This window comes from Colossoma macropomum, unplaced genomic scaffold, assembly GCF_904425465.1.
Source record: "Colossoma macropomum unplaced genomic scaffold, Colossoma_macropomum, whole genome shotgun sequence".
Taxonomy (NCBI): Eukaryota; Metazoa; Chordata; class Actinopteri; order Characiformes; family Serrasalmidae; genus Colossoma; species Colossoma macropomum.
Genome location: NW_023494804.1, coordinates 30345314 through 30589578, shown reverse-complemented (window position 1 = coordinate 30589578; position 244265 = coordinate 30345314). Strand labels below are relative to the sequence as shown.

Here is a 244265-nt window from a genome sequence, read left to right as displayed (position 1 = left end):
GCGCACTTGGGTTCTGCAGCAGGACAATGATCCAAAACACACCAGCAAGTCCACCTCTGAATGGCTTAAGAAAAACAAAATTAAGGCTTTGGAGTGGCCTAGTCAAAGTCCTGACCTGAATCCAATTGAGATGCTGTGGCATGACCTTAAAAAGGTGGTTCATGCTCGAAAACCCTCCAATGTGACTGAATTACAACAATTCTGCAAAGATGAGTGGCCAAAATTCCTCCACAGTGCTGTAAAAGACTCATTGCCAGTTATCGCAAACGCTTAAATGCAGTTGTTGCTGCTAAGGGTGGCCCACCCAGTTATTAGGTTTAGGGGCAATCACTTTTTCACACAGGGCCCTGTAGGTTTGCATTTCTTTTTCCCCTAATAATAAAGACCTTCATTTATAAACTGCATTTTGTGTTTACTTGTTATCTTTGTCTAATATTTAAATTTGTTTGGTGATCTGAAACAGTTAAGTGTGACAAACATGCAAAAGAATAAGAAATCAGAAAGGGGGCAAACACTTCTTCACACCACTGTATAAGGTTTTGTTCTGACAGCAATATTTTTGAATTTACTGATGATATAAAACTACTACTATTAGTGGAAGAAAATATTGCAACCTTATGTATTAAATGTGTTTCAGCACTTAAGACTGATCTCCAATCACTAAGCAAGGAACCTGTGCCTGGAGGCTTTCAATAGGTGGGACTGTTATGTAATGTGGAAACACTACGGTAATTGGCTGAAGCCAATTGAAAATAAATTATATTGCACTAAATTCCCATTTTGGACTTAAACTGTTCCCACGTTTCATAAAGAAAACACACTGCACTTTAGTAATTTTCACTGTACCTTTAACCGATTTCTTTGAATGTCTGTTAATTTCATAATGTGAAAATGTTGTTTTGTTTGGTGCTACATAATGCTCTGCATTTCACTCATTAAATGTATTTAAAAAATAACAATAATAATAAAGATGGTCTGCACTCCACTACAAGTAGCAATGGGTAACTCATTATGCCAAGTGTACACCTATGAACTTCAAATAATTAAGACATGACAAAACACTGTTCAGGTAAAGACATGCAGCAGTTCAACCAACATAAACACTACAAAACTCTACAAAACACTCAGCTCAGTAGCTCAGAAAATGATCCCAAGAATGAACTTGCAGCAAAGTTCCCACGTGTCTAAATCAAGCATATCGGTAGGTTTAAAATACCTCCTGAGGACACTTGTGTGTGTGTTTTTAATATTTCATGTATTCATGTATTTAATGTATTAATATTTAAATGTATTTAATAGTAATGTTTCAAAGTCTGCTACAAGGAGTTTTCTGGCCCACGGATTTGCTGAGATTTTTAAATATGGCCCTTTTAATACTTAATATGCACAAGATTTTACAAATATGCAGTCAAAATTTTACAAAAGATTACATTTATTGCAAAGAAAATTAGATCTCATTTAGAACAAAACAGTCATCAGATATTTCTGATGGAGAGAGTTTAGAACATCAAGTTGTCGAGCCCATCCTCCATGAACTTCTTGTAGATAGCCATAAACTTGGCCACAAAGGCCTCCAGGTGGTAAATGGCTTTGTTGCCCAACTGTAGTCTATGTTCGTAATAGGCAGCCATCTGAGCCACCTCAGCTTTCAGATGGCCATCACAGTTATTCAGCAGCTCAGACACCAGGCCCTATACAATGAAAGGACACAGAATAACTACAGTATAGACAACTGGCAAATGAATAAACTACTTTAAATGGCTTTAAAAGGGACTGGGTTTATGTAAATGATGAGAACTGCCCAGGTGCTGTACCTTCATGATGATTTCTGGTGGGATGCAGTGGGTTAAGAGTTCATAGAGTCTTGCCCGAACTTCCAAAAGCCTGGAAAAACAATAATGACAAATGAAACATACAATCTCTAATCTTTAACTCAATTAACCATAAAAAGCCACCAGGCAAAATAAAAAATGTGACCAATAGGACATCACAGCCAAACTGCCAAGCACATGTCAGCATTAAAGCTAATTTATTAAATCACAGATTAATAGTTTTGGCAATCCAAGGCCAAACACTGAGCCCTTATGAACCAGATGAAGCATGTGACCCATGATGCTTCAAGACACACACGCTACTGAACAATGAGTAACGCTTCCTCACTCTGTGGGAAGAATTCAAACTGCCATCACAAAACTTAAGACGTCTCCAGCATGTCCTAACTGTGTTTACTAACCTTTGGGGGCTCTGCTGGCTGACGATGGCGTTTGCAGTCTCTCTGAGATACACCTCCCAGTCTGTTTCAGGGATGTCCTGATCGGCAGAGAAAGGGTACCTGAGGTTGGGTGCAGAGACAAAATGATCAGTTCTGTTTAGCAAGAATTGGTCATATAAGATAGTGGCTGCATCTGCAAAGCAGCTATGCTTTCCCCAAGCTTACTTCAGCTGAGATATACAGTTGTGGCCAAAGGTCCGAGACTGACACGACTTTCGGTTTTCACAAAGTTTGCTGCTTCAGTGTTTTAGATGTTTCCATTTTACACTGAAGTGCAATTATAAGCATTTCATACTTTTTTTTCAAGTTTTACTAATAAATATGCCAAGACTCAATATTTAGTGTTGACCCTTCTTTTTCAAGACTTCTGTAATTTATTCAGGCATGCTGGACATCAGCGTCTGGGCCAAATCCTGACTGATAGCAACCCATTCTTACCTAATCAGTGCTTGGAGTTTCTCACAATTTCTGTGCTTTTGTTTGTCCACCTGCTTTTTGAGGATTGATCATAGATTTTCAATGGGATTGAGATCTGGGGAGTTTCTTGACCATGGAGCCCAAATTTCAATGTTTTGTTCACAGATCCCCTTAATTATTTCTTTTGTCTTCTGACATGGTTCTCCATCATGCTGGAAAAAGCATCGCTCAAAGATTGCTCCTGTCCTTTATGTTTTTCTTGGAGAGAAGGTGCTTCTATGCTGCACTTCTTGACACCAGGCCATCCTCCAAAAGCCTTCACCTCACTGTGCGTGCAGATGCACTCACACCTGCCAACTCCCATTCCTGAGCAAGATCTGCACTGGTGGTGAGATTTACATTTACAGCATTTAGCAGACACTCTTATCCAGAGCCACTTACAAAAAGTGCTTTGTCTGTCTAGAGAAAGTATCTTTGCTAGTTACAAATAGGTTAGAGAGAAAGCCAGTCCTGAGCTCGGATACTGCCAGAAACAAAAGCCCATATTGATACACAGAGAAAAAGAGAGTTAAACACAGTGCAGCGTAATACATTTCGAGAAGAATGTAGTGCTCACTTAAGTGCTGTATAAAGAGACGGTCTTCTGTCTGCGTTTGAAGACTGTGAGAGACTCTGCTGTTCGGACAGCCAGTGGGAGTTCGCTCCACCACCTGAGTACCAGTACAGAGCAAAGTCTCGATGCTTGTCTTCCACATATATTATTGGAATATCAAGGATGGAAGGAAGGGCTTGAGGTACAGTTCGAGTTTTGACCACTGCCCCAATCCCGTAGCTGAATCCACTTTATGAGACTGTCCTGGCACTTGCTGGACTTTCTTGGGCACCCTGAAGTCTTCTTCACGCTAATTGACCCTCTCTCCTCAAAGTTCTTGATGATCCAATAAATGGTTGATTTTGGTGCAATCTTACAAGCAGTAATGTCCTTCCCTGTGAAGCCCTTTTGATGCAAATCAAAAATGACTGCATGTGTTCCCTTGGTGGTAACACAAGAAGACAATGATTTCAAGCACCACGCCCCTTTTAAGGCAACCAGTCTGCTCTTCTAATTCAATCAGCATGACATCATTGTGATATCAGCTGCCTTGTCCTCATTAACACTTCCACTTCCTGAGCTAATGAGAAGATCACTGAAATGATGTTAGCAGGTCATTCTGTGGCAGGGCTGAAATGCAGTGGAAATTGGGTTTTTGTGATTAATTTCATTTTCATGGCAAGGAATAACTTTTCAATTCATCTGATCACTCTTCATAACAATCTAGAGTTAATGCAAACTGCCCCCATAAAAACTGAAGCAGCAAACTTTGTAAATACAAAGTGTTGGCCACAACTGTACATGTTGTGCATACATATTATGCATAATTTCAGCAGTATGCACCTCGTTGCTCTCAGATCAAAACATTTAAGAGTTTACTTCTGAAACCGTTTGAAAACAACAGCTGGCTTTCACACTGTGTGAACGTTTCAGTTCAAACTCACATCCATTTCTCACTGGCCCTGACTTACTGTTGAACTCGACAGGCCTCGCACATCAGCAGAGCTTTGCGAAGGTTGCGACCAGACTTCTCTGCGATCCGTTTAGCCAGCTCCACTGGCAGAAGCAGCCCTTCCTTCTTGCACACGCTTGTCAGAACACTGCACACCTGAAACACCAAGCATAGAGTTTAACAGAGTCTACGCACAAGGCCTCATTCAGACCTCGGCCATCATTTAGCATATAATACAGCCTGCAGTTATCAACCCTTTGGTGGTAAGTGAAAGTGTGGCATTTTGGTCTAATGCAAAGAGAGCATAGTACCTCTTCTGTGCTGGGCAATGGCACTCTTACAGCCAGACACCTGCTCCGGATAGGTGAGATCACTTTAGAGGTGGAGTTGCAGCACAGGATGAGGCGGCAGGTGGACATGTATTTCTCCATGGTGCGGCGCAGGGCGTGCTGCGCGTCTTTGGTGAGGCGGTCCACCTCCGTCAGGATCACAACTGCAACGAGAGGGTAGGAGAAGGAGCTACGTTATGCAGTGTGGTCGTAGCAAATCACTGCAATAAAGCTAATGAACATTTATGGACATTCAAGCACAGCAGCATGGTTTATTATCTATGTTTCCAGAAGCACACAATTATGTTTTTAATAGGATTTTGATAGTTGTGAGAGGGGGAAAAGGCTTTAATTACTGTTAAGAGGATCTGTGATAAAAAGTGCTTTTTAATATGATTAAAGCCTTAAGTGATTCCGACCTTTGAACTCTCTTTGCGTGCTGGACTGGATCTGCTGAGACTGAGCCACTGTTTTAATCAGCTCTTGGATGACAACACGGTCACTGTTCCCTGCGTCACTGCAAAACACACAGGTCAGACAACAGTTTGATCAACAAAAACAGCATATCAGCTGACACAAAGCTAAGTGTGAAATATAACAGTGACATTATTATAAAAGCAATAATCCTGAGTGGCAGCTTACCTTGGATTCACCTCCAAATGGTAGTTGCTGGCAATTGTGTTGATTTCAATTTTCTTTTTAGATGGAGCCTACACGGGGAGAATCAGTGAGCTATCAGATATCTTCACAGTGAATGGTTTTTATTATTAGTTACTTACAGATATAATCATCTCTAACTTGGATATATTTCTAAGCATTTAATACATTCAAAAGCTGTTTTCACAGTCCAGTGACAGTGCTTACTACGATAGTCTGGTGTTCAATACGCAGTTTCTCCACCCCAGCACCGTACAGCTCACGAAGGAGACACATTATTCGAGTCTTCTTGCCAGCGCCAGATGGACCGTAAACAAGCAGATGAGGGAAGTCTCCACATTGTACCTAAGTTTAATAACACATTAAGAAAGTACAGTTAGATTTAAGCCAATTTAGATGATCATGAATGCAGGAATGTCGCATGTGTGCTACTCCATCTCTGCAGGATTACAGAACTGCCTGGTTTTAATGTCTCTGCTCCAAAACCTGACACAACTAATAAAGGCCTGGACAGTTAGTATATATTTTAGAGCAGGAAGTGGTCCTCTGCTTCAACGCAGGCCTGGGACTTAAAATGCTATAATATGTACTGTGTGTGTTTATCCTCTAGCTCTACATGAAGATTACTGTCTCCCATGTTAATCTATATGGATTTACTTTTGTATGTCACACACGATAAATTCTATTTTAGGAAACTCATAATCTCCAGTCTTGAAATACATGGAATTCGGTGCAGTGAAAGATGCAAGATATGTCGAATTTCATTAAGAAATGTCTATAATGCATTTAAAGTAATGTTAGTGCTTACTGTAACACACTGTAATAGTAACTGTCCGTTGAAGTGTAACAGTAACTGTAACTCAAAACATGAGTGTAATACCCACGCTGTATTTTTAGCACCTTAGCAGAGCTATAGTTGTACGTGTACATACACCAATCAGGCATAACATTATGACCACCTCCTTGTTTTTACACTCATTGTCCATTTTATCAGCTCCACTTACTATATAGGTGCACTTTGTAGTTCTACAGTTACAGACTGTAGTCCATCTGTTTCTCTGATACTTTGTTAGCCCCCTTTTACCCTGTTCTTCAGTGGTCAGGACCCCCATGGACCCTCACAGAGCAGGTACTATTTGGGTGGTGGATCATTCTCAGCACTGCAGTAACACTGACGTGGTGGTGGTGTGTTAGTGTGTGTTGTGCTGGTACGAGTGGATCAGACACAGCAGTGCTGCTGGAGTTTTTAAACACTGTGTCCACTCACTGTCCACTCTATTAGACACTCCTACCTTGTTGGTCCACCTTGTAGATGTAAAGTCAGAGACGATAGCTCATCTGCTGCTGCGCGGCTTGTGTTGGTCATCCTCTAGTCCTTCATCAGTGGTCACAGGACGCTGCCCACAGGACGCTGTTGGCTGGATGTTTTTGGTTGAAATAGATGGACTACAGTCTGTAACTGTAGAACTACAAAGTGCACCTATATGGTAAGTGGAGTCTTGTATTCATGCTGCTGGAACACCAATTTCCCTTCGGGGATTATTACATTTTTTTAAATCGTGAATTGTGTTTAATTGTTTAAATAAACATTTTTTTCTGCGCTTCCGGCTGAGCTCTGAGAATTTAAAAACATAGCTATGACTGTACTGAGCGAAAGTTAAGCTAGATGAGAAAACCGAACCGGCTACACCAGGTTAATTTGCCCGGAATGAGTAACGTTATAACGTTACACTGGCAAACCGGATATTTAGTGCATTATTTTCATTGCTCCTGACTGCAAACCGCAGTGATATTAAACTATAACCATGTCTAACAGTGCGAAAGCGGACCGAACCCGAACCGCATTAGCAGCATTAGCGGCTAACGTCAACTAGCCGGACAGCTGAGTCTCAAACTGTCCTCCTCACCAGGTTTCTCAGCTGGTTTGCTTGCTCTTTATGGTAGTCCAGCTTCGCCAGAGACGCCGGCCGGTACTTATCGACCCACAGACTCATCCTGATATGCGAATGGTGAAATTATCGTGCTGAGCGCTGAAGGAGCCGAGAACAGCAGAGCTCCCGCGGAATCTCACAAACCCGCCTTCGAGCGGAGCGACAGGGAGCGCCGAGGGACATAAAGCTCGAACGGCGTTTTGTACCGGGGAACTTCTAAACTAGTGTTTAAAGAGGCCTTAATATGGCGGCGTTTAGGGCCACTGTGAATAAAAATAAAACTAGACTTCGAGAATAAAGTCGTGATATTTCGAGAATAAAGTCGATATATTTTGAGAAAAAAGTTGAACTATTTCGAGAAAAAAGCCGTAATATTTTGGGAAAAAAGTTGATATATTTCGAGAAAAAAGTCGTAATATTTCGAGAAAAAGACGTGATATTTTGAGAAAAAAAGTTGTACTATTTCGAGAAAAAAGTTGTACTATTTTGAGAAAAAAGTAGGAATATTTCGGGAAAAAAGTCGATATATTTTGAGGGAAAAGTGCTAATATTTTGAGAAAAAAGTTGTACTATTTTGAGAAAAAAGTTGGACTATATCGAGAAAAAAGTTGTAATATTTCGAGGAAAAAAAACTCGTAGAATTACAACACTAAAGTGGCATTAATACCAGGGAAGGTCAATATTGTGGCCAAAGGCTTTGCGAAGGGAAGCGGCACCTCCTCGTGTTAAATGAGGGGCGGTGAGTTGGTGGAGTTCTACTTTCATATCGATTCACCCATAAAGAAACACTCAGTCTCCCTGTCTCTCCTGCACATCAGCACCAGCCTGTTATTAGTATAAGAACCGGCTGAAACGGCTGAGCAGGAAACTGTGTTTATCTAGAATAAAGAGCCAGACGGACTCGGAGGAAACTGTCTGTCTGTGTTGTTGAAGGAGAATCTCAGGCAGGGTCGTCTACACGGCTATCGGGGCTCCATCTCCCCCCATTCAGTGAGGGCATGAAGTTTCACAGACAGTGAGAATGATGATCAGAATGATCCACAGAGAGACAGGAGTGAGTGGAGCTCCGGCGCCAGGACAGCAACCGAGACCCCAACGCGTTATGGCAGCCCCCCTACAGTTAGCCCACTTTATCCCCCAAATATTACGACTTTTTTCTCGAAATATTACAACTTTAATCTCGATATATTACAACTTTATTCTCGAAATATTACGACTTCATTCTCGAAGTCTACTGTTTTTATATTTATTAACAGCTGCCCTAAAACGCCGTCGTATTAGCATGTTACTTGCAGTTTTGCAGTGTTATGTAGCGCAATACTGCATCTCTCTTTCAGGTTTTACAGAATTCACGGCTTTGTTTCCTTTTTGTGTTATTGTCAGTTTAAAGGGGAGCTCCACCAATTTTTCAAAAGGTCAACATAATTAAACGGTTGAGATGTTCACAGAACCACTCGGAGTGGTTTGGGGTAAAATGCTCCGTTCTAGACAGAATTGTTCACAGTGGTGGTGATAGGAACCAGACGTCCACCGTCCAACATCCCCATGAAATGGTTGTGAATACACTTCCGGATGCCTGACACATTGTTTTACCATAGTTTTGTAAAAAAAAAATGCCTAACACGTCTTGGTAATACATTTATTAATAGATTTTTCACTATTTTACCATCATTATTATTACATATGAAGACTCAAAAGACACATGTAGGTTTACTAGTTTTGCATAGTAAATAAAATGCCTGTAGTTGTACTGTTAGACCCCTGGTTCCTAACACCACCACTGTAACTTTCATTGGACCATTTTATATCAAAACTACTTTGAATTAATTTGTTTACACCGCAACAACGGAATTATGCAATTATATATCTCCAACTTCAAAATACATCTTCTGAAGGTGCGAGTCTTTAAAGAGGACGATCTCATTCTCGAGACTATTGTGTGGGATGTGGGATTTGAGTAACCATGTTTTCCACAATATAAAAGGAAATATTAGAAACGTAATATCTGTGGACACATGTTGTACTACTGATCATTTACACCTTGTGTAAATGACCGCCTCTGCCACAAGTCAGTTTACTCACTCAAGAGTTCCATATTGCCTCTGGAAGAAACATCAGCAAAAGAACTCCGCGTTAGGAGCTTCAAGAAATGGGTTTCCATGGCTGAGCATGCCCAACATGCACAATGCCAAGCAGCAGTGGGGGGACGCCGCCTGGAGTCTGGAGCAGCGGAAACATATTCTGTGGAATGACGAATCACATTTCTCTATCTGTCAGTCTGATGGACGAGTCTGGGTTTGGCGAATGCCAGGAGAACGTTACCTGCCTGACTGCACTGTGCCAGCTGTAAAGTTTGGTGGAGGAGGGATGATGATATGGGGCTGTTTTCAGGGGTTGGCCTAGAACCCTTAGTTCCAGTTAAGGGAAATCTTAATGCTTCAGCAGAACAAGACATTTTGGACAATTGTACACTTCCAACTTTGTGGGAACAGTTTGGGGAAGAACCTTTTCTGTTCCAGCATGACTGAGCCCCAGTGCACAAAGCAGCTCCATAAAGTCAAGGCTGGGTGAGTTTGGTGAGGAAGAGCTTGACTGGCCCTCACAGAGCCCTGACCTTAACCCCATCAAACACCTTTGGGATGAGCTAGAACGGAGATTGTGAGCCAGACCCTCTCATCCAAGATCAGAGTCTGACCTCACAAATGCTCTTCTGGATGAATGGACAAAAATTCCCACAGACACTCTCCAACATCTTGTAGAAGCTTCCCAGAAGAGTGGAAGCTGTTAGAGCTGCAAAGGAGGGAACAACTCCATATTAATGCCTATGGATTTAGAATGGGATTCATAAAAGCTCCTGTAGGTGTGATGCGAGGTGTCCCAATACTTCTGTCCATATAGTGCATGTCCAAAAGTTTGTAGACACTTGCTCAGCATTTCTTCTGAAATCAAGGATGTGAATGTCCCTCCTTTGACAGCCTCTACTCTTCTGGGAAGGCTTTATACTAGATGTTGGAACATTGCTTTGAGGATTTTATTGCATTCAGCCACAAAAGCATTAGTGAGGCCAGGTACTGATGTTGGATTGGATGATCTTAATATAGGTTCCAAAAAATGATCAGATTCGTTTTTGTCAGTCATTTTCTCCTCAGTAAAATGGTAATGACTAACCTGCCAGTACATGCTGCCACTGATAGAGCAGGAAACCTCATGTTCATGGCTGCACATAGCCAGGTGCTTAATAAAGCAGGCCTCGGGTAAGGATGCTCCACATTTCAGCATATCTAACAGATATTAGAAATGCATAGTACATGTTTCAGGAGAAAGAAGGCCTGCTGGATATCACGGATACGTCTCAGTGGGTGTGAATAGAGTTTAGAGATTAAACAGGTAGTCACAGAACTCTACACTCTTAAAAGAGATGGTTCTTCAAGGGTTCTTTATTGAAGATAATATTAGTTCTGTATAGAACCATGAAGAATTAAAGAACCATTTGCATACTTAAATGGTCCTTTGCATGGTGAAATGTTTCTTCAGACTGATGGAGAATGTGTTGTGCATGGTTCTATATAGAACCTTTGTGAAAATGGCTCTACATAGCATTAAAAAAGGTTCTACTATTGTTATGATGTCAAGCTTTTAACAATGGAGGAACCATTTTTGGCCACAAAAAAGACCTTTATCTTTAAGCTATTTCTCTACATCTTCTTGTTTTTGGGCTCCAAATGCATATCACTGTTGTCGGAAGAAAACCTTGTATCTCCAAAATGGTGACTTTACAGGAGAAGGAAAAAACCTACTTTACTTTGAATGTAAGTCAATGGAACCAGACTTTTTTCCAAGTCGTTTTGGGTCATTTCTTTTGGTCCATTCATCACGAAATTTACACACAATGTAAAGGGCAACAGGCATTTTCAAACTATGTCAGAAACTGAAAAACGACAAAAATGGAGATACGAGGTTTTCGTCCTACAACAGTGATGTTATTTTTTGAGCCGTGATTAAATGACATAATTCAATACCAGACATCTTAAGCGTGTAAAAGCTACATCATATAAACTTGCTTTTGTTCCCCTCTCTCAAACCTTCATAGACAACATAATGGTGCTGTAATAACCCAAAAGTCATTAAGGGGCACTGATGGCTGCAGGATCCTAAGCAGCTGCTTATGTCGCTTATTAGGTAGAGCCAGCACTGGCTAACGGCATGGTGTGTAAGACTAAATCCACACACTGACTGCACAGAATTCCTCTTTAAAGTTACTTACAATGCCTCGAACTCTTATGTGAAGAACACTGGGGTTTTTGTAAAATGCTACTACACAAAAAACATGTTGTGAATTGACAAAGCACTCAAAGGTTAATGCCAGAAACCTGCTAGTGCTTATTAACATTATGACCAGAGGCAATGCATAGCAGTGACAGCTCTGCTGCTCCACTGGAATTTAAGTTGGTATTTGCACATATTTGAGGTCAGGCTCTTGTGTAAGTGTATTTGGCAATGTCATGAAGACAAATGGTCTGTTTTGAACGCAAATATCACTCATAGTTTGTGATACATCATGCTGTCATGGAGCTGCATTTGTACCTGTTCATGTGCAACCATGTTCAAAGTTAAACCAGATTATACACCGATCAGGCATAACATTATGACCTCCTCCTTGTTTCTACGCTCATTGTCCATTTTATCAGCTCCACTTACTATATAGGTGCACTTTGTAGTTCTACAGTTACAGACTGTAGTCCATCTGTTTCTCTGCATACTTTGTTAGCCCCCTTTTACCCTCTTCTTCAGTGGTCAGGACCCCCATGGACCCTCACAGAGCAGGTACTATTTGGGTGGTGGGTCATTCTCAGCACTGCAGTAACACTGTTGTGGTGGTGGTGTGTTAGTGTGTGTTGTGCTGGTACGAGTGGATAAGACACAGCAGTGCTGCTGGAGTTTTTAAACACTGTGTCCACTCACTGTCCACTCTATTAGACACTCCTACCTTGTCGGTCCACCTTGTAGATGTAAAGTCAGAGACGATAGCTCATCTGCTGCTGCGCGGCTTGTGTTGGTCATCCTCTAGTCCTTCATCAGTGGTCACAGGACGCTGCCCACAGGACGCTGTTGGCTAGATATTTTTGGTTGGTGGACTATTCTCAGTCCAGCAGCGACACTGAGGTGTTTAAAAACTCCAGCAGCACTGCTGTGCCTCATCCACTCAGACCAGCACAACTCACAGTAACACACATCAGTGTTACTGCAGAGCTGAGAATGACCCACCACCCAAATAGTACCTGCTCTGTGAGGATCCATGGGGGTCCTGACCACTGAAGAACAGGGTAAAAGGGGGCTAAGAAAGTATGCAGAGAAACAGATGGACTGCAGTCAAGTGGAGCTGATAAAATGGACAATGAGCGTAGAAACAAGGTGGTGGTCATAATGTTATGCCTGATCGGTGTACATAGCCTTCATCACATGCTCATGTGTTTTAAGTTTAAGCTGTTACACCTCTGTATTGTTTTTATTTTTGAGCTAAGATTTTGTTAAATGTTGTTAGAGTTGCATAGTCAAGCTACTCATCCGTGTGCATATTCCATGATGGAAGCTCTTACCTCTTCAGTTTAAACTATTGTGTAAATAGATTCAGAATCACAGATTCAGATTTCCAGACACAGATTGAGCCATCGTGTGCTAAATTACAGTATACGTCCAAAGGGATTTTACCACAGAAAATTCTTCATAGTTAAATCATTTCATGTTCAGCTGTGTTTGTACTAAGTTGGTGATCTGTCATCACCACTTTACACGCCTGCCGCCCTCTCAGTGGGAGGCCTGGTGAGCTCAGACTGCTTCTGCTCTCTTTTCCAGGGGTCACATGTCATGGCAGAATAGAAGTATTCAGGTGGGTGTAGATCACTGTTCAGCCCACAACACCTGGGGATGAGCCAAGCAAGTGACTGAGAGTGTGACCAAGTGTGTCGCTATGTACAGACTGCACCTTATCTCACACTCAGCCTAATGCGTTGCTTCCACCCAGTAATTCTTCACAGCACAGCACTGTGCTGGAAAGAGTCAAAACAAGACTGATTCATAACACATTATAGACAGAGAGGGGTCAGACGGTTAATCTGGAATGATCCAGTTATGTGCTCCCTGCATGAAAGGGGAATTCCAGTGATTTTCCTACACTTCTGCATAATTAAATTAGTAAGATGTGAAGAGCGGTTTGATATGAAATGCTCAGTTCTATCTAACTTAGAGAGTTAGAATTGTCTACAGTGGTGGTGATAGGAACCGGACATCCTAAGCATGTATTGTCTCTAAAACATCATATAAAGCTATTACAGTAGCAGAACAAAACAGGTCCCTTAAAAAAAAGTTGATATCGTCTCACCCAAGGTAGAACAAAGCCCAAGCATGTTTTTATGTAACTTTTATATCTCTAGTTTGTGAAATGGATGGTTGTATTTTACTGCAAAAGGTGTGTAATTCATTAATAATTGGACGCTCCACAAAACCAGAAAATGTGCTAATTTAGGCCTGGCTTAAAGGGACAGTGTCTGCATTATCTCCTGTCCTAAAGAAAAGATAACACCACTGTCTTTGTCCATTGTCTAAATACAGGCCATACATATGTGAGCCATAGGTGGAAATTGACTTAAAACTATAGTCTTTTTGGGAATTTGTTCCTCTACTATTATACAAAATGGTTCCAACTGTGCTACCTGATGCCTGAGACATTATTTAACTATAATTTTGATATAAAGTTATGGCCTGACACTTTTTTTTAATTTATTTATAGCATATTGGTAGATGCAGGGCATTATGCCACACTAGTGCCCAAAGAAAACATAGTTCTTGGATGTACCAGTGATTTACCTTTATCAACATTTAAGATAAAAACTCAAAAGACATGTGTAGGTTCACTGGTGGTTCTGGATTCAAAATAACATGCCAGTATTTGCATTGTAGACATTGCAGTGGTGCTGATAGGAACCAGGGGTTGCAAAGAAATCCAAATGGACATGTTGCTCTTCAAAGCACCATTTCACCAACCGCTCTAGACTTTCTTAACATCTCTGAAGTATGCAGAATTACAAAAAAATCCAGTGGAATTCTCCTTTTAACTGGCCAATTCAAACTAGGCCTGTATATATTCATATTGTAGCAATTAAACTGTAAAATTCAATACATTCAGCACATTTATAAAACTTCATTTTCTAAATGCTCGGTCTGGTAATTATAAAACGAAGAGGTGGTTGACTTCTGTATTAGTATTTAACTTATTCAATTCAGCATTAGTAATTAAAGCTAAAGGCCACCTGGTGGGTTAGCCCCATAGATATACAGGGTGTCCCAAAAAAATTGACATCATTTCGTAGTCTAACAGCCAATTCTCCCTCAAATGATCTCAAATTTTAACAAAGTGTGTAAAAACTAACCAAGTTTAATTTTGAATGTTGTTTTTCAGGTTGAAGAATGGCGTTGACTAGAAATGAAAAGGCATTTTGTGTGTTAGAATATCCTCAAACACAGTCAAACAAGAGTGTGCAGTGTGCATTTTCGAGAAAATTCAATAAAAACGCACCAACTGGAAAACAGATTTGGACATGGCACAAAAAATTCAAAGAGGAAAGCTGTCTGTGCAGGACAAAGGGATCTGGACGACCACCAGTATTGGAAGATATTACATTTGTGAAGCTGTGAAATTGGTTATAAAATCTACATCCCTCTGAATTTCTTGTTCGAATTTTCATAAATAAATCTTGTATTGTTCAACATGAAGCCTATTTAATTTCGTTTGCCAGGACATGTAGTTACTCAGATATTCACATCTCAAATGATGTCAATTTTTTTGGGACACCCTGTACATACCTAGCTGCTGTGTTGTCTCGTTCTCTATCTGAGGTGATGTGTCTGCGCATCCGCCATGTTGGAGAGGTCAAGATCCGCTCGTGAACAGATTCACTTGTATTGAGAGATGAAGAGTCTCAGGATTAAATCAGCCACAACTTCCTTATTACTCAACTGATTTTCACCAAATCTGTTTAGTTATATTCCTCAGACACAGATTAATCCAGGCTGCACGGATCTGCTCTCAGTAGTTTTTATTACTTTGATAACTGATTGTGATAATTAGCCGTCCAGACCAGCAGGAAAGTATTCAGTCTGCACCTGATGTTAAAAACCGAGTTTAGCGCGAGAAACACAATCAGACACATCAGCAAATCCATCAATGTGTGAATCACTTCTAATCTTAAAACACATAAAAATAAAAGAAACCCCCAAAACACAGTAAGAAGGAGCTAAAATTGGCTTCCTACTCGCCAGGTTATTGTGCGAGATTTCCTGTTCCACCTTAAATGGAGCAGCAGTCACTTTCTGGTGCCTGAAGCTGCACCATTTAAGGTGGAACAGGAAAATTCAAACAAGAAGCTGGCAAATAAGCTGACTTCAGGTTCGTGTAAGAAGGTTCTGACGTTAATCTATTATGAATATCTACACAGATTAAGGAATGCTATAACTTACCGAACTACAAAGCTTTAACCATTGTTGTACATAATTTACTACTACATAAAGTTTAGATCCCCTGAATAGACTATTAAATAAAATAAGCTTAATATAAAACGAGAGGAAAAACAATCACATCAACAGGTTTTCTGTGCCTCACCAACCACACGGCCATATCTACATAAACACCACACAAATAAGACACATCACACAGACATGAGTGTGGATCACTGCGTCCCCTCCGTTATATAATCCTATCCCACTTTCTGAGTGTAATATTCTTGAAATAGTGTAATTTTGGACAGTATCTTTCTTAAACTGCCGCTCTGGAATGGTACTGAATGCAGTCCAGCAGCGATGTTGACCGCCCTAAAATGGCGGCGCCGTTGACGTGCCTGGCTGGACCCAACGCGACATCTAGGTATCTACGGTTAGCCCCGTTCGTAGGGCTCTAGTTTATCCGGCGCATTAGTACTACAGCACCTCCTGCCGCCTCACGCGCTCATTTAAAATTCAAAATCCAACGGAAAACTCAGATGAGCGCAAGCTGAGTGGATATGGTGGTCAATTGAACCGCTAACGCTACAGGTAAGGATAATCACTTCCTACTGTTATTTTGAGTTTATTTTGTGTGTGTAAGATGGTTTAAAGAAACTAGAATGTTCTCTCACCATTCAGTCTAGTTCAGTTAGCTTGTCAGTTCATTTTCTGGACATAGTAAAGAGTCTAAAAACTACTGCACACATTACAACATCGGTGTTTATGTCCGAGTCTTTAGGCTGCGTTCACATTACCAGGTTGAAGTGGCACAAATCCGATTTTTTGCCCTAAAGTGACTCAGATCTGATGTTTTCAGGGCTGTGTGGACACACGGACAGTGGTGGACGAAGTACACAAACCATGAACTTGAGTTAAAGTAGAGACACCCAAGGTAAAATATTACTCCAGGAGAAGTAGAAGTTCCTCCCTTTAGACCTCCACTTGAGTAAAAGTGCAAAAGTATTTGCCTTCAGATGTACTTAAGTATCAAAAGTAAAAGTACTAAAAGATTAATTATGACTTTTTAATGTCCTATTATCATTTTTATAACAAGACTCGCTTCATTAACTCATTTTAGGTGAAAATACTCCAGTGTCTCTCTTGGTAAACCAGTATTTTAATAGAAGGTCATTAATTAGTGACGCTGATGTCTATTAAAGTGATCATCAGCACAAAACACTGAAGGCAAACAGTTTATATTAGGTAGAAACGAGTGGCTCTGAAATCACTTTTTACAAACAAAAGTTTCAGTTTAAGATTTATTTACGCTCAGTTACAAGTTTAAGTTTAATAAAAACTTTAAACTCAGGTTCACAAATGAGTTTCCTTTACTAAACTGCATCTGTAGGTCTCTGTTCATAAACATAAACTAGCCAAAACTAATTTACTATAAAATGAAATGTGTTTGTATAAATTCAGAATAAAGACACGTCAGTCACAACTGCATATGAGTACATATTTCTATATTGTGGTCTATTTGCACAAAGTTAGGTTAGTTCATCATTTATGTTGAATAGACTCTCCCAGATTTTACGCTGCTGCACTGACGTTGAACCGTGTGCTGCACTGGGTCGGTATGACCAATAGGTCAAAACAAGCTCAAAACAAAGTGACTGCTGTGCCCTGATTGGTGTTTTTGCTTCACTCTTCTTTCATTTTGACATATTATGTTTTTATACACACATAAACCAAAAGGAACGACAGATTTCTCATAATGTAGTGGAGTAAAAAGTGAGATATTTGACTTTGAAATGTAGTGGAGTGAAAGAAAAAAGTCGCCCAAAATAGAAAAACTTCAGTAAAGCACAGATACACGAAAAACTACTTAAGTACAGAAACGAATTACGTTTACTTCGTTACTGTCCACCACTGCACACAGATCAGATCTTTTGAAATCCGACCTGAGTCACTTTCATGTGTGGTCCTAGATCGGATACGTAGGTGCAAATGCATCTGACTGTTTTCTACCTCTGTCTTCCTCTAATAATAAACAACTGAGAGCTTGGTTGCTCTCTTCTTGTCCCCATTGCTCTTCAAAACAAAGTGTGCATATAGTTAAAATGAACACAACCAATTAGAAATTAATCCCTGATAAAATTAAGCGTTTTAGCCAGTTATGCCTGTCATGATCATGAGATTTTAAGCTGATGATTAATTGCCAAAGAAATAATTGCGATTGATAGTTTAATTCTTTTTGTGTTCTAGTATGGAAATATTAAAGTGCAAGCTTAAAGTGGCCTAAAGCTCAATTTCAGATGAATTAACCTAACTCACTGCCGCTCTCTAAATGTGTTACAGCACCAAATCAGAAGCTACAACTTTCTGTGTTCATAAGACAAGTGACGGGTCACAATAAAACTGTTTTCTGCTTTCTTTTATTTACATGCATTTGCCTTGACCCAACAGATGAGAACGCACACTGTCTGCCTGATGTTAGAGCACTAACTTGCGGATCAGGGGCCGTATTACAGTCTGAGATCATATCTTGTCTGCTTTGTTGTCATGACAACTTCAGTTAAGACTGAATTTAGGACAGAAGCCAGTTCAGAACAACAGTTCTTAAGTCTATAATCTCATCTTATTTCCAGATAAGAAAACGGTTTTACAGAAACATCCTAAGTCGCCAAAATATTCTAAATATTTTCTTAACTTTAAGATAAACCCCAGAGCGTCTTAACTTCTGTTTACCTGTCTGTTTCTATTGTTTTATGCAGTGATGGGCAGCACAGTTCACTATCAGTAGCGTGATGACGCTACATTTACCTACACTGAAAACGGAGCTTTGAGTTGTGAGGTTTTTTTCTTTTTTAAGAACTCAGACGCTGCAGACTCGATCTCTACCGCCCCTCTGATTACCTTTGTGTGTTAATGTTGATGATGAAATATTACAGTGATGGTGGTGAATAATGAGGAGGCGTAGCTGAACGTGTGTCTGTTTTAGAGATGAAACGGTTACCGGTTTCACGGTAAACCGCGGTAAAATTAATGACGGTTAGTAGTACCGTTTGAACTTTAAAGTATCGTTAAAACCGTGGTGTGAAAAACTCGCTGTACAGAGTCAAACAAAGGCAGAATCATCTCTCAGATGCAGCTCTGTGTGTGTGTACAGGGGAGAGGGAGAGAAGGGAGAACAGGGCGGAATGTAGTGACAGAGATTCGGAGACCAAGTCTGATGTTTGGTCATATTTTGAGTTTTATAAGGATGCAGAAGGAAAGTTAATTGAAGATGACCACCCTGTCTGCAGATGACCACCCTGTCTGCAGAACAGGCCTAAAGAAAATAGCCGCGAAAGGGGGCAACACATCAAACCTTACGAGTCATCTTCGCGACCACCACCCGCTACTTTTTAGAGAATGCAAGGTTAACTTTAACGGAGAAGTCTGTGGACTTCGAAATAGAAGAAATGTCTTGGTCTGTGTGGTTTAACTTATGCTTATGGTTCGTTAATAATATAAAATTAAGCTTTTAGCGTCAAAAAAAAACCAAAAACAAAAAAAGAAAAACAATCGGTGAATCAGCTGTGAATCGAAACTAAAGCTTTTAACACACATTTCTGTGGAGCAGCGTCTCCAAAATGAGCTCTGAGTTAACGAGATGCTGTTCAATCTGCACAGCTCCCCTTCCTCGTCTCGCTTACAGTGTTTACTGTCTGAGAGGAGAATAACTCCGTCTCAAATCACTCAGTGTCCCCTACATAGTGGGCTACTGTTCAAACACGATCATCATTAACAAGCAGCTGAGCTTTAAATAGGGAATTAGTAACCTGTTGTTAATGTTAATTATAGATGACTTAGTCGAACGTTTCTTGCACTCTTTGGGTGAAGGATTTGCTATTTCATGATCCACGAAGTGCACTACATAGGGAAGATACTGTGCTTTGGGATGGGACCTCGCGCGAGTAAACGCTGCGTGCCGCTTTTAGGAAAAGCAGAGTTTCAGAGATTAAACTGTAGGAGTGTTTCTGCTGCAGCTCAGAAGCGCGTTAATTTTAAGTTATGTTTTAGTTTTAAAAGCTTTTAGAGAAGCAGCTCCACAGGTGAAGACACACTGTGTGAGTTCTACACTGTCTGCAGCTCACAGCGCGGTGACGCAGTTCCTCTGTGATTTTGGCTGTTTTTTCCTGGTGCGCTGTATTGATTAGGGGCTCAGCGCCACAACGGCACAATAATGCTGCAGCTGCAGTTCGGACAGAAACCCCCCACCCCCCGAGTGCAGCACTTCTTAGAAGTAGTAATTTTCCATTAAGACCCACCTCAGAGTTGGTCGAGATTTAATTCTCTATGCAGGGAAATCCATAGTTATTGTAATGAAGAATAATAATAATAATAATAACAGTAATAATAATAATAACAGTAATAATAATACTTTTGCTATTTTGTTTACAGAGTATTACAAGTATTGTAAGTAATACAAAAGTAATACTACAAATGTATTGACTATTTTTTAATGTTTATGCAAACAAAAAGTGCATATTGCTGCCAATTCTATTTGTGTTAATATAAAAGTTGGTGAAACGAGTTTCAGTTTGTGTATCAGTATTTATTTATTTTTTTATTTTACTTTTCAACACATTTGAACAATATCGCAATAATACCGATAATCGTGATAATTTTGGTCATGATAATCGTGATATGAAATTTTAATATCGTTTCATCTCTAGTCTGTTTATTAGGAGGAATAACGTTAGCGCGTTTAGCTAAAGAGTTTGGGAAATGGAGACTGAAACTGGAGACGGCGACGCTCTGATAAACAGCAGGGGGCGCTCTCACAGTATTCTGAACTCTCAGTTTATTACGCTTTAGTTTTATTTTTTTACATCATTAACGGTAGCTAACATTATCTGTCTGGCTAACTAACTTGATTACGTGTTTACGTTTCAGTTGTGAGCGTTTGGCCGGTTGCTAGGTAACATACATGACAGTTGATTGTCGACATCATGAAAGTTAAGATTTCCTAACTTGAGATAAGAAAAGATGCTGTAAGATAAGATAAGATTCTTAAATTAAGATAAGATTTGCTTCTGTAATACGAATTTGTGAAAAATCTTATCTTAACCTGTCAGATCTTAAGTTAAGGCAAACAGATAGAACGTTTCTGTAATACGGCCCCTGGACATAAATGGCATGCTAAGTTCCTCTGTCTCTATAATGGTTAAACTCTCAGCTCATTTAATGAAGGAACAGATGGACTAGTATCTCCAAAAGCCTGGATCCTTTGGATCGTGTTTACAGTTATGTCATTATTGCGTTCTTGAGATTTCCTCCATCACTGCTATGATGTTGTGTCATCGAAGTAGTTGTGCACAAATTAGTAGATATGTGTGGCTGTATATGTGGTCACTTAGATGACAGATTTGTCCTGAAGCTTGATAGATATATTTATATTTTTAATCTTTCATAATAAACTCCAAGGTTCCTGTTTTGACGTTGTAGCTCTGTGGATTATTAGTGACTTGTTGCCAAAATAAGATCTTGTTATTCAAGATGCTGATCTTAATCTCTCTAACCCTACTGCAGAAATCCTGGTTATTTCATACAGGGGACTCCAAATGCAGTTATTGTGGTGTTAGAGACTTTGACCCCATTTACACCTGGTCATTTTATTTCTGAAACCACCTCTGAGTAGTGCTGGGCGATATGATCTCAAATCAATATCACAATCATTTGAACGTTTTACCTCGATTACGATTAATAAACAAGTATTATTATTATTATTATTTTTTTTGGTTGTTTGTTTTTTTGCCCTCATAGTTCACTGACAAGGTTTGTTCTGTAAATATGCTCTGCATATCCTAAGGTAAATCGTCTCAACAGCCAGATCGGAATTCACGCAGCTTTTACGTCAATCCAACTCGACATTCGTCATAATTTAATTCTGCTGAGACTCAAACATTTAGGCTGATATTTCTGTACAGAAATTAGAAGAGACTCATCCAAAACGAGGCTGCAGCGTCAAAGAACAGTTAAAAGTCTGAAAGTAGTTTAATGAATCCGAGGGCACGAACCAAAGAAGTGACCACGCCCTTTTTACGGCTTGAACACATTCTGGGTGATGAGCCCAGCTGTCAGTCAGTGAAGCTTCATGATGGCTCCTGTGATGCTGGTGAAGATGAAGCTGATCCTCCGGGAGCGACTGGCGTTCGCTGGCAGTTATGGTTGTTTACCTCTGGATGAGCCGTGAAGCAGCGTGACGCTCTGTTCTTTTGCCCATGCGGGTCAGTTTAGGAGCTGATCTGTTCAGACTGATGTTGCCTACAGATCAGATTTAAAAGATAATCTGAACAGCCAAACAGAAAACATCAGATTTGGTGAGGAAATCAGATTTGGGCCACTTTTACCTGCTGTGTGAACGTAGCCTAAGCTTCCATGTCGCAGACTGGACATGGTGGAGTAACGTGACGATATGTGTGGTAGTAAGTTTTAAGGGGACAGCCCCCCCAAACAACTTGTGGTTGTGTGGGTGGTGTTTAATTGTAGATTTGGGAGACGTTCTGACCCCAAGGCCTAACTAATGCCCATGTGCGATCCTTGCAGATTCTTTGTCCGCTCAAACCATCCTCCTCACTGTGTGTGGGGTCAGTACAGACATACATCCTCTTCTCAGCAGATTCTCAACATCTTCATTTGTTTTAAACTTCTTAATAATTGCTCAGATAGTGGAAATGAACATTTCTTATAGTCATTTCCTGATTTGTGAGGCTCAACAACCTTTTGTTGAAGATCATTGCTGTTTTCTCTGGTTTTTCTCATAACGAAGGATGACTACGTGAATTTGGCCTGTGTTTCATCTCATATATAATTCTCTAGCGAAACAAGAAGACATGGTTGGCCGTTTGAGTGTTACTAATTCCTCAGATTAACTTTAAAACATAAAATATGAATGGAAATTTACTTCAGTTAGATTTCAGTCCTAAAAATTTCCAGGGGTGCCAATAATTTTGGCACAGATGTAAGAAAAATATTTTGTGACAAGATTTATTATTATTTTTTCAATCATTATACCTTAAATAAAGGTCAGATTTTTGGTAAATGAAAGATAAAAAGATTAAGTAATTAGGAATATTTTTTACAGGTTATTTTTTTCATGATTACCAGGGGTGCCAATACAGGGTTTCAAAAGGATCCATCCGATTTCAAAGCACCATAGTTTTACAACCGTGAGGCGTCTAGGAACCAATCACAATCCAACTGAAAGAGGGGGTCATAGAGTTTCTGACTGTCACCGGAAGATGGCTCCCTTCAGTCTGAGAGGAGATGAAACCCCTGAGCAGAAAGCGTTCTGCGTTCTCCACTTCAATAAGAGTGAATCCGTCATAACTGTGCAGTGTGATTTTCGTGGGCAGTGAACCTCCAACAGCTCAGAGCGTTCGTCATTGGTTCCACAACACTGGATGATCTCTGAAATCGCACTGAAAGAGCCGTGAGTGCAGCGACACCCGACATGCTCAATCCAGTATGGGATGAGTTTGACTATGGTGTTGATCTTGTCTGTACAGCTGAAGGAGGTTCATACTGAGACCTTGTACAATTACATAATGAACTTTATGCTCATTTAAACCATTTACAGTTTACTGCATTGATCTGTAATGATTTACAAGTGAAATAAATCATTTTGGAATCAGATGAATCTTTTTGAAACACCCTGTATTTGTGGAGGGCACTGTATACTATCATAAGATCCAAAACCTTAATTCTGCGGTGAGTCCATAAGCATGATGACTAAAACTCAAGGCTAATTATTCTGCACAGCCGTCTTGTAAAGGTTCATTGTAAAGCCGGTGTAAGGAAATGAGTAACAGCAAGCAAAGTTGTGATTTTTGAGGCGACGTCCATCTTTTCACAGGAAACACAAGGATCAACTCAGGCAGCCAGTTGCATGTGAGCTGAATTGCATAATACAGGCTGTACAGAAGTTGGATTTCAGTCCAACTGGAGACAAACTTGATTACTTATTGTGAAATGCATGTGGTTGCAATCTTATCAGGTTACACCGTAGATACAAGTGAAACGACCCGGTGTAAATGGAGTCTTTCTATCCACCTTATAGCTCATATGATACATGTTCCAGCAGGTCGCGATAGCAGACTAATTCAGAGCACTTACTGTGTAGTCAGTGTGTGTGTGTGTGTGTGTGTGTGTGGGTGTGTGTGTGTAGGTGTCTACATATGTGTGTGGCGATGATTAAAGGAATGAAGAGGATGTTATGTAGAAGCCTAAGATATATGGAAAATGCATATTTGTACAGCACATCATAGATCCCTAAAAGCTACAACAAGTGCCTCTGAGTGACGCAAAACAAATCAAACAGATGCTGTTAAAATCTTAAGTATTTGCTGTTATATGAAGCTGGAACATTCCATGCATTACAGGCGGATTTATTCACATAATTAGGAGGTTTTCTCTGACGGTGTCTTAAAGGCTGCTGTTGAAACACACAGTGATAAGTGTTTTATTACTTAAGACTGCATCAGATTTTGCCATAAACAGCATGGCTAATGTATACCTGTTGCCAAACATTAGACTGAAGGGGTTGCAGCCGCAGACAAAAAATGGACAAGAATTTATCAAGTGTAAGAATTAGTCGCGATGAGAACACAAGCGTTAGATCTGACAGCACAGTTTTTTAATATGAAATTGTGGTCAAGAAAGTCCACATTCAAATTGTTCACTTGATAATCACCCTTTAGGACATCATGTTTGTCCCATGAGGAAAATTTTACAATATTCCATATTATATTCCAGGATTCTTAATTTAATAATTCATTAGTTTCAGCAATCCATAGATTTCTAGGATTGCTCTGTGATGTTTTAAAAAATGGACAATGATAATCTCTAATTTTCATATATAATTTGGATACAGTTGATCTACTTAAATGGAAATACTGCACAGAACACACTACACTCCTCATAAATAACATGCATATAGATGTTTTAAATGCATGTTTTAAATATAAGCTGGAGATGGAAGCTGGAGAAGAAAGAAGGGTCCGTATGTTACGGTCTTGCCCTTATGTAACATCTTTCTGGAGGAGTATTACTGAACATCTGTCTAAGATCACTAACGTTAATATACCACTATCTTCAAGACTGATGAATTTAGGTGACACCTCTGTATCTACACTCAGTAAAGTATTAGCTGAAATGATTTTATCCTCTGCGCTTGTAGCAAAGAAAACAATTTTACTTTCATGGAAGGAGTCACAACCACCTTCTTTAGCTGCGTGGAAAACGTTTTACTGGAAAATGTACTACCGGAACAAGTGTCCTGTTCTTTTAAGCCAAAATGTGAATTATACTGTGAAATGTGGAACAAGGCTGAAGAGTATTTAAATTCAATTGACTTGTAGCTTTGTAACATTTTGTAATACTTCTGTATCGATTGATTTCTTATTGTTAAAATTATTTTTTTAAGAGCTCTGGAAGTAATTTATGCCTGTTCTCCTAGATGTGCTATCACTAAGTGTGCCTGTTTGTTGAGATGGAATAATATACTACTCTCCTGTGTTTATATAGCAGTTACTGTGTAAAAATTCAATCTTAAAACAATAAGTTTGTCCCATTAGATTAGGACTTATTTTTCACAGTCATAATTATCTGTTAACTTGAACTGATACTAGCCATGAATACACACATCTTCTAAGCCGATTGTCCTTCTGGGAAGGGGGGGGGGAGCTGGAGCCTACCCCAGCAGCCATTGGGTGGAAGGCAGGATACACCCTGGACAGGTCACCAGCCCATCTCAGGGAAGATAGACAGACATACACATCCACACACACACCTGGGGCAATTTAGTGTGTCCAGTCAGCCTGACTGCATGTCTTTAGACTGTGGGAGGAAACCCACACAGACACAGACACCCCTGGTCACCCGGCTGGGGAATCAAACCGAGGCCCTCCTTGCTGTGAGGCAACAGCGCTACCCACTGCACCACCGTGCTGCCCCTAGAGATAAATAGAGACTGTATATTGAGAATTGTTATGGGAACATCTGTTATAACTGTGTCTTTTTTAACAAAGCATACATTCATTAAAGCACAGTGTTTCTGAAACAGGGAAGGCTTGTGCAGAGAGATTTCAGAGACTTTCAGTAGTTTATGTTGTCTGTCAGTACAAGTGGGTTTCTAAAGTAAGCATGAATGGACAGCACCAGTTGTGTGTGGAAAGGCCTTGTGGCTGGTGAGAACTTTACTGAGCAGAAAAGACACATACTAATCAAGTCAGACATGGAAATCCAGTATTTTCTAAGTGCATACAACAAAAAGTAATGTCTTTAAAATGTTTCTTTACTTACTGCCTGTTAATCTCAGCCCAGTGTAACATTCTCAGTCATGTCCCTACTCGACGCCCGCACTAGTGCTGTATTAATTCATATTCCTTCAATAGGAAGTAGGAGAGCTCTATTCTGGACAAAGTGCAGGAATTTTTAAGACTTCTGCCTTTCAGTTTAGTATATTAAAGCAATAAGCCACGAAAGGCCGCTAGGCATCGTACCTAAGAACACCCTTCTCTGTGATAAAATCGCAGTAATGCACAGCCTCAAGTGGCTTATTGCTTTTATAAAGCAACAGGCAACATAAAATATAATAAAATACACAATTTTTTCATAAAATAAGTTATTAATAATAGTCAACATACACAAGTCGATTATTATGTGAATGTAGTTCCTTTAGATCATGGTATCATGGACCGGTGAATGAGGAGAATGTTTGGTCGCCCATTGCTGTCTATTATAGTCATTTCATGACTTTTTGTCATATAGCAATGAACATACGATAACACACCACTGTTTAATGCAGAAACCTTCACTTTATAAGTACTGTTTGGTCACCAAATAACAACCGGGAGTCTTCTTTAGCACCAGTCCAGCGGCACAGCTCTTCTCACACAACTCCAGCGGCACTGCTGTGTTTGATCCACTCAGACCAGCGCAACACACACTAACACACCACCACCACGTCAGTGTTACTGCAGTGCTGAGAATGATCCACCACCCAAATAGTACCTGCTCTGTGAGGGTCTATGGGGGTCCTGACCACTGAAGAACAGGGTAAAAGGGGGCTAACAAAGTATGCAGAGAAACAGATGGACTACAGTCTGTAACTGTAGAACTACAAAGTGCACCTATATAGTAAGTGGAGCTGATAAAATGGACAGTGAGCGTAGAAACAAGGAGGTGGTCATAATGTTATGCCTGATTGGTGTATATGTAGATGCACTGTGCATCTCACACATGTACTGCCAATTACTTTGACTGCTGCTCAGCTCTGTCCGTCTAAATAAAATGTTGTTTTAGAGGGATGACTTCCTATGTATATGACCTTCTAGCCATTTAAGTACAGCTGTTCGCAAGTCAGAAGTGCTCAGAGTGACTGGGAGAGTGAGCAGATGCAGGTGAATTACCTCACTCTTTTAAGGAATGTGCTTTTTGAATGCAAAAATATGACCTGAAGGGAGAGTGTGTCTCTAAGACGGAGGGATTTATGGGTAATGAGAGTTAGAGGCTTAGGGCGCACGTTGACAAACTATTTCCTCCAGCATAAGGATAAGCTCACGTAGCACAGCGAGCTTGCAGCAGCACAGGGAAAGGGGTCAGTGATTAGGAAGCGAAGGTTATCAGACACTCACATCAAGGAAAGTGTCTGAAGTTGTGCTGATGAGGTCAGTGTGCACTGGAGGACCGCTGCCCTGCACATTTTAGTGTTTTGCCTGTTCCAGTACACTTAATTCAACTCAGTAGTTCGATAACAAGCACTTCCTGCGTTGAACTGTGTGTATTAGAGCCGAAAGTGTCGTTTTATGGAACAATGTCTTGAGTAAAACTAAAAGTAGTCATGCAAAAGCATGTTAAGTAGGAAAAAGTACTAGGTTAAAAATGTGTGAGGTCAGTTGGCAACTGCTGAAGGTATGGCAGGATTTTAGCTAAAAGCTTACTTAAATAAAGATTAGGTCTTATTCAAAAATATATTCTATACTGTCTGAACAAGTAAGTAGGTGCAGAGTGACTAAATCTGCCTACAGTGTGGATTTGCGCACATTGTGGTCTAATTGCTGTTAGCTAATGTTAAGTTCATGTGAGGTAAAGAAATGGGGATAAGCCATAAAGCACAAATGTTAGTTAACCTTGTACTGCATGCTTTATAAGAGCAATTTGAAAAAATATTCACTTTTCTTGCATAAAATTGTCCTTCATTTGTTTTTTTTTTCAGGCCCAATTTATTAATTTAAAGAACATTTAAAAGAAATTGAGGCAACATTGTGCGGCAATGGGAAGAAATGAAACAGAGCCGTGTTCCCTGAAGTGGCGAGGCTTGGCTTGTGACTGGCAAAATCCATTCCACTGTCGCACAATGTTGCTTCTAGGCAACAAACATATTTCTGCAAATTCTTATAACAAAAAAAAATTGCTACTGAATGTTGAAAAAGAGGTTTAAATGTGCCCACTAAGAGATAGTATGACCAAGTATGTGTGTTTTACTGACTTACTCAAACTCTTCCCTTTATTGTTAACCCTATCGTTGTCTTTAAATATGTATAATTTAATTGAAAAATGAGGAAAATGAGTTTGTTGCCCTGAGGCAACATTGTGCAACAGACAGTTAAGTATTAGGTTAATATTAGTTAAGCTGTATATTGTTGTTATGTATAGTTATATTGTGTTTTTATATTCCTGAATTCCTCAGTTAGTGTAGATGGTCATTAAGAGGTCTGCAGAAGGCCAGTTAGGTGAGAAGGTTTTTGCCAGTTCAAACAAAAAATATGAACTCATTGGTTCTTGAGTTCTTGTAAATCTACGTTTACTAAAAATATCATTTTACTAAACGCAGGCAAAGAGAGGAAGAGAAGGAAGCTGAAGGAGACGGACAGAGCTGAAGAAGCAGGTCTGATAAAGGTCAGTGATCAAGAAGAAAGTGAGTGAGTGTTTAAGCTTTAAGTTAAAATGAAAACTGAATGTGTAGAAATGGTATTTCCTTATTATATATCCCTTATTTTTTAGACTAAATGAAATAAAATATTGAGATAATATAATTTGCATGCGGTAAAATGTCACGTTAAACATGCAAGCACGACTACAGAACAAAATCACACTGTCTAGTTACTGAGACTGTACCTATAAGCTGTGTATTTGACTGATATTTAGGAGCTGCAGCTTATCTAAGAGAGAGGAGAGCACGGAGTTGACTTTAATACCTCTGTCATCTGAGTAGGTGGAGAGATATAATAGTTAAGTGGTAAAGTAAGAACCTGTTTCTACTCTAAATGTTCATGATGAACAGACATTTGTGGGGCCATTAAAAACATCCTCCTGGGGGAGCATGCCCCTGGACCCCCTCAGTAAAGGTTTAGCTCCCTTATCCATAAATCTCTAGTGACACCCCTGAACTACACAATTGGTGACTTTTCCTGAAGAACTGCAGTGGCACTTCTATTACATCTGAAGGAGCTTAAAGTTTGTTAGATGCTGGTCTCCCTTTTTGGGATCTTTGGGAGCTGGGAACTGAGAGTTGTGAGCAACGGTAAAGCATTCAAGGTGCTGAACTAACAGAACAGAATGAAATTCAACACAAAAAGCATTAGTAGCACAGTATGAATGGGTAAAGTGGACATGAGTAGAAAGTTATTACTCTCAAACATACATAAAAAAATCAGGTACAAATCCCATATATGTTTACTTGACTGAGTAAAGGAAGCTAGATGACAGCAGAGCAGGAGAAATAATAAACTACGAAATATTAAATGTTAAACTGAATAAAAATATTGAACTTGCAGGGCAGTAGTACTGCGACTGGATTGAGAAACACTGGATTATATACTTGTGTAGGCAATCAATAGTAAAACATTACGTCGCTGCTGTCGGATCAAAACCTCGTATCTCCAAAATGGTAACTTTACAGGAGAAGGAAAAAACATGCTTTACTTTTAATGTGAGTCAATGGAACCAGACTTTTTTCAAAGTAAAGTTTGGGCCGTTTCCTTTGGCCCATTCATTTTGAAATTTACACACAATATAAAGGACAGTAGATATTTTCAAATTTTGTCACAAACTGAAAAATGACAAAATTGAAGATGCAAGGGTTTTGGTCCGACAGCAGCGAAGACCAAAAACAAACAAGATTGGCAGCATGTTGCTCAGTATGTTGATGGAGTTCTGGTTTTGAAGTCAAAGCGTCTGTGCCTGCTTTGAGAAGGGGCGGTTGCCTTGGAGAGCCAGTTTGGTTGTTTATGAATGAGTGAGTGACGTCTGTGTGTGGGGGAGCCTGGCTGTGTCTGCATGTTTGTATGCAGGACACAGCAACACAGGGGATGGTTTCCCTCACAATGGCCCAACGTCATTCCATTCACTCTCATCCTCACAACATAGCAACATCAAGAATACCAGGCGTCTCCGCACAGCCGAATGGGGCGACCGCGGCAATGTTTTTCACATTTTCACTTTGTTCTTTTATAAATGTCTGTCAACTGCTTTTTGAGTGCATGGCTTAAATGTGTGTGTGTGTGTGTGTGTGTGTGTGTGTGAGTGTGTGTGTGTGTGTGTGTGTGTGTACGTGATGTGCGTGCAGGCATGTACAGGCACAGAGGAAAATTTGTCATGTTGAGGGAAATATTTACCCTTTACGCTATGTTCTCTCTGAAAGGTAGAGTGTGCCCACATGACTCTTTGTGTGTGTGTGTGTGTGTGTGTGTGTGTGTGTGTGTGTGTGTGTGTGTGTGTGTGTGTGTGTCTGTCTGTGTAAGTGTGCACTGTGAACTGACCCTCAGGGGCTGAAATAACACAGCGGAGGTCTATATTTGTCAGTGTTATTCATATAATCATGTGTCATTTAGATACTAGTCCAGATATATTACAGTACATTAATGCATACTGGTTATTTACTACTTGCCTAATTTTTCTATTATTAGGACACTCATGGCATCAGTCAAAAGACTGGACAGACCTAAAGTCGTGTACTAAAGTTTGAAGACCCTTGGTCAAATTACGTGTTGTTGAAAGTGAAATTAGGGTAAGAAACACCTGTATATATCTGTAAGTTTTAGTGCTCAATTTATATTTATTTATTTGCTTCTGCTGAGTTTAACATGTTGAAAAACATTAAAAGAAAATGTACCAGAACTTTTGCACAGGTTATATTTTATATGTAGTTTTCTTCCCAATACTTAAAGTTCAGCAAATAAACAGTAATTGTGCATTGAAATGTGCAGAAATGTGTTCTCTGTCGAGGATGTGCACCTTTGCTTCCTCTTAGAAAATCAGAAATACTTTTGATTTTGACCTGGGTGCCCAAACTTTGCATAAGACTGTACTTACAGAAAGGTTTTATAGGTTTTATAGAAAGGTACTTACAAAAACTGTTTTCACGTTACATCGCTCAAATCCGATCTCTCTGACACGATGGTTCACACTCGTTTAGCTAAGTGACTCAAATCTGTCATTAATGTGAACCGGCGTTCGAAATGACCCTCATGAGCACATCCTACTCAGTAACGTCACGTGAATGAATCACGTTCATCATCAGCACAAACTAACGAGCAGAACGAGCTTCGCTGAGAAGATAATTAACTCTGATCAGCTCTCAGCTTCATTATTAGAGCGACACGAAGGAGAAAAAAGGTGAGATGAGCTGCTCTTCCACCGTTTACAGGCTTTAGCTTCTGTTCAGCGCTGCTGCCATGGTAACGCTGAATGATGGCGCACGCGCAGTGGAAAAAATGAATTCCGGTCTGAGCATCACATTAAGGTCGCATGGCCACGAATCGGATACGTATCCGATCTAGGACCACATATGAAAGTGGATCAGGTCAGATTTGAAAAGATCAGATCTGTGTGTCCACACAGCCCTGAAAACATCAGATCTGAGTCACATTAGGGCAAAAAATCGGATTTGGGCCACTTCAACCTGGTAATGTGAAACATAGACTTAATTTTTAGCTTCTTAGATTTCAGAGCCCCTCCTTTGCTTTGATGCAACTTAGTGCACTCTTGGCATTTTTTCAACCAGTGTTATGAAGCAGAGCACTTGTTGACTGTTGAAAACTTTGTAATGTAAAAAATAAATAAGTAAACCAGTTTCTTGGAAATATATTCACACAAAGGCGACATCCTCACAGTTTGTGCCTTAGAAAAAATGTCATCATTTAAGCAAAAGTTTTTAGATCCAGCTGTCTTAATAATTATCAAAAGCAGATAAAAACATACTTGTGTTCAAACTTTTGACAGCTACTGTATCTACAATCCTGAGCCTGCCAGGAAAGCCAGAGAGCCACGTGTGAAACTCACCAGGTGCTCTAACCCCCACCCCCTTTATGCGTTCTCTCTCTTTACCCCCCTCTCTCACCCTCCCTCCCCTACCCTTCCTGTGCCTCTCTCTTTATGAAAGAGTCTCCTCCCCCGCTGAATGTACAAAATGTAAACACGCTTGTGCCTGTGCAACTCACATAGCACAGGTGGTCTCACGAACGGGAGCATTGAAGGTCTACGTTTTTGGCGAGGAAGTGCCATTTTTGAGGCAGCGCAGAGCACCTTCTTATCATCTTCTTGGGCTTCTGATTATTCAGGTAAGCAGTTCTCAACTCAACCAGTTCTGGTCTTCTCTTAGTCATCATTATTGGAATGTGCTTTATGAATGGAGGTTAAAATTTGTGTTTGACTTCACTTGCATTTGTTTTTTAGTTCTCTATTTGGTGTTGAAAGATGCAGATTCAGGGCAGCAGTGCTATAATTAAATGCTCTTGGCAGTCCATAACTCGTAGGTCTATCTTGCTGGTGTAGCCAGACACTGTAGCTGATTTGTTGCCTCACGCAATTACAATTTTAATTCCATGATTAGTTTCTGACTACACTGCCACTCTTGCACAGTGGGGTCCAAAAGTCTGAGACTACATTAAAAAAAGCTGGATTTTTTCCTTTAAACCTGGAAATAAACAACAGAAAGTTTTAGAATTTTGAAAATATTAGAACAGAGAAAAATTGCAAACATTAAAATGAAGACGAAACGTTTAAGTTTCTGCCCTATTTGTAGGTCACTATTCAAATTTAATGCATGTTTGTGATATTGACCGTGTAGAGGCTTTTTTCAGATGCTGCTACTCATCAGAGGCTTTTGCACAAATTTAGAGAGTCCTTGCCAGCTTGAGTGTACATTGCCATTATAGCAAAAAGGGGAGACACCAAACTCTAGGAAATTGTAAAATTCATTTTCAAATTTCACAATTTCTACTTTTCTACTTTTTTGTTATGCTAATAATGTGATTTGTAATGAAAAACTTTACATTAATAAGAAAGTAATGCAAAATAGAAACATTTTCAGTCTGACTTTTGGAGCCCACTGCATTTTATCAGCTGAAAATATCCAAATGCATTATCATGCAAGGTATGATATGCAGGTGTCACTGTGGTACAGATTTTACTGCATAATTAACAGAACTGATGGTAACAAAACGACTTCTAATATCCAGGCTTGAGAGCAAGTACTGATGCCAGAATTACTAGGATGTATAGAGTTTTTAATACATGTTCAAACAGACAGTAAATTCAGTGTAACTGATCTTTACAATTAATTTTAAGTTACCACCATTAATTATGTAATTATGAAAGTGAAGAAGTGAAATGTGGGCCTTGCATTTTGTTCAGGACCTTCATGATCTTTGTTTTCAGGTTCACGACTGTCAAAGAACGGAGGAGTCCTTGATTTCCTAAAGGCTCTGTGAACATGTGATTTGTGTAGGTCTGCTGGGAGAACTGAACGTTGATAGTCATGTATGGCTTTAGTGGTCCTGTGGTGACCCTTCCACTTCACCAGAGCTCTCGGACACTGTCGAGGTCAGCATCCAGGCCCCATAGCCACCTGGACGAGGAAGCTTTGGTGCTGTCCGTCCCACTCGGTTTCCAGACTGTGGGCTCTAGACCATTCTGGCACTCTGCCAAGCTGTGTGGCTTAACAGAGTGTTCCTGGACGTGCTGCTGTCCTGCAGCGCGGCCTCTTTGCCCAGGCCCTGACCAGCACGTGAGCCAGGTAGAGGCTCCACAGCCACTGCCCCGCGTTGTGAAGCACAAGCCCAGCTCAATTGTGTTCTCAGACAAGAGCAAATCAGCACAGCACAATGAGCTTATCAGGTCTGAATGCAGACTCTTCGACAGCAAGGGTTCAGATAGAGAGGCATCCTTGGGGCAGTGTGACAAAGATAACAATGGTGATGACGTAGACGACGATGATTATGGCGTTTGTCTTGAACTGCAAAGACAGTTCTTCATCAGCCACAGCCGGAGAGACAAAAACAAAGCCAGGTTAAAAATGACGGGATCAAAATTGGGGCCTTCACACGCTTCTGTGAGAACAGTCCAAGAGGCCTCCAGCAGTACTATAGCTGAAGAGGAGGGGGTCACAGTCAGCAGTGAAAAGGTGAGAACTTAGTGCAGCTAAATTTCTATACATTGCAAAAGCATTTTGTTGCACTCCTTCCGGCTTGCTGTTCTTGGCATGGTTTGTCATGGCCATGGCTCCTAGATACCTGTGATTGCACACATTTCCTAGTGAAAACTATTAGCCACGTTGTCAATTATTATGTTAAATTGTAATGCTGTAATTGTTATTTTGACTGAATGCCAACGTGGTATTCGAAACTTGTTTAGTAAGTTACATTTCCTGCCACTTCCCCTAATTAACCACTTCAATTCTGAGGCTTTTAAATTCTTTTCAGAAGTGCTTTGAATGTCATTGAGTGCGTAAACGTGCACTCAATAATCTGATCATGACCGGTTTTCTCCAGTTACCCGATTATTCAAATGGTCATGTAAACATCATACTCCAATCTAGAAATCCGATTAAGAAGTCTGATAAAAGAGAGCTGGACTTTAGCTCAGTAATCAGATTTCTCAGTGCATGTAAACTCTTACTCTGATTTCTATCAGATATCTCAGTCCGCATGCGCAAGATCAGACGCTGGATGTCACGAAATGGCAGCAAAAGACTTTTGGAGCGGCGCTGAAACCAAACACAAAATAAAGGATTTAAAATTTCTTCATCTTCTAGATGATGTATGTTCATATTTTCAGGTAAAGCAGCGCGATATTAAAAAAAAAGCCACATTTGTGTTTTACATTACGTTTGCGTCACGTTTTCTTCTGTAAGTCAATTGGCTGGTTGCAAAGCAGAAATCTGATTACTGTCTGACTCATGTAGACCCAGAAATAATGCCTGCTCATGATTTCCTGCTTATGATGATATGTTGCCTAAACCTGTATATATGGTTCAGCTTTAATGGTGCCTTTACAGATGTGCACGTCGCCATGCCATGTGCACTAATGCCCCCTATACCATCATGAATACTGGCTTTTGAACTGTGTCTTTAGCCTGGAGGACATGATTTCCAAAAAGATTTTCAAATGTTGATTCGTCGGACCACAGGACACTTTTCTACTTCCTCTCAGTCCGTTTTAAATGAGCTTAGGCCCAGAGAAGGTGGCGGCGTCTCTGCATCCTGTTTCTTCTTTGCGTTTTAGAGTTTATAATTTATCTAGATTTATCTATTTATCTAGTTATATTCATCATGTATTATTGCACTATTTGATCGTGCAGTCTTTTACAGAGTGGTGAACCCCTCCCCATCTTTACTTCTGAAAGAAACAGCCTCTCTGAGATGCTTTTTTATCCCCATAATGTTACTGATCTGTTGCCAATCAACCACCAGGTGTTTTTTTTTAGCATTACACAACTTTACTAGCTTTTTGTTGTCCCTCTCCCAACTTTTTTGGAATGTGTTGTTGGCATCAAATCCTAAATGCTTATGTATTTTTCAAAAAACAATAACATTTCTCAGTTTCGACGTTGGATATGTTGTCTTTGTACTGTTAAATATAGGGTTAAAATGATTTGCACATCATTGCATTTTGTTTTTATTTACATTTTGCGTCATCTTATTTACATTTTATTTACATCATCGTCCCAACTTTTTTGGAAATGGGGGTTGTACAATTTGCACTAGTGAAGTTATTACAGGCGCTGCCTTTCATTTCTTGTAAACTGAACACAGCCATATAAAGCTATGAATCTACAAATCTGACTTCTTGAACTGCAGTTTGGCATTTTGCCATAAGCATCAACATCTAATGATCTTATTCTTTGTTGATCTGGATCAGGGGTGTTAGAGCACAAAAAAAACAAGATTGTGCGGTGCAGGTGGACTACAGGATGGAACTGGAAGCCACTGGCGCACATCAGATTGTTTGTTATCATGTATGTAGGGCACCACTAGAGGGCACTGTTTGTACACTGTTCTGAGCTTCCATATCTGAGGTCATAACTGCTAGTGATGTGCATAATTCACATAGGACCTCTGCAAGAATTCCTGTTTATTAGATTCTGATCACTGTAAAGCAGGCAGGTGTCCAGTTGTTAAATGTGAATTAGTGAGGTGTGCTAAGGCATAACACAGTAAAGTGTGAACTGAAGGAGATTGAAAGTGTTCTATCATTTGGCAAAGGCGTGCTCAGCTTCCATCCATTCCTCTGGAGAGAGCCCTGGCATTCACTTCTCCCAGCATGCACTGCAGCTGTGTGTTATGAATTTTGCATGATCTCTCTCTCTCTCCCTCTCTCTCTCTCTCTCTCTCTCTCTCTCTCTCTCTCTCTCTCGCTCTCGTTTTCCCTCCCTTTCTGTCTCTGTCACTCGCTTACTTTCTCTCCTTCTCTTGCCACCTGTCGGACCAGCTCAGAGATGCTGGCGAGCTCTTAAAGACCTTTATTTATCCCTCACATTGTCAGTGTATGACTAGGTGTCTGTGCATGTCTGTGTGAGCGGTACTTAACGTTTTAATGTACCATTAGACTGGCAGGTCAGGAGTGAATTAAGTCTTTTGTGCCTCAGTCAGTGATTTTGAACCTTTGTTGTGATGTTTAAGGGACCATACGCTACCGTTGTTTGAAGTCACTTGTTATTATACAGTGTTGTTATTTATTATTTATTTATTGTTTTAAGTGTTGAAAGCAGTTTCGGTACTGACTTGTGACAGTTAGCAACACTCTGTTTTGCACTAAACCATGAACATTTTTCTTGCTTAAACACCGTTTCAGAATAATTTGCTTCCAGAATTCTTTTATTCATTTCTCACTCAACCATCACTGCTGTCGGAAGAAAACCTTCTATCTCCATTTTTGTCATTTTTCAGTTTTGACATAATTTGAAAATGCCTGCTCTTTACATTGTATATAAATTTTCTTTTGGTATTGTAGATCTGGTTGGTTTGGTTTTGGATTGTAGATGTGTGTCTGTCATTGAGACATTTTCCCAGGCTTTGATGAAGCCTTAAAATGGCTTTCAGCGGAAAAGCCTAAATCTTGTTGACTGCTTTTGGAATGTGGTCCAAGACTAAATTTAAAACTGGCCCATTGTCTCTTAGTGCTGACTGTTCACTGGCATGTGGTTTTGACTGAAGGAATTGCCAAGCAGTCCTAGGAGTCAGTATATAGGCTTCATTCATTCAGAATTACAGCAACAAACTTAGGATGCTCCTCAGGCTTAGAACCAAGGGCTGCTGATTTTGGCCCTCACAGTTTTACTGGCAGGAAGTATTCAAGTGGCTCTGCTGCTGGCAGTGGTGAAACCCTGTGAATGCCCTTATGTGGGGAAGGGAAAGAGAAGTGATGTTAGTGCAGCAGTGACAGAGAGAGGCTTTTAACTTTTAACAAGGAATTTTTTTGCATACTTGAATGGTTGAGATGTAAACAAAGTCATTCACAGTGGTTTGATGCGAAATAGTGCATTGTAGAGAAACTTACCCACAGATTTCTTTACAGTTGCGGAGATAGTAAAGTCCACAAAACTAATATAGCCATTTTACTTACTTTCCTAAACAACCAGTGAACCCTACACGCGTCTCCTGAGTTTTAAAAACAGCGACGCAAATCACGCATCACGTTGACCGTCAGGACTTGTCCTGTGTCTCCAGAGTGACTCTGTGGAGATTTTAGCCATGATTCAGTCAGTAATCTAGTTCAGAAAACCACGGTTCAGATCCTGTTTACCTCCATTTAAAAGGCCATTTAAAACCCCAGTACAAAACTTTCCATCGTGTCTCAAATAGTCCTCTGATTGACTCAGACTCTGAGTTTAGTGCTGTTAATCAGACATTTACAAAAACAGCTCAAGTGCAGTCACATGAAAAAACGCGAAAAAGGATATAAAATGGCCTTGTCCCATTCAACACAATGAGTGCACTTTCCCTCAAAATCACACAAACAGGCCCTAAAACACATTTTAACAGATAAATAACAATAAATATGACCAATATTATTATAAAATCCATATAATTAAGCTCTGTCTTTAAGTTTACATTGAAATCGAGTATTAAAAATATCTGATATTAAATATGCAGCTCAATTTGTAATTAAAAATAAAGCCAGTCTTGCTGTGTATCAGAGTTTTAGCACTGAGCACGAATCCAAGAAGACAGACAATCAATAAAAACATGTCCGCCTTATGCTAATTGTTTATTTTTGCTCATAATAACCAACTGAATGAATCACCATTAAAATTATTGCACTCCAGACTAACAATTTATGAAAAGGTTTCTGAGGTGCAACTTGTTTTCAAGATCTCTATAAGCAAAAAGTTACAAAATTTTGCAGGAGCTAGGTAAATTTCTGATCAGAAATGACCCAAATTCATAAAGATATCAAATTTCTGTTAGCATGTACATGTCAAACAATGGCATATTTGAGTAGCCCAGGGTCTCCTGAGTAACTTATGGCCTGTATGACTGTCTCACATAAATACTTTATAATTGTAATTGTAATTGACCCAAAAAAGTTCCCCAAAATGTCTGGTTCCTATCACCACCACTGTGAACAATTCTGACTTGGTATGTTTCTCTACAGCAGCGCATTTCATATCCACTGTGAGTCACTATGTTAATGGTTTAATTGCAGTTTCAAAGAATCAGTGGAATTTCCCTGTTAAGGCCCTTTATATAACTAACATTTAGAAAAAAAAAGCTATCCATTCATTAAGGAGAAAATGAATCCGAGAAAGAGAAGCTCGCCAGTTAAACCGTGATACAAAAGTTCATTGACAGAAAAGAAAAACAGAAAAAAACAGAAATGGTAGATCATAAAAGTGCTTTGATTAAAAATCTAGTTCAGTTCTAAGGCATTCCACTAAGGCTTGGAGCAATTTTACAACATCTGTGTCCTTCTCTTTAGACATCAATCTGAAAGATTTACACATTGTTAGCTTCACTTGTACCAGTAAATATAATCCCAACAATAGAAACCAGTCAGAAAAGGAATGAAATAAAGGGAGACAGATGAGTTATTTTTGATGAGAGGAAGAGAGAGAGATGTGCAGGCCTCCATAAGTTTACTCTTTAACATCAGCGATCAGTGACCTACTCCCTACAGGCTCGGCACTTCCAGGAACTGAGCAAATAGCTTTGTGCTATGCTTTGTGCTTTGGTCTTCTTGGCTGTCCCAGGCCCCTGGACGTCACTCTCAGCCTCACAGGGGTCTCTTTGAGCTGCTTCTCCAAGAAATTCCCCCCAGTCCACCCCAGTAATGGCAACAATTACCAAAAAAGAGCCTCCATTTACTGCCTGGCGACGAAGCCACTTCCTGCTAGTTTACGACCCCAGATTTGCAGCCTTCTAAACACAGCTCTAGTGTGTGTTTGCAAGGCGAGGAGCTATTTTTACTCACTGGAGGCTGGGAGAAAGTGCAGCATGCATGGAGTGATGGAATTTCTTCAGCTATGAATGGCACAGAGTCATGCTCCCACAGACAGACAGACCCTCACTGACACGCATGAGTGCAAGCACACTTAGACACACACGCTCACACAGAACTACTGAAGTGCTTTTAGCATTCATAAAATGTTGATGAGACTCTGTGCTCAGCTCTCCGAGCATAATGTAGCCAATAATTTATTGGTGTCATTTTAAATATAGAACTGAAGCTTGTAAAGCAGTTAAATGACAATAAATAAGAGCCACAGCATGAACCCCACTAACACTCGGATCACTTAATCAACTTTTTTTCTTTCCTGAAATCGTTTAATTGATTTTCTTACTGTATTCACTCCCTATTTATCCTCTTATTCTCCAGGGTATATTTTGGTTGTCCATCTGAATTTACATGACCAAATCGTAAGGCAAATTATTCAGTAACTGCATGAAATAAATATAATTTTTTTTTAAATTTATTTATTTTTATTTATTTTTTTTTGTGAAGGTTTCCCTCAAATTAACAGAACATGTGTTTTATGCTACACATATTGCTATATGCTTACAATTTACTGCTGAAAGCCAAAAATCTGAGACGCTCTTTATATTATTTTATAAAAACATTTTTTACAGAGCAGATCACTGAAGAGACGCCATCTGTTTATAGTTTATAGCCCAGATTTGTGGAAAAATGGGTTGACTTTCAGTAGAAAAAAAAAATTGTGAGTTCAGCTTCTTTTATTATAAGGGTTTAAAATTACATCACCCATCTATTTGACTGGAGAGAAGACAGTTACAGCTCTCATACGACCCCCACCTTTAGAATGTGGCTTATGAAATATGAAAGTTATGAAGAATATGATGAAGTGCATTTTGGAACCACCAGTGGTCTCAAGGAGTTGAAGAGGTTAAACACTTAAGCTGTATTTACATTTGTTCACATGATTAGGTTCACTATATAGGCTCATCTGTTGACATGCAGCTTGTCAACAACCCCCTACCCTGTTAATCAGTTGTCAGTTTCTGACCACAGGACAGCTGACAGCTGATAAAAAGACATTATTTGTCTCAACAAAGCAGTGACCTTGACACGGTAGTAGGATGGTGGTATATGTGGCATGAATATCAGGCACAGTGGTTTTGCTGGGGTTTTACACGTCTGTGTCACTGCTAGTTTGAGAGTGGACCGCCACCCAAAAATATCCATCCAAGAGTGGCTGTGTGGTCAGAATCTGTCTGCTGATGAAGGGCTAGAGAATGGCTAACGCAAATTGTGTATGACAGATACGGGCAGCAATCTCGAACTATAGGTCCCACACTATACAGGGTGTTTCTCATAGTGGCTGGTGACTGTAACCCCCATTCTTTTTCTTCTCTTTGTTTCAGGTCCAGTCTAGAGAGTCTGTAACTATGCTGATTAGGAAGTTTGATCAACTTAGCCTGCACATCCAGGAAGCATCACTCTCTAGGTCCTTTGTTCGGGACAAGCCCTGCCATACCTCAGCAGAACTCTGGGACATGCCCTCCTCTGATTCAGACAGAAACTTCCCCACCTACAGTCCCAATGACCATGTGAGTGGTGTTTATCAGGCTTTGCAGTTTCTAAACATTCCCCACAATGTTGTAGAAATTTACTAGGATGACAGACATAAAGCTCATTATCATGCAGTACATGACCGGGAGAATAACTTTACATACACGCCTCAAAACCACATAAACCAGTCAGAATCATAAACTGAATAACCACTTTAGATTTTCAATTTTGAAAGTATGCTTTAATTTTAACTACTCACAAAAAAACAAATGAGCCATTTTCTCAGATGCTGTGCACGGTACCGTGTACAATGTGTGTGGATTAATGGATTTAGTCACGTAATCTAATTAACAGCATGACTAATGTGTTCCCTGGCCATACGATTTTGAAGTAGCATCCAAAATGACGGGCGGATCCCTGCCATGACACTCCATGCAGACCCTCAAAATGACTCATTTGTTCTTGTGGGTTTAGATCGCATAACCTCCAATGACAAGCTGGAAGTCCTTTAGCCGGACTGAGGAATGTGAAACGTGGTAAGAGGAGTATGATTCATGGGTTTGCACTGATGGCAAACCTTTTTAAAAGCCACACACAAATCAAGCTCTTAAGCAGCATTCGCAGTATCGTGGCTAAAAGGTTCTCGGCCATTTGCTTTTACCGTTTTTCTCGAACACTTTTGTCCATTCAGAAGTCATATTCTCACATCTGACACATGGGTCTAAACAGGCTTGTTGGCCAAAATAACACACTTTCTTTGCAAAATGGCCCACAACACAAAAAATGTGCTACTTAATCAAAGTTTTTTATCGAATACTGCAACTAACAATCAAGTGAGTAAATTAATCAATCACTAAACAACTTCCAAAAAACACAAAATACAGGTTTCAGTATGAGCCTGTTCAACCTTCTTTAGACCTACATGTCTGTGGCTGCTTACACTGTACTGTAAAAAATTCCAGAATGTGCTGAAGTCTAAGAAGATCACAGAGTGGAATCGATTTTTTTTCCTTAATAGTTTTACCAGAAAATACAGTAGTAAGTTTTGAACACCCCTGGTCAAATTGTCAAATTCCGTGTTTTGTTGATCTTCTAAGTAAAAATCAGTTAAGAAATTTTTACAGTTTCAGGAATATATTTACTTTCAATGTATTTAAGTGCAGATTATACAGAGTTTAATTTAGTGGACAAATCTACAATGTGAAATAACGTTTTCCCATACATGTTAAATTCAGTAAATAAACACTATTCATATATTCAAATGTGCGGATTTTTCCTGTAGAGAGAATATGTTAATTTATTCTCACTTAGAAAATCAACAAAGCATGTATTTTAACCTGGAATGCCCAAATTTTTGCAAACACTCCCATGCAAAAATACTAATGATCTCACTAATGATTTTGACCTGCTCAAAGTCCAGATTTGAACCCTATAGAAAATACTTGGTCACACATTAAACACAAACGGGCTTGGCAGTGTTTTTAACTGTTTGAAGCCATCAGTGCTGAGTGTGCAACACTGACGTGATGGTGGTGTGTTAGTGTGTGTTGCGCTGGTCTGAGTGGATCAGACACAGCAGTGCTGCTGGAGTTTTTAAACACCTCAGTGTCACTGCTGGACTGAGAATAGTCCACCAACCAAAAATATCCAGCCAACAGTGTCCTGTGGGCAGCGTCCTGTGACTACTGATGAAGGACTAGAGGATGACCAACACAAACTGTGTAGCAGCAGATATCGTCTCTGACTTTACATCTACAAGGTGGACTGACAAGGTAGGAGTGTCTAACAGAGTGGACAGTGAGTGGACACAGTGTTTAAAAACTCCAGCAGCACTGCTGTGACTGATCTACTCGTACCAGCACAACACACACTAACACACCTCCACCACGTCAGTGTTACTGCAGTGCTGAGAATGATCCACCACCCAAATAGTACCTGCTCTGTGAGGGTCCATGGGGGTCCTGACCACTGAAGAACAGGGTAAAAGGGTGCTAACAAAGTATCAGAGAAACAGATGGACTACAGTCTGTAACTGTAGAACTACAAAGTGCACCTATATAGTAAGTGGAGCTGATAAAATGGACAATGAGCGTAGAAACAAGGAGGTGGTCAGAATGTTATGCCTGATCTGTGTACCCAGGTTATAGTAATAAGGACTGAATCTTTCACAGGTCTTTAATATAAAGCTAGGTAGCGTTTTTTATAGCGGGCATCCTGCATGACTTATTGGTGCCGACAGAAACACATAAATATATTTCCAGACACCAGTTCAGCATTTATATGCAGCCAGCATATGGGCCATGGAATGTGTTGCCATGCATGGCCCCACTCCCTCCAATTAATCTGGGTTTGTATTAATTAGGGATAATTGTTTTAGAGAAAACCTGTTGTTATTTTTCCATAATAAAAATGCTTTTTGTTAATTTGGTTGGCAGCCTATGCCATCTGGCCTGCAGCTGAAAACTCTGCTATTTCTGCTCAGGGAAAAAGCTAATGTGGTCTGTGTGCTGCCAATCTGGCAACCTAACCCTGCACAGAGTCTTAGAGTTGTAGGTTGTTGAACCAAAGACTTTTTGCTCAGTAAGCTACATAAAAAAAATTTGGGTCTGAACATACTGACTAAAATTAAATGTGTGTGTTTGTGTGTGTGTGTGTGTGTGTGTGTGTGTGTGAATAGTGTATACACACACAGACACACACACAAACTCTTTTCCTTTTAGTGAATATGTATATGTATGGCATGCTGCCCAGACAAGAGACACACCCACAGGATTCAGTGTTGTCTCCACCAAAGATAATTAGCTCTTGCTAATTTAAGATCTAGTTTCTCATTCTATTAGTCTGTAATAACATGTTTATTCCTGAAAATGACATATTTTAAACATAAAGAAAAGGCCTCTGAGTTGGCCTCTGAGTAAGATGGCATTATCAAATGTCATTGTTCATTTTGACTAGATGGGGCGTTTACAGTAAGCACTTCCATTTGGTCTTGTGGTATTTTCATGCCACAGTTGCCTTTTACAGCATCAAAACCACTCATAAATCCATATGTCTTCATGCCTACCTCTGCAGTGGTGTCTCTGTAAGTGGATACTGGGGAAGACCACCCGCTAGCTCTGCTGCTTAGCATTGATGTGGAGTACTGTACGCCTATAGAGAGCGTGGGATGATGCTGAAGGACTGAGACGCCTGCTATGTGTCCGTGTCTCTGGGCATGTTGTCGTTTGTTGTGGTGCTCTGAAAGCGTGAGTGGCAGCGTGAGGATGCGCAGACTGGGCCTGAACCCAGCCGGACATTCCTCACAAGCCGAGAGGGAGCTGGGGAGACAGGCGGCCATTGTGCAGAGGGTAAGGGGTGCCCGGGGCCGGGTGAGGGAGACTTAAAGGGTGCTCAAAAGAAAAAAGCTTGTTTTGAACCCCACCCCCCACCCTCTAAGACCTTCCACGCACCCATGCCACACAAATAGCAGGCTTACATCACTCTCTGAATTGGCTTTAGTGAAAGAGGGAACAAAGGTGATCTTTTTCGATGAGGGTGTTCCTTCCCGCCTCCAGCAGTGTGGGTGACGTCTATGTTCCAGTGGGGCACTGCACTATAGTCCACATTAGAGCACAACAGCACCCAGCGGGAAAACAACCACAGGGATGCAGGAGGTTACACATAGGCTCGTTAGGGAGGAACCAGAAAGTTAAGAGTATGAGCATCCTTTCTTCGGTTTTCTTTCAGAGCGCCTGACAGGTACGCAGACTGGCGGGTACACAGGATGCTCACTGCCACGCTCGACAGAGTCCACTTTGTGCGGTGTGTCAGCAGAGAGTGACCTGGGTTGGATGCTTGGCAGATTTCTGCTCCAGCTCACTGCTGTGCTTGTGTTTGACAGGCTGCTCGTAACCCAAAGCCGGCTGGGGTTGGAGCTGTGTGTCAGAACCATCGCATTTCAAGAGGTCCAAACGGTATGGAATGCCACCTCTCGTCACTTAGAGAGAGCAGTGCTCATCTTCACAGCAAGGTAAGGGTCCATGCCCCCTATTGTCCCTGATAATTTATAACTATGGTGTGTTTTATTGTTTGTTTGGTTTTGCTGCAAAATCATCTACTTTGAAAACATAATACATGGAATATACTTGGTTAAAATTATTTTCATGTGAATAAAATACACCGATCAGGCATAACATTATGACCACCTCCTTGTTTCTACGCTCACTGTCCATTTTATCAGCTCCACTTACTATATAGGTGCACTTTGTAGTTCTACAGTTACAGACTGTAGTCCATCTGTTTCTCTGATACTTTGTTAGCCCCCTTTTACCCTGTTCTTCAGTGGTCAGGACCCCCATGGACCCTCACAGAGCAGGTACTATTTGGGTGGTGGATCATTCTCAGCACTGCAGTAACACTGACGTGGTGGTGGTGTGGTAGTGTGTGTTGTGCTGGTACAAGTGGATCAGACACAGCAGTGCTACAAGGAGGTGCTCATAATGTTATGCCTGATCGGTGTATATCGTCATCATTATTGCCAAAAGTAAATGAAGTGAAAGAAAGAAGTGTTTTGATTGATTCATGTGGAAATGATGTGCACGTTTGATTTAGGTAACCAACTTCACCACTTTTCCTACTTTAGTGTATCGTCTGCAGTTCATGACTGCAGTGCAGTCCAGTCAACACCTTAATAGGTAGCCCTGAAGTAATTCAGATATGTTTATTTTGTAACAAAAGTTATGTTTTTAAACATAACCTACACCCATCTGTTCTGTCTTAATTTATATTTGAACTCTTGGTTTTATGAATCCTAGGAAAAAACCCTTCCGTTGGAAGTCTTGTAGATGCTTGCTTGCTGCTTATAGGCTTAAAAAAAAGAGGAAAAAACTTCAGACATTCTTTGTGAACCTTCTTTCATCAATTATATTGATGCATGTGGGCTGTACTGGTGCAGTGGACTGGTTGCTGGACTGGAGCTGAAATGCATCAAGGTCTCTGATAGAGGGTGAATCAGTGTCAGCGGCAAAATGGCACTCCATCATACTGTCACACCTCTGGCAATATCCCATCTATCTGCGTCAACAAGCATTTTTATTTGCGGAAAAAAGGTTTTCTTTTGCCTCGTTTGTACTGAGGGGTAAACGTCATTATCCCTGACAGCACAGCCCTGCTGTTCTGCATTGGAATAAAATGACGCAATGATAAAAGACAATGGTGTAACTGTTTTGAGGGTTGTTTGTGCTTGGGAACACTTGTCATTGTACTCCAACCCCTGGGGACCACAGGCTGCATGATACAGACAAAGTACTAGTATTGTGAATTTATTGCTATATATTGCAATATAGCAATGCAGACCTGTTTGCAGTTGTTGTACTTGTGAATTAATAGTAATTAGTAATAGTAACATGGCTATGGTTTGTCTGCTTTGTTTACACCAATAAAATTTACTTGTCATATTACAATAATCAAAACACTCACAGAAAGACTCATCATACTGGTCAGCATGCTCATAGCACACAGTGAGCATTATGATTAATTATAGGGCTCATTTGCATATCACAGTTTTCTCTAAATCAATGTAGAGGTCAATATCATGAGAATGGAAAAGCAAGCGATACACTGTACAGCCCTGTCCATTATCCTTGAGCTCCAGCACTTTTAGGAGATACACAAATACCCAGAGTTCACCTGTGTTTACATACAACCCTATGGCCTTGAATCACTGTTTCCCATGTCATTCTAACTATTTGATTTTCAGTGGGTGCACAGGTGTGGTGCAGGCTGTGTGTGTATGGCTCTGTACATCCTCCCATTTACTGAGTTCTTTGTCTATTCTTGTGGGTTTTTCGTTAACTATGTGAAGACATGCATGCCGTCCTCCTCTTTCTTCAGCAGTCTCTTTCTAGAGTCATGCCTCTCGTGGAGTTTCACTTCTTGATTGCTAAATTTAGTGAAGGTTTTTTGAGCACTCCCTTCTTGCTTCCTCTCAGAAAGAAGCAGCCTTCTCTGAAGGTCTTAGGAGTCCAGGCTCAGTATTATTATTTTCATTTTGCTATACTATTTATTAGGGATGCACTGTCGCTACAGGATGCGGAAACATTAGTTCACACCTTTATCACGTCCAGGTTAGATTACTGTAACGCTCTGCTTTCTGGTTGTTCCAGCCAAAACCTTAACAAGCTTCAGTTAGTCCAGAACTCTGCAGCCAGAGTTCTCAGCAGAACCAGGAAATTTGACCACATTAGCCCAATTTTGTGTACCTTACGTTGGTTGCCAGTTAAATTCCGCATTGAGTACAAAATTCTTCTGCTGACGTATAAAGCTCTGAATGGCCTTGATCCTCAGTACCTCAGTGACCTTATTTCCTACTATCAACCGACACGCCCACTTAGATCACAAGGTGCTGCTCATTATTAGTACCCAGAATAAATAAAGTTACGTCGGGGAGAGGAGCCTTTTCATACAAAGCCCCCCCAGCTTTGGAAGAGCCCACCAGTCTGTGTTCGGGACTCAGACACAGCCTGTATCTTTAAGTCTGTTAATTTGTTTTCCTAACTATCTGTCCCCCCTCCCCCCTACCCCCCCCTCTTCCCCCCTCCCCCTCTTTTTCCCTGAGCTGAGCGGCTGCCTGTCCTAAGAGGGTTTGACGTGACTGATGCGGCCGGCGCTCTGCACAGTGGTGTTAAACTGTATCCACTTATACTGTTTTGTGTCTGTGCTGTTATCCGGTGTCGACCAGAGGAGGACGGGTTCCCCTTTTGAATCTGGTTCCTCTCAAGGTTTCTTCCTCCTGTTGAGGGAGTTTTTCCGTGCCACTGTCGCCGAGGCTTGCTCACTGGGGGCGTGGACCCGGATTCTCTGTAAAGCTGCTTTGTGACAACATCTGTTGTAAAAGGCGCTATATAAATAAATTTGACTTGACTTGACCTGACTTGACTTGGATGCATCAAGCTGCTGTAGCACAGTTTCTCAGCATTTCTGCTCCGTACTTAGACGTGCAGCGTGCTGTTTTGAATAAAAGAGCATTATTGTAATTTGTCCATAGACAGAGCTGTCTGTAGTGGCTGCATGTGCAGTGTGAGCACCGGTATTGCAGCGTGGCTTTCGGACCAAGCATTTTAGTACAGTGTTAGCATATCAATTGTAGGTTTTGTCCATACAGAGTAGTGGTAGATCTTAGTGCAGCTTTTGATACTGTTGATCGTTTCCTAATGGCCTCTAACTGCAACCATCAAGCCAGTTCCCGCTAGGAAGCAAAACCATCAGGTTTTATTCCTAACAGCCCTGCAAACACAGTTATGTTGTGACAACGTACTGTTTCGGTGCCCACAGTGTCTTCTGCTTGATGCTCTCTACATTGTCACAACGTTGAAATGTAATTCCTCAGAAAGTTATGACAGTGTCTGACAACCTTCTAGGAGGTTGTGAAAACGTTGATGAGACAGCGAAAGTACCGTGTTGACTGTATGTTGTCACAACCTCCTAGAATCCTTAATGAGTTCTAATTTAATCAATATTACAGTTTTTGATAACGGGTTCTGATCGTCTTCAGCTTGGCTTACGTGAGTTTCAGTAGACTGTTTGTGTTTTTCTGCGAATAAACCCAACATTCATGTCTTATCATAAGAGTTTCCATATTTAATTACCTTATTATCGGTATGGCAGCGTTAAGATACATTCAGTGTAACTCTTGTTGTTGTTTGTGGTTCACTGTTCTTCCTCATAAAACCAATAAAAACACTGTGGTGGCAGAGCGGCACTGACGTCATCAATAGGCTGGCGGCGCATGTCAGGCTGAGAGTGGATGTCTGCAGCCAGACCCTTCTCTACTATTTTAACTAAGTAATACTATTATAGGCTTAAAGAAAGGGAAAAAACTATAGATGTTCTATGTGAAACTCGTGAACCCTCTTTCATCACTTATATTGATGTAAGTGGGCCGTACTGGTGCAGTGCTGAGGGTGGGAAGGTAATGGCTGGACTGGTTGCTGGACTGGACCTGAAATACATAGTCAGTTACGCAGTGAAGTACGTTTACACTCAGTTTACGTTCTGTATCGACAGGTTTGTCTTCATTTCTGTTAAATGTTCAAGTTAAACGTTGACAAAAACAAAAATATTTTCTCTTTGGGCAACTTAATACATTTTTAAATTAAAACTTTATTAAATATGATATTGATGGAAAATTTTGAGTTTCTCAGATTGTTTCAATCAGCTATGAATGTGACATTATGAATATAAAGTTGCAGCATGCTTTTGTAAATGCTGGCAGTAACTGCAAAGAAAAAGAGTTAATGTCCTCCTTCTCTTCAGCAAGTTACACTCATATCCTCCTGAGAAGAGGTTTCAGGGTTTTTTTTTCTATGTAGGATATCCGAAGTGACATGCATTTCACTTCCCATCTCCCCCACTGTTTGTGTTCATTTCGAGATTGTAGGAGAATCTGATTTTAAATTAGCGCTACAACTCTTTCTCTTAGATGTATGATGTATTTGACACATTTCAGTGGTCTTTATGATCAGGTGTTAGGCTAAATATACATGCATACTGCTTAGATAGAGACTTGTGCAGTTTCTCCTCATTCCAGAACACTTTGAGTGGTCTTTGTGACCTTGTCGGGGGTAATAATATCATATTTATAAAGAATTATTAACAGTTTAATGTATCTAAATGATGGTTTACTGAGTGGTAAGGTTGGTCTGTGGTTGTGCAACTGTATTTCTATAAAACTAATAGCATGCAGTAACAGTAGACTCAGCTGAACAGTCTTAACAAACCGAAGCTCAATGAAAAAGAGAGGAAGGACGTTTTATTTCTGAACAGTAGTAATTTTAAAGATGCTGTTCTAAACTCCTTTGAAAGAGATGTTTTTCAGAGATTGTTCTTGCTTAATCTGTTCTTTTTCTGTACTACAGTGGTTTGCAATATTTCATTAAATTGTTCTTCTTACTTAGGACTGATTTTTAAAAAGCTGACATGAAGATGTTATAAAAGGAATAAGAAGACGGCTGTCTTGACTAAAAAGCCTTTTTTTTCTTAAATGGAAAAGCAGATAAACAAATGGTCGTCGTGTTGTGGTTTACACTGTTAAAAATGAGAGGTCAGCTCAACTCAAAACGATATAGTAACTGATTTCATGGACACAACTTGTTGTTCACACAACTCAAACTTCTTAGTTGAGTCAAAAGTTCTCTGAATTTCTTTAGTTCAGCATCTCGGTTAGGTAAAAACAAATGAACGTATCTTATATACTCAGCTTCCCCACCAGCCAGGACTCTCTCCATCACATAATCCTTTTTCCTCCTGGGGACACACTTACAGATGGCTGTGGAATCACTGGGGCTCAAACTCACAACCTTCTGTTGGGGTGACAGCTTAGTCCACTGCACCACTCAGGAACACATGAAGCAGCTCAGATTTTGTGTCTACAAATGTTTAATATACTGGAGAAAATATTTGTTGTTTTAACTTTACAGCATGACATCGTCTCATGTGGTGCACCTGTATAATAATTCATCCCAACAGCAGGAGGTTGTGAGTTTGAATCCCAGCAATGCCACAGCTGTCTATACCCAGAATCCCAAAAAGGAAAATATGCCAGATGTGACTGCGTGATAGAAGGAGCACCAGCTAGTAAAGAAACTGTGTAAAAATACACAAATTCAGTTTTGTATATCTAACTGAGATGCAGACCTAAAAACAGTAGCTGAGAGAGTTTTTGACTCAACTAAGAAGTTTGAGTTGGGTAAACGTCTGTGTCCCTAAATTGAGTCAACTCAAGAAAAGCCATGTAATCAGTTACTATATCATCTTAAGCAGACTTCTCAGTTTTTATGGTGTAGTGGTTTGGTTGGTATGAAGTGTAATGTCAGTTAAGAGGCCTCCATCATCCATACATTCACAGTTAATCTTGTTAATTGCAGTTTTACCCTTCTCCCCCCTGTGTTTGCAGCCTAAGTGCAGGCAAAGCCCTTGAAGAATTGGAACCATTTACTCCGAGTAAACAGTCTTTTCGTCTGTCAAGGTCACAGTATGATGATTTAGTGTGATCTTTTAACTAAGTTGAGTGTGCACCGGAGATCACACATGGCACTCAGTAGCACCCCTTGTGATGCCTTGTGACATTTCTTAAGCGTGTGACTCTCGTGCTGGTGTGAGTCAGGGCCTTCTCCTCGGAGCAAAGGCGTAATACTGAGGAATGGAATTTTTTCTGTATGCCTACAAGCCTACAGCCCAGTTTGTCTTCCTCTCAAGTCTTCTTTTTGTGTGTGTGTGTGTGTGTGTGTGTGTGTGTGTGTGTGTGTGTTTGTGTGTATGCAGACCTGAGGAGGTCTAAAATCTGGTGTAAGCGGTTGAACTGTTGTGGAGTATTATTAAACACCAGGCTCAAAGAAGTGAGACAGTATATAGAAGAGATTATTATCACTGTTCATCAGCCTTTGATGTTTATTAGAACGCTGTTTGCTAGCCTGTCATGTGCTTTAGGTCCTCGGCAATAGGATATAACTGGAAATACAACATAGCCTTTATATTCAACTATTGAATTTTTTCATTCCATTTTGTTTGGGAAGGAATGTTGATAATGAGAGTTGAGGGTTTATGGGAAATATTATTGAGCTGAAAGGATTTAGGGGGATTATATCATTCATGTCATTTACATCAGGACCCCCATGGACCCTCACAGAGCAGGTACTATTTGGGTGGTGGATCATTCTCAGCACTGCAGTAACACTGATGTGGTGGTGGTGTGTTAGTGTGTGTTGTGCTGGTCTGAGTGGATCAGACACAGCAGTGCTGCTGGAGTTTTTAAACACTGTGTCCACTCACTGTCCACTCTGTTAGACACTCCTACCTTGTCAGTCCACCTTGTAGATGTAAAGTCAGAGACGATAGCTCATCCTCTAGTCCTTCATCAGTGGTCACAGGACGCTGTTGGCTGGATATTTTTGGTTGGTGGACTATTCTCAGTCCAGCAGTGACACTGAGGTGTTTAAAAACTCCAGCAGCACTGCTGTGTCTGATCCACTCAGACCAGCACAACACACACTAACACACCACCACCACATCAGTGTTACTGCAGTGCTGAGAATGATCCACCACCCAAATAGTACCTGCTCTGTGAGGGTCCATGGGGGTCCTGACCACTGAAGAACAGGGTAAAAGGGGGCTAACAAAGTATCAGAGAAACAGATGGACTACAGTCTGTAACTGTAGAACTACAAAGTGCACCTATATAGTAAGTGGAGCTGATAAAATGGACAATGAGCGTAGAAACAAGGAGGTGGTCATAATGTTATGCCTGATCAGTGTATATCACATATATGACGTATATCACATAACATCAGACCAAAGAAAGTACAAGACCAAGTGGATATCCTCACTTGTTTTTTTAGACTGTCCATGTAAGGGTGATCAGCCTGTCATTGGAATTCTACTGGAATTAAAGTATGGTGACTGGTTCAGGGTTCAGTAGAGTGACCAGTGTTGTAGCCATTAGGTGCTATGCTAATTAAAAGTTTTTCCTACAAAAAAACATACATCAAAGTCAAGAACCATTTGCAGTCTTAACTTTAAAGAGTACACAAGACCCTCTGAAGCCCTACAGAAGTGAGAAGAGTGTATGTATCACAAGACCTTTATACTACATTAACTAAAATCCGGTTAAATTATTTTTTGGTTGTCCTGTTGTGTTTTGGCTGGAAGTATTTTCCTGTTCTCAAGTGTCTATCACAGTGTCCAGTCATTATTCTGTATACAGTGTCCTGGAGAGGAAGGTTCCCAGTACATGCATTCATAAGTGTATGTGTGCGTATTTGGATGTATGTGGTGGAGCTGTAGGCCGTGGGATCAAACCAGGCCTCTGCAGCTCGGGTTTATTTTTCCTTCAGCTGTGACTGATAAAACGCAGCTGTCCAAATGTGCATCAGAGCAGCGTGTAAGCCGTTCGAGTGCCTGGCGTGGATGGCCTGGCTCTCAGTCCAGCCATCTGCAAGCAAACAGATCAAACCAGGCTGCTGTGCTCCCCCGCTGCCGGGGTTGAGAAAACAGCTGGGATGGACGCGCATGACCAGGTCACGGTGCGCTCCTGGACCGATGCACTTAAAGGGCTCCATTATTCCCCCTGGGCTGCGTAAACATGGTGGAGAAATGAGTTAATTCAATTGGATAAAGAGCTGTGAGTCATCCGGCCTGGTGATCCACATTTCTTTGGTAACGTTTTGCTTCCTGGCTGCCTAAATGAAGACCACAGCGGGTTTCTAAAAGCAGATGCATGGTATGTCCAAAAAAAGAGTGGATTACGGTTCACAAGCCTTTCAGATGTAGTAGGGCTTATAAGACAGGACTATAGTACAACCCCATTTCCAAAAAAGTTAGGATACTGTGCAAAATGTAAATAAAAACAAAATGCAATAATGTGCAAATCATTTAAGCCCTATATTTCATTGAAAATAGTACAAAGACAACATCAGATGTTGAAACTGAGATATTTTATTGTTGGGACGGGGCAACAAAAGGCTGAGAAAGTTGTGTAATGCTAAAAAACACCTGGTGGTTGATTGGCAACAGGTCAGTAACATGACTGGGTATCAAAAGAGCATCTCAGAGAAGCTGAGTCTTTCAGAAGTAAAGAGGGGTTCACCACTGTGAAAAACTGCATGAGCAAATAGTGCAACAATTCAAGAATAACGTTTCTGACCGTAAAATAGCAAGGAGTTTTTGCTTTTCATCATCTACGGTACATAATAACATTTACAAGTATCCAGAGAAATCTCTGTATGCAAGGGACAAGGATGAAAACCAGTTTTACTGGCCATGATCTTTGGGCCCTCAGGCGGCACTGCATTAAAAACAGACATGACTCTGTAGTGGAAATCACTGCATGGGCTTAGAAACACTTCTGAAAACCACTGTCTGTGAAAACAGTTCGTCGCTGCACCCACAAATGCAAGTTAAAACTCTAAAACACAAATAAGAAACCATACAAAAACAGGATCCAGAAACAACGCCGCCTTCGCTGGGCCCAAGCTCATTTAATATGGACTGAGGTGAAGTGGAAAAATGCGTTGTGGTCCGACGAATCAACGTTTGAAATTCCTTTTGGAAATCATGGACACTGTGTCCTCCGGGCTAAAGACCACTCAGCTTGTTATCAGTGCACAGTTCAAAAGCCAGTGTTCATGATGGCATAGGGGCGCATTAGTGCATTAGTGTGAAGGCACCATTAACGCTGAATGATATACACATGTTCTGGCAACATATGCTGCCATTCAGATGACGTCTTTTTTTTTTTACTGTTTTTATTTACATTGTGCAGCGTCCCACCTTTTCTGGAAATGGGGTTGTAGATAGTTACATCTGTTTGATGTTAAAGGTATCAAAAAACTGGTGACTAGTTTAGCAAAACATCAAATTGTTTTGTGCTCTAAAAATGTCTCAGTGTAGATGTTGGTGGGCTTAATAGATATGTTTTAGGTCCATTTGAGTGTTCAAGAACACTTAAGCAGTCATCCATGATGTCCTCTTTCACTGGTGTGTCAATAAGTGGCGACACAAAGGCCAAATTCCCCATGGGGAAGGTGAGAGAATACACAAATAAAATGAGACAGAAGTGTAGACTTTAATAAGTCAGGCAGTGGCTATAAAAATGTCAATATCCAATGTTTGGGCAATAAAGTTTAAAACAACCTGAGCTGTAGTGAACCTGCCTGGGAGAGAATAATTGTTCATTTTGACCCACACACAGTGAGGAGGATAGTTTCTCAAAGGATCACGATTGAAGATTAGCAAAAGATGGTAGAATTTTGGGGTCATCAAGTCTGCAAAGTTACAGTTAGACACTTTCTATTATATCTAATCACAGACATAAGCCGTGTGTCTCAATTCAGGGGCTGCGTCCTTCGGAGGCTGCTTTTTGAAGGCCGATTGCATCGCAGCAGCGCAACTAGACTGTCTCAGTTCGAAGCCTCCTTCAAATGCGGCTGAGCCTTCTTTTCCATGGCGACGAAGGATCCAATGGGTGGATCCTTCACCAGCCAACATATCCCGAGTTTTATTGTGTGCCGGCGGGGATTCGAGAACATGGTGGCATCAACAGAGGAGCGAATGGTGGAACTTTTGCACTCTATAGTCAGAAGAGACCAAAATAGGGCTTTTTTGGCAACAAATGCTGAAGGTGGATTTGGTGTAAGAAGCAGGATGGTTCTACAGAAAGGAACCTCATGCCGTTGTTAAACATGGAGGAGGATCTGTGATGTTTTGGGGCTGATTTTCTGCCAGTAGCCACAAGAAGCTGGTTATGATACATGGCTTCATGGACTGCATTAAGCACCAGGAGATTTTAAATGAAAATCTAACTACTTCTGCCAAAAATCTAAAACTGGCTTGTGGTTGGATCCTCTATCAAGACAACGATCCAAAACATCTGTCTCAATTTACACAAGAATGGTTCAGTGACCACAGAATCAAGCTTTTGACATGGCCATCCCAATCCCCTGACCCAAACTCCTTTGAAAACATGTGGGGTGAGCTGAAGAGGAGAGTTCAAAAGAGAGTATCTAGGACCCTGTTGAATTTTGGAGAGATTCTGTTTTGAGGAGTGGTCTCAGATTTGCTGCTCTGTATTCTCCAATCTCAAGTGTTATAGCAGAAGACTCACTGCTGCTATTTTACATGTTTCTCACATGTTTTTTAATAAAGCACAAAGACGTTTGGAGCTGACGATATATAGAAAACGTATCTCCATTTTTGTCATTTTTCAGTTTTTGGCATAATTTGAAAATGCCTGTTATTCTTTACAATGAAATGTGTAAATTTCATGAAGAATGGACCAAAAGAAACGACCCAAAATTACTTGAAAAAACATTTTGGTTCCATTGACTTACATTAAAAGTAAGGTATGTTTTTTCCTTCTCCTGTAAAGTTACTATGTTTGGAGATACAAGGTTTTCTTCCAACAACAGCAATATAAATATTAATATGTAGATCATGGATGCACAATTGTAATTGTTCGATTTTTGTTCAGAACACAAAATCAGCAATTGTCCAATTTTATGAGGTAAATGAGGTGAGTCAGGTAAGTGCACCCCTGCAGTATTTGATTGCTGCTGCTACATCTGTACCAAAATGTTGTAGCATAATTTTACATGACTCATTGTGTTACATGTCCAGTTGCCTCTAATCTTTATTATTTTTGATATACTTTATTTGATTCATGTTATTTAAATAAAGTGGCAACTGAACTGGCAACTAAAGAGCAATTAATGATGTTTATATTTATAGTTTGGCTTATAAAGTCATGGTAAATGGAACCAAACTTGTCTTGGGTGAAAAATTATTTTTTTATTTATTTATTTATTTAGTAAGTTTGAGAGGAAGAGATAGCAGGCTCTCATTCTGTCAGTTGGGTTCAGCTCGACCCAACTGTTAAAGTCTGGAAAGCCCTAGAAAACCAGATTCTTTGCTGTTTTCCCAGCAAATAAACTCTTCTCTTGTTTGCATGGCTCAGTCTCGAATAACGTTTCATTCATGTATTGTTAGTCAGTCTTGACCTATGTTGGAAGGATGGCGTTTCCTGTAGGGTATTTTTGTGTGAAACAGAGGTGGAGCCATGCACTGGGCTTATAACTGGGTCACATCAGAGGCGTATTACAACTTTAACCAGCACAACGTCCTTCATCCCTCTCTGAACTAGAGCAGCACACAGACACTCCTGAGAATAGCATAGAAAGAGATGCAACTATGGCCCAAAAATAAACTCCCCACAAATGTCAGTGTTTTCAGAGCTGGAACTTAACCCTGTCGTTAAAGGGGAGAATTAAAAGCATAAAAATTGAAAGAAGTTGGTGATTAACATTCACAGTAATAGCACTCAGTTTTGTATCCATTTGTCAAATGTAAACCAAATCTGTATATGTAGTCTCTCCCTTTCTAAGGAGAGTCCTTCAGGACTTTATTATACAACAAAACTTTGACCCCACAGTTAAAGTAGTTACAGTTGACAGCCCCAGTTACTGACCTGTTCAAATAGAGATTTAAGAGCTGGTTCTGGTCCTTTAGTGATTTATCTCGTATGTTTTTCTGGGTTAGAACTGAATGTGTCTGTCTGTCTGTCTGATCGTGCGCGCAGAGAAGATGAATCCATCATAGTAAGCTCTCGGCTGGAAATAGAGTTGCTATTGATCGCTGTGTAGGAGCCCTCTGTCTGCTTGCGCTCTTTGTGTAATTGATGCCTTAAATCAATGAAAGAGAGAGCTGGTTAGAGGCGTGAGATCAGCATTCCTAGACGCTGTGAACTGGAACGTCTGTGTCAGCTCCCCGAAAGCTCCGAAACACCCACCCCTGTGGCACTCCTGTGGCTTCCTTTAATTTCAGACCTGGAATGGAGGAGTTGTGAAGCATATTGTCGCTGTCTGAAGGAGACCTTGTATCTCCAAAAATGGTAACTTTCCAGGAAAAGGAAACTTTAACTCTGAATGAAAGTTAATTTAACTGATTTTTCAAGTAATTTTAGCCCATTTCTGTTGGTCCATATATCTGAAAATTTTAAGAAAATAGCCACGTTTACATGCAGCCTAATAATCCAACTCATAGCTCAATCGGAATAGAATACCTCCATGTAAACACCTCGATCAGAATAGGCTAGTCTGATTGAGGCCATTTCGAATGCAGTTTCTATCCGATTGAACGAAGTGGGTAATCCTGTAAATAATCCGTTAAATAGAAGAATAATATCCGTGTAAACGCCTGTATCTGATTACATTCCCTGTCAGAAAGTTTAAGTCCGTTCTGATCGTGTTCGTCGCGTCATAGTGAAAGTTTATACCGTTCAACATGGCGGAGCAGAAACTGGTCTGCAGAGGAGACGAAGTTTATGCTCTGATCTTTAAAAGACGGCGGTGGGACGGACGTCCAGCTTATGTGTCTCAGAACACGACGTCTTCCTCTCGGCCTTCTTTAATAAGGACATGTGAAGGACGTTTTCCTGAGTCTGACATCATTTTAAAGCAGTTAAAAACACAAGCGCTGCTCACTGCTGCTCATCTCACACAGTTCTCTATGCATGTGCACCATTTAAGATCTGACTGTTGGTAGTGTGCATGTAAATGGAGATTTTCCATCGGATTGTTGAGTCTTTAATGGGAATGTTTTCAATTGGATTGGCAAAAATCTTTGCATGTAAACACAGACAATGTAAAGGGCAACTGGAGTTTTTTAAATTGCGCAAAAAAGTAAATGATAAAAATAGAGATGTAAGGTTTTGTCACAACAGTGACTTTATATTCATGATTGTTGCTAATAGTGATTCAGTTTACCAAACTAATGTTTTGAGACATGTTGATGTTCATTTCAGTAAATAAAACATCTGATTCAGTGAATCATTGATTTATGAGTGAAGTCTAGTCATCTCCTCTATATTCAGTGTGAGTCAATCAATTTTTGGTACCTCTAAATGCACAAAGCATGGAAAAGCAGTCCACTACAGCCTTCAGAAAGAAAACATAAGCGATTGTTCTTAATATGTTGCAATGCAATATTTTATGTTATAATGATATGAAATTAAATTGTTTGGGATTATTCATTGAACTTTGCTATAAAAGTCTTCCGTTTATAACACTGATAAACATTGACATTGTATGTTCCAAAAATGTTGATTCAGATTGACCAATTTATTGAAAAGAACCAGTTCCAAAAAATGATTATTTATTTGTTTTAACAAGTCAAGCACTGCTAGTTGATAGAGCCCAACTGATGTGTTGTTTGGCTGTTAATATTGGCAATATTGATGACCCACTGTTTTATTGGTATCAGCAAAAACATCACCTGAACTTTAGCATGAAAACAGCATGGTACAACACGCAGAGAACGATATTGGTATCAGCCACAAAGGTTTTATATCAGTCGGGACCTTCTTGTTGGTTTGTTAAATGACTATTTGTTTGATATTTGTTCGTAGCTCAGTTCATTTATCGGAAAATTCCAGAACCAGCTGAGAACTTTTCGTGGTTCTTGGGGCAGAAACTACAAACTACATACACTACAGTCTCTATTGAAAACAACTTTGTCCTGAACTTGTTTTAAGTATAATATGCTATTCATATTGCAACATTGTTGTAAGCATGTTGTTAATCACCCTTAAGTGGTCAAACAGTGAGACTGTCCATGTTGTCTCTGTGTGTTCGTATTTGTGTAACTCACACTTTTCTTTGTGCTTCTTTTCAGTTGGGGCTTAAGATGAACACTGGAACAGGAGGTAAGTGAAACTGAACTTTATTTGTATGTACAACCCCATTTCCAAAAAGGTTGGGACGCTGTGCAAAATGTAAATAAAAACAAAATGCAATGATGTGCGAATTATTTAAGCCCTATATTTAATTGAAAATAGTACAAAGACAACATATAAACTGAGAAATTTTATTGTTTTTCAAAAAATATGTGCCCATTTTGAATTTGATACCAGCAACACGTTCTAAAAAAGTTGGGACGGGCGCAACAAAATGCTAAAAAGTAAATGCTAAAAAAATACCTGGTGGTTAATTGGCAACAGGTCAGTAACATGATTAGGTATAAAAGAGCATCTCAGAGAGGCGGAGTCTTTCAGAAGTAAAGATGAGGAGGGGTTCACCGCTTAGTGAAAGACTGCACAAGCAAATAGTGCAACAATTCAAGAATAACATTTCTCAACATAAAATAACAAAGAACTTTTGCTTTTCATCATCTACGGTACATAATTACATTAAAAGATTCAGAGAATCTGGAGAAATTTTTGTATGCAAGAGACAAAACCAAAAACCAGTATTTGCTGGCTGTGATCTTTGGGCCCTCAGGCGGCACTGCATGAAAAACAGACACGATTCTTTATTTGAAATCACTGCATGGGCTTAGAAACACTTCTAAAAACCACTGTCTGTGAAAACAGTTCATTGCTGCATCCACAAATGCAAATTAAAACTCTAAAACACAAAGAAGGAACCAGATATAAACAGGATCCAGAAATGCTGCCACCTTCTCTGGGCCTGAGCTCATTTAAAATGGACTGAGGTAAGCGGAAAGATTTTCCTGTGGTCCAACGAATCAACAACTGTGTTCTCCGGGCTAAAGACCACTCAGCTTGTTAACAGTGCACAATTCAAAAGCCAGTATTCATGATGGTATAGGGGCGCATTAGTGCACATGGCATGGGTGATGTGCACATCTGTGAAGGCACCATTAATGCTGAATGATATATACATGTTTTGGCAACATATGCTGCCATCCAGACGATGTCTTTTTTAGAGAAGTTCTTGATTATTTCAGCAAGACAATGTCAAACCACATTCTGCACGTATAACAACAGCATTGCTCCATATCAGGAGTCCGGGTGCTAAACTGACCTGCCTGCAGTCCAGACCTGTCACCACTGAGTGTTGTTAAAAGAAGAGATGATAAAACACGGTGGTAAACAGGCCGCTGTCCCAACTTTTTTGGAAACGTGTTGTTGGCATCAAATTCAAAATGGGTATATATTTTTCAAAAAAACAATCAGAATTTCTCAGTTTCAACATTTGATATGTTGTCTTTTGTACTATTTTCCTTTAACAATATGGTTGACATGGTTTGCACATCATTGCATTCTTTTTTTATTTACATTCTGCACAGCGTCCCAACTTTTTTGGAAATGGGGTTTGTATACTGTCTTGGTGAGTGTGCAGTACTGATGTTTCTTGGCACTTGTAATCATAATAATACTAATATAATCATAATAATAATAGCTTAAGTTAACACAGGCCTCCACATATTCTCTCTATTACATTCTCTCTCTCTCTCTCTCTCTCTCTCTCTCCCTCTCTTTCACACACACACACACACACACACACACACAATGCCCCTTCACCAGTATCCATTTCCATGCATGAAGACAAAATTGGATTTCTGAGAATGACTCAGGCCTTTCCAGCATGGTGAAACTGTACCACCCAAAAATAATGATAGGTTGTTTTTATTTTGCACCACACATTCATAGAAAAACACACTTATACAAAAGGATCAACCACAATACAGAAAACACACGTTGTTTGGGTTAGACGGTCTTTGAGTAGATCCGTGGTAGCGCAGATTTAAAGAATAGGCGGATTTTAGATGGCTGTTTTCCCCAACAGCACCTTTCTCTCTCAATTTCACTTCTGTCAGCACATTGTCACCATTCTTGCTAAACAGTCATGGTATTGCTGGGAACCGTTCTGTGATCTCTACATCAGGATTGTGAAATGTTTCTGTGGTTTTATGCTGAGACAGGCGTGGAAGAGTGGGAGGTAATGGCAAAGTTCATGACTCAGGGCCAGCTGTCAACTTTAGAAGGCATGTCTTTTGGAATTATTAAGAATGTTCTGGGGTTTGAGATGCATATAAAAGGATTTTATTCATGTTTCTGCATGAGTCTAGAATAAGGAATAAAGAAGGAATAAGGAATTAGAATTCAGTATATTCCTACACACACTGCCATTTAAAGTTCGGAATCACCATTCAAATATATGGAATCATGGTTTTAAATAATATGAAAGAAAAAATTGCTTACAAATAAATGTGTTAAATGATTTGTATATGGTTATAGTAGTTTATAGGTTTCAGATAACTTAAAGGAAGAATTTCGGGGAGTCTTGAGTGCTTGTTCTCCTCCAAGCACTGTCCAGTGACATGGTGTTAGCCCCCAGCTTGGCAGCATCATATGATCAGGGGGGATTCAAGAAGTTTCAGTTTATAAAATTACAATTTCAAATTATAACAGAACAATGCAGTGAGCAATAAGTGAGCATAAGGTTTATTATGTAATTTTACAAGGTCTCAGTATGAACCTCCTCCAGCTGTACAGACAACATCAACGGCATAGTCAAACTCATCCCATACTGGATTGAGCATGTCGGGTGTCACCGCATTCACAGCTCTTTCAGTGTGATTTCGGAGATCATCCAGTGTTGTGGAACCAACTACGAACGTAGACTTGGAAAGTGATGATTAAATGGTGATCTAATCTCAGGGCAGCTGATAAGCTAACCTTTTGTTATTTAGTTCATCATGTTTCAATTTGTATTATCAAGTTAAATTATAGTCAGGTATTTCTAAACTTTTGAAAGAGTGTAGTTCTTTATGAATCTATTTACCAATTCCTGGATGTCTGTGAGGGCATTGTAGGGAGCATACTGTTCCTTCTTCGTTTGGAGTTGTGTTGCTTTGCTGAGGCAGTGCTATAGCATTGATTGACAGGGCCAGGCGTCAGACTGACCGCATTCGGGCAGCACAGGGCCAACTTTCCTGCTGCCTGACCCCACTCAGAGTGTTTGTAGAGGATTCGGGTTTACCTCGTCCCCCCGTATGGTGGGCCATTATCAGGAGCCTGGTGGCCTTCCTCCTGCTGGACGGCAGTGGGGAAGTGTGTGTGTTCATGTAATGGGCCCCCAGAGACCTCGGGTGGGTCATGGGTCATGCCATTCGAGGGGCCTAGACGCCCTCTCACACGACCTCGATGGAGACAGACGGTGGCTGCAGAGAAGTGTGTGCGCACGTGCACGTGTGCACATGTATGTGTGTGCATGTATTCCTTTGTGTGAGGTGGTGTTTTTGTAAAACCATAAGGAATGCAGTGTGAGTGAGTGTTTGTGTCAGCCTCTCTGTTTGTGAGCTCCGTATATCATGTTACAGCAGATATCCAGATTATTACAGTGTGCTGTAGTTCACACTCATACATGGACAATGGGATTGGTCAGCTTATGCTTCTCAAGGAGTCTTGCTGGTTGATACACATGCATGTTCTTTGGTTTCTTCTCTGTGAAGTGCATCATTCCCTTATGTGACCTGCACTACCCATTTACAGCACAGCTTTTACTTAAGCAGTAGAACACGAGAGGGAGTGTGTTACCATCAAATAACATCACGGCCGAAGGCGAGTGCCGTAGATCATCACAGCCATGATGTTAATATTAATAAACTGGGCCGTGAACGCGGCATTTAATATGTTTTAATGTCAGCAGTTCCTTCCGCCAAATTATAGTTCCTTAACGAGCAGCTTGTTGCTGCGTCAGAGTAACGAACTCCGCCCACTCGCTGCACAGCCAGCAGTTCGTTCTCCAGCTCCTTACACTAAATTCCCAAACTGTCATCACCACTGAGCAGCTTTTCAGTCGGCAGCTGTGACAGAAGAACAGCTGAACAACCTGGAATCAGCCAGAAATGAACCCAACACCATTCGCCAAACGTGTAGTCTGATCTTCAGAGTCTGACCAAATTAGACTGAGCCATAAAACTGCCGCAATATCAAGTTCAGCTCAGTTTTGTCTTTTTTTGCCAGATCATTATTAATGTTGTTTTGTTCCAGCCGTTCTGTAAAGCATCTTACAGCCCATTTAGTTTGGCGAATGGTGTTGGGTTCATTTCTGGCTGATTCCAGGTTGTTCAGCTGTTCTTCTGTCACAGCTGCCGACTGAAAAGCTGCTCAGTGGTGATGACAGTTTGGGAATTTAGTGTAGTCTCATCTTCAGAGTCTGACCAAATCGGCTGTCGGTCAAATGTGATCAGTGTCCATTTTCTGTTTGTGGCAAAGTAAGAAGTAAAAACATTGAAATAGTTTGAGCGTCTCCTACAGCTGTCAAAGTCGTTGCTTAGCAGCAGCGTCTCAGTGGAGTGATACAGTGTTTGTGAAAAAACCATGATGTTATGGTGAAGTAACAGCACAGTTAGAACACTTCTCAACCAATCAGCTCGTGTGGCCGGAACTAACTGTTGTATAAAGTACCATAAATCATTCTTATATGGTGAATACAACGGAGAATTCAATCAGCACCAACCTAACAACACAGATGGTCCATTTGGCTTTCAAACAGTGGAGCTGTGTTTGAAGTTCTCTATTCCCTGTGTTGACACTGGGTGATATGAACAGAATGCCAAACATAGATTTATACTGCTACTTAATACTATTATGATATGGTCTTCAGTATTTTAAATGCAGTACTGTGCAAAAGTCAGAGACCATTGTTTATTTATTTAAGTTCCAGTCAAAACAGTCATTAAGTAAGATTTTTCAGTGTTAGGGAAAAAAAAATTAACAGAAAATTAAAACGGTCCTCAACAAATAATTAAATATATTTTTCCAGCATTTAGTGTGTCCACGTTTTTGGGAGACGTGCTTAGTTTTTCAAAGAAATCTGCTTGTTCCAAATCTTCAAAGTTCAGTCTTAGTTGGTTGCATATTCTGATTTTCACAATCTAAGTAATCCAAACAGATTAGTGATGTTGAGGTCTGGGCTCTGGGGTGGTCCATCTGTTGTTCTGAGAACAACAGCAGCTTCTTTCTTTGATGAGCAGATGTTTGTGTATTTCTTTTTCTAGAAGAAACTACACACTTTTTCAGAACCATATCATTGATTTGTCTTCTCACAGTGGAAAGATGGACAGAAAAACCTGTGGATGTTTTTAGATCGTCAATATTTCAGTAACAATACGCGAATGACATTGTGCAGCACTACCTTACATTGGAATATCAGATGTCCTATATAGAACGCTCTTATGAGGAACAGAATTAGTGATAACACAGCTTGCACACACGGTTTCTCAAACGTAACTAATAGAATTAATGTTTTTACAAAGATAGTTGTTCTGTTGGCTTGTTGTGCTCCAGACGCAGCTTGCTGGCACAAGTTTTTAGTGCCTGCACTTTTCAGGTGGAAGGTTATGTCGGACTAGACGGCTGGGTTAGCTGACCAGATAGCTGTACATCTTGAGCAACATGAATGCAGAACATTGCAGATAACATTAAAATGGTCGATTAGACCACTGTTCTCCTCACAGAAGTGTGTAAATCTTCCAAACAAATGACACATTGCACTATGGGTACTTCCTTCCTGCTAGGTTACATTGTTTATACACTACATATTGTGGGAATTGTAGGAATGTACTGGATGTTCTCATCTATGTTCCTAGACACCACTACAAAATTGCAAACTCCGAAAATAGTGCACTGTCGAGAGCAGGACACGGTTTTGGACATAGGCCAGGTTTCACTTATTCACTCAATACCACTTTGATGTGTATATATATGTGTGTTTGGCAGGCCACTCTGTCTTGGCTCCTCGTTCAACTAGTGCTTCTGTGCTGTGTGGCAGAAATGCATTCCGATAAGTCAGTGTGTTTTGTGCCTCATTCCTCTGTTCTCTTTCCTCCGGGTTAAATTTAACCCAGCCTGCTACTGCTTCTGCTGCTGGCTGTGGAGCTGTTTTTTCTGCTTTTCCCCACTGGGAATGAGAGGAGACAGTGGATGAGACAGTGCTACAGAGCAGGCTTGTACATGGGCTAGTGTGTAGGCTCGAAGATGAGTCTAGCTGTTGTAACACGTGCAGAATGTGGCTTGGCATTGTCTTGCTGAAACAGGAACATCCCTGAAAAAGACGTCATGTAGATGGCAGCATATGTGTGCGCGCCTCAGCATTAATAGCACCTTTACAGATGTGCAAGTACCCACACCACTGGCACCATAGATATACATACCTAGATGCGGCATTGGGTCCAGTCAGGCTGTCAACGACGGTGCACATGGTGAAATCCCTAAATTCTTTGCAATCGTGCGTTGAGCAACATTGTTCTTAAGTTGTTAGACTCATGCACTTTTTTCTCAAACTGGGGACAGAGCATGCTACATTTATAAATGATCATTTATAAAACATCACCTGTTACCTATTCACCTGTTAACCTGTGGAAAGTTCCAAAACAGGTGTTTCTGATCATTCCACAAATTTCCCATTCCAACTTTTTTGGAATGTGTTGCAAGCATCAAATATGGAATTACTGAATATTTGTCAAAAATCAATGAAGTTGATAAGGTGAACTATTAAATATGATTACTTTGTGCTGTTTTCAATTAAATACGTATATAAAATCACTGCTTTCTGTTTTTATTTGCATTTGTCAGTTTACATACTTTTTTGGAATTGGGTTTGTACATTAATGACGCTGCAGAAGCTACACTTGCTATATAGTGCTAATAAATGTTATAAATGCTATAAAGGAGCATTAGTCAGATTTTGTAGTAAGTGGTATCCTGAATTCTTTAATGTTGGCCATGGAATGATCTCATATTTTCTAGTGTTGCTATGTTTGCAGTATTCTTGCAAATTATTATGAGTGTAAATATTACGGTAAATGTTTTGTGTCACTGTCTGATGAGCATTGTTCAGATTATGTCAGTGTTGAGGGAAACATCTGTTTCCTTCGTTCACTGTTTTAGAAAATTTAACCTCTGTTTTGCTGTTCTGAAAAATCCCACATCATACAGCAGGTGTGGAGCATTGGCTGGACCTCGGCCTAGCAACAGATACTAAACCTGTATGAAGATAAGTTCTATATCAAAGCTTTATCTGTGCTCTGATTTCAATTTCTGTTCTTCGCAGCATTTCTTTTTGTTCCTCCTCTCCATTTCAAAGCCTCTGGTGTTTATACTGACAGCGCAGTGAGTGTGAGCAGAAATAAATTGCCTTTTATATGACTACAACTTCTGTGTAATTAGATTAATAAGATGAAAAAGGCTTTTAGGGTTCTTTGATGTGAAAAGTACCATTCTAGGAAAACTTGCTGAGTGACATTTGTTCACAGTGGTGGTGAGAGAACCCAGGCATCTGAAGCATTTAGTGCATCTAAAAGCTCCCTAACAGAAAGCTGTTACATGACATGGTTACAGATATGTAGCTTGTTGCCCGAGATGTTGTTTTATGTTAGTTTTACAATAGGTTTTTGACTTAAAAACATTTTTTAAAAGCCTTTAGTGGCAGAGTAGTGTTATAAGGTAAAAAAGTACTCAAAGAAATATATTTTTTTTCTATTTTAATTTCCACTATTTTACCATTATCGATATTACATATAAAGCTCAGAAGACACATAGAACACACATAGTTCACTGATTATTTTAACCCTCTATTGCACAATGTTGCCTCAGGGCAACAACTCATTTTTCTCACGTTACAATAGCATCATATATATTTAAAGACAACAATAGGGTTAACAATAAAGGAAAGAGTTTGAGTAAGTCAATAAAAGCATGTACTTGGTCACACTATCTCTTAGTCGGCACATTTAAACCTCAGTTTTAACATTCTGTATCAATTTTTTTATTTATGAGAATTTGTAGAAATGTTTGTTGCCTAGAAGCAACATTGTATGACATTGGATTTGGGCACAAGCCAGGTGTCACCACTTCAGGGAACACGGCTCTATATTATTTCTTCCCATTGTCGCACAAAACTCCAAAAGGGCCCCTGCACACGTTATTTATTTTTTAATGTTTTTTAATTTAATAATCAGGTCTGAAAAAATAAATCAAGGACCATTTTATGCAAGAAAAGTGAATTGATTTTTTTTTTTACATTGTTCTCATAATACATGCAGTAGAGGGTTAAATAGCAAATAAAATGGCTTGGTATTGTAGACATCACAACCCCTGGTTCCTGTCACCACCACTGCAAAGGAATCCAAGTTTCTCTAAAACTGTATATTTTGAAAAATGTTATGTTACTGTTATGCTGTCAGTCTTTCTGCTGATAGTAAAACGGGCACAGTTTACTGTAAATATGTCATGATACTTCCTCTGAGCCTCAGGCGAGAGACAGAAGGCCTAAGAGCTTTCTCCTGGAGCAACCTGGCCCTGCGGAAACAGGAAAAATGTAATTCTGCAAAAGTCCCTCCCCAAATCCGACCATGGGATTTACTTTATACATCTCACCCCGGGAATTAAAGTGCAATAATGCTGCATTATTTTTATAGATGCTTAAGAGCTTAATGAACACTGTGATCCCAAAATTTCAATTTCATTTGAACTTCAGCCTAATCCTTTCATTGTGATGTCCCCTAGCCCCAGTGACCTACAGAGACATGCGAGGAGGACGTGTATGTGCGTAGCTGTGTGAATCACATTTATTCCAGCACTGTCGTTCCATCCTCGCTGAGTGAGAACTCGGACATTCCTGCTGCTCCTTCCAGAAGAGTGTCCACTCACTCTTTTTCCGTGTCATGTATTAGCAAAACAAGGCCCTGTGTATGTGTGTGAGGTAAAGACCCCATTTTCTCTTAATCTTTTATACATTCAACCCTTTATATTCTGGGGGCATTAAGCCCTGTATAAAGCCAGCACAATCAGATAATGGTTTGGGGACGTTTCTAGCCTATAAGCCAGACGTCTGCATCTATTCAGCCCACAGAATTCACGAACATTGGGCCTCAGATCTGTAATACACTGTATTAATCACGGTAGCCCTCTTTCGTGATTGATGGAGTGAGGGAGCGAGGGGGTTAGAGACATTGTTTTAAGTCTTGGACTCCGGGCTGGCTGCATGCATGGCCTTTCCTCTGTGGTTAGCCATCACTGTCTGCCTGGGTCAGCACCAGACCTGCCTTATATCTGACCTCCATATCTTCTTCTGTCAGAAACCATGTTATCAGCATTTGGCATAAAGCCGAGGCTCACTGTGTTCGAGGGTGGGCTGGGACAGAGGAACACAGGCATAGTACCTTTGAACTAGATTACTATACTGTTGCTGTTCATAGAAAAACTCAGATTTTTATTTTGCTTTTTTTTTATCACCTGCACTTTACAGTTTACTTTGGGTGAACAGTTGGTCAAATTGAAATGGTGTAAAATTACTGGCAGTTAGAAAGTTACATAAACAGATGTTGAGAATTTTTCTTTCTCCTACAAAGTTTTTTCTTCATCTCCTTGTTTTAAGGATAGGGAGGCAGATTTACTAAAATAGGCACTCGTTACAGTCTACCAACATTTTGCTCCAAAGGCAGTGGTCTGCTTATTGGGTTATCTCCTGAGAATTTCCATACAAATAAACTGTTTAGCTCTTGTGCTTCTTATATGAAAGCCTGTTTCCAACTGGTGGGTTTTTTTTTATTCCTGTTTCTTTCAGGTTGGAAGGTCAATTAATTGGGAGGTCAATAATTAATAATTACTTTTTAGTAAGATTTTTAGTGCATAATTATTTTGACTGCTTTATTTAAAAAAAACATTTTCAGCATAATAAAAAAAAATTGGAGAACTGAGTCATTATTTTGACTTTCTGTTTCAAAACACGTTTGTTTTTGTCTGGTGGGATGAGCTGAACTTGAGTTTCGTGATGAGTGCATTTGAAAACTGTGCAATATTGTAAAATCCCCGTGTAATTTCCTTTAGTGAAAAGTGTTTGTTTAGGACCTGTATGATTTTTGAACTCATGGTGAGCATAACCTCTTAACTCCGTGCAGTGCATCAAAAGCTGTGGCCTTTCTTCAGCAGAAGTCACAGCACACACAAAGGAACAAGCAGCTTTAGTAATTCAGAGTTTGTTCAGCCAAAAGAGTTTTTTATACATGCGTTTAACAATAGTTTGCAACAGAAGATGGTCATTCTTTAGTCAAAAACACCTTGATGAGGGCTGTAACTAGTGTTAGAAAACTAAAATGAGCAGCTTTTAGATGGACTACAGTCCAGTGGAGAAACAGATGGACCACAGTCTGTAACTGTAGAACTACAAAGTGCACCTATATAGTAAGTGGAGCTGATAAAATGGACAGTGAGTGTAGAAACAAGGAGGTGGTCATAATGTTATGCCTGATCGGTGTATGCTGCACAAAAAGTGTTCAGGAGGTGACAGTGAGAAATATTCCCCCCCTATGTATTGCAAATTAGTGGTAGAGCAAAGTCAAAATTTTAAATTGTCTGAAAAGTCCAAAGGAGCTGTAACTTTGCAGAGAGCTGCAGGAGTCACCACCCAGACAGAGATAAATGGAGGATTGATAAGAGTATGTAATGAACGTGTCTAGAGCTGGCTCTCAGCATGAAGCATTGAAGCAATTTTATTATGGCTCAGTGTTTTTAGCCATTCTGTCATGCTCTATCTGTCTCTGCCTGCCGGAATCAGGCAACACATGCCAAAGCTACTGTTTGACAAATGTTTACTTGCTCCAAGTTAAGAATTAGAGCATTTCTGAAGTTCTGTGTTTTTTTGCTGTGAGATGTGTGCCTGACAGAAATACTTTTTTAGGCCACACTGTGACCCAAATTACGCTGCTCAAGTCATCAGATGGTACTGAAACAGGAATATATTAAAATTTAGACACTGAAGCCTAGTCATGAACCTTTGTGAGACATGTTAGTAGATAAATATACTGTGAGATTCTTATAAGCCAGATGCAGTGTATGCATATAGATCTTTATGACTCGATTTAATGGGATTCTGTGTTTAGCATCTATGGATCTGGGCAACCTCATGGCATGTGAGCACTGTCATCTACTATCATGTCTATTTTTCATACTAACGTTCTGTTTTTATAGTTCCCCTGGAGCCTGACCTAGATTAACTCTTAAATGAGTAAACTGTCATCATTTCTGGGCCTGACTTGTGTGTGTGTGTATGTATCTGTGTTTGTATGTGTATATGTGTGTATGTATGTGTGAATTTCTACACATAGAGAAGAGTAGAGATGTTAGCTTTTCATGATGTGTCGTACAGAAGCCACAGTCTTCTGAAATATGTGTAGCAAAAGAGCAGGATTTTCATGTTTCTATAGAAAAGCAGCCATTATTGGTTACATCAGTGGCTCTCAAGGTGGAGTCTGTTAAGTATAACAAGAGGTCTGCGATTTTAGCAAGTTTTAACACTTGAAAGGCCAGAATTCCATAACTATAGTGCTAATTTTGACCGTTCACATTTTTTGTGCTTATTTATCCCACGGCAGAGAATACTATTAAAATAAAATATTTTTGTATTATTGCATAAGAAGTGTCTGGTTAAAAATTTTAATTTTTGAAAATCATTTATTAATTAATCCGTAAGTGCCATTACTAGTACTGGACATCATAGGCTATACAAACACATTGAATTATATCCTTCTCTAAGAAAAGCTGTTTGTTTTTTAAATGAATTACTTGCTAGAACTTTAAAATGTAAAAGTAATGTTTCATGGTGGCATCTTGCTTTTTTATTACTAAACGTCCAAACAGTCAAATTGACCGTCATAGTAAATTAGATGAAATATTCGTATAAATTGCATGCTTACTTGTATTCATAAACCTAAAAATATATATATATTTTTTTTTATTTTGTATAGTTAGAATATTATTTAGCATAATAAACGTGAACTTCATTCATGACAGATCTTACTGCTGCTAACTGCACTTTGTATGACTATGTAATAACTATGTAATAAGCCTAGACTATGTAATAACTTCAACTCAGGTCACGTTCGACGCTGCTGCTGTTTTGCTCAGATGGGGCTCAACCATCTTCAGCACCACAGTCTCTTTTAGTCACAGTCTGAGTGTTTGTATCTGATCTTTGTCCAGATGTAGCACCCCTTTCACCGTATATTTGCAGCTGGACGAGTGACGAACAGACAGATAAACAAACAGACAGACAGACGAAGTACAGAAAGACAGATGAGCTAGCTTGATAGCTCTGTTATGCCCATCTTTAACGTTCTCTTGGTAAGTTTCTCTGACTCAAACAGGGATCGGTCGTAGGATAACACGGTTTTGTTAAAATTGTGTGGGCAGAAAGAGCCACATCAGCTTTGTGACGGGTGTGGGGACTGCTTACTGAGCACCATCCAAGATTAGACTACCCAGTTTACATTGAAAGAGGAGAATTGTAGCAAAACATATCAGCCATTCAGTGGACATTGGAAAGTTATTCACAGTACATACTTTACACATGTATATTGTGTGCCCACAAGAACAGGATTAATCCACTTACAAAGAAAACATGGGTTCAGGACGTCTACCTATAAAATCACTTCAGACTTGATTTAATCCAACAGAGCAGTCAAATTATGCAAACATTCACTTTTGTGGCTTTGGCACATATGTGGCGATATTTCTATGATCAAAGTGCTTCACAAATGCAGAAATAACACTATTATTTTCCGTGTGATGGTTAAGACACTCTCACGTAGTGTCACCCAACCCCCCACCCCCGAAAGCATTCCATCAGGGATTTCTGATTTTATCAAATCCTCTGTTCAGATAATCCACTACCATAACCACAGAGATTAACTTCATTCTGATTTTCTCAAATAAATACGTAACTGTCCCTTGAGGGAAATCCTCAGCCTTTGTAGTGAGGTCACAGCTTATATAGAACTGTGTCAAGTCTATTCTCCACAAATGGTTATTAGGGTTTCTCTCTGTTAAAGTGAGAGTGTAGGTGGTGTGTGAGGTGTTGGGGAACTTGTAACTGTAGGTGTTGGTTTGAGGATATAAACATGTTAGTGTCTGTGAGTCTTTTGAATGCATTTACACACCAATCATTGCTGCAATATTAAAGAAAATGTGTTTTTCTACTTTTTTTGACATTGCTGATACACCAATCAGGCATAACATTCTGACCACCTCCTTGTTTCTACGCTCATTGTCCATTTTATCAGCTCCACTTACTATATAGGTGCACTTTGTAGTTCTACAGTTACAGACTGTAGTCCATCTGTTTCTCTGATACTTTGTTAGCCCCCTTTTACCCTGTTCTTCAGTGGTCAGGACCCCCATGGACCCTCACAGAGCAGGTACTATTTGGGTGGTGGATCATTCTCAGCACTACAGTAACACTGACATGGTGGTGACGTGTTAGTGTGTGTTGTGCTGGTCTGAGTGGATCAGACACAGCAGTGCTGCTGGAGTTTTTAAACACTGTGTCCACTCACTGTCCACTCTATTACCTTGTTGGTCCACTTTGTAGATGTAAAGTCAGAGACGATAGCTCATCTGCTGCTGCACAGTTTGTGTTGGTCATCCTCTAGTCCTTCATCAGTGGTCACAGGACGCTGCCCACAGGACGCTGTTGGCTGGATATATTTGGTTGGTGGACTATTCTCAGTCCAGCAGTGACACTGAGGTGTTTAAAAACTCCAGCAGCACTGCTGTGTCTGATCCACTCAGACCAGCGCAACACACACTAACACGTCACCACCATGTCAGTGTTACTGTAGTGCTGAGAATGATCCACCACCCAAATAGTTCCTGCTCTGTGAGGGTCCATGGGGGTCCTGACCACTGAAGAACAGGGTAAAAGGGGGCTAACAAAGTATCAGAGAAACAGATGGACTACAGTCTGTAACTGTAGAACTACAAAGTGCACCTATATAGTAAGTGGAGCTGATAAAATGGACAATGAGCCTTGTAGAAACAAGGAGGTGGTCAGAATGTTATTCCTGATCGGTGTATATTGAAGTTATCATGGTACATTAGTAAGAGCTGTCTGTGTCTGTAATGTGTGGCCAGCAGTCTTGGTGTTGGAAGAGTAAAGGCACATGTATGTGACATGATTAGAAACATGAGATTGGAGGTAGGCTGTCAGGCTCTGGCATGGGGAAGGTCCTGACAGAGCACAGAGGAGCATTCCTCTGCTGCAGAATTCTAGCGGTGGGCATTCTGGCTCTTTTCAGTCAGATCAATCAGCTCAGCTCAACAATATGAGTCGACTCTTTCGGTTCCCGAACGGTTATTCATTCGGTAACATTGTCAGATATTTTGTTCCCAAATTAGTGATATTATCTGTAATTTAATTTTCAATAATACCTTGGTCTACTTTCTAATTAATCAACAAAATTGGCATTATGTTTGTTATTAAAAAAAAAAATTAAGTCAGGTAGGTAATTTCACTGGGTGAATTTCAAGAGGCAGGGATCACCGAATAGTTTCAAGTTTATTTGTACAACGTGTCAGGACATTCATGCATTGAAATGCTTGTGGTGAGGCTCAGATAATCACTCTACAGAAAGTAAACACAGTAAAAATAAAAATACAAAGAAAATACTGAAACTGAGATATATTACATATACACAAAATATATAAAAAAAACCCTCTTGCTATGTACAAATATATTTATATTAAATAAGAGATATGTGAAGAATATATACATTTTATACATTTATATGTTTTAGGCAGACAGACAAAACTGTGAAAACCACCAAGAACAAAACCAGAACAAACTAGCACAACAAGCAGGTTTGGGAATAATGAGTGGTCATGAGTTATGGAGAGCTGTCTCTGCCTCCCCACCGTGACCCAGAAGGATAAGTGGTTTAGATGATGTATGTATGTATGTATGTATGTATGTATGTATGTATGTATGTCTCTGCCTCCCAACCTCCGGACTCCATTACCCAGAACCCCACTCTGGATCACATGATCTCCAATCACCCACACATGACTCTCCACCGGTCTGCCTCACCTGACTACTCACACCTGTTCCTTGTTCATATGCCTTATGCTTTATGCTTCTTATTAGTTTAGTATATAAGCCCAGGCTTTAGCTTAGCTTCTTTGTGATGTGCTGTCTTTGTTCTCAGAGCCTTACTGAGCCGTCCGTCCGTCCGTCTGTTTGCCTTATCATGTGTGACCATTGCCTTGTTTGTGTTTTGACTTTGCCCTGTCAGTATTGTTGTGCTTTATGGTTGGACGTTGCTTTTTGGACCCTTATGGTTCCTGTTTCGTGTTTTGGCTTTTGACTTTGGACTGGCTGACCTTGATTTTGGATCCTCCCTTTGTTAATAAACCCATTTTACTTAAGTGTGGTCTGCAACTCTGTCTGAGCCTGACAAGATCCAGGAGGGCGGTCAGCTGCATCATAACCCGCCCATTTGTTTTGTGAATTAAGTCAGCTACCAGTGTTCATCTAATAGAGCTGGTTCAAAGAGCCAACTTGTTTGCAATCAACACATCACTGACGTACCTTTTTGACATTTGCACTCTGCAGCATAGCATTGATTGAATATTGTCTCAGCAGTTTTCTCTGTTGGGATGCAGGGAAACTGCTTATGGGCTGTTTTGCTTCGGCTGACTATTACTTACAGCTCACAAGCTTGTGAGTGTGTGTGCTTGTATGTGTTCATGTGTGGGTATGTGTGATGGTAAATGTGTGCAGTCTAATCACACTCACGCTGTGTGGTATTCAGACGTGATGAAACTCCAAACCCACTAAATAAAACATGCTGCGTTTTCCAGGCTGTAAAAGGAAAATAACTATGCTCAGCAGTTAGCTGCATTTTAATCTGTTTATTACCATTTAACCAGCTTAAAATTTCGTACATCTAGGTGATGAAGAGTTGAGTGGGGAATTTGAAACCTCAGCACAGATCACACGCTGCTTCAGTAAAGATATTCTTATTGTTTTGTTTGTTTCGTAAACAAGCATTGGTTAATTAGGTTGCTGTGCTGTTAGTGGAAGTGAGGAGAGGTTTTAATGAGAGTGCTACTTCAGCACTCAGAGATTTGGCGAGTTGCCTCTTTCTTTCCCTCTTCCTCGCTCTCTCTTCCACTCGCTTTCTTTCAGTTTGAGAGGTGCTGGCATCGGGAGGAATTTTCCAGCAGACTGTGCCACCTGGTCTCGCCCACTTGGGTGGCACTGAGTTTCCCGTCCTGTGCTGGCAGGAGGCTGGGCACCCCTCAGACTAAGCCTCAGACTCAGACTTACTCCACATTCCAATGCATCTGCCAGAATAGAAACTGAGAAACTGAGGTGTGATATAATATTGCACTTTTAACTGAAACAGCTGAAAACCTTTATTAATGAGCCAAAGAGCATCTATTTAAGCCTTTTAATGTGTTTTTTCTCCTTTGTGTTTTCTCAGTACAAATGATCACATTACATTTTAGATGTAAAGAACACAGTAGTGTTAGATAACAGTGCATCCGGCAGCATGGTGCTGCTTTTATATAGTGAGAGAAAACATGGTAGCATGCACAAAGCTCCAATTCCACATGCTTAGCATTTGGCCAATGAAAAAATGCATGTGGCTGCAGACCAGAATGAGAACAGGGAAGTGTATTGCTGGTGATAAATTAGGTCCAAGATAGGACCAGTTCTTTATGACTGACTGTAAACCTCAGATTTGTTAACCTACATAGCATTTTTTTGCAACTCGAAAAAAAGAATTTAAAACATAATGGTTTGAAATGTTTAGTTAGACCAACTCAAGCTGTGTTCCAAAGTCTAGGCTGCGTTTCTCGGCCGCTACATCATAGCAGGCTGTTTCAAAGTGAAGGATCCTTTGTATGCAGCCTAGAAATGCAGCCTATGCTCTGAGTGATTTTGAGGACGCATCAGATGTGTCCTTCCTGGCCTTCGGTTACCGCACAAACGATGCGGCTCCATTTTCTCTCACCAGTTCCCACACAAGTGTTGCACCGCTCTGGGACTGGTCGTTAGGACCGGTCCATTTGTGTGACCAATAGGCTACTAAGGAGGAGTCTTCATACGACGGTCCTACCGAGGACCCGCCCTGCCTCGGCTGCAGCCCAGGCTTTGGAACGCAGCTACAGTCTGTGTAGGACTCACATGAAATTCTTAGTTATAAAAACTTAAATATCCAAGTTATATCCTGTCTCACATTCTGTTACTTAAACATATTATGTGTTGTTCGATGAACTTGTGAACCTGGCATAATCTAAAAACTTGCCCCATTATAAGGAGATTATGTGGTCGAGCACTGGTGATGCCACAGGTGTCCTGAACTGGGAGCTTAGAAAATGCCCTGTGTCATTGTGTACCTTGTGGGGACACTGAATTAAAAAAAATAAAATATATATATTCTATATTGTTTATCTAAACGAGATGCAATAGTAAAAATGCGAGTTAAGAGAACTTTTAACTAAACTAAGAAGTTTAAGTGGGTGAATTCCAGAGCCGTCCTGTTGAGTTAGGTGAAGAACACCTGTTTTTCCTCATTTTGTATTCTAATATTTTATATTTGCTCTCCAGCGTCGACCAGAGGAGGATGGGTTCCCCTTTTGAGTCTTGGTTCCTCTCAAGGTTTCTTCCTGTTGCTCTTAGGGAGTTTTTCCTTGCCACTGTCGCCATTGGCGACGCTCATGGGGGCTCAGACCTGGATTTTTCAGTAAAGCTGCTTTGTGACAACACCTGTTGTAAAAGCGCTACATAAATAAACTTTGACTTGACTTGAAAAGGTGCAGTGTAATAGCTTGGCTTTTAAGATGAGCTGACTTCATTTTTTCACAAATTTGTTAAATCAGCAGCACACCAGAGTGCACCGAGAAGTCAGGATCCAAACTCATGCTCTTTAAATTCTTGTTACCAAGTTAGTAATAACTTTTTTTAGCTGCTCATGAAGTTTGAGTTGGGTGAACTCTAGTGCTCTCAGGTTGACTTATAACAAGATAAGTTGACATAATTTATGTTGAACTGACTTCATTTTTTGCAGTGCTGTAAAGGTGGATGAATCGTAGGGATGCACGATAGTATCAGCATCATCGGTATTTCATAGCTTTAGAAAATATCGACATTGGATAGATGTTTAGATTTGACTGATTTGATGCTGTTGTGAAAAAACGTCAGCATTTTATTCTTTCTTTACATTTGTGACTCTATAGAAAGCAATATTATATAAATGTTTTATACATTTTCCTCCATAATGCAAATCCTTATGAATGTTGTCCAAATTTATACATTTTATAAATGCTTATATATCTACATTAGTATCATCGTCAGCAGATATGTACATGAAAAATGTCATATCAGTGATTATCCAGGTAATGGCTTACTTTTGGTTTGAGAGTTTTGTCAGTGTTGTTGTCTTTCCGTTTATCATTCAGATGCAGTAAATAAAAAGGTTTGTCCAGCTGGCGCAAGCTTGCGCTCTGTGGTGAGTCAGTTTGAGAACTGACTCAGAATTCCTGGTCACATAGGGGATGTTGACCCTGAATGAGCAAGGTTATGTTTTCCCTCATGACCGGTCTCGGTTACGTGCTCTGTCTCACACACACTGATGGACAACACTGCCTCTCTGTTCAGCATTGGTGAAATATTTTACTTTATTTTAGGGAGATAACCAAAAAGCACTAGAACTAGTAACAGAAGCATTATTAATAATATTAACGCAGAGGTGCTTGAAGTGGGTCATGCAGCAAGACAACGACTCTAAGCACGCAAGTCGTTCTATCAAAAAATGGTTAAAGAAGAATGAAGTTAATGTTCTGGAAAGGCCGAGTCAAAGTCCTGACCTAATCCTATAGACATGCTGTGGAAGGACTTGAAGCAGCAGCTCATGGAAGGAAACCCCCCAACATAACAGAGCTGAAGCTGTTTTGTACGGAGGGGCTAAAACTCCACCAAGCCGATGTGCAGGATTATAAACATTTACCGGAAATTTAGTTTAGTTGCAGTTATTCCTGCACAAGGGGGTCAAACCAGATACCAGATGAAAGCAAAGGTTCACATACTTTTGCCACTCAAAGATGTGTAATATTTTGATCTCATTCGTTTAATTTGGTTCTCTTTAATTTCATACAGAAATATAGGAAATTCTTAAGCGTTCACAGACTTTCAAGCACCACTGTAATAGTGAGAATGGCACTCGTCCTGTGACATAGTTACATAGTTATGTTGTGTGTGAGCTTTAAATTGCATGGCTGTTTGGATATTTGTTTAACAAACAGGATATGAATGGTTTAAGTCCCATATGATGGAAGCAATTACTGCAGGCAACCCCCAGCAGAATATGGGGCATCGAGTTCATCTCTGCTCAAAAGAACACTACAAGGCTTTACACTAACACAGGAACAACACAGTCTCTCTCTCTCTCTCTCTCTCTCTCTCTCTCTCTCTCTCTCTCTCTCTTTCTCACACACACACATATTCTCAGGCCCCATGCAGTGTACTTGGTGTGTAGTCGATGCTGAGTTAATGCTTGCCCTCTGCAACTGTGTCTGTTTGAGGCATAAGCATCATTACCTCCACAAAAATGTTTGAGGTCCAGCTAAAGACCATCCTAAATGTAAATAAGTAAATGGGCCTCTTTAATGTGTCTTAATGGGTTGTGTGTGTGTGTGTGTGTGTGTGTTAATTATAGATTACAACAGACAAGAAAAAATGACCTTCCACTTAAAGCTGACTTGTCTATGAGAATGTTTTAGATGTAGGCAAGGTCAAACGAGTACATTCACTTTAATAGTCTGGTTTGTGAGAGTGTGTGTATTGTGTGCATACATTGACTTTGTAAGGAAATCAGAAAAAACAAGGCTGACCTACAATACAGGGATGTGGGAAGGTGTTTTGAGTTGGGGCGCTGCACCTTTAGCAGCATATAAGTGACAGTATAGTGACATCATGCAGAAATGAAGTGTCATTTTTTTCTCATTTGAATGTTTTGGATAATTTGCACCGAACAGTCATAACATCATAACAACATAACACTGTTCTGTGGCTCATGGCTGATCAGAACGCTGATATGTGGCACAGTAAGCAGTTGGCCTCTTCACTCCACTATAGGGCCAAACGGTTTAGAGCAGTGGGTAACCACTTTAGCAGTGGTGGTTCTAGACCATTTGAACTGGGGGGGGGGGCAGGCTGGAGCCAATGGCTATGTTAGAGGGGCCAATTACTTTTACCTTATTGTGCAATGTAGGCATTACGAGGCAAAAGTCAATGTTCGATGTTCCCTTCACCTAAAAGGGTCCGGCTGGAAAATGTGTTGTGCCGTTTTGTTGCCGTGTGTTGGCTGTGGATGATTGAGTGAGGAGACTCACTGCTCATACTCAGGCCGAAAGGAGGGGGGCCAAGCCTGTTGTCCCAGGGGCACTGGCCCCCTCTGCTCCACCCCTAGAACCGTCATTGCACTCTAGTGGCATTTCCACATGAACACGGTTCGACACAGAACACTTAAGAACTGGTCTTAGCGCAGAATTTCCGACACAGAAAGCTAAGCATGTTCAGGGCCCAGAAACTGTTCAGTTGGAAGGTGTACTGACATAGCTGTTCACTGATTGGTCCTACCTTTATGTCAGTTTTGTGCCACCACATCCTGCTGCCGTAATTCAAACTCGAAAACAAACAACAAGGGCTGCCAACTTTTACACTTTTGTTAGAGTGAAATTCAAGGGGGCCCAGCCCTGACAGGGATAAGGGGGGTTTGGGGTTAGGAGTTTTTTTTCCTTAGTATTTTATTTCTGTAATTATTTTGTTTGTTTTACTTTGATTATTTATATATTAAATCATTTCTGTGTCCTGGTTGCACATTGATCCTATTTGCACAATAGTGCTACCCCTAGCTACTCTAGGTTCTAGATGCATGGATTGTTACCAGTTATGAAAGCCATTGCATAGAAATGTTTAACACAAAGCTTTTCAACCGACTTTCTGCGTTGTTTCATGGGAGCCACTTGGGACAATGCAGACATTTTAGTTTTCCAGAAATCGAAACTCCATCTCAAATTATTAAACCGTTGTATCAGCATCTTTACCGTGCTCAAATCTGACCTGTTACACATACATATATCCATTCAAAATAAAACCATTACTTTTAGGCAAAACATATTAAATACATAATATTCTGTCACGTTAAGTGACTTGATGAGGCGTGACAACATGTAAGCCTTCAAAGGAGCAAAGACTCAAAGCTGGTGAGTTCTGCTTTTGTTCAGTATTGATTATTTGTTGTTATATCTTAAGGTCAGTCAGGGCAGAATACAGTCCAATTACAGAGACTATAGGCCAGTTAAAAGGTGTCTATTATGGGTAACCAACAGTCTAATTCATCACCTGGTTGCACTTGAGAGGCACGGATTTCAAAGCTTTACCTTGCACAGATCAGTTGCATCTTAACAATTCCAAACCTGGGAGTGCTGTAGCCCCTCAGCACCCTCACTTCCTGTGTCTCTGCTATAATGTCAGGACCAACAAATGGTACTTGTTTTATTTTTAAACCAAACAAAGCTAAAATATTTCTTTTTGGTTACTGAGGTTAAGGTTAGGTTTAGGTTTACGATTAGGCTTAGAAAATTAGAGGACTCTTACTACATATAGGGAGTTATCTATATCTAATCCATATGGGGACTGTATGTTTAAACCCACGTTCTGATGTTTTATAAAAACAAACCTGTGTGTTTTGTGTGTATGAAGACAGACCTCCATGCTGTAACCCTGGCCTGTGTGTAAGAGAACCCCTCTCTGTGCTGTTTCATTATCTCAGCCAGTCAGGACCAGTGAGGATTTGGGATGGGGTGAGCTTGTAATTCCCCAGCATATATCTCTCTACCAGCCAGAGGGGATAGAGCTGCTCTGGGTGGCCAACACAAACACAAGGCTCAGCTGGTCGGACAAGCGCTCTCACGTTTGCTGGGTTCCCCTCAGCATCCATTAGATATTCACCCAGCTCTGGAGCCGCCACTTCCCAGCCCCAGAAATCCTCACCTCTGAGATACCGATCTCTAGTTCTGTGCTGTAGGAAGCAGTTCAAATAGCTGGAGGGATGGAAACAATGCGTTGGTGTGTTTTTGTTGCTGTAGCGAGATCTTATGAAGATGAGCTATCTGCTGAGCTGGAACTCCAGAGGCTCAGGACTTCTCCTGACCTATTTTAGAAGGAGGTGGTGTCTTTGTTGGGGTAAAAGAGGCTGTTTGTTAAAACTTTGTTTGGGCTGAAATAGAGGCTTTGTAGAAAGTGCATCATGTTAGTAATTACAGTAAGTGACTGTTCTGCATGAACCTTGGCAGGTCAAGGCCCGGTTATGGATTATTCAGTACCACTGTCATTAACTCTGTCTTAGCTTACATAGCATCAGAGATACATTCAGCCTCATTAAACGCACCTGATTCAGCACATTGCTATTTGGCAAGGCCTTCATGAATTGATTTCAGAGCTTTAGATGAGGGAAAGCACTAATTTTCATAGATCTGTATATATAGGAACCCAGCTGTACCACTGTCCTTTGAACCAGCCTCCACAGCAAACACTATTAGCTTGAACTAAGACATACAGCATAGATGGTGTTTGAATTCAGTCAATGGTGGCAGTTGTGGACCGGAGGTTAGGGAACCAGCCCTGTGACCGGAAGGTTGCCGGTTCTATCCCCTCGGCTGACAGTCCTTGACTGAAGTGCCCTTGAGCAAGGCGCCTAACCCCCAGTTGCTCCCCGGGCGCCGTGGATAGGGCTGCCTGCCGCTCCGGGCAAGTGTGCACACTGCCCCCTAGTGTATGTGTTCACTAGTGTGCATGCATGTGGGTGTTTCACTGCACGGATGGGTTAAATGCGGAGGTCTAATTCCACAGTGTGCAAACACAGTTGGTTGATGGTTCAATTCAATTCCTACCTCATACTTAGAGATTCTTTACATCCCTCGAGAATGAGTGCTGACTTTACTATGACTACATAATTCTGTTGTGTTGCCCTCAAAAAAAATAAAAAAAACATTACTTCATTAACAGCTACTAGCGCTACAGCTACTGGTTCAGCTCCTCACTGCTGGGCTGTAGTTACATTTAGGGCATCATATGCCTTCAAAAAGGGGGGCAATTATTTATTATCACCCACCACTAATTCCTCAGTGATATGAAGCTGAAGTCAGATATTCGCCAGCTTCTTGTTTGAATTTTCCCGTTCCACCTTAAAAATGGAACGGGAAAGATAGCTAGCTAGCTACCGAGACATTAGCACGCTATTAGTGATTTTTTAGGCTTGTTATGAAGAAAACGGTTGGTTATCGTAATTTTTTAACGGAGAAAATTCTCACATTTGTGTGTTTCTTTGGTCTCTTGTTCAGCCATCTTGCCGTTTTTTTTTCTTTTTGTCTCATAACTCTCTGTTTGGAGCCTCTGAAAAACCTCCGTTTGGAGGGTCATGTAGCCCCAACACTTCGCCCTACCCCTCTATCTCAACAAGAATCGGGACACCCTACCCCTAGACGTGAACACGCAAAACAGAGGGCTAAGGGCTCAGTGGTAGGGGCGAGGGTGTGAAAAGGGATTGGGTATTTAAGTTACAAGTGCTTGTATAAAAGGTGCTATATAAATGAAGGTTTGATTTGACTACAGTTCCCTTTTCTCTGTCTGTATGCTTTATGCTCTGAACTTCTGATGCTGCTGTTGGCAGCTGTACAACTGCAGGTTCCAGTTTGAGGAGAAGAGCAAATTGCTCTCAATTTATAGGATTAGGTGTGGGTTTTCTTCACCCCTGTTCATGATTTTGGCTGTGAATGCTATTAAAGTACAGGCTCAGCATTAGACACTTTTTACTGAGGAGAAAGCCACAAAACCACACATAACGTCAGTGAAAACACCACCATCTGTCTGACAGCTTGTGCTCTAATCCCCGTTCCTCACACTTTGGAACAAGACCAGGGGTTGGGGGTGGTGATTCCAGAACAGCATGGGGTCAACAAAAGTTAAGAAGCAGTCGGAAAGTCAGCTGTGGATTACTGTGGGTATTTGAAAGATGCTTACACCATGAATTAGTCTAGTGCTTTGGATGAGTGGTGATGTGAATGATTGTGGAGAGGGAGTGAAATTAGGAGTGGTATTGCAGGGTTTTAGTCCAAAGGCTCTTGGCTACTTAACCCTTTTGTGATGTTGGGGTCTGTGGGACCCATTTTCAGTGTTTACCAATGGAAAAAATGATGACTTATTATTATTTTACCATCAGATTCTTCGTCTTTGCTCATTTTCTGTGAAGAACATATAAAATAACCCATTTTCAGTGTCTTCACTCTGTTCACCCCCCACATATTTATATTACACATGTGATGTTGGGGTGAACCCGCAGGGAGTAAATCAATTCAAATCATGTTTATTGTCACATCACATTTCACAGGTGCAAAGGTGAGTGGAAATTTTAGGTTTGTAGCCCCCTTGTAGTGTTTAAATACAAAAAATATATATATAAGAAAAAAGAAACATATATACACTGACTCTAAATATATACACATATATTTCCAATGTACAGTTATACAGTAATAAGATCTGAAATAAAGCCATGATATGTACTGTTGTACACATTTCTGTATGTGCAGTTGGTGAGTCTGAGGTAGATCATAAATGAGATGCAGGTACACAGGGGGTAGAATATTGATATAGAAATTTTCCAGATTATACAACATATGGAGGGAAGACGTACAAGATGACCATCTATATGTGTAAGTATAGATTTACTACATTGAAGGTACAGAAGATCAGAGTGAGTCTGTTTGAGGTGTGGATGTGGTGTGGATTGTCCATGGAGATCATCATGATGATGACTCAGAGGTGCAGTGACAGGCCTATAGACCGATACACCAGCTCTACTGGCTGTTCAACAGCTTGATGGCCCAGGGGAAGAAACCAGCTGGTTCTGGCCTTTTAAAAAGTAAATAAAAGTGTGGAGGTGCTGTGTCCTTCACTCTGTTCTCCTCCTACATGGCCTGCTGTTAGTGTGTGTGTATGTGTATGTGTATGTGTTTGTGTGTGTGTGTGTGTGTGTGTGTGAGGGTGGACAACTTGAACAGGCTGCTGACTGGCTACAGCTGCTAAAGGAGAAACCTACACTGGACACTCGTGATATTGTAAACATCTGGTACTTTTACATAAACTGTTATGGCTGTATTGATTTAAAAATCAAAAATGCGGTGGGTCCAGCAGACCACTGAGAAACAAACACATCAGCACCACACAAGGGTTAAGTACACAGCTGCAGGACTTAATCCACTATCTTACACAGAAGGTGAAGGAGGGTGTCTTCTCTTATTTCCTGAACTATCACAGGGAATTTCCCAGGCATGGTACATGTTTTGACGGAGGCTATGTCCCTGTAACCTCCATGGCCTTGCATTCCTTACTGGTCACTGAACTACCTCAACCTTTTAATCATTGACTCATACACTGCACACTTCCACTACTCCCTGTGATGAAGCCATTGCTGGAAAAATCACTGACTCCAGTCTTCTTTATTGACACTGGATCTTATGCACGGTCGTTAATGATAATGATGGTGATGATAGTGGCGACGACAGCATTGACATGATTCCCAGGCTGTGAAAAAAATAATAGTTTATGTGATGTTTTTCTTGTATGTCCACCGCAAAGGATGGCTTCCGTTGCAGGCTGACGCTTTTTGCTTGGCTCCTGCATTGAACTCGAATTGTGTGGTCCTGAAACACAATCCAAACATACAATGTGTGAGTATTTTTGAAACAGCATGGGAAAATGGGAAGAGAAAAATAAAGCCTCTGCCTTGTCCGGCTGAATGCTGCGTACGGGGAGTCGTCCAGTACTTAAGTTAATCCCCTTCACCCATTGATTCTGTAAACGGTGGCCTATCCTATTTCCATCCCATTACACGCCCATACGCAGAAGCACGGTTAGCCACAAAAACAGCCCCACTGCTATGATTGGCCCAACCCCAGTCAGGCATCTCGGGGGCTGGTGTCCTGATTGTGTGGAATCGGAGGACACATTCTAGGACATTCCATGATGTATTTGAGAAGTCCACACAATGTGAGGAACCAGTACGATTTCAGAGGCCAAAAGTGCCCTCTGACACCGGGCGGCCTCAAACATGCATATTCATTAGGATCTCCTGAGGGGCCCCGCGTGACTCTGTATGAACCTTAACTGCCATAGAGAAAAGCGGTTATTTGAGAGATAAGTAGAGTAATGTAGAGTGACAGTTGGGGCTATACAGTGGCAGGCAAAAGTTTAGGCACCCCTGGTTAAAATTTCTGTTACTGTGAAGAGCTAAGCGAGTAAAAGATGACCTGATTTCTAAAAGGCATAAAATTAAAGATGACGCTTTTTTTATTTTTAGCAAAGATTAAGTTTTTTTTTCCATCTTTTACAGCTTCAAAATAACAAGAAAGGAAAAGAGCATGAAGCAATGGTCAGTACCTAGTAACACCCCTTTTGGCAAGTATCACAGCTTGTAAATGCTTTTTGTAGCCAGCTAAGAGTCTTTCAATTCGTGTTTTAGGGATATTTGCCCTTTTCGTCTTTGCAAAAAAAGTGCTTCTACTGAGATTCTTGGGCTGTCTTGCATGCACTGCTCTTTTGAAGTCTGTCTACAGATTTTCAATGACGTCTAGGTTGGGGGGACTGTAAGGGCCAAGAGCTTGCACCTCTTGAGGTAGTCCGTTGTGGATTTTGAGGTGTGTTTAGGATCATTGCCCTGTTGTAGAAGCCACCCATTTTCATCTTCAGCTTTTTAACAGGCCGTGTGATGTTTGCTTCCAGAATTTGCTGGTATTTAATTGAATTCTTTCTTCCCTCTACCAATACAATGTTCCCTGAGCCACTGGCTGCAACACATGAAATTCTACACCATTTTTCTCCAAACATGCCTTTGCTCTTTGCAGCCAGAAAGTTCTACTTTAACTTCATCAGATCACGGGATTGCATCACCAAAATGCATCAGGCTTGTTTAGATGCTTCTTTGCAAACGTCTGATGCTGAAGCTTGTGGTGAGGACGCAGAAAAGGTTTTCTTCTGATGACTCTTCCATGAAGGTCATGGAACCACTCCAGAATCTTTTGCAGTCAAACAAGGATTTTGATTTGCCTTTCTAGCAATCCTGCAAACAGTTCTCTCAAAGTTTTCTTTGGCTTCCAGACCTCAACTTGACCTCTACTGTTCCTGTTAACTGCCATTTCTTGATAACATTACAAACTGAGGAAACGGCTACCTGAAAACTCTTTGCTATTTTCCTATAGCCTTCTCCAGCTTTGTGGGCGTTAATTATTTTAATTTTCAGAGTGTCATGAAGCTGCTTAGAGAAGCTTATGTCTGTTGATTGTTGGGAAAAGATTTGAAGAGTCAGAGTATTTATAAAACTTTGAAATTTGCACCACCTGGATTTTCCTAACAATGATAATGAAAAAGCCATAGTCCTAACAAGCTAATTATGGTCTGAGACCTTAGTAAAAAAACACCATTGGCTGTTGCTTCAAAAGGCTTGCAGCTGTCAGCAGAGACCACAATTGATAAACAAAGGTTTTAATTTTGACTCTAGTTTGTTTATTTTCTGTTTCTGTAATTAAATTGGTGCTGTGATTAAATCACAGCATACATTTTACTGACCTGACTGACATTTTTCATTGTTGAGTAACTCACTCACTCAACAAAAATACCCATAACTACTATATAAATCCTACACATAAATCTCGCCCTCAGATGTACCTAGCATTAAAATGTGCCCCTACCCACCTAACAAATCACTCCTGTGCCCTTAGAGTAATGCAAAATTATGCTACAACATTTTGGTATTGGTGTAGCAGCAGCATTCAGATACAGTGTGGGTGCATTTACCTGGCTCATGTTATTTATTCCATAAAATTGCAACACAGATCAGCCAAAAAAAAGCAATAAATCGGCCAAGTTTACAGCAAAAATCAATTCCGATCATGCGTAATATGAAGTGCATCAAGTCATATACAGGCCCTCAGCCTTAACTATAAGTGAACAGCAATCTAAGTAATATTCATGTTTATAGTGAATATTTTGTTTTGCTGTGTACTAAACCCTGTCAAACATATTTCCACCTCATCAACCTGTAAATATAAATGTTAACGGTTTAACCTCAACTGATACCCCTTCAGCGCCAGACTGGCTCCATGTCCTCCTGTCCCTGGGGTAAAGTTACCCCTCAGCTTTATTTTGGAGGTTCACGTGCGTAAATGATCTTTCTCCCTCAGTTTGTGACTTATAGAAGCCCAGGTTCACTGTGCTGGGGGTCGGGGCGTATAAGGCTCGCTCAGTTACTTTGGCGTATCTGGTTTTACAGCCCAGCAGCCCACTAGGGAAACCTATGTGACACTGACTGCAATCGGGCTGTATTAGCTTTCTTCCCTTTTCAATCGTCACCTCATGCCAGTTGTGTCACCACCATAACCTACTGACATAAATCTCCAAGTCAGTCTTCTCCTTTGAGGCACCTCCTCCCAGACCTGACCCAACCCCCCCCACCTTAGAAGGAGCCAAAGTGTGCCCTGATACACCCACTGGAATGTGTGAGTGTGACAGAGAGAGATAACATCTGTACGTAGTCTATAAGTAACTGGACGGCAGCATGGTTTTTGCTGTTTGGCTCAGTAGTCTCAAATGAGTTTCAGCAGCTTTCCTTCAGTCTTGGCTTCACTGAGAGAAATATCTTCTCAATGGGCTTCAAACTGGGATATTGACTCAGCCAGCCAAGAATATTCCACTCTTTGGCTCTGAAAACCTCTGCAGTTGCTTTAGCAATCTTATTTGGGGTCACTGCCCTGCTGCAAGGTGAAGCAGAGTTTGTAAGCTTCCAATCATCTATGTGTCTAAGCAAAGGCCTTTGGTTGGATCTGAGCGTTTAGAATGCTTCTGTGTACTTCACAGCTCATCTTGTTGTTTCCATCAGCTGTCAAATCAATGAAAACAAATAATCCAGTTCCATAGACAGCTATACATGCAAATCATGTTTTACAGATTAGGTGATGGAACTTGACAGCAGGGCTGGGCGATAAAACAATAACAATAATTATGGCAATATAACTTTCCTTGATAGAAATATAAGAAATGTTCGATATAATAGAACATTCTCACACTTCCACGTTCTAGTCACAGCCCTGGTGGCATTTTCTACTGCAAAGAAAGCGACACTACTCTGCCGTCGCCACAAAACAAACAGCTTCCAAGTTTTTTGACATGATTAGAGAGGGAGGGGGCGACGAGTAAAATGAGTCACCAAATACACTTTAGCAACGTCTAAAAGGTGGAGTTATATATTCCCTGTTTGGGTGGAGCGATCAGTGATCTGTTCTCCTGTGACCGAGTCTGAGTGACGAGGTCAGTGGCGTAACTGTACTGCCCTACAGTGAACTCACCTCTTTCCTAACATCCTAACCAGATTTAGCAGTGTTAAATCACGTCTGCTCCTCTCAACTATAGCGCTGTGTGGACTGATGCTTTCAGTATTTTGAACATGTGTTGCTAATACTTGTATCTAACGCTGGGATCACAGTTGTACAAATTACCAAGATCCAAATTGAGAGAAGGGTGAGTATAGAAGAGAAAAGCCGATTTCAGGGCACTCATTCAGATGTGGGATTGCTGCCGTAAAGAAACTGTCACGAAAATATGGAGGGGAAGAAATGTATGGGCGGCAATAACCTTGAACCATTGCTATGAAGCCAGTCTGGCGATGAACATGGTCAAAGTAAACACTGATTGCATACCTAACTGAGCTCTTTACCAGCAATTAGTAAAGGATTCAGGAGAAGGTTTGTCACGTATATGAGAGAGGACAGTAACAAAGGTTTGAAGGTTTGTTCAGTGGGGGAGAAGGGCTCATGAAGCCCTGTTCTATCCAAGGAACTTTATTTGGAACTTGGAAACTTTTTCAGCAGATACAGGGACTTTACCTTCTCTTCCGTCGGTGAAGCCAGGGACAAGCTGGCTTTCTGGGCCATAGTTCTTACACCAGAGATGGTACTTAATGACAGTCCAGAAACCACTGAGGTGGCTTTTTCAGTACTGATGCTTGTTGTCAAATGCAAGCTTCACAGATTGACCAAAGGAGACCAGCCATATGAACCATTATTGGCATTTAGCAAGCAAAGGTTGATCTTCTTATTTAGATAGAAAGCAAACAACTTAAAAAACATGAAAGGAGTGCCAGAAAATGGACTAACAAGAAGGTACAAGCCTTCTCTATTGCATGATGTTGCCTCAGGGCAACAAACTAATTTTTCACTTTACAATGACATTATATGTATTTAAAGACAATGATGGAGTTAACCATAAAGAGACGAGTTTGAGTAAGTCAATAAAAAGCATGTATTTGATCACACCATCTCTCAGTGGGCACATTTAAACCTCTTTTTTATCATTCTGTATCTTTTTTTTTTGTGCGAATTTGCATAAATATATTTGTTGCCTAGAAGCAACATTGTGTGACAGTGGAATGGTTTTGGGCAGTCACAAGCCAGGTCTCACCACTTCAGGGAACATGGCTCTATACCATTTATTTCCATTGTTGCACAATGTTGCCTCAAGGCAACGTACTCCAAAAGGACCCCTGCACATATTATTACTATTATTTAGTTTTGTTTTTGAATTCAATAAATTTCTGAAAAAATAAATCAAGAACCATTTTATGCAAAAAAAAGTGAATTGAATGTATTTTTTTATTGGTCTCATAATGTGTGCAGTAGAGGGTTAAGAGGAAGTGAGAGCTTGAGTCATTGATTCAGAATGAAGGGTGCATCAGAGAATGTTGCTTTTAACTGACCTTGACACCATACTGCAAAACAGAGCTGAGAAATGGTAGATTAACAAAATGTCTCAAATGCACAGACATAAAAGGTCATCTGGTCTATATCAACTCAAATCAACTTAAAATTTATCTTCTCACAACTAGATCTAGAGTCACAGGACAGTGTGAGAGAGGAACACTGATCAAAACAACAGTAAAACAGGGTGTACCTAGCTGGCCAAACTGGGGGTTGGGGTCAGGACTTTTCCATCTGAAGCTGGTGACACTCTGCAGGGAGTCCCAGGCAATTGTGTTGTACTGCACTTTCACCCTTGGATACAAGCATAATCATTGCATGGCCGTGGTGCCAAGGGATGCATGGGTACAAGAGTGTACAACAGTGTGGTTTAGAGGTGGTCCAAGGTTTTCTGCTCATATGTGGAACAGCTAATTAGCTGACCTTGATATTACTCCCTCCACCTTTCAGCAGGCTGTGCTTTGCTTTAACCTAAGGGAGCTTTGTACACCAGCAAGAATGACTGAATGACATTTCTTGGCAAACAAACACCAGTTATTGTTGATTAGCATAAATGAGCTTAGTTCAAAGTTGGGGGCCACTCTAAATAGCTGGAAGCCTGGCAGAAGAACAGCAGCATCAGGTATTTAGCGCAGAATCATGACTTTGTGAAGCACAAATCAGAAGAAATCCTTGAGTAATCTTTATTTGACCTGGTTAGAAGTGCGAGTTCATCCATTTTCTTAGTGAGTAAGCAGACATTAAAGAGACAGATTGCAGGAAGAGCTCCCTGAAACCCCATCTACCTCTAATACTTGAGTGCACATTGAATTCCAGATGATGCAGTATAAACTGAAAAGTTACTACACCAGTACAAATTGAGACAACACTCAGCTCAAATGCTTTCAATTAAGAAAATTTGCTAATATAAATGTTTTTCTTTAAGAATTCTTCAAGTCTTCTTTTTGACAAATGACAACTAGTCACATACAAGGTTGTCTAGCACCAGAAACCATAAAGGAGGCACTGGAAGACCAGAAAGAAAACCAAAAGAAAACATATTGATTCAATTTTGATCTTTTAGCCACATATTAGTTTTTTTGGTCCTCAAATTGAGAGGAAACAGCCACAGACAACAGATGGAAAAGCCACTTGTAGAGGAAAACTTTTGTAAGGTCTTGTTTACAGGAACTACTGATGCTACAACACACAGTTAACCAAGAAATAACAGAGCCACCATTTGTCCTATTACTTCATGGCCCCCTAAAATGGAGGGTGGGGGATGGTTATAAAGAGGGCCGTAATTCCTATGTGGTTTGCCCAAAACAGATGGAAATACTCTGACATTAAAGTGATAGTTTGCAGAAAAAACAACTTGCACAGTTTTCTCTTTAATTGTAGTCAATCGTTATTACATACTGTTATCTTAATTTCTGTAGATAACAGTATGTTATGCAGTAGGTCACGGTTATTACGGGATTGTCTGCTTGCAGTTATTTTAGCTGACTGCAGTTGTTGTCTTTCTGTCTTTCATCTTAAATGTTTATGCTGTAACAAACATGGGTGCATTTTCAATTGTTAAGACACATTCATTTAAATATAAAAACAACAGAAAACACATTTACTGAGGCATGTCAAAATAGCAGTTCCAACTTCTGATTTGGTGTTATAACATTCGAGGGCAGCGGTGGCTAATGTTTGTTTGAGTTCAAGCTGTCTTTATTTAGGGGATCTACTGAATATTGACAGCTAGGAGCAAGACAGCTAATCAGTCAGTTTGTCTGCTTTAGGCTTGTACTTTAATAGCTGTGAACAATTAACAAAAAAGACACTTTTTAATTGCAGTTATTTATATGGCAGTTCATGGTCAGCTAAAATGTAATGATTTAATGAACATGCCTATTACGCAGCATCAGAAACCACATAAGCAAGTTAATTTAAAATCACAATAGATGTTTTGGGGATTTGGAGACCTCTCTGGTGAAAATTAGTAAGTGCACACAACACGCAGAGGAACATTTTGTACCGTCGGTTGTGCTTCGGACCCTCTTCCCCTGTTGATCTGATCTGAGCTCCTATCAATTTTTCCTGATCTAGAGTCACAGGACAGTGTGAGAGAGGACCATTGATCAAAACAACAGTAAAACTGGTGTACCTAGTTGGCCAAACTGAGGACTTTTCCATCTGAAGCTGGTGACACTCTGCAGTTCATGGTCAGCTAAAATTTAATGATTGCGTCATGCCTATTAGGCAGCGTCAGAAACCACATAAGCAAGTTAATTTAAAGTCACAATATATGTTTTGGGGATTTGGAGACCTCTCTGGTGAAAATTAGTAATTGCGTACAAAGTGCAGAGGAACATTTTTGTACCATACTGAACATTTTGTTTCCCCCTGTGGATCTGATATGAGCTCCAATCGATTTGGAATCTGTTGGTTGTTGATTTGTTGAAAGAGTATTCAAAGAGAGATAACTTGGTGAATGATATGTCTTCTGATTTTTTTAATAAATTATCTACTGTTGTCATCACGTCTCTATCAGTATGACGATGATTTTGCATTTCAAACCTTAAAATTGAGCCGAACCTTCTTCATGAGCCTGTGTGTGTGACGTTAGTACCTTTTAGCGTGTCTTTTCTCCTGACTCAGTAATACTACTTCTTTCCTTTTTAACTTTTTTTGTACTTAGAGCACCTTTAATGCTTAACTCGACATGGCGTGAGGCGAGCGGTGATTTAGGCATGCAGTTTATGTAATGCTATGATGTTAATTGGTGAGTGTAAGCCTCTACTATTTGACTGGCTTTGCCGCGTTTCTGAAGTTTCATGTGTTTCTGTATTTGCAGCATGATTATGAAATGTAGGTCAGGTCGTGTCAATAAGTGTTTCGTGAGTTTGCAATGCTTTTTTGTGCGCTTACGCAACTACGTGTAATTGTACTGTTTATACACACTTTAAAAAGATGGTTCTCCAAAGGTTTTTTAGTAGGAAGAAAAAAAGAAAGCACTTTATTGATCCAGAAAGGAAATTGCAGTGTTCCAATAGTAAGACATATAATTGTACATAAACTCACATATACAATGCAGAATAATAAAAACTAGAAATAAAACTAAACATAAGGTAAAGTATAAGAAAGTAGAAATAAAAGTATATGTATTTGCATATTTACATAGCATATAAGACAGATTTGTTGTATTTACATGAGAGCAGGTCAGGCCAGTGAGTATAGACATAACTAGGAGTTTTACAGTGTAAAGTGAGCAGTGAGAGTCATTACAGTAGCAGTTATGATACATTGCACAGTGTGTATTAATCGGAGAGGAGATACAGTGATGTGGTTCAGCTCAGTTCAGACAGCAGGAGATCAGTACCGTCTCTGCAGTAAGGAGACTCGCTGTAGAGCCGTATATCAGTGGGTAAGAAAGATCTCACACGGTGCTCTTTAACACAGCGCAGCTGTAACAGTCTGACCTGAATGGGCTTCTCTGTTTATCCAGTGTAGCATGCAGGGGGTGTGAGGTGTTGTCCAAGATGGCTAACAGCTTGTTGAGTGTCCTTAGTTCTGCCACAACCTCCAAAGAGTCCAGCTTGACTCCAACAGCAGAGCCAGCCTTCCTAATAAGTTTGTTTATTTTGTTCAGAGCACTTTTGTTAATGCTGCTGCCCAGAACACAACAGCACAGAGTAAAGCATTCACTACAGCAGACTGGTAGAATGTAGATCTACGAGTTCATTTCATGCTTAAGTGGTTCTTTTCATGGCGAAATGTTTTTTTGGTGGAGAATGTGTTGAATATGGTTCTATAGAGAACCTCTTTTGAAAATGGTCAGTCCTGCACTTTTAGTGTTTTCTGTGCTCCCGACACACCTGATCCAACTGATCAGCTCATTAGCAGCACATTATTGAGGTAAAGTGTGTTAAAGCAGGAGAAGCATTAAAATGTGCAGGGCGGTGAGTCTCCAGGACCAGGGCTGAGAAACACTGCTGTATAGCACCAAAAAGAGTTCTGCTATTGTTACGATGTCAGGCTTGCAACAATAGAAGAACCCTTTTTGGTGCTATAAAGAACCACACACAACATGTTCTCCATCAGTCTGAAGCATTTCACAGGTAAATAAGCATTTAAGCATGACATAGTCCTATATAGAACTCGGGGTTCTAAATAGAACCATTGTGTGTACTAAAAACCTCTTGAAGAACCGTCCTTTTTTAACTGAGTAGGGTCTTATGAGCCACCGTACATAACGAGTTAAAAACTTAACATGTCAGCTCACAAGGTCATTGATGGAGATCTCAACTGATTTTCTTAAAAACACTAAGAACCTGTTATTCCTCCTGACCACAGACAGCAAAACAATACCAATGAAAAACAAGAGAGAGAGGGTGAAAGAGTGTAGAAGAGAGAGTGAGAGAGTGAAAGAGTGAAGAAGAGAGAGAGTGAAAGAGTGCAGAAGAGAGAGAGAGAGAAAGAATGCAGGAGAGAGACAGAGTGAGAGTGAACGAGTGCAGAAGAGAGAAACAGAGAGTGGAAGAATGCAGAAGAGAAAGAGAGTGAAAGAGTGCAGAGGAGAGAGAGAGGGAAGTGCAGGGGAGAGAGAGGGAGAGTGGAAGAATGCAGAAGAGAGAGAGAGAGGAAGAATGCAGAAGAGAGAGAGAGAGGAAGAATGCAGAAGAGAGAGAGAGAGAGAGAGAGAGAGTGGAAGAATGCAGAAGAGAGAGAGAGCACTCACTTTTGGGCGAGCGAGTGCAGGAGAGAGAGCGTTTTACTGAGGGTACCAAACGACTCTGCAGTCTCTTCACTGCCCCCCCCCCCTTCCTCCTCCTCCTCCTCCTCTCCAGCTCCGCTCGTGTCACATGGCTGCAGTCCGGCGCTACCGAGCGGCGCTTTCACGCGCACGAGCAGAGCTATGACGCACAGCGCGCGCTCTCTCCCCAGCACCGCGCTCGCGCGTCCGAGCAGAGCGGAACCGGGCTGCGCTCGCGCGCGGTGACGCAGCGGAGTGAGAGCACTGCGGCAGCACACGCGCTGCGCTCGCTGTACTATGCGCCCTCCTCGCTCACAATGACGACCAGGCGAAAGTCCAGCAGGCTGCAGCTCCGGCGCTCCATCAGCGAGCAGCTGCGCGACTCCACGGCCAAAGCGTGGGATTTACTCTGGAGGAACGTCCGCGAGAGACGACTGGCAGGTCAGCAGCCTCACTGTCCGACTGACCGTCCGGCAGCCCTCAAACTTAGTCCGTGAGCTGAAATGATAGTGTCCGGTGCGCATGATGATGTCAGAATATTTTGGGAAGGTCAAGCCGAAGTTAGCTGGGATGTTGCTAGGCGAGAGCATTTTCACTGTTTTCCCCCTGCATGCCTGTCAGCCCCGTCCTCCTCTGACTCCTGACAGCAGCCGCCCGCCTGCTCGGGTTGGTTGGTTGGCTATTTATTTATTTATTTATTTAGATTGTGTTGCATTCTTTCTATCTATCTATCAATCTATCTATCTATCTATCTATCTATCTATCTGGCTGTCTCTGTCTATTTGTTTACCTATCTATCTAGTTTTTTTTATCTATTTTCTAGATTTTCTAGCTTTTATTTTTTCATCCTTCTATCTACTTTTTAAATCTAGTTATTTATTTGTTTATTTTCTTTTTTTTTGTTGCTTTTGTTTTATTTCTATCTATCTGTCTGTCTGTCTTTGTTTATCTATCTTGTTATTTATTTATCCATCTGTTTATTTTGTAGATATTGTGACTTGTTTTATTTTCATCCTATCTACTTTTTCTATCTACTTATTTATTTGTATATCTTTGTTTATTTGTTTATTTTTTTGTTGCTTTTATTTTTATCTATCTGTCTGTCTGTCTGTCTGTCTATCTATCTATCTATATATCTAACCAGTTATTTATTTACTTATCTATAATATAATACTTTATTAATTTGCTATTTATTTATTTATTTATTTATTTATGCCTGTGGTGATGCTTATGCATCATTACAGGCAAAAATAAATACATAAATAAACGCGCCTTGCTGTACTTGACCCTGAAGTCTGGAGTTTATTGATGATCTGTCCTCCTCTAAACACTGTATGCTGAGCTGTTAAGTAAATTAAAGCAGAGCGCTCTTCTGAGCCACATCGCTTCTCCAGAAAGTGAGTGGAAGGTAATGGGGCGGTGTGTAAGAGCTGATGCCTGGTGATCTGCATTTTCTTCCACTTGGACTCAATAACTCTATGAAGGATGCATACGGAAGGGTCACAAGTGCAGTTAGTGTGGGCCTCTGACAGCTCCGACTTTCAGTCACATTCGCTCAAAAGCATGAAAAATAATCTGCATGCCAGTAACTCCCTGTGTTGACCAGACTATGGGCTGTAATAATGAAGCCTTGTAACTGAAGCAGTGAAGGTCTCAGTGCGAAGCAGTGCTCACTTACACAGGCCTGTTGGGGACAAACAGGGCACAGAAAGTCAAAGACAGGAAACCGTTATTTGAAGGCCGTCCAGACGCTCCACAGTGCACAGATGCACCTTTGTCACTCCTGTCACCTCCATTTATAAACTGACCCTGACTTGATATGCTAGTGTCGGTGGGACAAGTGCTTTGTGCTTTTAATGTTGAACCAGTCTTTCACAATTTTTCAAATGTGTTGACAAATAACCATCGCTGAAGCACTCAGTGTGTCTATCCATTGAGTGGATTAGCTCCTGTTTGCTTGTAATCTAATGGAACTGGAATTTGGGGATTCCTGCTGTCAGCTGAGTTGGTGGGATTATGGTATGTGGATTGTCTGTTGATGTAATCCGGAACTACCTCAGATGGTCTCCTCTGTTGAATGCTGCATTGCTGACAGTGGTGTAAATGCTTGCTTGTGTGTTTCTTGTGTGGTGGTTGGGGCTGAAACTAATGTTTAAAACTGTATGAAAATGCTGAAGATTTAATAAATTTTGGATGGACTGATTTTTTGTGTCTCAATTTAATGTTGTAGCCACTAGGGGTCACTGATTCGTTATCTACAATTTGTGCCAACATTCTGTCCAATTTGAGCGGCATCTGCAAGCTTGTGAACACAGTGCTAACCTGGGCGAAGCTGTGGTTTTACAGTGGTTTATTTTGGTAATGACTGTGTGTGTCTCCTGCATGCTCTTGTTGCCTTTGTGGGTTTTGATGGTGTTTGTGGCTCGATCTACTGTAGACAGACCCCTTCTGTGTTTGGCTGGTGCTCTGCTAGGTTGTACTTCAGGTTTCACCCTCTCCAGCCTGTGGCCTGGTTTGACCCTGCACTGGAGCTGCTGCAGACCGCATGTGTTGCTGTTTTTGTCACGTTCCTCAGTAGGACTCAGGAGAATTAGTCTTCTCAGACTCATGATCTAGAATCAGTTTTTGTCTTTCACTGTCTAATGTCTGTCTTATTCATGCAGCCTCTGAGTTCAGATTGATCTGCTATGGTGAGCTTGAGCTTAAACCTGAACTTGAGACAGAGAGCGACAGAGACTGATAGAGATATGGACAGAAAGAGAGGGACAGAGAGAGAGTGTCACATCGCTCAGTTTCCCAAAGCTGCTGACTGGCTGATACATTGTTTTCATTTTATGTGATATAAGCAAAAACAGCATCAGCTTCCAACATGTCAGTAAGTGAATGCATATAGACAGAAAAGAGCTGATCCTGGATCTTCTGATACAGTTCACTTCAGTTTATGTATATAGTGTTTTTTTACAGTAGACACTGGCACACAGGTCCAGACTAGAGCTCTCTGAACTCAACTGTAACCCACAAAATTCTGTCTGAGCTTGTTAAATTTTTTTTTTTAATAATCTTTCCCATCATTTCTGTTATCCTGGGGTACGATTACATTGCTCTATACCCCAGGCCTATTCTGACCCTGACTGTTGACCCCCAAAATTCTAGTCTGAACCCGACTGCTGCCCCACAAAGTTCTAGTCTGAACCCGACTGCTGCCCCACAAAATTCTAGTCTGAACCCGACTGCTGCCCCACAAAATTCTAGTCTGAACCCGACTGCTGCCCCACAAAATTCTAGTCTGAACCCGACTGCTGCCCCACAAAGTTCTAGTCTGAACCCGACTGCTGCCCCACAAAATTCTAGTCTGAACCCGACTGCTGCCCCACAAAATTGTAGTCTGAACCCGACTGCTGCCCCACAAAATTGTAGTCTGAACCCGACTGCTGCCCCACAAAATTCTAGTCTGAACCCGACTGCTACCCCACAAAATTCTAGTCTGAACCCGACTGCTGCCCCACAAAATTCTAGTCTGAACCCGACTGCTGCCCCACAAAATTCTAGTCTGAACCCGACTGCTGCCCCACAAAATTCTAGTCTGAACCCGACTGCTGCCCCACAAAATTGTAGTCTGAACCCGACTGCTGCCCCACAAAATTGTAGTCTGAACCCGACTGCTGCCCCACAAAGTTCTAGTCTAAACCCGACTGCTGCCCCACAAAATTGTAGTCTGAACCCGACTGCTGCCCCACAAAATTGTAGTCTGAACCCGACTGCTGCCCCACAAAGTTCTAGTCTGAACCCGACTGCTGCCCCACAAAGTTCTAGTCTGAACCCGACTGCTGCCCCACAAAATTGTAGTCTGAACCCGACTGCTGCCCCGCAAAGTTCTAGTCTGAACCCGACTGCTGCCCCACAAAGTTCTAGTCTGAACCCGACTGCTGCCCCACAAAATTCTAGTCTGAACCCGACTGCTGCCCCACAAAGTTCTAGTCTGAACCCGACTGCTGCCCCACAAAAGTTCTAGTCTGAACCCGACTGCTGCCCACAGAATTGTAGTCTGAACCCGACTGCTGCCCACAAAATTCTAGTCTGAACCCGACTGCTGCCCCACAAAAGTCTAGTCTGAACCCGACTGCTGCCCCACAAAATTGTAGTCTGAACCCGACTGCTGCCCCACAAAATTCTAGTCTGAACCCGACTGCAGCCCCACAAAATTTTTACTGCAACTGACAAAATTCTGTCAGAACCTGACTGTTGGCCCACAGAATTGTAGTCTGAACCCGACTGTTACCCAGCAAAAGTCTAGTCTGAACCCGACTGTTGTCCCACTAAAGTCTCGTCTAGACCTGACTGCTGGCTTACAATATTACATCATGGCCTGAGACTGCAACTACAAGACAGATTAAAAATGGTACTGATTAACAGAAATAAAGCAGTGAGACAGATTAAACCTGTGCTAAGTCTGTTAATGATGGCAGACAGGCAGCGAGAAACCCGAGTGTAAAACCCAGTACGTACCTGACCTGAATAGTCAGTTTGGACAAATGTTTCAAACTCTAGTCTAGACCCCTGATGAGGTAGCTGAGGGTGACAGTGGCAAGAAGAAATCTCTAAGAGCATGAGGAAGAAACACTGAGAGGAATCCATCATCCATCCTTACGTACTGGGTTTTGTCCTCTGGGCAGCACTGGATGATGGAATTATAACAGGCATTTGATTAATCTGTGTTCAGGTGGTTTCTGAGAAATGTTAGTTAGTGAGCCTCCACCTCATGGGCATCTCAACCCACTTTACCCCCAGACAGCCAGTGCACCAGGCTGGGGACAGCAGACTGAAGGATCTGCTGTATTATATGTTTTATGTGTAATATTATGTTCAGTACTATGTGTTATAATATGTGTTTGTGAGCTGTACCTGAGAGGACAATGGGAGGGCATGGTGAACAGGTACTCCTGGCTGACCGTGTACAGGTTAAGAACAGGTCATTTGGCAGTGGTCCAGGCAACAGTGTGCCTGCACCAACCTATATAACACGGCCATTTTCTATGGTGAGCAGGTCATCTTGGTGTCTGTGAATTGTGCGCACAATGAAGATCAATGCTACAGAAGCAAGGCTGGCCTCCTGGTCCAGGTTCTAAAGAAAGAGTGGTCTGAAAAACACGAGAAAATATAGGTCAGCAAAGCAACATCAGCTTCTGCTCACTTGCTCAGCTCATTCACACAGCAGGAGGTGGAACATGTGTGTGTGTGTGTGTGTGTACATGTGCAAACGTTTGTGTATGGTTCATTGCCATTTTAACCCACCAACACTCTTCCACACAGCTGGGGAAGGCTCTTAATAAGGGTTGTAGAGGGTTTGAGGTTTGTCTTGTGTTTGCTTGTTGCACAGTGCAGCATCAGCTGCTTGTCATGCACAGAGCTGCACACACACATTATTGGATAAAATGTGGCTTAGGTTAGTTAAGGTGTATTTCTAAGAGTTGTGTCTAAAGTGGCATGAAAAAGCATTTAAAGAGCATTCAGTTGGATTATTTGTCATCTTATATGTTGGTTGACTGTGTGTTTGACAGGAGGTTCCACAAGGGGGAGTCCTCCTCCCATCTCTCAGTCTTTCACAGTTCTAGAACCACTGTAGCTCAGAACGACTCTTTGTTTACCGCAGAATTAGAGCAGGGCTGTATTTCAGTATTCGAGGGTCTTAATCAAAATCTGTCTTGGGGGGGCCATCATTCACTTGTTTTATTTTGTGTGCAAAAATAATGAATTAATATATTGCTTAAAAATGCAAATAAAACACAGTATTTACAAAATATGTGGAAGCGTGGTCTAAAGAAATGACAAAATCGTCTATAAATGAATAACAAATTAAATAATTTACAGTTGTGTTGAAGTTATGAGTGCATGCATTGTGCTTCTTTGATCGTTTTTCTTTTTATGGAAAAAAGTCATCAGTTATGTCTTCATAAGATAATTTTCTGGCTAAATTAAGACTGACAAAAAAGGACATAAACATGGGGCCCTTTGGGCTCCGGGGGTCCTAAACAACTGCTTATACCACAGAAAACATCCCTCCTGATGAATAGGAATTCATTGAGAAAGGCCCTTTCCTGTTTCAGCATTACAGTGCTGCTGTAAGTGAGCTCCAGAAAGACATGGTTTGATAAGATTGGTGTGGAGGAACTCCAGTGACCTGGACAGAGCCCTGACCTCAACCCCACTGAACACCTTTAGGATGAACTGGAACATCGATTGTGAGTCAGGTTCTCTCATCCAACATCAGTGTCTGACCTGACAAATGCTCTATTGGCTGAATGGGCACAAATTTCCACAGACACTCTCCAAAATCTTGTGGAAAGTCTTCCCAGAAGAGTGGAGGCTTTTATAGCTGCAAAGGAGGGCCAATTCCATATTAATGCACATAGATTTGGAATAGAAGGTCTAACAAGGAGGTCAGGTCCCACATACCTTTGGCCATGTAGTGTAGGGCAGGGGTCGCAACCCAAATGTTAAGAAGAGCCATTTTGTCCTTTCAACAACAATCAAACAACCTTGAGAGCCACAACATTTCGTGTTCATTTTAACATCTTGGCTGTAAGTATGTCTCAGTATGTGCTGATGTGGTAGTATAGGCTAAAAATATAAACAAAAAACTTTGCTCTTAGCTCAGCTGTAGCTGCTTTTCTCTCATCTCCGAAACTTTTCCTCAAAAGTAGAACAGTTTCTTGTAAAATATTTAACATTCGACTGCAGTCGCTTCTCATTCTCCAGCTTCTTGATGGAATTTTCCCGTTCCACCCTAAATGGTGCCTGAGTTGCCAGAACGTAACTGCAGCACCATTTAAGGTGGAACGGGGAAATGTGAACAAGGAGATGGCAAACGAGAAGCTGATTTCAGCTTCGCAGCTTTTTAGTGTTTGACATTTTTTTTGGTGCAGATTAAATGTATCACGAAACCAGCTGGAGTGATTACAAAAGCAAAACTCGTCACCAACTTATTGATTCGTTTTGTTCACTACTAGCCAGCCGACCAAGGTTTTTGTCTGCGCACCAACCTTCAGGGTTAAAAGGTGAATTAGCAGATTTAGGCTACATTAATTCCAGCGTTTAAGACCATTTATTGTTAAAACAGTGTTAAACAGAGCTTTATTTTACTGTAAAGGAGGATTATTTTATTTTTACCTACAAATCTGATTCTGCTGTGGAGCCACAACAGGGCAGTAAAAGAGCCGCATGCGGCTCACAAGCTGCGTGTTGCCGACCCCTAGCGTAGGTTCTTATTCTGTTCCTTCTTATTACCTGTTTGTTAGTGTTGAAGAAAACTGGCCAAAAATTTTAGAGGTGATAGTGACAGAAAGAGTCAGAGTTGAACATGTGGCTGTTTATTATGAGGAACAAGGTTTGTGTGTCTTCCTCGCTGGCTAAAGCTTTGATAAATGGAACGTGAAACTGGCCACATTAAGAGTGCAGTCACAGTATGCTTAACCTTTTTTTAATTTCCAGTTCATAACCTGTTAGTTTTGGTTTAGTTTGGTTTCCTTATTTGAGATGGGGTGCTATAAGATAAGATTTGATTATTATATTAAGTGAGACATCCTTTTGTAATATGTATGTGTGAAAAATCTCATCTTGACTTTGTCAGATCTTAAGGAAACTTCCGTAAGACGGCCCCAGTATTGGCTTTCTCTCGTCTTGATTGTTAAGTACTCTTAGGTTAAAGGGACACTCCTACAGATTGGACACTAACGTGAATTTCAGATGCTTCTTCGTGACAGGATGCCGCATGCCCAGAGATTCAGCATTGCTTATTAATGACACTAATAGAGATTCATTTTTGGTGGAGAAGATGAGTTTGCAGCTGCTTTTTATGATGAGCAGCAGGAGTGTGTGTTGGCATGTACAGCAGATTCCTGAGGCTGCATATGGCTAGCTTGTGGGATGATATATCAAGATTGCTGAGAGATTGTCAAGTGTTTTGACAGGCTCTGCTTTTCCCTCTCTCTCTTTCTTTCTTTTTTTCTCTCTCTCTTTTCTTCACACTCTTTCTGTCTCTACAGTAGAGGAGTCTGTATGTCACTGTTTGCTATTTGTGTGTTTTGTAGGTCCACCTCCATACCTTTTCTCTGTAAAAGCACACACACATGTACTTGTATTGCCATCTTTGTTGGATCCATTTGCATTAAATTCTGTTTAAATGCTGCTGTGCTACATCGGACATCCTATCCTTAAGCTCAACAACCAGTGAGAAACCTTTTGGCTGTATTATTTAGTCAAATAAACATTGCATTTTTGGTAAGCATTTCTCTGAAGAGGGACATGCTGGGGACATTTTTCCTGGAGATAGTTAAACACACACACACACACACACACACACACATGCGCACACACACAAACCCTCACTGGTTTCCTCCTTGGCCTGAAATGCTCTGAAGGAAAGCATGTTTCTGGATAAAGCTCTGTTGGCCACTGAATCCCTCCAGTTCTCCTACCATCATTGGCTCCTCTCTCGGTCACATGACCATCACTGCAAAAAATGACATCTTAGCAAGTATAAACATCTTAAATGTAGTCAATATGTGTACTATTTCTCATTATGAGACTGTTGTAAGAATATTCTGAGATTATTTAACTTATTTCTGGACATTTTTACTTGTTTTTAAGCAGTTTTATCTTATAAAAGTGTCTTATTTCATTGGCAGATTGTGTTCCTTGTTTTAAGCATTATTTCTTGAGATGAGCAAAATTATCTTTATTATTTCTCAAAACAAGTAAACTAATCTGTCAGTGGATTAAGACACTTTCACCAGATAAAATCACTTAAAACAAGTAAAAATGTACAGAAACAGGTGGAATAATCTTATAATATTCTTACAACAGTCTCATACTGAGGAATACTGGATTTATTGACTACATTTAAGATGTTTTCACTTGTTAAAATATTGTTTTTTGTGTTGCTTTGTGTGACGTTTGTCTGTTGCTTAGATGTTCAATGCGCACCTACTAGTTTTGAAATAATGTGAGCCGACGTTTGAGTTGGTGTGTATGAGTGGGGCTTTTGAGTAGGCTTGACTGGAATGTAGAACACGTGCGAAGCTGCGTCTGTGCGTGTGTGAAGGCTGAAGGAGTGTCGAGGAGATAAGACAGAGAGACAGAAGTCCGCTTTCGGGTGTCTTTCCCAGCAAAGTTCCCACTGCTAACTTTAGGGAGAGAGAGACGGACAGAGAGAGAGACAAAGACTGTGTTAGGGTGGCAGACAGAAAGAGAAGGATGGATGTGATGGGAGTGCAGTTCCCAGACGAGTGTGTGGACGCAGAGTGTTTCAGGAGCATGACTGCTGAGACTCGGGACATTTTCCTGAGTCTGGACGCTCGCCGCAGGCGCTCCGGACTACGCCTGGCCCGGATTATCGCCCGCCAGCAAATCCTCCAAAAGATAGCACAAGGTAGGACAGGTCCGTTTTTTGGCTGCCTCAGGGCCTGATTCATCGTAGAACATTCTAAGGGGGTAAAAGGTATTTACCTGAAGATGGTAGTTCAACTGCATTGATTTTGGTGTGTTAATTTATTATGATTGATTATAATAATATTCAAGAGGGTATGTGCTCATTTCTTGGCCAACCCAAATTTAATGTTTTTCTTCCAAATAAAAATACAAAAACAGAATTTGGCAATCTTATAGAAACTTATATAGAAACATATAGTGCTGTGCGGAAAATCAGAAGCCACCATTTATTTATTTCATTTACAGTCAAAACAGCCATTAAGTACAAGTTAATCCTTTTTCAGGTGATATTTCTGAGGAGATAATCCACTAGCATAAAAAAGGGAAAAATGAAAGGACAGTCCGTGGAAAGAAACAGTAGTTTCCAAAACTACAGTTCAGTATTTAATGATGAGAGAAGATGGGGCTCCTAACAACCGCCTGGAAGACCTGGTAGACCCCAAAACATCATAGGAAAAACAATCCCTAAAGCTTTCATCTTTGAAAGGGAGGAGAAAATCAAGCTGCTTCAGATCTGAAAACATCCACAGGTGTTCCTGTCCATCCTTCCACTGAGAGAAGACGACTCAGCGCTATGGGTCTGAAAGGATGTGTAGCTGTGAAGAAGCTGCTACTGAGCAGAAGAAACAGACAAAAAAGAAGAAATTTTGCGAATCAAATAAATAACCTGCTGGTGTTTTCAGAACAATGGACTGGCCAGACCATAACGTCACTGAATAAAACAGAAAATGCAACCAACTCCTAGGACTGAACTTTGGAGGTGTCGAAAAATATCCCTGCAGTATCTCGTAAAAATAGAAGCTGTAATAAAGGCAAAGGGCGGCCTCGCTACATACTGAAATTATGTCTAGTATATATTATGTTGTTGAGGCTGCTGTGTAATTTTCTGTTAAATTTACGTTTTCTGCCTTTTTTCCTGAAGCTAAAAAATTAGAGAATTATAATTAATCGCCGTTTTAACTGGAATTACATAATAAAATGTGGTCCCTGACTTTTGCACAGAACTTTAGGTGACTTTTTCCTTGTCCTTGTGTAAAACTCATTAGTCCATCAGAGATAAATGAGCTGACTATAAAGTAACTGTAAATGAAATAAGTCAATCTGTTACAGCCCTTCTTGAAAATAAGTTTGCTGAGAATCTAAAACTTGCTTTTAATGTCTGTATTCTGCTCCTGAGTCAACAATCCTTACAGTCACCTTTGTAAATGCAGTGTATTTTTTTAAATAATTCTGAATCATCCCAAACTAACAGGACTTGAATCACTGCTAAATTTGAGATTTCATGATGCACTGAATTGCCTCCTTTCTTAATGTCTTGGTTCAAGTGTGTTTGGAGCTGGAATAGAGTAAAAATGTGGACTGGTCTGGTTGAGCTCGAGGACAGGGTTGAGAAACATTGCTCTTAACAGCTGAAAGAGTCCTGGCCTTGAGTCTGGTTTCCCCGTTTCTCTGTCTGAGGTTTGTTTAGGCTGCAGTTCCCAGGTGTCCTTGAGGAGCTGGCATCAGACATGGTGCAGGTGCAGTGCCAGCAGCTGCAGAATGCTGTGACACAAGCTGCTCTTATATTTAGACGTGATGACGTGGTGCTCAGACGTTTTGTATTGACCTGAATTGATGTCTAAAGCTTGTACATCAGTTTCGTCAGTATTTCCCCTCATAGCTGGTCCCAGCATCGTATTGGGTAATTCAGTGAAAGCGCCACATCGTCATTGATGAATGTCTTTCACATTTTAGTCTTATGAGAGCTTCACACATGACTTTACATCTACACATGTGGGCCACATGACCAAAAGAGGCTGTGAGGTGCTGCCTTTAGCATTCAGATTGTGTAATCATGTCTAAATTAGGGGTCTGCTTAACTTCTTTTAGCGCAAAATGTCCAAGGGAGAATGAAGACCCTGTCTTCAAAGTCCACTGGCCTTTCATAGTCACCTGTGTTACATCCAGTGCTTGGACCCCTAGCAATGCTCAGGTCCTTGATTGGCATCAGGATTGCTGTTGGAATGTGTCAACAGTGCTGGGTGAACACTATCTCCACTGAACTGCAGGATTGGGAAATCAGAGAACGTGCCTGACCTTGCTCCAGCCTGCTTTTACGTTGCACTAAAACTGATATATTATCTAAAGTCCAAATTAGACATGATTAGCGGTGTTAGTCACTCTCATGTTATGATGTAATACACTGTAATAATAGTCTTTCCTATTGCAGTAGATTACATTAGTCAGTACATTAAAGCTATTAAGATATTTAGATCAGATTTTAGGTCAGCACTAGCTGCAACTAGCAACTGAATCACATGTTAACAACGTTACCATAATATTACATTGAAGTAGGAGTACATGTGAGCAATATTTACAATAAACAGGCATAAAAGACTGTCTACATAACTATGCTCATTGTGTTTCACTCACAGGACTACTAGGACTGGATTTGCCATAAATAACGGTGCCATAAAGCACTGAGACCTTTACCGAGAGCTGTGATTCTGCTCCAACATACATTACGACATGAAACTACTAGTACATGCAGTTTACCATCATATAAATGGCATATTCTGCACTGTACCACTGAATCAAAACAAGCCACGCCAGTGAATATACAGGGAGATTCACTCGAAAGAGGCCCCGGATATTCTGTTGTAGCTCCCGTTAGGATGAAGCAATCTAAACATGCGATGCTGGAAGTGATCTCCATTTTCTGCCAGACACATGAAGGGGTACGGGGGTATGCATCTGGAATTTTCTAAAAGAGGTTAAACGTTGTGACGGCTGTCCGGTGCCTCCCTCATCGCTCCGACGCAGGGGCATCCCGACTTTTTCGAAGCTCCATATACTGAGGAACACATTGCGCGTTGTTTGGTTCAGGTTGCTTCGTCCTACAGAGAGTTATTACAGAATATTCGGGGCCTCTTTCGAGTGAATCTCCCTGTATAACAGTACTTAATGTGGACACCTTTATCAGCAGCTTCTGTTTATCAAAACCACAGGCAACGGGAATGCTAATTTCTGCTAGCAGGGAAATGATATTCTCCTTTATATGATAGCATCAAGCTAATGACTGTGTTTTCCACAATGGGTTCATACTAGCATGGTTCAAGTCTACACACAGGCTGTGGACAAACAAAACTTGTAACCGACATTCGGGTAACCTTTTTCATTTTTTTTGAGCCTTTTAGCTCATTAGCTGCCTTTTTTGCTTATCTCAAGGCAAGTTTGCGAGTCAGAGGCAACAGCCCTATATGGCAAAATAATCATGTCACAAAACTGCTGTTGACTTTGCGTAGTCAGATACATCTGACTGTGTGTGTGTGTGTGTGTGTGGTGTGTCTGTGTGTGTGTGTGTGTGTGTGTGTGTGTGTACTGTAGATTCCTCAGCTGTGAGTGTGCATGTGGATTTATCTTGGCTTTGTGAGTTGTGACACGCTCTTGCTCAACAGTGGCTGTGGTGTGTACGGGTTTGGCCCAAGCAGGGTTCTGATTCACGGTTGCCATCTATGTGTTTTAACATATTCTCATATTTAAGTGTTGATGCGCTGTAGCGTGTGTGCGCGTGTGCGTATGTCATTGTTTTCCAGCTTGCAAGTCACTGGCGGCGTGTTCTGGCATGCTGTACGGCAATGACGCTGAGCGTTTTTGTATCATATAATGTGGCTTCAGCCAGAGGTGAAAAAAGTACAGGTAAACTTAAGTGAACTTAACCCTTGTGTGGTGTTCAGGTCTGTGGGACCCATTTTCATTGTTTACCAAAAGAAAAATTATGCGTTTATTATTATTTCACCTTCAGATTCTTCGTCTTTGCTCGTTTTCTGTGAAGAACATATAAAATAACCCATATTCATTGTCTTCACTCTGTTCACCCCACACATTTATATTACACATGTGGTGTTGGCAGAACCCACGGGGAGTAAAAGTGTGGAGGTGCTGTGTCCTTCACTCTGTTCTCCTCCTACATGGCCTGCTGTTAGTGTGTGTGTGTGTAAGAGTGGACAACATGGACAGGCTGCTGACTGGCTACAGCTGCTAAAGGAGAACCCTACGCTGGACACTTGTGATATTTTAAACATCTGGTAGTTTTACATAAACTGTTATGGCTGTATTGATTTATACCCAATAATGTGGTGGGTCCAGCAGACCACTGAGTAACAAACACATCAACACCATACCAGGGTTAATTGCAAGTATACATACTGCGTCAGAATCATACTCAGTTAAAGTACTAAGCTAAAAATCAGCCTCTAAGGAAAGCAAAAAAGTATTGACGTTTAAATATGCTCAGTTCAACTTAAATCATGTTGAACGCTCCCATGCATGTTTTATTTTTTTTACATTTTTCTGTTAATTTTTGTTCACAGAGTTTAACATATTGGAAAGAAATTAAATATAAAATATAGAATGTGATAATTTATGTCCACTTAGAAAATCAGCAAACTTGTCCTTTGACTGTATATTTTAACAGCAGCACATTGATTTTTTTTATTTTTTTATTTTATTTTTTTTTTAAACATTAAGTTAACTTTAATGCTGGGCATGAACTGGTCACTACATAACCCAAACTAGAAAGTCTGGCTCATCTTAACCTTTTTTTAACGAACGTAAATGTTTGTAAAATTCAAATACAGTTAAATGCTAGGATCAACTTGTCATACATACAAAATGCAGTGTCATAATCATCACACTGCACAGCTTTATCGACCCTCCTGATGATGCTGCTGCATTTTTTTTTATCATAGACGTTGCTATACCTACTTTTCATTTCTTTCTGTATCTTATATTAACAGTCAAATCTCATTTTCTGCTGTTATTGTTTGCTATCCAGTGTCGACCAGAGGAGGATGGGTTCCCCTTTTGAGTCTTGGTTCCTCTCAGTGTTTCTTCCTCTTGATCTTATGGAGTTTTTCCTTGCCACTGTTGCCAGTGGCGACGCTCTCTGGGGTCTTGGACCCGTATTTTTTTCTGTAAAGCTTTTTTCTGACAACACCTGTTTTTAAAAGCGCTATATAAACAAACTTGGACTTGACTTGACATTATCCTTTTCGTGATATACATTCAGCAGCACACTTCTCATCTTCCTTAGAAGTGCTGGCTATTTTTTTAGTGCTGTTTGTTTCACACAAGTAGATTAGCGTAGTTGTGGGGATCCACTGATATGGAAAACGTGGGCCGATGACGATATCTGATAGTCATGCTCTATTGCTGATGCTGATAGTGATGCCAGTGAAGATGTCCATATGTAAACGTGTGTAAAATGTAGAAATTGGGGCTGGATCTACCTGGATTAGCATTACAGAGAAACATCACACTTATTTGTATCAAGTCACAAATGCAGTACTGTTAATAACATGCAGACAGTAGTTCGCCTTCACTTAAACGTTTCTGCTCTTCCGGAGAACAATAAATACTTAAAGTATTGGTTTGAAATATCGGTCGAATCTAGACATCTCTGATACAATTTTTTTTTTTTTTATCAATTATCTGCTGGTATCTGCCCTGTGATGGGCTGCCGACCTGTCCAGGGCATATCCTGCCTGACCGCTGGGATAGGCTCCAGCTCCCCCTGTGACCCAGAAGGATAAGTAGCTTAGAAAATGTATGTGTGTGTGTATCTGCTGATTCCAATATAAGTGTGTATCCCTAGATGTGGGCAATTTCATTTTACACTGATATTACTAAAACTAATAATAAACATGTGAACTGTGAAAAAGTGATAAACAAAAAAATCTCACGTCTTCTGAAATGTGCAAGAAGTGCTTTGAAGATTTGAATACAAAATATAAGAAGTAAAAGGATGTTTTTCTCTTGAAATAGTATTTAATTAAGAGCACACGTATTCAGTTTTAATAATACTTGATTAAGGTAGAATTCTTCCAAAAATAATGGGCATAGTAACAAAGTGCAGTAAGTACAGTGTTTTCCACCCTGGTCTTAGCATAATGGAGGCAGGCTGGCCGTTTTGGTTCGTCTCAATTCCATTTTTCATGACTTCCAGAAGGCCTGGAATGACGTTCACACGTACGTCAAAATGTCATTTGTGGTTTCCACTGAAACTTCCTCATTATAATGGTAGGTAATCTAATATGTAAGACCTACAGTTCAGCCCCTGAACTCTCAGTGGGAGAGTTTGCTTGACTGTATCTACCCAGATATCACAGAGCAAATCAATCCTGTTTGGCCAATTTTACATTAGGTGGTTGAAGAATTTAACTCTTTTGTTTCCAGCCAAACCTTGATGATTCTGTTGAATAATAAACAACTAAAACTTACAGACATGCTCAGAAATCATTAGACCCTGAGGCTTCCTTTCAGGAACCGCTCTGGTTTCAGCCTAATCCAGGTTGTACCCTTCTTTGTTACTCTTTGCTGCCCTCTGTTGGTGTGAACAGCACAGTTGCACAAATACTGATATTTCAGCAGCTGTTGGTTATGCTGGCATGCTTAGGCAGTTACAAAGCATGTGTGTCTTTTGGTTTGTAATGCTTTGGGGCACATTGTCTTTTTTATGTGGTCAGTGCAGTGGACCACACATGTGACCACACATGCTGAACGTTGTGTGATGTGGAGAATATTTCAGCATTTTTTAAATGATTTCTCCAGCTAATTAGCAGAAGGCTGGTAAATAGCTCTGAATCTGGACTGTACTGTATGTGTACTGTACTGAATGAACTTTGCTCTTTTGTAGCTCTTTGTGATGTGCTTTAGAGCCGAATGCCTCTTCGCACCCCCCAAGCCCCCCCCTCGGCTGTGGCAGGGTTAATAAGCAGCTTCTGTGCTGCCCTGAGGGTGAGGAGGTCAAGTGGTTTACAGCTGCTTCAGAGGGAGGCCTTTCTCACGCCGAGCCTGTGTGTCTCGCGTCGTCACCCCTCACCCCCCCACACACACATGTAGTGCTCTTTTCAAGGGATAGTCACTTCAAATGAACTCTCTCTCCTCTGTCACTCTCCCTCACTCACTTGCTTACTCTTACAGAGCAACTCACACATACAGTCGTATGCAAAAGTTTGGGAGCCCCTGGTTAAAATGACACCTTTTGTTGATTTTCCAAGTGCAAGTAAGTTAATAGGTCCTCTACAGAGGATTATACAACAGTTAGTTCCAGCCATGCAAGCTGATTGGTTGAGAAGCTTATTTCACAAACACTGTCACTCCGCTGAGACGTCATGGCAAAGCAACAACTTTGACAGCTGTAGGAGACGCTCAAGCCATTTGAACGTTTTTACTTCTTACTTTGCCACAAACAGAAAATGGACACTTTTAAGATCACATTTGACCGACAGCTGATTTGGTCAGACGAGACTACACTAAATTCCCAAACTGTCATCACCACTGAGCAGCTTTTCAGTCGGCAGCTGAGACAGAAGAACAGCTAAACAACCTGGAATCAGCCAGAAATGAACCCAACACCATTCGCCAAACTAAATGGGCTGTAAGATGCTTTACAGACTGGCTGGAACAAAACAACATTAATACTGATCTGGCAAAAACTGACAAAATGAGTTAAACTTGATATTGCAGCAGTTTTATGGCTCAGTCTGATTTGGTCAGACTCTGAAGATCAGACTACACGTTTGGCGAATGGTATTGGGTTCATTTCTGGCTGATTCCAGGTTGTTTAGCTGATCTTCTGTCACAGCTGCCGACTGAAAAGCTGCTCAGTGGACAGTTTGGGAACAAGCTGCTTGTTAAGGAACTATTTGGTGAAGGAACTGCGAACATTAAAACATATTAAACGCTGCGTTCACGGCCCAGTTTATTAATTTATTACTTTATTTATTTAACTATTGTATAAAAGCAATAGAACACTCGAGGAGTGTGTTATCAGGAATGATCTATGGCGACCAAATCACAGCCGTGATGTTATTTCACGATAACACACTCCCTCTCGTGTTCTACTGCTTAAGTAATGCACAATTACTGTTTGCTGAATTTAACCTCGGGGGGAAAAAATGGCCTGTGAGCTCGGCCTCCCTGTATCATCCCTTGGACATCCTCTCACAACACATACCAGGTGAATTCAAATCCTTTATTGTCCCACTCAAGATATGTCTGGGAAAAAAGCCATTAAGCATTTAAAAGGTCACATTTAAAGCAGGTCTGTGTCTAATTTGGCATAATCCTGAAATACGAATAGGTAAATAAACAGTGTTTTGGAAACACTGGCAATCTAAAGGGGTGAATGTTGTTAGTGATTTGTATGAAAAAGGGGTATTAATGACAATCTCAATCTCTAATCTCAATTTCATAAAGAAATATAATAGTGGAGACAGTGGGAACTGGTGGCAATACAGGGTGATTCAGAAAGATTCATCAGATTCTAAAATGATTTATTTCACTTGTAAATCGTTACAGATCAATGCAGTGAACTGTAAATGGTTTAAATGAGCATAAAGTTTATTATGTAATTGTACAAGGTCTCAGTATGAACCTCCTTCAGCTGTACAGACAACATCAACACCATAGTCAGATTCATCCCATACTGGATTGAGCATGTCGGGTGTCGCTGCACTCACGGCTCTTTCAGAGCGATTTCGGAGATCATCCAGTATTGTGGAACCAACGACGAATGCTCTGAGCTGTTGGCGCTTCACTGCCCACGAAAATCACACTGCACAGTTATGACGGATTCACTCTTATTGAAGTGGAGAACGCAGAACGCTTTCTGCTCAGGGGTCTCATCTCCTCTCAGACTGAAGGGAGCCATCTTCCACTGACGGCCACAAACTCTATGACCCCCTCTTTCAGTTGGATTGTGATTGGTTCCTAGGCGCCTCACGATTGTAAAAATATGGCGTTTTGGAATCGGGTTTAATCTTTTTGAATCACCCTGTACTTACAAATGAGGCATTGTATTCAGGGTAAATTCAGTGTGAGGGAAAGCATTGGTGTTTTAAATAATTAACCAGATTTAAATCAGTTAATTAGTAATACACAGAAATCTCAAAATATGGCAGAAAGATCTGGGTTGTAATGTTGATGATGTGTGGTTGACAATCATGGCAAGCGTATTATTGGACGCCATCTAGACTTTATAGAATGGGCACAGCTGATAGTGGTTTGCACTGGAAATGTTACACAGAGACTTGTACCTTTTTTCATATGATTGAGTGCTGGGTAACGTATCCGTTCTGGGGTAAAACTCCTCAAATGTTGGGAAAATGGTTGGGTCTTACGTTACCTCTGCAACCCCAGCTTCACCTCCTTGAGGGTAGAACATAAACAGAATTACCAGTAGAACAAATAATGAGATTATTCTAATAACAGTTTGCATAATTACAGCTGCCTGGATAATACTGTGTGACCGAGAAAGCCCTAAATCTCCTGATTTAAAAGAATGGGTTGACAGAATGATTGAAATAGCCTCTTATGAGGTTGTACTGGGGAGAATTAATGGTGGGGGAAAAGTAAAAAACCTGGGATAATGTTTAGTGCCACATACAACAAAAAAACTGAATATGCAAACAGTGACTGTGAATACATGCACTCAATAATCTGATCATAATCAGATTTCTGCAGTCATCCGATTATTCAAACGGTCATGTAAACACCATACTCAGATCTAGAAATCTGACTAAACTCTTACTCTGATTTCTGTCGGATTTCTCAGGCTGCGCATGCGCGAGATCAGACGGTGGATGTCAAGAGACGCAGCAAAACACTGTTGGAGCGGCGCTGAAACCAAACACGAAATAAAGGATTTGAATATTCTTCATCTTCTAGATGATGTATGTTCATATTTTCAGGTAAAGCGGCGCGACGTTTAAAAAAAAAAGCTGCGGTATGAAGTTTGAGTTTTACGTTTACGCCGCATCTTTTTCTGTGAGTCATTTGGCTGGTCGTAAAGCAGAAATTACTGTCTGACTCATGTAGACCTGGAGTTTCTCATTATCTGATTACTCAAGTGTATGTAAATATGTTAATTGGATTACTGACAAAATCTGATTTTTTTTTATATATATTTTTTTTTTTGTTTTTTTTTTATTATTATTCAGCAAATAAATAAAAGTTGTGTACTGAAATAACTTAAGCTTGAGGATGTGTAGAAAATCACCAAAACACGTCATTCCACTGGTGTTCAAACTGGTGTTTGCGTACGACTGTATACACACAGACGCGCTCGCGCAGTGGAGTCCCTCTTTTCTATCAGCCGGGGATCCTCACAGCAGCCTCTCGCTGTCTTGTGCTCCACTTTGAGAGAGAAAGCTGTAAACACAGTTAAATCTTGCTGCAGTCAAACTGACACTGCAGGCCTGAAGAGACGGAAATTCCCATTCCCTTCTTTCTCCCTTTGTTTTCACTCTTTCACACTTTCTTTCTCTTTCCGTTGCTTTGTCTCTCTCTGTCTCTCTCTCTCCCTCTCTCACTCACTGAGACAGACTCTTACTCTTTTCTCTTTCTCATCCTTTCTCTCTTTGTCTGTTTTTCTCTCTCTCTTTGTTCTCTCTCTCTTTCTCTGTTTCACTATCTGTCTTCTTCTCTTTCTCACTTTCTTTCATTCTGTCTCTCAGTTGCTAACTTTCTGTCTATATCTGTCTTTCTCTCTGTCACTGTTCACTCTCTCTTTCTCTTCTTCTTTTTCTCACTCTCACTTTCTTTTTTTCTCACTGTATCTCCCCTAAATCTGTCACTCTCCCTCCCTCTTTCTCTCCCCTCCCTCCTCCTCTCTCTCTCTCTCTCTCTCCCGTCTGTCTTTCTCCCCTTATCTCTCTCTCTCTCTCTCTCTCTCTCTCTCTCTCTCTCTCTCTCCTATTTCTCTGTCTTTCTCCCCTCATCTCTCTCACCTCTCTCTCTCTCTCTCCCCTATTGTCCTCTCTGTCCCTCCTCTCTATCTTTTTCTCTGTCTCACTCTTTCTTTCTTTTCTTTCTCTCTCCTATTCTCTCTTTCTCCCTCTCTCTCTCTCTCTCTCTCTCTCTCTCTCTCTCTCTCTCTCTCATATGGGGCAGACAGGTTGCCTCTCCAGCTGTGTGTGTGTGTGAGATTGATGGCACTTACATTCTCTCATGGTTTGGGTGGGGAGGTGGGGGGCGGGGGGCTGCAGACAGTACATGATCCAGCTGTTGTGAGAGGGAGGGGAGAGGAGGGGTCAGAACATCAGGAGCTGAGGAGAGGAGAGGAATAGAAACAGAGTGAAGGAGAGGGTGAAGGAGAGAAGATTACACAGTTTATAAAAGACTGAAGGATCCTGTCATTCAGTAGATCACTCCATGATGACCGCAGGGCCCTGTCCATGACCACTGTCAGCTACGGATGCCTAAAGGTAACAAAACTCCGCAGTTTGACTTTAGGTCTTGCATTTTGCTCTGAATTCTAAAAGCAAATGACTGTACTCATATTTATCATCAGCCAAAGTAATAGAAAAACAGTAGAAAAAGTCTTGAGAATTTCATGATGTCTAATCTCATTTTCATGTAAAAGAGCCATTCCTGTTGTTCAGCTTTTAGCAGCATTTCTTGGTAACAATCAATATTTTTTTAAATCTTGAATTTCTCCAGACAATTCTGATGCACTAAGTTCTTAAATTGTTCACTGCTTTGTTCTCGTTTTTTAAACCTTTCTTTCCAGAGTTATATAAGAATACTGTAGTGGACAGTGTTGGTTTTTGTAAACTTTTTAAAGCAGGAATTCCAGAGTAGTGTTTGTGTTAAAGAAGAGCGCACATCTCCCTGCGGAAAGTACTTCAGCATGTGTGGGAAAATGGCGAAGGTCCAGATGTGTACGGTTTGTGTGTGTGTGTGTGTGTGTGTGTTCTGATGGGTAAGGAGGGGCAGCTGTCTGAGGTCACTCTGAAGAATGGTTGTGTATGTGGGTTGGACATCATCAGATGAGCACACTAACTTTCACAGGTTTGGAATAATTTGCCGTTTAAAGAATTATTGATATTTTCTGTACAATAATAACTTATTATTGTACATAAACCAGTGTGGCTTTAAAATAGCAGACTATTTGCCAAATGCATATTTAGATGTTTTATCCAATATTTCAACAACTCTCTGAACAAGAACATATTAAATGATATGTTCTGGAATCACATATTTACAATCAGTGTTTGTCAAGTTATCTGCCAGATTCGATCACCACTTTTGAGATATGATATAATGAGGCATTTTAAAATCTTCTTCAGCGCTGTTCATCACTCTCGGGCAAATCATGTAGTCCATCTGTTTCTCTGCATACTTTGTTAGCCCCCTTTTACCCTGTTCTTCAGTGGTCAGGACCCCCATGGACCCTCACAGAGCAGGTACTATTTGGGTGGTGGATCATTCTCAGCACTGCAGTAACACTGACGTGGTGGTGGTGTGTTAGTGTGTGTTGCGCTGGTACGAGTGGATCAGACACAGCAGTGCTACTGGAGTTTTTAAACACTGTGTCCACTCACTGTCCACTCTATTAGACACTCCTTCCTTGTCAGTCCACCTTGTAGATGTAAAGTCAGAGACGATAGCTCATCTGCTGCTGCACAGTTTGTGTTGGTCATCCTCAAGTCCTTCATCAGTGGTCACAGGACGCTGCCCACAGGACGCTGTTGGCTGGATATATTTGGTTGGTGGACTATTCTCAGTCCAGCAGTGACACTGAGGTGTTTAAAAACTCCAGCAGCACTGCTGTATCTGATCCACTCAAACCAGCACAACACACACTAACACACTACCACCACGTCAGTGTTACTGCAGTGCTGAGAATGACCCACCACCCAAATAGTACCTGCTCTGTGAGGGTCCATGGGGGTCCTGACCACTGAAGAACAGAGTAAAAGGGGGCTAACAAAGTATGCAGAGAAACAGATGGACTACAGTCTGTAACTGTAGAACTATGAAGTGCAGCTATATAGTAAGTGGAGCTGATAAAATGGACAATGTGGTCATAATGTTATGCCTGATCGGTGTATATATTGTAATAAAGCTACCATGTTGGAGATTATATGTAATCATCATAATTATTCCCTAAAGTAAGTCAACTGAAAGACAAAATCGTGATGTATTTTATTACTGTGAATATTAATTACCACACACACAAACGCACAAAGCCTCTCATGCTTGGTCAGTTTTATCTCTCTAAATGAGCAATGATCATTACCTCTGTTTATAAGCAGCGGACAGTGTATGTTCCAGTAGTCCTGATATTTGTAGTGATATTAATGGGAAAAATAATCAGGAGATTTCGCTACCCCTATCAGCAAGGCGCTGCTGGGCAAAATTGTTTATTTACACCAAGTCATCCATCAAGTCTGTAAGTGTGTATGTGTCCATGCGCAGGGAATTGTTTATGATTTAGATCCAGAGCGCTGTGTGTTTGCTTGAGAGTCCACTAAGTGATTTTCCATTGGCAGAGAATTGTCTGGTGTTTACAGCGTGGGAGTGCTTCTGTCACTAACCTTCACACTGCGCTGCATTGTTTCAGCCACTGCAAATACACTCTACTCAAAAACACTCCCTACTGTCTGTCGTCCTACACCTCATTTTCCACAGCTGGACTGTTACATGTGCATGCTGAGGACTGGGATTGCTTTTGTTCTTTCCTCTGGTAGAACTTATATGTTAGGCTTTCTCAGTTTATGGTCACTTCTTTCAACTCACTGTATTATATGGAGCTAAAGGTGTGGTTCTGATCACGGGCGGGTTCGGATGTCCACTTTGCTGGTCATGACAGAATGGCTGTTGCAAAATCAATGCAATAAACCCAGTGTTGCTAATCATACAGCGTATATGGGGATAACCTACTGTGTGTGTAATGTAATGGCAGGGTGATGGCAGTATCTTTCAGCGGGCGAGATAAGAGCATTGTCTTTGATAGAGCGGCACATCCTGTGGTAAATGCTTGGATTTCGGACTGAAAACTCTCATGGTTTAAGGGGTAAAGCTGTATGTATTTTTGTGTAATGGATCAGTGTATGAGCAAAAATTATGGACAGTAAAACTGTTTAAAATGTGCACAACAAGACAAAAGTTTGGATGCAATACCAGGGGTCTAACTAAAATGCAAATTAAACCACTTTATTTGCTATCATTTTGGATTAAACCTACTTGATAAAACTGGAAAAAAAATATTTTAGTTTGCATCTCCCTGCATGCATTTTAAAACTACGTTTAGGCCAAAACCTTATAACTGCAGTGAGACCGTGTCTCCAGCATCAGGCAACATATTCAGCTATTTATTGTAATAACATTCTGAGGAGGAGCTTTAAGAGCAGATAATGAATCGGTGTTTCATATAAGGTATTTATTTGTGTTGAATGAAAGCAGGTCAATTGCTTGTCATCACATGAAGTGATTTTTTTTCAGCTAACCATTTTATACAGTTTCACAGTTTCTCTACATTGACATATTTCACATTAAACCACTCTGAATGACTCTGTTTACCTTTTAATGGTTTAATTAAACAGAAATATTGAAAAAAATGATGGAATTCACCAAAAATAATTCAAACCTGCTGAGATTAAAAGACTGTTGCCAACAACAAACTATAGAGCCTTTTCTGATGTCATACATTTGACTAAGATTCAGGCACATTTACAGATAGACCATGAGGGGGCTTCAGCCCCTGCCCCTCAGACTGTGCATCTGCGCTTGGTTAGTGTGTATAAATGAATGTTTAAATAACTGTATTTTGTATTGCCTCCACCATTATTCAAGATGTGTTTCAGCAAGATGAGCCTAAGCCTGGCCCCACAAATAGTGCCTGGGTTCTACTAGACTTATTGCTCTTAGGTGCCCCCTCTGGTGCAGTACCAACTGCTTATGGTTCTCATCAGTAACTCAGATCTCTCATGCATTGCCACAGTGCTGGAAACTCCATGAATAAAGCACTCAGATCTCTTAAAGAAGTTATTCTACATTCTATAATTTGTTTAATTTTAATAAAAAACATAGTGCCTATAATAAGGAGTATTAATAATTTGCTATGCCAAGTATTTTGTTATTTTGTACAAGTAGAGTTATGAATAAGTGTAGAGATAAAGTAGTGAGCTGAGTAACACCCCAACTTACATGCTGGCATCTGGGTTTCAAGTCCATGCATAGATAATAACGTTAGTGCTTTCGGCTGCCGTTGGAAAAGCTCTTAATACTGTGTGTAGTTTTATCTGAAACATGATTACACTGTCACTTTTGATAAAAGCGATTACAGTATACAGTTATATTCAGTTTAATTCCTGTTCATATTGCCCTTTTTTCCTCTTGAGCCTTTACCCCCCCAAATATCTGTGCACAGGCCTGGTAACACTACATTTCTGCAAACCAGTAGTGCACTACTTTTGACCTGTAGTGTATTAGAACATTTAGAACATATATTTCTAAAGAGGAGCTCGGTTCAGCGATTATGTATGCGCTAATGAGCACTTATTTCTGGTCTTGGATTACAAAGTCGTGTGTGTGTGTGTGCATAAAGGTCAAGTGGTCTCTGTCCCATTGACCTGACTGTGTATCTGTGGATATGCTGGAATGACACTCCTCCAGTCTCTCCTTTCCATCTGCCATCTCTTTTTTTACTGCAGGAAATGTTGTTCCCGTTACTAAGGGAGACCCATCGATGTCTTCCTTGACCCTGTCTTGGAAACCAAATGGACAGGAAGTGCTCTAATTCCAGCCTCTTTCAGGTCCCTCCAGTGACGGACATGGTGCTGGCTTGGCCTTCTAGAGCTGGACAGTTAATGAAAGTGAGAGAGCAGGAAATAAAGCATGAGAGAATGGGGGGTAGCGGACAGAAGGGGGATGAAAAGACCTGAGAGACATTTTTGGAGCATAGTGACTTCTAAGGACACGTTCTTATGTAATGGGCGGCCCTGCCTGCTCAATCCAATGGAGAATGCCTTTGATTGGTGGCCTCTGGCCCCGGTGGCATTCACACACTCTGCAGTTCTTTTCGGACCTTTTTCGCCTCCTGCTGTCCGTTCTTATGGCTCTCTGCCTGCTACCGCATTGAGGTGGGCAGGAATGTGTGATGGGGTTCAGGCCTGGACCCCAGGATTAGAGCCTATAGCCACATGGTGCCACAGAGGTGACTGCTGTGTGTGTGGTTGACTGCACACAAAGGTGTGTTTGTTTTCTAAAGAATGTCCTGACTATGTAGGAAAGCCAGAGGGAAAGGTACACATCATCTGTGAACCCGTATGCAGTAAATGATAGGTGATGAGGTGATGATGCACTCTTTTAATGTCTCTAATGGCCATTCTTACATGACCTATATTCCTCCACTAACATCTATCCTGCATTCTTCAGTGATGCTCATGCTCTTATGTTTGTAAAGTGTTTTTTACAAAAGTATATGGGTTGTTTTTTTTTTTTACTGAAAAGGCTAAATCTAGGGTTCTAGGGTTTGGGTTAGAAAAGTCTTACTAAATATAGATATTCACACATTTCCAGTGTGTTTTATTAGCTAAACATGCAATACAAACAACATTACTTGGTCTTTAAACAGGCCATACTGGTATTTACGTTTTTCAGTTTTTGACATAATTTGAAAATACATGCTGTTCTTTACATTGTGTGTAAATATTACCATGAATGGATCAAAAGAAATGGCCCAGAATTACTTGGAAAAACATCTGGTTCCACTGACTTACATTAAAAGTAAAGTACGTTTTTTCCTTCTCCTGTAAAGTTACCATTTTGGAGATACAAGGTTTTGGTCCGACAGCAGCGAATTGTAAATCATTTGCCTATTTAAATAACGTGAATCAATTAAAGTGCTACATCAAAAGAAGCGGCAACTAGTTATGTGTATAAATATTCTAAACGTATAAATATGCTATACATGGCAACTTAGTAAATGTGTAGCAGCAGTTTTCAAATACAGCCTGAGTGCCTCGCGTTATTTATCTCATCAAATTGGAGCACAATAAATTGGCCGATTGCTGGTTTCATGTTTTAATCAAAAACCTGCCAATTCCAGTCTTGGATGATTCTGATTATGCATCACTACTGTTTACATATCTTCACTGTTGAAACAACATCTCTAAAATGATAACTTCAGGAGAAGGCAAAAGCTTTCTCAACTTTGAATGGAAGTTAGTGGAACTAGATTTTCATTTTTCAAGCAATTTCGGAGCTTTTCCAAAAATATTCAGACAACATGCCACCTCAATTGCACGCTGACATTAAAGTCACTGGGGGACACACTAAATACTGAGACATTGTGAGAATTCGTGTGAATATTTCATAGTTTCTGCTCTTCATTTACATTGCAAAGCTGATAATATGATTTGAACTCAAAAACTATGTATTAAATTAGAAATTAATGCAAAATAGAAGCATTGTGCCAGTGGTCTCAGAATTTTGGCCCCCATTGTATAAAGTACAAAGTCATCACAAAGTACAAAAACCACTGTATGTCTTTCAGTAGGTGGTGTGTTGAGCAGCAGTGTGGATTTCAGTGGCGGCCTGTGTGCAGGGTTTTGTTGTTGGCTGTGTGTAGATCCGATTGGCATGTGTGGCTTTGTGTCGGGGCTTTCCTGTCGCAGAACACATGAGATGCCAGGGGTCCGTGTTAATTAAACCGGGTGGCAGAAAAACAGCAGCGCTTTGTTCCCACAGCTCCAGAGTCTGTGATTCTTGCCCTCTCCCTTGCCTCTACCCAGAATCCCCTCTGAGCTTTAGAAAGCTGTGGAGTGTCTTTTATGTACCGCTAAACAAGCTCGAGGTCTCCTGTACACTGTTTGAAGGAGTTTCCCTATTGCTGTTCTGAGACCACTTAATCAGATTCTCAGAAGTGCGTGAGTAGAGGCTTGTGTGGGAGAGAAAGCGTCAATCAGAATTTTCTTTTTAACCCTGGTGTGGTGTTGATGTGTTGGATGGTCTGCTGGACCCACCACATTATTGTTTTTAAATCAATACAGCCACAACAATTTATGTAAAAATACCAGATGTTTATAATATCACAAGTGTCCAGCGTAGGGTTCTCCTTTAGCAGCTGTAGCCAGTCAGCAGGCTGTCCATGTTGTCCTCAAGGTTTGATGTGTTGTGCATTCTGAGATGCTTTTCTGAGTGGTTGTCTGAGTTACCATAGCCTTTCTGTCAGCTCGAACCAGTCTGGCCATTCTTGACTTCTCTCATCAAGATGTAGCCATCCGCAGAACTGCCACCTACTGGATGTTTTTCTTCATTGCATCATTCTGAGTAAACTTTGGAGACTGTTGTGCATGAAAATAGAAATACTGATCACATTTTTTCCTCATTCTGATGGTTGATGTTAACATTACCTGAAGCTGCTGGCCCCTATCTGCATGACTTTATGCACTGCACTGCTGCCACACGATTGGCTGATTAGATAATTGCATGAATGAGTAGGTGGTCAGGTGTTCCTAATAAAGTGCTCAGTAAATGTATATCGTATGAGTTTGGAGATGAAATGTATAAATCCTTTACATATGCTTGATCCTGTTTAAGTAATAACCATAATTAGATTAGTTCTCTTGAATGCTGTGCAAGTTTTTATTAGATTTATTAGAACGCTTGATATTATACACTAAAACGTGCTCGTTGTTGACATTAGTGTTAGTACTGGTGGCACCTTGTGCACGTTTGGGAGAAAGAGCACAGCTCTCGTGAGTGTAGGAGTCAGTCAAGCCCCAAATAAACAAACAAATAAACATGAGAAGAGGCAGAACATGTACAGCAGCTACATAAAGCTGCTTCCTGTGTGTGAGTGCGAGTCATGCTGCACCCTGCTGAGCGTTTCCCCCGATAGCCGTGTTTCCTCCCCGCGAAAGGCCCCATCACGTCTCTCTCTAATGGCTTCCATATGTGAGTGGGGATTCTACACAGTGGTTTTAACAGATCTCTCATGTCCCTGTAATTCGGCCGCTCCAGTGCAGATGACAGATTACACAGGCAGTGGCTGTAAAGATGCTGCTGGTGTGGGTCCTGTACCTGTGGTGACTGGAAAGTTGGTACTGTGCACTGAGTGTGTAGACATTCACTCAATAATGCGATCATAATCAGATTTCTGCAGTTGTCCGATTATTCAAATGGTCATGTGAACACCATACTCCGATCTAGAAATCCGATTAAGATATCTCATAAAGAGGCTGGACTTCTCAGTAATCAGATTTCTCAGTGCATGTAAACTCTTACTCTGTTTTCTATCGGGTTTCTCAGTCCGCGCATGCGCAAGATCAGACAGTGGATGTTGCGAGACGCAGCAAAACACCGTTGGAGCGGCGCTGAAACCAAACACGAAATAACGGATATGAATATTCTTCATCTTCTAGATGATGTATGTTCATATTTTCAGGTAAAGCAGCGCGATGCTTTAAAAAAAACACGTTATGAAATTTGAGTTTTACGTTACGTCTTCTTTTGTGAGTTTATTGGCTGGTTGCAAAGCAGAAATCTGATTACTGTCTGACTCATGTAGACCCGGAGTTTCCCATTATCTGGTTACTCAAGAGCATGTAAACGTGTTGATCAGATTACAGACAAAATCTGATTTTCTGCAATTATCAGATTATTGTATATATGTATTTGCACTTACTGTCGTAAGAAGTTAGAGCTCTGAAACTGTGCATGGTGTGTGCATAAAAGACATTTATATCTTCTACGCACACACCATGTGACATTTGTCCAGCACGAACATTTCAAGGAACAGTTTGACGAAAAATCAACTGCACTGAAAAATGCCGACGTGTTTGGTGTCTTGCAAGTTTTGTACTGAACCTATCAAGCTAATGTAGCCTAACAAGTAAAGTTTATATCTGACCAGTTAGTATCAGGAAACTGCAAACCTACATCAGCACACATTTGCCTCACACCTGCTAAGTAATCTTCAACAGACACAACAGATCTTATAGAAAAGGTGAATATTCATGGCACTTTTCATTGAGGCAAAAGCTTATAGTGCAGCCGGGCTGTGAACTCAAAACCTCTAATCAAGGTTTTAAGCAATAAAGGTTGTTTAACTCTATTAAGAGCACCTTAATAGTTAAACAAGCTTTTTCTCAAACTTTTTCTCAAACTTTTAACCCCCACCCCACAAAGCACTGTTTATTTACTTTCCCTGCCAGTAGCACTCAATGTTTGTATTTTTTAAAAAGGCTTTTCTGACATATTTTCTGACATTCTAATTATGGGAAATGACAATATTTAGTTGTCAGGTTCTTAAATTGTGAAGTTGCATCACAGAGTATATCATATTGCAGTGCAGAACAGTGTACAAAGCACAATAAAAATCAATGTACTAGGAAACTTGGTCCTGTTTTGTCCGTCTCAACTTAACAAACCTCAGAAACACTTAACATTGTGATACACATTGTGTATCCTGAAGAATTGTGAGATTGTATTTTTGACAAATCGGCCATCCTTAGCCTGAATTATTTCTGTATTTGTTTCCAGGGGTTCTCAACCTTTTCCACCCCAGGGCCCACCTGTGTATACCTACGAAGCATAGCGTCCCACAAGAAAACTGTGATCAACTTTTTTAAATACAGCTTTATTTTTATTTTCTTAAGTGCTGACACTGAAAATCTCAGAATTGGTGCCTGAAAACGATTTGATCGGCCATTCTGTTGTCAGTAGGTTTGCAAAGGTTGAAGGTATGATTAAAAAAAAAAACATTAAACTTGTTAAAAAGGGAGGAAAAAAGAAAAAAAGTGCATTGTCTCTAACAGATGACAATTAATTAGCCCACTACTGTGACGTTATTTGTACGTCTCTATAAATATTTATATTGGTCATAATGTAAAATTTAATTTATAGATTTAAGTGTAAATCTAGTTTAATTTATAAGTTTAATTTATAAATTTTTAGTTATTAAGTTAAACTTTTTCCCCACTTACGTTTTTATGACTTACAGTGACGTTACCAGCCCACTACGAATTACTGCCTCCCTCTGAGTGCCGGCCTGCAGACCACTAGAGGGTGCTTCACGGCCCACTGCTGGTCCGCGGCCCACAGGTTGAGAAACCCTGTTTGTGTCCATTAGCTCCAACACAAAACTGAAGAAGCAAACTTTATACACCACACCTTGGAACAATTGTTTAAATGAGATTTTTTGCATAGTTTTTTGTTAGCGCTGATGCTATATGTAAGCAGTGCCCACTTCACTGATGAGTATTTACACGCCGCAGGTTCTGGTGTAAACCACAGAGCCAGGAACACATTTCTCAGAGTTAGAGCAGATCAGAAGAGCCAGACGGCAGGTTGTGTTGAGTTGTAGTCCATGACAAAGTGGAGCCATGTTTCAGCCGACGGAGTCAGAGATTTAGCTCTTAGCAAACTGCCATGGAAGCAAGATATATTCTCCTAAATGATCTACCAAGAACGTTTTCTGCGTTTGCTGAAACAGCACAGGTGCAATTACACACAGTATACTGCATTTTTTTCTGTTCATGTAGACTTTTGGTTAATGACAGCCAGCTTATTCAAACATTACGCATTTCATCGCTCCAGCTGTTTGAGAGCTTTTCATTAAGTGGTTTGTGGGGCGACGTCTGCGGAGAGAGAGGGAAGGTGGGTGGGTGAAAAAGAGAGCGAGACGGTTTTTTCATTTTACAAATACCATTATGCTAATGGTAAGGTACTTAGCTAATGTTACTATCCCAGCCTCTTTCAGCTCAAAAGCAGCCAGTTTGTGAAGAGGTACAGGGAGATTCACTCAAAAGAGGCCCCGAATATTCTGTAGTAACTCTCTCTAGGATGAAACAATCTGGACGAAACAACATGCAATGAGCTCCTCAGTATATGGAGCATCGAACAAGCTGGGATGTCCCTACATAGGAGCAATGAGGTAGGCACCAGACAGCCGTCGCAATGCTTAACCTCCGTTTGCAACTTTCAGGTGCATACCCCCGAACCCCTTCACTCAGTCTCTCGACTTCTCATCAGGATGGTGGTGTACAGTATTGAGCAGTAGTATTCATGGTGCGAACCCATTGGGTCGCCAATTCATTTAAGCGACGTCAGAGTGAATGTAGGAAAAAATATGGTGTTTTGTTATGGTGACGCACCCTCAAAGAGTGTTATTCAGAAGATGGTACGGAAACTGGAAACGACGGGATCATTGATCCCTTCTCATGGTGGGGGCCGTCCGAAAATGTAATCGATTACACATACGTCAGGGTATGTAGCGTATTTTCTTGGTTCAGATTGCTTCATCCTAACAAGGGTTACAACAGAATATTCGGGGCCTCTTTCGAGTGAATCTCCCTGTAGTAAACTGATACCAAGCGTGATAAAGCTAATGAATGTCACATTATCCTTGGTGAGCTTATGCATATGTGCCCCCCCACCGTGTTGTGTAGCTCCGGTAGGCTGTGTCGGAAAAATAACGATGACTGGATATGATGTAACGTGGCTCAAGATGTTCAAGCAGCCGTCAAAACCCAACATCCTCCACAACAGAGAACGACTGGCAAATTACGTTTGTATTTTTATTGCTAAAATACCCTTATTAACCTTTCAGAGAAACGTTCATGACCCTTTTTTTGTAGTAGAAAGTTTTTTTTTAGAATTGCATGACAAACTGCAATATTCCACCCTTCCTTTTAGAGTAATCTGCAGGGAAGTTCATACTTTTTAAGGTTTTGTAGTATAAGAATAAACATACGATAAGGCAGCACTGTTTAATGCAAAAACTTTTGCTTTATAAGCACTTTTTGGTCACCAAATTACAACTGCGAGTCTTATTGAGCACCAATACAGCAGCGCCCCTCATCTCACACTGGGGCTGAATCTCAAACGGCTCCCTGCTCCCTACATAGTGCACTACGTAGGAGTTTAAATACTGGATCCTGCAGCCCAACAGAGCAAAATACAGCTAAGAAACAGTCATTTGGGACTCATCCACACTCCATAAATGATGCACTGTTTGGCTGTAGAGGCTAGAATTTCTAAACTTTCGTAGCTAGCTCACTATATAGAGAGTACGGAGCTGTTTGTGATTCAGTCTGGGTTTGACGCGACTTCTGACTGAAATATGTCTGAACTGTGGGCTGGACAGTACTCTGTTCTGAGAACACCAGCAGCGCCTCTGTTTGATTGTAACTCTTTCTTCTTCTTGTCAGTTTCCTTTTCTCAGTGAGGCTTCATGACAACAAAACATCCTCTCAGACCCATAGTGTTGAGTCGTCTTCTCACAGTGGAAGGATGAACAGAAAGACCTTTGGATTTTTTCAGATCTGAAGCAAAAGTGGATTTTGATTTTCCCTCAAAGATGAAAGCTTTAAGTGCTGTTTATCTGATGGTGAAAGTTTTGGTGGTCTACCACCAGTTTTGGTGGTCTACTTGTATAGTTGTTAGGAGTCTTGTTTTCTCTAGATCTTTTTTTTTCCCACTTATTTTTCACTTTTTTTCTTTTCCCATTCCTTTTGTCTAATTTCCTCAGAAATATGTTGAGAAAAATGAAAGACTTGTACTTGATGGAGTTTTTGTCTGAAAATAAATGACGTTCGCTGTCTGGCATTTTTACAGTACTGTATGTGCATCTTTATTTTCCTGGTATCAGTTAGAGGAAAAAAGTCTACATTCTGTCTTCTGTTTTCACTGGAATGTGTGTTGGGGTCAGTGTATTTATGTGTGTGTGGATGTGTGTGTGTGTCTGTGTGTGTGTGTGCGTAAAGAAATAAAGAAATCTCAAAAAAAAATCTTGGTTCACTGTTTTTCAGAAATCGAAGCAAAGGAGGCATGCGATTGGCTGAGGGCAGCAGGATTCCCACAATATGCCCAACTCTACGAGGGTAAGTGTGGATGATGTGTATCTAAACACTCACACACACTCACAGGAACACCACAGGACTTACTAAGAATGTACGACTCCAGCTTATTTGGCATCAAACACAGAATTGACACAAACCGTCATAAGGAAGGGGAGAGGAGGAAGAGGGGAGACATCCTGCATGCCAACTCATCTACTCTCAGGACAGTGCTGTACAGTATGCTCTCTTTCTCTGGTTCCTCCCGTCACACTGGTTGCCAGATATGTGTGACCCTCCCTGCTCCATCAGCCAGTTGGAACAGTCCGACGGCTGCATTGACACAGCTGTGCGCTCTCAGTTTGAAGTCTGCAGGGTTTTTTCCACTCTTCGGTCCATTCTAGGGCCACGCAGAGCTATTTCCAGCCTAGAGTTACTGTCCAAGGGGAGCGGGGGGTCATGGGAAAAAGGCTCTGCTATCGTTAGCTGGAAAACTTGCTAGCTGGCCTTTCCCTCAGTCTTTCCTCAAAAGAGTCGGAAGGGTTCTCTCTCTCTCTCTCTCTCTCTCTCTCTCTCTCTCTCTCTCTCTCTCTCTCTCTCTCTCTCTCTTTCTCTCTCACTCTCTCTCCCTCTCTCTCCCCCCCTGCATCCTCCCCTCCTGCTTCTCTTCATGACCCCTCCTTATGGCAGTTTGCGTCAGTCTTACACTTAATGCCAAGTAAACTGGGATTGCATAGTTAAACTCTCATGAGAAAATAATGGAAAACAATGAGCTGTTTATACATTTTGAGTCATCAGGCAAATATGATGATACCTAATGGGGCTGTTTCTGACTGGACATGGATTAAGTCTGCTACTGGACAAAAGCACACTGAAATATGTGGGGTTGAGAATCACTAGAGGGCCCACGATACAGTACTATCACCATGCAGTATAGTTCTGTTGTGATTTAGTGCTATGCGGCAATTGGATTCATTATTTTATCTGCAAATAATGTTCACTTCTCTCGTCACTTCGCTAACACTGTCACGTTTGTAAGAATCTGTAAACACATTTATAAGATGTTAGAATGCATAAGGCATTATAAACATGGTTATAAATACTTATAAATATGAATTACACTGAATTACACTGTATAGCCATGTTTATTATACATTATGAATTGTTAATATAATGCATTATAAGTAGTGTTAATAACATGTTATACTGTCAGTACCAAAAAAGTCAGTCCCAGCTTGGAGAGCATAAAGTAAAGACAAATGCAAAGTTTATTTACTCCCTGAGATTTCCAGTATGTTATTTCTCAGTGCTGGTGCTGTTAGAGCTGCGGGGCTTCAGTCCTGAATATTCAGATGCTCCAAACTGGCTGTCCAGCCTAGAGTTACTGCTACAGTGAGCTTTTCTTACCCAGCGCTTTCACTTTAAACACTGCATTACATCACAGCAAACCAAGGTCCCATCAGCCCCTCCCCTGAACCCCCTCTGACATCACACTGAGCGTGAAGTCACTGTGGAGTGAAGGCCTGGAGAGGGAGAGGTGAGATAGTAGAGTGCAGTCATTGTAATTTGTTCCCTCACTGGTTCTAATGTCAAGCGCTAGAACCCTTCACTCTGTAACATCCCTATACTACAGTACAGTAATGCTAATTTCTTCTAGCATTCTATTGGATATGCAGTGTTAAGTTAGCGCTGAGCTAACGGTGGTGTACATTGACTTTCCCACATTGGGTAAAACACTGATGCAGCACTAGTTTAAACTCTGACATTTGAAGCCTGTAATGTGCTTTACTGTGAATGTTTTAGTGTTTCAGTAAATCCTTCAGTAAATACTTCAACTTGTAGCCTCACTCTGAACACTGGAGGAGGCTTTAGTACAGTACGCTTCACTTTACTTAGAGCGGACAAATACGACTTACGAGCTCTTATAATTTGTTATGATCAGTACTTATAATGCATTATGTTAACAATTCATAATGCATAATAAGCATGGCTGTAATATGTAATGCAAATATTTATAGCCATGTTTATGATGCCTTATGAATGCATTGTAACATGTTATGAATGTGTTTATAGATGCTTACAAACGTGACATTCATAGAAAATGTTACCGAAACTTCTTACATTTCCATATTCAGCAGATGAACCTATCCGGACCAGTTTAAAAGGGGAGGTTAATGTAGCACTGCGAGGAGTCCAAACTATTGCTAAAGTAATGGCACCCATACCTGTCCAGGGAATTGAACCCTGCTTTGCAGTGTGCTACTCAACCATTCCTACACTACTCATGTAAGCCTTGGGCTCACCAAGAAAAAGACTCTGGCGGAATCTTGTGGGCTAAAATATATCAATACTTTGGCCTTTTTTCACTCAAAGCTTTTAGTTCTACCAGTTTGTGCCAAATAACTTAATTGTTTGCTTTTTTGAAACAAGTGAAATGGATTGGGTCACTGATTGAACATATTTTAATTGCAGAAATAGTGAAAATGACAATATGAATTGTCTGTTTAGTTTTGCAGTGGAGCTACAAAACTAATGTTGCTAATAAAAGCTTGAAACCCACTTGTGTAAACAGCGTGACTGAATCATAACACACTTGCCTCAAACCGTGTTGAGTTGTTAAGTAATATCAAATAGACTTGTTTGTTTGTCAACAGTAAGGTTTCAGGATGGTTGCTGCTACTCTTAAGCTATGCTGTTGTTCGTTTTGACACATTATCCTCATATTTCCAGTGCAAAGCTAAAGAAGCAAACTTCAGACACCAAACATGTCTCGGCTGATTCAGTACATTTGGGCTAAGGGACATTTTATTTCTGAACTGTTCTTTTACACAAGACAGCTTGGTAATCTGGGTGCTTTCTTCTACAGATTCCCAGTTTCCCATTGACATATCTGCTGTCAAAAAGGACCATGACTTCCTCGACAAAGATCTGGTGGAGCCCCTGTGCCGGTAAGAGAGTGGAATTTTGAGAAGTTAAGTGACCCTTATTAGTCCAACAACAGGGTATTTCACTTCTGCATTTTAACCCATCCGTGCAGTGAAACACCACATACACACTAGTGAACACACACACTAGGGGGCAGTGAGCACACTTGCCCGGAGCAGTGGGCAGCCCTATCCACAGCGCCCGGGGAGCAGTTGGGGGTTAGGTGTCTTGCTCAAGGGTACTTCAGTCACGTACTGTTGGCTGTGGGGATCAATCCGGCTACCTTCCAGTCACAGGGCTGGTTCCCTAAGCTCCAACCCATGACTGAGTATGTACATGCCCATTTAAAATGATAGCTCTCTAATCTTAACTATATATTTTCCAAATACAAAGTGCTCATGCATCCCTAGAAGAATAATGGTACATGTCCACTTGCACTTTTACTTGCCTCATTTCAGTGTACCAGGTTTCTCTGCTTGCTGTTGGTGAGGGGTTATTATGTCATATTTGTTATGGAAATGAAGGAACCATATCAACCATATCTGGGACAGTTTTGTATTTGTTTTAATGTAACACAAAAGCTTGCGGTGAGAATGAAATACAGACTTATGCTTTTAAGCTCTAGCAGTTTTCGGAATGCGTCAGTCCTGTACAAAAGTTTAAAAGAATAGAAAATAGTAAAATTACTTGCCCATGGAACTCGTTAAAACGTCTAACGTGGTGTTTTTTCATGTTTAGAGGACAGCATGGGTAATGTTTGTTTTAATGTTTGCACTGTGTTTGCCAGCAGGATTATTGTTTTTTTGTTTACATTTTCACCCTAAAGCACAAGTGTAGCCTTGCTTGACTCTACACATCATTATTTAATAAAGCATTAATTGCAGTTATTTACATGACAGTTCATTTCCAGCTAAAATTTAATGATTGACAGTTCAATTTCATTGTTGTGTAAGCGTTATTTTTTGTTTCCACTGTGTTGCATTTTGTTTGCAGTCTTTTTTTGCATTAGGAATAAAAAATTCTAATTCCTAATTCCATTAGAAATGCATCAGTATTCAAAGAGAAAGTATGACAGAGGGAATGGCTGACCTGTATGAATGTGAAAGTGGTCAGGAAAGCCTGTACTGGCCCTGTAGTGGCGCTGGGCCAGTGGCAACCCCACCTCTGGAGCTGTCTGACCCGTGTCCTCCATAAAGTGTGTCTGTCTCCGCCGCTTTGATCCCTAATGTTTCCCCTCTGGAGCCCACTCTGATGTCCCTCTCACAGGCCGGAGGGAGCCTTAGGGGGCCAGGGCCTGGCGCTAGACACTAACAGATGGCTGTGTGTGTGTTGCGTGAGTGAGTAGCAGCCGTGAGGATTTCTAGCAGGTTGTCTCTTCTTTAATGACAGTAATGACAGCGTTAGTGACATCTGAAAGCTTTACTGCCACAGAATACACACACCTCTTCAGAACTGCAGTCTGCAGACGTTAAAATGGAAACGTGAGCATGTGCGACCGCAGCACACCAGCGCAAACACCCTGATTTTCTTCATAATTGCAGCAGTCTGGGCCCCTGATGTTTAATAAGGCCAGAATGCAGCCATCAAGTGCACGGCCAGGTAGAGAAAATGAGTATGGAGTTGTGCCGTCGGTGCTTAGATGCATGGAGAGTTAATAGAAGTGCACTGATTAAACCGGCACATGTCACGAGCTGTGAATGTTTGAGGGATGAGGTGCCAGCAGTCGTTTAGAGTCAAAAAACAAGTCTGTGACTTTTACAGAAAGGGTCTGTGGTATATAATGAAGGGTTTTGTGTGAGCGTGCGCGTGAGTGTTTGTAAGCAAGGAATCTTTATTTACATAGCCCTTTTCTAAACCAGGGTTACAAACGTTACAAATAAAAGGGAAAAATAAATACAGACAGAAACACACAGTACTCTCTGAATACAGCCCACAAATAAAGTAAAACCACAGGAACATAAACGCAAATAAAACACATATACTGCTGGACTCACCCTTTAAATCCCTGTTTAGATGCCATTTTAGATGTGTCCAGAATGATGACCAGAGCTGTAGGTGATTCCTTAATGACTGTAAAGGTGTTTGACATCAGGAATGAAGTTATAATAGTATGCAGAATACCTTGTCTTTGAAAAGGTAACTTACACTTACATTTACAGTATTTAGAAGATGCTTTTATCCAGAGCAACTTACAAAAAGTGCTTTGTCTATCTAGAGAAAGTATCTTTGCTAGTTACCAATAGGTTGGAGAGAAAGACAGTCCTGAGCTCAGATACTGCTAGAAACAGCAGTCCATGTTGATACCCAGAGAAAAAGAAACAGAGTTAAAACACGGTGCAGTACAATACATTTCAATAAGTGCAGAACAGTACATTACAATGAATACTAAACTCAGTGCTCATTTAAGTGCTGTATACAGAGACGGTCTTCAGTCTGTGTTTGAAGACCGCGGGAGACTCTGCTGTTCGGACAGCCAATGGGAGTTCGTTCCACCACCTGGGTGCCAGTACAGAGAAAAGAACTTGTCAAGAAATTACTGTACATAGATAAATACAGTATATTATTTATCTTTTAATAACCTTTTTGTCTTCTCATAAACTTAAAACATCTTAAAATACCTTCAGGTGTCCAGCTTTCAGTATTCCAGTCTGCACTATGTGAGATATTAATGAATAAAATAGCTCTAATTATTACTATGATTCCAAAGATTTGAACAGTACAGTATCAAATATGCCAAACATGGTCAAAAATAATAAAAGCCATTACTATCAAGTACTTCTCACTCGTCACTGAAACAAACTGCCAAATTCTGTTTAAAGTGCAGATTCAGAACTTTCAGTCAAGATCAGATTTGTATGTAAGGAGCAGAGTAGATATTTTATTATGATTTCAGTTTAACCATGTTACTGCTGTCCATTGTCTTCCAGAAACATGAAACATTCTTTACAGTTTTTTTTTTTATGTTAGTTGTCAAAACAAAATAAACGAAGTCTAAACTCTAATTTGTTAATATAGAATTCAGAATTATTGTTATTGAATTGCACTGCATAACCCATGAATTTAAACTTAAAACATTGTATCTCGTTGTCGCTGGTATAGTTTTTCATTTTTTGCACAGCTTAAAGTTTCATGATAAACAGCCCAACAGAAATGGTCCAGAATTACACTGAACCTCAGGTGTTGTTGCTTTAACTTCCAGAAGTTAAGGATGTTTTTAGTCTCCAGTAAAGGTCCCATTTTGGAGATGAGGTATTGTCCCAACAGCGACGATATGCAGTTGCGTAATTACTCTCAAATAGTATAGAAAAACAGAAGTAATTACTCTCTACTTGTAAGGGTTAGAGCGGTTGTATGTGTTGGGGGTGGACAGCACTGCTCCTGGGGTGAAGATCAGTCAGATTAGAATGTTAAAGGCTGCTTAAGGGTGACTTCAAAGAGGAGGAAGAGAAGGATCCAGCAGCCCCTCCCCACTATCCAAGCACACGCTCTGAACGGTCACTCGCCTTTCTGACCTCATCTGAAAGAGCGCGGGACTCCAGCCTAACCTGCGCCACCCTCACTCACTCTGTCAGCCAATCACATTTCTGTACCTGAGCGTGGGAGGGGCTAACTGAGGGTCAAGTGACTTTGAGTGTCTTGATGTCCTGTAGTGCGCATCTCTTTCCCCCCACTCTCTGCTTGGATTCTACTCTGTGGAGAGATGGGTTTTGACCAGTGCTTCAGCGAATTACTTTTGGGCTCTAAATCTTGACTTCTTTTCTCCTTTCCAGGCGGCTCAACACTCTGAACAAGTGTGCCTCCATGAAACTGGACGTAGGCTTCCCCAAGAAGAGAGTGAGTTACCAGCTTTTTATACCTTTGCCATAAAAAGGTTCTTTTCCTCAGTCTGTATTTGGGCAGTTGAGTTATTCTTCTATATTTCAGATGTGTTTATTATCAGTTTTATTGCAGTGAGGTTTAACTGGCTAATTAACTCACTAGTTCTCTAGACTGACAAGTCAAAACAGATCCACAGTCCAGTAGCAGTGACAGAGGGTCTCATTCATGGGGTCATGTATCCTCAGACTCACCTCACTGTGGAATATATGTGTGGAGTGAAGGAAGTGTCAGTTTCATCCACATTGCCTTGCTACACTGGTCCATTTTCAAAAGGTCCTGTTTGTTATCATCATGCCGTTTCCCTTGGGCTGTTGCGTTAGCTCCTACTGACAGCCCAGGGAGTGAGAGTAATCCCGAGGAACTGCTCTCCTGAATGCATCCTGACAGTAGGTGGAAATATATCCGTCTCACTGGTTTGTTTGCGAATATCTGAGATTCTTCCATTGTTGTGTCTTCAGAAATGTCGGCAAATACGGCTGCAGGGTGTTATGCACATTTCTCAAATGCCGTTTTTCTCTTTTGATATTGTTCAGTAATTTCTTGCGTTTTAGATACGACTGTTTTGAAGGAATTTGTCCTCTTGTTTGATGATATTCGCTGAAGGTTTTGGCAAAATTTCTCACAGCTGTTTCCTGTGCTGTGAGATGCCAAGGAGTTTTGAGTCTGAGCTTTATCAGCTTTAGCGTTTATTAGAACCATCTGTTGGCTTGTGGCAGACTATTCAAATGAGTGGACCATGATAGGTGTAGACTCATCACACAAATGTGGACAAATTTGTCTACATCTAATAAAGCCGGAGGATAAAATACCATTAAATTCAGGTTTTCATGATTGCAAACACACACACACACACACACACACACACACACACACACATGCACGTAAACACAAACCTCAGTTGTCTTGTGAAACGTTTGAGTGTTGGTAGAACCTGTTGGCACATCCACCCCACCCTTCCTCTCTCTCATGGCTCATCCACCCACAGATCAGTTTCATAGTACGTATTGAGTAATTTATAGTAGTTACTCAATAAGAAATGTTAAGATTAATATCTGAATTATGAGATCAAAGTTTAAGGAGTTAAGAAAAGAAAATAGAGAAAGAAAAGGGGGGGTTTAACACAGATGTTTTCCTTTTGCCAAGTCTATCAGCTTCTTCTGTTGAGAGGTGTTGTAGCTTACCTATTAAAATCTAAGAGCCCAGCAAACCGAATGTCAGACAATGGACTCCACCAGAGGTGGTTGGTATAGTGTAGTGGGTAACAACTCTGCCTTCCAGACTGGGGTTCGAAAGACACTACACTATACCGAGTCCTTGGGCAAGAAAAATCATGATCAAATTGTAAGTTGCTCTGGAGAAGAGCGTCCACCAAATGCTGTAAATGTAAATGACTCTATCTACCATCCCTGCCCCATTTCCACAAGCTTCTACACCGCTCTCTTCCCATCCCCACTTTACTCAGTAATACCCACCAGTGTCCCCACACCAACCGTACGCCCAACATTTGACATAGCAGCATATAAATATTACAGTACAACTGAAACACAAATATTAGTCCTTACAGTACCTCTTTAAAATAAGACTGCCCTTATAAAGGGATTATGAAAGGTTAAAACATTAATCATTAACTTTAATCATTAATAAACAGTTATAACACATTATTAAAAAGAGCAGTAGTGAGCTGTTATATCTGATGAATACAAATATGTGATTAAGCTGACAGGTTTAATGCTGACAGATGAAAAAGACAAAGTAAAATCAGTAGGTCTGAGGTTTAACAGTATAAATGATTCGTTCACTATGTGGCAAACAACAGACCACTGTGGCCCTTTCTACTTCTGTGTTGTAAATGCTTATTAATGATTTTAAGGTCTTTATCACCTAATTAATAACCATTAATAAACTCATTTTAAACCATTCATGAAGTCTTTATAAAGGTGGTCTTATTTTAAAGTGGTACTGTCCTTACACCTGTGATCATTTTTCTTTTGCCAGACTTTATTATCTAGAATAAGAGATACATATTAGATTTTTTCTTGATGACATTTTCCTCTGAAAGATAGCAGCCATGCATCTTAAGTCAACAGATAATTTCCACTAGTTTAAAAGTGAACTGTGTGAATATAATCTTGTTAATACGCGTTTGATGTGAACAAAGATTTCACTTTCACTTTGTGGCTTATTATTCAGACCAATTAACTCATTTTACACAGCAGGTGAAATGACTCACCTTTGAGCATCGGTTTTGTTCATTCTGCTCTCTGTGCACAGCTGATGGTGAGGTTTACTTAACAGACGAATCCAAACCTGATGTTTTTAAAGTTGTTTTTGCTTTTGTCATGGGTAAAAAAACAACTGCCAGTCTGTCACATTTGACCACATCTGGAGGTTTACATTCAAAATGTATGTACACAGGAAACACTGGCCAAAGAATTAAAACTTTAAAATAGGTAAACAGGTAATGGGGATGAGCAATTTAACTACTTTTGCTATTCCTAATTTTTATTCAAACAGTATGTGAATGTTGTATTCCCGATGAGAAAATGTAATATTGTTATGAATGATAGATTGGTGAGATGATGGAAGATGGTCGTTAGTCGGCCTTAGTCGTCAGCTTGGTGCATCTGGGCCCTTAGGACTGGTGGAGGCTCATCAATTCCATACCCTCATAACTGTGTACCTAGATATTAGTTTCAAATTAGGTACTGAGTAATAACCATGGAGTTTATGGGGTTAACCCCTGATGCGTTCGTCTCTTGCAGAGTGAGGACTCGGATGAGGACGACCTGCTGGCCATCAGCAACAGATGGACATTTGAGCGGAGCAGCCGCCGCTGGTCTCGCCTGCGGGACATCGACCTAATCCTGGGGGGAGCAGATGGGCGGAGCCCCTCACAGGGCCCCGGCCTACGGACAACAGTGAGCAGCGAGAGCGTCCTGACCGACCTGAGCGAGCCAGAGATCTGCTCCCTGCACAGTGAAGACTCTCTGTCCATCATGCCTGACTCCGTCTCCCTCGCCCACCTGGGCATACCCCGAGACCTGCCTCACTACGGCTCACTCCCTGCCAAAAGCGGGCGGCGTGGGCGCACACGTGCCAAGGACTTCCTACGGCGGATGGAGACGCTGGGGCGCTCGTGGGGGCCCTCGCTAGGGCGTCCAGAGCGCCGATCAATGGCTATCAGTGGGCCAGTCCTGCAGAGTCAGCCGGAAGCTCTCAAAACACTGCGCTGTGTCCCAATAGTCAACGGAGAGCCATTAAGTACTGAAAAGTCTCCAACTGCTGGCAGTTGCTCACCCATGCTTGCTAGCAGTGAAGAGACTAGCCAATCAGAGACCAGTGGTTGCACTGGGACTGAACTGAAGGAACATGTGCCCAAACTCCACAGTGCCAGCAAGCGGGCAGGGGTATACCTAGATGACCTGGACGTGCTGTCTGGGGTCCCACAAAGGAGGAGGCCTGTAGAGCAGAGTCGGAGGAACGAGTTTCGCTCCTATGAGGACCTGGTGGTTCACATCCCAAAGGACCACAAGCCAGGCACCTTCCCCAAGGCGCTGTCCATTGAGAGCCTGTACCCTGCAAGTGGAGACGCTGGGAACTGGAGAGTTCAGGAGCCGGAACGGCTGCGGCAGCCACGGGCTGGGAAGGGCACAGGCCTGAGAGAGCAGCGGCCTGTGACTCGCTGCTGCCCACGGGGTAGCCGGATCAGCGTGTACGACAACGTGCCTGGTTCGCACCTATATGCCAGCACTGGAGACCTGATGGACCTGGAGAAGGAGGATCTCTTCCCACACTTGGATGACATCCTGCAACATGTGAACGGCCTGCAGCAGATCGTGGATCACTGGTCCAAAAATGTCCTGCTTGAAGGTGAATGCGAGGGTGATGGGGGGATGACGGATGCTCAGTCATCTAGTCAGATCACGCTGGATTTTGAAGGGACCTCGGTGACCACACCCAGTGACGGAGACAGGGACGGTGTGTCTCTGAATGATACAGACACTTCCAGCACCAGAGAGCGGCGGGACTCAGGAGTGGGGGCATCACTGACACGACCTCGGTAGGAGCTTGTGCCATTTTAGTTAGCTAACTAGAGCAGAAGCATCCAATCCTGCTCTGGAGATCTAATCTCTTGCAAAAGCCTCTTTACCACTGTAGAGCCGTTGCTGAGGCATTGCTACCTAGACACAGTTTGGCATCGAACACTTGCGAAAAATACCTAGCCTGGTTAACTTGGCAATGGGTCATTCTACAGAAATGTCCATTTTTGTATCCCTAACATTTACAGATATAGTACACTTAAAAAACAAGTTAGGGTTACAATTTATTTATATTTTAAAATAAAACAGTAAGTTATTCTAACAGTTACACCTTCTTGAGACGTCAATTTAGCAATATTGGTTTTTAAATCAATTATCTTGAATTCCAAGCACCTCAGAAGAGCTCGTCCCCACAGTCGTGTGTGAAGGCTGAGGCCATATTTTGGAAAAAAAAATGTTTTTCTGCAATTTTAACTGCAAAAATCTATACGTGACCATTGAATATATAAATTAAATTACATAAAGAAAACAAATGCCAAAAAAATTATAAAATATATAATGAAAGTGAATAAAAATCACACTGATGACATCACTTGACTTCCTTTTACCTATTTTCTGAGGATCTATGAAGAAAAGCACATGGTGAGTCCACTGTGTCTTTTCAGTTCTGAGTAATTTTCCCCATTTAGCTGATGATTTCATATAAAGCGTTTAGCTGAAGTCACTGGTGTGACCGACTTTATTCTTAGGCAATTGTAAAAAAATAGAATACAAATGGATTAAATTACATATTTTAGTGGATATTCCATGATTGACAACATGCGGTTTGATTTTTTTTTTTTTTGTAAAACGCATTTTTCAATAAAAATGTCTCTGGTGTTACTTTTCTTATGTGTAACACCAGAGACACCTATGGAGAGATAGAAAAGTGGATGTTTCTGTAGAAAATGACCCCACTGTTAGATAATTGTGCTTAGTGTAGTAGCAGAACCATTCAGATGGGATAGGTAGGTATTCAGGGATTGGTTTTACGTAACGTCTCTTTTTAATGCCTTATCTGAGCACAGACAACAACTACAGCATATTTGGTACATACAGATGATGGGATTTGTTAGACCTGATTTTGCCTCATTTTACAGAAGATGGAAAAAACAACTGTTCATACAAGTTTGCACCCGCTCAAACCAGCACACCATGGCCGTGGTAACCATCAGGTCTTATAGTGTAAAAAAGGCTGAAGTTAACTTTCAATCCTGAATTTAACCCACCTCCATCTAATGTTAACACGTTCCTGACCTTTCAGAGTAGAGCAGCTGTGTTACATTAGGACCAGAACTAAACTCGCCAGTGTGTAGAACCTTAAACCCTGCCTCTGAAGTTAGCTGTGCCTTCCCTTCACACATTAGCAGTGACCAAAGCTGTTCTATCTGCAAACTGATAGGACAGAACAGAGGATAGCCCACCATTGCCATACCAAACATATGTTTTTCTCTGTATATGCTTTAATAGGTGATGTTACAGTTGCATTTTTTCAGTCTCCATGGCCATATTATGATTATTGTAATACTTACAACATTGTTGATACCTAATTTAAAACTAGTTTATGTTATAGTTTTCAGATCAGATTTGGATACAAGCTTTTGCATGACTATGCGTTCTTTATAGGATACATCATCATAGTATGCATAATGAAGTCATATTATTTTACATACATTTAAATGAATGAATATTCATATCTTGGTTTTTAACTTCAGCCTCAGGTGGCCCAGCTTCAGGATGTCCAATCGCCTCAGCCAATCAGGAGCCTCGTTACAAATCTCCAGCCAGTCGGCAGGCCAGCTCAGCCTGTTGCAGAAGTTCTCATTGCTGCGCTTGACAGCTATCATGGAGAAATACTCTATGTCCAACAAACATGGCTGGACCTGGTGAGTGATATTTAGATTCCAGTGCAAAAACATCTGCAGTAGCTCATGTGTGTCCCTCTAGCACCCATGTGTCAAAACAAGGCCCGCGGGCCAGATCAGGCCCGCCACACAATCCTATCCGGCCCGCAAAAGTATTTTAGTTTTCTATTAATATTAGCCCGTTTTACAGTGTGCTGCACTACAGTCCCCACCATGCACTGCAGCATAATGTGCTCCGACTCTCCTACCCCAACAGCAATCTATGGGACAGCAGTTACACCTCAATTCTACACAATTTTGCACAAATCCACACCAGTGACATTATCAAAATGCATTTCAGCTGCAGATCAACCAATATAAACACTTAACGTCAACGACTGAGCTCTTGGGGACATTTAAATATTTCAAGTGTCCATGTAATATTTCAAGGTCTAGTACAAGTGTTTGTATGATACTGTTAAAGTTTTTTGCATATTTTGAATAAACAATGGCCCTTTTACTGGTTGAGTGTGACACCCCTGCTCTAGCAAGTCAGCTTCTTTGAAAAATTACATTTAATGACACTTTTCATATCGTAGTCAGGTATTAAAAGAGATTATATTTCGTTTACTCCCATCATGCAGAGATCAGTGCACAGTACACCCTGAACACCTCCTAAATCAGCAGGGAAAGGGAAAGTGCTTGAGTGGGAGGTTGTCAGTGGTCTGCTTGAACAGGCATGTTTTGGGGAGTGCGCTGGTCTGTGGAAGGTTGAGCACTCCTCTTATCTAACAGGAGAGCTCTATCAATGTCTACCATCACAGCAGCTCAGAACAGCTACAGTGCATGCCCTATGTACTATCTGTGTGACACAAGGAATGAAAGAGAAGCCACGGTGTGGGTGTATTTAACTCTTTGTGGGGATCCACACATTATCCCAGGATAAAGAATAGCAAGAGTGATAAGGTTAAGGTTAAAGCCCCTATCGACTCATTTTTATGATTTTCTTTTAATTATTATCTTCAGTTTTTGTGATGTTGTTACTATGAATTTCTGACATTTTCTTCAGTTCAGTTTGAGTTGGTTGAGACTAAATTTGGCGCAGGTGACGTCAGATCTGCTAAACTACCAATAAGTGTTCCTCTTAGGGTGCCTACACACTAGACAACTCAAGGACGGAGCAGTAGACGCATACAAATGCAGATCTTGTCTGTCTAGAAGGTGTGTACACGGCTGGAACGGGGCGGAGTTTGTACAGTTCGAAATCCAGCAGGAAAGTAAACATTTGGACCAGAAACAAAGAAATATGGACCATCGAGAGAAATTTTTGGCCACATACAGAGCCAGGCAGACAACAGCCACGAGGGCAAAGAAGCAGTGGTGGACGAAGTACACAAATCATGTACTTCAGTTAAAGTAGAGACACCCAAGGTAAAATATTACTCCAGTAAAAGGAGAAGTTCCTCCCTTTAGACCTCCACTTGAGTAAAAGTACAAAAAGATTTGCCTTCAAATGTACTTAAGTATCGAAAGTAAAAGTACTAAAAGATTAATTATGACTTTAATGTCCTATTATCATTTTTATAACAAGACTCGCTTCATTAACTCATTTTAGGTGAAAATACTCCAGTGTCACTCTTGTTAAACCAGTCCTTTAATAGAGTCATTAATTAGTGACGCTGATGTCTATTAAAATTATCATAAGCTCAAAACACTGAAGGCGAACAGTTTCCATCAGGTAGAACTGAGTGGCTCTGAAAAAACCTTTTGCGAACAAGCAAAGTTTCAGTTTAAGATTTATTTGCAACTTAGTTCCAAGTTTAAGTTTAATAAAAACTTTAAACTCAGATTCACAAATGAGTTTTCCTTCACTAAACTGTGTAACGGTTTCACAGAATTCAGACGCTCGCGGATAAAGAAAGAGAAGTAAGCTTTAATGTTGAAGTCAGAATCCAAAGTCGTCGTCAAAAAACAGGCAAAAAGGTCAAAACACATAGAACAGATATCCAGGGCAATCAATCCAAAGGGCAAATCCAAAAACAGAGTCAAAAAGAATGGGTAATACAGGTCACGCACAAAATCAGGATCACAGAGAGAACGCTCAGTAGTTTGCAGAATGAAACAATACCTCGCAAATAACTAACGCTAAAGCCCGGGCTTATAAGCTAAACTGAGGAAGTCACATGATCAAAACACACAGGTGTAACACATCAGAATTCTGGGCGATCGAGAACGCTGAAAGGAGCGTGTGGGGAGATCAGAAATCAGCTGATCTCCCTGTGTATTCTGGGAGATGGAGTCTGTGTGTGTATTGGGGTTTGTAGGAAGCATCAAAGTCATGTGATCTCCCAGAGGATTCTGGGAGATAGAGTCCGTTTCTTCCGCTTCGCTCATAACATTCGTGACAAACTGCATCTGTAGGTCTCTGTTCATAAACATAAACTAGCCAAAACAAATTCACTATAAAATGAAATAGTGTTTGTATAAATTCAGATAAAAGACGCGTCAGTCACAACTGCATATGTGTACATATTTCTATATTGTGGTCTATTTACACAAAATTTTATGCTGCTGCACTGATGTTGAACCGTGTGCTGCACTTGGTCGGTATGACCAACAGGTTCAGTGTGCCCTGATTGGTGTTCTTGCTTTGCGCCTCTTCTGTTTTGACGTTTTTATACACACATAAACCAAAAGGAACGACAGATTTCTCATAATGTAGTGGAGTAAAAAGTGAGATATTTCACTTTGAAATGTAGTGGAGTGAAAGTAAAAAGTCGCCCAAAATGGAAAAACTTCAGTAAAGTACAGATGCACAAAAAAACTACTTAAATACAGTAACGAATTACATTTACTTCGTTTCTGTCCACCACTGCAAAGAAGTCATATAGAACAGTTAAAGATGGCTACCAGTCACTACTGTCTGCAACTGCTCTCCCGCTGCTCCAAGTCCCAGACAAAATTACATTTTTTAACGTTGCTTGTTATGAAGGTTTATTACACTTTTGTTTGTAGCATAGCTCGATGCCTCCTGCATGCATTAGTCACCTGTTGCAGGATCCTACTATAAACAGTCGACTTAATTTTTACCAGAGTAGGATAGCTAGCGGTCCACCTTAACTGTAGGAATATAAATGATATGTGAGATTAGTGTGATGCACAGTAAGGCACACAATCAATTTTTCCACGGTGTTCGCAAATATGACCATGCTGACTTGTAAAAGACCTTGTGTGACCTCAGTTTTAGAAGCACAGTCCAGCAGGTTTTGGTCATAACGCTGGTGCTGAGTATTCAAATATTGGATACTGTGTCCGTGATCTACCTGTCATAAGATGAAAACATCAACTTGTCTAGAAAAGGTCTCTAAAATGACCATTAAACAGCGATCAAGACAGTTTTTCTGTGGGGGAGGTTTGGAGGGCTGAATCAGAATGATTGGCGGTGTCGCTGGAGCCGGTTTGTTTATGTTGCCTGGGAGACGCCACTGTCAATCATTATGCCATCTGACATGGCCACGAAGTTAGGAGCAGGCAGCAGCTCTGAATTTTTGGAGCGTGTATCTTTCATTTACATATGTTTTTGAATGCACTGTAAAAAATGGTTCGTCGGTCCAACCTAGTTCAGTGCTGTTATCACATGAGTTTTTTAGGGTGACAAACCATTTTCTACATTTCTTTCCTATTAAAATAAAATTTTAAACAGTTAAAACCATGTTGACAGGGACTTCAGAGGTGGGCTTAGGTGTATTAGCATCATTTAGCTACAGTGATCGAGACAGAGAAGCAGTAATCGAGACAGAGAAGTCTCAGAGACTACAAAATTGTGTGTTAGAGTGAAAAAGAGACGTACATAGACACAGACTGACTAAGCCACTTGTAGAACAAAAAGAGAAAAAGACATGGTGTTCTTTGTGGTTATCTCTGTTCACGTCCTCTCATGCTCCTTTTCCAAACTCATGCAGTCAGTGGAATGCATCCAGGCTCTAGACGCCTATCTTGAAAACCATCCTAGCATGAAAGGAGGCCTATACAGATCCAGTGGCCACTGCTTTTTCAGTCTACACCTAGAAAAGTCACTAGAAAAGCTCTGGTTCGTTAACTCCCCTGTGCAAGGTACCGCTACGACACACAAGCACATCACACACAGCAATGGACTTACTTCTCTGTGTCCTTCTCTCCCAGGTCAGTGCCAAAGTTCATGAAGCGAATGAAGGGGCCGGAGTACAGGGATAAGAGCGTGTTTGGAGTGCCTCTTATTGTGCATGTGCAGCGCTACGGCCAGCCTCTGCCTCTCTGCTTGCAGCTGGCGCTGCGCTACCTCCGGAGCCAATGCCTTGACCAGGTCAGTCAGCTCTAAGAGGAGCAGAGCCCAGCAAAGATCAGCTAATTCGAGTCTGTGTACTCACGATTATGTACTGTAAAAGAGAAGGAACTGCTCCTCCATATAATCGATTAAAAAATGCTGGTTGGAGTTGAAATGGTGTAGCAGAATAGGATGCAGTACACGGTTAACCCCGTCAAAATGAATGTCTTACCATCAATAAGAGATTTTGGCAACGTGCCTTTGAAATGATTAACGTTGCATGCAACTTGGGCAAAGTGAAATGCATCAGCATGTGGAATTGGAGTTTTCTGTGTGCTACTTAAGCAAAGGAACACAGAGGGAGTGTGTTATAGCGAAATAATATCACGGCTGTGATTTGGTCGCTGTAGATCATCACAGCCGTGATGTTATCCCTGATAACACACTCCTCGAGTGTTCTATTGCTTTAATACAACAGTTAAATAAATAAAGTAATAAATTAATAAACTGGGCCGTGAACGCGGCGTTTAATATGTTTTAATGTTCGCAGTTCCTTCACCAAATTATAGTTCCTTAACGAGCAGCTTGTTGCTACGTCAGAGTAACGAGCTCCGCCCACTCGCTGCACAGCCGGCAGTTCGTTCTCCAGCTCCTTACACTAAATTCCCAAACTGTCATCACCACTGAGCAGCTTTTCAGTCGGCAGCTGAGACAGAAGAACAGCTAAACAACCTGGAATCAGCCAGAAATGAACCCAACACCATTCGCCAAACTAAATGGGCTGTAAGATGCTTTACAGACTGGCTGGAACAAAACAACATTAATACTGATCTGGAAAAACTGACAAAATGAGTTAAACTTGATATTGCGGCAGTTTTATGGCTCAGTCTGATTTGGTCAGACTCTGAAGATCAGACTACACGTTTGGTGAATGGTGTTGGGTTCATTTCTGGCTGATTCCAGGTTGTTTAGCTGTTCTTCTGTCACAGCTGCCGACTGAAAAGCTGCTCAGTGGTGATGACAGTTTGGGAATTTAGTGTCGTCTCATCTTCAGAGTCTGACCAAATCGGTTGTCGGTCAAATGTGATCTTAAAAGTGTCCATTTTCTGTTTGTGGCAAATTAAGAAGTCAAAACGTTCAAATGGCTTGAGCATCTCCTACAGCTGTCAAAGTCGTTACCTTAGCAACGGCGTCTCAGCGGAGTGATAGTGTTTGTGAAAAACCGTGATGTTATGGTGAAATAACAGCACGGTTAGAACGCTTCACAACCAATCAGTTTGCGTGGCCGGAACTAACTGTTGTATAACTTGTTTTCTATCACTATATAAAAATGGACAAGGCTTCCTTTATTGTTGGATACATAGTGAACCTTTGGAAGCTCATTCAGAATGAAACTTGGATCAGTAAATGCTTATTATTGATATGTTCAATCATATTAATGATCAAAAGGCCCCTGATGCATGACATAACCCTATTTATGGGTTTTCTTGCTAAAATGGGTACGAAAACAAAATAAAAAGCTATGTATTTGAGGTTTGTTAAATTGTTAGATCATTTTCTTTACATATAATAAAAAGTATAACAGCATTTTGAAATATCATTATTAATACATTTCTTAATGGGTTTGTTTCACTAAAAGCGCTGAACAATGCAATGTGGAGCGTCGCACACATTTTGAGTTTGTTTAACTTCTGATAGGAAGTTAACAGAACAGGATTTGTCTTTTGCTCTGTCAGCTTATTATTTAAAGTTTAATTAACTCAAAATTTGAAAGAAGGCCAGTAACGTTTTAGAACGTTTAAGAATTTCAACCAAACGGTTCTAATTAGCGAATATTCACCCTTGGCATGTTTCAGTGATGTGAGGTACTGTGTGGTAGTTTGTCATTTCTGTTTAGTGCAAAAACGTAAACTTTCTATTTTATATAACCCTACTTTACAAAAGCGCTAAGCAGTGAAGTACGTAGTGTATATGGTAAGAAAATAGTGCATAGTGTCCAAACTGAGACACAGCGTCAGATTTTCACAATACCTATACACTCACTGGTCAATTTATTAGAAACGCCTTGTGTTTCCACCTTTCTGGCGTACCGTTGCACAGTTTATGTTAACTGTCCTCTACACCAGCGGTTTTCACATGCAGCCTTAGGGACCCCCTGTCAGGCACTGTTTTAGGTGCCCCAGCGCACCTGATCCATCTCATGAAGAGCTTGATATTCACCTGATAAGCTGGATCAGGTGTGTCAGCACAAGGAATAGTTCCCCATGGCTGCAGATGAAAACTACTGCTCTACACCTCCTTCAGTGGTCAGTTTCTGACCACAGAACTGCTCCTGTATGTTTATTTTTGAGTGGCATTAACACTGTCGTGTGATACACTCGTAGCAGCTCTGCAAACACTAGCAGTACCGTACCTTCTCTGGCTCTTGCAGTTGAGGGCTATAGGTCACAATGTCCTTGGATAAAGTGGACATGAATTTATTTTCAGGTTTTCTTCAAGTGTTTCTCTGCTGTTTTCTGATCTCAGGTGGGGCTTTTCCGTAAGTCCGGCGTGAAGTCTCGGATCCAGGCTCTGAGGCAGATGTGTGAGAACTCTCCAGAGAGCGTGGACTATGAGGATCAGTGTGCATACGATGTGGCGGATATGGTGAAGCAGTTCTTCAGAGATCTTCCTGAGCCACTGCTCACCAGCAAGATGGGGGAGACCTTCCTCCATATTTACCAGTGTAAGTGGAAACATAATTTCCCTCACAAATAAGGAAATAAATCATATCGCTGTTGTCGGAGGAAAACCTTGTATCTCCAAAATGGTAACTTTAAAGGAGAAGGAAAAAACCTACTTTATATTTAATGTAAGTCAATGGAACCATTGAGTCATTTAGGGTTGTTTCTTTTAGTCCATTCATCATGAAATTTACAGACAGTGTAAAGGGCAACAGGCAAATGTCAAAAGCTGAAAAACGTCAAAAATGGAGATACAAGGTTTTCTTCCGACAACAGCGATATCTGTCTTCTCATTTTGAACATTCTCTCTCTGTAGATGTTCCTAAGGAGCAGCGCTTGCAGGCAGTGCAGGCAGCCATCATGCTGATGGCAGATGAGAACCGAGAGGTCCTGCAGACCCTGCTCTGCTTCCTGAGTGATGTCACGTCGTCTGTAGAGGAGAACCAGATGACCCCGATGAACCTGGCCGTGTGCCTGGCTCCTTCACTCTTCCATCTCAACATTATGAAGAATGACAACCTGTCACCGAGGTTATAAGCATGCGCATTACCCATATTTCTCTCTCTCTCTGTCTGTGTGTGTGTCTCTCTCTCTCTCTCTCTCTCTCTCTCTCTCTCTGTGTAGTTAAGCATGTGACAGTGCTCTGTCATTAGGAGCCTGGCATTTTGTAGAGGTGCAGAGTGTTTTATGAGTCTCCAAAGTCCACCATTATCCAGCTGTTTGCAGTAGTGTTGGTGGATTCAGAACAGGCACACTGATTTGACAAGGCCTGGAAGGATTGTGGAGAGAGTCAACAACCTCATTTTAATAGAGGGGGCAAGATGTGCTGTTCCTCAGCGGTCAAACATGGGAGTGGGAGAACATATTGATACATAGAAAGTTATGTTATAACATTGTGTTGTACTTAATTATTAAATTAATTAAATAGGCAGGGTCAGCACTGCTATAACAGTAAAAGTCCTTGGGCAAGATCTAATGCTACATTCCCATAAAGGAGAATTCCACCTTTATTTCAGTTGATAACATCAGAACATATCAGAAAAAAAATCTGAATGGTCAGTGTGAAAAAGCAAGTTTTCTTTTGTGGACTATTTTGCATTACAGTGCTCTGTGTGTACCATCTCCACCATGAATAGCTTTTTAAAAACACATTTTAAACCAAAAGCTTATCTCAGAACTACTGTAAAACACTGTCTCAGGCAACAGGCAGGTATTCGTAACAATTTCATGCAGTAACTTTCAGTGAAGTAGCTTTAAGAGGCATTAAACACTTTGGACGTCTGGTTCCTATCACCACCACTGTAAACAGTTCAGTATGTAAACAGTTTTTAATTAGTTTTGATTAATTTTAGCGAAGTTTTAAGTGTCTCCAGAGTGAAGAATTTCACATCAAACCACTCTGAATTACTTTGGGTACTTCTTATATTTTTTATTATGCAGAAATTTGGAAACATTCGTGGACTTTCCCTTTAGCATTCCGTTTTGCTTCAGTGAACAAATATTCAAGTTAACTGAAAAGTGTTATTAATACTAAAACATTCGTTATAAATCAGTATGATAAATTACCTTTTTAAGATACAAATAATATAAATCACAAAGTGCAGTCAAAAGTAATGCATTGCATTGAATCACAATGTCATTTTAGTGTCTAGCATATCTCAAATCTTCAGTCTCAGGAGAATCATATGGCTTAAGTGTTGTGATAATATCATATTGAGGCGATTCCATCCTCTAAAGAAGCGTCTAGGGCAGGGGTCAACATTTCTTGACTGATGTCCAGCACAGATTGGTCATTTCCGTGCTCAAAAACACTTCAGTCTTTTCATTACCAGGTTCAGTAAGCTTGTTTGAGCAGGCTGTGCTGGACGCTGGCCTTCCAGGTCCAGAACTGTTGAACCCTGAAATACTACTGAGCTTGTAGGGCTTGTGTCTCCCGTTCTCTGTTCTAGTGCTGTACTATTAGAGAGGTTCCTTAAAAGCCAGAAACATTTTAAGGAAACATATTTGTTTCACTGTTAAGTCTGTGCAACATCTTTGGTGATGCAGAATCACTAATGAAACCCCAAGAAAAATAAGCTGAAGTAGATCAATTATAAGGGGATTTAACATTTGTCAGCACAATTGATCTTTTTGAAGGAGACAGTAATTATCGTTCGATAGCAGCAGCATTAAATAAACATTCTCCACCATGTCTCAGGTCTATCCAAAGGAAGTATGCCACTGGACGGCCTGACCAAAAGGACCTCAACGAGAATCTCGCTGCCACCCAAGGACTTACTCACATGATCACTGAGTGCAACCGACTGTTTGAGGTAAGAGTCTTGAAACATTGTGAGCAGCAGAATGTCCACCTCATCTGCTGCTCCTAACCAGTCACAGCTCAGCTGTGGGAGAAGTGGCTGCCTCTGGGGAGCTGTTTCTGTAGCTGCAGTGTTTGTGCGAGGTCATAACATGTCCACAGAAATTTTTATTCAAGGCTACAAATTTACAGCATTTAGCAGATGTTCTTATCCAGAGCAACTTACAAAAAGTGCTTTGTCTATCTAGAGAAAGTATCTTTGCTAGGTTGGAGAGAAAGACAGTTCTGAGCTCAGGTACTGCTAGAAACAGAAGTCCATGTTGATACACAGAAAAAAAGGAACAGAGTGAAAACACAGTGCAGTACAATACATTTCAATAAGTGCAGTACAGTACATTACAATTAGTTGCTTAACTCAGTGCTCACTTAAGTGCTGTATAAAGAGACGTGTCTTCAGTCTGTGTTTGAAGACCGCGAGAGACTCTGCTGTTCGGTCAGCCAGTGGGAGTTCGTTCCACCACCTGGGCTCCGATACAGAGAAAAGTCTCGATGCTTGTCTTCCACGCGTCTTGAAGGATGGCGGGTCGAGCCGAGCTGTACTCGAAGCTCAAAGGGCTCGAGGTACAGTTCGAGTTTTGACCATTGCCATCAAGTAGGGAGGGGCTGGTCCGTTTTTGTCTTTGTAGTCATCAGGGTTTTAAATCTGACGCAGCTACAGGAAGCCAGTGAAGGGAGCGCAGCAGTGGAGTGACGCGGCTGAACTCAGGAAGACTGAAGACGAGCTGTGCTGCTGCATTCTGGATGAGTTGCAGAGGTTTGATGGCCGCATAGGAAGACCAGCCAAGAGCGAGTTGCAGTAGTCAAGCCTTGTGATGATAAGAGACTGAACGAGCACCTGGGTGGCCTCTCGAGTGAGAAAGGGTCGGATCCTCCGGATGTTGTACAGGAGAAATCTGCATGACCGAGTTAGGTTCACGATGTGAGCCGAGAATGATAACTGACCATCCAGAATCACACTGAGACTTCTTGCCTCTTCAGATGGAACAATCAGAGAGTTCTCGAATGAGATGGCAAGATCATGATGAGGACCTGTAGCTGCAGGGATGAATAGCAGCTTACAAATGATAATATTATACACAATGCGCAATTTTTAGTTTTTAGTTCCTCAAAGTGTTTTCAGGGCAGTGCTACAGATTGTGGTTTAGATTGGATTGAGGCGGGCTGACATTCGCACATGCAGGTCCACCTCACAACTTCAGTACATCAGTATGATAGGAAGCAGCACCTTTTCCTCACAGGACATGAATAACCTCTGCATGTTTCTCCGCAGGTTCCTCAGGAGATGGTCACTCAGTCCAGAAATTCCTACATGGATGCTGACCTGCTGGCGCCCCCTCTGGACGAGCTGTGCAAACAGCAGCAGCCACTTGAGGAAGATGAAGAGGAAGGCGAAGAGGAAGGCTCCTATCGCTGCTACTTGGAGGGGCTGATCCAGAACCTGCTGAAGGAGGCCAGAGACAAGACCAAGTGCTGGGTGAGCCGACCCAACATCGACAACACCGAGCTATCGTTCAAAAAGGTGAGACCACTTTAAATGCGACTGCCCTACTGACTATTACTACTGGATCTACTGTACTAAAAAAGTGTGATTTATTTTAGTTAGATTTATTGTAGAAAATAATTTTTAAACGAACAGTGTAATATGAAATGTAATTTCAAACACGTTCTTGCTTTATTAAGTCTCTAGGAACAGTTTTTTATCAGTGTAGTAATTTTGACTGTAAAACTTTTAAGGGCCTTATCCTGTCCTACTCATTTAACTTCTTGAAGTCCACTTATAACATTTGCATGGTTTTAGGCACCAAAAATGGTCATAATTAATTATTATATCACCTTTTTTACTCGCTCTTTATCCCTTAGAGTGATCACCAACTGCTCCTGGAGATCTGCCTTCCTGCAGACTTAACTCCAACCCTAACTGACCCCATCTGATCCATCTAATTATTGCTTTCAGAAATCCTTGATTAGCTGAATAAGGAGTGTTAGATGCGGACTGGAGGTGAAACCTGCAGGAAGGTAGATCTCCAGAAGGAGGGTTGGTCAGCACGGCCTCAGAGTTAAATGAGCAGTTATGTATCACTGCTGTCGGAAAAAAACCTCGTATCTCCATTTTTGTCATTTTTTAGTTTTTGACATAATTTGAAAATGCCTGTTGGCCTTAACAATGTGTGTAAATTTCATGATGAATGTACTAAAAGAAATGGACAAAAATGACTTGGGGAAAAAGTCTGGTTCCATTGATTCACATTAAAAGTAAAGTAGGTTTTTTCCTTCTCCTGTAAAGTTACCATTTTGGAGATACGAGGTTTTGTTCCGACAGCAGCGATATGTAAATGAGTTCTGTTCTGATTAACTGTCCTGTATTGTGCCTCATTCAACAAACACTCATTGTAACTTCAATATGAATGAGCCGAGCTAAACTGCTGTAGGCTGAGTAGGTGCATGTATGTAAATGAGTTTTAAATTGTTTGCATATAACCTCAAACTCTTATACTTCAAAATAAGCTTGTTTTTCCATGATATGGGCCCTTTAAGTGCTGTTTAATAATCATTGTCTCTCTCACAGCTGGGTGATGGAACCCCACTGCGGCGATGGCGTGTCTCAGTTGAAGTGGAGGCTCCACCGTATGTGGTGCTGAACCGGGTGCTGCGAGAGCGCCACCTGTGGGACAGTGAACTCCTGCAGGGGAAAGTTCTGGAAACACTGGACAAGCAGACTGAGGTGTACCAGTACTCCCTCAACAGCATGGCCCCTCACCCCAGCAGAGACTTTGTGGTGCTCAGGTAGTTTTTCCCACATTATATACATTTGTGCGTAGCTGCATCTGTACAGCGCTCAATACAACACTTCCAGCTGCCTTTTCATGTACGAAAATGTCGAGACAGCTTGTGAAATGGTAATAAAACAGAAAGCAATTAATAGTAAATTGTGTTTGACCTGTATGAAATTGTTTTACCTTATAAACTTCATTGTTTTTTCAAATTTGAGTCCTGGAACATGTTCCAAAAAAAGCTGGGACAGGACCTGGTTTACTATGTTACATCACTATTTCTTTTCACAGCATTTAATAATCCAATTTTAAAAGTGAATTTTGCCATTCTTCTATACAATTCTTCAGCTGCATGACTGTGCAGGGCCCTTATTGCTTCATAATCTTCTACCATCTTACCTACCTGCCTTATTACCCCACTAATCTGACTGTTACCTCCCATTCTTTGCCACTATACACCCTTTAACTGCTGCTGCACTCAGCATGTTAACTTAAGGCACATATTTTGCACAATGTAAGGTTTACAGGTATGACTGTATGTGTGTGTGTGTGAGAGAGAGAGTGAGTGATGGTAGAATGCATGTTTTGTTTTATTTTATTTTATTTTATTCTCTGTAAATGTCTGTCTGATACTGTGCACTGTGAGCCCAAAACCAAATTCCTTGTATGTGTCAGCAAACCTGGCCAATAAAGCTTGATTCTGATTCTGATTCTGATAATCCACGCAGGCAGTCCAATCTAGCACCACTGATTACAACATCGATTTCAGAATTAGCATGTATTTACAAAAAACAATGAAGTCGTGGTAAAACATTAAATGTCTTGTTTTTGTACAGCTAAATACAGGTCAAAGTGGAATCACTGATTCAGTTTTTGTTTGCATTTCACAAGAGCCATTTTGTCCTTTCAACCTTTTTATATCCACAACATTTTATATCCTTGTTAACATCCTGACTGTAAATATGTCTCAGCAGTACTAGTGTAGGCTAAAAATATAATATAAATGAAAACAGACTAACTTTGCTCTGCTTTAAGCTTTAGCTCCGCTTTAGTCGCTTTTCTCGCATCTCCAGCAGGAAACCTTTCCACAAAAGTAGAACAGTTTCTTGTAAAATGTCTCTCATTGTTCGATTTTATGAGCCTGAAGTCGCTTCTCATTCGCCAGCTTTTTGTTCGAATTTTCCCGATCCGCCTTAAATGTAAATATGTAACTGTGGCACCATTTAAGGTGGAACAGGAAAATTTGACCAAGAAGACTTCAGCTTCACAACTTTTTAGTGTTTCAGTTTCTCGTTGCAGATTAAACGTATCAGGAAACCAGCTGGAGTGATTATAAACACTAATAAGTCCATTCATCTCCAAATTATCGATGTTTGTCTGAAATCTTTCTCTTTGCCTTTTCGCTATGCTGGATTGAGCTAGGCAAGATTGTTCTCGTTGCTATGGTGACCAGCAGTCTGCGCTGATCTTCAGGGTTAAAGGGTGAATTATCAGCTCTACATTAACTCCAGAGTTTAAGACCATTTATTGTTAAACTGTGTTGAACGATCAGCAGAGCTTTATTTTACTGTAAAGGAGGATTATTTTATTTTTACCTACAAATCTGATTCTGCTGTGGCGCCACAACAGGGCAGCAAAAGAGCCGCATGTTGCCAAGCCCTAGCTTTCTACACTGCTTATTATTGGTCAAACCAATTTTGTTATTGTAATATAGTTATTATTGGATGGTAAGAAATCTGATTACTGGTCAGAATCAAACAGTGCAAGTAGATGGCAGCCTTGATGTGGTCTTTCAGTTTAGGATAAACTGAGGGTAATATGTTTGTCCTGAACTAAATAGGAACTATGTTCTCTTTTTCTAAGACTGACGTGTTGCAGTGTTGCAGAGAACCACATCTAAGACAAGCATGCAAGTGTAAAGGGTGACTAGACAATGAGATTAGCGGCTAACACTCCTCTTGAGTGACACGTTGTTTGAAGGTTAATGAAATCTGCACTTGGCAGGTTGACGCTGAGCACCACTGCGTGATTTTCCCCTAGAGCTAACCTTCTGTATATGTGTGTGCATCTACAGCGCCGTGTCCCTGTGCGGCAGTGTTCTAGACTCACACTAAGCTTAAACCTTTAGTGGAACATCACAGTTTATGAAGAAACGTAGACTTGATCCTTTTCTGGACAACACAAAATGGGCTTATAATGTTTTTGTTTGTGTTTACCTTTATATATTTCAGCACACTGATCTCTTCACTCAGTTTGGTACAGAATGTGGATTTATTGTTATGTACTTATATATCAGTTTAAATATTTCTTCTGTTTAGGACGTGGCGGACAGACATGCCGAAGGGGGTGTGTGTATTAGTGTCTGTTTCCATTGACCATGAGGACAGCGCGCCTATGGGAGGAGTTCGGGGCGTGGTTCTGGAGTCACAGTACCTGCTGGAACCTTGTGGGTCCGGCAAGTCCAGACTCACACATATCTGCAGAGTGGATCTCAAGTAGGTGCCTTTAATGAGCATCACTGCAAACACATTCAGCTGATTTGTGTCTTTAAAGGGGACGTCCACTGATCTTTCAAAAATTTCTGCATAATTCACTTGTTGAGACGTAAACAGTCATTCACCGTGGTTAGAAATGAAACATGAATTGTAGACAAACTTACTAACTGATGACTTTACCGTGGTGGTGATGGGAACCACAGGTTGTGATGTCTGCAACACAGATATAGGCAATTTATTTACTATCCAAAATGACCAGTTCTCAGTTTTAAATGTAATGTTGATTACAGTTCAAAAACTCCAGCAGCACTGCTGTGTCTGATCCACTCAGACCAGTGCAACACACACTAACACACCACCACCACGTCAGTGTTACTGCAGTGCTGGGAATGATCCACCACCCAAATAGTACCTGCTCTGTGAGGGTCCATGGGGGTCCTGACCACTGAAGAACAGGGTAAAAGGGGGCTAACAAAGTATCAGAGAAACAGATGGACTACAGTCTGTAACTGTAGAACTACAAAGTGCACCTATATAGTAAGTGGAGCTGATAAAATGGACAATGAGCTTAGAAACAAGGAGGTGGTCAGAATGTTATGCCTGATCGGTGTATTCGGAACTGTCTGTTATTAACATGCTGATTGGCTGAGTGGCATTGGGGGTGGGGCAAGACCCAAACAATACTCAGCCTAAACCAGAACTAATGCAAAATTAAATGGAGCAGTTCTATGATTGGCTGGCAGGAAAGGAGCAACGTTACAAGCATTTATACAGCCCACTTTCAGCATATTACAAAGCAGTGAATTGAGTATTTAATCTTGGAGAGAGAAAAGGAGCAAGACGTGAAATTTTCTCTTTGTTTTCTATGCATTCTAGTTTAAATACTGCCCTCTAGCACACATGTTCACTTCATGTGCATGTATATTGGCAGACACACAGAACTTCTGTGTTCACAGATATGCAGAGGCAGAACTATAAACAAGCCTCAAGTCATGTGAGACAGAAATACAGATGGCTTCCACCAGAGGGCACTCTTAACACATACTGCATTAGTCCATGTGGATCTCAGTGTGGATCTGCCTCCTGAGAGAAGTTATTAGTAATTTGTAATGAATTACTTTTATGAGTAACTACTGTTGATAATGCTGGCATTTACACAGTCTAACCCCAGATGTAGTTGATCTGCATGTTTAGAGTCTCAAGTTTGCTTCTACAGTTTTGCACTGCAGCTGTGACACTAACAGAGCTAAAAAAGTAGTGGAAGCTTACAGCCCACCAAGTTAGCAACAACAAATCAAATAGTCCTTTTGTGGTTTCTGGCACTGTTATCACACTATGCGTTACACTACACCAGGGGTCAGCAACCTGCGGCTCTTTCACTGTCCTGTTGTGGCTCCACAGCTGAATTAGATTTGTAGGTAAAAATAAAATAATCCTCCTTTACAGTAAAATAAAGCTCTGCTGATCGTTCAACACAGTTTAACAATAAATGGTCTTAAACTCTGGAGTTAATGTAGAACTGCTAATTCACCCTTTAACCCTGAAGATCAGCACAGACTGCTGGTCTCGCCTAGCTAGTAGATAGCAAAATAGCAAAGAGAGAGTTTTAAGAAGAACATCGATAATGTAGAGATTAATGGACTTATTTGTTTTTATAATCACTCCAGCTGGTTTCCTGATACGTTTAATCTGCAACGAGAAACTGGCAAACACTAAAAAGTTGCGAGGCTGAAGTCAGATTCTTGTTCAAATTTTCTCAATCCACCTTAAATACCAGATAGCACATTTGATATGGCTCAAACCTGGGCCACATCCGGCATTTAGATGCGACCCACATACCACATGGAATAATGGCACAGAAGTGAGCCAGATGTGGTTGCCAGAACCCTGCCTGTTTACTGCCATTACAGGGCCAAATCTCAGCCACCTTTAAAAGAGCTCTGCCAGAACATTAGTACAAAAACCAGGTCATTACAACAACTGCCCTGATGGGTGGGAATGTCGCACAGTGCCATGAGGCTCAGGGAGAGGTGGTGTTTCCCACTATTGGGCTACCAGCTGCAGATGGGACTTGATCTCGCTTAGCCCACTGCCCTAACAGCAGCAGGTACTGCTGTTACAAGCCTACATGCCCAAACGTTTACTACACTGTGAAAAAGAGTTGTTTAATTTGACTCTGTGACGCGCCTCACAGAGAAGTTTAAGTGAATTGAATGTCAGATCAGTTTTGTTGTTTAATGAACACAAAATTTGAAGCAGCCACAAATCATAATAAACTAAATCTGAATTAAACTGCAAACTAGGATATGTAGTAGTGTTCCTAGTACTGAGGCAGACTCTGTTGAATTAACTAAAATTAGCATTTTAACCCAACATTTATTTTTGTTGAAATATTAAATAAAATGTCACAGAAACTAAAAATAAATGCCCCCCCACAGTCATGTTAGTCCCTGTTTAAAACATAAATGATTATCACGTAGCTCATGTCAGCTCTGCCATATTTCTGCCAGAAGTGGCCCAGATCTGTTTTGAGACATGTGGGCCATATGAGCATTTTTATATGTGGGCCACGTTTGGTTCACATACAGTTAGCCAGTGCCGACCATGGGCCAGCAGTACCATATCTTTGCCAGAAGTGGCCCACATCCACATGCTATCTGGGATGGTACAGCAGTTACATTCTGGCGCTATTTAAGGTGGAACGGGAAAATTCGAACAAGAAGCTGGCGAATGAGAAGCGATTTCAGCCTCGTAAAGTGTCGAACGTTGAGACATTTTACAAGAAACTGTTCCACTTTTGAGGAAAAGTTTCCTGCCGGAGATGCGAGAAAAGCAGCTGTAGCTGAGCTAAAGCTTAAAGCAGAGCAAAGTTAGTCTGTGTTTTGGTTTGTAGTATATTTTTAGTCTATACTAGCACATCAGCACATACTGAGACATATTTACAACCAAGGTGGTAAAATGGACATAAGATGTTGTGGCTCCCTGGGTGGTTGATTTTTGCTAAAAGGACAAAATGGGCTTTCTTGACATTTGGGTTGCGACCCCTGCATTACACTATTATCTATAAAAATGGACAAAAGTCTTTAGGCCTAAATTTTGTCTGTACCTTTGTCCTTTTTGTCAGAATGTGCTGATTGTTCTTGTTTGTGTGTTGTGTTACAGGGGAAAGTCACCTGAGTGGTATAACAAAGCCTTTGGTCATCTGTGTGCTGCCGAAGTGGCTCGCATTCGCAACTCCTTCCAACCACTGGATGCTGAGGGCCCTGAGACCAAAATCTAAGCCTGGCTTTGGAGAAGGGCTTGGGGGGATCAGGGTTTGGGGCCAAGCTTGGGACCACAGTCCACAGTTAGGCCAAAGATCAGGGGTTGGACCAGCGCCAAAGTGACTAGGGTTAGGACCAGAGGACTTTGGATACTGTAACTAACTGTAAAGTGGTAAGAATAGTAAGTTGAGAGAGCGGCAGAGGGTGAAGTAGAAAGAAGCTAAAAGAGAAAGATGGGACGTTTTTGCAGCTATAACCAGACTCAAAATACTCTCGGAATACTCGAACAATGACTTTAATGCTGTACAGCTCCGATTTCTGATGATCATGATTTGTTGTACAATATGTTCTTCACTTGGGTGCTTGGCTTGTTATATTTCTGGTTAGTCAAAACTCCAAAACTTCACTGCCAGTTTCAGAGTGTCCCTGATTGGTGGATGTTTTTGGTGGCAGAGAGGAGAGCAGAAATGGGAAATGAAGGTCAGAGAAAGTAAGAAAGGCTCTGCGGCGGTCATTCAGCTTTGTATACAGAAGCAGTCAATGTGAAAAGACCTTCTGGTCTAGTCTAGTCTTCTTAGCTGTGCTTTGAGCCTGCATTCACAGACAGTACTGTACTAACTCCTGCAGATAGTGCTAAAGAGGGCAGTCGCGTAAAGACGAGCACTACATACAGCAATATTTTCATCAAGACGTCACTTCAGCCCAACCGTTGTAGAGCGATCCATTTCACATTTGGTGTTGCGTTTAGGCCCCACTCACTTTTGCACTTCCCACCTGGCTGTTAATCCTTTTGAAATTAGTTTCAGAGACAATACAAATACACTATATTGCCAGAAGTATTCAGTCGTCTGCCTTCATACACACATGAACTTGAGTGACATCCCATTCTTAATCCATAGGGTTTAATATGATGTCCCACCCTTTGCAGCTATAACAGCTTCAATTCTTCTGGGAAGGCTTTCCACAAGGTTTAGGAGTGTTTATGGGATTTTCTGACCATTCTTCCAGAAGCGCATTTGTGAGGTCAGACACTGATGTTGGACGAGAAGGCCTGGCTCACAGTCTCCGCTCTAATTCATCCCAAAGGTGTTCTATCGGGTTGAGGTCAGGACTCTGTGCAGGCCAGTCAAGTTCTTCCACACCAAACTCGCTCATCCATGTCTTTATGGAGCTGCTTTGTGCACTGGTGCGCAGTCATGTTGGAACAGGAAGGGGCCGTCCCTGTCCAAAATTTCTTGGTGCTGAAGCATTAAGAGTTCCTTTCACTGGAACTAAGGGGCCGAGCCCAACTCCTGAAAAAAAACCCCACACCATAAGTCCCCCTCCACCAAATTTTACATTTGGCACAATGCAGTCAGACAAGTACCGTTCTCCTGGCAACCGCCAAACCCAGACTCGTCCATCGGATTGCCAGACGGAGAAGCGTGATTGGTCACTCTAGAGAACACGTCTCCACTGCTCTAGAGTCCAGTGGCGGCGCTTTACACCACTGCATTCGACGCTTTGCATTGCGCTTGGTGATGTAAGGCTTGGATGCAGCTGCTCGGCCATGGAGACCCATTCCATGAAGCTCTCTACGCTGTTCTTGAGCTGATCTGAAGGCCACATGAAGTTTGGAGGTCTGTAGCGACTGACTCTGCAGAAAGTTGGCGACCTCTGCGCACTATGCGCCTCAGCATCCGCTGACCCCGCTCTGTCATTTTACGTGGCCGACCACTTCGTGGCTGAGTTGCTGTCGTTCCCAATCACTTCCACTTTGTTATAACACCACTGACAGTTGACTGTGGAATATTTAGTAGTGAGGAAATTTCATGACTGGACTTGTTGCACAGGTGGCATCCTATCATGGTACCATGCTGGAGTTCACTGAGCTCCTGAGAGCGACCCATTCTTTCACTAATGTCTGTAGAAGCAGTCTGCAGGCCTAGGTGCTTGGTTTTATACACCTGTGGCCATGGGAGTGATTGGAACACCTGAATTCAATGATTTTAATGGGTGAGTGAACACTTTTGGCAATACAGTGTATGACCAACCACGAGTCGTTTCTCTAATTGTGTTCTGTGGTTCATTTCACTCCAGAGAGCCGTTAGATTTCCTGTAAGAAAACAAAGAGTGGGAGGAAAGTACTTGACTTGGACTTGGACAAACTGTCATGCAACCACAAAAAGCCACCTATAGGTTCTTATAGATGTACTTTCAGTACAGGTGTGCATAACATGAGAATAAGCATTAGATTATGGGCATACATTTAAAGCAACATCAAGTGAAATTATTATTATTATTATTATTATTATTATTGTGTCAGTGTCATGCTATACAATGTCTAGGACATTAATCCATTCCACTGCTTCTAAGAAGCATATCTGTATTCATTTTTACACACAACACTGTATATCTAGAACAAACTGTGTCAGTGTACATATTTGCATGTGTATATGTGTATATATGCATATTTTACAGTATATTTTGTACATAAGTGATGCTTATAGGCAGATTTACCTGCTTCTTCTGCTCATAACTTTTTTTTCATGTCATATTAATATGTTAAAAACAATGCAATACCAAAAATGTAAGCTGGTGTCTCCATGCTTCCCCAGTGCTGTGCGAGTGGGAACAGCGTATGTGAGTTTGACGTGAGCTCCGTGGAGACGAGCGTCATGGCTCCAAAAAGTAGTTTCAGAGCTCTAGAGCGGAGGACAGGGTCTCAACGTTGCTTTGTGACGAGAATGAATAAAACCTCATTGGAATACATTGGAGTGGTGTTCTTGTGAGAGTGTGTGTGTGTGTGTGTGAGTGAGAGTGTGTGTTTTAGGGCTGAACGATTTGTGGAAAATAAAATTGAGGTTCAGGCCTGATTCATTTTGGCCATAAAGACCAGAACATCCACCTTTTTTGTCTTGAGGCTCGACCCCTGAACGTAGTCTGTCAAACTGCCGGTAAGATGTAGCTGTGATGTCACAACACATGGAGGTTTGGTTGCCTCTGATTGGTCTAACTCACCTACAGGCCGTTCACAAACTCTTATTAGGTTCCGTTTCCCCTCTTAAAACTTAGAACAACATTTTTGCTGATGTACACACTGAATAAAAATGGTTCTTCAAGGGTTCTTTAGTAAAGACAATCGTTCTATGTAGAACCATAAGGACTCAGCAACCCATTTACATTCATGAAAAGTTCTCTGTGTGGTGGAATAGTTCTTCAGATTAATGGAGAATGTGTTGTATATGGTTCTATATAGAACCTTTTTGAAAAGAGTTCTCTGTTCTTCTACTGTTATAAGTTTGACAGCAACAAGCAACAGAGTAACAATACCAGAACCCTTTTTGATGCTGTACAGAACCACATACAACACATTCTCCAATCTGAAGAACCATTTCACCATGCAAAGAACTTTTTATGCATGCAAATGGGTTGCTAAGTCCTTATGGTTCTACATAGAACCATTAACTTTAGTAAAGAACCCTTGAAGAACCATCTTTATTCAGTGTGTGTCAAATGGGTCTGAGTGTTCATGGTTCTATATAGAATGACTGTCTTTACTAAAGAACTTTTTAAGAACCTTGAAGAACTATGTTTTTTTTAAGTGTGGGCTTTAATTAAAGAAAATTGCAGCTCTTGCGATTTGTTATAAAAACAATTAATCTATTCCCCTAGTGTGTGAGAGAACTTATATTTAACATGAAAATACATCTTTGTCCGTTGGTGCCAACTCTCTGTATTTGGCAGTTCAGGGTACATACTCTCATTTTGCCCCATGAGCAGAAACCTGCACTGCAATCTCGCTCTTGTCCACTAGATGGCAGAGTTGAGGCATTCTACAGATTAGACTACCTTTTCGGGACTTGATCAGTAAAACAGCACACCTCAATGGTAGCCAGGTCCGCAAAGGTCAAAGCACAGTTTATTTTTTTGAAAAACAGCGACACCTGCTTAGCCTGCGAAACCACACACTGGAGCGGAACTATTGATCAACCCTATATTGGAATAATATGTCCAAACAAACAGGGCTGGGCGATACAGGGGACATTCAGAGCCGGCAGTAAATCTTCATTAGGATAAAGTGAGTCAGTGGAGTGTCCTTCTCTCCTCTAATGTCTCTCTTCTCCTCATACATCACCAAGGGGGCATCAATGAGCGCCACAAACCCACTGTGTGTGTGAGTGTGTGTGACTGTGATTGTGCTAAGGGAAATTGCCATGTCTTGCCTGACAGTCTTAAGTGTTTGACATATTTCAGGCTGATTATATTACATGGGGTCAGTTGAAGTCATAGATATCCATACCTGGATGCCGCGTTGTCTGTTGTTCTCTGAGGCGATACGTCTGCGCGTCCGCCATGTTGGGGAGGTCAAGATCCGCTTGTGAACGGATTCACTTGTACTGAGAGATGAAGAGTCTCAGGATTAAATCAGCCTCAACTTCCTTATTACTCAACTGGTTTTCACCAAATCAGTTTAGTTATAATCCTCAGACACAGATTAATCCAGGCTGCACGGATCTGCTCTCGGTAGCTTTTATTACTTTAATAACTGTGATAATTAGCCGTCCAGACCAGCAGGAAAGTATTCAGTCTGCACCTGACGATAAAAACCGAGTTTAGCACGAGAAACAGAATCAGACACATCAGCAAATCCACCAATGTGTGAATCACTTCTAATCTTAATACACATAAAAGTAAAACTGTTCCGCGTTTTCCCGTTCCACCTTAAATAGTGCAGCAGTAACTTTCTGGAGCCTGAAGCTGCACCATTTAAGGTGGAATGGGAAAACTCAGAACAGTTTTATTTTATACAAGAAGGTGGGAAAGACGCTAACTTCAGCTCTGTGTAAGAAGATGCTAACGTCAATCTATTATGAATATCTACACAGATTAAGGAATGATATAATTTACCTAGCTACAAAGCTTTAACCATCACTGTAAATAAATAACTACTACATAAAGTTTAGATCCTGAATAGACTATTAAATGAAATAAGCTTAATATAAAACCAGAGGAAAAACAATCACAGCAACAGGTTCTCTGTGCCTCATTAACCACACGGCCATATCTACACAAACACCACACAAACAATACGCATCACACAGACATGAGTGTGGATCACTGTGTTCTCTCCGTTATATAATCCTATCCCACTTTCTGAGTGTAATATTCTTGAAATAGTGTAATTTTGGACAGTATCTTTCTTAACCTGCCGCTCAGTAACGGTACTGAATGCAGTCCAGCAGCGATGTTGACCGCCCCAAAATGGCGGCACCGTTGACGTGCCTGGCTGGACCCAACGCGACAGCTAGGCATGTATATCTGTGGTTGAAGTGTTTTAAGTAGAGGACCTAAGCATGTAGCTTTAAAAGTGGAGCGACCCCTACTGGTGGACGTTGGTACTTACATTATGCACATGTTTACCTTAAGCCTTTGGTTCATTGCACGACTTTTAATGTCTGAACAGCTTATAAAGTCTGGGCGTCTCAAACTGTCAGACTGGTTTTTGTAGATTTCTTGGGCGACTGAAATATTGGGGATCCACACTAAACGATTAGGGATCACACACTGCTCAACTTTAAATCTGCGGCTCAACTGAACTCGCGCAAACTCTCGCGTTCTCTCGTTACTGGGAGACCCAAATAAACAAACCTGGAGCAGGTAAACATGATTAAGTGAGTATCGTTGATTTAATATGTACATAAACTCGACTGTGCCTTAAACTCAGCTCATTAAAAAGCTTCGCTCCACAGGTGAGAGACTTTTCTCTATAGGCTACTGTAAGTTAGTCCTCGTTATGCCCATATTAGGAATTCCGGGTCTGAGCTCCATTTCTCTATGGCCAGAATGAATAGGGTTTTCGAAAAATCGCCTCTAGCGCCCCCTGTGTTCAATACAAATGTTCAGAACCCGATACGTTCTGTCCTGTGAACATTCTTCTCCCGAACATCACTGGATCCTCTGAGTTACGAGGTCGTTAAAGAGCTATAATACTAATATTGCTACATGTGAGCTAAAGCTACTGCGCATCAATATAGGGTCACTAAGCTACACTAAGCTAAAGCGGGCTGTGAGCTACCTTATCGAAATGTTCTACTGTAGCGCATATTTACAGAAATACCTGTGAATAAAACCTCTGGGTGGAATATTTTAAGGCTAAAACTCCTTATACTACCCGTGTTAAACTACGAGGCTGAATTTAGCTTCTTTTTTTCGCAGTTTCTTGTTTGAATGTTCCCGTTCCACCTTAAATGGTGCAGCAGCTGTGACTGGCTATCACAAACATCAGCAAACGAGACAAAACACTGACCTGTTAGTTCGGTCAAACAGCAAAAATGAGTTAATAAGTGTGAGAGAAACCTCCTCATATCAGGCCTTTCAACCCTCCATGAAGCTGATCTCAGCTTCTTTTTCTCCGGCTGCTTGTTCCAATTTCCCCGTTCCACCTTAAATGGCGCAGCAGTTGAGAACGTGACCGCGGCACCACTTAAGGTGGAGCGGGAAAAGTCGAACAAAAAGCTGGCGAATGTCCTGAGAAAAATGTTCCCAGCATTAAAATAACAATGAGGACATTCTGAGAGCCTAAATCAGTTTATCAGGGTGAGCAGGGATCATTAAGCCGAGTCGGTACCGAATCATCCCGAGTTCAGGTTCGTTTGTAGAGCTTTTCAAACCCAGCTAAAAGGAGAGATCTATCGGGTTTCACTGAGCATCAGGTGAAGAACAGAGAGCTGCAGGAAAACCTGCTGATTCTGTTCGGACTCCTTTTCATTTCCCCTCAGGCTGAACATGGAAATGTACGCTGCCTAAACCCGCTTAAGGAGGCCGCCAGTCTAATGACGGGAATTCAGAGCGCAGTAGCTTCAGCTCACATGGAGCAATATTCATATTTCAGCTATTTAACGACCTCGTAACTCAGAGGATCCAGTGATGTTCGGGAGAGGAATGTTCACAGGACAGAACGTATCGGGTTCTGAACATTTGTATTGAACACAGGGGGCGCTAGAGGCGATTTTTCTAAAACCCTGTTCATTCTGGCCATAGAGAAACGGAGCTCAGACCCGGAATTCCTAATATGGGCATAAAGAGGACTACAGAATGACGATACGACTACAGTGCTCTATTTTTCTTTGTTTCCTTGTTTTGAGACGGGAATGGCACGAACAACCAATGAGCTGCTCCGCTCGCCAACCAATCAGCACTCAGTAGCAGTAAAGCCCGCCTTCTGCTGCCCAAAACCTGTTTGCTGTAGAAAAAAGGAAACATACAGGTGAGATTCTTTGCTTTTTAAGTTAATTATGTCCTCCTACCTTCTCAAATTAAAGGAAAGTTCTGGTTCAGTGATTAGAAACTTTTCGTTTTTAGCTGTTGAGCTTCATTTACTCCCATTGAGGACTCGCTCGCGGGCGCCCTCTGCTGTTTAGCAGTTCTGTTTTTGATATAATGGGGAAAATAGGAAGTGGCCAGGCTCCTCATAAACTGAATCTCCTCATTAAAATCTGAGTCTGCGTCCCTCACACACGACTCGATTCTCTCTCCAACTGTCGACTCTGACTGACTCAGAAAGCCGACCAGCACAGACTCGGCCAGACTGAGAATCATGCAAATCATGCTTCATGCGAAAACAGCTGTCACTGGTTCTTACAGAGCCCCCAGAGTGACTTGGTGATTATTTTATAACAAGGCTTGGCCACAAATGAATATGTTGACGCCATGTGGCTACGAGAAACTTAACGTGTGGCCTTCTGGTTCCTAGTTCTAGTTCCATCAACTTCCACTGAAAGTTAAGAACGTCTTTCCTTCTCCTGTAAAGTCACCATTTTGGAGATACGAGGTTTTATTCCGACAGCAGTGATACATTACTTACAAGCTCTCGATTAAGGACAGACAGAAAGTACTGAAAATGATATTTACTCTTTTTCTGTAAATCCAGTAACAGCTAGATTAGGTTTCTTACACTTCTGTCCATGTGCTCTGTGGCTAATTGACGTTTCCATCAAAAGCAGCTGTGATTGGCTTTATTTTGTGGAAATTTGGTCAGGCAAATAAATGTTGGACATATTGATAGAAAAGAATGACATAAATGATCAACAGCAGTGTTTATTTCAATATGTTTTGGTTTAACATTAAAAAACTGCAACTTATTGTTATTAGAATTGGCAAAGAATTGTTTTGTTCACTATGCCTGTTTCAAAGGTAACATTTGAATTGAGCTGCATAATTTGCAGTTTCATAAGGTGCTCTGATGCAACTGAAGATGAAATTAAAGACATAAAAATGTGTACTTGGTTATTTTACAGCTGATGGTGAAAAGCCTGGATATCAGAATTTACAGAATATTGTATAAAAGCTCTACTGAGCAGCAGAGTTATCTAAAGGAGCATCATATGACTCCTATGGTGATTTAAAAGGTCACACTTATGTGTACACTCTGAGTGTGAGATGCCGGGGTCACTCAGGGGGAAAGAGCGTGTTAATCAGATGGTGTGTGTGTAAATAATTGCCCTGTAGTTAACACACTTACCTCGTCGCTGTGCAGGAACAGACAGATCTAACACACACACTCTCACTCGCAGTTTCCATTAGTGTCTTTTTACACACTACTACACACACACACACACACACAGGCTAGGCCGAGGATGAAGGTACGTTCTGTAAAGTGATTGGCTGTGAGGAGCAAAGACCCTCCAAAGCCACTGCACTCAGCTTTAATCTGCCCAAAGAAAGTCATTAATAAATAAAAGATTAAAAGCCTGAATTATTGATAGCGGTGTGTCTGCGTGGGTGTGTCTGTAGGTGTGTCTGTCTGTGAGGAAGTGTGTGTGTATGTGTGCATGAGCATGTCTGAGTGAGTATGTGTGTGTGTGTGTGTACATATATATATATATGGTAACTTTACAGGAGAAGGAAAAAACCTAATCTACTTTTAATGTAAGTCAATGGAACCAGACCTTTTTCCAAGTCATTTTAGGCCGTTTCTTTTGGTCCATTCATCATGAAATTTACACACAATGTAAAGGATAACATACATTTTCAAATTATATCAAAAACTGAAAAATGTCAAAAATGTGTGTGTGTATATATATATATATATATATATATATACACACACACATTTTTTTTATGTGTATTAAGATTAGAAGTGATTGACGCATTGATGGATTTGGTGATATGTGTGTTTCTCGCGCTAAACTCGGTTACATACAGTAACTTTATGCTCCAATTCTGGTTAATATACTGGGTTTCCTCCACAGCTCAAGGTCCAGTAGGTGCAGCAGGTTTCTGAGCAGTCGTGAGAGCACTGAGGTCAATCTGAACGCTGTGTCCACTGCAGCAGGGAGAGCTCTTAGAACTCCATCAGCAGTCATCCTCCCTGCACTTCAGTAAGAGCATCGTTTCATAGAGATGTGCCTAATGCCTAATGCCTAATGCATAGCCCAGGAGAAAGAGAGAGAAAGAGAGAGGAAAAAAACATACAGTTGCCGTGGCTACGGCTCCGTTCTTTCTCTCTCCTCATGTTCTGTTTTTATAAACATTAGCAGACGCGACTGCAGCTTTCTGACATCCTGAGTCTGAAAATACGAACAGTTGAGACTGAAGTTGGGCCTGTTTGTAAACTCTTCCAGAACACAGTGCTTTTTTAATGAGCTGCTCCTGAACTAAGAAGGACGCACAGGATATTTCCTGACTAGCAGCGGTTATTAAACTACATCTACAAGCTCATCTGGGGCTGCATTACAGAAACTCCTTGAGTCTGAAATCTTATCTTATCTGTTTAGTCACCATGACAACTTTAGTTAGGACTGAATTTAGGACAGAAGCCATTACAGAACAACAGTTCCTAACTTCATAACCTCATCAGTAACTCCAGATTAGAAAACAGTATCACACAAACATCCTAACTAGACTATGGCCTAGTGCCATTTCTTCTTTTTACCCCTACCCCTTGTTTTCGGGTGTCAAGTCAAGTCAAATTTATTTGTTTAGCGCTTTTTACAACTGATGTTGTCACAAAGCAGCTTCACAGAAATCCATTAAGGACAAAGTTTTAACATGAAATGTAAATCCTCCAGGTGAGCCAGGGGCGACAGTGGCCAGGAAAAACTCCCTCAGAGCTGAGGAAGAAACCTTGGGAGGAACCAAGGCTCACATGGGGGGACCCATCCTCCTCTGGTCAAACTACCTACAAAATTATTATTCTACTAATATTAATAGTAGTAGTAGTTAGGAGTGTCACCCTAACCCCTTTAGTTACAAAGGGTAGTGGTTGAAATCTTGTTCTATGAAATGGGACCCTCAAAAAAACAAAACAAAACAAAAAAAACACTTGCTTCATTAACAGCTACCAGCGCTGCTCTGTAGGCGACCCTGCCAGTCTGCAGTGACAGCAGAGGAGGGTAAAGTTCAGCTCCTCACTGCTGGGCTTTAGTTACATTTAGGGCATCATATGCCTTTAAAGAGGGGGGCAATTATTTATTACCACCCACCCCTAATTCTTCAGTGATATGAAGCTGAAGTCATTCACCAATATGATATTCACCAAATTCTTGTTCGAATTTTCCCGTTCCACCTTAAATGGTGCAGCAGTTACATTCTGGTGCTGTCAGAACTGATGGACTATTTAAGGTAGAACGGGAAAATTAGCTAGCTACCGAGACTTTAGCACGCTATTAGTGATTTTTTTTATGCTTGTTATGAAGAAAACGATCATAATACACTGAAACTACATTAAACTAAGAAAATATAGTGATTATCGTAATTTGTTAATGGAAAAAATCCTCACGTTTGTGGGTTTCTTTCGTCTCTTGTTCTCCATCTTGCTGGTTTTTCTTTTTTCCTCATAACTCTCTGTTTGGAGTCTCTGAAAAACCTCCGTTTGGAGGGTCATGTAGCCCCAACACTTCACTCTCCCCCTCTATCTCAACAAGAATTAGGACACCCTACCCCTAGACGTGAACGCGCAAAACAGAGGGCTAAGGGCTCTGTGGTAGGGGCGAGGGGTGAAATGGGACTGGGCCTAAATCTACTAAATACTGTCCTAACTTTAAGATAAACCCCAGAGCGTCTTAACTTCTGTTCAACTGTCTGTTTCTATTGTTTTATACTGTGACCAGCAGCACAGCTCACTGTAACTAGCATAATGGAAAAAACGCACCTTGTTTTTTTGTGTTTTTTTAAACAGTTTTTTAAAATCTCAGACGCTGCAGACTCGATCTCCACCGCCCCTCTGATCACCTTCGTGTGTTAATGTTGATGATGAAATATTACAGTGATGGTGGTGAATAATGAGGAGACGGAGCTGAACGTGTGTCTGTTTATTAGGAGGAGTAACGTTAGCGCGCTCGGCTAAAGCGTTTGGGAAATGGAGACTGAAACTGGGGAGCGGCGATGCTCTGATAAACAGCAGGGGGCGCTCTCACAATATTCTTAACTTTCAGTTTATCGCGTTTTAGTTTTATTTGACCTTTTTACATCGTTTGACCTTTTTAATTCTTATCTTGACCTGTCAGATCTTAACTAAAGACAAAAGGATAAGCAGTTTCTGTAATACGGCCCCTGGAGTATAAACATGCCACTGGCAGTGGTTTTAGTTTTCTTCCTGCTCCATCCGTCACCCTTTTCTTTTCTCTTCTTCTTCTTCCTAATTGTAATTATTATTAACTGTATTTTATTAAGAATTAATTCATTATTTTGCCATTTTCAAAATAGTCCCCTCTTTACTGTTCATTGGAAAATCAGGAGCGCCACTCAGAGCACTATTACATGAACAAAATTTGTGATTCTAGTAAATTAATTTTTTAGATTATGGTGATAATTTGTATAGGTATACTTGAACAACATTCGTTGGACTCTTTATTATTCTGCATTAAGATTTATTACAGGCGCTACATATTTATTTATAAAGTGATTGGTTGGCCTTCACTTTCAGTGCGAAGACAGATTCATTGGATAATTTTTGTCTATAAATGTATTGATCGGTCAACAAACAAATGAATGATCTGCAAAAACATTTGAAACTGTAGCAGTTTATTTCCTCGAGTGATTTTACTGTTAACTTTTAAAGAACTACATCTTTCTGTTTGTTCCTGTGTTTAATTTGGTTTTGACTCTGATGTCGGTTGTCGTGGTTTGTTGGTGTTTCTTTGTTGACTGTTTTGTGTGCTGCCTTCTTGTCCAGGACTCACCTGTAAAAGAGATTTTCAGTCTCATTGTGATTAACTTGGCTAAATAGAGGTAAAATAAATAAATACAAAAATACAAAATTCAAGAGTTTTGCTGGATGTCTGCAACCGTGGTCACATTTCCCCACCTGCAACACAATGCATTATGAGCTTAGAGCTTAATGTGTAAATTATGAGGTCCCAGAACACTCAGTACTGATGGATCCGGCAGATCAATGTGGTGAGAACAGCTACGAGGAAAACAAAAACACAGTGTACATTAAAAAAGTGCATCAAAACTTTTTTCCCAAAACTAAACAATCTTCTAACTGGACAAACCTTTGAAGATGAGTGGTTGATACACCAGTTTAAATTAAAGCCAGTGGATTTGAGTGTTTTGTGTATGATCGTTTTTGTTTTACTGTTTATAACACAGTGTGCAGCTGAACTAGAGCTGGAAGTGAAAGCGTGTGTGTGCCACGGCCTGAGAGGACACAGCACGTTTTCTTGTTATTTTACTGTTCATCGAAAATAATATGATTTTTCCTGATACAGATGCCATACAGATGTGATGCAGATCTCTACAGCTGTGAAAGAGTTGCCAGGTTATCTAAGGGCGTTTTCACACACTTATTTTTCCAGACCTAGGACCGCTCGCTCTGTGAGTTTGGTACATTTCGTCAAGTGTGAAAGCTGTTTTCGAGCCCAGAGTCCGGAAAATCTCTGGTCCTCCTGAAATCACTGGTCTGGGGTTCACTTCCAGTGAACACTGGTGTGATCCGCTGCGTGTGGGGGAAGCTATCTGCTCCAGGCTCTTTGTGACTATGCAAAATACCCCCTGGTATTCAGGGGGTCCCATGTTGGCTGCTAACTCACTCCACACAGTAGTGCTGATGCTTCAATGGCAGCAGAATGTTTAGTTCAAACATTCTTCTTCTGGAAATGCTCTTTTCTAGTTTGGTGCTCTTCCACACATTAACTGAGATCTTTCTCGTCTCCTCTTGTGCCACCTGCCTCTTGGGGACCTGACAAGTTTTCAGATCTGCAAATATTCTACAGAATGTGGTGAAGTTTTTCAGAGGTATCTAGTTGCAGGTGTAGTTACAGTCGCTGGGCTATGAATTTTGCTTTTGAGACATTCAGAGAGTCCAGGAGTTTAATTAGGGGGTCCCCAATTTATACCGCGACTTCTGCCACATCATTTCAAGTTCCGTGATTGGTCTGTGAGTCTCCCGGGCCGCTAAACCGCCACTGTAAAGGCTAGAAAAGTTACGCCAATTAAAATAGGACTACCCCATCAAAATTAAAGAATTCTCCGCGGTTTATCAGTTATAGGTCCAGGTCCGCATAGGACAGGGTCTGGGTCCGGACTCGGACTGTGGTCCGCCTATTAGTGACCTCTGCCCTACGCTACACTTTCAGCTATTCCCTGCCCAACACACCTGAACCATTTCACAAAATGATTATCAAGGCTTTTGTGAGCTGGATCTAATGTGAGGGGAAAGAGAGTTAGAACTGTGGAGGTACGTGGGCCCCTCGTCCAGACTTACATGGCTGTGTTTGAAATCGTATATCACTGCTGTCCAAAGAAAATCTCCAAAAAGGCAACTTTACAGGAGAAGACAAAAACATTCTTAACTGTCAGTGTAAGTTAGTGTAAAGAGATTTTATCAGAAGTCATTTTGGAGCATTTCTATTGGCCCATTCATCGGGACATTTTCACACAATATGAAGGGCAGCTGCTGAGTCTCTAATGACGAAGAAAAAATTTTAAAGTGAAAAAATGGAGACTGTAATGGAGTGTTTTTGGACAGTGACGATATGTCTCTGCCTTCCATCCACAGTGCTATCAACCACCGAATATCCGTCTTATGTTGCTGGGAGAAACTGATACTTTAAAAATACTGATGTCTGCTGTCCTGTGATAGGATCCCGGGGCTGGATGCACAAAAGTGTCTTAGGTAAGAAAATCTTCTTAGATGTGTTTTTTCTTAACTTCTTTCTTAAGAAAAAAGTTATGAGAAAATCGTTATTCTTCAAATAACCTTTAAGAATTCATTTATTTTCTTAACTATTAAGAATAATTTCAAGAACTAGTGGTATTCTTGAAAATATTATGTTCTTAAATGTGTTCTTACGACAGACTCACACTCGTCTCAGGCTGTAAGAGTTAACGAGGTTCAGCATGTAAATTTACCGCGGATGCTGCGTCCGCTGCTCCTCGTCCTCGTCTGTCACACAGTTATCAGTTTTATTAGGTGGATGTTTTCCTGTTGGCTGTTTCTTCCCCCATCACCTGTAGTTCTTGTTTACTAATTTTTTGTAAACTGTTTTTCCTTTATTTTGCTCCTTTGAGTGAATTAAACTAAATAACAAAAATAACAGTTCGTACAACTTCAAACTGCATCTTGCATCGTTTATGCACGTGGTAAAACGCAATGTAGCCTATGTAAGAAAACAATAAAGATTTTCTTAAGAAAATCTTAAGACAATAATTAAGACTGTATTAAGAGAATATTTGGGAACGTATTAAGTTTTTTTGATAATTGCATTTAAGAACATTCTTATAAAATTCGTAGTGTTTAAGAACCTTCGCAAGTTTTTGCGAATCCGGCCCGTGATTGTCACGCCATCCCCATTTCTAACAACTCCAGAGTGAAGTTATTCAAACATCATTGTTGATTCTGTCTGTTTTGGTCACTTTTGTGGAATTTAACGTAGTTGCGTACAATAAAAGCAGCATTTCAGCGTAGCTTAACCATCTGAGCAGGTGCACTGTCAACAAACAGCTTGGTGAAAATTGCGTAGAATATGTAGCTGCTATTGTCTCAGCGTTTCAGTGCGAATGGAAAACTATTTGAAAATGATTTAAAACACTAATGAGATTGAAAAAACTGCTCTCTTACCAGCAAAACACCAACAGAAGCAGTGATTATCTTTGAGTTTCACTTTCTTTTATTTTCATTCTTTCTTCCTGAATGATTGATCAGTTTTTACAGTTGATAAAATGGATTTTTAACCCACTGAAACCTTCACCTTCAGGCATCTTATTACCCACTAAGAAAGCGAGCAGAAGGTGAAGAGGAAAGAAAAATGTATTGATAGAGTAGAATTGCTTAACATTCCAGCCCAAATACAGTGGTATGCAAAAGTCTGGGCACCCCTGATCAAAATTTATGCTACTGTACATCGAGTAGGAGATGGACTGGACTGATCTCCAGAAGGCATTTAGTTAAAAATGAAACATTCTTTTCAACATTTTGTACAAGATTTTTGTATTATTTTTGTTTTGTACAGTTTTAGAGTGAAAAAAAGGAAAGGAGCGCTGTTCAAAAGTTTAGGCACCCCCCAAGCTCTCAGATAACTTTTACCGATGTCATAGACCCTAATTAGCTTGTTAGGGCTATGGCTTGACGGACTACCTCAAGAGGCACAAGCTGAAGGTTTTGTCATGGCCCTCACAGTCCCTCGACCTAAACATCGCCGAAAATCTGTGGATAGGCTTCGAAAGAGCAGTACAAGCAAGAATCTCACGGAACTGGAAGCCTTTTGCAAGGATGAATAGGCGAAAATTCTCACAAACAAGAACTGGAAGACTACAAATTGGCTACACAGTGTTTACAAGCTGTGATACTTGCCATAGAGGGTGTACTAAGTAATGACCATGCAGGATGCTCAAACGTTTGCTTCAGGCTCTTTTCCTTTTTTGTTATTTTGAAACTGAACAAGATGGAAATTAAGAAGTAATCTTGCTTAAAAAAATAAAGAAATGTGTCATCTTTAGTTTTATGCCTTTCAGAAATCAGGTTGTCTTTTACTCACTTAGTTATTCACAGTAACAGAAACTGACCAGGGGTGCCCACATTTTTGCATGTCATTGCATATGGGTCTTAATTGGCATTCATTTTGTGGTGCAGTTTCTTCCTACGCTTAGCATTTATTTGTGTCCTGTACCCCAGTGTTCTTCTTCGTGGCCCAGACTTCTGCTTTTGGATAATGGCTGTGATTAAGCCTGTTATTTGTCTTCTTTTTTCCTGTGAATTTTACCACTGTTTCAGTTAATGACTTTGGTTTTTGGAGAAGCTAAATAATTGAAACTCTGTGAATACATCCACCCACTCTAGACTCCCCCCTGCCACAGAGGCCTTTGTGACATTAGTTGTTAGAGGCCTAATTTTGCTCAACTGGAAAAAGCATAACCTTCCCACTTTCACATATTGGGATAGGACATTTCATCCTTCCCTAGACTTGAAAGAACAAGATACGCTACTCCGGGATGTCTCTATAAATTTAGCAAAGTATGGCAACGTTTTTTGTCCCATTATGGATACAATAAAGCTTGACCTTCCAGATTGAATGTCCTTCTCTCCACTGCTGCCTCTCTGCTTTCCCGGTAGTATTAAAATGCTGGAGTGGCTTTTCTATTCTTTTCTCAGAACATATAGAATTATAACGTGGGGGGTTGACAGTGCTGCCTGTAATTGGTTGAATGGACTGAGGTTACCATTTTTATTGGATTGAATTTTTTGTTGTTTCGTGCAATCGCACACATTCTGTCTCTGTTCTATCAGCAATAAACAAGACAGAAAACAAATTGCACTAATCAAGTTTAATACATTTTCATAAACTAAAAAAAGTAAATACATATTTTATTTAAACAGTATGTGTAAAAGCACAATAGATTCCTGTAAAGGGGATCTCCATTGATTTTTCAGAAAATCCTACATAATTACACAGTTCAGATATAAACAGGGTGGTTCAGAGTGGTTTGGTGTGAAAAGCTCTGTTCTAGAGAAACTTACAGAGTCAGAACTGTTCACAGTGGTGGTGATAGGAACCAGACGTCCACCTCTAAAAGCTCCCTCACAGAAAGTTACTACAGTAAATGGTTAGATATACGCTGTCTGATGACTGAGACACTATTTTATGATAGTTTTGTGACAAAGTTTTGGCAAAAAATGTATTTTTAATCCATTTATTTTAATCCATTCATGGCATGCAAGGCGTTCATGACTATTTTCCATCATCAATTTTACATATAAACTCAGAAGAGACGTGTAGGTTCATTGATGGTTATAATAAATAGTAATAACTAATAATAATAGTATAATAATGGCAGAATAATAAATCAATTGGCTACACTTCCTGAAAAAAACAGCATAGACCAGCATAGCTAGCCCCCAGCCAAAACCAGCGTATGTTGTGTTATAGATGCTGGTATGCTGGTCGGGCAGCCTGGCCATGCAGGGTAACCAACTAAACCAGCACTAGACCAGCATAGACCAGCTTAGACAAACATGGAATGTATGCTGGTCTGTGCTGTTTTTTTGGTTCGTTTGTTTTGTGTTTTTTGTTTGTGACCCCTGGTTTCTATCAGCAGCACTGTAAAGAAAACACAGTCTGTAAGGGTCTCGGCAGTGAACCATTTCACGTCAAACCACTCTTAATGGCTCTGTTTACATCTCAAAAACTGAATTATTGAGAAATTTTGAAAAATTGGTGGATTTCACCAGAACAATGTTTTCCTGACTTATTCAAAAACATTACCATTACCTGGCTCTGATGATCTGTGTGCTTTGGCTTCAGAAGGACTGTATAAAATGGCATCTGAAGTTGTCAGACGTTTCTGCACTGCACTCTAACTGTCATGTAAATGTATTTATTTAGCTGTTATTTATTAATAACTGGTGGTTCCCCCTTTTGTTCTTCTAATGGTAAAGCCCAGTGAAGCTACTCTTCCGGGCCTCGACTGTTAACGAGAGTTATGCGTTTAGTAACGTTACTCAAAAAATATATTGATCTTATTGTGATGACGTCACAATCACGCTGCCACCATTTTGGTAGGCAACATCAAGTCCGTTGAGCCAGAGAACTTGTAGAGAGGAGAGGTACCACTCTGTAATGCCTTCAGGGAATCTCAAACGCTAGAGGGCGCTCCTGAGCTAGAGCAAGCTCCCAAGCCAAAATGAATGGGTTAAGACGCATATGTTAAGATGGAGCATTTGAGCAAAATCATAGTTTATAAATGCTTAAACATTTTTTACATAAAATAATATATTAATTTTCTAAACACAGAACAGCATAAAACATTTTAACACCGCCGTTATGTTTTAAGAGTTTTAAACTCAAATTGTAGGAGTTTAAAACGGCACCTCATGTACGTTTATCACATCAGTGAGAGCGAACAGCCAATGAGCTGCTCCGCTCGCCAACCAATCAACACTCAGTACCAGTAATGTTAACCAATCAGCGCTCAGTAGCAGTAATGTTAACCAATCAGCACTCAATAGCAGTAATGTTAACCAGTCAGCACTCAGTAACAGTAATGTTAAACCAATCAGCTCTCAATAGCAGTAATGTTAACCAATCAGCTCTCAGTAGCAGTAATGTTAACCAATCAGCTCTCAGTAGCAGTAATGTTAACCAGTCAGCTCTCAATAGCAGTAATGTTAACCAATCAGCTCTCAGTAGCAGTAATGTTAACCAATCAGCTCTCAGTAGCAATAATGTTAACCAATCAGCTCTCAGTAGCAGTAATGTTAACCAATCAACACTCAGTACCAGTAATGTTAACCAATCAGCTCTCAGTAGCAATAATGTTAACCAATCAGCTCTCAGTAGCAGTAATGTTAACCAATCAGCTCTCAGTAGTAGTAATGTTAACCAATCAGCACTCAGTAGTAGTAATGTTAACCAATCAGCACTCAATAGCAGTAATATTAACCAATCAGCACTCAGTAGCAGTAATGTTAACCAATCAGCTCTCAGTAGCAGTAATGTTAACCAATCAGCATATATATAGGTGAGATTTCTTTGCTTTTGTAGTGAAATCCATCCTTCTACTCTCTAAAATTAAAGGAAAGTTCTGGTTCAGTGATTAGAAACTATTTTAACTTTTCGTTGTTAGCCGTTGACTTACTCCCATTCATTGAGGACTCGCTACTAGCGCCCTGTTTCGAACTGCATGCTAGCACAAAATATTGTGCAAAAATTGTGCACATCCTATTAGAAGTTCCCTCATTATTGTAGTAAGTGAAGTACTGAAGTGTGTGGTTTGGGACGTGGCAGCTGCTCTGCTGTGCTGCTCTTTAGCTGCTCATTAAACACCTCCAAGAGAAGGGTTTAAGGTATTTGTTGATGCTTTTATTGAGGTAAGCTGGTGTTGGCTTTGCCAACTTTTGTAATTCATTTCACTGCAATAAACCTAGAATTTAGTTAGGTAGGGTAATGCTGCCACCATCTTTGTTAACCTGGTAAAGCCAAGGAGTAAGTTGATCATTTCATCTTTTTTTAAGCTTTCACATTTACAGAGAGGTTCAGGCAAGTAAAACGAGCTTCCCTGGGAGTTCGCAGAGAGAACCCACCCATATGGATCACTGCACACCAAACACAGCCACCACACTCAGCTACCTAATAAATAGACATTCAGTCTCCCTCCAGTAAGCCACCACTACCCACCACCTCCACTACCAAATTCTCTTAAGGGGAAACGCAAACCCCAAAAGGGTCCCTTAAACTACCCACAGACCACCAGCTTCTACTTTCGAGTTATACAAACCTAAAAGGAGAGTCAGTTGAACCCATGGCTGAGCTGCTAGGGCCTGGCTTATCTTCCTACAGGAGGCAATAGTCCCTCCCCTCCTGGTGCAGGAACAACTAAACCCCCTCCTCGCCGGCTGCTCTAACCGCAGTTATCGACACCCTCCCACACCACTTTCCACAGCCGCTCAGGCTCTCCTCCCCCACCCCTCATCTGCTGCACTTTCCCTTTTATCACCCAAGTGCTTCCCTTCCAATCACCCACAGGTGCAGCCTCGCTCTACCAATCAGAGGCCCCACCTCCACAACTGCCTCACTACACTGCATTTAGCATAACTGCAGCACCATTTAAGGTGGAACAGAAAATTCAAGTCAGAAGCTGGCGAATAAGAAGCTAACTTCAGTTTTATATATCGCTGCTGTCGGAAGAAAACCTTGTATCTCCATTTTGGTCATTTTTTAGTTTTTGACATAATTTGAAAATGCCTGTTACCCTTTACATAGTATGTTCATTTCATGATGAATGGACTAAAAGAAACGACCCAGAATGACTTGGAAAAAAAGTCTGGTTCCACTGACTTTCATTAAAAGTAAAGTAGGTTTTTTCCTTCTCCTGTAAAGTTACCGTTTCGGAGATACAAGGTTTTCGTTCGACAACAGCGACATGTCCATGAGTTTACTGTTTGAGAGCTTTGGTACCTTTGCTAGTCACTTGGAGACTGTGTTTAAAGCGTCCATAAATATTTCCATGTTTTTCGTGGTCATTCTGATCTATTTTGCTGTTTTGCTTTTGGTCTTGGGCTGCAGAGACGGGCTCTATCAGAGCACAGTCGGGGTTACAGCTTGTCTACCAACATGGCGACGTGGTCTTTTTAGTGATGCGGTCGAATACTATGAATACATAATTCCCTACAGTGTCTAATAAACCTTCGTTCCGTTTGACTGCGGCTGATTAATGTTGCACTGAAGGCAGTTCACGCTTTGAAGCTGGTGCTGTTCCCAGACGCTTTCAGTGGAAAAGTTTTTATGTCCCCCTAAAAGCTGTCTGCATTTTGAGAGAGCCAGTGGTCAGTGGGGAGCAGATTTTAACTCACTGGAGCCGGTGGGCTACCGTCACTACGCAGCACGCAGCCCCTGCCAGTATGTTTGCAAGTTAACATGGCTAATTTAGTAATGTTATAATAATATTAGAGGTTATAGTAATTTTTACTTATTGATTTATCACTCTGTAGATAGCTGACGTTATTGTGGACACATGATATGAGATGAAGTGACACCTTTCTATAGTGAGTTTGAGAGATATGAATGGTAGTATTTCTTGGTTTAAAAATTTGTCCCTAAGACAACAGCAGAATTTGCTTTACTCAGCGTTTCTGAGCTTCTGTTTCTTGCAGAAAAAGGCCTATTATTATAGTTATGTATTATTTTGTAAGATTTGTACTTGAGTACATTTTACTGAAGTTGAATACTTGCACTTTTACTCAAATTTCCAAGAGAAAAACAAAAACATACTTTTTAATTCCTTACATTTTCATTCATACTTTTAAAGTGCTCGTTACAAATTTTGAAAATCGTGAAAAATTTCTCTTTCCCTAAAATGTTCACTTGTCAATCTGTTGAATTCCTGGGCAGCGTCTGGCCAAGCAGGCTTCAAAACAGGCAGAAAAATCAGAAGAACGAGGGGCATCAATAGATCAAATCAAACCTCTATTATAAACTTGGCTCTAAAAGGCTTAGCCATGAGAGGGGATGAAGACGAGGACAGAACTTCAACCAACTTCTCCTTCTCAAGGGAGGGAATGACCTTGTTCTGGGAAACAGCTGAAGCACCATAGGTACACAGGCTGTGCAGTACAGAATAAAGGAATGAGTTTACTGAGCAACATAACTACTATAACAGAAATTGCTGCCTTACCTGTGGTTCAGTGTTAACCCTTGTGTGGTGTTCTGGTCTGTGGGACCCATTTTCAATGATTACCAAAAGAAAAAAATGATGTGATTTATTATTATTTCAGCCCCAGATTCTTGTTCTTTGCTCATTTTCTGTGAAGAACATATAAAATAACCCATTTTCAGTGTCTTCACTCTGTTCACCCCCCACACATTGATATTACACATGTGGTGTTGGGTGAATCCGCGGGGAGTAAAAGTGTGGAGGTGCTGTGTCCTTCACTCTGTTCTCCTCCTACATGGCCTGCTGTTAGTGTGTGTCTGAGTGTGTATGTGTTTGTATATGTGTGTGTGTGGACAGGCTGCTGACTGGCTACAGCTGCTAAAGGAGAACCCTACGCTGGACACTTGTGATATTTTAAACATCTGGTATTTTTACATAAATTGTTTTGGCTGTATTGATTAAAAAAAACAGTAATGCGGTGGGTCCAGCAGACCACTGAGTAACAAACACACCAACACCACACAAGGGTTAAGTAATAGTGGATAATAATGGAACTCAAGACATTAGTAGTGCAGTGTCCATTTGTCTCTGCTATGTTGACTCTAACCTAGTGCCAAGAGTTCATTGGACTCTGAGGCCTCCTCTACCACTGGTGACTTGGTGCAGCTAATAAGTCTGGCCTTTTGTGAGGGGAACATGCTCACATCAGAAGAGAGCGAGTCTCTTTATTCCATTGGTCATGCAGGCAGCATGCTCTGCACAGCAGTTGTCAGGGATGCTCTGCTGTGGACTTTTTTTGGCCACATCTGGATCTTACACAACCCACAAACGTGTGAAGAAAAGCTTTAAAAACCCCTCCAAAGAATAAGCTTTCCATTTGGTCTTTAGCAGCTATAGTGCTGCAGTTACATCTTTAGGCCTACAGCCAATAAAAGTGCCACGCTTGCAAAAGCTGCTGAAGAGACAGGCTGGTCCAGCTGAGCCCTTTGTGCCAACTACAGCTGAGGAATACCACCGTGTGCAGTATTTTCTGTTCCTCGACACTGTGATGACACACTTTGCTCAATGATTTAAAGAAGAAGGGCTACAAAACCTAGACAAGGTAGAAAAAGTCCCTAACCTCTGTACATCTCGATGGCCCAGTCCCATTTCACCCCTCGCCCCTACCACTGAGCCCTTAGCCCGCTGTTTTGCGCGTTTACATCTAGGGGTAGGGTGTCCCAATTCTTGTTGAGATAGAGGGGTAGGGTGAAGTGTTGGGGCAACATGACCCTCCAAACAGAGAGTTATGAGACCAGCAAGACAGCTGAACAAGAGACCAAAGAAACCCACAAATGTGAGAATTTTCTCCATAAAAAGTTACAATAAACATCTTAGTTTAATGTCGTTTCAGTGTATTTTGGTCGTCTTTCTTCATAACAAGTATAAAAAATCACTATTAGTATGCTAATGTGTCGGTAGCTAGCTAGCTAACTTTCCCGTTCCACCTTAAATAGTCCAGCAGTTCTGACGCCTGAAGCGCCAGAATGTAACTGCTGCTCCATTTAAGGTGGAACGGGAAAATTCGAACAAGAAGCTGGAGAATATCTGACTTCAGCTTCATATCACTGAAGAATTAGGGGTGGTGATAATAAATAATTGCCCCCCTCTTTGAAGTCATATGATGCCCTAAATGTAACTAAAGCCCAGCAGTGAGGAGCTGAACTTTACCCTCCTCTGCTGTCACTGCAGACTGGCAGGGTCGCCTACAGAGCAGCGCTGGTAGCTGTTAATGAAGTGATGCTCTTTTTATTTGAGGGTCCCATTTCAGAGGGAAGATTTCAACCACTACCCTGTAACTCAGTTCCAAGGGGTTAGGGGTCCTTTTTTACAGCGTAATGGCCCCGGACCCCCCCTACAAAAATTGGATACTGTAATTGTATTCCTTTTGCCCACCCCCCATTAAACTATGTTGTTGTTTACATACCCTGTTTAGGAAAAGCAACATTGTTGTTGTTGCCCACCCAAATAATTCAAATGCCCACCCATAGATGGCATCCTAGTAACACCTCTGCTCAGATGTGATTTGTGTTGTTGGAAGAGACAGATCATGGTTCAAACCTGTGAAATGTAGGTTGCTTGCAACTGAAAAACGCAACTGTACAGAAGCATTTTTCTGACGTGAGACAAAATGGCACGTCAACGGCGCCGCCATTTTAGGGCGGTCAACATCGCTGCTGGACTGCATTCAGTACCATAACAGAGCTTTATCTTTAATAAAGATACTGTCCAAAATTACACTATTTCAGGAATATTACACCCAGAAAGTGGGATAGGATTATATAATGGAGGGGACGCTGTGATCTACACTCATGTCTGTGTGGTGTTTGTGTAGATATGGCCGTGTGGTTAATGAGGCACAGAGAACCTGTTGATGTGATTGTTTTTCCTCTGGTTTTATATTAAGATTATTTCATTTAATAGTCTATTCAGGATCTTAACTTTATATAGTAGTTATTTACTTACAATGATGGTTAAAGCTTTGTAGCTCGGTAAGTTACAGCATTCCTTAATCCGTTTAGATATTCATAATAGATTAACGTCAGAACCTTCTTACACAAAGCTGAAGTTAGCTTTTTATTTGCCAGCTTCATGTTCAAATTTTCCCGTTCCACCTTAAATGGTGCAGCTTCAGGCACCAGAAAGTCACAGCTGCACCATTTAAGGTGGAACGGGAAAACTCGAACAAAAAGCTGGCGAACTGGAAGCCGACTTTAGCTTCATCCTTCTTACTGTGTTTTGGGGGTTTATTTTATTTTTATGTGTATTAAGATTAGAAGTGATTCACACATTGATGGATTTGCTGATGTGTCTGATTGTGTTTCTCGTGCTAAACTCGGTTTTTATCGTCAGGTGCAGACTGAATACTTTTCTGCTGGTCCGGACGGCTAATCATCACGATCAGTTATTAAAGTAATAAAATCTACCGAGAGCAGATCCGTGCAGCCTGGATTAATCTGTGTCTGAGGATTATAACTAAACAGATTTGGCGAAAATCGGTTGAGTAATAAGGAAGTTGTGCTGATTTAATCCTGAGACTCTTCATTTCTTAGTACAAGTGAATCTGTTCACAAGCGGATCTTGACCTCTCCAACATGGCGGACGCGCAGACCTATCACCTCAGATAATCCCCTTAATGTTAATGTTCACTTGCCAATCTGCTGAATTCCTGCATTGTCATTTATTTTTTAATTTAAATATCCAGCCAAGTCATATCAGTGTAAATTAAAATGGCCCACAACTATGCTAATTTATCTTTGTGTAAGGACCAGTACCACCAAATCACACACCACTAAAGAACATTTTTCATTTTTTACCTTTTGCTTTTACGTATTTGAGTGATTTTAGATGTAGATGCTTTCTGACTTTCACTGAAGTACACGTTTGGCTCCATACTACCATAGAAATACCTCATTATTGGTGTAGAACGACCAAATCCGCTACTCCAAATGGCCATAGTGCTGTTTTTAGAAAGTATTTGGACAGGTTTCTGCTGCATGCAGTGATATTAAATATGTGTGATATGAATTTTTTTATAGACTACATGTCCAAAAAGTGGTGGGAACAAAATCAAGCAATTCAGATGTGGTGAGAACATGTCCCCAGTATATCCAGCATAAATTACACCTACAGTTTATTATCTCAATTATCTCAATTTTTTGTAGAAAGCAACTAAAGTAAGCAGCCTGACTTCAGACTGAGGGCTGGGCTGAGAATGAGAGAGGGTCTGTAAGCAGTGTAGGAGACAAACTTAATTTATTCGCTTTTATTATCTCCAGTAAAATCCCAACCCGAGTCTGGTAGGTGCTTTGTTTCCTTTAGCTGTGGGGTAGCAGGAAAAGCTGATACTCAGAGCAGGGCTGGAGAATACTAATCCAGTCCTTTCTTTACTGTGTTAAAAGCATGTGTATCACACAGGAGCACAATGGGTGTGTTTTTTTTTACTTTTCCACCAGATTCACTGTTTTTAACCAATGAAAGTGGTACAAGGTAAGAAAAAGAAAGTGAAAGGTCACATTAGATACCACATCCCATAAACTTTTACACCTTTACACAATACAGCAGCTGTTTGAGTGCAGTTTACAAACCGGAAAATTGGTATTTCCCGTTTTTTATGACACCCCTTAAACGAAGCATTGGTGTGGTATTTAGACCCGCCCCTTACGTTAGCGTTATGATTGATGCAGAGGCTGTCAGTCAAGAAGGTGTCATGAATATGCAATATGCTTGGGCTAAAATGCAGAACATTATTATGACCATAGTTGGGAAATTTTTAGACAGTGACCAAAATGCAGGATAAAGTTTGCATAAATTAATATTTTTGAGAAAGTAAAGCACAATCTGCCAAAGTATAATATTGCTTAGGGCAGAGGTCGCAACCCAAATGTTAAGAAGAGGGTTTTTTCATCAAGTTTCAACAAAAATCAAACCATCTTGGGAGCCACAACATTTCATGTTCATTTTATTGAAGTAATGTTTCACCATCATGGCTGTAAAAATGTCTCAGTATGTGCTGATGTGCTAGTATAGGCTAAATATATAATAAAAACAAAAACGCAGACTTAGGCCCAATCCGATTTCTTATTTTTACCTCTACCCTTTGTTTTTGAGTGTCATCTTGCCTGAACTGAGTCACAACAGGTAGTGGTTGAGATCTTCCCTCTGAAATGGGACCCTCAAATAAAAAGAGCATCACTTCATTAACAGCTACCAGCGCTGCTCTGTAGGCGACCCTGCCAGTCTGCAGTGACAGCAGAGGAGGGTAAAGTTCAGCTCCTCACTGCTGGGCTTTAGTTACATTTAGGGACTCATATGATCTTCAAAGAGGGGGCAATTATTTATTATCACCCACCCCTAATCCTTCAGTGATATGAAGCTGAAGTCAGATATTTGCCAGCTTCTCGTTCGAATTTTCCCATTCCACCTTAAATGGAGCAGCAGTTACATTCTAGTGCTTCAGGCGTCAGAACTGCTGGACTATTTAAGGTGGAATGGGAAAGTTAGCTAGCTAGCTACCGAGACGTTAGCATAGTACTTACGATTTTTTATGCTTGTTGAAGAAAACGACCATAATACACTGAAACAACATTAAACTAAGATAAAACAATGGTTATCGACATTTTTAATGGAGAAAATTCTCACATTTGTGGGTTTCTTTGGTCTCCCTATCATCTTGCTGGTTTTACTTTTTCTCATATCACTCTGTTTGGAGCGTCTCTGAAAAACCTCAGTTTGGAGGGTCATGTAGCCCCAACACTTCACCCTACCCCTCTATCTCAACAAGAATAGGAAACGGAGGGGTAGGGCTATGTGGTAGGCCATATAATGGGGTGAAATGGGATTGGGCCTTATTTTATTCTGCTATAAGCTTTAGCTCAGCTATAGCTGCTTTTCTCACATCTCCACAAGAACCTTTCCGCAAAAGTGGAACAGTTTCTTGTAAAATGTCTCTTAACATTTGATTTTTTACAAGGTTGAAGTCACTTCTCATTCCAACTGCAGCACCAATTAAGGTGCAACATGAAAATTTGAACAAAAAGTTCCAGAATAAGACGAATAATCTCGTTGCAGTTTAAACGTATCAGGAAACCAGCTGAATTATCGATGTTCGCCTTAAATCTCTCTCTTTGCCGTTCCGTTAGCTACTAGCTAAGCGAGAGTGTTGTCTGCGTTGCTATGGTTACCAGCAGTCTGCGCTGATCTTCAGGGTTAAAAGGTGAATTAGCAGTTCTACATTAACTCCAGAGTTTAAGACCATTTATTGTTAAACTGTGTTGAACGATCAGCAGAGCTTTATTTTACAGTAAAGGAGGATTATTTTATTTTTACCTACAAATCTAATTCAGCTGTGGAGCCACAACAGGCCAGGGACAGAGCCGCATGTTGCCGACCCCTGGCCTAGGGCCTCCTATAGTCTAGAGCCTGCGCTGGTCCATTAGCTGCTGGCTTTGGCTCAGGGCTGATTCCTCTTTGTGCCGTTTTCTGACTCACTGTGCTTTTTTCCTTCGCTTTGACTGACAGCAGAGGAACCTGCACTGCCCGTGATATTTAGCGTCCTCCTGTAGGCGCCACGCACTCACATGCATACAAACCCACGCTGTACATGACATTTAATGTCGTCCTGGTTTGTGTCTTCTGGCTCTTCGCTCTGTCTGTTTGTATCTCCGTCTCTCTCTCTCTCTCTCTCTCTCTCTCTCTCTCTCTCTCTCACACACACACACACACACACACACACACACACACACACGCACACATTCCAGTCCTTTTTCCAAAGTGAGATCTGATGAGTTGATTTTGCATAGACTTGCCTACATGTGGAAAAAAGCTGAGGAGGAAAGTTTAAAGAGATAATATTTGAATATTTCTGGCCTTGAATCTAAAATAAGCAAATTCACTCACAAAAGAGAGAGAGGGGAGAAAGTTGGAGGGACTGAGAGACCAACAAAGAAATAGATCAATAGATAGCAAGGCTGGAAATTGCTGCAGGCCCCACGGTACGATATTATCACAATATATGGCTGCAATATGATTCTATTGTGATATATATATGCTGAGTATTGTGATATAACAGTGTGATGCATTGTGATTATCTCTGACTGCAAATTATTTCTCTGAATAAGTTCACACTTTGTTTACTTTAGTCTTTTTGTTAAGGCAAATCAGAGCTAGAGCCAAATCAGTAGACGTTGTGGATTAAGACATACATTCATTTTGCTGATAGATTAGACGAATAGTGGGCACATACTACTTAAAATATTCATAATTAAATCTTATACAAGAGTTCAGGGGGCAAAATCTGCTATTTGTGTTAACAGCACAGTTTTTCTATAATAACTATCATTCCACTAAAGAACAGTTGCTAAGTAACAACTCGCTTTGTGCTACAGCTACTATTACTAAGTTTCTACTTCAGCACATACAGAAATAGAAAATAGATACATTAGAGATGTTCTATAAGATAATACAGAAGACCTGCAGCCCATTTGGTCAGATTCTGAAGCTGAGTGACAGCAGACCTACATCAGATCCTGAAGCTGAGCAGGCTTTTCAGAATTAGCCAGAAATGAACAGAATACAGTCAGGCAGACAGGAGGGACTACGCTTTACAGACCGGCTGGAACAAAATCACATTCAGGCTCATCTGGCACATGTTGAAGAAGCTGATCTGAATCTGATATTGTGACAGTTTTATGGCTCTGGATAACAAGAGGCTGCCACAGTTCCAGAAGGAATTGATAATGTTGAAGCACATTTGAAATGTTCTGTATCTTTTGCTTTACTATTTTTATTTTATATGTTTTTAATATCATTTTTTTTGTTTTATTTTATTATATATACGACTATTTTATTATATTATATATATATGACATAATCTGAAGGAACCAGTGGTCCTATACATTGTCTGTACATGTTAGGATGAATTATATTGTAGTATTATACTCTCTCCTTCTCTCTCTCTCTCTATGTCTCTCTCTCCCCCAACATATATATGTATACGCATGTTTGTATTTATGTATGTGTGTGGATATATACACATACAGGGTGTCCCTAACTGAGTAACTAAGTTTTATTTATCAAAATTCGAACAAGAAATTCAGAGGGATGTAGATTTTATAACCAATTTCAGAGCTTCACAAATGTAATATCTTCTGATGCTGGTGGTCGTCCAGACCCCTTTGTCCTGCACAGACAGCCTTCCTCTTTGAATTTTTTGTGCCGTGTCCAATTCTGCTTTCCAGTTGGGGCATTTTTATTGAATTTTCTTGAAAATGCTGCTGCACACTCTCGTTTGACTGTGTTCGAGGATATTCTAACACACAAAATGCCTATTCATTTCTAGTGAACGCCATTCTTCAACCTGAAAAACAACATTCAAATTAAACTTGGTTAGTTTTTACAGCTTAAAGTTTGAGATCATTTGAGGGAGTATTGGCTCTTATTAGACTATGAAATGATGTCAATTTTTTTGGGACACCCTGTATATATATATATATATATATATATATATATATATATATATATATATATACAAAACCCAAAAAGCTGGACATCGTAACAATAGCAGAACCCTTTTTGGTGCTATATAGAATCATTTTCGAAAAGGTTTTGTATAGAACCATATACAACGCATTCTCCATCTGTCTGAAGAACCATTTCACCATGCAAACAACATTTAAGCATGCAGATGGTTCTTTGAGTGTTCATGGTTCTATATAGAATGATTGTTTTAATAAAGAACCCTTGAAGAACCATATTTTTAAAAGGCTTGAAGACAACAGTCAGTCAAGACAATAAACCATGACTATACAACGCAGCGCTGTAATGTTGTTAATGTGGCTGGGTGTTGGGTTAGGAACTTGTGCGATACTTTTGGGCGGTGCTGTAATGAATTCAGAGCCAAGGTTAGCAGTTTGTTGTTCCTTCTATATAATGGTTGTATATTAAACCATTGTCTGTAATAAAGAACTCTTGAAGAACCATGTTTTTTAAGAGTGTGCCTTCGCCTACCTGTAGATGATCAGAATTGTATTTCTGGATAAAAGCGGCTGCCAAATACCTTAAATATATATACACACTCATTCAGCGTGTCTTGTGGAATCCAAGGCTATTGGTAGGAAGTCTGCCCCTCTTTGCTGCAATAACAGCCTCTACTCTTCTGTACAGGCTTCACACTCAACTTTGGAACATTGCTGTGAGGATTTGATTGCATTCGGGCAGTAGTGAGATGTTGGATGATCAGTTCTGGATCACAATCTCCACTCCAGCTCATCCCAGAGGTATTAGATGCCACTCAATCACTGCAGAAAACACAGCTCCACTGCTCCACAGCCCAATGCTGGGGGGTTTATACCCCTCCAGCCCATGCTTGGCAATGGGCATGATGACCTTAGACTCACATGCGGCTGCTCCTGAGCATCCATTCTATTAGCAAATGCTTTTCTGTGGTTGCGCATGCAGTATTTAACACTTGTGTCAGCAGTGCGGCAACATAAAGCAGCTTAATTCCCTAATTAGAAGGGATGTCTGGATACTTTTGGACATGTAGTGTTGATAGATATAGAGAGAGAGGCTGCCTGTTCTGTTCCTCCGTACAAAACACCTCAAGTTATTACATCTCACACTCTGAATGATTGTCTTGTTCTCTCTGTCCTTCACACACACACACACACACACACACACACACACACACACACATGCAGGCTGTATCGTGTGCCTGGCGTGTGTGATTATCTGGGGTAATCAACTGTAAAACATCTCAGGATCAAGTTCAATTGCTGACAAGCATCAGTATCACTCTCCAGCTTCTCACCTCTCAAATGTGTGTGTGTGTGTGTGTGTGTGTGTGTGTGTGTGTGTGTGTGTGTGTGTGTGTGTGTATATGTATATATAACAGCATATGAAGGCTGTTGCTCTGAAGGTAGCACTGCTACGGGCTATAATGAGTACTGGTTAGATAGAGATGTAGTGCAACTATAAGATTTGTGTCAAGGTTCTCAGTCGTTCAGGTCACTGAATTATCTAGAGATAAAAAGTCAAGGTGACTGAACATGAAACCCCATTAATTATTAGTAGACACAAATTGCTGAATTTTAATTAGATTGTAGCATCCTTGTATTTAAGCTGCCTTCCATTGACTGAGTTCCATTGATCTCATTGGCACGGTGACCACACTTCCAATAACCCTTGTGTGGTGTTCAGGTCTGTGGGACCCATTTTCAGTGTTATCCAGAAGAAAAAAGATGTGATTTATTATTATTTCAGCCTTAGATTCTTCGTCTTTGCTCATTTTCTGTGAAGAACATATAAAATAACCCATTTTCAGTGTCTTCACTCTGTTCACCCCCCACACATTTATACTACACATGTGGTGTTGGGTGAACCTGCGGGGAGTAGAAGTGTGGAGGTGCTGTGTCCTTCACTCTGTTCTCCTCCTACATGGCCTGCTGTTAGTGTGTGTGTGTGTGTGTGTGTGTGTGTGTGTGTGAGGGTGGACAACATGGACAGGCTGCTGACTGGCTACAGCTGCTAAAAGAGAACCCTACACTGGACACTTCCATCCATCCATCCATCATCTAAACCGCTTATCCTTCTGGGTCGCAGTGGGGTGCTGGAGCCTATCCCAGCTGTCATTGGGCGGAAGGCAGGATACACCCTGGACAGGTCGCCAGTCCATCACAGGGCAGACAGACAGACATACACATTCACACACACACTCACACCTAGGGGCAATTTAGCATGTCCAGTCGGCCTGACTGCATGTCTTTGGACTGTGGGAGGAAACCGGAGTACCTGGAGGAAACCCACGCAGACACGGGGAGAACAGGCAAACTCCACACAGAAATGACCCTGGTCACCCGGCCAGGAATTGAACCCAGGCCATTCTTGCTGTGAGGCGACAGCGCTACCCACTGCGCCACCGTGCCGCCCACCACTGGACACTTGTGATATTTTAAACATCTGGTATTTTTACATAAATTGTTATGGCTTTATTGATTCAAATTAACAATAATGCAGTGGGTCCAGCAGACCACTGAGTAACACACACATCAACACCACACAAGGGTTAATAGCTGTATTCCAGCTTCATTTTGGTGTCCTGGGGTCGTGGACCGTCTCCCCTTGGTAAAATAAAGGTGTTGGATGAAAAATATATAATCTTTTAAGTGTAGTTATATTTGCATGACCCCCCACCATCTTCCCAGTTTCAGTGGAGCATTGAATATCTGGTCATTTTACTCCTTAACCAGTAGACCTGAGAGCTGGACCTGAGAACTCCAAGAGCTGAGGATGTTGTAGTCAGTAATCCAGTCCAGAACTTCTGTTTCACTTTTCTAGATGTGACTTTTATAGCGTGTTTATATGCTGTTTGTGTATTAGAGACAGAATTTCTCTGAGGTGGAGAAATGACAAATGAAACTGCACTGATGTGAAAATGCGAGCACTGTGTCAAAATCTTACTCAATTAAAAGTGGAAGCAGGAAACCAAAAAATCTGTTTGCCAGTTCTGTTTTTAACAGAAATTAATAAGCATACTTTTCACTGATATGAATTTTGATTGGATGTTTAATTTAAAAAAATGAGTAAAGGATAAATTGTGAGGGAAATCAACTGATTAGGAAGACAAAAAAAAGAAGAAATCTTAAGAAACTTTTAAGATTTAATTATAATATTAAATACATTTTAATACTAATTTTTATTTATATAGCACTTTTTAATGCTGGTGGCAGCTCAAAGTGCTTTGCAGACAGGAGATATGTTTTAACAGTAATATACAAAGTTATAAGTATTAATTTATTACTAATTGTCATAAGAAAATGACAGATCAAATTAAAGGTAAACACCAAAGAGACGTAGAGTTTTAATTAAATGCTGAGTTAAAGAGCTGCGTTTTCAGATCTTTGTTAAAAGTGAGCTGTGAGTTTGACTGTCTAATAAAAGCTGAACTGAGCTCCACAGTTTAGAAGCAGAATAACTGAAAGAGTCTCTCCATGTTTTCTGTATTTTACTGAAGGTGTTTGTAGGTCAGTATCTGCAGATCTAAGATCATAAACAGACAGACACTCTGTGATGTCAGTGGTGCATTATGGTCATTTAGAGCTTTAAAAACTAGTAGCAGAACTTTAAAATCTATCCTGAATGATTCAGGCAGCCAGTGCAGCTCTTTTAAAGCAGGACTGATCTGATCTCTCTGTTTGTTTTTGTTAGGATGCTGCTGCATTTTGTATGAGTTATAAAGGATGTAACGTTTTCTTAGGAAGTTCAGTAAGAAGATCATTACAGTGATCAACTCTGCTGTAACAAATGCATGAACAAGTTTCTCTGCGTCGCTCTGAGAGAGAAAAGGCCGAACTTCAGTGATATTTCTCAGATGATAGTAAGCTACTGTGTTTAGTGACTGTGTTTACATGTGGAATAAAAGCATGTAAGCTCAGAGTCTAAGATCACACCCAGGTTTCATACTTCAGGTTTGGTTTATGAAGCTAAAAAAACAAGTTTCACGTAAAGCATTTTTCTCTGAGTTTCTGTACCAACGATCAGTATTTCCGTTTTTTCGTGATTTAATGTTAGAAATTTTTGCGACATCCCCGCAGAAATATTGACACACAGCTGGTTAGTCCATTTATTTGTAGTGAACATGATGAAGTTTTAAATGTAAAAAGTCGAAAGTATGTTTTTCTCTTGGAAACACAGTTGAGTATAATACTTGAGTAAAAACACAAGCCTTCCAAGCTGTTTGTCTGAGATGGACGCCTCCAGCTTTCAGCTCCACTGTGAAGTTAAGCTAATTTTTATAGCTCACTGTAAGTCACACTGCGCTCTAAACCACGTCACCAACTCTCTGCAACACTATTGAACACCTGGATGCGGTTTGAGTTGGTCGAGAGATGTTTTGGGGGTGTATTTACTTCCAAGATTTGGGTGACTATTGACTTCTTTGTTAGCAATGTTAGCCTCATAGCTCAGGCGCCAAACTGAAGAGGCAGAAATCAGAGGCAGAACATATAAGTGGAAAATTGTTGATTTTTCACCAAAGCATTCATTCAGGTTTGCTAACGAAGTACAAACACTCAAGTATTTTTCACCCCAGGCATTTCTGCCTTACTCAACATTGTGTTAGCCTGTATGATAGTGAGGACAGTAAAGAAGGAGTAGCAGCAGGCGCTGCCACTTGACTTGACTAGTGGACAAAGAGAAGCAGAGGGAGAATAAAAGAGTGTTCAGCTCGTCAGACAATAGGAGCCAGTTAAGACCTTCATTTCTCTCCTTTTGTTGGATCAGTGACAAAAAAACAGGTTGCCAGCAAAGGCCTTTGTGTTATGACAAAGAACACAGCTCTCTCTCTCTCTCTCTCTCTCTCTCTCTCTCTCTCTCTCTGTGTGTGTGTGTGTGTGTACTTGTATTGCTACACTTGTGAGGCAATGACAATGTGACTTGATTGTTCTATGCGTATGTGCGCAAATGTGAGAACTGTGCCTACATATATTTTCATATTTTTTCATTGTCATCATCTTGTGTGTGTGTTTGCCATTGGCCGTCACTCTAATTCAGCTGCTCTATTTATTTCTCACCACTGCGGCCAGATTCAGTAAAGAGTGGTGTCGCTGTGCAGACCTATTTTTAAAAATACAGTGAATATGCTGTATATGTGATACACCAAGCTTTACGTTCCTGCACATGAACACTGCAGTTCAGATAAGATAAGATAAGATAAGATAATCCTTTATTAGTCCCACAACCGGGAAATTCTCAGTGTCTCAGCAGCAAAGGGAGAGCAAAGCATTCAAGAAAAAGAAAAGAATACCACCAAACACCCTGAAACTAACATCTCAGTTTTGTTTCTAAATGAGCAAGAAATGTGATTAAAGCCGTCTGTGTCCAGATGAAGTCTAGAGAAATCGCCTTTCAGCATGAGCCAGAGGTCGGCAACATGCAGCCCTTTTACTGCCCTGTTGCTCCACAGCAGAATCAGATTTGTGGGTAAAAATAAAATAATCCTCCTTTACTGTAAAATAAAGCTCTGCTGATCGTTCAACACAGTTTAACAATAAATGGTCTTAAACTCTGGAGTTAATGTAGAACTGCTAATTCACCCTTTAACCCTGAAGATCAGCGCAGACTGCTGGTCACCATAGCAACGCAGACAACAGTCTCGCCTAGCTAGTAGCTCGCCTAGCTAGTAGCTATCGATGGCAGTCGATAATTTGGAGCCGAATGGACTTATTTGCATTTATAATCACTCCAGCTGGTTTCCTGATACGTTTAATCTGCAATGAGAAACTGACAAACACTAAAAAGTCAAGAAGCTGTTCTAATTATCCCGTTCCACCTTAAATAATGCAGCAGTTACATTCTGGCGCCTCGGGCACCATTTAAGGTGGAACAGGAAAATTCGAATGAGAATCGACTTCAGCCTCGTAAAAAGTTGAACGTTGAGAGATGTTTTACAAGAAACTGTTCTACTTTGGGTTCCTGCTGGAGATGTGAGAAAACCAGCTTTGTGCTAAAGCTTAAAGCAGAGCAAAATAAGTCTGCGTTTTTGTTTATATAATTTTTTTAGCCTATACCAGCACATCAGCACATACTGAGACATACTTACAGCCAAAATGGACATAAAATGTTGTGGCTCCCAAGATGGTTTGATTTTTGTAGAAAGGACAAAATGGGCCTTCTTAACATTTGGGTTGCGACCCCTGGCATTACATCACACTGTTATATGGACAATTCTACTGAATTAGTTCAAACTGCTGTCAACACAGTAAAAAATGCAGTAAAACACAATAAAAAAGCTTTTTAAAACAATTAAATATTCAGATCTTAAATATTTATTTAAGGATTATGTTGTGATCTATTTAAACCCAGTACATTTACAGTAATTTATATAGTAATAAGCTAAATATGTACAAAATCATCATTTATAGGGTGCTTTCTATTGGGACGTGTCTGTCCCAAATCCCAACCCCTAAACTTGTGAAAGTAATACTTAAAATTAGTTTGTATTTTGTCTATGGTACTTTGAAAAAGATCTTTTAAAGTTGAAAGATTCAGATTCATCAGATTCAGAGTTTCTTTTTTAAATAAAAGAAAATGTAAAAATACTGTCCCACGTTTTCATGTCATGAAACGCAAAGGCTGCGTCCGGATACTTCTGCTACTGCTCCTGTCCTCCCCTTCGCTTCCTACTGCTCCTTTCCTACCCTGCAACAATGTGGAGGAATCATGGAAAGGAAAGCAGCAGGAGGAATGGAGTGAATGAGCACAAACTGGGGAAATGGCACAGCTGATTCCTTTTAATGTCACTAAATTTGATTTTGAGTACTGATGAACTGAGCCTATCACAACGTTCGCTGGACAGCAGGTCACTAATTCTCCTTTATTTAATAACAGGGCTGCCAGCCCGTTCACATTTGTGTGATTTTCTGCTACATCATTTTTATTTCATGCACAAAATACACAACAAATACATATAAACACAAACTAAACCCAGAATGTGCAGCGTAGTGGCACTGCTCCATGGTTCTCCATCCTCTCTGATCGTGTCTGCAGTGATCTCACCTTAAATCTCTAATAGACTTCATGGGGAAGTATCAGGGAGGGGGAGTAGCTAAGTAGCGCACTACTTTTTGTAGCTAACTACAGATTTTAGTAGCTAATAGCTGTAGCCGCTACAGTTTTATGAGGTGTAGCTAACAGCTGTAGCACCTACAAACTTTTGCGTAGCTATAGCGAAAATTTTCCCTACAGGCTTCAGTCAATCTGCGCAAAATCTGAACCACACAATGCAGACGTTAACTGGGCTGGTGGCGACTGTGCAAAGAAGTTGCTTCTCATTCTCCTGCTTCTCGTTCGAATTGTCCCGTTCCACCTTAAATGGTGCCTGAGGTGCCAGATTCTACAGCTGCGCCATTTAAGGTGGAACGGGAGAATTCAAACTAGAAGCAGGAGAATGAGAAGCGACCTCAGCTTCGCGAGTTGCTGCAGATTAAACGTATCAGGAAACCAGCTGAGCGCTTATAAATGCAAATAAGTCCATTCATCTCCAAATTATTGATGTTCATCTTAAATTAAACAGCAGTGGAGAGATTATTCAGGCCTGATTCTCACCCCAAACAGAGCCAGAGTCACTGATGAGAGTTTTGAGGCTAAAGTGTTGCTGAAGTTTACAGGACTCTGAATGTCGTGTCTGTATATCTTGCTGAAATGTTTCAATTGGAGCAGCTTTATTTCAACAGTTGAAAACGCTTTGCACAAAATTGTTTGGGTTGTATTTTGTTGTAGTTTGGTTATTTTTGCTTATTTTTATTAGGGAATATTAGGAAACCTGGAATGATGAACGTAAACTCACTTTTTGGTGATCTTTTTGTAAATTTGCAGCTTTTCAATTGTATGTTTCTGTCTGGCTCATGATTAAATGTAGTGTCTTGTTTACACTGTCAGTTGGAGATTCTGACAATCGTGCTTTGAAAGTAGCTAAAAAGTACTCAAAAAGTAGTAAAAAGTCAAAAAGTAGTAAAAAGTAGCCAAATTGTAGCTGCTACACATTTTGGAAAAGTAGCTACAGAATAGCTAACTACTAATTTTTTAGTAGCTATCCCAACCCTGGGAAGCACACACTGCTGTATCCTCTGCCAGAAGCTGCTTCGGAGGGTATTTTAGGTGGCTCCTCTCATCCCCTTCGGTATTTGGACAGCTAGTTAGATTATGTCACAAAAAGTTTCTGGGTCATGGAGGAGAGGAGGAGGATCAGTAGCAGTAATTTTCAGGGTTTCTGCAGCCAAAGAGTTTTAGTCTGTAGGCGGAGCCTTATTTTAGCCACACCCCTGCATTTTAGAGCCGGAAGTGAGTCTGCATCTCTGTCCCTCAGGGCCACATGGTGAGCAGTTGGATCCCATTGTTTTGTAAATGTGTCCCAAAGTCTGCAAATCACTACAACATTAAGAATTGTCTCTATGGAAACGAACATTTTATGCATTTAAGTAAACTTTTTTGTGTTGTGATGAAAAATATTGTTATTTTATGTGTTTAACTGTTCAAAGTAGGGTTGCACCAATACCGATACCAATATTAGCACTTAGTTGCAGTATCAGTGATGGGGATACTGATAGCTATGACTAACCCTGGTGTGGTGTTGATGTGTTTGTTACTCAGTGGTCTGCTGGACCCACCGCATTATTGGGTTTTTAATCAATACAGCCATAACAATTTATGTAAAAATACCAGATGTTTAAAATATCACAAGTGTCCAGCATAGGGTTCTCCTTTAGCAGCTGTAGCCAGTCAGCAGCCTGTCCACACACACACACACACACACACACACACACACACACACACCATGAATCTGAGGTTGAAATAATAATAAATCACTTCATTTTTCTTTTGGTGAACACTGAAAATGGGTCCCACAGACCTGAACACACCACACAAGGGTTAATTGATAATGGGTGACACTTAAAATGAGCTGGGAGAGGCTGAAATGCTACGGCTATTTTATGGTAGGGGAAATGCTGAACTGACTCTCTCTCTCTCTCTCTCTCTCTCTCTCTCTCTCTCTCTCTCTCTCTCTCTCTCCCCCCCATGTTTCATGGTTGTCTTGTTGTTTTAAAGTTCTAGAAAGTTCAGAGCAGTGATGACAGACAGACGGGGCCTTACTGACAGCGCACATCAGAGCAGCCCGTCTTCCTTCTTTCAGGAAGTTAATCATCAAATCCTTTCTTCCGCTCTCAATCCATCCGGTACGCGTCCTGGTGGCAGCCTCTATTCTCTACCTGGAGATTAATCACGGAGTCCTTTGTTCCAGTTTTGCATTTCTCATCCACCTTCCACACCGCGCCGTGGAGAGTAAACCTCTGAGCCGCCGCACACGCCGGTCCTGCCTCCGCTCCCTGATGGAAATCCACTGGAGCAGATGTGGCCCTGGACACAAAACACATGGTGTGTTAAACAAATAAACAAACAAACACATGCGCTCACACACGCATAGTGATGCTGATGACCTAAGATAGCCAGGGACAAGCTGTCTGAACAAAGAAAGGTAAACAGTTTTACACAAACAGACATTCAAGCAAGCTAATAAACATTTCATACGTTGTAATCCGTAAAGTAAGTTCGTCATAAATTTATGAACACAGTTTTTATTAGTTCTGCATGTGGAGTTTCACTGTGCTGTTTGAAAAGATTCAAAGCAGCTGACCCGGCCAGCAGGCACGCCAAATAATAAAGTATGTAGTTAATTTAAAGGTAATTTAATGCTCAATAACAAAATTACACTCACACTGGGGCAGGGGATGGTGAAACTGTGCAGGGCAGTGGGTCCTCATGAGTGGGACTGAAAACCACTAAGGCTGTCGCAGGTACTTGATTGAAATTGACTACTTGTTTAAAAGAACTGTTATTTTTCCTGTGGATTGTCTCAATGATTAGTTTGCAATGTGAAAGATAAACACAACTTCCACAGGCCTTAATAAAGCCGTGTTAGGGAGGCTGAAGATTCTTCACAACGAGGAGCTATTAGCCCTCGGGTGGCTTTTGTGTGCGTCAATGAAAGAGAGGAAACCCACACCAGCAGGATCTTACACTGATCAGGCATAACATTATGACCACCTCCTTGTTTCTATGCTCATTGTCCATTTTATCAGCTCCACTTACTATATAGGTGCACTTTGTAGTTCTACAGTTACAGACTGTAGTCCATCTGTTTCTCTGATACTTTGTTAGCCCCCTTTTACCCTGTTCTTCAGTGGTCAGGACCCCCATGGACCCTCACAGAGCAGGTACTATTTGGGTGGTGGATTATTCTCAGCACTGCAGTAACACTGACGTGGTGGTGGTGTGTTAGTGTGTGTTGCGCTGGTCTGAGTGGATCAGGCTCAGCAGTGCTGCTGGAGTTTTTAAACACTGTGTCCACTCACTGTCCACTCTGTTAGACACTCCTACCTTGTCAGTCCACCTTGTAGATGTAAAGTCAGAGACGATAGCTCATCTGCTGCTGCACAGTTTGTGTTGGTCATCCTCTAGTCCTTCATCAGTGGTCACAGGAAGCTGCCCACAGGACGATGTTGGCTGGATATTTTTGGTTGGTGGACTATTCTCAGTCCAGCAGTGACACTGAGGTGTTTAAAAACATATTTTGCATCTATTAGCACAGGAATTGAATTTTGTTAGCCAGTATTCCTGCTCATGAGCAGCAGTTATCAAATAATATCAAACAAATCAAACAAAAAAATAACTTACTAAAGTGGAACTGAGCCAAATTTAGATTCATTTTCTGCCTGATAAACTTGGAGGCAAAAATATTATCATTTGAAAATACAAGAGAAAAATACAAATCCTTCAACATTATACTGGAACTAGTTACTCCCCACCTCTGAGTACAGAGAGCCGTCAGCCGGTGTCTTCAGCACCCTGAAAAGGAAAGACTACAAAAGTAAAGACAGACACAATGAAGTCCACAGAAAGAAAAAGAACCAAATGGGACCAAATGCGATGCCTGATCGCAGTGACAGGATCTACAGGAGCTTTCGGTAGAATCTGAGGGGGATTCCTCCTTGTGGCCTAGCTCCTGGTCCTGAGCTGTGGCTGTGTTGAGATCAGGCCTGTCAGTCAAACCCACGCGCTCTACAGGAGCAGGGCCACGTGGGCGAATGTTGCACACTCCTGCTATTTCCAGTTCGAATGCAGAAAAGATGCTTTTTGTAGCTCCCTTCCCTCTAAAGGGGGTTTTCCTTCAGGGCTAGTGAAGCAGCAGAGTAGACTTGCGGAAAAATGAAAGTGCTGATAATCTACATCTATGAAAATGGACAGAAGTGTGTCACATAGCTAAAAACAGCAGTCGTGGCCAACATGAAGCCTGAATTTGGTCCAACCTTTTGCTGATTTTATGGACAGTAATAGGATATGTCATACAGTAACAGAAACCACATACAGGTATGGTTTAAGGTTACTTAACAAGTGGTCTGAGGCAGTTTTCGGAGGATTTAGGCATGTAGTCAGTGCCAGTGGTTTATTATTTTTCTTCATAACTAACATTGTTGTGCATTTATTACATATGACAATGGTAGGGCTGTCCGATACATCCCAAATATGTTCCTGTACCTGTTGTGTAAAAGCCAGTAGGCTCCCTATTTCTCCTATAAGTCTTCGTTTGGTGAGCGTGGGGCTCGTCAGCGCTCGTCTAACCAAGTGAGCCGTTAAAAACACCCGATCATGTTGGCCCCCTGCTGAGAGCAGCCAAGAAAATTAATATGTTTACATACGTCCAGACGTTTACAGTATGGGTGTCGCTATGCAGGTAGCCAACATAACAGCAAGGCAATATAATGAGTCAAGTTAAAAATCTAATAAAAGTTAAATTTGCCAGCTGTTAGAGCAGAAATTAGAGATTAAACGTTTGGGACACACCAGCCAGAGGATTTCAACATCATCCAGTCTGGAAAGGACAAAAACTGGTCCTTCAGTCCAGAGAGGTTCAAGAGAAAAACATGGCTAACTGTGAGTGTAGCTAAAAACACTCTTCTGCTTTCCTCCCCTGCCCTTGCTGTGCTATCACTTGAATTCATTCATGGATTGGTGGACTTGGAGAGGAGTTTTTGACAAGTTTGCTCAGATGAAAGATCATCGTGCATCTTTTCTTTTCGAGCAGAGATCTAATGTTGTCATCAAATCACTCATATTCCGTCTACACTTCCACCAACTCCTGCACCGTTAATTTGTGAATTTGTGATTTCATTGATGGAGTGTGTTTGTGTTTGATTAGGTTTGTGTGTAGTTTCATTGACGGGTCGCTGCTGCCTCTACAGTTTATTGGGCCCCACCAGGCTTTTTGTGCCAGAGACGCCACTGGTCAGTACACTGCCAATTTCTAATTTCAAAGTGCGGAAGATGGACTGGACTGGACCATCGATGGAAGGAAATGATGAGGATTTAGGAAGTGAGATAGAGCCGTCTGGCAGCAAAGCTGGAGTAGGATCGATCTGGAACTTAGTGTAAAACAGGACGAAAGAAAAGTTGGGGGTCGTTCTCTGAGACTCTGCAACATTGAGACGGATTTAGTGAAAGATAGAGAAGAAGATTTCAAGGTAGTGATAAAACTAGAAGCTGGAAGTGCTGCAGGTCTGAATCCAGTAAAGCTCACCAAGACTTAAAGAAAGCGCAGGGTGATATTGTTCGGGCGAAGTTGTTAAGCGATGGACGGGTTCTTATAAACTGCAAAGACAAAAGACAACAAGCTCTGAAACTCAAATCTCTGGTGGGCCAAAGGGCAGCACGGGCAGTTCCAGCCAACAGAACATGGGTTAGGGGAGTAATAAGAGGAATCCCTACAGATTTATCAGAAGAAATGATAAAGGTTGGTGTCAATGGGACTAAAGTAAGAGAGGTAAAGAGACTTAAAACGGTGAGGGACAATGAAATGGTAGACGTTTTTTTGTATGATCGAGTACACCTAGGCTTAGTGACCTCAACCAAAAACTTCATATGAAATCATGAGCTAAATGAGAAAATCTCTGATAACTGAAAGACTCAGTGGACTCACCATGTGCTTTTCTTCATAGATCCTCAGAAAACAGGCAAAAGGAAGTCAAGCAATGTCATCAGTGTGACTTTTATTTCAAAATAAGAGATTTTTTGTTACGCAGTAACACCAGTGACACGACTCCTGGGGAACTTTCATTATATATTTTATAATATTTATTAGCCATTTGTTTTCTTTATGTAATTTAATTCATATATTTCATAGTCATGTTTTAATAATTGCAGTTAAAATTGCAGAAAAATTTTTTTTTCTTAAAAAATGTTCTCAGCCTTTACACACGACTGTGAGGACGAGCTCTTCTGAGGTGCTTGGAATTCTAGATAATTGATTTAAAAACCAATATTACTAAATTGAGGCTCAAGAAGGTGTAATTGTTAAAATAACTTATTGCTTTATTTTAAAATCTAAATAAATTGTAACTCTAACATGTTTTTTTTAGGTGTAATATATCTGTAAACACTCCTGCCTTCCGCCCAATGACAGCTGGGATAAGCTCCAGCACCCCACCGTGACCCAGAAGGATAAGCGGTTTAGATGATGGATGGATGGATGGATATCTGTAAACACTAGGGACACAAAAATGGACGTTTCTGTAGACCCTGTTATAAACATTTTAGAATCATAGTGATGAAATCAAAGCTCTAAAACACATATGGGCACATAAAACACATACTGATGAAAAACAATGCAAAATGATCCTATATTTTTGGACCTTGACCCTGCTTCCTCCTATGCCTTGATGTAGCTTTACACACTCTTGGCTTTCTCTCAGGCAGCTTTGTGAGGAGCCACTTGAGATGCTTTTCCAGCTGAACTGAAGAAGTTCCTTATGCTGAATAAGCTATGCTGGCTATCTGAAAACAACTTGGTGGAGGAGATATTTTAAAAAATACTTTTAGACTTAAAATGTTTGTCTTAGAAATAAATTCATACATCGACTTCACTGTTTATATGTGTCTTTGAAACAAAATACAGGAAAGATTATGAAAAATATATTTAATCAGGCGCGTCCAGGCAGTAATGGATAAACATAATGACCTACACGTGCATAAATAAAACAAGCTCTAAATAATAGGTTGGAGAATTTGGGTTAGCATACAGTCGTATGCAGTCATTTGGATACTTCTCCACAATATAATGCATAATAACTATTTATTTGCTTAATTTGAATGAATATTGGGGAAAAAAACAAAGCATTGCATAAAAGTTTGGTACATTTAATGTTATTTTTTTCATTGTGTTAAATTCAAGTAATAAATAGACATTTTCTCTAAAATGTGTATACAGTGTGTTGTAAAATGTCATATTTGAGTGTATTAACTTATTTTCACTTACTTGACAATCAACAAACTTTCCCATTCACCTGTATCAGTGACATCATGCTAACTAGTGCCAACTACCTTCCATTCATAATTAGCTGTCTTAGCATGTTTGATCAGCTGTTCTTCAAAACCGCCTTAAACAAATCCATGCAGATTAGAAAATAAGTGTGAAGAAGCATGAAATGGACGAACGAGTTAGACAGTAATCTCCAGAGTTGTTCTGAAGATTCAGTGAACACCCCCTTAATTATAAGAGAGGAAAAAACTTCATCACTTTATTTTTCATCAGTGCTCAGCACCATGAGAGAATGATCTAATGATATAACCATAGTGCTGCTCATCTGTTCAGTAGTCCTCTGGGAACCCTCCCTCTGCCAGGATGACAACACTGAGTGCTCTATATATCATGAGGTGGAAGAACGGCAAGAGATCTGTAACTGTTACTCCATGCTGAAGATCTCTAGATGCTTTAGAGCTCTATGTCTTTGCTGGTGGACTCTCCTCTTAAATTCACCCAAATGGTTTTAATAGGATGGCCACTGCAAAATAATGATTCTGTGGTCAGTGAGCCACTTCATGTGGATCTGGAGCAATACTTTGTGTTGTTTTGATCTAAAACAAGTCCATGATGCCCTGTATCACAACAAGACAACCCCATACATTGTTGTTGCATTATAAACCGATGACCACCTCCTTGTTTCTGTGCTCATTGTCCATTTTATCAGCTCCACTTACTATATAGGTGCACTTTGTAGTTCTACAGTTACAGACTGTAGTCCTTCAGTGGTCAGGACCCCCATGGACCCTCACAGAGCAGGTACTATTTGGGTGGTGGATCATTCTCAGCACTGCAGTAACACTGACGTGGTGGTGGTGTGTTAGTGTGTGTTGGGCTGGTGCGAGTGGATCAGACACAGCAGTGCTGCTGGAGTTAAACACCTCAGTGTCACTGCTGGACTGAGAATAGTCCACCGACCAAAAGTGGACAGCGTCCTGTGACCACTGATGAAGGACTAGAGGATGACCAACACAAACTGTGCAGCAGCAGATGAGCTATCGTCTCTGACTTTACATCTACAAGGTGGACTGACAAGGTAGGAGTGTCTAACAGAGTGGACAGTGAGTGGACACAGTGTTTAAAAACTCCAGCAGCACTGTTGCGTCTGATCCACTCGTACCAGCACAACACACACTACCACACCACCACCACGTCAGTGTTACTGCAGTGCTGAGAATGACATAAATGAATAAGAAAGATCCTGAAAATGACATTATTCTCCATATTTCTCCATGGTTCTCCATGTTCTCTGAATCTTCTGATGATATTCTGTACTGTAGATGGTGGGATCTCCAAAGTCTTGGCAATTTTACGTTGAGGAACATCAAATTGTTTCTGAAATTGTTCCCCAGTTTTTAGATGCAGTTTATTTGCTGATTGGTGAGCCTCTGCCCATCTGACTTTTCCAGCCTTTTGTTGCCCCTCTCCAAACTTTTCTGAGATGCGTTGCTGCCATCAAGTTCTAAATGAGTTAATGTTTTTCATGAAATGGTAAAATGTGTCACTTTCATCATCTGATATGTGTTCTATGTTCTATTGTGAATAAAATACGGGTCTATGAGATTCGCAAATCATTGCATTCTGTTTTTATGAGTGTACTCAAAATACGGCAGCGGTCAAGAATGAGGAAAAAGCATAAATGAATAAGAAAGATCCAGAAAATGCCATTGTTTGGTAAACAACAACAACTTTTTCCACCTGTACCAAGGTGCCAGTAATTCTACAGAGCGGAGTGTATATGAGATGAACCATCCTTTCTGGTTTCTTCATTTCCTAATAAGTTCACAGGCCAAGCTGTAGCATATTACATTTTTTTGCTGGACACATCAACGAAATCTCAGTATAGAGTGGAGTCCACATATATAGACTGGGTTTTATTGAAAAGCAAGAATGTCAGCAGAGATATAAGACACATTTTGTGTGCAAGCAGGAAAAGCAAAATGTGTTATTAAAAAGAGAGAGAGAGAGAGAGAGAGAGCTGTATATCAAGGCACGCTCCCGAAAGTGATTTTTCATGACTGTATATCATAAAGGAAGAGAGAGGTTGGCAGAAATGACTTTAGGTTTTAGGTAAATGGGATTATTATCCGTTCGCTGGTGACAGGCAGTCTTTGATTTTCGGTCTTAAGGATTTATTTCATATAGCCACTGCTCTTACATAATGCTGTGGAATGTCAGAATAACTTAAGTTATCAGAGACTGATTCTATTTTGAGAAAAGGAAAGTAGGCAGACAGAGAGGGGGTGGGTGTGTGTGCTGGTGGTGGTGGTTGGGGGGGGGTTAACTCACTAAAACTTTTCTGTCATTCACATGTAGACTCTTCACCCTGTTCTTAAAACCGGTGCTGTGGTGCATTTAGGCTCCGTTTTTGAGTCGAGGCTCAGGCTCCTGTACACTTTCACTGCTCTTGGCCTTAGTCGCTATGGGGCTGGTCACTCTGAATGGCCCAGAGTGTTATCAGGGAAGGATCAAAGAAGTGTGTGTTTGATATGTGACTCAGAATCAGGGAGGTGTGTAGTGGGGGGTGTGGGGGGGGCAGAGGGTGTAGGCCTTTGCTCTCAATGGGACCTCAGTAGGGCTGAAAGATTAATCGTTTTTATATTCAAATCGCAAGAGCTGCAATTTTCTTTATTTATAGCCTACATTCTTAAAAATACAGCTCTTCAAGGTTCTTAAAAAAGATGGTTCTTTAGTAAAGACAGTCATTCTATATAGAACCATGAACACTCAGACCCATTTGCATGCATAAAAAGTTCTCTGCATGGTGAAATGGTTCTTCAGATTGGAGAATGTGTTGTATGTGGTTCTGTACAGCGTCAAAAAGGGTTCTGGTATTGTTACTCTGTTGCTTGTTGATGTCAAGCTTATAACAATAGAAGAACGTTTTGGTCCTACAGAGAACTCTTTTCAAAAAGGTTCTATGTAGAACCATATACAACACATTCTCCATCAATCTGAAGAACCATTTCACCACGCAGAGAACTTTTTATCCATGCAAATGGGTTGCTGAGTCCTTATAGTTCTACACAGAACCATTGTCTTTACTAAAGAACCCTTGAAGAACCATCTCTATTAAGTGTGTACATCAGCAAAAACGTTGTTCTAAGTTTTAAGAGGGGAAACGGAACCTAATAAGAGTTTGTGAGCTGCCTGTAGGTGAGTAACCAATTAGAGACAACCAAACCTCCATGTGTTGTGACATCACAACCACAACTTACTGGCAGTTTGACACACTGTGTTCAGGGGTCGAGCCTCAAGAGAAAAAAGGTGGATATTCTTCTTGGCTTTGAACCTCAATTTAAAAAAAAAAATCACAATTTAAACCAAAAATAAAAAATGGATTGATCATTATTTTCTTGAGGTCTTGCAGTTCTGAGTTTATTAACATACTGTATTACTAAACACAGGAAGAGAGGGAGAGAAAGAAGCTGAAGGAGGCTGATAGAGCTGAGGGAGCAGATGTGATGGAGGTGAGTGATCAAGGTAAAAGTGAATGAGAGTTGTTTAAGCTTTTAATTAAAAATAATACTGAATGTAATGGAAATTAACCGGGAAAATATATTTGTCACTATGACCACAAAATTGTGTCACCTACAGAGCAAAATCACACTCTTTCTGATGAGACTGAACTGATCCATAATCTGTGTATTTGATTAATACATTTAGGGCCTTGCAGCTTATCTGAGAGATAGCATTGCTGGACTTCAGCACCTTTGCTTGATGTTTACCTGATCTAAGTGGATGGATGCAGTGTTTAATTCATACTAGCTCTGTGCTTAACACAAAGTACAAAGAGACAGATTTGCCGTGGGCCAATTTGACCAAATTTTGTCACTATTTTCTGGCTGTTCCTGCTGAAAAGGTTCGTGATGAACATTTTGTGGCCATTACAAAAAAATCTCCATGCCCCCAGACCCCTCAGTACAGGCTTACCCCCCTATCCATGAACCTAGTGAGGTCCCTGACGCAGTCTATCATCAGTGTGATGCTAAAAGTGTTTTTCTGCGAAACAAAAATGATTGAATTAAATTTTTATTATTAAAGTTTATCAGTTGTGTCCAAAGACTTTTGGGGGGGCACCCTATGTGGTGCAGGTGCACTCGGCTGTCTGTTAAGCAGAGGCCCCGGCACGCAGGCGCAGTGAGCGCTGCCGCAGACAGGGGGCGTCAACATGGCGCCCTGAGGAAAGACAACAGAGCGCATCGCTCACTGCTCTGCCATCAGGAGGAGGAGAGGAGACGGGGGGAGAGAGCAGCCGGGAGAGGACCGTTCTGCCGAGAAAAGAAAGAAAGGAACGCTTTCCTCCGGCGCTCGTATGCTTCTCTCGGACTGACTGAGCGGACAGGCCCGGACTTCGACGTAAACAAGCCCGGTTCTTCGCCCCGCTGAGCTCCCGTGCTTTCACCCCCAGCGTTTCGCCTCAGTTTCATGCGGTTCGTTCAGCGGCCGGTGACACAAAGCAGGTGAGAGACCGAGGCGAGGCGAGGCGAGGCGGCCGCTCCCGTTCGTCGGGGTTTCGGGTGGAAATGTCGAGCGAAAAGCCGCTTTCGGCGCCCACCTCCTCCTCGCTCGCCGAGCGGGAAGCTCCGCCGGGTTCCGCCGGCGGGGAGGTGATGGTGTCCGGCTCGGGCTCCGTGGTGCTGCCCGCCGGGGTCATCAACCCCTCGGTCCCCATCCGGAATATCAAGATGAAGTTCGCCGTGCTCATCGGCCTCATCCAGGTCGGCGAGGTCAGCAACAGGGACATCGTGGAGACGGTGCTGAACCTGGTGAGTCTGACTTTAACCTTACGTTACAATGGCTGGAAGAAACCGCGTCTCTCTCTCTCTCTCATAACGTTAATGAAGGAGCCGCTGTGGCCCTCACGCTGCCGCCGCCGCCGTGAGATGATGGCATTCGAGCTGTGTTGGTGGTGTGTTTAGTATCGGGTGGCTAGAATCTCAAAAAACCTCAGCATCGTAGCGAAATTTGCCCTCGGAGGAGGGACTGTGCGGGTTCTTCAGGGCCCCTGCTGCCTTTGTTGACAGCACAGTCAGTCAGACTGAGATCGCAGCCGTTGCCGGTCAGCGGAGAAGCTGACCAAAACACGGGGCTATCACTGCGTTCCGTCCAGCCTTTTCTTTCCCCTTGTCTGCTCAGCACCAGCAGCGTGTTTACTGCGTTCACCAAAGCTGAAGTTAGCTTCTAATTCGAATTGTCCGGTCCACCTTAAGCGGCGCAGCACTTACGCTCTGACACCTGCAGGCGTCAGAATGTAGCTGCTGCGCCATTTAAGGTGGAACGGGCAGTTCGAATAAAAAGCTGGCGAACTTCATATTTTTTTGGCCTGGAACAATGACGCTGCCAAAAATAAAGGTCTCAGTCTCGTTTCTGCCTGCTTTTGTGTCTGATGTTCCAGATCTTCGGGAAACAGGCCCACACTGGAGGATTCAGTACTGATTTAGCTGTAATTGTGATGGTGGGAAGGTGGTTGTACGTTAGGTTCAGCGTCATTACGCCAAAAAGGATGGATTAATGTTATTATTATTATTCGAGAGAGCATTTCTGTCATGCTGTGTTCTTTACTCAGATATCCAGCCCTTCTCCCACCTCTGCTTCCAGCTCTTTAACATTAGGTAAGGCTGCTGCTGAGGTAGGAGGCTACAGGCCACAGCGCTGCTCACTCATTATAGAGGGGCTTCCAAGTTACACGACCGTTAGCTCCCGTTATGAAACGGCCCTCGTGAACGTTTCTGTGACAGGAATGGCGACGGCGGGCTAACGTTATCTCACCTCGACACATTTCATCCCTAATTTCACCCCAGGCTGACCTAAGCCAGGCCTGCGAGGCTAAAACCGTATACAGGGGGGAAACAGCAGCTTTAACCGCTGCTCGGCGTTAGCATTCCCCTCACAGCCACATTTTCTGGCTGCAGAGTAGCGATGTTCGACTCGCGAACGAATCGTTCATTCGAGTCGGTTCTTTGGAATAAGCCGGTTGAACCGAGTCCAAGTTTTTGTTGCGTCTACGCAATGTTTATAACCCGTGTTGATAGGCTAAAAAGGTCTAATAAAACTCGAATAATACTAACAACACAATCGAGCCGTCACAAGTCACAGCAAAACACCACATTTGAGCATACTAAGGTTAGTTCACGGAGTCGACTCCCGCTTTCCGGGACGTATATGTGCTTCGTCTCCGTTAGTGGCAGCATCAGACTGGCTCACTGAACCGAATGTCTATATTGTGTGTGTGTGTATATATAGCAGTTTGACTTGACTTGTGAATCAGTGAATCGAGAACGTCTGTTCAGAGGAATCGGTTCAGTGAACTGAATCGAACTCCCCATCACTGCTGCAGAGCGGAGACGGTTTTACGCTTTATCGCATGACGTAGGCGAGCAGCTTCACTCGGCGCCTCCTGAATGTGGCACTGGGGGACGGAGGGCACACTGCAGAGTATTCAGAGCTGCTGGAGTCTGCTGTGCTGTGACTGCTCTGTGCATGGGCAAGCAGGTGGCCGAGCAGGAGGGGTGGGTGTGAAGGGATGGGGGGTTGGTGGTGGTGGTGGTATTGGTGGTGGGGAGGGGGTCTGCTGCAGTGGCGATGCGCTTGGAAACCTGTAGCCTCCATCCGAGGGCTCGCCAGGCACCGCAAGCACCGTCGATAGTGCTGTAGGTGGGCCAGACCTTCATGCATTATTCAGCCTGGGCTCAAACCGCAGGCTTGTAGCTGAGCACGGGCCCATCGATCGATCCCCAAATGCCGTTTGTAGGAGGAGATGCACCCAGTCGCCCTAATTAATAGGCTGTTCCGCAAAGCCTGAGCCACAGGAACCCAGGGGGGCTTCCTGGATTGAAAATAACGTACATCAGTGTCTAGTAATGGTAAATTGAGGTGACTGGCCTTGTGGTAGGATCTCAAAGATGTATTGCCTCATACTGAAGAGGCTCTAACAGTGTGTAGGCCCTTGGATCAGTGGTTGGAGATCATATCACATCGCCAGTCACCTTGATGTACTGTAAGTAAGCAATAGGGGGGGTGTTCCACAAAGCAGGATTTCTCAGTTAGCCAGATAACTTAAGCCCAAAGATGAGGAATGTCAAATGGGAATGTCCCTCAGCCCTGTTCCTATTGGACAGGCTTTACTTTGGGCTCAGCTAAACTGAGAAATTCTGCTTTGTGGAATAAGTTTTCATGTATTTACGCTCATTTTGGGAAGATACCCTACCAAGGTGAGGGATTATGGTGAAGTGCCAAGGCAACATGTATTCCTCAGCTCCCACCTTTAACCAAACATGCAGTGAATAGTGGTTGAGTTGTGCTGGCAGTTGGGAAAAGCTAAACTGTGTAGGACTCAGATGCGGATTGTTGTGGAATCTATATTATGGTTTGGTTTCTCTTATTTGATTCTTTGCACAAGTCAGGATTGTGATGGAAGGCTTTAAACAGGAATTCCAACATTTTTTTTCCTGTAAAATTTCTGTAAAGTTCCTTCATCAAGATGTAAACAAAGTCATCTAGAGTGTCATGGTGTGATGTTTTAAATGTTTTATCTCAAAATCTCTAAAACAGTGTTTCAGAGGTCACGTAATGTATTGGTAAACATTCTGTGTAGTGACTTTCTGTGAGGTAGTTTATGGACATTAAGCTCTGAAATGTAAGCTCTAAATGTCTGGTTCCTGTCACTTCTGCTGTGAAGAGTTATGACCTGAGAAGTTTCTCTAAAATTATTAATTTCACATCAAAGCAGTCGAAAGAACTTTGTTTGCATCATAAAAGCGCAAAAATAAAAATACAAAAATTCTGAAAAATCAGTGGAATTCCTTGTTTAACCGTCTGGGGTCTAAGGGCATTTTCTTGAACATTTTTTTAATTTATTTTTTATTATTATTATTTTTAAAAAATATATTCTTACACTCTCCATTCAGGACACTCGCATACAACACGATACCCACGTATATCAGAATGTTCAAAACAATCTCAGCTCTCTCTCTTTGGGCCCAGAAACTCCAGTCTGGTTTTAGAAATTCTGAATATTGCTTGTGAAAACATAGATTTACTCATATGGACAGGTTTTTTTGGTGCTTGAAATGGGTTTAGCCCAGTCTTAGGTTCACAAAAGTGTTAGAATTTATGAATAAAATAATATTTCAACGATATTTCCTCATCGCTACGTTCCAAAACTGCTTGAAGGGTAAGCCCTATGTGATTTCCTGAGTGTCCATTGGTCAGTTTCACCCAAAATATAGACAGAAACACACAAATCCACCAGTTACAGGAGAGAGGCAGATGATGGACACGCAAATCCAGCAGTTACACGCAGAAAGAGGCAGATGGCGTGTATCTCAGCTTGTCTTCGTTGGCTCATAACTCTGGATGGGAGTCACATACGGTCTTCCGATTAGATGGAATCGGAAGGACAGACTCTGCAGATTCAGGAAGTCTTTGAACCGTATTTCTGAGCTCTATTATTGCAAAGATATTAATAGAAACACAGAGAAACATCTAATTTGAGTCCATCACTGTGAAGATGCAGCAGCTTTGGTCTGTTGTGGCTTTTCCAAGGGTGAAGTCCACTGTTTGTGATGAGCGCTCCAGGTGTTTGTACATAGCAGGACACGTCCTGAACTCTAAACAAATCCTGAGCCTTGGCTGAGATTCTAGGCCTTCCATAGTCCAACAAATGGCTCACTGTAAGGAAGAATTGAGAAACGATCTTATTAAAGGGAGAGATTAAAGAGTGTCCTTTGGCCTTTTGATGTAGACTTGCAAGCCTGTTCAAATGTCAGCAGAGTCTGCAGTTTTCAGTCTGTGGTATAAACACCCAACACATTCACTTCACTGCACCAGGAACAGTGAGTGTGTTTACATGCATTAATGATCCGATCATAATCAGATTTCTGCAGTTATCGGATTATTCAAACGGTCATGTAAACATCATACTCCAATTTAGAAATCCGATTAGGAAATCTGATAAAGAGGCTGGATTTTAGCTCAGTAATCAGATTTCTCCGTGCATATAAACTCTTACTCTGATTTCTTTCGGATTTCTCAGTCTGAGCATGTGTGAAAACAGACGGTGGTACCAGAAATAAGTGAGCAGCGTTGCCGCGAGACGCAGCAAAACACTGTTGGAGCGACACTTAAACCAAACACGAAATTAAGGATTTAATTTCTAAATTATGTGTGTTCATATTTTCAGGTAAAGTGGGTCGATATTTAAGAAAAACAAAAGCCACGGTGTGAGGTTTGTGTTTTACGTTACATTTACGTTCTTCTGTGAGTTTATTGGCTGGTTGTACAGCAGAAATCTGATTACTGTCTGACTCGTAGACCCGGAGTTTCCCCATTATCTCATTACTCAAGTGCATGTAAACGCGTTGATCAGATTACCGACAAAATCTAATTTTCTGCATTTATTGTATTATTATGTGCATGTAAACACACTCAATGTTGGCATATCCATTAGGCCAGAGGTCACTAATAGGCGGACCGCGGTCCGAGTCCGGGCCCAGACGCTGTCCTATGCGGACCTATGGAGAATTATTTAATTTTTATGGGGTGGTCCTACTTTAATCGGCGTAACTTTTCTAGCCTTTACGGTAGCTTTAGCGGCCCGGGAGACTCACAGACCAATCGCATGCATTGTAAATATCACACGTGACGCTACTCAGCCAATCAGATCTGTGCATTACGATGAGCACTGAGACTCGAGTGAGTGAGGCACACACAGGGGAGGGACGAGGCGAGAAACAGCAGTCAGAGAAGAAAGTGAGTCAGAGGGAAGTTATTTCACATGACGTGATCTAAAAAGAGAAAACTGATAATAAATATTGTTGAAATATGACTGAACTGTACTTTATTTGATTTGATATTCAGTTGTTGACTGTATAAGATGTTGATATACCTACTAGGCTACTTCAGTAAACAGTCTATGGCACTGAATCATGATGCAAGTTAGACATTATGATGTTCTGGACCTTCGCTTGAGGATATTTTCTCTAACTGGACCTTACTGAGTTTTAGTTAAAGACCCCTGCGTTGGGCTATTTTGATGTTTCCAGTAGCATCATTTAAAGAGAATTGCTGTAACAAAACCCAGGCTTTCCCATAAATCCTGTATTCTAATTTCTGGATGTCTGTGTAGTTGAGTAGGTCACATGAAGACTCATGCTGTTGGGTTGTGTCCCCAGTGGAGCTGACATAGTTGCTATTGTAGTCTTAGCAGCAGCCTCTCTCCCACTGTTCACTCTCAGATGAACCCAGCCAGAAATGCTAGGAGTGAAAGTTTAAACTGTGTTATATTCTTCTACTTGTTCCACATCGTGCCTGTGCCGTTCTTCTTACTGGGCCAGGGGGCGCAACCCAAATGCTAAGAAGAGCCATTTTGTCGTTTTGCTCAACAAAAATCAAACCACCTTGGGAGCCACAACACTTTTTGTCCGTTAACATGTCGCAGTATGTGCTAAAAAAATATAATATGAATAAAAACACAGACTAACTTGGCTCTGATTTAAGCTTTAGCTCAGCTATAGCCGCTTTTCTCGCATCTCTGGCAGGAAACTTTTCCACTGAATAGAACAGTTTTTTGTAAAACGTCTCTCAATGTTCGGCTTTTTACGAGGCTGAAGTCGCTTGTCATTCACCAGCTTCTTGTCTGAATTTTCCTGTTCCACCTTAAATGGTGGAATGGAATGCAACTGTGGCTCCGTTTAAGGTCGAACGGGAAAATTTGAACAAGAAACTGACTTCGGGAAACCAGCTGGAGTGATCATAAATTCAAATAAGTCCATTCGTCGCCAAATTATCGATGTTCATCTTGAATATTTTCTCTTTGCCGCTTCGTTAGCTGCTAGCTAGGTGAGACTGTTGTCTGCGTTGCTATGGTGACCAGCAGTCTGCGCTGATCTTCAGGGTTAAAGGGTGAATTAGCAGTTCTACATTAACTCCAGAGTTTAAGACCATTTATTGTTAAACTGTGTTGAACGATCAGCAGAGCTTTATTTTACTGTAAAGGAGGATTATTTTATTTTTACCCACAAATCTGATTCGGCTGTGGAGCCACAACAGGGCAGTGAAAGAGCCGAGGAAGACTGTTTTTGTTACTGTGCCTTTAAGACTGATATATGTAAATGACCTCTGTTCCGACTGGCCTCGTTTAAAGACACTCCAGGTTGCAGCATCACATATAACCTTAACATGAATGAGTGGCTAAAATGCTGTAGGCTGAACAGGTGGATGGATGTAAATACATTGGATTTTGTGACATCACAAAAGAATTCAACCTAAAATTTTTTGTATATATGGATTATTCATGCAAAATCAGTGGCAGACAAATAGTGTTGTATTCAGCGGGAAGTTGTACCAGAATATCGCTACTGTCGGAAGAAAACCTCGTATCTCCATTTTTGACGTTTTTCAGTTTTTGACGTAATCTGAAAATGCCTGTTTCCCTTTACATTGTGCGTAAATTTCATGATGAATGGACTAAAAGAAACGGCCCAAAATGACTTGGAAAAATTCTGGTTCCATTGACTTACATTAAAAGCAAAGTAGGTTTGAAGATACAAGTTTTTTTTTCTGCCAGCAGCGATTTGTACGTTACTATGCAAAAGTCAAAGACCATCCTTTTATTGAATGTCCAGTCAAAACAGCTTAAGTTAGTAATTTTTAGGCATTAAAAAATTTAAAATGGCACAGAAGCCTCAAAAACTAAATATAATTTTTTTTTTCAGTATTTAGTGCGTCCCCCTTTACCTTTATTACAACTGCCAGTCAGGAAACTTCTTCAGCATTTCAAAGAAATCTAGAGGGATATTTTTCCACACCTTCAATGTTCAGTCTTAGAAGTTGGTTGCATTTTCTGCTCTTAATCCAGGTAATTTCAGACACATTCAGTGATGTTGAGGTCTGGTTAGTCCATTATTCTGAGAACACCAGCAGCTTCTTCGTTTGATTTGCAAAAATTCTTCTTTTTTGTCTATTTCCTTTTTTCAGTAACAGCTTCTTGACAGCTGCACATCCTTTCAGACCCACAGCGCTGAGTCGTCTTCCCACAGTGGAAGGATGGACAGAAACACGTGTGGAATCAAGAGTGGAGCTTGATTTTTCTCTCAAAGATGAAAGCTTTAAGTGCTGTGTATCTAATGGTGAACGTTTTGGTCTACCAGGTCTTGCACGGTTGTTATGAATCCCATTATTCCCAATTTTGGAAACAGCTCAGAAAAATCTCCTGAAAAGTGAATAACTTAATAGCCATTTTTGCTAGAAATAAAACACATTATAGGTCTTACAGTAGCTGAACAGTACTGTAGATACACCAGCTGTGCTGAAAATAACTTACTGAATTGTGAGGAGCTGTTTGTGGCTCAGAGTGAGCAGAGCTTCTTCAGGCTGTGGGCTGTTTGTGAACACACAGTCGTTACAGAGTGAAGTGTTTGGTCAGTTAATAAGGACAGCTATATTTACTGGGTCTCCACTGATACGATACTTGGCCGATAGTATCGTTAGGGGGCGAAACAAACACCCACACGTATCCAGTATGTGTTTTTGAAGCCTCCCTTTAATGCTCTTCTTTCACTCACACACACACACACACACACACACACACACACACACACACACACACACACAGGCTGCCGCTGAGGGCCTGACGTTTCCTACTCTCCTGCCATTACCCAAGCATCTCTGTTGCCATGGAAATGGTACCATGGGACTTTGCCGCTCGCTTCCCACCATACCAACTGTTGTCAGCTGTTTTTCCGGCTGCGCCAATATCGCACCGAGGACACTGACAACTGCGACTTAATGCCCAGAAAGTATTTTTATTTATTTATTTTTATTTATTTATTTGTTTACAATGTAGAGTAACGGTAGATGTAAACACAGAACGCTGAAAGCGCTGAACTGTAGTCCATGTTTATGTATCGGAGGGAGCAGCGTATCCTTAATGAGGGACGCTCTGCGTCCATATCTCTTTGTGTGTGTGTGTGTCTCTCTCTGTCTCTCTCTCTCTCTGTCTCTCTCTCTCTCGTGACTGAGCTGATGTGACGTCCTCTCCGAGGCAGTGTCTCATTATTCCCATCCACGCTCTGCAGAATCGCCAAGGTCAGGAGTCCAGGCTCAAGACCACACAGTCAGCATAAACAGGCCTCAGACAGTACAGCGCAGGGTGGAGCGCTACAGTGCAAAACAACAAAGCCCAGCACGGCAGACCACCGCTAGCCTCCCGATCACTGTTTAATATTTATTGGGTTGATCGATTGGTTTTTCAGTGCCTCATGACATGTTGGTGATATTCGTTTCCGGTTCCATGTGGTCGACCCTTCGCAGCTCCCGGTGTAGGTGTCATCAAATACGCCTGAGGCCGTATTGCAGCACACAGTTAATTTTAAAATTACACTAAGGCCCAGTCCCATTTCTTCTTTTTACCCCTACCCCTTGTTTTTGAGTGTCACTTTGCCCCTTGGAACTGAGTTACAGGGTAGTGGTTGAAATCTTCCCTCTGAAATGAGACCCTCAAATAAAAAGAGCATCACTTCATTAACAGCTACCAGCGCTGCTCTGTAGGCGACCCTGCCGGTCTGCAGTGACAGCAGAGGAGGGTAAAGTTCAGCTCCTCACTGCTGGGCTTTAGTTACATTTAGGGCATCATATGCCTTCAAAGAGGGGGGCAATTATTTATTATCACCCACCCCTAATTCTTCAGTGATATGAAGCTGAAGTCAGATATTCACCAGATTCTCGTTCAGATTTTCCCGTTCCACCTTAAATGGAGCAGCAGTTACATTCTGGCGCTTCAGGTATCAGAACTGCTGGACTATTTAAGGTGGAACGGGAAAGTTAGCTAGCTAGCTACCGAGACATCAGCATACTATTAGCAATTTTTTATGCTTGTTATGAAGAAAAACTACCAAAATAGACTGAAACAACATTAAACTAAGATAAAACAATGCTTATCGTAATTTTTTATTGGAGAAAATTCTCACATTTGTGGGTTTCTTTGGTCTCTTGTTCAGCCATCTTGCCTGTTTTTCTTTTTTTCTCATATCACTCTGTTTGGAGGGTCATGTAGCCCCAACACTTCCAGTTTTTAAACAGCTTTTAAACACTGTGTCCACTCACTGTCCACTCTATTAGACACTCCTACCCTGTCAGTCCACCTTGTAGATGTAAAGTCAGAGACGATAGCTCATCTGCTGCTGCACAGTCTGTGTTGGTCATCCTCTAGTCCTTCATCAGTGGTCACAGGACGCTGCCCACAGGACGCTGTTGGCTGGATATTTTTGGTTGGTGGACTATTCTCAGTCCAGCAGTGACACTGAGGTGTTAAAAAACTCCAGGAGCACTGCTGTGTCTGATCCACTCAGACCAGCACAACACACAATAAAAAGAGAAATGCCCGTCACATTAACTTGCATTCAAATTGCAAATAGTGACCCTGCAAGATCCCCAGTCTTTGCCAAATCACAGTCTGTGACTAAAAACTCTCTGATCATCTTTAGGTGTGAGAGGGAGTCAGACTTAAGTCTTAAAGCGTATGGTTAGCATAGGAGTCATTGCTGTGCCTTTAAGACTCAGCAACGTCCAACGCCAAAAAAAATCAACACAGAGAGGATAATCAATTCAAAACAGCCCCAAACAACTCGATAAGCCGGAACAATCAATTAATTAATCACTGTCAAAAGAAGGATCCTGGATGTGATAATGAGTAATGAGACAGAACGAGGCTGTGGTAATCTTCTTTACTTCCTCCTCAGACTCCCTTCACCCTCTCTTCAGTGAGCGTGTTGGTCTCTGTCCTGATAGGACTGGAGATCAGACTCACTGTGTGTCCACTTAGGGCTGGGCGATTAATAGAAATATAATCAAAACCGACATTCAGAACCAGAATTTTTCAGAATTCAGAATTTTTAATTCTGTTAATCCTTTCCCCGCTCTGTGTGTTCATGCACTGTCCCCTTAAAACTTACTACCGCGTGTCGTCACGTGACTCCGCCGTGTCCAGTCTGCGACGTGGAAGCTACATTAACACAGCAGGTAAAAGTGGCCCAAATCTGATTTTTTTGTTTGGCTGTTCAGATTATCTTTTAAATGTGATCTGTATGCGACATCAGTCTGAACAGATCAGCTCCTAAACTGACCCACTAAAGAACAGAGCGTCACGCTGCTTCACGGCTCATCCAGAGGTAAACAATCACGACCGCCAACGAACGCCAGTCGCTCCCGGAGGATCAGCTTCATCTTCACCAGCATCACAGGAGCCATCATGAAGCTTCACTGACTGACAGCTGGGCTCATCACCCAGAATGTGTTCGAGCCGTAAAAAGGGCGCGGTCACTTCTTTGGTTCGCGTCCTCGGATTCATTAAACTGCTTTCAGACTTTTAACTGTTCTTTGACGCTGCAGCCTCGTTCTCCTGCGGCCGCGTTCGGACATTTCTTTCAAAATCTCTTCAAGCACGGAGGGTTTTGATGAGTCTCTCTAATTTTTGTACAGAAATATCAGCCTAAATGTTTGAGACTCAGCAGCACGAAATGAGGATGAATGTCGAGTTGGATTGACGTAAAATTCGCGTGAATTCTGATCTGGCTGTTGAGACGATTTACCTTAAGATATGCAGAACATATTTACAGAACAAACCTTGTCAGTGAACTATGAGGGCAAAAAAACAAAATAATCGTTTATTAATCGTAATCGAGGTAAAATATTCAATTAATGGTGATGTTGATTTGAGGTCATATCGCCCAGCGAGTCCAGTAGGACTAAAGATGTCTTCAGCTCAGTAATCTGAGTTTGTGGAAATGTTTGGTTTGTGTCATTTTGTTTATGCAGAGACTCTGACTCGCCAAGCGGCGTTAACGTCTGAGGGAACGATTTCATTAAGCTGAGGCGTTTCATTAGGCATGAGCCGCAGACAGACAGACCGCTGGGCCATCCGTCATTATTGACCAGACACCTTCAGTCATTAGTAACGTCCAGGCGGATGATCTATGCTTCCGCGCTTGCTCTTAGTCAGGGGGGAGATGCTTTGTGCAAATGAGCCGTGTTTACCAATGAATCACTTATGAAACAATGGGACGCTTCTTTTCTCCTCAGTGTTTGTGTTTGTGTTGTTGAACACTGATGTTCAGTAGCTGTGACTGGATTTTGCGGCTTTGCTGTTGTACCTCTCAAACGTGCTTAGACTACTCTGAAAGAGTGATTACATCCCAAATGTTAGAGAATTAAGCGTTAAATATATTATTGATTTTATTGGAACACATCCAGCAAATACAACCCCATTTCCAAAAAAGTTGGCATGCTGTGCAAAATAAAATAAAAAAATGCAATGATGTGCAAATCATTGAAACCCTCTAGTTAATTGAAAATAGTACAAAGGAAACATATCAAATGTTGGAACTGAGAAATTTTGTTTTTTGAAAAATATTTGCCTGTTTTGAATTTGATGCCAACAACACGTTCAAAAAGTTGGGGCGGGGGAACAAAAGGCTGGTAAACTTTTGTAATACTAAATAAAAACACCTGGTGGTTCACTGACAACAGGTCAGTAACATGATTGGGTATAAAAAAAGCTTCCCAAAAGACTCAGAGAATCTGGAGAAATCTCTATATGCAAGAGACAAGACCAAAAACCAGTATTTGTTGGCTGTGATCTTTGGGCCCTCAGGCAGCACTGCATTAAAAACAGACCTGATTCTGTAGTGGAAATCACTGCATGGACTCAGAAACACTTCTGAAAAACCACTGTCAGTGAAAACAGTTCATCACTGCATCCACAAATGCAAATTAAAATTCTAAAACACAAAGAAGGAACCAAATATAAACAGGATCCAGAAACACTGCCACCTTCTCTGGGCCTGAGCCCATTTAAAACGGACCGAGAGGGAAGTGGAAAAGTGTCCTGTGGTCTGATGAATCAACATTTAATATTCTTTTGGGAAATCATGGACACTGTGTCCTGCAGGCTAAAGACCACTCAGCTTGTTATCAGTGCACAGTTCAAAAGCCAGTATTCATGATGGTATAGGGGGGCATTAGTGCACATGGCATGGGTGACCTTCACATCTGTGAAGGCACCATTAATGCTGAACGATATATACATCTTTTGGCAACATATGCTGCCATCCAGACAACGTCTTTTTCAGGGAAGGCCTTGATTATTTCAGCAAGACAATGTCAAACCATATTCTGCATGTATTACAGCAGCAATGCTCTGTAGTAAAAGAGGGTACTAAACTGACCTGCCTGCAGTCCAGACCTGCCACCACTGAAAACATTTGCTGCATTATAAAATGAAAAATATGACATAGGAGACCCTGAACTGATGAGGAGCTGAAATCCTGTATCAAACAAGAACAGGAAAACATTTCACTTTCTGAACTACAGCAGTGTCTCCTCAGTTCCCAAACACTTACAGAGTGCTGTTAAAAGAAGAGGTGATGAAACACAGTGGTAAACAGGCCCCCGTCCCAACTTTTTTGGGAACATGTTATTGGCATCAAATTCAAAATGGGCAAATATTTTTCAAAGAACAATAAAATTTCTCAGTTTCAACATTCGATATGTTGTCTTTGTAGTATTTTCCTTTAAAAACTATGGTTTACATGATTTGCATATCATTGCATCCAATTTTTATTTCCATTACGCTCAACGTCCTAATATTTTTGGAAATGGGGTAGTAGATCATGTCTCACATAAGTCTGTTCTGCTATCATTACATACACTTCTTCTGTATTAGTGTTATTCTGTTCTCTATAGCAGATGATATTTGGCTTGTTATCGGCATCATACGCTTCAGTTGCATGTTGCCGTGTGTGCAGTCACAGTTTCCACTCACTGGACTGCACCGTGCAGAACAGTCCATCATAGCCCGGTGTGTGTCATGTGTGTTGGGGGTGTCTTTCCTGTGGCTGACCATCTGCAGGCTCCGTAGTCTATTAAGCAGATATTTTAGCATGAAATCAGCCAACAACATTGAAGTGGGAGGTTGTTGGTCAGTTTTACTACAGTATAGTCCTGTTTAGACTGCAGTGACTCTACAAATGGAGCTGGCCTGCTGTGCAACTTTCAGCTCAACAAAAATTCACACTATTACAAGATTAATTATGAAATGCATGACTTATTTTGTCCTGTTTGTCACCTCAGTGTCCACTATAACGTTCTGGGGTCAAAACTGGAGATGCCTTTATTAAGTTCAGACACTAAGGCTGCGTTCACACAGCAGGTAAAAGTGGCCCCAATCTGATTTTCTCACCAAATCCGATTTTTTTTGTTTGGCGGTTCAGATTATCTTTTAAATGTGATCTGTGTGAAACATCAGTCTGAACAGATCAGCTCCTAAACTGACCCACTAAAGAACAGAGCGTCACGCTGCTTCACGGCTCATCCAGAGGTAAACAATCACGACCGCCAACGAACGCCAGTCGCTCCCGGAGGATCAGCTTCATCTTCACCAGCATCACAGGAGCCATCATGAAGTTCCTATGGCTGATGGCTCGGCCGATCACCCAGAATGTGTTCGAGCTCGCATTTAAAAAAAAAAACGGACATTATTCGGCCACGGTCACTTTTTTGGTTCGCGTCGAAACCTCTTTAATTTTTTAGTACAGAAACATCAGCCTAAATGTTTGAGTCTCAGCAGCGCGAAAATGATGACGAATGTCGAGTTGGATTGGCGTAAAAGTTGCATGAATTCCGATCTGGCTGTTCAGACTGAGTCGCATTGCCACAGATCAGATACGTATCGGATTTCAGTACCACATACGAAAGCGTCTTGAATCAGAATTGAAAATGTCTGATTCAGTTTATCTGTTCACACTGGCACACAGACACATCTCCGTTTGGTCTGATATTCAGTTGCACCAGATCTGAGTCATGACGATGGTTTTTCTCAAGACTCGAAGTCGTTTAGCTTGAGGAATGATGCCGTTCTGACTCTGAGGTCTGAGAATGTGCTAAGATGGACCCCGTAGCCCCGCCTAGTGCTAATTAACATATCTGCATGTTGGTCAACTTGACAACGAAAAAGCAAAGTGGGAAATGAGAAGTAAATGTCCAGCAGGTGGCGCTGATGTTCGTTTGCATTTGCCTTTTCATTCTGACACTTAAAGTGCGTCTGAAAACGATCACAAACTGTGACTTTGCTGTTGATTTATCCGCATTTCCATTTTAAGTTTGTCAGATATGCAGCCTAACGCTATGAAGAAATAAGAATGTAAACATTGCATTTTGATTTTAGTTTTGACAAAAGCCAAAGTAAAGCTTGCATTTTCTTTTCTTTATTAGCTTTTCCATTTTAGATTTGGCCATGAAAAACCAGAATAATGACTAAAATGAAATGACGAATAGATGTTTTTACATTTATTTTTATTTTTGTCACAAAGTAGGTATTTCATTTTGAATTTTGGTAGGATATTTGCGCAGATGTTTGGAAAAAGAAATGGCAAAGAGAAGTTTGCATTTACGTTTTTTTTTATTTGTAGAATCAAACAGATACATCAGACAAGTGGAGAAAACAGGATGATAAACAGGAGACAAAACAATGAATAGCCAATAGCCAATCACTGGCGACCTCAGTTTTTATAATTACATACACCCTACAACACCACACACACACTCATACACACACCGACACCAAGACTTTCCAAACATTACAACAATAAAAACAACCTTATCTTTAGATTTTTACAATCTGACAATATAATATAAACAAAAACACAGACTGACTTTGCTCTGCTTTAAGCTTTAGCTCAGCTGTAGCTGCTTTTCTCGCATCTCCAGCAGGAAACTTTCCTCAAAAGTAGAAAGGTTTCTTGTAAAATGTCTCTCAGCGTTCGACTTTGTACGAGGCTGAAGTCGCTTCTCATTCGCCAGCTTCTTGTTCGAATTCCACCTTAAATGATGCCGGAATTTTTTATTTTTTATTACAATCTGCCGGAATAACCTGGAGTGCATCAAAATACAAAAGAAAAGAATTGCATTTAGCGTAAAACGCAGCAGTGTTACCTTTTTATTGGGAATCTAATCTTCTCCAATTTAAGAAAGAGCATAACATCACGGAGCCATGATGCAACTGAAGGTGGTTTTGAGGACTTCCACAATAATAAAATACGACGTCTCGCTAATAAGGATGTGAATGCAAGGATATCCGACTGAATCCAGTGGGATCAGTGGAAAATCCAAATATTGCTAAAACCTTTGTCATTATCTGAAAATAGTCAGACCAGAATTTATGTAGAGAAGGGCAAAAAAACATGACTTAGATTACAGTGCATTTACATTTTATTGGTTTAATTTTCTTTTTTGGCCGGATTTGCCTCCCATAGTTGTGTGATGTATTTGCGGAATGGATGTTGGGTATTAAGAGAACATTGATGAACGAAAGTGATATAAAATCGCCTATTCTGTCAAACCGATGAGGCTGAGGGACACGATGTTGTGCTGCGTACCGTAGCCCAGAAAGCCCTTTTTAAGCATGACTCATTATACTGATGGATCGTTTTCATGGTTGTCGGTTTTCTATACTCTTAGCTAGCTGGCTTTTTTGGCGATACGCATACAGGCAGCTGTGATGGGAGAAGTAGCCGGTGTGACTTCTCAAATCAGGCTCGCCGAGTCGCGTCGATCTGTTAGCTCGTCCAGTCACTTCACCCCTTTTGCTGTGTTTGCGTTTGGAGTGGGGTGGTGTATCATCTCGCTGCAGAGAGCGTGAAAGACCCAAGGCCTTTTCCTCACATCAGTGCTGCTGGCCCACAGCATGGCCAGTGACATTTGGATCCAACACACTCGTGAGCCCTGACCCATTATCAGACTCATCCAAACACCCTCCTTAATAGTCAAAAGCCTGTTTGTGTGTTTAACAGCTGTGGAGGGCTGAGAGGGGGGTGACCTCATTGGGCTCGGTTGAAAATAATGACAAACTCTTCACAAGGACTTGTTGACTCATAGTTGAAGGGTTGGGTATGAATACTTGGGCCTAGTTGCGGCTTTGAAATGTGGATGCTTTACTTAATGCTAACCGTACACTAGAAGACTTTGAAGTGAGCTTTATGAGACTAAAGCAGGGCTCGGCAACCCAAATGTTAAGAAGAGCCGTTTTGTCCTTTCAACAAAAATCAGTCCACCTTTGGAGCCACAACATCTTACGTCGATTTATTTAAGTAATGTTTTACCGTCTTGGCTGTAAATATGTCTCAGTGTGTGCTGATGTGCTAGTATAGACTGATAAATATAATATAAACAAAAACACAGACTGACTTCGCTCTGCTTTAAGCTTTAGCTCAGCTGTAGCTGCTTTTCTCGGATCTCCAGCAGGAAACTTTTCCTCAAAAGTGGGAAAGTTTCTTGTAAAATGTCTCTCAGCGTTCGACTTTGTACGAGGCTGAAGTCGCTTCTCATTCGCCAGCTTCTTGTTCGAATTCCACCTTAAATGGTGCCGGAATGTGACTGCTGTACCATTTAAGGTGGAACGGGAAAATTATAACGAGAAACTGACTTCAGCTGCACGACTTTTTAGCGTTTGTCAGTTTCTCGCTGCAGATTAAACGTATCAGGAAACCAGCTGGAGTGATTATAAACACAAATAAGTCCATTAATCTCTAAATTATCGATGTTCCTCTTAAATCTCTCTCTTTGCCGTTTCGTTAGCTACTACCTAGGTGAGATTGTTGTCTGTGTTGCTATGGTGACCAGCAGTCTGCGCTGATCTTCAGGGTTAAAGGGTGAATCAGCAGTTCTACATTAACTCCAGAGTTTAAGACCATTTATTGTTAAACTGTGTTGAACGATCAGCAGAGCTTTATTTTACTGTAAAGGAGGATTATTTTATTTTTACCTACTAATCTGATTCAGCTGTGGAGCCACAACAGGGCAGTAAAAGAGCCGCATGCTGCCGAACCCTGGACTAAAGCCTGACACCCTGTCACATCTAAAGACTTCACTTTTGCAGGGTCACCATTTGCAGGTCTGCAGCTGGATTTTGTCAGATTATTTCCCATCATGCACCTGGTGGAAATGTACAAGCAGAGAAACACTTTTTAATCCCAGTATTTTTATAATTAACCAGTAAAATAAGCAGTATTTAACATAAAGATTTACACATCAACAAAACATGCAGCGACTCAGCATCATCAGATGTTTTGAACTGAGCCATAAAAGAACAAACAAACAAAATAAGAAACGCTTGTAACAAAAACCAAAAAAATAAAAAGGATGATCCTTCAAAAATGCCGTTGTTAAAGTCCAGTTTCCAAACAGTTTACTTTGTTAAATTAATATGATTTTTGCTTTAAAATGAATCGGATTTATGAATCGGGCTCTCACGCATGCATTTTCCCTCTTGCGTTAATACACTGTTAGTAATGAAGGTTCTGTTCAGGTACATTTTTCGCTCATCAAGCTACAAACAGTGTAAATGTTCCCTCAAAGCTCCAACAGTGGTTTTAAGGTCTGACTGTGCACCTTAAATAAGTTTCTCCAGGTGAAAAGTTCGTATTTGTACCTTTTCATAACTGAATGTTTTAAAACAGAACAGTAAAATAAAGTCCTGGAGGCGAGACGGGGTGTGTGGAGTCAGTACAGCTTAGAACATATCATTTCAGTGGATTATGGTTCAGTTATGTTCCCTGACTAAAGGGTACTGAGATGGAGCCTTCAGGGTTCCACCCCAGTGACAGGAGGGGCACTGAATCAGTGACCGCTTCAGACCTGTATCTCTGAGAGTGTATTTTGTCGTGGCGTCAAGACGACACAAAAAAGACTGACCAAAGACGGCCATCCTGTCCACCTTATACGCCAAACGATCGAGATGACTCTAGCAAGACTCTCATGATTTTATACACACTGGAAATTTCGTCTGCGACAGTGAAATCGCTTGAGAAGTCGTTTGGTGCGAGGCGGCATTAGTTCTGTGGTTTGTTTTGCATGGGCATCGGGAGTGACTCCATCTCGCCGCTTGTTTATTGTTGATACCAGATATAGAAGTCATGATGGAGATGACTGTGCCTCCCTAGAGAGCTTGTTTGTCCAATGCGCAGAGGGAGAAGTAGCACTGGTGTTGATGGCTTACACAGTGCGGCATGCCCAGGCTCAACCTGACCCCTTCATCTCTTCCTTTGGAGCCTTTGTGCACATTTAGCATGTCTGTGAGGAATTCAGCATCCAGTCAGCCAGGGGACGACATGAGCTCATTGCTGCACTGTCCTGTCCTGTGTCGTGGATGGGGATTGGTTAGTTGGTTAACTGCTTAAACAAAACTGAGTCTCTACACCTTTAATCATACATTAGATAGCAGTCCCAGTGTAATGGTATGACAGTAAAAGCAGTTTTTGTTAGATTTCGCTGTTGTCGGAACAAAAGCTTGTATCTCCAAAATGGTAACTTTACAGGAGAAGGAAAAAACCTACTATATTTTTAATGTAAGTCAATGGAACCAGACGTCTTTCCAAGTAATTTTGGGCTGTTTCTTTTAGTCCATTCATCATGAAATTTACAGACAGTGTAAAGGACAACAGGCATTTTCAAATTATGTCAAAAACTGAAAAACAACAAAAATGGAGATACAAGGTTTTCTTCTAACAGCAGCGATATGTTCAATAAAAACAGACGTTTTTAATTAGAGACTTTTTTTAGGAAGGCATTAGGTCTGAACGATCTGTGGAAGATATCTAATCGTGATTTAAACCGACTAATATTGTGACTGCAGTTTAAATTGCGATTTAAAAAAATATATATATATATATTTTTTTTTAAATTGAGATTCAAGCCCAATTTATTTTGGCCACCTTTTTTGTCTTGAGGCTCGACGCCTGAACACGGTGTGTCAAACTGCCAGTAAGTTGTGGTTGTGATGTCACAACACATGGAGGTTTGGTTGCCTCTGATTGGTCTAACCCACCTGCAGGCAGCTCAGAAACTCTTATTAGGTTCCGTTTCCCCTCTTAAAACTTAGAACAACGTTTTTGCTGATGTACACACTGAATAAAGATGGTCTTCAAGGGTTCTTTAGTAAAGACAGTGGTTCTATGTCAGAACCATAAGGACTCAGCAACCCATCTGCATGCATAAAAAGTTCTCTGCGTGGTGAAATGGTTCTTCAGATTGATGGAGAATGTGTTGTATATGGTTCTATATAGAACCTTTTTGAAAAGAGTTCTCTGTACGACCAAAATGTTCTTCTGTTGTTATAAGCTTGACATCAACAAGCAACAAAGTAACAATACCAGAACCCTTTTTGACGCTGTGCAGAACCACATACAACACATTCTCCAATCTGAAGAACCATTTCACCATGCAGAGAACTTTTTATGCATGCAAATGGGTCTGAGTGTTCATGGTTCTATACAGAATGACTGTCTTTACTAAAGAACCATCTTTTTTGAGAACCATAAAGAGCTGTATTTTTTAAGAATGTGGGCTATAATTAAAGAAAGTCGCAGTTCTTGCGATTTGAAAATTGCAACTGTCTTAAATTGAGATTTCGATATAAAAAACGTTTCATTTCGGCCCTATAAGGCATTTTTCCCTTGATTGAGGCAACGAGTTACAGACACAGCAGCACTTGCAGAATGGCAGAATGAGTTGAGTGCAGTTTAGGCTTGTTCTGTTAAACTCAAGTTGTCTTCATAGCTGAACTTGGCATGAACTCTGCTGGAAGTCAGATCTTTAATTTGTACGTGAGCAGATGACCGCAGCTTCTGCTGGACATTGTTTGAAGATTGGCAATGACCCTAAAGCACCATAAGACTGATCAGTTAGCCTATGTAGTTAGTCCTCTGACCAAATAGCTTAAAACCCTTGACGTACTGACTACATTGATTGTTGTTGATGTCTAAGCCAGTTCCTGTCAGGCTGTATGTTTGCTGCTTATATGTGGTAAATGTAAGCAATGAGCCTGGTGGGGCACAATGAACTGGGGCAGCAGCGACTCGTCAATGAAACTACACACAGACCTGATCAAACACAAACACACTCCATCAATGAAATCACAAAGTAATGTAACGGTGCAGGAGTTGGTGGAAGTGGAGATGGAATATGAGTGATATGATGACATTAGATCTCACAAAACCTGGTTATACAGCATCACATTACAAATCCAAAGATATCTATCAGTGACGATCACTGTGGTCTGCAAATACACATCCAAATCGACATATCAGAGCAGAGAAACATGCTGGAATAACCTGGCCGTGTAATAATACAGAATGACTCACCGTGATGTTCACTGCTCAAAAAGAAACGATGCATGATGATCTTTTATCTGGGCAAGCTTGTCAAAAACCTCTCTCACCAATCCATAAATGAATTCAAGTGATAGCACAGCAAGAGCAGGCAAGGAAAGCAGAAGAGTGTTTTAGCTACTCTCACAGTTAGCCATGTTTTTCTCTTGAACCTCTCTGGACTGAAGGACCAGTTTCTGTCCTTTCCAGACTGGATGGTGTTGAAATCTTCTGGTGTGTCTCAAACGTTTAATCTCTGATTTCTGCTCTAACGGCTGGCAAATTTAACTTTTATTACATTTTCAACTTGACTCATTATATTGCCTTGCTATTATGAGCGGCTACCACAACCGATGTGGAACTATGACTAGCTGCGTAGTGACGCCCATACTGTAAACACCGTTTACTGAACGTCTGGACGTATGTAAACATTAATTTTATTGGCTGCTCTCAGCAGGGGGCCAACATGATCCGGCCCCACAGCTGGTTATTGAAAGCGTGTTGAACAAGCGCAGAGTGTTTTTAACGGCTCACTTGGTTAGACGAGCGCTGACGAGCCCCACGCTCACCAAACGAAGACTGATAGGAGAAATAGGGAGCCTACTGGCTTTTACACAACAGGTACAGGAAGATATTTGGGATGTATCAGACAGCCCTACCACTGTCATATGTAATAAACGCATAACAATGTTAGTTATGAAGAAAAAAATATACATATTAGTTGTTATATTGAATTATTGACCATGTCGTGCACTGCTCCACAGCGACATCTGGTGGTGCCAGGCCCCACAGGCCTCTAATGTAGAGACGCCCCTGAATGTAAGTAGGTAGACTTGCGTTACTGTCATATCAGTTTTACTTAACATACTGAACTTCAATATAAGATCATTGTTGTTGTGTGTTGGGTCGGTGAGATGTGATTCAGACGTGAAACAGCTAGCAAAGAGCTACAGTTCGGAGAAGAGCTTAAAACGTTGGGCAAGAGCTCAGTGGACGACTTTATTTGGCGCAAGGCTCTTGGGGAAAGGGTCAGCTAGCAGAACAGGAATCCATTGTATTCATTACCTGTACTTGGACAGGCACATTTTATTCTAATTAAACCCAAAGAACTGCTGAGCTCAGAGCCTTACTGCAGGTGGTATTACATAGTAAGGTGTGTTATATATCTTATTTCGTAAGATATAAATAAAACAAGACATACAGTACAAAAAATACATTAAGTATGAAAATAGTTTTTGCACATTGTCTGCTTTTTCTGTATTTCAACATGGATTTAACCAAGTCTACGTTTACATTATGAGCCTCGTTGCTCAAATCCGATTTTTTCCTCAAATCCGATATCTGACACGATGGTTCACACTCGTTTAGGTAAGTGATTCAAATCTGTCATTAATGTGACGAACCGGTGTCCTGAAATGACCCTCATGAGCTCATCCTACTCAGTAACGTCACGTGAATGAATCACGAGCATCATCAGCACAAACTAACGAGCAGAACGAGCTTCGCTGAGAAGATCATTAACTCTGATCAGCTCTCAGCTTCATTATTAGAGCGAGACGAAGGAGAAAAAGGTGAGATGAGCTGCTTTTCCACCGTTTACAGGCTTTAACTTCTGTTCGGCGCTGCTGCCATGGTAACGCTGAATGATGGCGCAGTGGCGTAACATGAATTCCGATCTGAGCGTCACATTAAGGTCACAAGGCCACGAATCGGATACGTATCCGATCTAGGACCACATATGAAAGTGGCTCAGGTTGGATTTGAAAAGATCAGATTTGTCTGTCCACGTAGCCCTGAAAACAGATCTGAGTCACATTAGAGCAAAAAATCAGATTTGTGCCACTTCAGCCTGGTAATGTGAACATAGCCCAAGTTAAGCTACAGTAGAGGTCTGATTTGGTCAGTACTGGTACTTGAACCACTGGATGCATTTTGACTGGAACTCATATTTGTGAATGGGGCGTCTCAGAGGGTAATCTGCTCGTGCCAAGGCGGATCTGCTGTAAGTCTGATAAGGTGCCATTGTGAGGCCAAGCGTCAGGCTCCTCTTAATGCTGCTCCATGGGTTCACGTCTGAAAGAGCTCCCTGCTGTCATTGGACGAATGCCCAGAGTCTGACATTGAAGAAAGATTAGATTAGAGTTTGCCTTTGAAAACGTTATAGATCATTCCTGTTTGTGATGTGACAGGATTCTCATCTTTAAGTTAAGAACATGGCGCTCAGTCACTTCGCTTTTCATTGTTAAGTAGATAATGTGAAGGTAAAACGGCTCTCCATCACTTTCAAAACGGAATAGCTGTGAGAAATGATACGGCAGGGCGGGAAGGACAGAGGAAGAAACATCAGTATCGTAGTTTATCCCGTCGTCCGAGCTACAATGGGATGCACCAATGCCACTTTTTCCCTTCCGATACCGATACCTGATCCTTTGGTATCGGCCGATATCGAGTACTGATACCAATGCTAACTCTGTCTAACCTAACTCGCCTCTAAGTCCTGATACTTATACAATTACAATTTTAAAATAGTTTATTTTGGTAAAATCTGTGTTCTGTGTCACAAATAAAACACTCCACTTGGCTAGATGGCATTTACTTCTTGGATTATATTTATTAGACACTTAAGAAAACTTATTTTTGTTAATGTACTGTATATTTAGTATTTACTAATGTATAAGTAATAAGAAACGTGTTTAACAACCTAAGTAAATGTAAAATATCTTTATTATGCAAAACAATTAAAAAACAGAGCTGAACAGTGAACAGATAAACCTGTGGTGTTTACACAGCAACACAGCGTCTCGTTCTGAGCGTCAGTTCAGTAAAACCCCGTCGTTCACGCCGTCAGTTTCAGTGACTTTCAGTGTTTTTTCTGGCTTGGTTGAAGCGACGGGCCGCGAGACCCCGCAGCTGAGTGATACAGCTGACCGACTGAGGCGCCCTGCAGGTGGGGCAAATGGACGCACAGGTCTGGCTAGTGGGCTGCTGTGCTAAAGGCTAAATTGAGGCTAAATGCCATTATGCCGAGAGTCCGGCGGTTCGTTCCGCTCACAGCGGCAGATGAGTGATACTGAAAGAAGCAGCTCAGCCGCTCAGGTAAGCGGCTCTGTTAGCCTGTTCTTAACACCAAAAACTGCCATTACAGACTCTGTCATGAGCATTTTTAGTGCTGCCCGTCGTCCCACACCGCCGACATTAAGGTCTGTCTACTGGAGCGCATGCACACGTCAGAAATTGCTTTGTGGTGTCAGTCACAGGTATCGTGTCCGATCACCAATACAGATACTGCGTTTAAGTGTCAGTATCGGCGCCAATACTGATACAGCATTGGTATCGGTGCAACACTAATACTTTTACCCTTTATTGAGGGAAATTCACCTCCGCAGCGAAACACCCACATACACACTAGTGAATAACATGCACACTTGCCCGGAGCGGTGGGCAGCCCTATCCACCGTGTCCAGGGAGCAGTTGGGGGGGTTAGGTGCCTTGCTCAAGGGCAGTTCAGTCACGTATCGTCAGCTCAGGGGATCGAACCAGCGACCTTCCGGTCACAAGACTGGTTCCCTAACCTCCAGCCCAGATAATCAAAAAATAAAATAAAAAGATAATCAAAAATAAAAATAATAAATTGCTGAAAAGGAATATATTGATAATTATAATTATAATAAAAAAGGAAAAAATAAAAGTATAAAGAAAAAAAAAAAAAAAAAAATATATATATATATAAAACGTAAAAAAAAAATGTATATATATATATGTATATGTATGTGTAAGTAGTGACATAAAAGTAGTAGTAATATTCCAGTAAAAACAATAAAGAAATAATTTTTAACTGTTTTTTAAAAACCTGATGGATGTTTATTGGTAATGTTTCACATCTTCGGTGCATAAAAACGAAGCGCTGCCTCTCCGCTCTTTAAGTTTCATATGAAATATGGAGCAGGTTCGCACTAGATCATCCTAAAGCTCGATTTGGAGCTCCCCCCGTTAGAGTCTTTGCTTCAAGGTCACAGTGGAGTCAGCAATGTAGCGTCTATCTTAGATGGCCAGCGTGGAGCAGAAGAGATTGAGATACAACTTCTGAAAAGGAGGGATGGCAGAAGCTCAAGATGGAGAGAAAATAGACGAGGAAGGTCCTGACATACGGTATGAGAGGAACCTGGAGAGACAGAGAGAAGGGACGCGGTGTGAAAGACAAACATGCAGAGTGAAACAGAGATGGAGACAGACAGAAAGGAGAAAGGGGAAAGGGAACTGAAGAGAGGGAGTTTACAAAAGGCCTGCTGTGTGGAGGATACAGTGTTCTCTGTTGGAGATCAGCCTAACCTTGAGCACTGAGGCACTTTTTTGCCTTTGGGGAACCATAACAAGTTGTGGAGTCTTTCTTGTCCAACTCCCCCGTTGAGTCCCATCTCTGCGGTTATCGCAGCCTTCACTGTTTTGAGACGAAGCCCGGATGTATTGGAATAAGCAGTCAGTGAGCCGAAGCTGGTGGAGCATCATGATTCAGTTTCTTCTGTTTCAGGAAGCCGAGGTCTCTGCCTGTTCATCTCAGGATCTGATTGTAGCTGGTGAAACCAGGAAAGGCCTGAACTTTTAATAAATAACAATAAAAAGTCTAGCATTCAGTGGCTTCTCAGATTCTGGGCTTTAAACCTTCAAAGTGTGTTTCAGAAAGTTGCTCAAGGTTGAATTTTCCTACTGTCTCCAGTGAAATTGCGTAAAAACTCTGCTCCGTATTCCATGTTGTTTCCGAGTACAGCTTAGACGTTTTAATACAGGGAGAAACGTCATGTAGGTCCACGTCTTGCAAGCTTCTTAGAAGCTCTGATTTCCGGATTTCAGCTGGATAAGCCTTGTTGGACTGGACGTTAAACCCTTGAGAAGAAGAAAAGCGATCTTGCTGAGGTATATGAGGCAGACGCACAGTTGCGAAAGTGCCGTTTTTTGGCCCGACCCCTCCACGAAACCTAAAAAATTGCATCAACTCTGAAATAGAAGGTACCGTGGGGCACCAGTTCCCATCAACAGCAGCTTTAAAGACCCAAGACTGAAGAATCTGTCTGGGTTTTGTGAAATTTAGCGTCACAGAGGAAGAGCTTTCTCTCTCAAAGACGAGGGGAACGGATGAAACGTGTGTTGAACGCGACGCATTTTTCTGCCTCCGTTCAGGAAGATCAGTGGGCCGTGATCCCGTGCAGACCGTCATAGTACATTTAACAAAGCGAATCTCTGCTTCTTTGATTCTGGTAGTCGGCGGGACCACTCTGAGGGCGTCTGGCGCTCCAGACGTGCCCCGTGACGTCAGGCAGGAGCGCTGAATTATCCATCAGCCAGACCGAGAAGCCTGCTGTCTCCTTCCGGAGTCTCTCGAGGCTCCAGAGCGAGACCACACCCTTGTTCTCATTCTCAGCCCATCCAGACGTCACGGCACTCGGCTGCCTTCAATTATTCATGGGATTTTCTCTCTGGCATGCTGCAGATGCCAACGTGTCTGTGGGTCAGGCGTGGGCTACGTCCTGATCGCCTTTTATGATCATCCGACTGTTGCTCCGAGAAGCTGGGTCATCTTTTTATGTTTGTGATAATAATGTTTATTTAAAGTTAAGTGACCCTTTATTGATTTAATTTCACCTGCATTTTAACCCATCTGTGCAGTGAAGCACCACATACACATTAGGGGCAGTGAGCACACTTGACCGGAGCGGTGGGCAGCCCTATATCCTTGATCAAGGGCACCTCAGTCACGTATAAAATAAAATAAAAAAAAACATTTATTTTACTTTTAATTAACTTGTTGCTATAAGCCGATCTGGCCATTGTTAATTTAGCTAATTTAGCCTAGTCTTTCCATCTGAATTTACCTGCCCAAATCTTAAGGCAAATTATTCAGTAACTGCATGAAATACATGTAAATTTTATTTTTTTTGTAAAAGTTTTCCCTCAAGTTAACTCAAGTTAGAAAATGTGTTTTATGATCATACACAAACATAATTTAGACAGAGCAGATCACTGAAGAGACGCCATCCGAGATCCAGTTTGTAGCTCAGATTTGTGGAAAAATGGGTCGAATTTCAGTAAAAAAAAATGTGTTCAGCTTCTTTTATTATAAGGGTTTAAAATTACATCACCCATCTATTTGACTGGAAAGAAGACAGTTACAGCTCTCATACGACCCCCACCTTTAGAATGTAGCTTATGAAATATGAAAGTTATGAAGTAAAGAATATGATGAAGTGCGTTTTGGAACCACAGGTGGTTCCAATGAGTTAAAAAGGTTAAAATACACAAAAGTGTCAAAATATAGGCACTTGTACTTGAAATATTCAAAATTTAAATCTCCCCAGGAGCTCAGGTCTTTTAGATCTACCTTGCTTGAACTAAATGCCTGTCGTCCTTTCTTTGCTGCATGTTCAGTTCTTGGGCTCAGTTTAAGCGTTTGTATTGGTTGAGCTGCAGCTGAAGCACTGCTAGTGTGTTTGGTGATATCACTGGTGTGGAAGTGTGTAGAATGGAGTCGTAACCGCTGGAGGAGAGTCAGTGTGTGTGTTGTGTTGCAGTGCATGCTGGTGACTGTAGTGCAGGGCGCTGTGAAACTTTAATAGAGAACTAAAATACTTGTGCGGGCCGGATTGGAGTGTGTCGTGGGCCTCATCTGGCCCGCGGGCCTTGTGTTTGACACACAAGCTGTACACTGACTGGCCTCTCTATTAGATCCGCCTCGTATCTATTCTCATTGGCCATTTTATCATGTCCACTTACACTAAAACTACACAGTCACAGATTGTGGTCCATCAGTTGGTGGACTATTCTCAGTCCAGCAGCGACACTGAGGTCTTTAAAAACTCCAGCAGCACTGCTGTGTCTGATCCACTCAGAACAGCACAACACACGCTAACACACCACCACCACGTCAGTGTTACTGCAGTGCTGGGAATGATCCAGTACACCAGTAACATCTTTTCCTGACCGGAGAAACAGATGGACTGCACCTGTATTGTAAATGGAGCTGATAAAATGGACAATGAGTGTAGATACAGGGTAGGTTTTCCTAATGAAGCCCTCACTGAGTGAATGTTTCCTTCTAAGCAGCAGGTCATTGATTTGCAGGGTTGTTTGTGTGCCAGACAGGCAGAGTCATTCGGAGGTGCAGGCTGTTGGAGCAAACTGGTGTGATGAGGGAGTTTGGTTGTAAGCAGCTACTGACCGTCTGAATTCAGAGCCATTTATCAGTCTACCTGTCTCACCTGTCTGTCTGTTGTATTTGTCCGTCAGCCGCCTGTCTGTGTTTCTATTGCCTTTTCTCTGGCCGTCACGCCCACACAGTGCCAGAGTTACACACAAGACACGGTTTTGTAGCACGGTGCTTTTTAAATGGCCATAATTGGATTGAATTTTGTTGTGCCGCTGTCTGCAGGACAGGATTGAGGCACGTCATGCGCTACCCCGGGCTCGGGGAGGACGGTGGAGGCAGGATTCAGGGTTGCAGCAGCCATTTTCTTTGTTTTCACTCACGAAACACATCAAATAAAAACAAAACCAAAGCTATGCTGCCCACTTTTCAGTCCTCCTCTTCACTCGAGCTTTTCGGCTCTTCAGTCTTTCGTCTCTGCTCATCCGTCTCTCTGCCTCGTGACTGAAGTGCCCTTGAGCAAGGCACCTAACCCTCAACTGCCGCCCGGGCGCTGCGGATAGGGCTGCCCACCGCTCCGGGCAAGTGTGCTCACTGCCCCCTAGTGTGTGTGTTCACTAGTGGTGCTTCACTGCACAGATGGGTTAGACTGCGGAGGGGAAATTTCCCCATTGTGGGACTAATAAGGGTCACTTAATCTAATCTTAATCTAATCTCCCTCTCGCTCTGCTCCCTCTCAGCTCTTTTTAAAAGGCGCTCAAATTGGCTGATTAGTCAGCTCGCTTGCTAGCTATGTTCATTTCATAGCTAACACCGGTTGGACTGTCCAATCAGGATACTCGCACAGGTGTCTACAAGTACACTGAATTATGTGTGGATTTCAGCAAAGCTACATGTTCGTCATGAGAGTGAAAATGTAAGCAAGAAAAAAAATATTTCAGCCAGCATGTAAAAACAGTAGAATTAGCTTCTAAATTTTAATTTTAATTGAATTTTTTTTTGTTTGTTTTCATAATACCCATGATGACTCACTCAGTGCATTTAGTGTTGTCTTATTTACATTTATTTGCATCAGTCCAATGAACCCAATTCACATTCTGTAGAAAAAAAAATCACAATCAGCCTTAATAACTGCGATAATCTAAAGTTATTGATTACGTAATAACTGTGACAGGCCTGGTTTGTGAGTATTCAGGCTCTGCTTCATTTGTGTGCATGTGGATTTCAGCAACTGGTGTCAGTCAGTCAGTCTGTAAGTCAGTGACTTAAGCCGGGGTTACACTACACGACTTTTACCCCGATTTTAGCCTCGATGTTCAGTCTGGCCGAGTCTGAGCTGGTCGGCTCTAGTCTGCAGATTTTTGGGTCAGAGAGTCGAGTCGTGTTTGAGGGGGGCGGTTTCAGACCAGTCAGAGTTTATCAAACGTTTGATTTTTTTTAACCTGACTGAGTGAAATCTAGTGTAAACTGGTCAGCGACTCAATCTGAACGGATTCCTGCAACAGCCAATAAAAACTGAGGGCGCAAAAGAAGAAAATACAGCAAGTAAACAAAGAAAAAAATGGGGAAAAGTCTCTCACAAGTGGAGCGAAGCTTTTTAATGAGCTGAGTTTAAGGCACAATTGAGTTTATGTACATTTAAAACCCTAAAAATACCAACTGACCACATTATTAAATCGATGATCCTCGTTTAAACATGATTATGTGCTGCTTCTTTACTGTTTCAGTGCAAACGGCAGAGAAAACACATTTAAAAGTCGTGTAGTGAACCAAAGGCTTTAGTAAGAGACAGAGAGTCTCGTAGGCCGGCCCAGGGTATCAGGACATCTCTAGACAGAATAGGGTGGTGTTTCCCTGCATCACACACACACACACACACACACACACACACACACACACACACACACTCAAAGTGCAGAGCGTGTCTTCTGCCTGTGTGTGTTTGCGCAGACGTGTGTGCTCACAGGCGGAGGGTAGGCGTCTCGTCTCATCGCTCGCATACTCATCCAGTCCGTCACAGCGCCTTAGCTATGATGTCCTGCCGTCCGTTTTATTTATTTATTTTTTCTAGCCCAGTTCGCCGCCGCCGTCTCTGTGCTTGGCGAAAGTCATTTGAAATTCATGTTGGCCTACTTTCCTTGCATCCTGCCTACCGGCACACATTAAGAGCAGTGCTTCGTTACGCTGGGTGCCAGGCAGCTCCAGTGTGCGGTTATTCTTTAAACACACTCTGGAGGCAGTTTTCCCTCGCCGATGTTTTGGGTTTAATCAAAGGCAGGCGGCGTCGTGTATCACTGCTTCAGAGACATGAAAAATCCCGGAGAAACTGAGACAACAAAAAAACAGCCAACAACGGTTGGGGAATTAAATTCTCTGCTTTGTGCGCCTGTAATATATACGAACTGCGTGTGTGTTTGTGTGTGATGTAAATGATGAAATATGCAGTAATTAATTAATTACGTATGTTGGCTTCTAATTAAGTTGTAAAGGGAAATGTAGCTCGAATCAGTGCCATAATTATGGTACATGCAGGCAGTTACTGTGCATTGTGTTTACCTGGGTACTTATTTGCCTTGATGTCCAGTGGTTTGTGCCCGTGTCTGTGTTGCGTGGTTGGGCAGCTTTTGCCCCCTGGCAGTAGAGGTGGAGAAAATCGGCAGATAAAATTGTTTGGCCTGAACATGAAGGCTCAGATAGAGCACGGACGAATCTGGAGCAGATCATGACTGCCTGCTTCAGTGTAGGTTGGTGGTGGTGGTGGTGGTGGTGTTCTTGGTAGTAGTGGTGGTGTTGGTGGTGTTCTTGGTAGTGGTGGTGTTCTTGGTAGTGGTGGTGTTGGTGTTCTGGTGGTGGTGGTGGTGGTGTTGTTGTTGGTGTTCTTGGTAGTGGTGGTGGTGGTGTTGTTGGTGTTCTTGGTAGTGGTGGTGGTGGTGTTGTTGGTGTTCTTGGTAGTGGTGGTGGTGGTGTTGTTGGTGTTCTTGGTCGTGGTGGTGGTGTTCTTGGTAGTGGTGGTGTTGTTGGTGTTCCTGGTTGTTGGTGTTCTTGGTAGTGGTGGTGGTGGTGTTGTTGGTGTTCTTGGTAGTGGTGGTGGTGTTGTTGGTGTTCTTGGTCGTGGTGGTGGTGTTCTTGGTAGTGGTGGTGTTGTTGGTGTTCCTGGTTGTTGGTGTTCTTGGTGGTGTTGTTGTTGGTGTTCTTGGTAGTGGTGGTGGTGGTGTTGTTGTTGGTGTTCTTGGTGGTGTTGTTGTTGGTGTTCTTGGTAGTGGTGGTGGTGGTGTTGTTGTTGGTGTTCTTGGTAGTGGTGGTGGTGGTGTTCTTGGTAGTGGTGGTGGTGGTGTTGGTGTTCTTGGTAGTGGTGGTGTTGTTGGTGTTCTTGGTCGTGGTGTTGGTGTTCTTGGTAGTGGTGGTGTTGGTGTTCTTGGTAGTGGTGGTGTTGGTGTTCTTGGTAGTGGTGGTGGTGGTGTTGTTGGTGTTCTTGGTAGTGGTGGTGGTGGTGTTGTTGGTGTTCTTGGTAGTGGTGGTGTTGGTGTTGGTGTTCGTGGTGGTGTTGTTGGTGTTCTTGGTAGTGGTGGTGTTGTTGGTGTTCCTGGTTGTTGGTGTTCTTGGTGGTGTTGTTGTTGGTGTTCTTGGTAGTGGTGGTGGTGGTGTTGTTGTTGGTGTTCTTGGTGGTGTTGTTGTTGGTGTTCTTGGTAGTGGTGGTGGTGGTGTTGTTGTTGGTGTTCTTGGTAGTGGTGGTGGTGGTGTTCTTGGTAGTGGTGGTGGTGGTGTTCTTGGTAGTGGTGGTGGTGGTGTTGGTGTTCTTGGTAGTGGTGGTGTTGTTGGTGTTCTTGGTCGTGGTGTTGGTGTTCTTGGTAGTGGTGGTGTTGGTGTTCTTGGTAGTGGTGGTGGTGGTGGTGTTGGTGTTCTTGGTAGTGGTGGTGGTGGTGTTGTTGGTGTTCTTGGTAGTGGTGGTGGTGGTGTTGTTGGTGTTCTTGGTAGTGGTGGTGTTGGTGTTGGTGTTCGTGGTAGTGGTGGTGTTGTTGGTGTTCCTGGTTGTTGGTGTTCTTGGTAGTGTTGTTGTTGGTGTTGTTGGTGTTGTTGGTGTTGTTGTTGTGGTGGTAGTTTGTTTTTTTTTGGTTTAGCTTGTTTTTTTCTTCTCTGCTTCACACAGTGGCTAAAATAACCAGGAGCAGACAAAGCAAAAGTTCCCCAGGTTAAGCGTTTGTCCCTTTAAGGGTTCCTGTTAGGCTCATTTTCAGTGTTTACAATTTTATTTTTGAAGTCTACAATAAATTTACACGCTTCAGTGTTTAAAAAACAGAAGTGGCCAATAAGGACTGTGTTACGAGCTGACGTCACCATGTAACAGAGAAACGGGCTGAAATTCAGGCGAGGTGTTTCAGACAGCTGAGGTGTCTGTGGGAGAGAGTTTCTCCTTCTGGTGTGAACTTTGAGCCTTTGCAGACTGTTTACAGGCCCAACACTCTGAAGGCAAAGGGCAAAACCAGAAAAGTGTAGTAAGTCCCTTAGAAAGAACACTGAGTCTTCGCCACGCTGGATTTGTACGTGTGTGTGCACTTTGGGCTGAACAATTTTTGGAAAATATCTAGTTTCAAATTTTCTGATCAATATTGAGGTTGTGATTAAAAATGCAATTATAGGGTCTAGACTGTTTTGCCGAGAAGACCAACATATCCCCTTTTTCTGGTTTGAGGCTTGAACACTGAACACGTGCCACTTCTTTGTGGTTGTTTTTGTGTAAACAGCACATGAGCGATTGGATTCATCTGGTTAGTCTAAGGCTGCGTTCACATTACCAGGCTGAAGTGGCACAAAAAGATTTTTTGCCCTAATGTGAGTCAGATCTGATGTTTTCAGAGCTGTGTGGACACGCAAATCTGATCTTTCCAAATCCGACCTGAGCCACGTTCATATGTGGTCCTAGATTGGACAAATCTGATGTTTTTCCTCAAATCCGATCTCTCTGACACGATGGTTCACACTCGTTTAGGTAAGTGATTCAAATCTGTCATTAATGTGATGAACCGGTGTCCTGAAATGACCCTCATGAGCTCATCCTACTCAGTAACGTCACGTGAATGAATCACGTTCATCATCAGCACAAACTAACGAGCAGAACGAGCTTCGCTGAGAAGATCATTAACTCTGATCAGCTCTCAGCTTCATTATTAGAGCGAGACGAAGGAGAAAAAGGTGAGATGAGCTGCTTTTCCACCGTTTACAGGCTTTAACTTCTGTTCGGCGCTGCTGCCATGGTAACGCTGAATGATGGCGCAGCGGAAAAAAAACACATGAATTCTAATCTGAGCGTCACGTTAAGGTCACAAGGCCACGAATCGGATACGTATCCGATCTAGGACCACATATGAAAGTGGCTCAGGTCGGATTTGAAAAGATCTGATTTGTGTGTCCACACAGCCCTGAAAACATCAGATCTGAGTCACATTAGAGCAAAAAATCGGATTTGTGCCACTTCAGCCTGGTAATGTGAACGCAGCCTTGGTGTGTCGGCGCTGTGTCTGTGTGTGAATCCTCTCTGTGTCAGGAGAATAGGATCATCCTTAGAATCCTCAATGTTCCTCTCCTTCAGCACCACCGGCCTGCTGCAGTGGACCGAGCCCAGCCTGGAGTGCCTCACCTCAACACTGAGGCCTCTGGCAAACTCCGCCTTCTGACTCACTGTCCGTCTGTCGTGTGTGTGTGTCTGTGTGTGTGTGTGTGTGTGTGTCTGTGTGTGTGCGTCTGTGTGTGTGCGTCTGTGTGTGTGCGTCTGTGTGTGTGTGTGTGTGTCTGTGTGTGTGTGTGTGTGTGTGTGTGTGTGTGTGTTCAAGCTCCACTCTGATTAGAATCACGATTCACCATCAAGCTGAGTCAGGGCTGGTGTTCTGGGGTTGGGGGTGTTGCAGATATTGGGGCAATCGGGATGGAAGGTTGGCAGTGAAAATCAAGGTACGAGTGTGGATTGTAGTTTTTGCCTCTCGATCTAGTTCCAACCTGGTTGGATGTTTTTTCCAAATGGAGTTAAAAGTTCTGGGAAGCGTCATCAGGATCTCTTTGTACTTGTATTGGTTTCAGACGACTAGAGACGGAGCGATGCCACTGCCCTAATAGCGCAACTGAAACCTTGCTTATCTGTTAATAATGGACGTGTAACTTTTCACCCCAGTTCACGGTTCGGTTCGGTCCTCGGTTTCTGGACCAGGGTTCGGTTTGAATCACGGTTTACTAACTTTCAACCTCTCTTTGATTTTTAAAATGTATTAATTAATTTTTTTATTATACAAGGTTAGTGCAAGATGTGCATATGTGAAACAAAAGTCTTTAAAAATACCTTTGAAAGTTTCTCTTTTACAAAATTGTTGCAAAACAAACAAGTAAAATAAATGTGAACATTAGGAAGCAGAACAGATCAGCGGGAATGAAGCATGTAAACATCAAGCTGTGGAGCAGTTGAACTCAGCAGCAAGTTCAAGCAAATTAAATGTAAACATCAAAGGAAATAAGTCTATTTTGTTATTGCTTATTGCCTTTGTTAATGCTCGAGCAAGTTTGGGTGGGGGGGGCCTGTTGTATGTGCCGTGGATAGGCTGTACACTCTGTAGTCAAACATGGAGCAACGCGCTGTTTTGGTTGGACAAAGAATATTGCACTTCCTGTCATGTGCACTGTAAGCCGAACCGTATTCTGGCGAACTGATTGTGGTTTCAGAACTGCTACACCACTAGTTGATATCGATCCCAGTCCAGTATTTCTTCTTTAAAAGCTTCTTAGCTTTAAAATGAACTACTTTTAATTCACTTAAGATGAGCATCTAAAATTAGGCTGCCATGCTCAGACTACCCAAGCACTCTACTGGAGCAGTAGAACACAGAGGGAGTGTTTTATCGCGAAATAACATCCCGGCTGTGATTTGGTCGCCGTAGATCATCACAGCCGTGATGTTATTGGCGATAACACACTCCTCGAGTGTTCTATTGCTTTTATACAACAGTTAAATAAATAAAGTAATAAATTAATAAACTGGGCCGTGAACGCGGCGTTTAATATGTTTTAATGTTCGCAGTTCCTTCACCAAATTATAGTTCCTTAACGAGCAGCTTGTTGCTACGTCAGAGTAACGAGCTCCGCCCACTCGCTGCACAGTCTGCTGTAAGCCTCGCCTTTTGAAGTACAGACTGAACCATAAAACTGCCTCAATATCAAGTTCAGCTCAGTTTTGTCAGTTGTTGCCAGATCAGTATTAATGTTGTTTTGTTCCAGCCAGTCTGTAAAGCATCTTACAGCCCATTTAGTTTGGCGAATGGTGTTGGGTTCATTTCTGGCTGATTCCAGGTTGTTTAGCTGTTCTTCTGTCTCAGCTGCCGACTGAAAAGCTGCTCAGTGGTGATGACAGTTTGGGAATTTAGTGTCGTCTCATCTTCAGAGTCTGACCAAATCGGCTATCGGTCAAATGTGATCTTAAAAGTGTCCATTTTCTGTTTGTGGCAAAGTAAGAAGTCAAAACGTTCAGATGTCTTGAGCTCCTACAGCTGTCACAGTCGTTGCTCAGTGGAGTGATAGTGTTTGTGAAAAGAAGGTGATGTTATGGTGAAATAACAGCACAGAACGCTTCTCAACCAATCAGCTTGCAGGGCCGGAACTGACTGTTGTGTGATGCTCCACAGCTAACAGCTGATGTGACTCTGATGCTGTTTCAGGATAGATTTGTCACAAGATTCATTCTTTTATTTTCTCTCTGTTATCCTGTCTGACGTTTTCTGCTGTCCGCTGGATGTAATTCGCTGAGTGCTTCATGTTGGTTTGAAAGAAGGGGCAGAAAAAATACTTATTAAAGGTGAATAAAAAGGATGATTCCTATCTGGAAATATGATTTCTGTCTCTGTGAATGATTCATTAAGCACTCTACTTAAGCCAGTCTTTATTCGTGCAAATGTAAACATCTGATGCTGTGATATATCAGAACATTTTACAAAAACAAAATTTTATTAGTTTTGCAGTACGGCTGAACGATTTGTGGAGAATATCTAATTGCGATTTTTCCGACTAATATTGCGACTTCAATTTAAATAGCGATTTTTTTTTTTGTTGTTTTTTTTGTTTTTTTAATTGAGATTCAGGCCTGATTTATTTTGGCCATGAAGACCAGAACATCCACCTTTTTTGTCTTGAGGCTCGACGCCTGAACACGGTGTGTCAAACTGCCAGTAAGTTGTGGTTGTGATGTCACAACACATGGAGGTTTGGTTGCCTCTGATTGGTCTTACTCACCTATAGGCCGTTCACAAACTCTTATTAGGTTCCGTTTCCCCTCTTAAAACTTAGAACAACGTTTTTGCTGATGTACACACTTAATAAAGATGGTTCTTCAAGGGTTCTTTAGTAAAGACAATGGTTCTGTGTAGAACCATAAGGACTCTAAAAAGTTCTCTGCGTGGTGAAATGGTTCTTCAGATTGATGGAGAATGTGTTGTATGTGGTTCTATATAGAACCTTTTTGAAAAGAGTTCTCTGTAGGACCGAAATGTTCTTCTATTTTTATAAACGTGACATCAACAAGCAACGGAGTAACATTATCAGAACCCTTTTTGATGCTGTACGGAACCACATACAACACATTCTCCAATCTGAAGAACCATTTCACCATGCAGAGAACTTTTTATGCATGCAAATGGGTCTGAGTGTTCATGGTTCTATACAGAATGACTGTCTTTACTAAAGAACCATTTTTTTTAAGAACTTGGAGAACTATATTTTTAAGAATGTGGGCTGTAATTAAAGACAGTTTCAGCTCTTGCAGTTTAAAAAATTGCTTAACTTGTGATTTCGATATAAAAGTGATTAATCTTTCGGCCCTGTATTTCAGTAATCCAGCACTGCTGTGTATTACATTCAAGGTTTATGAAAGAGGGGAGAGTCTGAAGTACATGGAGAAGGAAGGAGAAGGACACGGGAGATGACTGAGAGACTAATAAAGAGGTAGAAACTGAAAGAATCCGAATTTGAGAGGGGAGAGCTGTAGAGAGAGACTGAGGGGCCGAAGGCGAGCCGCCTGGCTGCTGCCCCTTCTGCGCTGCTGCGGTGGCCTGGGCTGCGGAACAAACAGCTCAAGAGGGTTTTTATTCAACTCAGACATTCCGAAGGGCCCAGGAGGGCGTGGGCTCGGCCGGGTGGAGGAGGCCGATAAGCCGAGGGAAACAAGAGGATTTGAGTGGGCTTTGCAGCCTGGAATGCTGATCTTTGACACATTATCACTGCTGCAGTGTAAGTGGGGCTCGCGGCGTCTGGGAACGCGCGACTGACCCTCCGTTAGACAGCCGAACGTGTCGTTGCGGAGCGTGTGCTCCAAGAGTTTTTCCAGGCTCTTGGTAATCCGCACATATTGAAAAGTGTTTTATGCCGATAAGAGGTGAACCCGAGACGTAGACAAGGGATCTAGAAGCCAAGGGGAGCCGAGATGAGGTTTCGGAGGAGAAATGAAAATGAAGGAAGATTAAATTAGAGTGGCAGCACGTTAGATATATGGAGAAGTTCTCATATTGCCAGAAT

General features: G+C 41.2%; 2 protein-coding genes across 4 annotated transcripts; one reads left to right on the top strand and one right to left on the bottom strand.

The window, feature by feature from the left end:
- Nucleotides 1-1353: 1353 nt before the first annotated feature.
- rfc3 (replication factor C (activator 1) 3) lies at nt 1354-7331 on the bottom strand. The gene is made up of 9 exons (XM_036595717.1): nt 7127-7331; nt 5427-5564; nt 5205-5272; nt 4982-5079; nt 4545-4726; nt 4253-4389; nt 2234-2332; nt 1815-1884; nt 1354-1691 (listed from the first exon to the last, which is right to left on the bottom strand). The coding sequence occupies exons 1-9, from the start codon at nt 7211-7213 to the stop codon at nt 1500-1502; spliced, it is 1071 nt and encodes a 356-aa protein (XP_036451610.1). The 5' UTR covers nt 7214-7331; the 3' UTR covers nt 1354-1499.
- Nucleotides 7332-33831: 26500 nt separating this feature from the next.
- stard13a (StAR-related lipid transfer (START) domain containing 13a) lies at nt 33832-159347 on the top strand. 3 transcript variants are annotated; one of them, XM_036594619.1, is made up of 17 exons: nt 33832-34079; nt 40777-40962; nt 44805-44933; nt 59123-59153; nt 127701-127772; nt 130594-130675; nt 134423-134486; nt 137294-138591; nt 140326-140496; nt 144637-144796; nt 147284-147482; nt 147797-148010; nt 149678-149792; nt 151110-151358; nt 152406-152623; nt 154929-155105; nt 158268-159347. In XM_036594619.1, the coding sequence occupies exons 1-17, from the start codon at nt 33972-33974 to the stop codon at nt 158383-158385; spliced, it is 3591 nt and encodes a 1196-aa protein (XP_036450512.1). In that variant the 5' UTR covers nt 33832-33971; the 3' UTR covers nt 158386-159347. The 3 variants fall into 3 exon arrangements, with proteins under 3 accessions (XP_036450512.1, XP_036450513.1, XP_036450514.1); XM_036594620.1 differs by lacking the exons at nt 33832-34079; nt 40777-40962; nt 44805-44933; nt 59123-59153 and adding an exon at nt 103477-104056; XM_036594621.1 differs by lacking the exons at nt 33832-34079; nt 40777-40962; nt 44805-44933; nt 59123-59153 and adding an exon at nt 115116-115364.
- Nucleotides 159348-244265: the final 84918 nt, after the last annotated feature.

What these genes read in the sequence shown, in the direction of transcription:
- rfc3 (XM_036595717.1), bottom strand. Translation starts at nt 7,213, where the DNA reads ATGAGTCTGTGGGTCGATAAGTACCGGCCGGCGTCTCTGGCGAAGCTG. An exon ending in CATTTGGAGGTGAATCCAAG is followed by an intron (nt 5,080 to 5,204) that starts GTAAGCTGCCAC and finishes TGTGTTTTGCAG; the next exon opens with TGACGCAGGGAACAGTGACC. An exon ending in CACGCAAAGAGAGTTCAAAG is followed by an intron (nt 4,727 to 4,981) that starts GTCGGAATCACT and finishes CTCTCGTTGCAG; the next exon opens with TTGTGATCCTGACGGAGGTG.
- stard13a (XM_036594619.1), top strand. Translation starts at nt 33,972, where the DNA reads ATGACGGGATCAAAATTGGGGCCTTCACACGCTTCTGTGAGAACAGTC. An exon ending in GATGAACACTGGAACAGGAG is followed by an intron (nt 59,154 to 127,700) that starts GTAAGTGAAACT and finishes ACTGTTTTTCAG; the next exon opens with AAATCGAAGCAAAGGAGGCA. An exon ending in AATGACAACCTGTCACCGAG is followed by an intron (nt 148,011 to 149,677) that starts GTTATAAGCATG and finishes ACCATGTCTCAG; the next exon opens with GTCTATCCAAAGGAAGTATG.